Source organism: Haemaphysalis longicornis, unplaced genomic scaffold, assembly GCF_048455015.1.
Source record: "Haemaphysalis longicornis isolate Haplotype H1 unplaced genomic scaffold, Haemaphysalis longicornis Haplotype H1 scaffold_7, whole genome shotgun sequence".
Taxonomy (NCBI): domain Eukaryota; kingdom Metazoa; phylum Arthropoda; class Arachnida; order Ixodida; family Ixodidae; genus Haemaphysalis; species Haemaphysalis longicornis.
Window position 1 is genome coordinate 29,620,308 of NW_027526422.1, and position 288,358 is coordinate 29,908,665.

At 48.3% G+C, this 288,358-nt stretch overlaps 8 protein-coding genes across 13 annotated transcripts in view; 5 read left to right on the top strand and 3 right to left on the bottom strand.

The window, feature by feature from the left end:
* Window positions 1-32,298: 32,298 nt before the first annotated feature.
* On the top strand, window positions 32,299-66,942 carry LOC144145014 (Na(+)/citrate cotransporter-like). Its single transcript, XM_077676514.1, has 13 exons — window positions 32,299-32,551; window positions 47,727-47,876; window positions 49,746-49,861; window positions 50,447-50,616; window positions 53,223-53,280; window positions 56,309-56,488; window positions 57,676-57,795; window positions 58,074-58,151; window positions 58,542-58,646; window positions 59,297-59,477; window positions 61,015-61,176; window positions 61,955-62,092; window positions 65,402-66,942. The coding sequence occupies exons 1-13, from the start codon at window positions 32,435-32,437 to the stop codon at window positions 65,576-65,578; spliced, it is 1,752 nt and encodes a 583-aa protein (XP_077532640.1). The 5' UTR covers window positions 32,299-32,434; the 3' UTR covers window positions 65,579-66,942.
* Window positions 66,943-73,592: 6,650 nt separating this feature from the next.
* On the top strand, window positions 73,593-130,912 carry LOC144145015 (Na(+)/citrate cotransporter-like). Of its 3 annotated transcripts, none has more exons than XM_077676516.1 (14): window positions 73,593-73,867; window positions 104,448-104,774; window positions 105,978-106,127; window positions 107,693-107,808; window positions 109,394-109,536; window positions 112,550-112,649; window positions 114,281-114,406; window positions 115,800-115,919; window positions 122,722-122,799; window positions 124,065-124,172; window positions 126,345-126,525; window positions 127,802-127,963; window positions 128,696-128,833; window positions 129,636-130,910. In XM_077676516.1, the coding sequence occupies exons 2-14, from the start codon at window positions 104,649-104,651 to the stop codon at window positions 129,792-129,794; spliced, it is 1,707 nt and encodes a 568-aa protein (XP_077532642.1). In that variant the 5' UTR covers window positions 73,593-73,867; window positions 104,448-104,648; the 3' UTR covers window positions 129,795-130,910. The 3 variants fall into 3 exon arrangements, with proteins under 3 accessions (XP_077532642.1, XP_077532643.1, XP_077532644.1); XM_077676517.1 differs by lacking the exon at window positions 73,593-73,867 and adding an exon at window positions 93,601-93,708; XM_077676518.1 differs by lacking the exon at window positions 73,593-73,867 and having other exon boundaries at window positions 104,452-104,774; window positions 129,636-130,912.
* Window positions 130,913-131,067: 155 nt separating this feature from the next.
* On the bottom strand, window positions 131,068-138,525 carry LOC144145016 (Na(+)/citrate cotransporter-like). Its single transcript, XM_077676519.1, has 3 exons — window positions 138,137-138,525; window positions 135,431-135,568; window positions 131,068-133,807 (listed from the first exon to the last, which is right to left on the bottom strand). Exons 2-3 carry the CDS (start codon window positions 135,563-135,565, stop codon window positions 133,649-133,651), a joined length of 294 nt encoding a protein of 97 aa, XP_077532645.1. The 5' UTR covers window positions 135,566-135,568; window positions 138,137-138,525; the 3' UTR covers window positions 131,068-133,648.
* LOC144146218 (solute carrier family 13 member 2-like) lies at window positions 138,098-180,956 on the bottom strand. Its single transcript, XM_077678182.1, has 11 exons — window positions 180,874-180,956; window positions 172,863-173,012; window positions 167,910-168,025; window positions 165,182-165,381; window positions 161,941-162,175; window positions 158,068-158,190; window positions 155,922-156,041; window positions 146,961-147,032; window positions 145,992-146,084; window positions 141,883-142,063; window positions 138,098-138,298 (listed from the first exon to the last, which is right to left on the bottom strand). The coding sequence occupies exons 2-11, from the start codon at window positions 173,007-173,009 to the stop codon at window positions 138,098-138,100; spliced, it is 1,488 nt and encodes a 495-aa protein (XP_077534308.1). The 5' UTR covers window positions 173,010-173,012; window positions 180,874-180,956.
* Window positions 180,957-181,877: 921 nt separating this feature from the next.
* On the top strand, window positions 181,878-201,126 carry LOC144146219 (Na(+)/dicarboxylate cotransporter 3-like). Its single transcript, XM_077678183.1, has 12 exons — window positions 181,878-181,986; window positions 182,704-182,808; window positions 184,781-184,930; window positions 186,522-186,637; window positions 189,164-189,303; window positions 192,175-192,301; window positions 192,807-192,929; window positions 193,064-193,183; window positions 194,574-194,633; window positions 195,627-195,719; window positions 199,069-199,252; window positions 201,112-201,126. Exons 1-12 carry the CDS (start codon window positions 181,885-181,887, stop codon window positions 201,124-201,126), a joined length of 1,335 nt encoding a protein of 444 aa, XP_077534309.1. The 5' UTR covers window positions 181,878-181,884.
* A 1,260-nt stretch (window positions 201,127-202,386) lies between these two features.
* LOC144147388 (Na(+)/citrate cotransporter-like) lies at window positions 202,387-209,509 on the top strand. The gene is made up of 2 exons (XM_077679511.1): window positions 202,387-202,683; window positions 208,928-209,509. Exons 1-2 carry the CDS (start codon window positions 202,390-202,392, stop codon window positions 209,099-209,101), a joined length of 468 nt encoding a protein of 155 aa, XP_077535637.1. The 5' UTR covers window positions 202,387-202,389; the 3' UTR covers window positions 209,102-209,509.
* An 8,376-nt stretch (window positions 209,510-217,885) lies between these two features.
* Window positions 217,886-233,882, top strand: Myd88 (myeloid differentiation primary response protein MyD88). 4 transcript variants are annotated; one of them, XM_077676529.1, is made up of 7 exons: window positions 217,886-218,006; window positions 219,133-219,609; window positions 224,086-224,133; window positions 224,434-224,469; window positions 224,553-224,721; window positions 230,110-230,201; window positions 230,601-233,882. In XM_077676529.1, the coding sequence occupies exons 2-7, from the start codon at window positions 219,228-219,230 to the stop codon at window positions 231,038-231,040; spliced, it is 1,167 nt and encodes a 388-aa protein (XP_077532655.1). In that variant the 5' UTR covers window positions 217,886-218,006; window positions 219,133-219,227; the 3' UTR covers window positions 231,041-233,882. The 4 variants fall into 4 exon arrangements, with proteins under 4 accessions (XP_077532655.1, XP_077532653.1, XP_077532656.1 ...); XM_077676527.1 differs by lacking the exon at window positions 217,886-218,006 and adding an exon at window positions 218,063-218,219; XM_077676530.1 differs by lacking the exon at window positions 217,886-218,006 and adding an exon at window positions 218,064-218,317.
* Window positions 233,883-239,835: 5,953 nt separating this feature from the next.
* The window catches only part of LOC144145023 (uncharacterized), a 102,332-nt gene continuing 53,809 nt past the window's right edge, over window positions 239,836-288,358 (bottom strand). The window contains exons 2-7 of the mRNA XM_077676526.1: window positions 254,383-254,480; window positions 250,317-250,528; window positions 248,225-248,413; window positions 247,394-247,540; window positions 246,489-246,582; window positions 239,836-244,881 (exon numbers count right to left, since the gene is read on the bottom strand). Coding sequence (XP_077532652.1) covers window positions 240,968-244,881; window positions 246,489-246,582; window positions 247,394-247,540; window positions 248,225-248,413; window positions 250,317-250,528; window positions 254,383-254,480 — 4,654 coding nt within the window. The 3' untranslated portion in view covers window positions 239,836-240,967. The remainder of the gene's footprint in view (window positions 244,882-246,488; window positions 246,583-247,393; window positions 247,541-248,224; window positions 248,414-250,316; window positions 250,529-254,382; window positions 254,481-288,358) is intronic.

Consider the following 288,358-nt stretch of genomic DNA (forward strand, 5'->3'; position numbering starts at 1 on the left):
TGGGTCCGTTATCTCGCTGCGCCGCCCGATTCCGGCAGTCGCTTGACATCGACCGTTAGCAAGCTTCTACGAAAAGGCGAGCCCATAAAGTGCTCTGCACTTAAACAAAAAGGCTGAGATCCGCTATCTAATGCACCGACGCCCCAGGTAGATTGCGTCATCCTCATCCCAGACGAAGACGTCAAGCGGGACTATAGACACATGCGCGGTTCACGTGTAGAGAGCTACACATTTGCGGCGCTCTCTTGAGTCAGAAAGAAGGTCATTACTTTAGATCCACCAGCCGCGGAAACTGCGCTGAGAAAAACGAAGAGATGAAATTACGCCGTATGAACAAAAAAGTAAGCCGTCAAAGCCGCAGTTAGCTTTGACCGGATACAATTTTAATTCCGCAATTCAGCTCAAACACCGCAGAAAGTGCCTTGATGGAGGGTAACTAATTTCCTGCGCCGGGGCTATCGTATACGTCTTTACGCGGGTCACCTCGAAGCCGTGTTGGAACTTTGTTGTTAGAGGAAAAAGAAGTGACATTGAATGGTGGCGCTGGGCCTGCATTGCATGCTTGGGGTATGGGCCCGGCTCGTGGACTTCGTCATCTTCTTCTTCATGTTCGGTCATGGAGGCGGACTGAGGGTGGTCTGCGAGACGCTCAATAAAGCCGCCTGTTGTCCTTGAAGGGCGCCGTCTTCTTGTCAAGCGTGGTGCCGAAACCCGGGACCACGAACCAGCGACGGCATTCCCATCACCGAAGGGCGGACGACCGTTTCAAGGACACCGCAACCGTGCCAGCGAGACCTTCCGAACACCTCGGCCGGCACCATCATGGATCAGCTGAAAAGCAAGCGAAAGCCGCAACGCTCTCTATTAACGAAGCTGATTTCTGAAACCGAGGCTGCCTTGGACCGAGACGGGGTGAGTCTGAAGGACTACGTTACCTTCCATGACCGCGTTACTGCAATGTCTACCGAGCTGAAGCAGACCGACCGCGACATCGAGCCTCATTTGACGGGACAAGATATGGAGCAAGAATATCTTCGCACCGCAGAGTACAACGACAAAACCGTCACGCGTTTGTCTAAGCTAAGCCAACGCATCAATGAGTTGAGAGCCGCAGCCGCTGTGTCTTCGGCCGCCTCGACAGAACCAGTTCCGCCGCGTGGGGCCAGCCACGGTATCAAGCTTCCACGCATCGACTTACCGAAATTTGATGGCCGTCCGCGCAACTGGAACCAATTCTGGGAGCAATTTGAGTCCACTGTCCACAACAACCCGACACTAACCGACAGTGACAAGTTCGCGTACCTCAGGTCATCGCTTGTAGGAACCGCATCGGCTGCCATCACAGGCCTTACCGCAACGTCTCGATGTTACAAAGACGCAAGAGACATACTTGTCGACAGATTTGCGAAGTCGGACCTGATCGTGCAAGATCACATCGAGAACCTTATTGATCTGCAGCCCGTCCGCTCATCGGAAGACGTCCTTGGTCTGCGTCGTCTCTATGACACACTTCAGGCACATATCCGTGGACTAAAGGCCTTACACGTCGCAGAGGACTCTTTCTCTACTGTACTCCGCCTCTTGATTTTTCGGAGACTTCCAAAAGACCTCATTTTGGAGTTCAATCGTCGCTCGGCCCATCAGGACAAGGCAGCTACTTCTGGTGATGCAACTGCTTCCAATCCTGTGAGTTTGGCTCCTCTGCTTGATTTCCTCAAAGCAGAGGTAGAGTCGAGAGAACGCGCGGACAGTTGCTTGCGGGCGAACGAACCAAAACGTCCGGGTCGTCGCGAAGGACCTCAGAATTTGCAGAAGAGTTTTCGACCTTCCACTACTCGAGAATTCGCTTCAGTGACATCCGGAAGTCGCGAAACCTTTCCTTGTTTTTTCTGCAAATCGAAGGATCACTGTACCGACAGTTGCGACGCTCCCATTACAGTTCGGGACAAAAAGACAATGCTTCAGGAAGATGTCGATGTTTCCGCTGCACAGCCCGGAATCATATGGCCAGAACCTGCAGGAAAAAGTTCAACTGCACCAAATGCCACCGCCGGCATGCTTCGACGATGTGCGAGCCCGACGTGACTTCTAGTTCAAGGCATCAAGGACCGCAGGCTACTCCCGTTCAACTAAAAGCAGCCGCATCCCCAACCGTCGCCACAAGGAAAATCATTTACTTACAAACTGCCGTGGTATACGCGTCTTCACAGAGGAAAGAAATTATGGCACGAATCCTATTCGACGGAGGCAGCCAACGAACCTTTGTTACGGCTGGATTAGCCAGAAGATTAGCCTGCCCCACAGCGGACCGGGAAAAGCTTTCCGTGGGTTTCTTCGGCGGACACGACAAACCGAAGACGTTCCGTAGAGTTGAGATTGCTCTACGTGGAATCAACGAAGGCCCTCCTTTTAAGATCGACGCCCTTGTTACTGAACAAATCTGTGACCGGCCTATTCCCGTACCTACCGAAAATGCCTTGAAAGAGCTACGCGAATGTGGTTGCACTCTAGCAGCAATAGATTTACACACCGGTAAGGCGGTTTCAGATGAAATCGATATCCTGGTCGGCATTGAGCATTATTGGGACTTCATCACAGGCCGAACAAAGACCTTGAGAAATGGCCTGAAGGCCATCGAGACAGTTTTTGGGTGGACTCTACACGGACCTACTTCTGAGTCAACAACCGCAGCACTTTGTTCACAAACCGTAGTACTGAAATCTCATGCGGCCACCGCCGAACGTTTCCTAGAACGGTTCTGGGACCTCGACACTATCGGAATTCGCTCGGAGGTGTGTGAGCAACCGCAAGACGAGGCAACACTGGCTCAGTTCAACAACTCTATACGGAAAATCGATGGTCGGTACGAAGTACGACTTCCCTGGAAGCCATCGGTCGAGCTGGACAATAACAAGGCGAACGCTGAACGACGGCTGACTCAACTTGTGCGAAGACTTCGACAAAGTCCCGACCTCTTGAATGCGTATCACACAGCGATCTCGAAATACGCCAACGATGACATGGCTGAGAGGGTGGCTATGGGCAGCACTGAAGGCCCAGTTTATTACATGCCTCACCACGCTGTTATCAGGGAGGAGCGGACGACAAAAACTCGCGTTGTGTTTGACGCATCGGCGCACGCACGTGGTCATGCATCTCTAAACGAAAGCCTCTACAGCGGTCCCAACCTGAATGCAGACCTATTAGGTCTGCTACTCAAGTTTCGCACGCACCGTATAGCATTGGTGGCAGACATAGAAAAGGCTTTTTTGCAAATCGCCATTCACAAATGTGACAGAGACGCTCTGCGTTACCTCTGGTTCGAGAGAGCGCCTGTTCCAAACGAACCCCTTCCGAGAGTAATGGAGTGGCGAATGAAACGGGTGCCCTTTGGTACAACTTCAAGTCCGTTCTTACTTGCCGCCACAATTAACTACCACCTCCACAAAATGTCATCGCAGTTTCCAGACACTGTTGCTCGGTTACAAGGCTGCATTTACGTGGATGACATTTTAACAGGAGCCGAAACCATTTCCGAGGCACTGAAACTTTCCACCGAAGCTACAACGCTTTTCGCAACCGCTTCAATGAAATTGCACAAGTGGGCATCAAATGACAAAGCCGTCCTTGAAAACCTTCGACTAAAGCAAACCTGCGAAGAGCTTCCCCTCGGACAAGCTCTCGGCCTATTCAAGGTTCTCGGCTTGGTTTGGCATGCAGACACTGACGAACTGGCCTTTTCTCCTGAAAGCGTGACCGATTTCGTTCAGCGTCGGAACGACACCAGGCGGTTCGTGCTACAAGCAACAAGCAGGTTGTATGACCCGCTGGGATTTCTGGCACCTTTCACTATCAGAGCCAAACTTTGTTTCCAAAGAATTTGGAAATTGAAAACGGATTGGGACGCAGCGGTACCACGAGAAATATTGTCAGAGTGGCAGAACTGGTGCAACGAGCTTCCCGCATTGAGCACAATCATGGGTCCACGGTTTTACCGACACAACCTTTTACCAGGAAGCACAAGAGGAGCTCTTCATATATTCGCAGATGCCAGCCCCTAGCTTATGGAGCCGCAGCGTATTTGTGTACTTTCGACCAGCATGGAGAATCCTTCTCCACACTCCTGCTCAGCAAGTCTCGGATCGCTCCTATCAAGGAGATAAGCCTGGCGAGATTGGAGCTGCTGGCTTGTCTCGTGGCAGCACGACTATATGCATTTATAACGGCTCACCTTCCTGACGCCTTCAGTGACGTACATTTATGGACTGACTCCATGATTGCGCTTCACTGGATAAGGGGAGATGTAAACCGATGGAAACAATTCGTGCGAAACAGAGTCACCGAAATCCACGCCAAGACCAAAACATTCTGGTGGAGACATTGCCCAGGAAAGGAGAACCCGGCCGATATGGTGACGAGAGGCATCACGTCACAACAGCTAATTTCATCGGACTTATGGTGGCATGGACCCCCGTGGTTAAAAGGTACCGAAGAGTGGCCACCACAACCAATGTGCGATACAGACTTCACGGCCGAAGCGAAAAGGGAAGCGGTTTTGAACGATGCACTACAAGTGCTCGTGCCTACATCTCAGACACACCCGCCGGTCATCGACATAGCACGTTTCAGCTCCATCGTTCGTTTAATCCGAACGACGGCATGGACTCTCCGCTTTTTCGACAAGCTACGTCACAAAAGCGTGCTGAAAGGACCCCTTACTCCAAATGAGATCGATAACGCGGAGAAGTTCTGGCTTCGAACTGTTCAAGCAGAAGCTTTCCACGACGACATCATAGCGGTACAAAAAGGAGAATTGCCACCTCGAGCTTCTCCCCTTCGAAACACTACCATATTTATCGATGACGAGGCTCTGCTGCGCGTGTCTGGAAGAATACACCACAGTCAGCGGTTGTATTCGGAGCGCCATCCCATTATTTTACCGAAGCAACACTTCTACTCTAAGCTTCTTGTGCAGAAACATCATCGTAAGCTTCTACACGCCGGTGTGAGAGACACGCTCGTAGACCTTCGACAGCGGTACTGGATTCTTCAGGGACGACCGCTTGTGAAGAAAGTTATTTCTGAATGTACTGTGTGTCGACGGCATTATGCAAAACCCATGGAGGAAGTGGTTCCCCCTTTGCCCAAGGACAGAGTCACAGAAACCGACCCGTTCACTGTTGTCGGAATCGACTTCGCGGGACCGTTGTTTGTACGCACGGCACGGAAGTTCACAAAGGTGTACCTGGTGCTGTTCACTTGCGCTGTAATCAGGGCTATACATCTCGAACTCATAGACGACCAGACAGCGCCATCCTTCTTGAATGCGTTTCGTCGCTTTGTTTCACGCAGAGGTTTTCCCTCTGTAGTGTACACCGATAACGCCCTCACCTTCAAACGCAGCAAAAAGGAAGTCACACAACGCCTCATCCGTTCGGTGAAGCTAGCACTGAAAAAGACTCTGGGACAACAATGTGTGACAAGAGATGAACTTGTTACCCTCCTCACCGAAGTGGAGGCCGTTATAAACTCCAGGCCACTCACGTACGTTTTCAACGATAGCCAGGAACCCGAGCCACTGACTCCAGCCCATTTTCTAACAGGGAACCGGCTGACCTCTGTTCCTTGCCCGACATCATCAGAACTCTGTCGTTTGCAACATCCGCATCTTCATAACCTGTGGGCAAAAAGGCAAGATCTCCTGGAAACCTTCTGGCGAAGATGGGCAACCGAGTACCTGCTGGAGCTATCGTCTCGCCCCATCAAGTCAACAGCAGCTGTCAGAGTCGGAGACATCGTATTAGTCGATGATCCTCTCAGGCCTCGCCAAACCTGGAGACTGGTGCGCATCACAGATCTTCACGTTGGACGCGACGGAAAGATTAGAGCCTGCTCCGTCAAACTCGCTGATGGATCGCAGTTACAGCGTTCCATTCGGATGCTGTACCCCTTAGAAGTGCGTTCTGAGGAAAACTCATAAACCCCGCCCTGCCAATTTCGTGGGGGGCAGGTTGTTGGAACTTTGTTGTTAGAGGAAAAAGAAGTGACATTGAATGGTGGCGCTGGGCCTGCATTGCATGCTTGAGGTATGGGCCCGGCTCGTGGACTTCGTCATCGTCCTCTTCATGTTCGGTCATGGAGGCGGACTGAGGGTGGTCTGCGAGACGCTCAATAAAGCCGCCTGTTGTCCTTGAAGGGCGCCGTCTTCTTGTCAAAGCCGCATCACTCTCAAGATGGTTCGTTACAGAGGGGTAACTGGGCAAGTCAGGTTGTGGTGCACACGTAGGTGTTGAATTCGCAAGAGGTAGACAACGGAGATGGTACCCGGACTGTCATGTGTATTTTTAAGCCATGCGTCATCTCCAGCAAGCCCTAAATACTATATAGGAGCTTATAAACCAGCGCGAAGAAGGAAGGAAGCTAAAGCGTTTGTACATTCCAGTGGTCGCAGCGCTTCATTCACATTTTTGTCATGCGTCCCCCGTCACTTCAATTTCAGACAATCTTCCACCGTGGCGGTACATGACAATGACAACGAATAAGACGACGAAGCTTCGTCGCCGTGACCAGCCAGCGCCAACCTCCGATACCACAGTCCCTGAAGGCCACTGCGTACTGTACACAGACGCAGCTCTTCTGCCGGACGGAGGACGGACTGCTTTCGTCAGTGCCACGCACCCGGAAATCAAAGGCTCGCGCTGTTACGCTACCGACACTCCGGACCCGCTGCTACTGGAGCTCCAGGCTGTTCATGACGCAGTCAATGCTGCAAGTGCACTCCATAACATCACGGAGGTGCATATATACACAGACTCGCTCAGTGCTGTGAAGCATCTGAAGCAAGTAAAGAAGACACCTCTGATCTGCCAGCAGATTCACAGCCTCCACAGAACATCACAGCTAACGATCCGTGTACATTGGGTACAGGGGCATGGTCAGAACCTACTGAATCAATTAGCGGACCATATTTCCCACTCTTCTTCCCCCCCCTGAATTCTCCCCTAGCCCCCTTCCTTGTGATCCGCGCTCCCGTCTTTTAGCCCGGAAATGCCTTCTGAGAAGGGACACACGTGCCCTAATTCCCCCATGTGTCTGCTCCCTGCCCCCTAATCTTTCCCGGGTGGAGGAATTTTCTCTCAGGAGGCTTCATGCTGGGGTGGCCCTCACACCTTCAGTCACTTGGACTTGGGGACACTCACAAGACGACCCAGGAACGTGTCCCAAGTGTCCGTCTCTGGCGGTTGAAGCTGACGCCAAGCATCTTTTGTGGACGTGCGCGGGAACAAGGACAGCTCGAGACGATGCGCTCAGAAAGGTTGGTCTCCGGGGGATAAACCGGATGAGTACAACCGCTGGGTGCAGGACGATAGATACTGCAGGTCACTCATGGACTTTCTGCACGCCCCTGGACTGCATGCATACCTGTAGACTTGAAAACCTGTCGGTTTCGTGACCTTCTGTGCTCTTGGCAGCCCCTCTCTCCCTATTTTCTTCTCTTTCTCTTTCCTTCCTACAATCTGCCCTCCTCCCATCTTTAAACCGCCTCTCATATGCCGCGCAGCAAAAACTCGAAATTAAAAAAAAAAATTAGGCTTTGCCCGGCGGCAGGAGCGCACGAGCAATAACCTTCCCCTCTTCTGAATTTTGAATTCCCCGGCATGGCATACCTTTTACGCCCGTGATATTCCCCTCTTCGCCGCACCGCAAGACAGTTTGGTCGCGTTATTTCATATAACACAAAACTTTCACGGGTACCGGGGTAAGTACGCCGTTCCGCTCAGTGAGTACCACCTATCTATACAACGTGTAGTCAGTACACAATTACCGCAACCTGTTGCGGTAATTGAAGCTGTCGCACCGCCCTTGACAATTGCTATTCGAATCTTCTCGATACCTCATGAAGACCCGCGGTGTCGTCCACTGCGACGGCCCGTTCCGGGTTTAGTGCAGAGAATCCGTTTGCAGACCACCGCGTTGCCCTGCGGCGCTATTGTAATTTTCGACTTTTAATGCGAAGGCATTAAATGGCCCACTGATGGGAAAATCCGGCCTTGACTTCGTCTGTAGCAGCGAAACTGCACCTAAATTCCCATTGGCTGGGACGCGTCATGTGGTTCATCAGCACGCGCCGCTCAAGGTCAAAGAGCCCGAAGGAAGTTAATCTTTACTACAAACAACGTGTACCTTAAAGCTCCACCCTGCGGCACGCCATTTTCTTGCACATGAACCATAGACAGCCTCGGAAAGTAAACACGAAAGAAGAACACAGCAACGTAGAAGATTGGTCCCGAAAACAGTGAAGCCGGATGGGGGGATAGCTCTTGCGCAGTGGGGGAGGTGCTGTGGTTCGAAACCAAATGCCGCGGGTTTCGAACCACAATCCTTCTTCGTAAGTGGACGTGGTAAGCGAATATATCTACTTAGGCCAAGTAGTGACCCCGCATCCCAACCATGATTCAGAGATGATTAGAAGGATAAGAATGCGGGATGAAGTGCATTCAGCAGGCATCCTCAGATAATGAATGGCAGCATACCATTGTCCCTGGAGAGGAAAGTGTATAACAGCTGCATCTTGCCGGCACTCACCTACGGGACAGAAACTTGGAGGTTTACAAAAAGTGTTCAGCTTATATTGAGGATGACTCAGCGAGCAGTGGAACGGAAGATGATAGGTGTAACGTTAAAGGAGCCATGAAGACAAAATACAAGTTGGGTTTATTAGAAAGATTGCTTAGTCCCGATAACAATGATACCAATATCATCATAATCTTCGAACAAATAACGGAGATATTAAAGAAAACGTGTGCAGCAGTCGCGACCCCCTAGCCAATTTCCCGCAACTTTTCTATGACGTCACAGAACCTTGTTTGTGCGATTGGCGGCCGCCTAACTGACCTGTCGCGACGACACATGACTGGACGTCTGTAATGGGGCCTCTAGTTTCATTTGGCCGCATCACTTGAATGCTAACGTGCAGTTAACGCACTGAAAATTATGTTTTATTGTTGGCCCATATGACGTCATTCTTGCTCATAATACGTCACTGTGGCGCAAAATTTGAAAGTTTTTAAATACTTCTTGCTTTTTTTTTCGTTAAAAAACATCTTTTGTGGCCGTAATGGAGCTGAGTGAGATACTGAATCCTAGTTCTTTTAAATTAAACGAAGTTGTATTTTCTCTTCATGGCTCCTTTAAGGGACAAGAAGAGAGCGGTGTGGGACAGGGGAGAAAGCGTGTGAAGGATATATTCGTGGAAATTAAGAAAAAAAAATGGGCGTGGGCAGTGTGTGTAATGCGAAGGCAAGATAACCGGTGGTTATTAGGGGTGACAGAGTGGACCCCAAGAGGAAGCAAGCGTGGCAGGAGACGGCAGAAGGCTGATGAGCAGATGAGATTAAGAATTTTGCGGGGATAACTGGTCTCAGTTAGCACAGGACCGGGAAAATTGGAGATCTGTGGGATAGGCCTTTGCCCTGCAGTGGGCGGAGACATGCTGCTGCTGCTGATAATGATGATGAACCCCACTAGTCACGCTGCACTAATCTAACTGTACGTGAGATGTTGGCTTAAATGGGCACATTAATACTTTCACTAAAGCCTGAATTAACGGATACGTTCAAGCCTGACGTCTCTTTGATTATTTGTATCTATACGCTCACAAGAATGGAAATTTTCGTTGGCTTTCGAATCTAACAAAATATCGCAAGGTCCTGTAATGAATGTGGACTCCGTAGAGTGCGGATAGCTTCAAGGCATCCCACAAATTTGCGTCGTGCTAACAGGGAAAGAGACTGAAACTGCTTTCAGCATCTGAAACACCCGTGATTGGAGATGGCTGCTTTTTTCTTATTTCTCTTTTCTTTTTGTTCGTTCGAAGCCACGCACGGGAAAGTGCGTTCCAGCATACAGGCCCCGTGTGGCTATCGCGGCCGTCCAGTGGTTCCCGGCTAGTCGCCGCTTTTTCAGCGTAGTAATGCAGGGTTATTGGCGCTTCCATGCAATACGCCGAACGATTGTCTACGCGTTTTATGCGCACATACGGTGCGAAATAGGCACGAACGCGCTTACAGCATGCATTCGCCCGCTGCCGCTCGACGGAGTATCCACACTAGCAGCGCGACGCTGTCGCCACCTATAGGCCAGTCTCACGGCGAATCCCTTCAGTTCGGTTCTGACACTCTTGGAAGCAACGGTGTCATATCTGAAACAATTGATTACATCGCTGGCTTCCGGGATCTTCCCGTCGAGGTTCCGTGGGCAGACCCTGATAGCGCGGGCGCTCCGAGCTTAGTAAACAAAGGGGCAATAACGAAGCGTCTCCCTGTCGCCGGTAAAAAGAAAAGCGTTTGGCAGCGCGCACGGCGATGGCATTCCTGGGGCGAAGAAAGCAAGATCTTTGATAACGAGGAAGCGAGGGCAACGAGCGTCGAACGCTCCGCAGCCTCTTCCCACGGCTCAGGTTGCTGACCGAAGGTGACAGGCGGCCTTAAGCGCACTTCCACAGAAGTGCAAACGTTTCAACTTTCATATCTTTAGCTTTTTGCTTTTTACTAGTTTTAAATGCAGAGCATTTCTTTAACTCACGATGTCACCCGGCGTTGGCGTGCCTCGGCGTCCGCAACAGCCGTTCCAGGTGCGCCCTCTCCCCCACTCCTCCTCTCCCGCATCACGCTACCCTCCTCGCTCTCAACAACAGGTCCGCACCCCTCCCCTACACTATATAAAAATATAATACTTACCGGCCCCTGGTTTCGATCCCACGACCCTGCGGGCGGAACGCAAGGTACATGGTGCTCTACCCACTGCGCCACAAAGCCGACACAGAATGGAAGGCTACGAACTCGCCTTATATCCTTGACTCATTCAAACTACATCAAGAAGCTGCTGATACAACGCATTCACTACCTGTGGGCGGAACGCGAGGAACATGGTGCTCTTCCCACTGCGCCACAAAACCGACACAGAATGAAAGGCTACGAACGCGCCTTATATCCTTGACTCATTCAAACTACGTGAAGAAGCTGCTGATACAACGCATTCACTACCACCAACTCCCCAAACACTGAACGTTAACGCAATACACCCACCCCCTATGCGACGCATTTACTCGAGTCCCCCTCGCGGGGGCATGGGCCCTTTTTTTATAGACGATATATGTCCTTCTTCGGCTACTTAAACGCAGAAATTTTGGTCTGTCTGTCTGTCTGTCTGTCTGTCTGTCTGTCTGTCTGTCTGTCTGTCTGTCTGTCTGTCTGTCTGTCTGTCTGTCTGTCTGTCTGTGTCTGTGCCTCGATTCAACCACCCGGCCAAAGTGAAACAGAAGCTGTGCAATAGTCCTATACACTCACAGCCAACTCTAAACGTCTATATCCGGTGTTAATATAAATACTTGTCAGCCCTGTTGAAAAAGAACAACACATTACGCAAATATACGGCACAAAATCAATACACGAGTGATATTTGCAGGGTTCGTTTATTAAAAAATTACTGATGCTTGGCTTTTCAAAGAAAATACTGCATCAACTGCCGGAAACCGTCGCCTGTTGTTACCCGCGCTACCTGGCGGCATTTGAAAAAATCAAACTCAAAAAATCAAATTCAAAATCAAAATCAAAATAAAAAAAATCAACAGTAACGAAAGGTTCCACTAGATTGGTTTCCTGTTCCGCTTGGAACGCTCGTTGAGAAGGGCAACGTGGTTCTATAAACGTTGTAGTCGGGCGCCTCGATTCACGGGCGTCTCCGCCGTACGGCAGCACTGGCATCGAGACACCCGACTTGGAGAAGTGTAACGCGGTATATTTAAATTTACTTGAGCAAACCTCTAGAGTGTTATCCTGGAATGAACGAGAAGGGAGAGGAACAGCACGAGAGGTGAGCGGGAAAAAGAAGGGGGGCATTTACTTTCCAGGGGCCAGTCGACTATCGTCTTCCGTCGACATTTGCAACGAAAGGAGCAGATACGCCGCCAATTTTTTACAGGGCACGGTTGTCAACCGGACGCTGTGAGATTAATTTCCCTGGCTGCGATTCTTTTTGCTTAGATTCTGGGAAGGACGGAATAACAGCAACCTCAGCTATATAGTTTAAGGCGCTAGCACGAATTCGTTAGGTCGACCTCAATGCCAATCTGACCTTAACCTGTTCATGCCAGGTGAAGCTCCGACTTTAGCTGTGAAGCTGTGACTTGTTGCTGCAATCTGCACAGCGAGTGCGGTCGTTGGTTTCGACCACAACCTCATGTGACGAATTTCAGTTCGAGCGGTGCTACGGCTGGCGCTGGGGTTAATGAAATCCAGGATATACGTTCGACTACCTTTTCGCGCGTATGGTGCCGTCTTCTGGCAATTATTTTTGGTTATGGTGGAATACAACATATTTTAGACATGCACCAACGAAAGTTGAGTCACAAATTTAGGGTATTTACAAAGATAGCATTTATTTAGTATTCACTCCAAATCACACACGTTGAATCCCCAAGCGCTGTAAACTTATCGCCTCATATATACACCAGTACTTGGTTTTAATTATACTACGCATTTTTCCGGTCGAACAATACCACCAAAGTCTCTAGAACCCACAGAAAAACCCGCGAGAAATCATGTGCCCCAATTATGTAATTCATTTGGCAGGCTGCAGCCAAGCGTCCTCAGATAATTTTAGTGCCTAATGCTAAGATGGTAGGATGTCTATTTCTCGTGTATTGAATGTATTGTCCCTTGCTAACAAACTGGTGACGTGTCAATGATGCGGCCTCTGCATGCCTAAAACAAGTTTCTCCCGAAAGCCGAAGAACATCGTTGATTTGATTAATTGTAGGGTTTAACGCGACGCAACGCAGGCGATGAGGCGCGCCGTAGTGGAGAGCTCCGGATTAATTTTGACCACCTGGGGATCTTTAACGTGCGCCGAAATCTCGAACACACGGGCGTTTTTGCTTTTCTCCTCCATCCGAAAAGCGGCCGCCGCGGCCGGGAATCGAACCCGCGACCTCGTGCTCAGCAACGCAACGCCTTAGCCACTGAGCCACCGCGGCGGGTCTACAGAGGGCGTCGCGCCACCGGCGCCAGTGCGCGGGCGCATGCCATTATTACTTACGAAACATTCTTTACAAAATAACCTGCCACAAACGTGTAGTATATATAGTGTCTAATTCGCGATAACGAGTCCAGAGGTTGCTTCTTTGTGCTCTGCCCGCGCAGTGGGGCTCGATTTTCAATCATTCTAGCACCCGCCCGCTAATTCGAACTCCGCATAATTCGAACTATTTTTCGGTGCCCTTCGAGTTCGCATTAACGAGCTTTTACTGCATACGAAGTCCTGATTGAATGCCAAAATCTTGCCCATCGGTGCGTTCAGTCATCCGCCCTCGTTTACAAGTGCCAATACCTTCCGCAGTTAATGGGGCCTTTTCCGGGTGTTTAGAGGTAGGGTATCCGCGAGCTACAGGTGGAAAAATAGTCAACAGCTTTCCAACATTCATATGTATTTAAGTTAAATGTGTTCGCAGAAGAATCGGAGATGCGTCTCGCTTGAATGCAGTGTTGCCTCGAATGCCATTGTTTCAGCATTCACGCGCTTTTTTCGTCATCATATTTCATGCTGTGCTTCTCATCCTGTTCTTCATCCGTATTTTTTCTTCTTGCTTCTTGCCTAGACTGCTGCAACGGGTATTTAAAGAAATTTACTGCCTGCGAACCGCCAGTTGTATACTGCATATAGGCCATGGTACGCCAGGATAAGAGAATAAATAAAACCTTGCCAGTGGGTCCCTACGCCAATGCTCCAGTAGATCCTTCACAAAGCAAAAGCGCATTCGAGCAGGTCCGAGTAACGTGAAATTGGGGACATCTCATAGCCCCTTGGCAACAGAACAAGGAGGATCATCGAGACAGCCGTTGAAAGGGAAAGCCCAAACTTTTCCGTCCACTCTAATCTGCACCATAAAAGAGTAAACTGCGGAGACACTGCGGTAATCGTAACGAACCGCGCCTCACGCAGAGTCACATTACACCGTGCATTGCCCGTATACTGGTTGTTTGTTTGCTTGTGTTGGGGGCAACTCACGTACGCCGGACAGCATCTGCCTATCCGCAAGCGTCCTGAGCACCGTGTTTTCACGCATCTTAGCCGCCCCCGCGCAACGAACTTATTACTAATCGGAGAGGTCCTCGACAAAGCAGATGGCTGTCAGCACTTCCTTTGTTTTAACCTACGGCCACCGAGCTTGTCGCTACTGTGACGGATTCCAATGGCAAGAACGGTGGAGACTCAGCTGAAACAGGAGATAAGGTACTTGCGCGAAGAGCATTTTCAGCCCTCGACTTAAGACCGGTTTCCCGCCAACAAGGATAGAAACTTGGCGTTTTGTTTCTAAATGAGGCGTGAAAATTCCTTATTGTGCACAATAAATGTAGCTGAATGTCTATGTTTGGCCGGGGAAGGGGGGGGGGGGGGGGGGTATGTGATGGTGGGTAGCGTGCGTGAGCAATTCAGGACGGAATAACAGAATTGTCCTAAACACAACAACACACGAGGCTGATTGCGTAAAGTTTGTATTGGGACATGCATTGGCGCGGATACTAGCTGTGCACCCAACACCCCCCCCATTTAAATCGCGCTCCAGTTTTACCTCTATTTCAGTATGTCCTGGTAACATGCGCAAATATGCGGTAATTTTGCCCGGGCCTCGCGTGGCCAGCCCAGTGGCTCTTATCTCTTGCCCTGCCATGCAGCTTACCTATTGTCCGCGGGCGCCATCGTCCCGTCAGTACCCACACGACGGCTATCTCTCAAATCCCCGGGAGCAGAAGAATGAAATGTGGCGTCAGTTGCGCTGTTCCGTGGCGTGGTGGGAAAACAGTGATTAGATTTCCCGGCTGTGTTGTTGCTGTTGGCGTACACAACATAAAAAAAGAGAGAAAAAATTCCCCGCATTTCCCCGAGGGGGAGAATGTGAAAGTGCGAATGCACGGTTGTCGGCCCGCTTGCGGCGCTTGCGCTCGGCCCCCGCAGCCCACCGCCTCGCCGCCTTCTCTTCCATCTCTTCCATCGGGTTTGTAGTATCACGTGTACACCACGCAGTTATCAAGCCGCTATAACGCCGCTGAGTCGCCAACGCACGCCGCTGACGACGTAGTTTGAATGCGTTAAAGATATAAGGCGCGTCACTAACACTGATATCAGCGTCGCGTCCGTGGCTTGGTCGGTAGAGCGTCGCACTGCGGCCGCAAAGTCCTCGGATCGAAACCTGGCGCCGGATGCTGTTTCTTTTTTAAATATAGAGGAGCACTGCGGACGCCGCCGCCGCCGCCGGCGGTGGATGGTTTGGGGTCCCTTATAAAGTGCATTCGCACTTAAAAACCGTCTATCTGCAGGATGCCTGTTCCCAGAGCTCTGACACATTAAACTAAAGAAAGAAAAGGATGTACAAGATGTTGAGCAATTGAGCATGTTTCGTTCTTTCGTACCTTGGCTGTCCGATTCATCGGGTTAACTATACATACCTTCCGTTCTTGTTTTAAGGTGCAAAGGTGACCTATACTTTGGTACGTGCAGGTAAGGACGCTCGCATTGCTGGAATAACAAAAAAATTCTGCAGAAATTTGGAGAACTATCTATCGATGTCTATAAGCAGTCTTTGGCCGTTTCTCTTGAGCGTGAGGTTTTCACGGCAAAATTTCTTGGCTTTTCTAAATCCTCTCCGACCAATTATCCCCATTTAAGTTATTGTAACCATTAGAAGTTGAACATTCGCGAAATCTGCATTATTGTGGAAATGCAGGGCGTTATACGGTTTGCCATTTTTCACTAGTACGAATTCTTGGGCAAGTTGGTGTGGCGATCTTGACGAATTCATAGCGCAAAAAGAACGAGGACAGAGAGAGAACACACAACACAGCGCTAACTTCCAACTAATTTTATTTCACACAAACGTACATATGTGTATCCCCAGCCTACCCACAATCACTTCCCACTGTCACCGCCAATGCTGACGTGTTGCAGCCATGCGCAGTCGGTGTGGTGTATGATGTTCCCCTTTCGTGTGGGAAGCGATATATAGGCCAAACCGGCCGATGTCTCAACGACCGGTTAGGCGAGCACAGACTGAATGTCAGCAAATACAGGGATGGCCATTTGTCTGTTCACTGCCACGACAGCGGCTGCGTGCCACGGTTTGAGCAATGTGTGGTACGGTCGAAACACAAGGAACAAAAAGTAAGAGAAATAGTAGAGACAGATTTGATTAGTAAAGCGGGGTTGTCCTGTGTGAGTGTGCCGTCACTGAATTTGTCGGATAAGGAGGCAACTTTTCTGCGCATGGCTGCAATACGTCAGCATTGGCGGTGACAGTGGGAAGTGATTGCGGGTAGGCTGGGGATACATATATGTACAGGTGCCGTCAAAAGTAATTGGAGCACGGGAGCGGTGTGCGCACACTAACGAAGCGCCATGTAGCAGCGTTGGGCGCAACGAAGAGTACCCGACAGCGCATGCGCGCGTGACGTACAGATGACCCTACAACAGTTCGGAGTGTCTTTCTTTACCTCTGGTCCGATAATTTTCCAATGAACTTCATCGAGCACGCTGGCCGCAGTGATGGCGCTGATAGAAGACCGCGATGGGTCAGTAACTTGCGCGTGTGAACTGTCAAAGAAGCGGCTGTATCAGCGCTACCTGAAGCAGCGTAGTTTGGAGCCCTGTTTTTTTTTATCAATGAGCAAGGGCAATACTGATGTAGCTTTTGTGTCGGGAACAACGCACAGTCGTAGGTTCGAATGGGTCCTAGCGCATCAATAAAAGAACAAACCATGAAAACAGTCGCCTTAGATTTACTGCTCATCAGATAAGGCATGCAAACGCATGAGAACCACATGCTTAGAGAGCGGTATTTTTCGACGAAAGTTAAAAGCAGCGAGCATTCACTCCTTTTTCGCAGACACTAAGTGTCGATTTCAAAACGCAATACTGTCGGCGTAGAAGTTTCCTGCTTAGTCTCTGTCGACATGCCTTCAAGAGTGTCACGCGCTGAGTGGCAGTACTTGCATTAGAAGGCCGATATAAGCGTGAGATATGCGGCATAACAATACGGTCATTTGGTGCTGTGAACCGCATCATTCAGGCTTACAGAGATGATGGCGGGCGCATCGATAACGATTACACGGCAGGACGACCCCGGTCAAGTACGCAAGACGTGGACCGGCTTATTGCTGCCGCTGCCATTGATGACCCTTTTTTGAGCTCCCAAGAGATCAGGGACATGTTTCAGCTTGATATCAGTGAGAGCACCATGAGGAGGCGGCTACGTGAGGCTGGGCTCAATTCATGTATTGCTGCCCAAAAGCCGTATCTCACTGATCGACAAAAGCGCCAACGCTTGGAGTTCGCTCGTGCGCACGAGCAATGGAGCGTGACCGACTGGGGTGAGGTGGTCTTCACCGACGAAAGTACCTTTTGCTCAAAGTTGGACCAACAGCGGAAAGCCTGGCGGCCCAACAACTGCAGGTAACATCACCCTATGCTTGCGGACTTGAGTCCATTCACGATGTAACGGGCAGTACAGCAGACTGCTATGGACGCAAGCATTAACGACGAAGCTGTGTGCGCGCACGCACACAGCTACATTAGCTGTATAAGCCCTTCGCCCGTGCATGGACTTAACTTCTAACTCTTAAAGAAAAGTTGCACTAAACCTTCATGGTCACTTTTGGATATATCTGCGGCTGCTCACTCGGTGTGTTGAACTCTCGACAGATGATTTTTGCCTGATTCTCCATTTATTGGAAGAAATTTCGTGACTGCATGCGTTTGCCTACAGCCCTATTTGAAGGGTACACATTTTATGCTAGTAAGCGATTGTGCGTGTGCTGACTACATTTATGTCGTTATTTTCTTTGTCAGATACTTGCCCAGCTTCGTGCGCGACGTCCTGGCCAGCGGCCGATGCTCTGTCAACGTTTGGGGAGCGATCAGCGCTCAAGGCCTGGGTCCGCTAGTGAGGCTGCCCCGGGCGTTCAATGCAGGTGCCTACCGCGACCTGCTAGACGAGCATCTTCTACCTTACATCTGCGGAGGCTCATTCCCGGCGGAATTTTTTTTTTATTGCAGCAGGACCTGAGCCTTATACATACTGCAAGGACGGTGAAAACGTTATTGGAAGAGCGCGCTGTGCGAGTGCTTGACTGGACGCCAAGAGGAGCGGACTTCAACATTATCGAAAATGTTTGGGGACAATAAAGCATCGCATGTCAAGGCTTGACCCAACCTCGGACGACCTTTGGCAGGCTGTGGAAGCTGAGTGGAACAAGCTCCGCGAGGCAAACGGCTTCGTGAAATCCCTGTACGGTTCTTTGCCACAACGCATGGCTGAAGCAGTAAACGTGCAGGGAGCCTTCACTCGGTACCAGGCAGCCACTTGTCACTATAAAAAAAGCCACAAAGCACTTTGTTGGATGAATTTATTTTCCCGAGTAGTGAGAAGCTTCATATCTTTATATCGTCGTGCCACACTAATATATTGTTATTATTTCAGAACAAACTGAGAAAAAAGCATTGCCTGTATATACATAACCATCAATAGATACAATTTGGTGAAGCAAGGTGTGCTCCTTTGCCTGCTACAAAACATAAAATATGTAAGGCGTTGTGGTGCTGAGCCCTACGACGCGGGTCCAGAAATTTGCTCCACGTGACACGATTCCAGCCGAGACTGTCGTCAGGCCCGGGACTAGAACAGCTCCGATGTTATAAAGTGCCCTCCATCCTCAAATGTAATTCATTGGGGGGCCTTCTCTTTCCAGGATGTGTTCGCAATATCCTCACATTGGTATAGTATACAGAAAGCTATCAACACAAAGGCCGCATCAGTATCGCCCTGACCCACTGAATAAAAACATACAGTGCTCCAAAATGCCCTTCTTCAGATAGCGCTGATACGGCCGCTTCATCGGCAGCTCGCTCGCGCGACTTCGACCCATGCGGGTCGGCTATCAGCGCCATCACCACTGCCGGCGTGCTCGCTCAGCTGCAGAGGAATATCCTCGCTGCAGAGGCAAACAAAGGCACTCCTAGCTGTTGTGGGGCCATCGGTTCTTCACGTGCGCATGCGCTTTCAAATTCCTTTCGTTCCACCCGGCGCTGCTACATGGCGCTCCGGCGGTGTGCGGACACCGCTCCCGTGCTCCAATTACTTTTGACGGCACCTTACGTTTGTGTGAAATAAAATTAGTTGGAAGTTAGCGCTGTGTTGTGTGTTCTCTCTCTGTCCTCGTTCTTTTTGCGCTATGAATTCGTCAAGATTGCATTTTTCGTAACTGCTTAATATTTTTCCTTTTTTTTAATTCCCAAATTTTTGTTCGGCAAATCATCCCTATTTAAGCTATTATAACGATTACATTTGGATCTTTCGCGAAATCTGCATTATTGCGGAAATGCCCTGTGTTATACGTTTTCCCATTTTCTGATTTTTATTTATATTTTTGTTATTTTTAGTTTTTCAAAATTTCATCCGACCAACTATCTTCCTTTACGTTATTTTAACGATTGCATTTGGAACTTTCCCGAAATCTGCGTTATTTTTGAAATTCATGGAGCTACACGGTTCGCCAGTTTCCGTAATTATTTAATATTTTTCTTTCTTTTTTTTTTAGTTTTTCAGAATTTTGTTCGACAAGTTTATCTCCATTTACGCTATAATAACGATTAGAGGTGAAACTTCCTTGAAGTCTGCGTTATTGTGGAAATGCAGGACGTTATACGTCTCGCCGTTTTTCGTAAATATTTATATTCTTGCTATTTCTTAGTTTTTCAAAATTTTGTGTGACCAGTTGTCTCCACTAGCGCTATTATAGTGATTGCAGGTGGAACTTAGACGATATCTGCATTTTTTAGAATGGCAGGGCGTTTCACGGTCCTGGCTAACAATACCACGCATTAATAGAGCCACGGTCAAGGAATGGCCTTGGTAGAGAAAGCGTGCATACGAGCCTATAGGCTGTTATGCACGGTTGCTCACCTACATTATTCCACTACACGGTTGCTGTACATTTTGGGACTATAGTCACAAAATGTGGGGGTCTTTAGGCAATATACCATTTTCTCCTAGGCGTATAGTGGCACACATAAATGACGGAATGCTCCTTTAAGACGAGGCGCCACTTGCGGCTGCTACAACGGGAGCGTCATTCAGAAGCGTTCGTATCAGATAAGATTACAGTGGCTGAATTCGACAACGACAGCCGATACTTTGGAACGACACGGTATCGCATGCAAACGCATGCTTTCATAGGTTCGGGGGTAGCGTCGGGGGGAGGGAAACAGTGGAGCGACGCGCAAAACGACGGGGGTCAGTGCGTCGTTTTGCGCGTCGCTTTTGCAGGAGGACGGTCTGTGTGATTTCCAGCAGAGGATGGCGCGATCCCCGACCAAGTCACTGATTGAACAAGGCAACGGGATATGGGAAGAGTGCGTGTGGGCGGCCAAAATAAAACTCCTAGATGCAGTGGCCTTTAAAGCGCGTTAAAGGGGCCATGCAGACAAAACACAAGTTTGGTTCATTCGAAAGATTGCCGCGTTAGAATCATACTGACACCATTTTCAACGAAAACGTCTCTCAAACAAGCTATAGCATATGAAAAAAAAAATGTAATGGCCATGCGGCTCACTGGCTCATTTCCTGCACTAGAACCTATGACATTATATGGGCAGCTGAGGCCGACAAAAGCAAACGGAAGTTAGGCACAAGCTTGCAGAACGAGCTGTTTCCGCCTAAATGTAATGCATATTCATTTTATAGCAGTAAGAATGGTGGAGTAAACAATGAAAGTTACGGAAGTATTGCGCGCACTATGCTATAGCAGTCTGTCGCTTTGGGGTTGTCACCCACGACACAGGCCGATCGGTGTAAGCGACATTGCTTTACGTGACCCCGTTTTTAAGCGCATAGCACTTTATGGGCTCGCCTTGTCGTCGTAGCTCGCTAACGGCCAATGCGGCTGCTGGAATCTGGTGGCGCAGCGAAATAGCGGACCCAAGTTGAGCCTGATGTACCGTCGTCAGGTGGAAACACTGAGGCTTCGAAAACCACGCAGTTTAAATAGTCATAACCGTTCAAACCTCGTGAAGCGCTGGTGCTTGTCATACATCTCCCGTTGTTTAGCGCAAAGAAAACTGCAGGTACACTTCAGGCAAAATTTGCGTATATAACCGGCAGCCCCGCGCGTTCATTTAGTTAGGAACGCTCGTTGGGTTGGTTTTTACGATAGTAAGCGAAAAAAGCGGCCGTGGAAGAAAAAAATGCGCCTTCGAAATGATGCAAAAAGGCTCCAGCCGCGCCGGAAAAAAATTATGCGTTCGAAATAACCCGGAACAGCTACAGCATACGAAATTAAAGCAAGCGCAAAAAGAACTGAACTCCCGCTGGCGCAGTTTCAGGCAGGGGGCGCGCGAGCACTGCGAAGGCGGGAATTTTGAAGTGCATTGGGTGGCAGCAGTGAGCGGATAACGGCGCTGCAGCCCATTCTGGCGAATCACTGCTGCACTTCCGACAGCTTTCACATTGAGTGGAACGGCTTAATTTTTAAGTGCGAATGCACTTCTTAAGCGAGCCTGAAGCGTCCGCCGCCGTCCGCATAGCAACAGCTGCGGGTGCGCGCGCTCCTCGTCTTCCTTGGCAACGGGGGGAGATGGGCGCGCGCTGCCTGGCCGCTGACATGGCACATACCCACGTGGGAGATTGGCCAGGAATCTCCTCGTCTTCCTTGGCAACGGGGGGAGATGGGCGCGCGCTGCCTGGCCGCTGACATGGCACATACCCACGTGGGGGATTGGCCAGGAATCGGGCGTGAGAAGGGCTAATGCACCCGCTTAAAGGAGTACTGGCACGAAATTTCAAAGCTGAGATCCGCTCTAGCAATCAAGTACAACGACAACACAAATAGGTGTCTGTGAATAAATGCATCTTTCTTTCTTTGTAGTTGTGTGTGTGTGTGTTTGATTTGATTGTGGGGTTTAACGCGCCGACGCAACGCAGGCGATGAGGCGCGCCGTAGTGGAGGGCTCCGGATTAATTTTGACCACCTGGGGATCTTTAACGTGCGCCGAAATCTCGAACACACGGGCGTTTTTGCTTTTCGCCTCCATCAGAAAAGCGGCCGCCGCGGCCGGGAATCGAACCCGCGACCTCGTGCTCAGAAGCAGAACGCCTTAGCCACTGAGCCACCGCGGTTCGGTGTGTGTGTGTGATCTCTCTTTCGCGAACATTACCGAACCGCGCAAATTCAACTCGTGCATTCGCGCTTTCACATTCTTCCCCTCGGGGAAATGCGGGGAATTTTTTTTGTTGAGCATCCCCCATGTTTCACGAAGCGATTACTACCTACCGTAACAAAAACAAGCCAGGTGCAAATACGGTCAGAAAGAAAGCAAGGGCATACAGCAGCCCTAAGCGGTATGGTGGCACCATCTATAGCAGGACTAACGCTAAAAAAAGGCGTCCTGCAGTACGCTGCAGAGTAAATAGGTGACCGGTAAAAAGCGCAAAGGCTCATTGGTACATTGTCTATTCCCTCGGAGCCCCACCACTTCCGGTCGGAGAGCTCTACTGGCCTCCCGTAGGCCGGCGGCTTTCACGCGCGCGTGTGCTTGTTGTTTATCTGTTTCCACCGAAAAAAAAAACGCTCATGCATCGCGCGTTCAATGAATAACAACGATGAATCCCACTAGAAACTCCTCTGAAAGGTAAGCACTCTGTGACAAATAAACAACACGCACACACGCGCGTGAAAGCCGCCAGCGTACGGGAGGCCAGACGAGATCTCGAACCGGAAGTTGCGGGAGAAGATGACGTACCCATGGGCCTTTGCGCTTTTTACCGGTCACCTATAGCGCACTAACGTTCACTTGAAGACCTGTCTTTGTTACGTCATCGCAGACGCCACGAAACACACGATTTGGAGGGAGAATCGAAATTTTAACTTAAATTCGGCAATTTTTCAGCGAACAAAGCATCGTTTGCGGCCGTACAATGGCTGGGGACGCTCTAAAACACCAAACATTTCGAAGAAAACAAACTTGTACTTTGTCTGCGTGGCCCCATTAATGAATGACCCCTGGGTGAGCGTTGATTGGGTATACGTGGCGCTTGATGCATTAGGTCGCGCGCCCGTTCGTTTGCAACCAAAACTGGTGGCGAATTTCCGGTTCCGTGCTTCGAAGGGCGGAAACTAGAAGCGAAAAGGTTATCAATTTTTCCCCCATTTTTATACAAGCTGCGAGCGAGTGCAACGTTAAAAATAAAAGCGTGTCGGCCATCTAGAGCAGGCTAAGCAAAAGTGGTGGTGTAGCATCGCTAGACGCCGATGACGACCGTCGGGTGCTCTCACTTCCAAGTGGCACGTACTTTAACGCGTGGCTTTTTATGAAGATACAGCTGCATCGTTTGATTGTGATCATCGACGCTCGAAACTTTCGGGCAAAATGAAGTCTTTTTTCTCTCTCCCTCTTCCTGTGTCTCTGTTTCTGTCTCTATCTCTCTCTCGGGATGGACGCAACAGTAAGTGCACGGTATCCGACTCCGCGGATGGCCTCAACTTAAAGGAGTACTGACACGAAATTTCAAAGCTGAGATAACTATGTAAAACGCTTCCTTTTTATCAGGAGATATCTCCCAGCAAGTTTCAACAGCAACCGTTCAGCGAAACATATTTAAAATCCATTTTAATCTTCGCCCGCACGAGAAAGCCCAGAGCGGGCCGACGTGACATCATCTGCTACGTGCCCCAAACTGCCGACGTCGGGGCTCCCGTGACGAAGCCGACGCGCTGGCTGTGGTTGGCGCGCGCTGCTCGGGCGTGTGTACACGTCATGGTTTTAGGACTGACGTCATGCTGCCCGGGCCTGTGCGGACGGCGAAGACCTCGGCCGGTCTGGGCGCGCGCGTGCGCTCGCTCGCACGCGCTTCCAGAGAGGCAGCGATACGGCAAGAATGGTGACGCCATGTGATAAATGCTGTCATGGCGGCCGCTCGGCGTTTTTTTGTCGAAACCGAAACTGGCACGAATAAACGACGCCATAAATGAATGTTTACGCTGCGCTCGACCGTCTAATCTGTCATTGTATGATTAGTGGGCTGGTAGGCACGCATAGCAGCGAAAAAAACGTAACACAAAAATTTCGTGTCAGTACTCCTTTAAGCCACTCGCGAGCGCAACCGAAACCTGACGAGCCAGCACTTCGTCTGGCTTGTAGGTTTTTCTAAGCCCCCGCCTCACGTTTCGTCGAGGTAGTGGCGTTCGCTTTTCTGTCTTGCTTGCGTGGCACAACCACTAACCTGCATCTAATGTGATTGTGCAACGTTATCCCCTATTCCTGTTACTATAGGTCTAGTTCCTCCAGAGTACAGTTGTAATTAACGGGGATTTACTGCTGTCTTATCGATTATTTGTTTGATTATGAGATTAAACACGCCGACGCTTCACAGGCGATGACGCGCGCCGTAGTGGAGGGCTCCAGATTAATTTTGACCGCCTGGGGATCTTTAACGTGCGCCGAAATCTCGAAAACACGGGCGCTTTCCTTTTCCGCCTCAATCAGAAAATTAAGTGGCAACCGCGGCCGGGAATCGAACCCGCCTCTTTGGGCTCGACTGTCCTACTTGGAATTCAACGTGCAAACACGCAGACCTATTTCACGTTTGTCGTCCCGTTTTAACCTTACCATGATATTGCCACGAACCATGTATGGGTTTGTTTATTTATTGTTTGTTTTTACCGCCGGGCCACGCCCGGCTCTGTTATCTGCGTTCCAAACGAAGCGCGTCTTACATTCTTTACTATTATGCCGCACGGGCTATCACATTCAGATAAGCAGACTGTTTCACCCTAACGTCACTAGCCCAGAATAATCTTCTGTGATCTACAATGTTCTGGATGTGAATCGACGGTTCTAGAAACACTTGCGCCGAAAGATAAAAGCCTGCAGAGCAGACGCCGCGGCATTCATTCGACGACACTCGCCTGTGCTAGTCACTTTGTTGACCGCTGCTTCGCCGCCTCTGTATTCTTTTGAGTTGTTAGGGGAGCACAAGTTCGCTCCAATAAACTTTTTTCTCTTTCAAGACAACTGCGTCGTCCCTGGATTCGTGACAATATAGGGAACATCACAAAAAATACCCGTAAATTCCTGGAGATAAGATCCCCTAACTTAAGCAGGCTAGTGGGGCATCAAATATAACGGGGTCAAAGGGAGTGGGGTGACCGCTTCACCCCTTTAGAATGTTCAAATGTACTACTACTTCTACTAGGTGTTTCGGGTGAAAAGGAAAGGAAGTGCACTGGGGATATTATTGAGCCCAACTGGGGGCTCGCCTGCATACAACCCAGTGCGGGGAGGAGGTGGAGGAGGGGGATGAAAGATTAGGGAGGAGAAAGGGGGTGGTAAAAGAGATAGATAAACTAGAAAAGGAAAGAGAGTGTAGCTCTACAAAACTTACAGTGCGTGTCATCCTCTGTCCCCTTTCGTCCTTGATTCAAGGTATTCGTCGCCTCTTTTCCTGTTCCCGCCTCTTTGCATGTTTTTGTTCCACTGCAACTGTGTGAGCTTGATAACACTGCAATTCACCCTGACCCGCATTATCGCCCCTGCCATAGGCGCAGCTCGGCCAACACGCCGCCTGCTCTCCTCCGCCACAAGTGCTTCGTATTAAGGAGCAGATAATGTCCACATTAAACGGCACGTGTCGGATGATGAGAAGAACCCTTCTTCACGTGAGCGAGGAACCCGCTCATGAAGCTGCCACTAAAGAAGGGGTCATTTCGCGCTTGAGGTAGGGAGAAGACGAGCGCTTCCGAGCTCGCATTGCAACTGGGCACCTCCAGATAGCAGAAGACGTCCATCGCACTGGGCAAATAAAAACCGCTGTGACGTCTACAGCTCTGTTTGCGACAGTTCTTCAGGATGGCTCGCAGTGGCAGGTGCCGTCTGCCTTTCGCGTCTTTTATTTCAAGCACGGCTGGGGTTAGATTGCATTTTGACCGCTCCACTTTTATGCCTTGCAAGAGTTTTACGGTGTCTTACGCAAGCAGACATCTTATGCATGTTTCGGATAAGGGCAATCTGCGTTCGCAACCCCAGTAACGTCCTTCACGATGGACACCGTGACCCACTGTCGCTGTGGTGTGAGCGGCCCGTGAAGAAAAGCGGCGCGCCAAAATTTGAAAGCAGTGTACGAGTAATGAGTGAAGTGCGGACTTTTGAGGGCATTCGCCACACCATGCGAAATTCACGGAGATCGCGCCAAATCCGATTTCTGTTCGGACAGGTTACGTTCACGAACGTATTTATGGTCACAAAATCAAGGCTGTTCTCTGTAACAAAAGTCTATTGGCAAAGTAAAACGGGATCTACAATGCAAAAAAGTTGATGAGTAGTTCCCAATCACGGAACAAAAGGTCACCTTACATGATTATTCATTTAATAATAATAATAATTAGTAAATTTATTTCTGCTCCAATGGCAGCTTACAAAACCTTGACTCAAAGCGAGTTTATACTGTGCATGACTGAAGAGCATTGCCAGAACACCAGTCGAGACTTGATCAAAACGAAATTCATAAACGTCCCCAGAGAGAGCTCAAATCAAATGCCAACTTACGTCATTCCCATAAAAAATAACTTGGGGGGGGGGGGCTCCATTGTAACATGATGAACGGGTCTACTTTTCCAACAAGAATGCAGGGATTTGCAGTTAAACAACCTGTTGTCACCTTGTTACCAGTTTTTACATAACTCATGGCAAATATTTTTGCGCCCAGAAATATTGTTACAAAACAGCGACGAAGTAGGAGTGGTGCACGGCGCGATAGAAGCCTGAGTGCAGACGACGACGTACTGAATGTAACGAAGCCTTGGTTCGCTCGTGCCATCATTACCACTCGTTAAATCATCACTTCATCAACCATGGTTTGTGCATTTCGTATTGCCGTTGCGTAACATTTTGGTGGAAGTGCGGTGTCTTCATCCCCATCCTGGCCCCCAGCGCGGCACCTTATCAGCCTTGAAGTGACTGTGGTGGCTGTGCGAGCCGTGCCGGGCCGCCCCAGCCCCACCGCATGCAGCACCAGCACGAAGATGTCCCCCGCTCCGTGACCCCAGCCCGTGCGTGACTTGAGGAGTGAAGACGAGACCAGCCGAGACCAGTTCGCCGCTAGTCCCCTGCCCTTTCGTCTGGTGCGGCTCCAAGCGCTTCGAAGGTTCTCCTTGACCCCGGCAGGCATCGCTGTTCTGAGAACAGTGCAGTTAAACCTGGATGTAACGATCCTCTATGAAACGAATTCCTGGATATTACGAAGTTGTCCGATTCCCCATTTCCAGCCCCATCGAAACCCATGCTTTTGCGACCTCTATGTAACGAATGCGTCGCGACGGTTAACCTTGATGTAACGAATCCGCTACACTGATGAGGCATTGTTTTTTGCACTTTTCTGAAAAATCGGATGGAAAAATGCACTAATTTAGCGAATTTCACCCGCACCACAAACTACCGTGCGTTTCCACGAGTGAGTGCGGTGTCGCTTAGGTGCTAGTCCTGCTTGTCGGCGTGTAGTCGCGCGTCTGCGCTGCTATCTGTGGCGCTGGTTCGTCGGTTATGATTTCTTCCACCAGAAAACAAAATTTATTTTCTTTCCAAGAGAAGCTTGCAATTTTAAATGCCGTCTCCGCCGGCGAGAAAGAAGAACGTCACCGCCCGGTACGGTACCCCAGCTAGAATCCTCTCAGCAGTTTTTAGTGCGGAAAAGAGCATCATATGTCCGCGAAAAGGCGTCCTTTCAGCATACGTTTGGTCCTTGAATCGCGTTAAGGCACAGAAAAGTGACAAAAGCAGAAGTGATACTAAAGTTACGTTTGTGAATGCGGGGATAAGGGGCGTTGCTTCTTTCGAGTGCCGTGTAGTAACTAAGCTCGTAGTAACTGTATCCTCTGTTGTCACAGTCCCTGGTATCAGCGACCATGACGTTGTTATCACTAAAATGTCTTGTAGTGCTAAAAACCACCGCGCTGAGGCACCCCGCAAAGTGTTCTCTTATGAGAAAGGTGACTACCCATCACTGTCGCGTGAACTAGATGCATTTTTTTCCTGAGTTCCAATCGCATTGTTCATCGTTAGACATGAATGCGCAGTGGAATTTCTTCAAAACAAAGATATTGTCCTTGACCCAAACTTTCATTCCTTCGCGTATTATTTCGGCCAGGCGACGCAATGATAAGCCATGGCTCAGTAGGGAACTCCGATCAAAGATAAATAGAAAGAATTGGTTGTATCGAAAGTATTGTCGCATGCCTGATCCTGCGTTGCTTTCAAGAATGAAGGCGATAGGCAAAATGGTGACAAAAGCTATGCGCAGAGCACAAGAAATGTATCTTTGTCATCTAGGCGAGAAACTTAAAACCAACCCTAAGGAAGTGTGGAAATACGTGAAAAATAAAAGTAATTCTAGACCCACTATTCCTGACACCATGGACGGGATAAATTACGATTCTAACACGGAAGCCAAAGCTGAGAGTTTCAATACATACTTTCAGTCTGTGTTCTCGCAGCCAGTTGACACACGTAGTGTATGCCAGAATGTTGGCGCGCTCCCGCAAATGAACGACATAGAAATTTCCGAACGCGGTGTCGTGCTCTTGTTGGAAAAAATAAATGTTCACTCTGCTCCTGGTCCTGATTGTATATCCAACTTCGTCTTGAAAAACTGCGCAGTGTCTATCGCCCCTTTTTTAGCACTCATGTACAAAACGTCGCTTGAACAATGTGTTTTACCAGCTGATTGGAAAAATGCCAACGTAACTCCAGTATATAAAAGCGGAGATAAAACAAAAAAGTGTAACTACAGGCCTATTTCTCTGACAAGCGTGTGCTGCAAGACACTCGAACATATCATTTACACAAACTTAATGAATCATCTACAAAGTAATAACTTCTTTTCCCCATTGCAACACGGTTTCAGGGCGGGTTTTTCGTGCGATACACAATTGGTCGAGTTTACGCACGACATTGCAGCTTCTATTAACTCAGGCCTTCAGGTTGACTGTATATTTCTGGATTTCCAGAAGGCATTTGATTCCGTGTCACATGTGTTGTTGTTGCAAAAGCTTCGTTGTCTAGGTATACCTAATGCCCTTCTCATGTGGATCGAAGCGTACCTTTCTGAAAGACAGCAGTGCGTGATTCTTGACGGTGTGTGCTCCTTGAGGAGTGCCGCAAGGGTAAGTTTTGGGGCCCCTTCTTTTTCTTATTTTTATAAATGATATCTCTGACAATCTCTCTAGCCGTGTTCGATTGTACGCTGACGATTGCTGCATTTACAATAACATTACCTCTGAAGCGGACACCGTTCAATTGCAGAATGACTTGAACTCTATAGTTTCTTGGTGTGATTCATGGAGAATGACATTAAATGTGTCGAAGTGTAAATTGGTGAGGTTTACGAACAAAAAACAGCCTCGGATTTCAAATTACGTCATGGCCGGGGCTACCTTGCCGGTTGCATCAGAATATAAATATCTAGGGATCATTTTTTCTGCCAACCTGTCTTGGAACGCTCATATTAATTACTTAACATTAAAGGCTAGTCGCGTGCTAAATTTTTTGAGGCGCAATTTTAGACAGGCACCAACTAAGTTGAAAGAAACACTATACATATCCAATGTGCGTCCCATATTGGAATATGCTTGCAGTGCCTGGGACCCCTCAACAAAATCAAATATAGAAGCCCTAGAGCGTGTACAGGCACGAGCAGCACGCTTTGTGGCAAGCAATTATAACTTCACCGTAAGATCAGCTGACATTCGTTCAGGATTACAATGGCCTCTGTTAGCTGACCGGCGAAAATACCTACGACTGTCCCTATTTTACAGCATATTCATGAACAGAACAGGCGTCGACAAAGATCAGTATATAAGACCACCTACCTATGTATCACCCCGTACTGACCATTCTTTAAAACTGCGTGAATACGCGTCCAGGATCAACGCATTCAAATACGCCTTTTTTCCAAGGGCCACGCATGAGTGGAACGGCTTGCCAGAGGAAATTGCCTCTGCGCCTCCCTCATCTTTTGTTAGAAATTTGCACAATTTTTTGTTGAACTAATCCCTACTGTACATTTATGATGCGTTCCGTACTAATTGCTTTTGATTTGATTTTATTGCCTTGTGTAACCGATAGCACTCTTCTTTTTTGCGTTTTTGCTTTGTATTTGCAATGTGATGCCTTATTTATGACAGTAAGTCAACACTTTGTTGTTTCAACCATACAGCCTTTTACCCGCAACCATTTTTTGTTATATTGACTGTACTGTATTCTTTTTGCTTGTTTTCCCCCTACAATAATGCCTGTTAGGGCGATGTAGGTACCTGTATAAATAAATAAATAAATAAAACAGCAGGTGGAAGACACGCAGTTCTTCGCTCTAAAATAAATCCTTGAAGAGTGGGTTCACCTTCACTGATTCCCAGCATTTTCATTTCGTTTCTACTTTATTCACACCAGCTTTAACTCGAAACCTGCATGTAACGAAAGATTGCGAAATTTTGTCAATTTAGTTATGTCCAGCTTTAACTGTATTCACCCAACTCTTCACCTTCATCTGCGGCGGCAAGGACTTTCTGACTCATCATTATCATGTCGTCTCTCATCGTTGCGCTCACGTCCATGGTCTGCGGCCTCGACCGCGACGGTCGCCTTCGACCGGGGAGATATGTTACAAGAGAACGACGAATTAGGTAATGACGCACGGCCTGTGTGAAGACGACTACGAACTGAATCTATCACAGCCTTGGTTTTCTCGGGGCATCAGCGCCGCTCATTAAATCATCGCTTCATCAACCATGATTTCCGCATTTCGTCCTTCCGTTGCGTAACAACATTATGGTGCTGAGTAGTATTTATATTAATGAAAATAAAACTAAATTATGGTAAGACGCCAATAAAAATCTCTTTGTCTTCTGGTGGGGAACTTTCGTGATAGTACCAGGTCCCTCACCTCCCCCTCCCCCCCCCTCCCCCCCCCCCCCTCAATGTCATAACTTAAGTAGACTAAAGAGAAGTACTTTGCGTCTGTACCACTCGATCGGTTTTCTCACTGGAGCAGCCGCGATTCCTTTCTTTATGAAAATATTAATAAAAAGTCCGTGATTAGCTTCTGCAAACACCGAAATTCAATGAGTAGTCATAATGAATTCTATACGCATAAGATGGGCCGTTACAGAAGCTAACCTTTTCAAATACTAAGACTTCGTTACTCTGGTCATGCCTATACAGATATGAAGGTCTATGGCCTGTCAAAACCGAAACGGCAAGATAGCTATGCCTGTCTAAGATTGGCTATATCTCAGTTGTTTTTCGGCTTTCTAAGCATAGCGGGCCTACGTGCAACGGTGTATCTTTTACATCAACGTAGTTGGTCGGATCGCTACTGATATATACAGACAACTCTGCACACGTAAAGACACAAACCCTGGTCTAAATTATCTATGCCTTAGTTTTTCTCGTTCGGTGGTCACCAGCATCAAAGCACTTGAATGAAGTTATTTGGCCGCGACTATGTGAAGACGCTTACACGTTGTCTGAACCTGAACACAGTATCTCATCCTCAACAAAGTGCTTAAGAAGATAAACCTCGGGACAGCAAGACGAACAGCAAATGCGTCGAGAAAGGCACCTCATGCTGTCAGAAGACGAATGCAAACCATTCATGTCCTAAGGTAAAAATGAAATCGCACCGCCTGCGCGTCGCGCACGCTTTCATAAGTCATTTACAGAGACAGGCCTCTGGGCAAAACGGTGAAAGCGAATGGAGCATTCCACTTGTTCAGTGGTGATGGCTGCTGCATATTACGCGCGTTCTTTTCTTACCAAGGCACTGTAGGTTGCCTTAGGCAGTTAGAGCTTGTAAACTGCTAGTAAGAAATTGATGGCTATCTCTAAAGAGAACTATTTTGAGCCGGAGGGCTTTGACATTACACCATTCACAAATTCATAAGTGCAATCTTACTGTTAGAGAAAGCCTACTAGGATGGCGATACGTTCGCCGTTTATGTGATGTTACTACCCAACAGCTGAAAGTAAGACCTCGGAGGAGGATGCTGCGAGAAGGCCTGCTAATCTGGATGCCGTGGAGCGATCTTCCTATCGGGCAGCCGCGCAACGCCTGCGATAGGCGTAGCCACCCGGCGGGGCCTCCAGCTTTATGGTCAAGTGCGGGAAAGAGAGGGCGCATGCGTCGTCGAGGCTGCGGAGGAAAGAATATATAGGGTAGATTGCAACGCACCTGGTTTCGTCCGATGGCTTCGCGAGGTGTCTCCTTCCCGCCGGTCCAGCAGCAGTGCCCTTCATCAAGCCCGGGTTAGTGTAGCAGCCATCGCTCCCAACCGCCACCATGTCCCACCTGCTCGTCTCCAGGCTCGTCAACGTCGTGGCAAACTTCTGGAAGCTGGCCGTGCTCGTCCTCATCCCGATCTTCTTCCTGCCTCTCGTGCTCTACGTCGACACCAAGGTTAGCACGCGCCCCGGCCATGGTATGCGCTGCTGTCGGGGCACTTAACTCCGAAAAACCTTCATCGGCAATCTGTCAGTAGCTTTCTATCAGCATACTTCTCACTGGAACTGTTCAATGCGATTCTCCGGACACACAAAACACGGGTTGACGTTAACAAAGGGTGTAACAAAGGATGTAGTAGCGCTCCTCCTGTCGCCTTTCATGTGTGCGTCTATTTTAGCGCTAAAACCACGCCGTCAAGATGTTCGCCAACTCCATTAAGAGAAACAATCCTGTGCAGCCCAGCTACATATATGATTGCAGCTTCTGCAGGCGCATGTTCAAAATGTGTTGGAGAACACTGGGTGAGCGGCACCTGTCACTGAACTGGCCAGAGCACTCGCGGACACCCAGGCCTAAAAAAATGTTGATCACTTAAGACACGAACATCCACATAGCATGCTCTTCAGCTGCGTAACACATTTTCGAAAGTTGAAGGTAAAAAAAAGCATAGAAATCAGCCACAGTAGCCTATGTTCTATCTTATTTACTATAACCACTCTGCGTTGCATTAGGATACCTATTGCCAACGACTAGAAAATTGTAATATATGAAACGGCTTTGGTATATAGCAGCGAATGGTGCAAGAAGACACGTTAAAAGGCATCGTTCTAAGATGGGGCTCCACATGGTTAACGCCATATTCGCAACTGCCAGAGTTATGATAATTGCTGGTAGAAGTTGCAACACTTTATATCTGTAAGTTTTGGCAGTGAGGTTGGCTTTGGAAACTACGTAACAGAACTGCAATAATGTATCTCCATTTCGTGGCAAACAGAAGATTCTTGTTCAATTTTAACACTGGCGCCTAGATTTAGCCTGGAAAAAACTGGCACTTCTCCTTTTTGGACGTCACCGAACTTCTTGATCATATTCTCTTCATTCACAAAAGCTTTGCAAGCACTCTCTCAATGGTTATTTGCAGGAACATGCTAATTTGTGCGTGCATAGAAAAACCATTATTTACACTCGGCACCGCGTACCAGCTTGGTCATTTTTTTTATTGCATAAGCTCGCTGCTCGCGGGCAACGTTAACTAACAACGCCAGCCACGAACTCAGCGTGTTTCAGTAAGATCTAATGAAAAAATACTTTAATTTTCGATGCCAAGGTAGTGATCAAAAGGATCACCCTAAAAGTTGTGCGGCGGCATGTTGCTTCTTTGTCCCCTGTCACGCACTGCACGACCGAGTGAACATTTAAGCACCCTACATCGTCTTTTGAAGCATCATACATTGATACGTACCTGCCTTCTAATAAATGTCAGCTTCAGGATACAAACATAAGCGGCTTCGAAATCATTTCGACGAGTTCGCGTAGTGCACGCATGTTTTATACAACTTGACCTTTTTAAACCACAGATAGGTTTTCGCTATCTTTAGGAATAGAAACGTACGTTTAATAGTAATGTCTTCCAAATAATGCCTTTGCAGATTTCTGTCAAACACTTATGATTAAAACTCCCTTATCCCAGTCAGCAATGAAATCTATGAACTGTAAATGAGCGCTGCAACACCACCGAATAATTTTCTTTTCAGTGGCTTAGCTTGCCTGCAGCATGGTAGAACATAACAGTATTTAATCCAGAACTATGTCATTATACACTCGTATGATCATAAAGCGAATGTTCGGGCTGAGGACGACAGGTTTTGAAGAAAAAGCAGCACAGCGAATGCAAGCAGGCACCCGTACCACAGCACTTTCGTAAGGGACGAGATGTATGCCGCTAGAAGAGAAACTCTGGACTTGACTGTTTCATTAAATCTCTTCTTCCGCACTACCAGATAAGTTTTCAAATTAATCTTTCACGTCCCGAAACTACAGCTGCCTCTGGCCGTTGCGGCCCACAGAAATGGCCGCCTGTGTAATAAATTAGACTCTCTATAGAGTCCTTAAATGGCTCCGAATTCTCCACATATTGGCATTTTGTGTTTTTTGCCTTCACCATAAAAACGGACGCCGTGACTCGGGAGTTGAACCCGTGACGTCGTGCTGAATAGTTTAACGCCTTAATACCGATCCATCACGTAGACTGCCTGACAACTTTCAAGAAAACATTAACGCTACTTGCAGTAGACAATTCGCGCAATACGTTGAAACAAAACTGTAATGACTTCAAAAACAAACAAAAACAAAACAGGAGAAGGAAGAGAGTGCCTATGTTGAAGGTCCAGCGAGGGTCCAGAGTTCACTGCGCGAAGTGGGGGCAGTAAACCTTTAGCACCCGGTGCACGCAGCTCATGCAGTTCGGCACGTGCCGCCGCCATGTTGCTTGCTCATGCCGCGTCCTTCTGCTCTACGGTCTGCCCGCGTAGACCGTGCAATGAGAACAAGTCTCAGCGACAAGAAATCTCCCCCACGCTTATCACAGGGTGCTGAGGTCAATTAATATACGATGTTCACTAACCTCTTAGAAACAGCGCACTGTCGTCCTTATCAACAGTGCCCGACGTCGCCAGTTCGCCCGCCTCGATCCTGCCCGTTTCCGCATGTTTCTGGAGGGAACTGCTCAGCAACAACAGCTGAGAGATTGGTAGAACTACAACGTTAGAATGAGCCTAATCTGCTATTTCGAAACATCGAAATGAATTCGGCACACGGTCATAAAAGAAACCTCAGTGCTCTGACAGCTGCTGTCAGTGCGGATAGAGCTTGTAGATCCGACACGTCATCTCTCGGTTAAGTTTGCTGGACCCACCATTCTGCATACTGATAGAAAAAGATGGCACAGTATTAGCAATTGAGGCTGCACGTGTCCTACTGTGCTTCTTACATGAAGACTAGCCATATGTTCTTATGAATTCGCCACTCTTCTCGGCCATCAAACGCTTCGCAAGTCATCCGTTTTACGTTACAAACTATTTAAAGGCGTGTTCCACCAACGTTTCAAATGAATCCTTGCAAGGGCAAGGGCAATTACGTTCACAGGCTGAAGTTCAAGTGAACACCTTGGATGAGCTTGTCAATCAGCGACGGTCCCCCCGCATAGACCCACTTATTTGCATCACCAGCCTATGCCGTTACCAAGCCACACTGGTTGTACCATGAGGTGGCCCACAACAGGACAGTAACGAGACTCATTATCGATCGAACAGAAATACGGACACGCTTTTTGCTGTCATACAAGTACTGGCGACTGAGTCCCAATCTCAGGTGGTACAACTCTTTGTGGACGCTTGGACCAAGGACGTTTTGTCGACTACAGTAAACCCAAAAGGTATTCAAATTTTCGTCTGTAAAGCACTACGCACACTGCCATCTACGCTGGTCGAGCTTCCAGCCATCTGGGACAGCTTGCAAGCCCTAACTCCGGCTCTTCTTCAAGCTCCTGGATGTTCTACTATACAAATTATTACAGACTTTGCGGTGGCCATACATGATTTACACCGCGTAAATCACGTAAATCACGTAAAAACTCGGCTCTTCCGAGGTACATCCACAAGATACTGGATACATACTCCTGCCCTTTCCAGTTGTCGTGGATCCGGAGCAATACGTTCCCCGCTCACATTGTGGTGGGTAGAGCCTGCCACCTTACATTTGTTCCACAACCATTGCCATTGCTGACAATCGGTCCCCCAGAACGATTTCTCCAACAGAAGGAAGATCTCCGTCGGAACACACGTGCTCTCATCCCACCGTGTGGAACGGACCTCCCCAGTAGACCGGGTCGCTGGGAGGAGGTCTTGCTGCGAAGACTTTGCGTTGGAGTGGCTCTCCCTCCCGCTGTGACTCTGACGTGGCCACCACGCTACCATGCGCCGTTCACTTAGAACCGCTCCTCTGCACAGCTTCTAGTGAAGATGCTGGCGCAGAACACCTCTTATGGACCTGCTCTTCATTGGAAGATGCGAGAACTTGACCCCTTCGAGGCACAGGGCTCCACCCTATGGGAGAAACCCCTACCTCCACCGGTTCTCAGCCGTGGCTCTACAGAAGGGCGTCAGTGAAGTGAACGTTGCTGAGAAATTCTGCACTAAAATCACCACTCCGGCCAGCAACGTGGTAATTTCGGAGGTGTCCCCGTTCTGCTACTCTACCGCGAACGCAACGCTGATGGATGAACCCTTCACCATCGAAGAGCTTACCACGGCGTTGGGAAATCTCAACTTGTCTTCCTCTTCTGGCGCTGATGGAATCACGTATTTAGCTTTACGCCACTTGGGTCCCAAGGCTCTCCAGCAGTTGCTGTCCCTCTACAACCAGTCCTGGCAGATCGGGCGTCTTGAGGCCTCCTGGAAGATTGCCCGGATCGTGGCGATTCTCAAACCAGGCAAACCGGCAACAGATATAGTCTCTTATCGGCCAATTGCACTACTAAGTTGTATTGGCAAGTTAATGGAGAAGATGGTGCTGGAACGGATTGTTTGGGACCTGGAGAATCGAGACATTTATCCATTGCAAATGTCTGGGTTCAGGAGAGGACGTAGCAGCGTAGACAACATCCTCTCCTTGGTGTCAAATATTACCCGGCAGAAATCAGCCGGAAACATCACTATTACTGTCTTCTTTGACATCAAAGCGGCATTCGACAGCGTCGCGCACGAAGCCATCCGAAGAGAGATGGCATGCATATGGCTTCGAGGACGCATGTTCCAGTGGCTATGTGACTACTTGCAAGACCGGTACGTCTACATGGCCACCAGTGATGGCGAAACGGCCAAACATCCCGTCACGCAAGGAGTTCCTCAAGGCGGCGTCTTGAGCCCGACGCTTTTTAGCATGTGTCTTATACGCCTCCCAACAGTCCTGCCCAAAGGTGTCAACATTTCACTTTACGCAGACGACATCTGTATCTGGGCTTCAGGCAGGAACCGTCGAAACATTCGCGCCACACTCCAGAAGGCAATTCTGAAGATGAGAAAATATCTCAGATGCTGCGGTCTCATATTTTCCCCGGAGAAGTGTGCTGCGATAGCATTCACGCGGCGCGATGTTTCACGTTATACGCTCACCGTAGAGGGCACTCCAATACCATATGTCAAGTCGTACAAGTTTCTCGGTGTCACGTTTGACCGCTCAATGTCATGGGCCCCACATATTCGGCGACTGAAGGAGCGGCTTCTGTGCTTTGTGCGCATTCTGCGTATGCTCGGTGGGAGTTCGTGGGGCTGTCCTGTATCCTCACTCTTTTGCCTATATAAAGCCCTTTTTGTCGGCCTCTTGCGTTACAGCCTGCCGGCCCTACATCAGCTATCGCCTACAAGCCTGAAGGTAATAGACTCAGTGCTGGCAAAAGCTATGCGCACCTGCCTGGGTCTACCTAAATGCACATCGACGGTTGGAACCCTTTGCGAAGCTCGGTGCTTTTCCGTCACAGTGCTACAACGCCAAGAGGTGCTTCGAACGTCTTTGCGCCATTTGACTCGGTGTCATACGCATCCTTTGGCAGCCCTCTCCACACAGTATGCAAGACACTTGCTTCCGGCGAATTTTCAACAGCCTCAAAAGTCGATAGTAGCCCCGTGGGTACTGGCACCATGGAAAATTTGCACGACTATACCTGGAATTAGCAAAAAGTCTGCCATGCCTGCGGCCGCGCTCAAGTTCTTCACACTCGAGTATATTTCCAGCACTTACAAAGGCTACACACATGTTTATGCGGATGGCTCGGTTCGCCCGGGCTCATCCGCCATCGGCGTGTGGATCCCATCAGCCCGGTGCACTATCGAAAGAAAACTTAGCCATGAAACATCCTCGACTGCGACCGAGCTGGCAGCTGTGAGGGCTGCACTTCATTACATCAGCGGCCATCATGCCCAGCAATGGGTCATATTCCTAGACTCGCGCAGTGCCTTACAAGCGCTCCGAAAGCTTAACAACAACCGCAGTCAGCTTGTATGTGAAATTGCCGAAATTCACACAATGGCAGTGCGCGAAGGCCATGAAATCACTCTTCAGTGGGTACCTGGTCACTCGGACATACAAGGCAACATTAGATCCGACGCAGCCGCCAGCGCAGGCCACTTGCTGAGCAACACAACCCAGCTTCCTTTCTCCCGAGAGGACAGCAACGCCCTTATCCTCGCAAGTGGATGGGCTGCACAAAGGTCGGAGTGGCAGGACCCTCACCGCAGGTATCTGCCACTGCACGCTATTGACCCGCATTGTGACTTCCGATTTCCACGCGGCCTCAACAGGCGGTGTGAAGGAGTTCTGCACCGACTGCGCCTGAATGTGGCATTTACTCGGAGTTTTAAGTTTAAGATTGGTTGGGAAGATTCCCCCCTGTGCCGGACTTGCGGTGTGCGCGAGACTGTAAATCACTTGCTCTGCGTCTGCCCTCGATACGCTGCTGCGCGAAAAACTGCAGCGAGCTCCCTCTCTCGTGTACGTCATGGAGGCAGCCTCGAACTTTTTCATTTTCTTGGGCCTTGGGCCAATAGTGCTGACAGTACCTTAGGCACAAAAGTACTGCTCCAGTTCCTACGAGAGACTGAACTGGACAAATCTCTCTAGATCAGAGACAGAGCAAGTGTGTCACGATATCTTCTCTTTCGCACTGTGGCGTTCATCTATTTATTTTTCTTGGGTTGGTGTTGTTACTTTTTTTCCCGTCGTTTACTTTTCATTTTGTTTGAGCGTTTCCATTAACGATTTTCTTTTCAATTGTATTTTTTTTGTCCGGACTCTGTTAGCAGCAATCTCTTGTTTTTTTTTTGTCCTTTTTTTCATTTTTTTAACGCTTCATGTTTGTCTTCTTCCTGCTGTAACCCTAATGTCTGATATTCACCACTCATCAACGTAGTCACCCCTCATCTGGTGTAGCAAGCCTTGTCCCTAGCAGGGCTGACCTCACCAGTTCACATTAAAGAGCATTCTCTCTCTCTCTCTCTCTCTCCACCGGTAGATATGGGCACCCCGCCACCGCCCCCTGGCATTCCTCCGCGGAGCGGGAGCCGACATATACCCGTCATATACGTTCTATGCCATAAGACACACTGTCGCAATAAAAAATATATGGGCGTGTGAAAATTGTCCTCAAAATTTTGGCCTAGTATTTTGTGGGAAAACGCTGCGCTGCACTTTGGCTGTCCGCCCTTTGTTCTTCTAGCATGTAAGTCTCGTGAGGGGACCTCCCTTATCTGCTCCTTTCATGTCAGTTACCATTTAGTTTCCTCTTTGAGGGCTATTGCATTTTTACCGTTTGGAAAGAGGAGACAGTAATCCAACGAAGAATTAGGGGAAAGCTCAAATCTTGAAATTGGAAAAGTCGGAGCCATGACGTACCCGCTACCTGGCGCACAGAAGCCGAGCCGCTTGGTGCACTACACGCCAACGTAGTTTGAAGCGTAAAGAGTTAAACATATCTAAATGGTATACTAAAAAAATGTCAGGTTCTCGACAATGGGGTGTGCTTATGAAGCCGTACCGCGCTGTGAAAAGAAGCGTGCATCTTCCAGTAAAATCAGACATGCAATTAACGCGTACTCCTGTGCTTGTCTATGCGACCGAGGCTTCAGCTTTTCCGACGCGGGTGAGAACAAAACAGATCGGTACAGGAAAACTTGTAAACTGCTGCCACCGGTAGCTAAGGATTGAAAGCGGGTATTGCGGATTTTACGCGAGATTATCTTTCTGAAATTTAGATAAAAAATGGACTACGATTTTCTATTGGGAAATTGTATATAGCGCGTAGCATTCGTAGTTGAATCCTCTTCATCGCGCTTTGTTATCATGGGAAAACATTGGTCGACCCGCTAAGTGGGAAATCTGGCGCCGTTGGCACACAGACGGCACGCGAAACGAGCGACGAATGGCACACAAAATAACGGACGGTTAAGTTAACTGAAACATAAAAAGAAATGGACAAAATTGGCTCCGTGAGGGATTCAAAGAAAGCGCCCCCAGAATACGATACCAGCACGCATTTGCTATGCCCCCGCAGCTTTTTTTTGGTGCACTGGGGAACACGCACAACAGCTCGAGCACATTATATGATCAAGCAGGCAAAAGCATACATGAAAATCGGTTCGAACACACACATATCAAAATTTGGGAAAACACAACAAGCGTTCAAACAAAAGACCCAGTCATGTGGTTGTACAAGCTCCGCCGTTTTACAAAAGTGGAATTGTGTTGCTGTATAGATGGCTCGGCATGCCTTTCACATAGTCGACACCGCCACAGACTTATAAAGACCAATTAAAACAAACAGGACATGGAGGTGGTTCACAAGGACACAAGAAAGCCAGAAAATGGATTGAGATTGACGTGACATTCATATTTTTCCTTAGTGTTCTTTGCAAAAAGTTCGATAATAAGACAGCATCAGGGCAGTCTACAAAATAGTGACCAATTGTTCCTGGCGAGAACAGAGGGGGCAGTTTGTCGACAAAGCTAAAATAATACCACAATCTTGCATCCATGTTTTAACAGGGAGCGAACCAATGTGTAATCTAAAGAAAAATCCTGGGTCATCTCCACTAACGTTAAACCTGGGGAGGGGCGAAGCATGCAGTGTATAAGTGTATTTTTTGGCGCATTTGGGTTCTTTCCCATGGAGATGAAACCGTAACATGAAATAAGGGGAGGGGCGAAGCATGCAGTGTTTAAGTGTATTCTTGGCGCCGTGGCGTTTTTGCCCACGGAGATGAAGCCGTTGGGGTAGAGGTATACAACTTTGCTAGCTCACGTGTCTTTGAAGCAGGAAGCTTTCTAGCGCGAGGCTTTGGAAAACCAGTGTCCCGGTGTTTTAGTGCCGTGACTACATGATACTACGACGACATGATACGACGATGACATGACACGAAGATGACATGAGACGACGACGACATGAGACACCGACAGCCCAAGCCCCTAAAGGGCTTCGCCCCTAAAGCTTTTTGACAGCTGTGGGAACACCCACTTCACTAACTCTGATGAGATCGTCCTGGTATTGGAAATTGAGGTATGGCGGATGGTATAAGGGACTGAGCTAGTTGACTCGCAACGACTAATGGTGGACCCGGCGAATGATTTTCGGTCTTCAACTTAGGCCTACATGAGTAATTTGAGCGCGCTAATTACCGGAGTAGCTATTAGAATTGTATGAAAGTATGTCTCCTCTCACTGAGGGATAGAGACTCTTTATTAAAGAGGAAAACGCAGAGAGGTTTACCGACATAAATTCGTCGATATGAAAGGAGGAGAGAGAAAAAAGGCAAGGAAAAAAATGGCCGCGTATCTGCTCCTTTCTTTGCAAATGTCGACGAAAGACAATAGTCGACTGGCACCCCTGCCAAGTAAATGCCCCCCTTCTCTTTCCCGCTCACCGATCATGCTGTTCCTTTCCAGTCTCGTTCCTCCCGAGATAACACGCTAGAGGTTTGCTCAAGCCAATTTAAATTTACCGCGTTCCACTGCTCCAAGTCGGGTGTCCCGATGCCAGTGCTGCCGTACGGCGGAGACGCGCATGAGTTGAGGCACCCTACTACAACATTTATATAACCATGTTTCCCTACTCCACGAGCGTTCCAAGCGGAACGTGAATCCCATCCAGTGGAACATTTCGTTGCTATTGCCGTTTGATTTCTTAAATGCCGCCAGGAGGTAGCGCTGGCAACAGCAGGCGACGGTTCTCTGCCGTTGATGTAGTATTTCATTTGTTATCGCAAAAACCAAGCATCCATATTTTTTTTAATAAAGGAAGACTGCAAATATCGCTTATGTATTGATTTGCTGCCATATGCTTGCGTAATGTCTTGTTCAATCAACAATGTTGACAAGTATGAACATTGACACCGGACTTAGACGTTTAGATTAGACTATTGCGCAGCTTTTTCTTTCACTTTGGCCGGGTGGCTGAATGGTTACAGACAGACAGACAGACAGACAGACAGACAGACAGACAGACAGACAGACAGACAGACAGACAGACAGACAGACAGACAGACAGACAGATGCCGATGCCAGTGCGGGTACTTGCCCAGTGTCAACGAGCTGTGGTGGCGTGCTGATCTCGTATTCGGGAGGTTACTGGTTCGAATCCCTTCCAGACCACTATACGTTGCGCATTTTTTCACTCGCCTCAGTTACCTTAACACTGTCCTCAGGGGTTCCCTTCAGGCATTTAGAGTCAATTTCGGCCATATTGTGTGCCATTCGTCGGCTGTTTTCTATCCCGTCTGTCTGCGGGCATGTCAGGTTTTCCACCCTCCAATTTAACTCATGCTTTTGAATCAATATGCGCTAAATTAGAAGGAAAACCAAGAGCACAGATTCATAGTTATAGTCATCAAAAGTAAGCAAAATTCAGAATATGCAATTTCCCCGGAGCACAACGCGCAAGAACTTCATTTCACATTTCATTTCACACAATTCATTTCAGAGCGAATTCCGTATAGAAACTCGTTAAAAACATTGTGAAGTTAAACGTAATGCCTCGTATACCTATTCTAAAGCTTTTGCGTTCATGTTGCATACGCTCGGCGGCACCTTGTGTCGTATTGCCAAATGCCGTTATCGCATATCGACGCACTACCTGATAGCAACCGCAAGACTAATTAACTCCCCAGCCGCGAAACGGCGCCAGAGGGAACGACGCATTGTAAAAGGTGTCGAAACATTCGGTGTCGAGAGTGAACTGTCTCGCAGCTCCAGACGAGAACGACGCAAAACGCGGATATCAGGGGTGCCGTGGCGCCGTCACACGCGGGACATGTGATGGGGCGGACTCGTTGTGGCTTGCAGTCAGTCAGCGTGTTGGCTTGGGACACGCTAGACGTCGCACAATGGGCCCAGATTACTAGGCTTCATGACAGCTCTTCTTCGTGCACCCGTGCCTGTCGAGAGTCTCGTAAAGGGATTAGCCCTCCCGGAGCTGCGAGAAAAAAAGGAAGGAAATTTTCGGGGGAAAAACAACACGACGACGTGCACAATCCCTCTGTGCTGGGAAATTCTTCGCTATTTTCAAATACAGTAAAAGCTCGTCAATTCGAACTTGAACGGGATCATAAAATTGTTCGAATTAAGCGGAGTTCGAATTAGCGGGCGGGCGCTAAAATGAATGAAAATCCCGCCACACTGCGCGGTAAGACACTAGTTCGTTGGGACACTAGTTCGTCGGGGCATTGATTAGAAGAAGCCCCTTGTCAACATGTTGACCCCGCGCTAAGTTTGCTTTGTTCAACTCTTTTCGTACCGTGCTCTTTTCCGTTTGAGACGCGCGATTCAGCATTGCAAGAAAGCCCATGTTAAAGAGACCCTTAACACATGTTCCATTAAGATGTATTATGTTTTCACGTCTGAAAAGCCCGAAATGTTCTCGGAGTTATTTTCTATGACAGAACATTACCAACTTTAGCTACGCGCTCTTCACCGGGCTTCATAAGCAGATATAGGGTCTTCGCGCACAATGCCCGGTAAAATATTTATACACCAAGACTCGTCACTCAACGTATCAGATACTTCTGTTTCAGATGAAGTTTCTCAAAACAAAAATTTAGAGCCCTTCCACTACTGTGAAGATGGAATTCCAGCGAAGGCGTATTGGTGGAAAACTATATTGGATTATCTATGGGGAATTGATTGGACAAAGACTCATACACACAACGTCTTCAGAATTAATTCTACATCAATTGTTATTAGATTTGTTTCGGCATGGGTTTCGATGGAGCAAGCGTTAGAACCGTTTTTTGTGAGCATAATTCCTCCGTATATAGACGCCGATGTATTAATAGAAGGCGGGAATCCTGCAACATTACAACTTCACCTTGAACTAGATAATTATGACAAGTAAGTGAAACTAGGCGGAATATTAGAATCGTCTTAGTGGCCAATTTCAGCATACTTTTTTCCAAGATACCTATATTAGATTGAGAGCCGCAGAGCTTTGGAGGAAGTGCGTGCGATTGGCATGGCCCGATACACGCAAGCAATTTTGACCAGAATCTAGCGCAGGACAACTTAATTTAAAAAAAATTTAAGCTCCATACCAAATACGTACACAGTGGATTTCGGAAGGCTTTCCACCAAGAGAAAGAAAACCAGCCTTAGCGGAGAATTTATCGTATCTCTGTGCGGTTAAAAAGCAAGAAACCCGATGGTTAGGTTTATTGGTTAGTAGAAGTGTGACAACAACATGTCGTCCGCCCAGCTGTGCGAAGTGTGAGTTTGGATTAGTTGTTGCGTAACTAAATAGGAAGCAGCAGAGGCGGAAATTTAATCAACAAAATGGCCGAGGGCGACTGTGCACTGTTGATAAAGGGTTGTATTTTTAACCAGACACATTATATCCAACACAAAAAATGCCGACATCGGGGCTATCGGTGAAGTTGACATTCGGCAGGATGTGCGGATAATTTTGAAAGCAAACACAACGGACGTACATTGGCGCTGGCGACACGTGGCATCTTTGCACGTTGTAAGGTTGACATACGAGGCGTTCCCTTTGTCTCTAGTACTACATCATTATAGAGCAGTTTTCGAAAAGTTGGACACAGTTAGTTCCACTTTCCTGTTCAAAAGAATTTACTCATCTCTTCTCTTGCATGGGTGGGGTATTTGTGCTGTTTTTTTTTTCTGTCGTGCTTTTAGAATAATTGAGCTCGTCATTCCCAAGTCTTACCTTCGCTTCCGCATTGTGTCTTGTCCAGTGCTGTCGATTTGAGTTATTATTCACCCGTCTGTGCCTGATATTATATATAATATCAGGCACAGACGGGTTAATAATAAATCGTTGCGGAATATAGGCGATTGAAGCTTTAGATGATCGTCACAGGTGTTAGTCTCGTTTTGGATCTTAATAACAATTTTGGGCTGCTTACAACAATTTTTCGCGTTCCTAATGAATCTTGCTTTATGTACGAAAATTACAAGGAATGTCTCTGCGGAACTGCTGCCGGTGGCTATAGTTACAATATAAAATTTGTTAGTTTCCAGTACGTACGAGGGTTTCTGCTGTAGCATTTACGAGAAAGCATATTTGCTGTGCCTTGAAACACCTTCGTATAGGCATGTAGCTAGTGCGGCCATTCCGGTCACTGACCTGTCATTTGAGCTCAGTGCCACTGCGTTCGAGTCAGGGTGGTCTTTCTTTCAAGCATAAAAAAACTTGTTTGTGCTTGGGTCTTGCGCAGAGTACCCGAGTACGCGAAGAGGGGCGCTTTATCTTGCACGGGTCCTTCTTCGGGGGCGGAAAAGTTTTGGGCTTGCAACCAGCACCGCTGTCATAAACGAGCTCATCTATTTGTGCCCGCGTCAAGCTACTTCCCATTCTACGGTGCACTGTGCGTCACTGTAAGGCATCTCTTATCTCAGCGCTGCTAGTTGCGCTGGGATTTGCTTTCGCCGACTAAGTGCACTAGCGGCCGTGTTTGTTTTGCCAGAAAACAACACATGCCTACAGCAATGGCGGAAAGAACCATGCGTGTCAGCAGTGTATACAACGTAAGATTGAAGGTGACGTTTACGCGCAAATAATTACGGGGGCTGCTTAGACCTTTCTAAGAATATGAAGGCGAAAGCACAGTTAGATTGATGTTCTGTTGGTGTGCTGCTGAACTTTTCGACCCATGACCGCTGGGCCCCGGGACAGCTTCCTTCGAAACTCTTTTGGCTCGCTCGCCGCGAGCGGTTTTTGTTTTTTCATGGCGTATTTTTTTATTTCCTGTAGCAGAAATCAAGCAGCCCGGTATTCTTCATTAAAAGAACAATGCGAATATCACTTTTATATTGATGTAACGCCTCAAATATGCCTGTTTTGTTTTTCTCGGAAATGTTGACAAGTATAAACATTGCCACGAGATATAGTAGTTTAGAAATGATTTGCCTATGTAAACGTATCATTGAAAAGTTGTTGTAACTTACTGCACGTGTGCTTGGCGTTTGCTCTCCCGTCGCTATAGGCTATGCCCTCTCCACATCGCTGCGCCCGCGTTACCACGCCTCAGCCCATTAAAGGCTCGACCAAGAACTGCTTCACTGTTAAAATGCGCCAGTTCTTTCACACTTTGATATAAGACTCACAGCGGCCCTAAAATGTGTTTCTGAAAATGTACGTGGCACTGTAGTGAAGCCGACTTTAAAACGACCTTAGAAGGGCTCGGTGTATAGCGCTTCAAAGACATACGCGGATATTTAGGAGGTACTTGGGCATAAGACTGCTTCTATGGCGCCTGCAAAAATGTCTTACCAAAAATGCGTGCGTGTAATAGTGACTGCGACCTTAAATGGGCTCGACATATAGGACTTTATGGAGATGCGTGGGGTCTTACGGAGGTATTTAAAGATGCCTTCATCGTTGTCATCAAACTGCGAACATGGAGTCTTGAAGTATGACTTCCCAGCAATGCATGAGTACGTAGTAGTGAAGTCACCTTTAAGGCGTACATGTACAATAAATAGACCGACAGAAGCATTTATTCGGCGATTCCCATTTGAAAGGTTCTGCAAATTATCTGCGACTTGGTTTCCAAGATTCTTCAGCGTGTGCGTTCGTTTATTATCTGCGAATCGTTATGTTGGGACTTCTTAAAGCGAACCTTTCTACGTCTCACCGATGACGTATGTTACATTGAAAACGCACTGCAGGAAAGTCAACTTTCCCTGACGATGATGATGATCATGGGTGAAGTGCAGAAAAAAAAAAAACGTTTTCTGTGGTCGGAATCGAACCTGGGCCTCTCGCATTGTGAAGCCGACGTCTACCAAATTGCGCCATTCCGAAGCTGCGCGGATTTGGAGAGGGGTGCATCATGCATGGACGCGCAAAATTAGAAAAAAAAAAACCATGCAACCTCCGTTTAACGACGACGATGGTTGAACGCGAAGCTTAATGGTCAAAGTCAAACCGCTGCGATCAAAAGTCCAAACTGCGTGCGAGTCAAGCTCAAAACTCGAGGTGTCAAAGTTTAGACTCAGACAACAATTAAGGAATCCCTCACTAGAAAGCTTCGCGTTCAACAATCATCATCGTTAGACGGAGGGGTGCATTATTTGCATTTTTTAAAACAGAGTTTTGTGCGCATGCGGCGTTTCTGTCCTTGTCGTTTCTTTTGTACCAGTAATTATATCGCATTTATCCAAGTATTTGCTCACATAAAGAACACTACTCCAGCATCAAACCGACCCTCATAAATGCGGACGGGCGTTTGGAGCGAACCCCTTGTTCTCCCTCTACAACCGAGTCACGGAGAGCTCTTGTCACACGCAGGAATCGCGATGCGCGTACGTCGTCTGCCTGATGTCCACCTTCTGGATGACCAATGCTGTCCCGCTGCCGGTCACGGCGCTGCTTCCGGTCGTCCTGTTTCCCCTGCTGGGCGTGCTGGCCACGGACGAAGCCTGCTACCCATACCTGCAGGTAACACCATTACATTCCGGCATGCTTATTCACACACTCACATCAACGTTTTTTAATGACGATAGTCTTTCTTGGCCTATATGAACCCGATAATTTTGATCTTTCTGCCTACCCTTCGATTCAGCCATCCGGCCAAAAGCTAAAAGAATACTGAAACGAGCGGTCTGTATAGGCAAAACTTTTCGAAACCACTAAACCTCGAAAAAAAAAACTTCATGTTTCTCAACATTGGCAAAAAAAAAGAATACCTTGCAAGATCTGAAGCAAAACATCAATGCACAACTGGCACTGACAGTGTTTTTTTTAATCTAAAATAAATGAGCGCTTGATATTTGGGACAGCAACTAAGAAATTACGCGTTGAACAGAACATTTTGCTAAAAATACAAAAAGAGCTCGCGCGAGCCTAGGTCAGTGTTCGAAGTGCAACAGTAATAAAAGGTTCCAGTTGATGGCGTGAGTTGTAAAACGCGGGAAAATTGAATTGACTTTTGCAAGCTTCCACCGTGTTTATCGTGGAAGGATCGAAAGGGAGGGGAACATCGTGAAAGATGGGTGGGGGATAGAACAGAGCATTTACGTGGCAGAGAAGGCAAAAGACTACAGTTTTTCGAGGACAGCGAAGTGAGCAGACAAGCGGCCATCTTTTTCTAGCTTCATTCCTTTGTTAACGACGCCAAAGTTTGAATTGCACCACTACAGTTAATAATTTTTTCGTTGTGAGAATGTACCTCTTAGGCGCGTAAATGGTGGCGAGACATAAAGGAAAGCCGCGAACATTCAAATAAAAATAAGTGCTTTTATCGCGGGCTCCTGGACCTTTTCTCAGCGTGACTCAGCATTTTAAGCAGATTTGCTTGATTGGAATAGAACATACTGTATTATATTCTAAAAATCAATTACACGGTAAACGCAGCAGGTCTCGCCGAAATTTGGAGAATGCTCTAATAGGTCACCATGCCTGAACTTCCACAGCACATTGCCGCGTTCCTGCAAAGCTTTCCCCTAAATTTATTACATGCATGCTGCCAGGAAAGTTGAGTGAACTGTCTTTAGAGTTTAAATTGTATTTTTATTCAAACTTAGATCGCTTAAAGAAAATTTACATCGGCAGACTTGTGAAATAAAATGGTACTTTTTGGCTGAAAATGTCGTTTCTATAGCTCCGTTGCAATAAGGTTGTAAAGAAATCGAGGTGAGCACGTAACACACGCGTTATGGCCCAACGTAGAGCGTGCTGTCAAGTTCTCTTACCTTCCCACTACTTCTGTTTGCAAATTCAATTAAAACTTTCGATGAAATTGTATTTCTTATTGTTCCTGCTTTTTTACAGTTATTAACGCTTTGCAATGCGGCTAACGCTTCACTTTGATAGAGTGGTCTTGTCTTGGAAACATTATGCCTCGGCACCTCCCATTCGAAAGGGGAGTGAACGTTTATCTGAAAAACGCCATCGCCAAATTTAAAGCACGCCTGCTAAGAGATCTCTTCATCAAGATTAATAAAGAGAGGCTTTCAAGGAGTTTGTAACTCTATCTCCTGACACGCAGATCAAGAGTGGATCAATCTTGTGCAGTATCATTCAAAAGTCTCCAGGCTACGTCAAAAGTTCCCAGGTCACAAATAATTCTAAGGAGAAGCTTAAACATTAAAATTGATCAAAATGTTTTATACCGTACAGTTCACAAAAGCATTCCTTCATTATAATTGCAGCAAAAACATTCTGATTACACTCGAGAATTCAGCTTCTGTTCTACGCATTGGTCTCCCAAGAACATTGCCATGACCTGGGAACTTTTGACTAAAACTGTATACGGCGCACTGTAACATGAACGGTGTGCTAGCTTGCGTCGTTGTGGCATTTCTTCAGGAGACAAACATGCTGTTCATTGGTAGCCTCATCATGGCAATGGCCATCGAGCACTGCAACGTCCACAAGAGGATAGCGCTGAGGGTCATGCTCTGCGTCGGAACCAATCCCAGATGGTGGGTGCGCTAATTGTCATTTTTTGTGTGCATTGTTATGACGTGCAAAATTAATAAATACTGCTTTTATGAATTACAGTCAGGATGCATATTATTTAGAGACAATTGGTGTGTCTAAGGAAGCAACAGTTGCTAAGGGATCCCCGAACCTGTACATTAAAAAAGCTCACGTTTGTGTACTGCTTTTTACTGTGTGTCTGATGATGACAGAAATTTTTAAAGGTGGACCGTAACACATAGAATGTACATACAGCTTGCTTATGATCGTTGCAACTGATTTTTGGAGAAATAGAACTAATAATTTTTTTTCGAATAAGAAAACGTTCAGTCTCTTGTGTTTAGCTATTTTCGCTTACTTCTTGTCTGAAGCGTAATGATGAAGCTTACGTACTCGAAACACAGCGGCTCTTGAAATAACTCTTTTTAACACACCGCCTGCGTATATACAGAGGTGCTTGATGTCTCTGGAATATCTGGGCAAATTTGTAGTTTTGGAAAGAAATCGCCCATATCCAGGTTGCCGTGACGGTCATCGTGGTGCCTGCCGGTATGCTTGAGTAAGAACTACAGGTGCTGTTAATGCAGGATCATGTTGGGTTTCATGCTGACCACCATGTTCATGTCGACGTGGATTTGTAACACGGCCACCACCGCCATGATGATGCCCATTGTGGACGCCGTACTCGCCGAAGTCATCGACGCCGATTACGACCCTCTCATGCTCGCCGAAGTTGGCGCCTATGAGACGGAAAAAGGTGCCCCACTCTCTTTATGTCTGCCTGAGAGTTTCGAATGCAGTCAGCCGTTCGGGCCAAAGTGACCACGAATGGGGCACGACGTCCCAAAGCAACGCCGCCTGTATAATATTGCCTGTCGTGTCACCGGCGTTCCAATAGGAACAGTAGGGACGCCTAGATCGGCCGCTCACCGCGGTGCGGTGTGCGGAAGCGGGTGTCCCGAATTACGACACCGCTGGAGCTTGACGCGCAGCTTTTTTTTTTTTTTTATGGCGATAGTAGACCCGATGGCACGAATACTGCATTACATGTATAAGTTAACTCCCGTTTCGCGAAGAAACGCAAGGACAGATGGGTTGTGGGGTCCCCATATCCACTGATGGAGGTCAGGTGGTCTGCCAGGGTGGAAGCCTGTGCATCGAAGGTGTCGTGTTCTGGCCGCTTCCAATGAAGGACACGTTCATAGCAGGTGCTCTGTGTCTGCATCTTCGCCAGGAACCGTACAGAAAGGGCAGTTCTTTGCGAACGGGGCATGGTAGCGTGGAAGCCACTCCGGGTCACAGCGGGAGAGAGGGCTACACCAACACGAAGTCCTCGTAGCAATACCTCCTCCCAGCGAGCGAGTCTACTACGGCGGTCCGTTCCATACGGTGGAATTAGGGCTCGTGTGACGCGACGAAGATCTTCTTTCTGTTGGAGAAAGTTCTGAAGCATCTATTGTCGGTAATAGCAACGGTCGTGGAACGAAAGCAAGGTGACAGGCACTATGTGCCGCAATGTGAGCGGGGAGCGTATTTTGCCGGAACCACGAGAGCCGAAGAGTACAGGGGTACGTATCCAGTATATCATGAATGTCCCTCGAGATAGCGGAGTTGTTATTTGCTCGACGTAAATCACGTATGACCGCCGTGGAGTCGTATACATTTGTAAAGCAGTACCGCCAGGGGCTTGAAGAGCAGGAGTTAGCGCTAGCTTTACAGGGAGACACCGAGAAAACATGGACGCGCGGGAGCGCCATTTTGCAAAGGCTGTTGAAATCCTGTAAATTGTTTTTTATTGTTTCCGCAAGGCGGCGCTGCAAAGCGGTTCACCGCCTCATAAGGGAGCATGGGGTTAGGTGGACGGGAGCATACGCGAAGGCTAGCGAGGTTACCGCGCGGGAAAGAGCACGAGAGAGCAACAGGAAACAACGGAAAGTGGCTGTTTCTCTATTTTCGGCTGACGCGATAGGAAACGTTATACAGGTGGCGTTGCCCAAAGACAAACTTATATACGAAGAGTAAGCAAACAACAGCATCAAATGACAGGTTGTGGTTGGTGGTCTCTATGACGTCAGAAAACGTGCACCTCAGTGATGCTTCCCTTCCCTTGCACCCACGTTTCCAGAGCCAGGACACGCGGCACTCGTTTCGCGAAAAAACGGCTGCCGCGGTGCAGAATGCTGTGCCGTCTTTGCCGACCGATGAACAAAAAAGGGGAACCACGTCTTTTTGTTCACCAGTCGATAAAGACGCCCGAGCAATCTGGAGACTGCTGCCGTTGCGAACCAAGGGCCGCTCTTGCACAACTACGGTGCGTTCTGCGCATGCGCTCTCCTCTTATCTGCGTAAACAGCTGTCCGGAGCCTGGGTGGGCGCCGATGGCCGCCTGCGTTGTTCGTTGAACACATTTACGACCACTGTGGCTCACTCGCTGTATTATCCGCTCCGGACAGCCGTCATTCTTACGCGGCTTTCTCTTTCCGCCCGTCATATTTTTATCACGGCGCGAATGTCTATTGTTTGCTGGAATGAAATGGAGTGGAAGGCAAGGTAGACGTGGACAGGTTAGACTTAGCGTTATTGGTGAAACGGTATGATTTGATGGAAGCACAGACCTAAATATGGCGACACAAAAATGGCCAATAATCTTTTCTTGTGAAAGCTTTCGAATGCCTTAAATGAGAATATAAACCTTCTGGACCAGTAGTCCAGGAATTTGGGCAACGAATTAAGGAAGTCAGGAGTCGCATATCACGTGGCGCGCAGGTTCTTTTCATTCTTTGCCAATACTCTCAGTGTAAACATGCCATGTTTGCGTGTGTGCTTATGGGTCTGTGGCAGATCTTGGCCCTCCTGATGTAACTAGCAGCCTTTTGCCATTTCTGACCAATTCTCCCACGCGTACCCAGATCCCATCGGCATGCATTGTGTTTAAATGCACGCAGAGGCAAGCAACGACATGCTTTTATGTCCACTTGCTTTTTCCATTTTCCGTGAGAGCTACAAGCCATGATGAATGTTTCATCCGCTTCCTGCATGGACCTTATAACAGGCCATAAATCTTGTTGAAAAAAAAAACAGTGCAGTTAGGCCTCGTTGCCAGCTATAATCGTGGTCGAGTGTTAAGACTCCGTCTTCAGAAGCAGTGTGACCAGTGTTAAATAGCCAGAGCTTGCAAACTAACATCGCCGCATCTGCGCTGAAGGATTCACGCACATACAAATTTCAAGATGGGATGGGTATATTGCTAAATGCATTCCATGCCTAAGGCATATAGCTAAGCATACATGACCACGAAGATAATTGTCTGCCATTGAGGAAAATATTTATGTGTTTTGTTATCTGCATGCTTTTCTTTTCCAGACAAACCGAAGCAGCTGAACCGCACGACCAGTGGAGAAAGCTCAGAAAAGAATTACAAGTAAATAAACATTTTCTACGCCAAAACTGGGTATTAAAAACTCAAACATCTCAAACATAAACTCCCTGCTAAAGTGCTGCCATCGATTTAATTTTTTGGTACGTGGTGCTATCTGAATTGTGAGAAACTACCGAATAATATCTCTAAAATTACAAGATATACAAATCCGGTTAATGAATGTCCTTATGTCTGCCAGTCAAGAAGGTCTGAAATAATGGCAAGCAGTGTGGCCTGTAAGCCAGGTAGTGCAGCGCAATGACGAGTTTTTTTTTATCGATAATCTCGTAAAAAACTCATCTTTGTCAGATACTCATTGCAAGGCCTAGGGCACATTGGATTGTACAGCTCTCTTTGTATTCGTATAACGGGTCGAACAGACGGCAGTTCCTAGAATATATGACATCCACGCTGTTAGGATTATTTTTAACGACACATAATTTTGTGTTCCGGCCTGCGTGTTTTGACCACAATAGGCTGAAGTTTATCCTTGAAAACGTAGCTACCAAGGGTGGCACACACATGTCTTCGGTATTTTGAAAACATCACAAATTGTAAATCGCTGTTACTGATGGTTCTGTCAGAAACTGTGAGTGTTAAAGGGACTCTGCAAACACTTCTGACAAACACTTTCGATCTTTCCTTCGCGTCTGGAAGCACTGCAAAAGCTATAGTTAACGCCAGCACGGAGCGACACTGCGGGATTTCCTCGCCGCAGCAGATACGCCTTCCATTTCAACTTTGCTTTTGTGGCTTTCTTTTTAATGTGACTACCGAATGCGTTCATGGCTGCAACTGAAGCAAGACCGGCCAATAGCTGCTACACCGCTGTAATGACGTTATTCCAGTGGTCTAAGAACGTCAAGACCGGGAAAAAGAGAAAAATTTGTTCAGCAAGTTTCAAAGTTATCTGATGGGCATAAAGCAGTAATTTTTGGCTGAGGTACTTTGCGACCTCCTAATCTAAGTATTCGATTTGTTGGTTGGCCACGTTCTGCAAGAATTTAAGATTCTGAAAAAGTTCAAAAACGTGTTGCAGGGTCCTTAAGGCAAGGTGTGAGCTTTATTCTTTTTATAGGTGCAATTTGAACGTTAAAACTTAATCTTGGAAAAACGGTGAAGCAAAGATTCAAGTGGTCTTTCTCGCACTGATTGCAACGCGCACTTGTGTTGTACTTTAGACTGATGTGGTTCTTCGTGGTTGTAATGCCAAGTATTCATGCTGTCAGCGCTTGCACCGTGAACACTGTAGCTACGCCTGGCCTTTCTTTCGAAGTACATGCCCCATTACGCAGTCTGCTCATTTTTTCGTAATGAACGTGAACTAATCCGTTCGATCCTTCGTTATTGCGTTGGCTGCTAGGCATCGTGCCTAGTCAGGACTTGCAGGGTTGCTCTAATCCGCAATACCCCAGCCTCGTGGCCTGCTTTCAAAGAAGTCCCTGTAGGTCGTCTTCACCTCAGCGCACCGGAAAAACCAATTGAAGTGAGCACGTGTGCAAATACGGCGAATGACGAAGCCAAACGTATTATATCACTGAAAAAATGGCAGCATCTACACTCCGTGGATGATGGCGAGGGTGCGGAGTACGGGGACTCGAAATTGATTGATTATTGATTATAGGGTTTAACGCACCGACGCAACGTAGGCGATGAGGCGCGCCGTAGTGGAGGGCTCCGGATTAATTTTGACCACCTGGGGATCTTTATCGTGCGCCGAAATCTCGACATCCAAGTTGCGCCCCGACCGTCATTCGATTTGAGCCGTGGGTTGCACCTTGCTTATTCCCTAAATGAAACTGCAACTCACGGCTCAAATCGAATTTCGCTTGATTTTCGCTTGATGGTGGTGGACGCGGACGGACATTGGGAGGTCCTAAGGTACTCCGCACCGTTACAGGCGAGGGAGTAAGCCGTTTGACTCTCGGGTCGGTCGTAGCCCAGTGGGTAAGACGACTGACTAAATCTGTCTGGTCTACCAAACACAGGCTGGAATCCTTCCGGTGCCTGTGTGATTTTTGCGATTGTAAATGCTATGCGCACGGATGCGGACGGACGGACATTGTGCGGTCATAAGATACTCCGCACTTAAAAAAAGTACCGTAATTACCCGATTCTAACGCGCACCTTTTTTCCGGAAAAATAGACCGAAAAATCGCATGCGCGTTAGAATCGGATACGAAACCGAAACTGGCGAAACAGCTGAAATTTTGTTCCACCCATCGCCATCGCCATCTCAACATAGCGTCAAAGCTTTTAACAACAATTTTTCGGATCTAGGCGCCTAGGCTTTACTATCGGCGTTCACATAAATCGTCAAATTATCCCACTTGCGCGCTTGATAACAGCAATGGCAGCAGCGGCAATGAAGGTGCGCCGCTTCCACGGCTTACGAGCGGCTCCCACGCATTCACGTGTGGTTGGCTGAGTACGCCTCTGGAGAAGCTCGCGGGATGGGCGTGCGAGGCGTGGGCCACGATCCCATCGAACATGGTTGAACGTTCGTTCAGGAGTGTAGCATCTCGAACGCGCTTGACGGCACCGATGACGAGATGTTGCGGTCAGCGGAAGGCGACAAGGAGCTCTCGGAGAGCGACGAGGTGTGAGATCAGTGAGATTACTTCGGGAAATAAATCGCATGTTTCTCACGCATTCGTTTTTCTTGCTCGCAAAGTTCCTTGCACGTTGCAATCGGAGGTGCAAGTTTTTCCAGTTTCTTGCCTGGAAAATCGGGTGCGCGTTAGAATCGGGGGCGCGTTAGAATCGGGTAATTACGGTACGTGTGAGCAGGAACAATACGCAAGGCGTGTAAGGCGTCTTGCATTGCGCAAAGTCCCTGAGCAGATGTCCTTTTACGCCAACTGAATGCTCTGCCCCGCCACTCGTCGCATATGCACACGAGGCCACTTCGATTGGTCATTCCGCGGCTTTGTGGTGAAGACACCCTACCGGGACTTTTTAGAGTGTGGGCTTCATAAAGAGAGGCGTTGTTGCCGGATTACTCTGATAAGATCGCTGTGGGGACTCGCAGGGCCGCGCCGCTGCCCAGCCGCTCTTGCAGCGTGCGAAGCGAGGACGTGGCCAAGCAGAGGGCTCAGAGGACTCTCAGCAAGAGCCTCTACCTGAGCGTGGCCTTCGCGGCCAACATCGGCGGCACAGCCACTCTTACCAGCGCGGGCCCCAACTTGATTCTGAAGTTCGTCGTCGAAGAGTGAGTGTGTGTCCCCCGCCATTGACAGCTTCATCATTACGCTTCTTGGTTGTCTACTTTTTTAAGAACGGTTGTATTGACTAAAAAATCTTCAAACAACTTGAGGGAGGAAAATGCTCTAAGAGGAAGCCGATCAGCTATGTATATCTGGCTGACTTACCGCGGGATTCTAAAGGTATTTGCGGTTTTCTTTTTTCAACAAGTCGCACGGCGAGCTCACCAGTTGTCTAAAATGCATTGCATTTCAAGTCATCCGTCTATTTATTGTCACCTTGCCTCAGTACATTTTCCCCGAAATTGGTTTACACGTAAATTTTAGAATGTTGTTCAGTAGAGTTCGAGAGACAGCCAAGCTATCTCTCGAACGACGACGGATTCTGCTTACGACGAATTCCACAGAAAATATTGAGAGTTGTTCAAAGTAGCCTTGCTGTGTTCAAGTTCAAGGCGGCCGCTTGCTTTATGCGGCGTATCGCGTTGGCTCTGGCTTTATGAGTTTCTTAGCAGTCTGCCTTTCGAGAGAAATAGATCGCTATGCCACTGATCGTGGTTATCGAGCATTACATTCACGCTAAGGCAGTAAGCTAATTGGAAAAGCGAGTGACACCAAGCATGGAGACGTGAAGTGACCATGGCGAAAAATGAGGGCTACGAACCTACGATTCCAGCTTTTGTACGGCGACCTTCATTCGCCACTAGAAACAAACGACGGAAGTTGAAGAACGCGACGTAGTCTAAATTCAACCACAGATATCTACTACTGCGGACCGCTAAGCGTTGCAAAATATCGAATTGGATTTGGATTTTTTGTGTTTAACTGCTTAAAACGTCAGAAAGTTCAAATTTGCCACACATATAAAGAAGACGTCATTACGGGCGCTAGATCGAGCAGCCTTCTTCATATTCACGCATATTCCACCCTTACGTGCACTGTAACCACAATTTCTGAGGACAACCTACGTTCCATCGCAATGAGTGGTTGAGGAGACGAACGGAAATTCCCCAAACCAGCTGCGAACCTTACCGCTAACGGACGCCAGCCCAGGTTCTATACAAACAGACCATATTTTAGCATTTATATTCTACACGTAGTGTAAAGCGAGGTCAAAGCTGATGTTTCGTGTTTCTTGTTTTATAGCGCTAAAAATTGCTCGCCGCTATTTTGTATGCTTTGTTGCCGACCGCAGATTCTACGGAGGCCTTCCACCAATTGACTACGCGAGCTGGTTGGTGTTCTCAACGCCTGGAGTTGTCATCAGCGTCTTCGTAGTGTGGGCCGCTTTTCAGATCCTATATCGCAACATGGGGTGAGTGCACGCAAGCTAATACGTGCTGGCATAAACACGCAATTCGTTTGTAGCACATACATGGCCACCGTTACGAGTGGTTTGTGCACAAAAGCTTCAACCGGTTTGCGCCTGGCGTGGTGTCGTATGGGAGCGACAGAATTTGTGTCGAAACAAATCTTTCGCTTAAAAACGGTGCTCCCTCTTTTTTTCTTGACTGAAAATAGCACCTAGTTTTGCGGACATGCAGATAATGAACAGGGTTTAAAGTCGTATGTGCGAACTTTCTTGTTTCCCAGGGCGGTGGGCTTGGAGACAAAAGGTCATGCAGCGAAGAAGGTCATCAATAAGAAGTACGACGAGTTGGGCCCAATAAGGTAAGCACATTCTTTCAACTGTACGCTCTATAATTCTCTGCGGTTCGAAAAAGAAACAAAAACACGTTAGCTACGTTCGAACTATTGGATGACGCTGTGCACTTAGATCTGAGAGCTTAACTGTTGGTAATTGATTGCTATTACTCTTTCAATATCGCGCACGCCACAGTGGTGTGTCGATGACCATCATTAGTTCTTGTACCCTTGTAAATTTACGTAAAGTAAATTTATTTCATATTTGCTTCTATAATTATTTGTCTGTACCATGGGTTCATCAAAAGTATCTTTACCGGTGCCTTTGAGCCTGATTCTGTAAAGTAGGGCCAACGACCTTTCGTACAGTTTGGTGAAAGAACTTGTATCTTCTGATTGATTCGGTTCTTTCTACAGCTTCCACGAGTTTGCAGTACTGGTGATGTTGGCATCGCTGGTCCTGCTGTGGATGTTCAGGGACCCGCACTTTGCAAGGGGATGGGCCACCTTCTTCGGAGACGTGTGAGTCTGGGACGCCATATGTTTTGAACCCTTGGTTCGTTGTTCTTTTAAAAAAATATTTAAGACAAAGCTATAATACGCTTCCTTATCCGCAAGTATGCGTGATCTCAGCTCAAAAACAATCCTAATCTTGCATCGGTTCGGTCACAGTCACAGTCACGACTGCATGAGGGCTTATTTAATTATTTATTTCAGATACTCTTATAACCAATTGGTCATTATTGAGGGGACTGGTACAATGTCCACAAATAAAGCAGTTACAGAAAGCGGAGGAGCATTCGCAATTAGATGAAAAAAAGAAAGATGGCACAAATACACAACGATGCAGATCACTTATAGGAAAGAAACAAAGTGAGCAACGCGCACGACTCATCAATTCGAACAATAAAAAATAAATAACATGTGTTTTGCCGGCGTCTCCTCCTCCATCTCTTCTTGAGCAGCGTCTTTTGAGTTGCACTACAAATTACACAAACTTTGTTCTCCCGGTTACGTTTTATGGTTTTAGTTCGTGCAGTCCTGCATTAGTACCAAAATTTCCATAGCCCTTTTTTTGTTACTGGTCGGTCACGAATGGTTGTGTCATGCACGGTTGCGCATCTGCGAAGCAATAGCTAAACGCAAAGTGTACCGCCGCGTTCTGTCTGCAGGAAGCCCAAGGACGCGACGGCTGCCTTGTTCGTCGTGTTCTTCCTATTCGTGATCCCATCGGACCCTCGAAAAGTGGGCTCCTGTTCGACTCTGCTCACATGGGACGTGGTTCAGAAGCGCCTTCCCTGGGGCGTCGTGCTGCTGCGAGGGGGAGGGTTCGCCATGGCTGAAGCTACGAACGTAAGCAAACCGGCGCGTGCTCATCAGTCTTGTCCTGCACACGTGCACTGCGTCATAAACAACGCGTTTACTTTGGTCTTCATTGAAGCGTTCGAATGCGACCGAAGCTCATTTAAAAATGGTTGTGAAGAAAGGTGTACGAGCCAAAGGCGTGAAAAAAAAAGGCCCCTTCAATTCTAAGGTATGAAAATTCGTCCAACGCCAATATTATCACAGCGTTTCAGTTACGTTTGCCGCATATCCTAGACCCGCGCTACTGGGCATTTAAACCCGTTCTTTTAAAAGCAGGTTTTAGTTTCGCCCCAGGTTCTACAATTTATGTACCAAGAAGTGTACGTCATTTGCATTCGTGTTCATGCAACGTTAGTTTTTCACTGATTTCGTATCTGCTTTGTTAATAGCAAGGAGAGATGTCGTCCTGCAATGTAACGGACGGACCGAGTATGTAAACGGGGAAAAGCGTAACCACGAGTGTTTTGTACTTCCTTTTGTTACAAGAGAAAAATAAAAATTCCTTTGTTATCTGCTACTTATAACCATACTCGCAACTAGTAAATCAAGGTTTTCTTCGGCAATAAAACGTGGTGTTGGTTGCGTTGGTTCATAATTATGAAAAGAAGGATTAACGAAGTAACTCGCCACTGGTGTGTTGTGAAATCGGCGTGCACATATATAGTAAGTATACATAGTGTGTGCATATATACACACGCATAGATATAGTGTGTACATATATACACATACGCACACATGAAATTATTACAAGCATCCCGTCGGTGCACATATTAAACACACAAAAAAATTGACGCAGCTTGCACCAGTGGGGCAATGCTGAAGAAATGTCACAGCTGACGCCCCCTCTCCCTTCCACGGAGAACCGGCTGTTGCGCCTCACATGGATTTTCGAACTTGTCGCTGACGGTTCTCCATGACTGCCAGGCCCGTATTGCTTCGTCCGCAACCTTTCAGATCTCTCCCAAAGTGGCCCGTGCTAGAACTTGCGGCAATCGGCTTCGAGAACTCAAAGTCTGTAGCGCGACGTCTGTGCTACCCACTTCAGGCGCGAACGCACGTAAACTGGCGAGGAGAAGAGCACGCGATAGATCACGCCGCGAACGCTGGGCAAAGTGTTCTCGAAGGTCGAAGTGGCCGACACCAAGGGCGCTTCTCTCGAGGCACACGCTCATGCGAGCTCGGTATTTTTTCTTGGTATTTTTTCTGGTAACGCTATACGGTGGAACAAAAAACTTAAACAGCTCTGCTCTTAAACATTATCTCTAAAGGCACATTCTTTGGCTTTGATCGACGACTATGGCTTGCTCCTTAATTAGGCTTTCCCATCGATTAAGTGGATCATCGAATAAGATTAAATGGCTAACGTTAATTTGGGGTCTTCGAGGTAGCTTTTGATGAAAATACTGTCAGAAATACCCACATTTAAGTCCGAGCAGTTGAGTGCAGATGCGCTTGAACTAAAAACCACTCCCGTGTGCAGGGTGTACTTAAATCTTGACCTTCCCCTTCAAAACTGTGTCCGCAGGTGTCCGGCCTTTCGCGGTGGATGGGCCACCACCTGTCTTCTTTCGGCTTCCTGTCGCCGCAGTACATCATACTGGTCGTGTCCGTCATCGTGGCCTTCATTACCGAAGTGGTATCCAACTCTGCAACGGCCACTATCTTCCTTCCCATAATGGCACAGCTGGTACGGGCTGAAGGAATTCGCGTTGTTGTGTGCCGTGTCAATGTGCTCTTCGGGATTGCGTGACCGGTTATAGCTGTAGCCGCCAGCAATTCGATGCGAATGAAGCAAATGCGTGCGACAGCGAGCGTAGATGTTTTTTTCGGATGTATATTCTGCAGAAACAATTGCACATCAACTACTTACCAGTAAAGGGCAGCTACATGGAGCCGCGGTAATTATCGTCAATTTTATGTCACATTTATTGCCTTCTCATTATATTAGATTGAAATATTCGGGTGTAATTACTAACATCGCTCAGTTTTATTGTTATTATATGTCTGCTTCTCACAATAAATTAACAAATAAAAATCAACACTAGTTGACAGAATTTATTTAACATTACTTGACAGCCTTGGAGAGAATAGTTTTAATAAAAACGTTTCCAAGAAGAGGAAACTTACCCCGCAGCAACATATGTATGCCCCCTGATTTGTGGAACTAAACTTGCTGAGGCCTACAGTATAACTGCATCAGAAATAACACCAAAACAGTTTTTATTGGGTTTTTGAGCGCACCTGCGAAATTTTGGAACTGCCGACATCGAGGGGGTTGCATTATGTCAACTCCAATTTGAATCCAGTTGCTTTAAAACCACACAGCTCGGAAATGGCTCTAGATTTAGGGTGCCTTACTTTCATCTAAACGGATTTAGATGAGAAGTAGTGGGCGTAATTGTTGGCCGTACTCAAGGCAGGGCAGTACGTTGTCACTGGATTGCAGACAGCACTCGTTTACGCAGGCAACCGACCTCCACATGAACCCACTGATGATCATCGTGCCCGTGGCGCTGTCCTGCTCTTTCGCCTTCATGCTGCCTGTCGGCACTCCTGCCAATGCTATCGTCTCCAGTCACGCCAACATCTCCCCGGCCGAAATGGTGAGGATCCATTAGAATGACCTCTGTTGTCTTAAAGATGGCAGGCGTTATTTTTACGGTAGAAAAAACCGAATATGCATAAACGGGTAAATACTTGAAAAACAGGGGGGGGGGGGGGCTGCCAATTATTATTCCTTCGTAAGAGTGTACCTGTCAGTGTAACCGAATTCAGGGATATGTCCCTAAACGTAGGGAGGTAACAGCCAATGCATGCTAACGGTGGTGACTGCCGGGGCAGAAAATTGGCGCTTTACTAATCAGTCCCATTAAAAGAAAAATTAGGTCAGCCCATGACATAAAATAAAGGATGATAGGAATGACTTTTAAGGAGTAACTGGTAAACCAGCTTTTCTGAGTTATGTAGAAAAGTGTGGCGGAATTTATCATAGCTCAAGTTTAAAATAAAGAAGTGGACCTGGGACGAACTGTAATGCAAACAGCTGACTACAGGTGGACCATTCGGGTAACGGAGTGGGTACCGAGAGGCGGGACTATAAACAGGGTGTTGCATTCAGGAAGGCGTCCCCGAACCAGGCTCCGTCGCCTCCGTCATATGTGGTAGCGTGGTGGTCGACGGCCAGCAAAAGTTGCTGCTTTGATGATTACGACAAGTAGCCGCAGGCAAACTTCACTGCTTTTGCTGCATGGCGAGAGGTGAACTGCAACGATACAGGAACAGCACCCTTACTGGCGAACTTACAGCAAGGTTCGAACAAAGCGGCAGCGGGATGTGATGCTGTCAAAAGAATGCCGTTCTGCGCTCGGAAGCATGGCGTATTTATCCCCGAAACGCTGACGGTGAAACAATTCTAGTGCTTTTGCACACGGCCCGAACACAGTACAGACACACACAGCACTCTTTCCCGAGTTCGGTGGGGGGGTGTCGGCAATAGCCGCGCTAGTTGAGAGTTGAGTCTGAGAGACGGGGAGAAGAGCCCTCGGCTGCGACGTCCGCTTCGACGGTGCACGTCTCGACACGAAGAACAGACGTTTCGTGTTTTACAGCCATCCGAGGTTGAGTCACCGACAGCGAGGCGCCCATGCGCCGGCCGTTCTCCGGAATGTAGTAACATGTCAGAGGCAGGCTTTCTTGCACAGCACCGGAGCGCAACACAAAACTTGCAGCCCACGCGAACAAGGTAGCGGCGCGCTGAATCGTAACAAAGGGAATACAGTTAACTAGATGAAGGTAAACTAAAAATTCCGGGGCGAAGATTACTTTCGGACATCGCTGGATATGAGCGGTCGGAAGTCTTTGAAAATGGTCTTCGTCTTGCGTTGGAGAGAGATAGGCTGATGACTATGATTACCGTCAAAAGTGGGCGCAAAGAAAAAAGTTTGATTCAAATATCTTCATAACGGGATGTGGCCTCTTGGCCTTTCCCGTCGCAAAACATATCCAGTTACCAGTGCCGGAATAAGGTACGGGCTAAAGGAACTGAAGCCACGGGCTCCTGGTTTACAGGGACCTCGAGCTAAACACACTAGCCATAAATCCCTTGCATGTGCGCGCTGCGAACGTCCATTTGGCAGCCACCCAGCTCGATCAGCACGGAGGCTAAAGGACCCGTTTCTCATGGGGAATGTTGTAGCATCTCACTCATCAACACAGCTCAGTGAACAGAAACGGCTTGTTATTTTGATTCTGTGCCCGGCAACTAAAATTAGCGGTATGTTATTAACACCTCAGACATGACATTTCTCACTAGCGAATCTACACGGAAATACCTGCGGAAACATTTCTTTGTTTAGCATGCACCTGTCAAGGAAGTTGATCGTCGCGACGAGCTGATCAAACCATCTAACTGTAAAGCACCAGACCATGTGCACTTGACTTTGCAAAAAAAAAAAATTATGAGCGCTTCCACTCTGTTGATGTTTGATTGCAGGGTTTAACGCGGCGACGCGTGATAATATAACAGTTACGGGGCAGTTCACTATTAAGAACGATGGCTGCGGGCGGTGCATGCCGTGATGAAGAGGGTGCCCTTACACTCTAAAAAGAACTGTCGGTGATCCTGACTTGGCGAGCTTTGTGATTAGTATGGCTGCTATGTCAACTGAAAGGCATTCAGCCGCTTTTGATAAAGCAACATCTGAATTAGCTACCTTGAAAGTCAACAGGTTCTTGCTTATTTATGCTTCAAAGCCGTGTTCAAGACCGAGGGTGATGAAGGGTAAAAGAATGTTCTTGCGATGGGAAAACAGTTTTGATGAGTGGAATATTGCAGTTGAGTCGGTGAGAGACGGGCAAGATACTGACACCAATACTGCTGAGGTTAGGGTAATTCTGATGTCTTCCGCGACGAGGACTTTATGCAAAGGAACCGACACATCTTCCAGTTGGGCGAAACACGAGGGCAGCAATGCAGCTCTGCCCAGGTGCACTATATAATGGCTTGATTGAGTGCCAAGAAGTTTCATACGAAAATAATATCATGAGAGCCTAGAGGGGAAAAAAACGGGTGTAGAATGTAAGGGGTCTCAAGAGGGGTGAGAAATTTGTGGTCCATAATGAACCCCAAAATTTTCACGACTTGGAGTTTTGAAAGGGAGCCTGGTGCATCGCTTGGGTGGGTTGAATGAGTCCTGCTCTCGAGAATCCATTACCGGGAAATCAGGCACCCCACGTGTCTGCAAAAGAGTGCATACGCCCTGCAGCTTGACTCCACCTATCGTCTAGATAGCGCGGTCGAATCCTACGAAAACAACCACAACAACAACGTAAAAAAACAAGCATGCAGATTATAGGCCCTCACCTCGACCAGCTTTTTATCCAAGCTCCCCCGTTCCCTCAATCAGCCGAAATTTTCATCAGCAAGTACTTGGACAATGTCAGCCACACTCCAGATATCAGCCATACCCCAGATACCTCCGTAAATGATACACCCTATCACTACAACGCCGATATCCCAACGGTTCATTCTTTACACCCGCCTATCTTCAGCGCCTTATCTGCACTGTCCCCGATTCCCCCGCTATAAAACTTTCACCCCCCCCCCCCTAATGCCCTCTCAGCATACATCGACCCAAATACAGTGACCTCCAGACGCAATATATTATCATCGTACACAACTCCATACAAAGCGGCCTCGTGCTAGAAGAATGGAGGCGTGAGTCTGCTTCCTGTTTTCACCGTGAGCTCCAAAAAAGTAACGGCCTTTTCATTCAATAGGTCATCTGATGCTTTCGCAATTAAACCACCTGATGTGATTCTTGCGACATCCATCTTTTTGAATGATTTGGAGGTAGTTCTAGTTAGACTCTGGAATGGCAAAGGTGACGCGTGACTTGCAATGATTGTTTCAGATCCTTCCGGGACTCGTGGTCAAGTGCATCTGCATCGGCATCATGCTGGTCAGCATCAACACGATCGGCGTGGTCATCTTCGACCTGAACAACTTCCCCACCTGGGCTGAAGACATGGACGGAAACGGAACTCTCGTCAACATGCTGAACAGGACGCTGGCCATCAGCGGACATTGAGCGTACTCCTCATTCTGCACTGATTTAACATCGGTGCCGTCTAAGCAGTGCATTCCTGTTGCTCGGTTGTGATTACCATTCATGGAAGGGCACCAGGGATGCGATAGGGAGTTGCAAATGTGAATCGAATGCCACGAAGCCTCGTAAACCGCTACTTCCGTTTTATGGAAGACGGGCGAGCGTTCACTACGTGTACTTAGTTTCGTGTTGGAACGAGTCGTTTCGATGCTCCAGAAATGCTTTTAATTGCGGGCGCTCGTTTCGAGCCGCTACTGCATGAAAATCAAGAAGGCGGCGCCGCTGAGCATTTTCTTTTCCTACGGGACGACTCAGAACTGACGTTGCTGTCAAGCAATTGAGAGGGTCTCATCTGCTCTGTATTTCATGAGTGCACGTGTGCTATACAATTGGTTCAGACGGTCGTGGTGTGCAGTTTCTGGCGAATGCCAGGAACTGGTAACAAGCCGACTGAAGGCAGAGGAAATGGGTATGCTGGCTTGCCTTCAGTGCAACATCGCTTGATATTTGAAGTCATTTGGCAAAGTGCAGTACGGTGGAAATGTGCACCATGAATGTACGCGGGCTGAAACGTTATTCATTGGCCTGTTAGCTTATCGTCACCCATGGTAAGAGTGAATACATTATACATCCGTAGCCTAAACGGAACAATTGGCAAAACGTTAAGGCACATTCTACTCATATGTCCCAGCGGGCGTAATATAAAAGAAACACAGAAAAAGTGAAATTTGTTTATGTATGCAAGTTTGTCAGAATTATAACAATGGGAAAGCGTCTTTTTTTAGTGACTGACATGTCATGCAAACTGTAGCAGAACGACAGCTTCGCCCTATTCACGGAGAAACACCCAACGATACAAACTGCTCACAGCGATATAAACCGAACGAATTTACACGTTATAAAGAGATCGAATTTGAGTGCCTGTATTGTACTGACTTCTACCTACATGGACACGGATCTCAAAAATGAACTGTACCTCATCATGCTGCTGTCATGTCAGCAATATCGTCATTGTAACGGTAATAAAATGAACTTATAATTCAATACATTAGTTTAATGAAGTGTATTGAATAAATGGAATTTACTTTACTTCATTTCTGAGTAAATCAGATGAAGCGGCTACAATTAGTTGTTCTCTCGACCGCTGAAAAAGTGGTGAGATTTTACTTGTAAAAATGTGGCTGGAGTGGGCTCTCCAGAAATATGCATTATAGGGCTATTTGATTTGAAGAAACATGACGGTTTCTTTTTTGGACAATACACTGCATGGCTTTGTTCGATGCAATTCAACCATAAAGGCAACACCCGTCAGCAAATTCTGTAACACATGATCATTTCTTTATAATTCAGTACTAATCACGGTGTTGTGTAATGCGCAAATAAGGTTCGTGAGCAGCTGAGGCTGTTAAAATGAGCAACTACAGTAGTACAAACTTCAGGCGCACGCCGAGTAAAAACAAACTTTTATCGTGTACAAAGCTGTATGGGTATTTTTGGTTTGCGTGCGTGCATTTTTTTTTGTCAAACTATGACTTAAGACAGTGTGATGGGACGCCAGTGCTGTGTTTGGCTTAACTAAAAGTTCCTATAAAAACTTCAAGCTGAAAAAATTGTCGTGGTCGTTCTTTCTTCTAGCCTCTTTAATAAACCGTATAGATCATAGCGGTAAAATAAAAGTTAGATGTATTACCCCTATCATGAACCCCCTGAGCTAAATGCTTCAAGCTACATGTTTGTCACATGAGCCATTAAAATCCGCCATAGGTATAGATTGGCGAGACTAAACTGACAGATTGCATTGACGACCCTCCATCAACAATCTCTCCACACACACCCACAAAGAAAAAGACAGTAAGCCTCCTACCACTTCTCAATCAAAAGTTTTTTTACTCCTGCATACTAATCATATTGGCTAAGCTATTATATTCTACATACAAGGACCATAATCCCGAAAAACTGTTGACAAAACTTCCCGACCATCGCGACGAGTCAGTGACTATGTAAGGAATCGCGCTGCAGAGCATGATGCTGCAGGTTTGACTCCCGGCCTCGGCGGCCATTTTTCTGATGCAAACGGAAAACAAAAATGCCCTGTCATTCAGATTTCGGCCCAGATTTAAGATTCCCAAGTGGCGTAAATAATTCCGCAGCCTTGCACTACAGCGCACCTCATACTTCAAGCGAAGCATCGGTGTGTAAAACAACACCAAATTTGAATGGGCAGAACTGCAAAAGAAGCAAGGTTGGCTTTATTCATCGTGTTTTAACACGAAAGTATTTTATTCCCGGATACACAAATATTTCGCTGACGTAATATCCATCACGGAAGTGACGCCAATACAACGAAGCAAGCAGCCTGTAAAAGGTGCACCCCTGCACTCACGGTCTTCTTGCGGGGAAGCAACCTTTTGTACTAAACAGTACGTTATGCCTAGAGCTATTCGTTTTCGGGTTTTATATTTCAACACGGAAGTGTTTTATGCCGCAATACACCAGCATTTCGCTCACGTCATATCCGTCACGGAAATGACGCCAGTACACCTTTGCCGAAGCGACCCGCCAGCAGGGGGCCGCTCGCCAAGACAGCCGCCGACTCGCAAATCATGCTCAGCTGCAGATTTCGCTGCACATTTATTTCACTTTCGTGTTTTACCGATTCCTATGAGAGAAGCATCAACCACAGTTTTTCTTTTATCTAGTTTTTCACGCTCTAAGCTCTTAATGACATTCACATCCAGGTGAAACCACCTCCCACAGTGCTACTCCTTCCTGAGTGGTGGGCCGCGTACCAAAAACTACTCTGCCGTACGGCCAGGGACGTTCTCCCAGTTTCGCAGTCCTCGGAAATGTGTTCCACCGAGTACAGTGCCGCGCGCTCCAGGCGCGCAATCCATCTCCGCGGCCGGTTTGCTACTTTTTTCTCCGTTTCTTGCTTCCATTAAAGCAGACTCCCAGGTGACCACAGTGAGCTCACTTAACCCACAGCCCATAACTGCTGATTTCTCGTCAATATATACTATTGTACATCACAGCCAGACTTTCCTCTCGAAGGGTGCAGAAGTTGAGAACCGCTGTCTGAAACGCCCTCCGCTTAAAAAATGTGCCCACCAGCAAGCCTGTGAATTTTCTTACCAAGGTTTTGGACACTCAGCCTACCGAGGAGGTTTTGGACACCCTGGTGAGCATTACCCTACACTAGACAGTCCCTCCCACCTCTGCATTCTAAACTTCTCAAACGCGAAGAAACTAGTGTTCGTTGAATTTACACCGACACTCTCCCTATCCCCATAACTAACCAAATACCCTGCAGATTAAACATTTTGCTCTCAACTAGGAACTCTAAACCACATCACCCTGGGGGGGGGCTCACAACACAGCTCTCCCACCTCTTTCCTCCCCTCTGCCTAGGGGCATACGCAGGATTTCACTTCGGTATGGGGGGAAAGAAGGGAAGGGAAAGGGAGGTCATGAAAGAATCTAGGAAGAAGTAAAACAAAAAAATATGAAAGAATAAGAAGCGAAAGCAAAGAATTCTCTAAGACTAAAAATAAAGAACCCCGGGGTGATGCCGTACTCGACATCACTTTCGGATCGTTTTGTCCATTTCTTCCCTCAGTTAAGTCGCAAAATGACTGATCGTCGTGGTGAGAGCCTATATGGAAGCTACATATGGTTGGTGCGTAGCTTGTTACACACAAAAAAAAAATGGTTACCGCCACGCCTTGCGAAAGTGGATGTCCAGCAAAGCTGTTGTACACCTACAAATGGTGATGGAGGAGGGTATGAAATGTATCTCGTCGTCTCGGCGGGCTTGTCGGTTGCGCTTGGCTAGTGTCACTATACGATAAGGGTACAGAGTATTGGCACTCTTTTCTCCTATGGTTTCATGCTGACACCATGATCATTGGTCAGTTCGCATTACGTGACATTTGCTTACCCTGCGACGGTTCACGGGCGCCGCCATTTTGTTGTTTATGCGTTTTAGTCGGTCAACTCTGGTAGGCTTACCTTGCCCTCTCTGCTCTGCGGCTGCACGCGACTGACGTCGTTCTGAATAAGAATCAAAGAGAACGCGTGTATACCAATATTTCAGCAGCAGAAATTGGCTCAACGATGCCGTGTTGCTGCATCTTCGGTAGTGTTAATTGGTAACAAACGACCCGGTCGAAATTAACGGCGAGGCGGCAATCTCGAAACACTGATGAACGATCCACAACGGCTGCCGTTGCTGACTTGCGTGCTCCATTGGCAGTACTCTAATACCTTATCTACTGACACTACGCTCGGCTTCTCTGGGGGCAAACGCTGGGTCCTGCACAGCCGGACGCATGCGCTGGGCGTCTTGGCCAAGAACTGCTCTATTTAGTGACACTCCTGCGTAGCCTTCAAAGATAATCTGCAAACATAACCTGTGCCAGTAACACATGGTGGGGAGGTCACATTGTTCACAGGCGCCTTATCATCCATAATGCGGTTTCGATGCTTGTTTTGTGGCTTCCTTAAACGAATTCTGAGCTACATGCTGTATGCCTGATTAGCCTGACGCATGCACTCGGTGTCTTAGGCGTTGGCGCCTTGGCGTTTTTGCCCACGGAGATCGTGTATGCCCTCGGCGATGAAACCGTTGGGGGTAGAGGTATACAGCTTTGCTGTGAAATAACTTTCAGTAGCCGTTATTCGCCCATGAGAAAAGTTAGTGGTCTCGTCCGTTTCTCCCCTCCCGCCCCCGGGATCGGAAATTTCGGGGGACGGGTGTGGAGTGCGGCCCCCTCGTCCCCCTCCCAGCTTACGCCAGCGCCTCATCCTCCTCATGAGCTGTGGGTGAACCTGATGACCAGCGCTGACCTGCATGCCCAGCAACTGCTGGTCTCCAGGGCAGAGACCACCAAGTCATCATTTTGGCTCCTGGACTAAGGAACCCTACCTCCACTTCTCTGCTAAATAAAGTTCTTTACCGCTACTGACTGACTGATTGATTGATTGATTGATTGATTGATTGATTGATTGATTGATTGACTGATTGATTGATTGATTGATTGATTAATTGATTGATTAATTGATTGATTGATTGATTGATTTTGGTAGGGTTTAATGCGCCGACGCAACACAGGTGATGAGGCGTGCCGTAGTGGAGGGTTCCGGGTTAATTTTGACCACATGGGGATCTTTAACGTGAGCCGAAATCTCGCACACAGGGGCATTTTTGCTTTTCGCCTCCATTAGAAAAGCGGCCACGGCGGCCGGGAATCGAACCCGCGACCTCGTGCTCAGCAGCACAACTGCTACTGATACTACTACTGCTACTGCTACTACTACTGCTGCTTCTTCTTTTTCTTCTTCTTCTTCTTCTTCTTCTGCTACTACTACTATTATTACATCTACTACTACTACTACTACTACTATTACTACTGCTACTGCTACAACGACTACTACTACTACCAACACTTCCGAGTTCGAAGTAGGGGTATAACGCATACGAATGCTAGGACCCCAGTTTCCGGCTCTACGAGATTTCCCTGCATACAGGCACATCAGCTGCAGTTGCAAGGATACGGGGCGCTACTCACTTAATTCAATACACGAGGAAGATTTCTAACGCAATATTGCCAAGCCCGAAACGGGGAAATTCCAAACCATGAGAAATGAGATATTATTTTTCAGTGGTGGAGGCAGATGTGTGGCCCAGGCGACGGCGGCTCTTCTGCTCACCGCACCAGGATTCAGCGCTTCTCACCATGGTAGCGGAACTGAAGCTGCTACGGTGCATGGCATCGCCAAGGGAAGCCATAAAACTGTCGCCTTCAGAGCAACTAAACCGACTTATGGTCGCCGATTAATTTTTTCATCGATTTCAATACATGTTTCATTCACTCACTCACTCACCCACTCACTGACTCACTAACTCACTCACTCACCAACCCACTCACTCACTCCCTTACTCACTAACCCACTCACCCACTCACTCACTCACCAACCCACTCAGTCGCCGATCCCCTCACTCAGTCAGTCACTCACTCAGCCGCTCACTTACTCACTCACTCACTCACCCACCACTCACTCACCCATTCACTCACTTACTCACTAACTCACTCACTTACCAACCTACACCCTCACTCATCCACTCACTTATTCCTCACTCACTCACCAACCCATTCCCTCACTCTCCCTTCATTCCCTCACTCACTCACCCACCCAGTCATTCACCCAGTCACTCACTCACTTCCTCACTCCGTCATTCCCGCCCTCACTCACCCACTCACTCCTCATCTACTCACTCACCCACCCAGCCACTCAGCCATCCCCTCACTCACTCACTCACCAACCCACTCACTAACTCAGCCGCTCATTTACTCGCTCACTCCCTCACCCACCCACCAAACCACTCACTCACCCATTCACTCCCTCCCTCCCTCCCTCCCTCCCTCCCTCCCTCCCTCCCTCCCTCCCTCCCTCCCTCACTCACTCACTCACTCACTCACTCACTCACTCACTCACTCACTCATCGCCCAATCGGTCACGTGGATGGGTCGTTGGGGCGTTGTGGTGAAGCCCGCCTGAGGCAATTCCTTAAACTGCAGGAGTGTACATAATTTGAATACAGAACTAAAGTTGGTTATTCAGCAAATCTAGTGCATCTGAAAACCCATACCTTAAAGGAGGGGCAGCAAACAAAGTTTGTTCCCTCCCACTCAACATGAGGACTTACTTTTCTTTGTGCGGACGTTTAATATTGGTACTTTCCCCTTTGTAATCGTGTGTTTACGCAAACGCGCACATTTATGTACAAATATCCTATAGTGTAACACTTACTGCCGAGAACTTATTATTGCCGCCATAATACGAAAGTTAAGCTTGTGACATGCTCGTATTTGTTAGGCACACACCGTACTGAGGTATTACAATAACTAGGGGTATTAATTTTGCGATTGGGTTGCATTTTTTTTTCTCTTCTTGCCGGTGTATTTTGTTCGGTCAGAGGAGGTCTGACAATCCGCCAGACCTTCCAACTCCGATTTTGTAAAGCAATATAACTAGATCAAACAGACGCCGATTTAGATTACGAATCTTACCCAGTAGTACTACTAGCAGCGAAGCTGAGAATAGAGTTTTATTCTAGGAGATAAGCATGGGGCTGTCCGGTTACCTCTCGTTTCTAAGAAGCCCATATATCGACAGCTTATGGGAATCATACAACATTTACAACTTCACTGCGATCTATGACAAATAAATGAAACGCTGTTTAATAATAGAGTCACCTTAGCGGCCAAAAATATGATATTTTGTTTCGAGATAGTTTCCATAATACAAGAGTTACAGCCCTTTTTTGTAACCATACTCACTCCGTAGACGGTCATATATTGACAGCAGACGGGAATTATTTAACGTTTAGAGCTTCACTGTGAATTATTACAAGTAAATGAAACTCAGCGTAGAGTCGTCTTAGCAGCCAATTTCAGCATTATTTTTTTCAAAGATACCTACATTAGATTGAGAGCTACAGAGCATTGGCGAAAAACTGGAGACGAAGTCATTTTTTATGCAGTGGCTGTTGTGTTTTATTTGCTATCGCAAGAATCGAACATCCATATATTTTTTCATAAAGTAACACTGCAAATGTCACTTGTGTATTGATGTTTTGCCGAAGATATTCGTAATGTTTTGTTTTTGCTCGACAGTTTTGGCAAGTACAAGCACTGCCACCAGATTTAGAAGTTTAGAAATGGCGTTGCGTATATAAACGTCTCGTTAACGATCTACGAATCAAGGGACAAACAGCAGACAGACAAGCCGAAATTTCCGCGTTCAGGTAGCCCAAGAAAGACTATCGTCTATAAATTTTTTGTGTCGATGCCACGCGTAGACGGACGGGCGTGGACCAACGCCGGAGATTTCGCTGCGAAAGCGCGCGGCGTTTCTACAGCGCGCACAGAGAGGGCGTTGTGGGATTTAAAACACGCGCGCGTTCCTAGACGTCTTCACAGCACAGTGTCCCTGTGTCGCCACGTGGGTGGCGAAACATCGCGGGCTTTCGAGCCGCTGTCGTTCGCTATCGGTGTCAGACGCATGCACGCTGTGCGCGCGTCAGCGCGCCTATTTTGTTCTCCGTGCCCGTGTCCCGTTGTTAGAAATCCGGGCTCGGCTCCAGTGACGAAGAATCTCCCCGCGCAAGCGACACGTAGTTCGGCGCCCCATCGATCAGAGCGCGTCAGAAGCAGCGGGTGTATTTGAAGTCGTGCGTCGACAGCAACAGCGCGTACAGAAGCAGAAGCGGTAAGCAACGCACTGTCTCTATATGCTACGGCACGGCATTTCAGTTTTCTGGTTATGTTATTCCCAATACTTCGCCAATATAAATACCAGGAGTTAAATACCTTTTTATTCGCCAGGCTTAAGAGTTTGCTACTGTGGGAATGTCATGCGGCGAGACAGTGGAACACTCGCATGAGTGGAATTAAGTACTTTAAACGCGTCCAATCTATCTCCCTATTTTCTTGTCGTGCGTGCATGAGTATGTGCGCAGGAACGTGCATTTCTGCATGTATGTGCGCGTTAATGCGTGGACACTTTTTACCACTTATCTAAAAAAAGAGGCTTCCATCGAATTGTCAGTGTACCGGGAATCCCACCCGCGTCACAGCTCGCTCCTGAAGCGTAAATATCAGGCACTAGGCGACAACTACTTGCCTTTCATGAAAGTGCGACTAAGAGTAAATATTATTGACCGTTATTAAGTAGGAAAGGTGAAACGATAAGTAGATATATTATCTGTAGCTTTTGTGCAGAATAAGCGGCACAAACATGGACTCAGCTGGCACTCAATAGGCGTGGCTGGAAATCTTTCTGGAAGCTGGAAGCTTTCGTCCTGCAGTGGACACAAACAAGCTCATCATGATGATGATGATGAAGCGGCAACGACTAAAAAAGACAGTTGACAAATGACTGAAAGATAATGTGGTGTCGTGACAAAAAAGTTTCTGTTAGGGGGCTGGGCCAGGAGTGGATACAGCAATCTGTTGTACTGATATATGTTGAGGGTTGTCTTGTGTCAAGAAAACGAATCAACTGATCTGAAACACTATGCACGTTACCGGCACAGAAATATATATCAGCCCAGGGGAAAGGCTAAGAATGTGAAGTAGCAGAACGCGGCTTTCTTGCAATGTCAGCCTGCTTGCTCACTTATTCCGTTCTTTGCTTGCTGACTTGCTCGGTCGAACGGTAAATGTCTTGCATTTCAGCCACTCAACGGTTTCTCAGTGCAACTTTCATTTTATAAACGATTGTGATTGACACCGGAGAACGTACCACTAACATCTGTCACTGGACGCTCTGAGAAAATGTCGACTGAGATTTTTTTCTGAATGAGCATAGAAACAGGCAGCGAGATGATTCATCGCTTGGGTAGAATGGAGGAGCACTAGAATTTCTGCGCGCTGCGGGATCCTGTAGAGCTCATACACTGGAGTGTGGCGACGAGGTGAACAGCCGACGTTCCGTTCGCCGCCATTTCAACTTCAGAAGCAAATAAGTCGGCTTTAGAGAGGCTCGGGCATTGAAGGCTTGCATGTAATATTTAAAGCGGAAGACCCCTCTACCTTTCAAAAGATAACAATTGGGATATTTGGTAGTGGCTCTTGAACATCTTGCGGTACCGCGAATTCGAAGCAGACACAAGAAGAGGAATATAGCGCTGTGGTCTGTCTATTTTATTCTTGTGTCCGTGTCAAGTTTGTGCTACTTCGAGATGTTCAAGACGGGTTTCGGTTAAGGTAATAGTAAAAAAAAAATAATTTTAACGCGAGAATATGCACCTCACTGCAGGCTCTAGTATCAGCAACAGAGAAATTAGGAGCTCTATGTGTGTTAGAAGAGACTGTTGCTAAATCACCATTCACGAGCTACAGCCGCTCAATACGAAACTCGTGTCCTAAAACGCGTTCACACATCCTCGACAGCTCCTCCTTTGTTGCCTACATTTCAACTTTTCCTATGCTATGCAATGTAGGGAACGATCCCGCAGCTTATCCTCTTAGACTTTTCTTTAAACCGGAACAGTTGCGTTCTGCCCAAAGGAAGCCATTAAAATTGACTTTTTGCCTTCAGCGAGCGGAGGATAACTTCGAGGCACCGTTCAGTGCGTCAAGCCCCTTGCACTGACATTAGTCTTAACATTGCTTGATTTTGGGGGTTTAACGTGCCCAAGCTAAACCTGCAGAGCTATGAGACGCGCAGTAGTGGAGGGCTCCCGACTGAGTTTAACCACCTGGGGATCCTTAACGTGCGGCGAAATCTAGACACACGGGCGTTTTCGCTTTTCGCTTCCATGTAAAAACCGGCTATCGTGGTGGGGATCGAACTCGCAGCCCGCACAGCAGCACAACGCCTTAGCCACTCCACTGCACTGCCCGAATGTCTGGTGGACGACTTGACGGTAATTTAGGAGTAATGTCGGTAAGGCATCACTCAGTTGCGAATAATTTACGTTGATTGATTGAGGGAGTACTGTTGAGCACAGCTGTTTCAGTTGGACGCGCCTTTTGAAATCTTGGCGCCTTCAGGGAGGCCAATGTTACACACTGTAGCGCACTGCCAACCTAAATTTACTCGGCGCGTGACGGCTCAGGGGCTAAGGAGCGCGCTGCTGAGCACGAGGTCGCGTGTTCTATTCCCGGCGGTCGCTGCTGCTTTTCTGGCGAAGGCGCGAAAAACGAAAACGTCTGCATACACGAAATTTACCTCCAGATGGTCGGAACTAATCCGCAGTGCTTCCACTATAGACAGCGCGCCTCAGAACATAAACGTACCTTCGTTGTGTAAAAAAAAGACATTGAACGAAGAAGTAAGGATAAGACAGTTATTGAAAGTCAGGGAAGTTAACCAGAGAAGTGTCCGGTCGGCCAGCCTGCGCATGGGAAGTGGGATAGGAGGAATTAAAAGAGAAGAAAAGGGTCTATAAAAAGATGAGGAGTGGAGCTGGAGGAGCGAGAAAAGAAAGAGTGAAGGTAACTGCAAACAATAAGGCCTGAAACACCACTGATAAACTAGCCAAATTGGCGAATGCAAGACGGTATACGGTGTCCCTACAATCGTTCAAACAAGCCCGTGGCCTTTAAAAAACAAAGGAAAGCTTTTGTGGCCTTTTCGTACTGTGATAGGCAAGGAGGAAAACACTTTATTGACACCAAAGTGTTCAGGGAGGGGAGGTGGCAGAAGACCACAGGGCGTCCGCGACTACCAGGGCCCAGGTGGTCGCCGCCTCCTGGGCGGCTAGATCCGAGCTCTCCAGGGCGTGCTCCGAGTTGGAAGGGGGTAGGGAGGGGGGGAAAGGGGGCATTTGGACATTCACATAGGGAGTGATAGTGACAGTCCAATGCGCCGCATGAAGGGCAGTGGGGGGACGAGAATTGATGTGGATGTGAGTGTACGAGTTGTCTATGGGGCAAATGTGTCTGCAGCAGGCGCCATATATGCGCGGCCTGCGGTGCCAATGATAGACGAGGAGGTGGCAGGCTTCTGCGAAGGAGGCCGTAGTGTTGTGCCATGTCCCGATAAGAAAGAAGGGCTGATCGGGTCAGCTCAGGGACGCCGTGCATAGGCGTAACCGAAGCGGGAGTCCGGATAACTGCAGCTCGAGCATGTTGATGTACCGTCTCATTAGCAGCTATCCCGGTATGGGCCTGAGTCCATGCTAGTAACACGGGTTGTTTGGGAGGATTTTTTGAAAGAATTTTGAAGACGTGTATGGAAATAATGCCTTTGGAGAAGTTCCGTATCGCCGTCTGCGAATCTGATAGCCCGCTGTGACATCAAACAGTCTGCTCAGTTAATGGCTGGTTGTCGAGCTTCCGGAGGGCGGTTGACAGGAGCTGCCTCTGCGTTGCAAACCGAACACAGTTTCACAAGAGGTGGTCTATTGATTCATCCGTGGCACACACTCCACAAGCAGGGCTGTCAGCCATGTCGATAGTGAAGGATTAAGCGTTGGTGAAAGCGACTCCGATCCACAGGCGGCAAAGTAGGGTGGCGTCCGAGCGTGGCATGTTAATGGGTAAGTGGCGCTGCAGGTCGGGGTCGATCAGGTACAGGCGGGAGTTTGAAAACAGCATTGAAACCTAAATTAAACTCTGCGAGGTTTTCTGTACACAGCGTTGCATTGTAACCTGAAAGAAAGCATAGGAATCATCTGAGGTCACACTGGTGGACACCTTGAAAGAAATCCCAAATGAAAAAAATTAAGCTGCCTGTATCACTGAAAAGAAGAATATACAACTAATGCGTCCTGCCGGTGATGACATATGGAGCGGAAACTTGGCGAATTACAAAACAAATTCAAAGCAAACTAAGGTCGGCTCAACGGGCCATGCAAAGAAGATTGATAGGGGCAACGTTAAGGTAGAGGAAACGAGTTTTCTGAATCAGAGAGCAAACTCGAGTGGAAGATACCATATATTCAACTACAGAAAAAGAAGTGGACTTGGGCTAGTCACGTACTTTGGCGAAATGACTACCGGTGGACCAACAGGGGAACAAAGAGTATACCGAGAGACGGGACAAGAAGAGGAAGGCCAATAACTTGATGTAGAGACGAAATATGGCAATTCGGAGGCAGGGATTTGACTCGAGCAGCGCAGCACAGGAGCGGCTAGAGGTAACTGGGAGAGGCCTTCGTCGTTCAGTGGACCTAAATAGGCTGGTGTTGCTGCTGATGATGATAATAGGGAACTCCTCAACAGTATTAAATGTTCTTTGATCTTAACTGCAGTGTGTTAGCCGGGAAGTGCATAGAGCGGGATGAAATTGCGGTTGAGGCATATCTTGTGACGTACAGTCTTTGTTAAATGTTTCTAGGCCATGCCAAGAAGAATTCAACATAAAAACTTGTGCTCGAGCGAGACTAAAAAGTTATATGCCAAAAAGCTTGCGAAAGTGCTGTGCGTTCTTACTGCAATCGAAATAACTTGTTCACGCCTGAAGGCAGAGCTTTTGCTGTAAATTGTTCATGACCCAGAAACTTTCGGTGGTGCGTACAACATTTTACAAAGCCCAGTAACGCTTGACAAATACTCCACATACTAAAGCACGTACCACCCAATTTCCGCTAAAAAACCAGTCATGTGACATTATACGTGTGATTACACTCTCGCACAGGAGATTTTGTGATAAAATAGTGCCCCGATCCCAGTACCTGGTCGTCGGTTAGTTTGTTCTTGATTTTCGAAAAAAATTCGCTGCGATGGTCCTCAGATTGCGAAAATCGGTCTCTGTTTTTCGAGCCTCGGTTTGAGGCCCCCTTAGGAAGGTATTAATACAGACAGGAGAAAGCAGCATCGCTGCGTACGTACGGGCAGAATCTTGAACTCGCTTTATTTGCAACTTCATCAGAGGTTAGGTATCCAGCCGCTTTACTCTGATCTCTCATCAACCGCACAGGCGTCAACTGATGCGTCCCCACCACAAGACCTCGCTCACAAGCTTACTGGCTCGACATATGCGGAAATAAAGGACATTTCCCTCGCGTGCACGCGACAATTATGGCCGCATATGCTGGAAAGCGAACAGGGAAAAAGCAGGTGTTCGGTAAAAGCGGGCTCTCTCAACCGCAGCACTGCTGAAACTTTACTTTTAAACACATCCGCACAAAAGAAAGGAGCTAGAACTAAAGAGGCTGTGCTCGCACCTAACCGACTAAAAATTCGACAGGTTGAATGTTTAGAGGAAGTTGTCAGGTCTGCTTTCCCAAGAAAAAAACAAACAAACAATAATGCGTCTATTTCTTTGTTGCGTTTCGTGCAAAGTCTGTCTCCTGTCAAGTTCGTCCATCTCTGTTTCAAACAAACCAGGCGTGAAATACTGGAAAGGCTTCATTATGTTGTAAGGGAATTCCTACGTGGTTTGCCGACCGGAGGCCTTGACGCGGTCTCTTTCCACACGTTAACGTCACTCCCGAGCGCATGCACCAACTGCGCCGTTTCTCGCCATTCCCTCGTCCGTGCCAGCGCGCATCAGCAAGTCGGCGCGAGCTTTTGCCCGCGCCGACTCTTTTTTATAAAAGTCTTTTTGAAGAAGAATAACTTAGCGCTCCTGGTGTCGGATAAAAACGGTGGATTTTTAGTGCTTCCTAAGGGTGACTTTTCTGAAAAAGCACAGCAAGCTGTATCGAAGAATTTCATTCCAGTTAAGTGCTCAAGTAAAGCATTAAGGAAGAAGGCATTAGAAGAAGGCAGATTAACTTGCAAAGCCTGAAGAAAACCATCGCTGGTGCGAAAAAAGACTTCTTAGATATGTTTTTTCAGCAAAAACGCACAAAGAGGGGATTCCATTCAGGGCGATTGTGACGGAGAAGGATTCATGGCAAGGAACCCTCGCTAGATTTTTGCAAAGGCATCTTAAGTTGCTTAAGGTGAATGACCCTTACCTTGTGTCTAACTCAGGCAGTATTTTGACCTTTATCATTGCGTACAAATATCCTTAGCAGCCGCTGCATGCCTTTTCCATAGAAGTTGTAGACCTGTTCTATTAAATCCCACAAAGTGAAATTTTTTTGTGCCGTTCGTGAAAGCATCTACGACTTTGGCCCTGTCGCCTTTCAAAATTCTATTGGTTTTAATACTGACAATTTTATGGAATTATTAAGATTTTACCTGTCCTCTAAAACAGTTGCTTTTAATGATACACCCTTTCTTCAAAAGGAAGGGATTCGCATTGGTTCATGTATTGCCCCAATTTTAATTGACCTGTTTTTATCCTTTTGTGACAAGCGTATTCATACGTGCCTTGACACAGTGTGCGGTGCTAAGGTTCTAAACGTCTTTCGGTATGTAGATGACTACCTCATTCTTTTGAACGATGTGCGTGCGGAGGATTCGGCTGAACTCGTGAACCAAGTTCTAGGCGTTTTTAATTCATGTGACAAAGGGCTCAAATTCACCTTTGTGTTACCTGAATAGGGATGCCTTCAGTTCCTCGATTTAGGCATCAATTTCCATAACGGTCAGGTGTGCTGGAGATACCATCCCCGCTCCAGAAAACCACTCCTTAACTACCATTCAGCCCATTCCAAGATTGTGAAAAGGGGTATCGCCAAAAACTGCATGCGCGCTGCTCTCAAAAAGTCCTGTTGCCACCAGGTTGCATGTAGCCTTCAGCACCAAGCTCGACGCCTGCGCAATTCCGCTTTTCCTGCAGAATTGCTGGCTTCCATAGCTGGAAGCTTGATCAAAGAAGCAAATTCAGGGAGCCAGGCTAGAGTGAATCAATCTGAACGCCAGAACGCAGATCCCTGCCGGCGGTGCTCTTGCACGCCTGACTTTCAGGGAACACGCGTCCTGCGCAGCTTTAGGACGCAACTACAAAGAAAAATCTTCGAGTCTGTATTATCAAGGAAAATGACGAATGCGTAAGCACTCCGTCGCTAGCTTTGCACTCAAAAGAAAAACCCTATCTACAACGTCAATCACATTTTCTGTGAAAGCTGCGCCTTACGTATCTTTTTAGTGTTTCTGCGTATTTGTGTGTATGCATATAGCCTTTCTTGTCCATAAAGCCTCAGTTGATGTTTAGCGCTCGTCCCGTGTCACTGTCTTTTCTTCTGTCTCCGTCTAGTGCGCTTTTTACCATGTAGAAGCAGCATCAATAATTGCGGAAAATCGACACGAGTAAGAAAAAACACGTGGCGAACGAGTGCGACGTGATGTCACAGCCCCTGGCACTCTTATGTTTACCGCCTTAAAACGTGGTTAGCAAACGATTGCATGCATGCTAGGTGGTCAAACAGGAGTCAACCGGTTGTCACCATGTGCGTGGTGGTCATGCCCATGACGATAGCCAAGAAGCTGCCGTTGGCGCACGAGCACGGATCCGATAAGAGTACCCAGCAGGACGACAAGCTGAGCCCGTTTGTGTGACTGCCTTTTGATTTATCGGGAGGTTCAAAGCTTCGAAGATACACCCGGGCTACGAGGCGCTCTGTATAGTAGAGGCCTCCGGATTAATTTCGACCACCTGGGGATCTTTAACGTGTGCCGCAATCTTTGGTGTTTTCGCTTTTCGCCTCCTTCTGAAAAGTAGCCACCGCGGCCGGGAATCGAACCCGAATCCTTAGGCTCAGCAGCACACCGCCTTAGCCACTAAGCCACTGCGGTGGGTCTGACTGCATATTTGACACCAGAACTCGAGAAGAAGGAAAAAACAGTAAAACTACACAATACCCGCGCTGGACTATCAGTTGAAGTTTGCTTCAGGCAAAACGCATTTGTAATGGGATTTTCATTTACGGGTATTCCAGCAGGCTCCTATAAGGTCAAGCCTTTGTGAGAAATTTCAAGCTGTGAATACAGACCCTGTAGAAGCTAGAACTTGAGAAATAACTTAACAACGTGTGAGTTCGAGCTAGTTGTAATCCATTGTACGACGAATTTAAAGCGCACAAATTCAGACAGGGGATGAATGGGACAAGGACAAGCGCTACTTCCGACTGAAATTTTATTTACAAAAACGTACATGCAATGGTCCTGATCCGCGATCCTGATCAGCGCATACGGGATATTGTGGAGGCGGCTGAGATGCATCGTGGTGGCGAAGATTGCGTGAGCATGACCTCCGTATCTTTGACAGCGAAAGATCTGGCTTTCCTGGGTGCGCGCATGACAGAAGGGATGAGGAACGTGTGCGTGCTTGTACAGTGTGCACATACTCTGGTTTATTTTTTGTATTTTTATCACCGTTGCATGTATATATGTCGTTTTTGTAAATAAAATTTCACTTGGAAGTACCGCTTGTCCTTGTCCCGTTCATACCCTGTCTGAATTTTTGCGCTTTAACTTCGTACAATAGAACTTGAGGCTCCACTAAGCACGCAACAAGCTCTCCTCTATGTGATCGGCCATTACATTCTATTTAACATAGCTAATGCGCCTGTAGGTCACGCCGACTTCGACTGGGAGTGGAGCAGACGATGCAGTTCCTGTTTCATGCAACGCACGCGTGGGGAGAAAGTGCGTCACGAACGTTCTCTCCAGTCTGTTCATTTCGGGCAACTGTTCAACCTGTGGCCAAACTGTGGCGTACCTCGAATCCTTCCGGGAATGAGACAAGGCGGCCTACAGTAAACGCTGGGTTTAATTGTTCCAAAGCCTCTGGCTCAGTCGAGGATTTCGAAGACTGACTCGAACAAAAGACCGTACTGACACTCAATGCGCTTTAAATTCGGTGTGCATCGGTCCCGTTTCCTTTTGCCGTCTGTCATCCCCGTGCTTGCTTTCTGGCATTTTTTTTTCTCTCCCCCACGGGCAGAACAGCAAACTAGCCTCTAGATAGGCTAACATTTCTGCCTGTCCTCTTGCTTCCTTCCCTCCTTGTGGACTAGTCATCGCAAAAGGCAAAGGGTTTAACCAGAATTTCGATTCTGTAGGAGGTCGCTTCACGAAAGAATGGAGGAAGGATTGGGCGTTACAATTTTCTCCTTTTTTTTCATGAAAAGACGGGGGTGGGGCAGCCGCGACATTCTTTTTCAAGCCTCGTAGGTGTACGGACGTACTTGTCAAAGCATGGGTGGTGTGTACCTCCACCAACGTCTGCTTGTGCGTTTTCTTCGAGCAACGGGATCAGGAATTCCCCCCTAAATCCACTCCGCGCTAATCCTGCTCCACGTGGATCAAATTAAACTACCCACGACCCTCCTATCCTTTTTAAATTGGAGTAGCACATGTCCAAGCTGCGCTTGTGCTGTAAGGCGCGTTGTGGTGAGGGGAGAGGGGAGTGGGCACGGACTAATTTAAACCGCCCGGTCATCTTAGCGGTCCCCCGAATCTCGACATACGGGCATTTTTAGTTTTCCCCTTTACATAGAAAAATGGCTGCAGCGACCGGGATGGAGCCCGTACGCGGCTTCAGTCGTCGGTTAGAATCGTTGGATTTAGTAGCACAACGTCTTGGCCAGTGCGCCATTGCGACGGGTCTTTCCTTTTAACATACTCAGCCCATAAGCATGATTACAACTCATGTCAGGTGCGTGTGCAACATGTGCTATCATTTCGCTAAAGTTGGGAGTTGTGGAGGAAAGACAGGGGAAAGGGGGGGGGGGTGTAATACTGTACGTAAGAGTGCGGCAGTCAGCGAGGGTGAAGTCCAAATGATTTGACTGGGGATGAACTGAAGGAAACGCGGAAAAAAGGAGGTAAAAACTGCTAGCGAGGTCTTTCCGAGGTGTCTCGTTTACGACTATGTAAACACATGTATAGTACGTGTCACGCCATTGCGATAAGAGGAAGTTGGCTGCGGGGGCTCCATCGAGATAACGCGTGCAGGGCGGAATGTTGACTGCTTGTCTGGTTCGCTTATTATTATTGTTTTCCCTCGCTCCCCTTTCCTGGCCTCTCTCTCCGTTTACTCACACACAGTATGGGCGCACTCACACACTGGTTCTCTTCTCTCATTTGCGATGGCGCAAACACGACCGAGCGTGCGGGCCCAGCCATTCATATTCTTACGCTTAAAGGGTCCCTGCAAGTCTTTTCACGACTTTTTGTTGCGTTCTAAATGCTTTCAGAACGTACTCAACAAACACATGCAGTACTTAGAATAAGGGGTCACGAAGTACCTCAGTCAAAAATTACTGCTCTATGCTCATCACATAACTTAGAAACTTGCTGAAAAGATTTTTTCCCTCTTTCCCGGTCTTAGCATTCTTCGAGCGCTAGAATTACGCCATTGAGTAGACGCTTTTGGCCGGCTTCGTTTCAGTTGCAGCAATAAACGAATTTGGTAGCCACGTTAAAAAAAAGGCCACAAAAGCAAAGCAGATTCCACCTCGTATACTGTCCCCACTCCCCTAACCCACCCCCCTTCCCACCACGGAGCAGTGGGAGACTGTGCTGACCAGCCCGGACCCGGCCCGCCAGAGGGCCTTGGTTTCTCGGGCCATTGATTCGGCCCGGTGAAGAGGCATCCAGGACTAGGGACGCTTCACCGCCACCATTTTCCCTTTCCCTTTTGCTCTAATAAACGTTTTCTACTACTACTACAAAAGCAAAGCAGAAACACAAAGCGCATCAGCAGCGGCGAGCAAATCACGCAGTGCCGCTCCGGCCTGACCACTCTCGCTTTCGCAAAGCTTCCAGGCCCCGAAGGACACAGTGAAAGCGTTCGTCGGCAGTGTTGCACAGAGTCCCTTTAAGCGCTTTCCGACCGACCTCCAAGTTTGTTGTCGTGCTCAGGCGTACATCGTGTTCCGCTTTCTGGCGAGCATCCGAGCCACCGCTCGTTTCGCTTCTGGAGAAAGAACAGTGCGTGCGTGCCAGCTTGCCCGTCACGAGTTGGGAAATTCGAGCCCCGTCGTTGCAAACAGGGAGCGATGAACTTTGCACGCACCCGACTCGCTTGCGTCGGCTCCTCCTCGGAGCGTATCTTTTTCCGGTCTTCGCGGGCGCCACCCGTATCGGTTTCCGACGCGCAGACTGCCAGACATGGTCAATAGGAGGGCATTCTTGGCGCCTGCCGAAAGCTGCTTACTACGACCCCTTCTTGTGCCGTCTTTGCTTCATTCACACGTCCGCGGATCAAGGTCACAGTGCATTCACTTCATCGCACTAAGCAAAAGCTCTAGTCGATAAGATCAAGAATGAAGGAGGTCGTGTGAATGGCACACCGAGCGTAGTGTTGACTTGAAGATAAAATGGTTCGAAGGATAAGTGAGTGTAACAACGCCTTTCATTTAAAATAATTTCGAGGTCACCTGAGCACCTTTTCTTGTTGTTGTTGAAAGTATTAAGGTCCAGTCGAATTGGCGAAGATTGGCGAAGATTGCACTAGTGGTACAAGGCTGGAGAAATAGCAGATCTGCGGCCTCACCTAGGACGAAGTTCTTCGAGTTCCTTGATGGTCTTGTGGACTCTAACTCGCCCCTCAGGGAAGCACGTAGGAATGCAAACGACTCCCGAATCTTCTCAAACATTTCCTGACGGAGAAGAAACCCTGCAGCTTCCTGGGCCGACATCTCCACCACCTTGAGCACGTTCAAAGCGAGCGCCTTGAGCGCTTCGGGGTAGCCCATGTCCTCGCGTTCTTTCAACATCTCGGCCACGACCTTTTGCCGGTAAGACATTCCGCGGTCGGCCTTGTTCACGAAGTCTACGACGTGCGTGGCACAAGCATACACACTAAACTTTTTACATCCTTATTGCCTAAAAAAGGTGTAGTATAAGTGGAATAAGGGTGTTTGGAAGTCATTACGCCCTTTCCAACACCCTAATTTGTAGCTATACACCCTTTCTGTGTGGCAAAAAGTGTTTTGACCGACGGCACAATTGGTTTATCGTAGTGTTGAAAAGGTGTGAAATAGGTGTTCAGTTAAAAAAAAAAGAAAAACAAAAACCAGAGGAGACCTGGGTTCGACCTACCCCCCCTTTCGGTGATGCTTAGTGCTAGGTTTTGCTAGGCTTTGCTAAGTTTTGTTAGGTTTTGCGATGTTCTTGCTCGGCTAGGCTAAGTGCTGAGGTGTGAGGCCAAGCTTAGCCGGGTTCTACAAGGCTGTTCGGGGTATGCGCTCGGGGTATGCGCAGTTCTGTTCATCTTATTCTTCTACGTCGCGTTGACATAGCGCAGTGCGCCAGTGCCGGATCTTCCTTCTCCTATCATTTTGCGCTCGGAATTTTCTTGGTATTTTTTTTTTCGGGCGATCCTCACGACATGCACATTCACGTGTTCAGGGCATTTCTTGGTGTTTTGTTTGGTGGGGGGGGGGGGGGGGGGGGGGCTGCTGACGAGTCGCACGCTCGCGTGCCCTCGGCATTTTCTTGGTATTTTTAAATGCGAAGCATTTCTTAGGCTCGCCTGGTCCTGCGTCGTTGCTGGCGGCACCGTCCACACGCTCACTGCGCATGCGCAACTCTCCTCCTTACACCCACAGCTCCGCGATACTTCACTATAAAAAAAGAAATAGTTAGCGGCGCCCGGTTTCGATACCACGACTCTCTGGCCGCAACGGGAGGTACGCGGTGCTCTTCCCACTACGCTACAAATCCGGGACAGGAGCAAGTGCTACGAACGCGCCTTATGTCCTTGACTCATTCAAAGTACGTCAAGAAGCTACTGATACAACGAAGGCACGCGAAGCTGAACGTCAACGGAAACGACGAACTGAAAAATTTAGAGGGGGATGCTGAATTTCCCGTGGGAAAGCTGTGGCGGGAAGCGCCACGCGCCTTGCAGCTCAACCAGCCCCGTCCGCAGCGCCTCTGATGCTGATTGTGGCAGGATGCCCCTAGGGATTGGCCAACCAAAGAATCCATCACGAGATAGGTTCGCGTTCAACCACCGTCGTCATTTTCCCGTAGGGGAACCGCCGAAGAAGAAGAAGAACGAGAAGACAAAGGTGCGAAGAGGAGGGCGTGTACATTGCTCTCAGCCGTTGCACCAATGTCAACAACCTTTACCTCACCAAAGCTGACGGAGACTACCGATTCTACCACAGAGACAACATCGACAAGAACATGATGGACGAGTTTCGGCGCCTCGAGAACCACCGCCTACTCACCGTAACACAACAGCACTTGCGTGCCTTTGCCACCGGTGTGGACCCGGACGCGGAATTCCCTCTGGCGCTAGTAAAAACCAGATCACTCAACATAACGGCAACACAATGGAACCACACGGAACCGCCACGATGCTTCGCATCCTCATCAGGGTTCCCCACGGGAAGATGGTGTAATTTTAAATGCAGAGCATTTCAGTAACTCACGATGTCACCCGCGTTGACGTCCGTAGTCCGCACCGCACCCCTCCCTACTATATACAAAAAAATACACTCCGGCGCCCGGTTTCGATCCCTCGACCCTGCGGGCGGAACGCAATGTACATGGTGCTCTACCCACTGCGCCACAAAGCCGACACAGAATGGGACGCTACGAACGCGCCTTATATCGTTGACTCATTCAAATTACTGCTGACGAGCGCTCTCTCGTCAGCAGTTGCCACAAGTGCAACAACATTAACGTAACGCAAACTACTTAACGTCGTGCGCCCCCGGAAATGCTCTGCATTTGATTGTGCCCCTCGCGAGGGGGATGTTTCACTGCGTCTTCTCTCGGTCGCGGGACCCGTGGCGCCATCTGGCGGAGGCGCGGCACAACTCGTAGCACTTTCTTTGAAAAAGCGCCTCGAAAGCGCGGCAAATATGAAATAGGGATGACGCGCTTTCGAGGCAATCCGCCGACGCGGCTGCTTTGTTGTTGTTGTTGGTAAACTTTATTGACACACAAAAAACAAAGAAAAAGACCCCCAAAGTCCGGGGTTCTGAAAGGAACAAAATTATCTATACAGACGGGAGAACCTGACGAACGTGAGCCACCAAAGCTCGCCACCAGGCCACTCGGTCTGTTCCCTCCGGTGGCGCGAGCCAGTCTTGGAGAGAAGAGGGAGGAGGTGTAAGGGATTTAAGATGAATTGCGAGTGATGGTTGCGAACCAGAACAGTCCCAAAGAACATGCGGCGTATTGGGAAAGCCAGAGCACTTGGAGCAGCGCGCAGGGCTGCGATGGCCTTGTAGTCGATGCAGTATGTGCGGAGTTGGAAGGCTGTCCGTTTGCGCTTGCCGGATAAGACAAGCATCTGCCCGGGGTAACAGGTGAGAGGGGGACGGAAGAGTCTGCCTATCCCCGATTAACTGTTGCACAGTCTGGCGTCGATGGAGACGGGCTTGTCGCGCTTGCGTGGGTGGGTGGAAAGGATTTGGCCAGGGCGTCTCCGAGTCTCCCGGTTGGGACGGAGCACGGGAGAGCTGATGCGCCAGCTCGTTGCCCGGAACGCCTGCGTGACCAGGAACCCAGTCCAGCACGTAGCTAGTACCAGTGTGTTTGGCCAGATGAGTGTTTTCGTCAACGTTGACACGAGCAGTGCGCAAAAGTGGTATACATTTCCCGCCATCGTAATTACGAGAATTGTTTCTGTAAAAACGAACTTCCCAGCTCGTAAGTAATTAATCTCACCTTGTATCAATTTTCATTCCGTATACAAAATATAAAAACAATTTTCCGGAGAACAGCGAGCACAGTTCATAGTCTGCCGGGCCCCTCCATCACTCCATGTAGATATTCGGCCACAGAGCGCCCAAGTTAATGAACCTTCGCCTGTTCGGTACAGAAATGAGCTCGCGAAACGTCGATAAAGAAAGCCGAAACAAAAAAACTATCGAACGTGCGCCCACTAATCACACAAAACCACAGCTCCGATTGCGAAACGAGTAAATGGCGGTGAGAACCGTGCTCGCGTTTACTTTGAGTTTAGCGAACGACCCGCCGTTTTATGTTTACACTGCCAACTGCACCGTAAAGGGCATAGAAGAAAGTAACAAGGCGTGTTTTCAAGAAGGCATAAATCATTGCTTGAACCCTCACAATACGTGTTTTTTCTGTGAATGGACGGCGCAACCAAGAAGAGCTTAAAGAGCTCGGCTGTTACCCTACCGTCTAACGATGACGATGATTGAACGCGAAGCTTTCTCATGAGGGATTCTTTAGTGGTCATTTGAGTTTGGACTTTGCCTCGTTGAGCTTTGATTTTGACTTGCACGCAGGTTGTACTTTTCATCGCAGTGGCTTCGACTTTAACCCTTCGCCACTTGATTTCGCAGGAAGAAAGCTTCGCGTTCAACCGTCATGGCCGTGCATGATTTTTCTAATTTTGCCCGTCCATGCACCTCTCTACTAATCTGCACTGCTTCGACCGTGTCGAAATGGCGCAATCAGATAGACGTCGGCTTCATAGCGCGAGGGACCCAGGCTCGATTCCGACCTAGGGAATCGTTTTTTCATGAGGCGCTTTCGCGATCCTGAAGTGCGTCTTGAGCGCTCACGGACGAATCACTGAGACATAGAAAGCTTCGCTTTAATAAGGCAGTGCAGTGTGAGGGTGCCCTCTGGTGACTGGTGGGCCTCTAAGTGAGGCCAGCGAAACACGTGTCCCCCCTCCCGCTGGGACGCCAGCAATTTAAATGCCCCCTCAGTAACGATGACACCGTTTCTCGTAAGGTTAGGCTTACCGTCACGGCGGCGCATACCTGAGCTTGACGTTAACTAAGCTAAGCATAACTAAGCTACATTCGCAGCCACACGATGCCTCGCAACGAGAATTTAGGTGCCATTTCGCTGCTACAGAAAACGCCGACGCCGGCTGTTTCGCTCCATGGGTCGTTTAGTTCTTCAGCGTTATGTTCGGCCAGCATTCGAGCCACTGGTCAGTGCCCATTTCAAGATCACGTAGAGACACAAACCTTCATGGCATGTGTACGGGAGTAGCGCCTGCGCTTGGAACATAGCGATATATCGTCGCCGGACTGCAGAGAGAGAGAAATAGAGGGAGAAACAACTTTATTTTTTCCCCAGAAAGCCAGAAGGGGAAGGAGTACGTGGGTTTGCCCTGCCGTTAGTTCTTTTCAGTCGTCCGCCAGGAGTACTTAAGCTTCTCCGGCGTCTTGGATTGCTGTAGTAGTTCTTCGGAGCTGAGCAACGCCCTCTCCCATTGCTTCTCATTAAAGATGTTTATTTTTTGCGTGTCTTTTTGCTTTTTTGTGCGTGCCCATACTATGTGTTTGAGGTCTGCCCTTTGGCCGCATGTTTTGCAAAGATCACTGACTGTCCCGGGGTAGTAGTAGATATATACCGAAGTGGGTTAGGGAAAGTTCCTGTCTGTATTTGTCGCCAAGCGAGTGCCTGGGATCTATTCAGATTGCCGTGTGCCTATGGGTATACTTTTTTCTGCTGCATCGATAGTGGTACAAGGTTTCTCTATACGTTGTGAGTGGGTCGCTGACATCCGCTTTTCGTCTGGCAGTGTGTCCGCAGGGGGTCGGGAGCTCGGTAGACTAGATCTCGAGCAGCTTCACGGGCGACTTCAGTGCCAGGCATTCCGGAATGCGCTGGAGTTCATATTAATGCGGTTTTGGCTTCGGGGTCTCGTTTTATGTATCTGATAATATTGTATGCGGTTGTCGAGATGTAGCCTCGTGACAAGTTTAGGATTGCTGTTTTCGAATCGCTACTTATTCTCTTTGCCTTTCCGCTGGCCATGGCGAGGGCTGTTGCCGCCTCCTCTATGATCTGCGGGTATTCGGTCATAACCGTGCAGGCTGTCACAAGAGATAACGTATTGTCCACGACTACACATAGTATTGATTTTCTTTGAGGTCCTTGTTGCAGTGCCGTATTTGTCTATAGGGTACCTTCTAGTTTACCATATTTCTTGTGGACAGCCTTCACTCTCTCCTGCCTTTTTTCTTGGTTGCATGTTGGGTGCATGTTCCTTGGGACGCTGGTTATGATGAACGTTTCTATGATTCTTGTGTGCATTTTTTGTTTTGGTCCCTCTTGCTGTGTTCTGGTTCTGATGTTTAGTTTGTCTAGGATGTACGTGCCTGTTTTGCTTTTTGAGAGTCTCTCGTGCCGTGCTAGTTGTTGTGCTTCGATTATTTCATCCAGCGTGTTGTGTAGTCCTACGGCCTCCAGCTTCTCATTTGAGGTGCTGATCGGTCTTCCTGCGGCAATTCGTACGCTCTTTTAATCAGGTTGTTTACCGTGGTCTTTTCTTCTGTTTTCAGTTTAATGAAGTCGTGTACGCAATTCTTGATATTATGTATGCTTGTATGAGTCTTATTATATCGCCTTCTTTGAGCCCGCGCTGTCGATTGGTTACCCTAGATATGAGCCTGATGGTCTGGTTTACGTTTCTCTCCAGGGCGTTGACCGCTTCGGTGTTTGAACCGTTTTCTCGTATTCTGAGGCCTAATACTTTGATAGCGTTCACCTTCGGAATGGGTCTGTTCTGTAGGATCAGCGTGATGATTTCATGTTCTTTTGGCGTTTCTTTGGTCGATTTTCGGTACTTCTTAACCAGTAGTTCTGATTTCTCGGAGGATCATTCCAGGCCTCTCGAAAATAAGAACTCCACAACCTTGTTTATGGCTTCTTGTAATCTGCTCTCTATGTTCCCATCGCTGCCTCCTGCCACCGATAATGTGAGGTCATCCGCATATATGGTGTGGTTGAGGTTCTCAATTCTATTAAGTTTCTCAGGGAGGCCTATCATCGCCATGTTGAAAAGAAAAAGTGATAACACTGAGCCCTGCGGTGTTCTTCTGTTAATCACGTCGAATTCCTTCGGTTCGATTTCTCCAATCTTTAGCTTGGCAGTTCTGTTCTTGAGAAAATTTGCCTTTACCCCAACTACGAGTTTATCGATGGAATTTAGTATCGCTTTGTGGCTGACCCTGTCGAATGCTTTGGTGATGTTGAGTCCTAAAAGGGGTGTGTCCAAGATAGATGTTTCTTCTCCGTCTATGATTGCTTTTTTTATAGTTGTAGGAGTATGTTCTGCGTGGAGAGGTTTGCTCTAAAACCTATCATCGTGCCTGGGTAAAGGCCGCTTGACTCCATGTGTTTGTTGAGCCTGTTAAGGATTATGTGCTCCAGGAGCTTTCCGAGGCCCGATGTGAGCGTTATTGGCTTAAGGTTGTTAAGATGTAACTTTTTTCCGGGTTTGGGTATTATTACTATGTTGGCTGTCTTCCATGTTTCCGGGAGTTGGCTCTCGTTCCAAACTTGATTGAACAAGTTGGTGAGTGCTTCTATGGAGGCGTCGTCCATGTTTCTTATTATCTTATTCGTGATGCCGTGCGTTCGTGGCACCGATTTCGGCTTGAGTTCCTGGATGGCCGCCCTGACCTCACTCTCCGAAATTGGTTTGTCCAGTGTGGGGTTCGGCGCCCCTTGGTATTTTCCGTCGTGACTTTAGAGTTGATGCGTTCATCCAAAATATTTCTCTCGGATGTCTTTGATTAGGTCCTCTTCTGTGCCTTCGTACATGTGAATAATCTTCTTTAGGTTTTCTCCTTGCGCCGTTGTGCGGCCTTCTGGATTAATTAGGGGCCTGAAGCTGTACCAGGTTTTTGCTAAGCTCATCTGCGAGTCAATTCTATTGCAGTGTAGGAACATGGCGGAACGCCCGCTCGCCTGTCTAATCGCGTTTTTCCAGTCCGGCCGTGTCTAAGACGCTTCAGTTAAAAGTCCATCGTATATCATTCCCGTTCCTTTCCTTGTGACCGCGCTAATCTTACCGATTGTTACAGACCCTGACTTCAGCTTCCGCCGCTGCGCTTTCTTCTCGAGTGGCAGTGGCTATTTTTGGATGCCGTAGAAGTAAAACTAAAGCATGTGACACAAGGAAGGAGGGGGGTGGGGGAAGTATTTAACGCGAGGTTCTTTCGGAACGCAGCGTGATGTATTGCCTTGGCAGTCAGTCAAGCAAGTTACACTGCTCGTACGCTTTACGCGACTCATCAGCTCCAAGCTATTTTATTACGAGCATGTGAGGATATGTACTGCTCATACCCTTGCATGTTAAAAAATTGTTAAATAAGCAGTGTACCTTCTTTATTGACCAAATGTTTGTTTAATCTGTTAGACGTTTGGAATATGCGCAATAAGAGCGTTGTCCGAATTGGCTGATTCACAGTTGAAAAAAAAAGAACGAGAATAAAGATTTGATTTCATAACAATACGCACATGATATAAATAACGTCAGAATTTTTAAGCATAATTCACGCCGTAACGTAGACTTCTGCAATATTGGGGACAACCAGCGAACAAAAAAAGGTATAGAGCCAACTTTTTGATGCCTTAGATGATGATCACTCATATGTTATCAGGTACAAAATGCCCGAAACCCGGATGCAGGAAGGCTGTTAAGCGAACGACCAAATAAGGACAGCGTGGGAGCGCGAGTTGCGAGATGTCTCTATTGTATGCAAGAAGGAAGAAAATGTAGACAGGACGTTGTGTGTCAGCTTGTTATGGTGAACAGTTCACGATATCAAGCCGACAATGCACGGCAAGATTTGTACAGGAGCATTGTTTCACGCAGGCAGATTTACGGCACTGCAAAATAGGCAGCAAATAGCTTGAATGGCTGGAGGAACTGCTGGAAAAGAAGGGGGCTGATATCCATCTTTTTTTCAATATAAAGGACGTGGCCATCTATCTTAGTGACGGGAGACGTGGCCAAATCGGCATCTCTGTCCCATTTGTAACTGCGCGGTCTGACTCCCGTACCGAAAACCTGTTCTCGTGAGTAACCGAATCTGTTCTAAATTTTGTTGTTGTTGTCGTTGCTGTCGTTTTTGACGTCGTGTGCTTCTCAAAGGGTATTTACTGATTTCCTACGCTCAGTAGGATTAGCGGGAAGTGGGCGCATTTGTGTAGATAGTTTCTGTAGTTGTTTAATATGCCGTGAGACACGGACAGCTAACTACCACGCACCCTTTAAATAAACTCTTCACGTTGTATTCTCAGTTTCTGCAGTATTGCATAATCAGGCATTTTACGCCAACAAATTGTGGAACTCCTCATAGTACGAAGTTCGATTTCTTTTTGAATGCTAATGCCTAGACCAGCATTGAGCTTTCTTGCAACCTGACTTAGTGACCGAAATTTCATCGTGTGTAGTGAGGGCAGTGCGATTTTATTAGTCCACATCGATGTCGCCATAAATGTTTGTTGCAAAGATTATGTACATCTCCCGCATTCGCATTGTTTGCTAACATTACTGAGAACAAGAACGCTGAGTTCCGTGTGTAAGTAGATGACTTCAACCAACCCTTTGTACGTGTGCACCTTCCACACCCTACCATGTCGCCCAAACTAGCTTTGCTTTTAAAAACCTGAGGATTAAAATTTGGAAAAACTATTTGTGCCTGAAAAACGGCGGTTTTAAAACGCCGCGACGCGGGCCCAGCGTCGTCCTAGAGTTTCCCGTTACTAGGCGCAGCGCCAACGCTTCCCGTTGCCGGGGCGTCTGGTCTGTGCTTTTAGAGCGCACCCCGGACTTGCTGGACGGCCCAGAGTTGAGTGTCCTTGTCGTTACTGCGTGCAGCGCCCTGGAGCTGCGGTGGATAAAATCCTTGAGCGAGAGAGAGAGAGAGCGAGAGAGAGAGCGAGAGAGAGAGAGAGAGAGAGAGAGAGAGAGAGAGAGAGAGAGAGAGAGAGAGAGAGAGAGAGAGAGAGAGAGAGAGAGAGAGAGAGAGAGAGAGAGAGAGAGAGAGAGAGAGAGAGAGAGAGAGAGAGAGAGAGAGAGAGAGAGAGAGAGAGAGAGAGAGAATAAACATTTATTGAGCATAAGTGCTGCTTCGTTTGGAAACTGGGTGAAACCTTATATCGTAGTTTAACCCCACCATCCAATGACCATGAAAATCATTCCCGCATAGACTGGCGTGGTAAAACTAAAATTCACTTTTTCCTTAACTCACTGCAGCAATAATAAAATTGAGCGAAAGCGTCACCGGGAAAGCTTGTTTGTGAAGACTTGTTGGAGACACCACATTTCAGCTGCTGTAAGAATACATATTCTAACTTTACTACTTTTGGGTACAGATGTAGCAATGTTATCTGGAGTCAGCTATTTCAGCTTTTCGTGTGCCCAGTACACTACAACCGACCTTGCTACTTGACAATCACATGTGTTTGCAAAGCCCGGAACTGCGTCTCCATAGGGGTATCGATCTTGCTTAATTGCTCAGCATGAAGGTGATTGACCTCTGCACTGTCAGCGGGTGCTAGTACTAGACCGACCGCATTTTTCTCGCTCGTCTTATCTCGACCCCGTCTCATCTTTCCCGGTTTCATGACGCATGCAGGTAAGCGTGGCCTCGTGCCTTTTATCGTTTTCAGACGGCAAGATAAGCCGCCGCTGAGATACTATGCACGTGCTCCTAGGATCTGGGTGGTTCCGTTTATCTCAAAGGGTACTCGTATACGTAGTATATGGGTTTCAAACCGAGTACCAGAATTTCGCTGTGTCACGTAAGTTAAAGAGCACATGTTAATAGGTGAGCCTCGAATCTGAGATCGCATTGCTACTGCACAAGATTAACCTGGAAGCTTGTTCCACTGTGTGATGTAACTTCCGGAGTGCCGCAAGGCAGCGTGCACGCCCCGCTGCTATTTATTCTCTATGTTAATGACTTGACACATGGTGTTACATCGTTCATACGAATAATTGCCGACGACTGCATAGTCTACCATCCTATCAAAAACTTTAACGATCATTACGCACTGCAGACAAGTCTAGACGTAATTATCAAATGGTGTGAAACCTGGCAAATGGTACGGAACGTATCGAAATGTAAAACCCTCTCATTCAGTCGTAAACATGACACCTCCATTTTTTGTACCGCATAAATAACGGAGCGCTCTCTCATGTTTCCACATACAAATATTTGGGCGTACACTTCACACAAAATCTTTCATTGTCCTCTCACATCACTAATATCTGTGCGAATGCCTCGAGATCACTGGGCTACTTACGTCATAACCTACATTTTTCACCCGCTAACGTCCGCAAACTGGCTTACGAAACTTTTGTGCGACCTCAACTTGAATTTGCCTCACCAGTCTAATCCCCCCACCAAAACTACTTAACTGGCATGATCGAGGCAGTCCAAAATAGGGCAGTACGATATATTTCTCGTAACTATGATTTCTGCTGCAGCGTAACTCAACTTAAAAGGGATTATTCCCTTCAATCATTAGCCACTCGCCGCAATATTTCTCTTTTATGCCTCTTTCATAAATACATAAATAGCACTAAAATTACCAGACTTCATATCGAAAGACCCTCCTACTTATCACCTAGACTACACAACCAGCTTAGCTTTTCGCGCATTCACGGTAAAGCAAACTCTTTTAACGCATCCGCATTGCCTCGAGCCATCACGTTGTGGAATGATCTTCCTGATAACTTGGTATCAGACCCTAACCCAGTTTCCTTTCGCTACAAATTACTCTTGCCCTTCAGTTGATAACTTACCCTTTCAGCACTTCGTTCTTGATTGTATTAGGCATTTTTGGTGCTCTGCGAAAGTTCTTTTGTAAATGATTGTGCCCACTGATTTTTTTTTTGCGTCATTTTTATTTGTTAAACCATTTCTGAACAAACTGTAGAGATTTCCTGTAAGTGCTGTTATGACATTTCCCGTTTGTTATGCCACATTCTTTTGCCAATGCCAGTTACAGATATTGTATAGTTGTTCTAATGCTATGTGCCGTGAGCTGACGTTTATGTTGTTCGGTGATTAAGCATGATGCTCATTTATAGGTATTTAGTTCTGGTTTCCATGTTATGTTTCGCGCTTACTTTCGGGCTCCTATTGCACATTTACTTTTGATATTTGCTAAACTTGTACTCGTGCCTTCGTTAGCCCCTCTTACTCAATGCCCTAGCCAAGGTCCTGCAAGGTATCTGTAAATAAATAAATAAAACGCAACTTTAATGGCTTAGATTCGCGATCAAGAATGAAATTCAAATGGTTAGTCCAGTTTCCATATGTTATGCTCAGTAAAATCGACAGTTGGGCTAGTTGGTGTTGATAAATCGTTAGGTAGCGCTAGAGACATGACGTTAGGTAGCGCTAGAGACATGACGTGAGACATGACGTGAGACGAGGAGAAACACGACGGCGCCAATTCGCGACTGTTTTTTATCATGCATAAACACAAATATATACTCAGAACAAACGCGTGCACATGGTAACCCCTGGAAGTACGCTTCGATAAACTCAAAATTACAATGTTCACATTTGGTACAAACAGCCCACAGTCACCTAAGTTTACGCATTAGGTAAAAGAAATTCCTTTTTTGTGTAGCGCCACAGACGCACGGCTGGCAAACTTGTGATAGTTCTTTCCTATATAAACTGTTTCCATCATCTCGCCGTTTGTCCCGTGCAATGCCGAAATTGTGTAATCATTGCCATTGTCATGCGATAACGTTTACGTTGGCCAGAGAGGCAGCTGTATCTACGTTCGACTCATGGAAAACTGGAGGTCCCTCCAGAACACTCCTCATGCGCACAGCTTTCGGCATTACGCGACCCACACAGATAAAAGCCAAGTGAAATGCTGTCCACGGTTTGAGAAAACCAGCGTGTTGTGGCGGCACAATCACCAGTTGACAAGAGAGATAATAAAAACATTTTATGAGCATGAACGGGAAACATGAAAAGGAATTTCTTTTCTTATCTGATTGTGGGTTGTTTGTATCAGATGTGAACATTGTAATCTTGTGTTTATCGAACCGCACTTCGAGGGGCTACCACGTGCACGTGTTTGTTCTGAGTATATATTTGTGTTTATACGCAATAAAAAATAGGTGCGCGTTAGCGCCGTCATGCGTGTCTCCCCATCTTACATCCTGTCTCTAGCGCTACTTGATGACACATTATATGCCACTGTCGCCCGAGAGTACGTCAAGGCGCGATTTATACATTACAGGTACTCTTTGGTAATCGCGGAGTATTAGAAACAAGCTACAGCTATATACGTGTACCAGCTTTCGCTCGCACGTGTATGCAGAGTAATCGCGGGGAATGGTCCTCGGAAGTTTTGCCAGTTCGGCAAGTACACCTTCATTGTTCCGGTACGCTAAACCGTTCGTTAGGGGGCCGCTGTCCCCGCGCTCGACGTAAAAAAGAATATATTTGCAGGCATTCATTTCTATAACGTCTCAGTAAGAAATCTCTCTGCGCTGCACACAGGTGTTGAATTTGAGGAAGCATCAGAAGATGACAGCAAGGTATTTTATGTTAACGTCAACGTTTGTTGATATACCATATTTAATCTATTCTAAGCACCCCCCTTTTTCCACGATCGCGTTGCCAAAAGTGTGTGTGTGGGGGGGGTGCTTAGATTCCACAAACTTAAATTCCTCCCCCCTTCCGCCACTGTTTTTTGTTACCATATCTCGACGAGACTGGCGCAAAGAATAATGTTTTATTTTGCAAACATTGAAAAGAAAAAAAAAAGAGTACGGGCAGTGAATCCACCGCTTACATCTGATACTCAGTCACCCTCACTACCATTCCGGTCCGTAGTGCCGCTTGGGCCGCCTCTCTCTTTCGAGCCTTTTCCTCCTACCTCCCCCCCCCCTCAAAGCCTCATCGCATCGCATCGCCGCCTCTCTCAGTATCCCCCAGCAGGTCGTCTTCTGTTCCATTGAAGTGGCTTGTCGTTGAAAAATTCAGAATTGGCCACAACGTCAACTCGCGCCCGCTTTCACGCATCTGAAATTCACCTTGCGATGGTTGCTTAGAAAAGGGGGCGCTTAGATTCGCATGCGAACTTCTTTCCAATTTCTTTTCCCCCGGAATTAGAGGAGGGTGCTTCGAATCGGGGGAGGGGGGAGGGGCTTAGATCATACGGTAATTCATCACAAACACATGGTAGTTCACCCAATTTTCTGCAGAAAAAATTGTTGCCGAAACTAGGCCGGGATGGTGACCGAAGCTATATACAGACAAAATGGTAAACGGCCTAAAAAAGACGCATGGGTACTAACGCGATGGATGCGTTTCAATCCTTGCATTGGAACTTTCGAAGAAATTACGTCCCCTTTATTCTAAATTGCAGCAGGCGAACGACCCAACACCTAGCGGTGGTCTAGCTGTCACGAATTCTTTTTTCTCAGTCCTGATATGGGCGCCGGCCCACTCTGGCCTGGCCGGGAATGAGTGTACGCACGACGCGGCTCGAGGTTTCGTTGACCGAGCCGATGTCGAAACTCCTGACACAGACGCTCACTCGATACGACAGTCAGGCAGGGACAGGCTAGTGTACTACAGAGATATAGTTGACCATTATAGACTAGAAAGGGCACTATACCCAGCCCCAGACAAGACACTGAGCAAATGGAAGTCAGTAGCGTGGCGACGGCTGCAGACAGATTGTTTCCCCAATCCAGTGGCTTACAGCCGATGTTACCCAGGGCTCTACTCAGATAAATGCAAGGCGTTCGGTGACAGGGCTGACCTACATCACATGGTATGGTCTTGCCCTCTCCGGAGAAATGACCCGCAAAGCACTAAGGCAGGACAGCCTGCACTCAACATAAGTTCGAAGGAGCAGTGGGAGACCGCGCTACTCAGCTCCGACCCGGGTGTCCAGACTCGGCTCGTCCAAATGGCCACGACCGCCGCCAGGGACCAAGGAATCCTGACCGATGGTTAAGCGACAAATCTGGGCAAATAAAAAGTTGTTCACTCACTCACTCACTCACTCACTCACTCACTCACTCACTCACTCACTCACTCACTCACTCACTCACTCACTCACTCACTCACTCACTCACTCACTCACTCACTCACTCACTCACTCACTCACTCACTCACTCACTCACTCACTCACTCACTCACTCACTCACTCACTCACTCACTCACTCACTCACTCACTCACTCACTCACTCACTCACTCACTCACTCACTCACTCACTCACTCACTCACTCACTCACTCACTCACTCACTCACTCACTCACTCACTCACTCACTCACTCACTCACTCACTCACTCACTCACTCACTCACTCACTCACTCACTCACTCACTCACTCACTCACTCACTCACTCACTCACTCACTCACTCACTCACTCACTCACTCACTCACTCACTCACTCACTCACTCACTCACTCACTCACTCACTCACTCACTCACTCACTCACTCACTCACTCACTCACTCACTCACTCACTCACTCACTCACTCACTCACTCACTCACTCACTCACTCACTCACTCACTCACTCACTCACTCACTCACTCACTCACTCACTCACTCACTCAGTCCTACCCCCTTCATGAGGGAGGTAAAAATAGTAATGTACACTACCGATTACCCGTACGCATAAATCAGGCGGGCTTTAAAGAATCCTCGCATACATTACGGCCATGTTCGTCTTCACATTTACGTATATAAAAAAATTGAGCAACCACCAACGCTGCTGGCCATGTGCCCACGCTTCGATTGACAGCCTCCTTGCAAGTTGGTGTTGCAGCGCCTTTGTTGGCGCTGCTTTTAACCTCGTCACCCTCCTATGTCCTCCATATCAGCCTAGGCTCGCGAATTCCAATGACATGTCTGAAACTCCGGAGAAAGTTGCAGCATTCTACACATATATGGTCCATTTCCGCAGCGGTCTGTGACTTAGATACCGACTACTAGGTATCTTTGAAATACGCCAGATATGATCTTTACGTGCGTCGCCTTTAGGCGGCCGGACGGAAGGTTGCACTTACGCAATCTCGGTACTTGGTGATAACACCGCTTTCCGAGGCGAAATACCATCGGGGTTCTTCCCAGACACCTATCGCCAGCCGTCGTACACCTCGCGTACGATCGTATATCACTGGCATCTACTGGCGTGCATTCCACTGGCATCTACACGTTCCCGCGTGTCACGTATACTCCTCCAAGCAACACAAAAGCGCCACAGCGTAGAACTGCAATGGCTTCCTGCTCATGTGGTGTCGCGGGAATGTTGCAGCCGATAACGCAGCCTCCACGGTCCACAGCCTCTCTGTTCCACCGTTGCCCGTTCCTTTTACAAGAATGCGGCAACCCCCGCATCCTGGATTGCCTGGGAAACACAGCGGCGCAATTGGACCGACAAAAGACTTCAGTGCAAGCCCCTGCGTCTAATTGACCCTAAATGCAGCTTCAAGATGCCTCCTTGGCTCAGCAAGCGTGAGGAAGTGGTATTGCACCGCCTACGTATAAACGTGGCGTACATACGGCGGTTCCTCTGCAAAATTCAGCAAGACTCTTCACCACTCTGTCCAACATGCCATGTAACAGAATATGTCAAACATATCATCTGCATCTGTCCCAAGTTCACAGTGCCAAGGCAGACTCTTCTTACATCCTTGTGTATGCCGCACCACGCAGGCCTTAAACTGAGGGCATTTTCGGGCACTTGGCCGGACCCACGCCAGACCGTGCGGGCTACCACAGCTCTGTTGGTGTTCTTGAGTAGCACTGGTTTGGACCAAGTGTTGTGATCAACTTCGCTGCCAAACTCCGTGTGGGTGCTTGAAAATTCGTGTGCATCACCTCAGTTCTCTTTATTTATTTCTTTACTTTATTTCACAAACCCTTATGTTTTTGTTTCTTCATATGGCGTAGCAAGCTAAGCGAAATGACCCGGCTAACCTCGCTTCCATTAGTCAATGCATTGCCTCTCACTCTCTCTCCACACTGCACTGCGGTGAGAGCACGTCCGTTTGGCCGCGCGTGTCGCACCCGGTACTAACCAACACTATTTACATCTCGAAAAATATACTGCCAGGAAGTGCTTTTCATTCTCTTTAAAATATTAAGGCGCAAACCTTTAAACGTTGTATAAATTTCGTGGTTAGATCTGCCGTATAATCTGGGATAATTTGATGATGATTGCGAGTGTAAAAATTAATTTCGGAAAAGTTACATTTCGCCTGATCTGGCGAAATATTATGCGCCGGTTTAATGTATGTTTATATGTGCATAAACACACATGTCTGTCGGTCTGTCTACCTGCCTGAGGCTCTAATTTTAAGCCTGTGGGTTTCCATTGGGGCAGGGGTACACGGGAGGGAGGGAGGGAGCGAGGGAGGGAGGGAGGGAAAGAGGGAGGGAGGAAAGGAGGAAGAAGAGGGTCCGCTAGTCCGGGATGTTGTGGTACTTGCTGGCTTCTCGAGCCCTCTCTATCAGCACGCACTTTGTCGAGAAGTCCGAAGTGGACAGCTCGTGCGAGGGACGTGGATTGGGTGTGAGGGACGGAGATTTTGGCATTCCTATTAGAGATGGTACAGGGTGCCGGACTGAGGGCGAAGTTTGTCGAAAGGAAAACAAAATATTATTATAAAAGCTATGAGAACTATGAAAAAATCACAATGAAATAAACTGATCAATCTAACACGCAACGGGGCGCAGAAACCGACTGGAAAGTGAGCAGAGGCCAGAACGCCAATTCAAGAATGTGAGAAGTAGTACGAAATCGGTATGCCGAAACATTAGGAAAAAAAGAGAGGTAAGAATAAGCGCCGCACGTGGGCGTCCACAGAAACGCACATTTCTCTCCATTTTCTTTCTTTCCTAACGTTTTCAAATTATTATCTTCGTTCAGAACAACATTCAGACATCAAGTCCAACCACAGCGCTCGAGCATCATCGTATTTCATATAAAGAGAAGACGCAGTAGTCGAAGACGAACTGACCGAGTCTCCCGAATCATGGATGCAATCAGTAATATTTTTCATTTGCCACCAAACATCATTTGCTTAAAAAGTTGCCATAGCTTGCACTAGTGGAACAAGGTTGGAGAAACAGCAGGGTGGGCGGCCTCTCTCCCCTTGTCGGAAACCCGGCTGTTGCACCTCACATGAACTTCCGAACTTGCCGCTGAATGTTCTCCGTGACTGGCAGGCCCGGATAGCTTTGTCCGCCGGCTTCCTCATTTCTCCCAAAGTAGACCGCGTTAGCAAGCGCTAGAAACCACGGCAACAGGCTTCGCGAACTCGGAGGCGTCTGCAGCGCAAACTCGCGTACGTGCTCCCCCTTTCAGGCGCGAACGCACGTGATTGGGCGAGGAGAACAGCACGCGAGATACCACGCCACGAACGCTGGGCAGAGTATTCTCGAAGGTCGAGCTGGTCGACGCCGGGCGCTCCTCACGGGGCGCATGCTCATAAGCGCTCGGTATTTTTCCTTGTATTTATTTTGCGAGCTCCTCACGTGGCGCAAGCCCACGTGCTAGCCTGGCCGACGCCGGGCGCTCCTCACGAGGCGCACGCCTACGTGCCCTCGGGCTGAGTTTTCTGGTAACGCTCGACAGTGGACCTAAATGCTTAAACATTTAGCTCGGCTGTTAAAAAACCAGGACAACCAAAACGTTCGGCACACACTATTCAACTGAACGTAATTGCCGTTTAGAGGCAAAACCCCTTAGGGGCTCAGGCTGTCGGTGTCTCGTGTCGTCGTAGTAATATAGTCACGATGGTAAAACACCGCGACACTCGTTTTCCAACGCCTCGCGCTAGAATGTAACGCATACTAAAGGAACACAATCCGGGACACTCGTTTTCCAACGCTTCGCGCTAGAACGTTTCGCGTTTCAAAGACACGAGACTTCCAGCAAAGCTGTATACCTCTACTCCCCAAGGTTTGATCTCCGTGGGCAAAAACACCAAGGCGCCAAGAATTCACTTAAACATTGCATGCTTCGCCCCTCCTCAGGTTTCACGTTAGTGGAGATGGCCCGGGATTTTTTTTTTTTTCTTTTTTCAGAACGCTTGCGATTTTGCTATGCACGCTTAGGAAAGCTGCTGCCGAGGAAAACGCTCTAAGCTGCAAAGTACTTCCAGCGACGACCGGAATTCTCGAAGCGAGCAAGGCCTCGCGTCGAGACATAAAGGGCCGCGCGGTCATTACAATTCATGCCGGGGCGCAGTAATCGACGTCGGAAATTGTGCGCGCCTAAGTGCGAGCAAGTCGAGGGCAACACTTCGTATAAGCAGTCGTCGATCGCGTGGCAATCTGAGCGGAATGACGAGCGCGTCGGCAGCAAAACAGCGTTCACCTTGCCACGCCGCGTCCCCTCAAGGGAGCCCGGTTCCCTCGCTCAGTTCGGACGACGCACGTGTCTCGTGGCTCGTCGCGAGAACAGGTCGGCAATACATTCCGAGCGTCGCTGTGGGATGGCCGCTCCCCGTCGGAACCGTTGGCTTTCTCTTGCTGTCTTCTTCGGAGTTCGTTGCTTCTGCCTTTGTGGTTGAAACACTGGTGCGCTCAGCATTCGCTCGACTTCCCGGGTAGTTTTGTGAGCAAAAAGGACAGCAGTGGCTTGTGAAGAGTTTACCTGTACGCCAGTATCAGTGCCATTGCGCTCCCGAAGAAACATAACGGTTTCTTAAAGTTTCGCTGCTCGCGCCGGTCACATGAATCCGCCCTAAAGAGCGCCACTCGCATCGTATGTTATGAAGAAACCCCCAATGCCATCCTACGTGCAGCGGTGCCTACGCTGGAACCGGCCCAAGTACAGCCCAGCGAGCGAGGCAGATGAAGCTGTCCCGGCGGATGACCCGGACGTCGGCGGCGAGTCGCTGAGTCTGTCAGCGAGAGCGACACCGGCCCAAGTTGTGCGGTGCTCGGTTGAGGCTGTCGACTTCGAATTCCCAGAGACATCGTCCTCACCGCAAACCCACGGCGATATGGCGCCCGGCTGCTTGGTGGCGGCTAAGCGCGTCCTGTGGTTCACACGCTGCCACTGGCGACGCCTCCTGGCGCTGGTGGCGCCTGTGCTGCTTTCACCGCTGCTCATCTTACACGACAGCAAGGTGAGTGCGTACAGGAGGAGAGGGAAACTGGGCGTGTCGTTAGCCAGTGACGTTGCTGTGTTCAAAAACAACAACAAAAAAGATGGGGCTACCACTTCTCTTTCTCGTTCAGATTCAAGTGAAGTTGGGGGCCCGACTGCGGGGCTCAATTCCCCTCCACCCCATACAGAGTGAAGAGAAGGAGGGAAACTATGGGATGGAGAGCATACTGCATTCTCCTTATCACATAGAGACGATGGTTCATTTTGGCACGTTTTTTGAATTTTTAGGGAAAAATCAGAAAAAATAAACCTTGAAACCCTCATGCCAGACTGTGCCTGGTGGTTATTTTCATTAGACGTGTTTTAACCGCACATGTTTAATTGATTATTATGGCGCAAAAAATGTCCTTCATTATATACGGGGAAACATAATCATGTAAAACGCCTTTGTTAGACCCTATTATCGTGGAGATTTCTGTTTAAAACCCTCTAATTTGACGCGCTGCACTATGTACGCAATAAAAAGCGTTTATACTAATGCCCACTAACGCTAAATGGGAAGAATATGGTCATGTACTGAAAAGACTGAAAGCTCCATTTGTGTGTTATGTTTATCCGTCCTGTCGCTGTTTACGCGAAGCACTAAGATTTTAATGTTCTTTCTTTTTAATCCAAAGGTATTGAATTAGGCGTGCTGCGCGTTGACTCATCGGTTTGAAGACACCGTGTAGCACCTACTGATTGTCATTTTCGATTTAAAAAGCTGCTCAGAAATAGCGGAACCGCAAAATTACATTTAAACTGTGTATGCAGACGACGCTCTACATACGTTGCTAAATGCCCGGTTTCCGACCGCATGTGGCGCTGAGACAATTTTTTTACAATTTTGAACTGATAAACTACTTGCAGATGCAGCCGCACCAGATCCAAAGAACTCGTGTTTGTCCCTCTCATTCCCGGGCACCTTCTGTCATCTCGCCATAGTTCAAAGGATAGAGATGAAATGCAAGTTTAATTAGTCCATACAATCCCCCTTCCCCCTTTCTCTCTCTTTTTCGAGCGTTGAAGTATAAGGCGTTGCATATCCAGTGCTGTAAATATTGATCGTCTTCAATGGCCCAGGGATTGTGTTTAAGCGCGTTACTTCTTTAGTTGGTCCCGCAGTCTGGGCCTTGTGCATGCACAGTCGGATTGCCTAACCTGTCCTCTTGCGCATGCGCAGGAGACGCGATGTGCCTACGTCATCCTGCTGATGGCGGTGTACTGGATGTTCGAGGTGGTCCACCTCTCCGTTACGTCGTTGCTGCCTGTCTGCCTGTTTCCCCTCTTCGGAGTTCTAGACACCGCCAGTGCAACGGCGCCATACATGAAGGTTCGTATGCACTTCACGCTCCTGTTGCCCGCCTTACTCGTCTATAGGGGCAGGCGTCAGTAGTACAAACACTGCAGCCATATTTTAGCCTCGCGAGACACTTCCTTTCGGTCTCACTCTCTCTGGTCGCGCACCCAGTTGTAGCCTGCATCACATACATGGCTCGAATATCATTAGAAAGGCCAACCTGTCCAGTTTCTAGTGACCCCACCAGTATTTTTCATCCTCTTTTGTACGGAATGAAATTCGAAAGTTCGAACAAGAAAAATCGTATTAAAGCGAAGTGTTGGTGCTCTTACTGATGCTGTTGTACGCTAATACGCCCTCCAGGAAAGCCAACTTTCTCTGACAATGGAGAGAGAGAGAGGAATTTTATTGAAATGAAATAAACACAGAAAGGTCGGCCTGACGGTAGTATATCTGGCCAGCTATTCTGTGTGTGGGAAGGGAAAGTGGAGGAAAGAGTGTGGATAGAGGACGAGAGAGATGAAGATGGCGGAGAAATAAATGAAGGGCTATGTATAGAAGATGCCTATACCGATACGGTGTATGTGTTAAAGTTCAGCCGGACGGGCCTCAACTACAATATTTCTGAGAGGCCGCTGCTGCGCAGAAATGTCAGCACAGCTTTAAATGCACTGTAGGAACGCTTCGCGTCTGGCCAAGGTCCCAGCAGCACTTCCTCCGACACCACACGACAGTCCAAACGGGCCAATGTTCTCACTAATTGTTCTCGAGGTTGCGCATAGCGTGGACAGTGGCAGAGAACATGCGAAATAGTCTCTGGTACATGGCATGTCTCACAGTCGGGGTCACTCGTAAAGCCAATGAGGTGCTTGTAGCGACGGGTAAAAGCTACGCCAAGCCGTAGTCGATGAAACAGCGTGGCGTAGTTTCGCTGAATACCAGGAGGTAACCGAAACTTGCAGTCGGGGTCCAGGCGGTGTAATCTTCTATGACGAGGTTAATGATCGTGGGTCAAGAGAAAGAAAAGAATCAACTACCCCTCTGTCTAACGACAACGATGGGAAAACGCGAAGGTTAGTGCTTCTACCCGCGTCAAACCCGCCGAACCAGCGCTAAACCCGAGCCAAGCAAACGACCAAACGACAAACTCAATAAAGCGTCCTATTTTCCCATCGTTGTCGTTAGACAGAGGGGTAGCTGATTTTTGTTTTGCTTCGCTCTGTGTATTTCACTTTTAATAATTATTGGACCGAGATGAACAACAGTCGGGGCAGTACACAGGTTAACTAAGCTTATATATTTAAACTGCTTCTGATAGGCACGGCGCGTCGAATGCACGGTGCTTTACAAGTAGCCAGAAACATACGAAATAGGATATTTTCATATTTTCAACTCGTCTAGATTTATCCGTTCCACATACCCAGTGCTATTCATTTGTCTCTCATGTTATTACAGAGTCTTATAGATGAAGTTCATCAGCCGTACGCTTAAACTGGTAATCTAAAGTGTAAAAGAAACAATAAAATAAACGTCGAATGGGTATGAGCAGGACGGAGGCAAGATCAGCCGCTTTGCTGACGGGCGTTTCTCTCTTACAGGACGCCATCATGATGTACCTGGCAGGGATGATCATCGCTACGGCCGTCGAGAACTGCAATCTCCATTACAGGATCGCAATCCGCATTCTGCTCATCATCGGCACTAAGACGCTGTGGTGAGCGCTACATACCGGCAGCATTGAGCGTTATAAATGAGCACACCGCCTCGCAAATATGTATTTGAAAGCAGTCAGCTTATTCATGCCTTTACGCAGTGCGGCGACAGGAATTCTTCTGGGAGGGCTGCAAATTTAACGCTATCCAAGAGTGTAAGGGGGCTTTCAGACACTCACCCACAAATATGACGTTTATTGAGGCCTCAACATGTCTCCGCTCGAGTCAACTAGCGACAAAAAATTTATCACTAGCTCACAAAAATTCAGGCAGTATTCCCCTTTGATGAATGGCCTTTAAATGCGCAACATGCATCCCTTGACTCGGGAGAGTAACACGAGTAGCACGCACTCACGTGCGTCTATGTGTGCGTGTGTTGTCCTTTTTACCATAACGGCAGCTATTATGACGCAATCGAGAGCACTCTTGATAGAAGGCTAGAAAACAGAACAGTAAAGCATTTGAAACTGGTTCTAACCACTAATCATTGTTTTGAATACTAATTAGGCCATATTGATCAGGATGATCAGGACAATGCTAGCAAATACGGGGAAGCACAAACTGTGCTGATCAATGTTCACCTGTGCGGTTGCAGTATCGCGGTGTAGCCGCATACCACTTCATCACGCCAACAGCTGCGCGGATTATCGGCGGCGTGAAAGAGCTCGTCGCTCTTTCTTTTAGGGGGAGGGGTGTTGCGTTGTCAAGATCAGCTAAAGCCTGTAGTTATTGTCATCAGCGCAATAGCGTCGGTCCGGCTTATGCAAGTGTGCAGCCCAGTTATATTGTGGAACGATCTTTACCTACTTTAACGGGTTTCGTTCACTGTCGTCATTGCATGTACAGTGGAAAAGCGCAGCGAGGCAATGGCCAGACAAGGTAATCGTGAGGCTCACTGTAATCAAAATAACGACGCCATGAAAATTTATATTTAGAAATATTTGTAGTTTAAAAAGGCTGAATATGCCGTTTGCGACCCAACTTACAGGGTCATTTGCTTCAATTTGTTTTGTGCACTTATCTCGCCTCTTATCAACGCAGTTAAAGGAACAGTGGTAGCATCGGTAATAATTACGTTCTACCTAACTGTGCTCATGGTTTCTTTTCGAGTTAAAAAATGTTGGCATGTATGGACCATGCCACCAGGGCCGGTAGGTCACAAACATGTTTTCCTGTATTCACTCTTCCGGTTTGCTACCTTTATAGTGACGCCAACCGTTCGAGGACAGAAAGTTAAGTGGTGGTGGGGCATAAAAAGAAGGCTACTCATTAAAAAACGTTTTGGCACACATTCAAGCAATGCAACTACGCAATTATGCGCGCTTTATAAGGAGGGTTTGTAAGGACGTTTATGGCGTGTTTCGGTGAAAGGCTATGCATGCAGAAAAACACAGATTTTGTTGTTTCTTTTTGTACATATGGGGCAGCCTACTTTTTAAAACAAGATAAAAAAACATCCGAGCGCACGAGTGAGTGTTGAAGCGTCCTCCTCGTCTTCTGGCCTCTTCAATTGACTGATTTGTAATGCGTTTTCATTGAGCATTGGTCGTCAGTTCTCTTTCCACATCCGCGCTGCTTGATGCCCAGGCTTCTGTTGGGCTTCATGGTGACGTCCATGTTCCTGTCCATGTGGCTCAGCAACATGGCGACCACGCTTATGGTGCTTCCCATTGTCGACGCCGTCGTCAACGAGATATGCAAGAAGAACGCCGAAGAGAACCTCAAAAATAGTAAGCTGAAAACGCAGTTCCCACTAAATAATTCCCCACAAGTACTCTAGGAAGTGATGCAGCATCGAGGGGGTCCGGTATGTTTTAAATAGGACGTGTATGGGGCTATACTGGCGCGGCATAAGAGGGTTGCCGGACCCATTTGAATGATGTAAGAAGCGGCACCATGCCACGACGACTTCTGAGCAAGCTTTAAAGGGAATATACCGATCGGGATACTGGTCCTATATTAGGAAATACAGGAACGTTTGTGCTCGTACAAGTCCTGTATGAAGACATACAGGACTTCCTCGACTTCGTTAAGACAGTGCTTTGGGCTAGTTGGTGCATATTAACGTAATTCAAAATAGCGCTAATAAGCAGAACATGGAACGACAACACACGGTGTGTTGTCGTTCCTTGTCGCGTTTATTAGCGCTGTTTCGGCTTCCGTTCGATCTCGCACTTGCTCTATATGGGGATATAGCGTGATTCTCCGGGTTCATACAGGTCTTCTGTAGTGACATACAGGAATCCTTCGGGGTTGCACTGGTACTGTATAGCGACGTTCCTCTGGCGTATACGACGTCCTATAGAGTGGTATACAGGATTTCCTGGGCTGATAGTCTGTAATAACGGCATACAGGAGTACTTCACTTTCGAATAAGTCCTATACAGCTGCGTTCCGGAGCATTTAGAAATCTGTAAAGCGTACCTAAGAGCTCTCCTTGCTTATTATTTGCCGCTACCTTCAAAGTGCGTTATTAATTTTACTGCTGTCATGCTCATCCGCTTCATAATAGGCTGGTGGAAGGACCTGTTTAAAGAAGGCCGTCTATGCACAAAAAAATCAATGGTGTTTGCAGCATTACACGAAACAATTACGCTGTTCCCTTTTTAAAAAATTTATTGCGAAACAAATTCAGTCACACCATTCACTTAGTTACGCCGAATTACAAAAGAAATCTCGAAGGCAAGTTTTTTTGTTTGCTTTCTGTTTTAAGTTAAAAATTGGTACAGCCCATTCACTGAACTCGTCCTCTCAATGCTTATTGGGTGAGGTGCTCTCCAAGTAACTGAACTGCGTTCGTGAAGCCTGCGTGGTCCTGTTTTAGCCTTTTGAACACAGCAATGTTCGTGTGTTGTGTTGTACGATTTCTTCCCGACCATTCCATTTCCGGCAAGAGATTTTTTTTCAGGTTTCATGAATGTTGACGCAGTTTTTTGCATCTTATTGGTGGCGATTTCCTCGTTTCATAAATATCACCTAATCTCAGTGACAGTTGCTACGCTCATGTGTTATAGTTCAACCGCAAAAGGGGGGATACATAATTGAGCCGCTTGCAGAGGAACAATGAAAGAGTACGTAACGGGACATTATAAAATAAATTTCTTCAGTGTAGAATGAAAACAAGAACGGTGATTTGAAAATACCCCAAGCACCGCGGGCTAGGACCGAGGCAAGAAGACAAGCCAGAACATATTAGGCGACACAATGTCCACCGCTTCCGTTTCATGTCGAGGCAGTTGTCAGGGTTGCTTATGTTAGCAAGTACAATCAAGAAGGAAATGCCCGCGCATCTGCTTGCGTCGCTGGAAGTGTCTTTGAAAGACTATAGTATTCTGTCGCCCCTGCCACGTAACTGCCTCTCCTGTCTCATCCGCCAACCCCTCACGTTGTTCCCCTTCTGTCTCGGTCCACCCATTGGAGGTTTCCGGAGTTTGGGTTTGCCCTGTCCGCACTGCGGCGCTATCTGTTTGGACTGTTGCGACTTAGCGCTTGAGCCATGAACGGGAGGATCGGGCCAGCCCAGTTGATATTTGGGGCTAAAACACTGTTTTGTACGCGTTTTTTAAATTTTGCTTTTGCAAAAATCGAGTATACACCTATTTTGCAATTAAAAGAACACTGCACACACGAGGTATTAACGTTATTTTTCAAATAAACCTAGTATTATCTTTTTGCTGAACAATTTTGTCAAAAAGGAGAATATTTCTTGCTTTGCTAGATTGAAGATGTTTTGCTTATATTAACGTCTCCCTCAAGAATTTATTTTAACATAGTCGCACGGCTGACTGGAGGGACAGACAGACGGACGGACGGACGGACACAGACAGACAGACAGACAGACAGACAGACAGACAGACAGACAGACAGACAGACAGACAGACAGACAGACAGACAGACAGACAGACAGACAGACGGACGGACGGACAGACGGACGGACGGACAGACGGACGGATGGACGGATCAAAATTTTCCTGTTTGAGTAGCTCAATAAAAGACTATCGTTTTTAAAAGTCACAGGAAAAGAAGCACAGAAACACCGCACGCGTCATGAACGTAGGGGAAACGTCGAGCGGCAACTCTCCTCTGGCCTCCAACGTTTCTTATAGGCGCGTCGCTTACTAGCGTCCTTGGTGTGCGATCGCACCTCGTCAGTATAAATCTCTCGCACCTTACACTGTTCCCTGTTACGCGGCATTGTGGCAACTGCACGTGCCTGCCCCGCCCCGACTCTCCGACAAGGCTTCCGCGAATTCTTACGGGCAATGGAGTCGTCGCTGCCAAGAACGTCACTCTGTCCACCGCCCTATCTTTATCTTTCTCGACCGCTCTTATCCCACCCTCCCGGTGTGAATCCGCCAAGGGCATATATCACCAGGCTGGCATGGCGAAGCAGGCTAATTTGTTCCTGGGCTCCTAAATTTTCTGCCGTGGTGTTTTGAGGTCAGCCCATGACACCACGACTTTCTGTGGCCAGTCATTCAGAAAGCAGATGCTCGGGTGAATCGGTACGGCCGCCTAACGGGAGCAGCGCTAAGACAATGCGGCGATGAAGACAACGAGCGCCCGTTTAGTCTACTCCGCCTGATTTCCCTCCTGTTTCAAGCGCTTCCCGAAACGCTTTCGAATTACAGACAAGTAGCACAACACACTGCGCACTAGTAAGCGGAAAGCGTAAGCTAAAGAGACCCTATTCTGTGAGTGTGTGAGCGATGCACCTTTACTAAAATGGGGCTCAAAACGCAGGTTCTCCCGAGAACGGCTACACTAACGAGGCTTTTCCTGCCGACAACGGGGACGGGAGCGCGGAGAGCTTTGAGCTACAGTCTAAAGAAAGTTCTGAAAGGTAAAGCCTGGATCATGGCCCGGTTCTCAAAGCACCGTAAATATGCGGGGATTCCGTAACGGCGAATTGACGACATTTGGCAAGCACGAATCAAAGCCTAATGAGTCGCATTTACTCTGAACACTGAGGTGTGGCCAGGTTACCCAAAGCTTCATGTCGCCAGGACAAATAGGTTTTTTTCAGTGCAATAAAGCGGAAGCTTTTTGGGTGAAGCTGTTCGCATGCAAGGAAATTAACGGCAATGACGCGTTACGGGGTTGTGCAGATATAACACAGATAGAGAGCATAATTATTCTAAATAGCTGTTTCGGGTATTAGCTACGTTCTTTGTTTCTCTCCGATAATTTTACAGAGCCTGAAGTATTAAAACAAATGGGATTTTGTCAGTTGAACGTGCAAAAAGTCGTGTCACAACCTGGGATAACCACAATGGTGGATCGAACGTTGTACACGGCAATTACTTATTCATGAACCCGTTGTTTTATTTGTAAATGTTTTTTTAAGCAATTTGCGGCGTCTGCCGGTGAGCGATCTTTATTTTGCAAATAAAGTTGGGGAATGACCTTGGCAGGGGACCTAAAAAGGAGGTCGCGGTATGATTGGGGCGCAGAATAAGTCGTCTCCATATTCTTTAAGCTTCCCGCCTGTGCACTTGAGGTGCATGAATGAAGAACCCTCTTTACAACGAATTAAAATCGCTTTATACGAAATTTCGCTTTATTCGGAGTGTTTCATTATTCTCGGTGCCGTGAATAGGGAGATAAGTATCTCTGTTTCTAACGAATTATCGCTTATAACGAAGCCTGTTCTCTGTGCCGAAGGCTTCGTTACAACGAGTGTTTACTGTAAATGGGACCTCAGAAGGCCCTTTCTGCACAGTACTAATTTCCCTGCGAATTCGCAGCTGTGGCGCCGGTCGTGCGGCAAAACTACCTATTTTTGTAGCTTCGGCAACAACGAAAATACACCGTTTTCGTTTTCACTGCAGCGGCGTTCACTGAAAACTTGCTCGGCTGTACGAAACATTTCACAGTTTGCCAGGGCAACGGAAATAGATCGTTTTGCCGGACGAGCGGCGCCGCAGCTGCGAATTCGCGGGAAAAATTCGTGCACGTAGATTGGGCTTTACGGGGCCATTACATACAATATGGGATTTAGTATGCGCACCATGTCTTGAGTACCGTTATGACTACTTTTTACGTGCGCCTTTTGAATACATTTTGTTTTCTGTAAAAAACGACGTTCCTTGGGCGGCTTCGAAACAACTGTTACGAAATTCATATGGAAGGTCGTCCGGCCCTCTCTTTCGCGAATATGCCTACTCCTGCAGGCATAGCATATTAGTAGTGCGCCAATCAACTGATCCCATAAAATATCATGCCACCGATTTATCATTAAATTTGGCTGCAATAATCAGAAACAAGACCAATGGTTTCAGAAATTTACAGTGTTACAACACTGCTTTTACTTTTAACATTGTAATCACTGCAACCTTCACTAGTAACGCCCTGTTTTATTCGTCGCAAGGTGCTACAAGCACGGCTAGAAGCTTTTGATGAGGGGTGCACTGCGCCATTCCCGCAATAAACGGGACTGTGATCGTTTTGTTCTTCTCAATGACTAACCACCAGGTGTTCGAACTACGACAAGTACCGTCACGCGATGTTGCTGGGCATCGCTTACGCATCCAACATTGGCGGCACGGGCTCGGTCATCGGAACGGCTCCGAATCTCGTCCTCATGGGCCTTGTGGAGGAGTGAGTTGGATCTTGCGTCTCGCCCTATCGAGAACGGGAGGGAGGGAGAACTTTAATAACAGCTGATGAGAGAATGTACGTGGTCGAGGTCTTTAGTCCAAGACTTCGTTAGTGCAGCCGGCCATCTTCGCCCTTTCCGCAAGCAATAGCTGCGTGTCGGAACAAGAGCTGGTCACCACACTCTCCCACTGCTCGCGTGAGGGGTTGGGAAAAGGCGGAATACGTGGGTTTCGCTGGAATTCTCTGAAAATGTGGTAGAGTATGGCTGGGGCTTGGCAATGGGAAAAGAGGGGTCCTAGAGAATGGGATAGATGGCGTGTAGGCGTGTCGGATGCGGGTAAGTGTTTGGAGTTGTCTCAAGATTATTTCTTGTTCTTACGTGGCCTTATCGTGACTAGAGGGTATATAAAACAAACTCGCACCGGCGAGTTGTCACCTCGAGGGATAAATTCGTGTGATTGTAAAAGAAAAGCTTGTCTTCGGCGTTACCGGGATAAGACCTCGAACGGCAGCGAATTGGAATGCAGGCTCCTCAGCTTTGTCATCCAAGCCTTTTAACGAACCAATGTACATCGATTTTTGCGCTGGCTCTGAAACATGTTTGCTTGCCCAGTTGGAATATCTCCATTGAGCGCGTAGCAGATTACTTCTCAGTTGCGAAGGTGGGAAAGGCATATAGCAATTTCAACGGATGCGCATTGTGCAGGAATCGATCATTTCACAATTTTAAAAGCGCACCGTGATTCACACCGGCATGTACACTTACAGACCTGTGTTACGAAGGCGCCACTGTCTGTACCCGAACTGTGGTAGCCTTTAAACCACTCCGTGGTCAATTTAAAATGAAACACCAAGCGCCCCCTCGCGGCTAGCCCCTAACCTCCTCAGTGACGTCACAAGAGTCTTCGACGTGATTGGGTGCAATCTTGGTCTTTAGGATATTGAACATCCCCTGCAGGTCGTTAACGTCGATTTTGTACTTTTCAGACACGGTAAAAATAGCTCACTGCTGAGCCGTCACAGTCGGCGATTACGAGTGAACAAAACAAACGACACGTTTGAAGGTAGTTTCCTCGAAAAAAAAAAAAGAAAGAACACGTTTCACTTTCACTGCACAACTCAGAACGTTGAGTACACGTTCTAACCTTAAGCTAATGTAGTGAATAAACAATGTGTTTACGACTGACTTGATGGTCGACTTTGAGACTGGCCTGATGGTCGACTTTACGACCGACTTGACTGAAATGGTGGGGCCGCCCATAAAAATGCGCATTCGAGTGTTGTTCCCAGTGTTCTCAGGGGTTTATAACAGCGCGCCTCAAACATGTGAAGCGTGCTTAACAGTGGTCACACCTGTGATGCCTACGGACCCTCTTTGCGGAATGTTGTGCAGGTTGTACCCGAACTCCAACAGCCTCAGCTTTGCCACGTGGATGATCTACAACGTGCCGACGATGATCATGTGCACTGCGTTCGCCTGGCTTTACCTCTATTTCCAGCTTGTACCAAGACGGTGAGCACGCGCCCCCTTGCGCTTCACGAGTATCACTACATAAGGTTATAGAGTACCGACACTCTTTTATTTTATTGTTCCGTTCCGCCGCCGCGATCATTGGTCAGTTCGCATCACGTGACACTTCTTTACACTGCGACGGTTCATGGGCACCGCCATGTTGTTGTTTATGCGTTTCCTGACGGTCAACTGTGGTAGTCTCAGCCATGCTCTCCCTGCTCTGCAGCTGCGCGCGACTGGCGTCGTTCCGAACGCGAATCAAAGACAACGCGCTTCGTGCATTTCAGCAGCAGCAGTGTGTCCGAAGATGCCGCATTGCTGCGTCTTCGGCAGGGTTGTTTACAAGTGACCTCGTCAAAGTTAGCGGTGAGGCCGCAGAAGCGGCAATCTGGCAACACTGATAAACAACAAAATGACCACCGTTGCTCACTTGCGTGCCTCGGTGACGGTACTCTGTATCTTATCTAGTGACACTAGTGGGGACAATACTCGGTTAGAACCTAAGAACGACAATGGCAGTTGCCCCTGGGTCTCATCACCGCTGCCGGCTGTTCCTCCGCGCGGCGAAAAAAGCGCGTTACTGCGAGCATTTTGAACGTGACACGAGTGATTTCCGTAATTTCTTAGACTTAAGCTGCTTATGAATCACTGCAGCAACGACAAAAAGAACGGCGTGAAAAAAAGCAGACGATGTCATGCATTAGCGCATGCCATCTCCTTTCAAAGAGCGTGCGGGCGTTGACATCCGGGTCCATCGCTTCGGCGCAGTAATACGCTGCCTGAGCTATTGCCGCTCTTAACTTGTACTCGAGTATAGGTGCAACCAGGTGCAACGCCCATTCCTGATTTCTAGCTACTTAGGGGCCGTTTGGGGACATGCAAGAGAGAGAGAGAGAAATAACTTTTATTTGTCCAGTTTGTGGAGGAGAGCTAGACCTCCACCCTAGGCGTCGGCCAGGAGCCCTTGGGTCCTAGCAGCGTTTTCGGCTAACTGGACGGCCCAGACTTGATTCGCCGGGTCTGAGCTGAGCAGTACGGTCTCCCACTGCTCATTACTGCTAATTTTGCGGCTCTGAGGAGTCGCCTGAGGACATGCCCATAATATTGTAGGCGGCCGATGAGGCGGTGCGGCCGAGCCCACGTTTATTGTGGGTGAGTTGGCTGTGCCATGGTCGGAACGGGGCGCGTAGAACGAGGGGGCCCTTCCGACACCGGGTGCTCCGTGCTGCGTGTCCTTCGTGCCCCGTTGGCCCATCTACCGATGATGATGGTGGCGCTGACGAAGATGATGATGGTGGCGCTACAGGGCTCCCCCCCTAGCGTGAAGCGCGGTAAAATGACGATTGTAAATGCCAATGCGCGAAAATACACTATGCACTATGTACAGGTATGTACAATTTGCCCGTAGTCAAGGAGAATCCGTGGGCAGTCAGTGGTCAAGTGGAAGGGGTTGACTAAACGGCGCGGTCCTGGTCGTCGGCGAGGTAGCGTCCGGGATGTGGGGAACCTCTGGTGGACGAGGCTGGGAGTGCAGCCGCGGACGCATTGCGGGATGCGAAGCGGCTGCTGCAATTGATGGTGGCGCGAACGGCAGGCGTAACTGGAAGGACAGCGACAAGGTGAAGCGTCGTGCAGCAGAATGACGAGCGGAGTGCGGGCTTGACTGTGCTGTCGTGTGAGCTCTGGGGATGTGTTGCCGTCTGGGCAACGTGCGCACGCGCCGTGACAGACGGAGCAGCGGAGGGCGCCAACGACAAGCGTCTCTCGAACCACCGGTGTGTCGGGTTCCTCTAGTGCAGTGCAGTCGCGCTGGTTTCATCCGGGGTCGGAAAGCAGAGCGCCTGTGACACCGTATACCGAATACGCTTCTGTAGCAGGGAATCGGTGGAGGGGGGGTGACCAGTTTGTGGCGCGTCTGACTGCATAGGTACAAGAAATTCTTCTTTCGGCGACGTTTGTTGGGACGTTTGTCCCTCAATTGTTTCTCCGGTGTCTTCATCGTAGCCAGGGTGTCAGGACTGTCGGGGGACGTCTGATCAGCTTCCAGTGTCAGTTGCACTTCCGAGGATCTCGAGCTGCTGTTGACTGCTTGAAGCTGTTCCACCGGTGACGGGGGAGAGGGCTCACGTGTGCGGGGAGGAGAAGGGTCTGAAAGATCCTTCTCACCCGTGCCGTGCGGCGAAAGCGGTGAAGTTTCCAAGTTATTAGCGGTAAAGCAGTGGACACCTGGATGGGTTTGTGCAGCAGACGCAACAATGTGTGGGACTGCGCCATGGTGTTGCGTCGAGTTGACTAAGTGAAACGCCAACTCGGAAGTGCCACAAGTCGTAGTCGGGGCTCGCGTTTGTTGGTCAGGCGAGGGTCGACCTGCCGGCGACGTGTAATCCACGGATGCCGTTGGAAGGCGTGGTGGTGTAGACAAAGGCGTTCCTATACCGTAGTAGTTTAGGACAGCGGCCTTCAGATCGTCGTATGCACTTGGGCCGGGGGCCGGCAGCTGGATGCGCTCAATGAGGTCAGCAGGTAGCTTCTGTAATGTCACGAGGTACCTGATTTCCGGGGAGCAGATGTCATGTACATAAAAATGGCTTTCCAGGATGACAAACCATGCAGCGTGGTTTATGATGGAGTCAAACGGAATCAGCAAGGGAAGGTCTGGGAGGGCGGGGAACGTTCTTCGCGTGCCGTCGTCCGCGTTCTGGCTGGGGAAGCAGCGTTGCGAAGCCATGGCGAAGCCGCTCGTCCGGGTCACCAAACTGTAGGCGGCCGATGAGGCGGTGCGGCCGAGCCCACGTTTATTGTGGGTGAGTTGGCTGTGCCATGGTCGGAACGGGGCGCGTAGAACGAGGGGGCCCTTCCGACACCGGGTGCTCCGTGCTGCGTGTCCTTCGTGCCCCGTTGGCCCATCTACCGATGATGATGGTGGCGCTGACGAAGATTATGATGGTGGCGCTACAATATATGTGCAAGATCGGCCCGTTCCTTGCATCTCCGACATTTATCTGAAAACTGTCCAGGATAACAATGACTATACGCGACGGGGTTAGGGTACGAGTTCGTCTGAAGAAGCCGCCAAACCACAGATTGCCTTTTACTGAGGGATGGATGAGCGGGGGGGTAGCGGGCTCGTTCAAGCCGGTAATGAGTAGTCAGCTTCCTGTAAGACACAAGCCTGTCTCTGCCCGTCCAGCGGAGCGAGTGAGCGTCTGGGTCAGAAGTGTCGATGCCAGCTCGGTCGGTAAAGCCTCGAGCCGCATCGTGCGCACACTCGTTTCCGGCCAGGCCCGAGTGGGCCGGTGCCCATATCAAGTATATCTTCCCGTTCCGCTCGTCATGGGATCGAGTTTTTAGGATTTGGGACGCCTCGGGTGAAATTCGCCCTCTCGAATAATTTAAAATAGCCGACTTAGAGTCGCTAACAATGAATTTAATTTTTGGAGAAGCTGTCATCGCCAGGGCGATGGCCGCCTCTTCACCTACCTCTGTGTCCGTCGTGCGGACCGAGCATGAGGCAATTGAATCCCCACGGAAATTGACCACTGCGAGGGCCATGGCGTCGCGAGCAATGTAATCAGCGGCGTCTACGTATACCACGTCCTCTGATTTTTCATATCTTTTGTGTAGGGCTTTGGCCCTGGCCTGTCGCCGCTCTTGGTTATGTACGGGGTGCATGTTTTTCGGTAGCGGTGGTATGTGCATGCGATCCCCTATTTCCGCTGGTAGGTCTATTTTGGCTCGAGGTATCCCTGCAGGAGAAATGCCAAGTGATTTGAGGATATGTCTGCCGGTTAGACTCTGGATAAGTCGCTCCCGCTGTGACAGCCTTTGAGCTTCGATAATCTCGCTGAGGGTATTGTGAAGCCCGAGTGCCTCGAACCGTGCGGTTGGGGCTGTTAACGGAATTCCTATGGCCTGTTTATAAGCCCGCCTTATCATGGCATTTAGCTTGGCTTCTTCATCGCGTTTCAGGTGCAGGAATGGGGCGACACATGTTACTCTACTAATGACGAAGGCTTGTACCAATCTCACGAGGTTGTGTTCCTTCATCCCGTGGTGTCGAATGGCTATTCGTGAGATCAGGCGAGTTGTTTGGTGTACGCTCTTTTCGAGAGCGAGTATGGTCTCTGAATTGTGTCCGTTGGCCTGGATGCGGAGGCCCAGGACTCAGATACTAGAAACTGTCGGGATGCGTTGGCCTCCGCATGTAAAGAGCTGGATGTCCGGAGGTACTGAGTCTGTCCGGCGTCCCCTGCTAGTCGGGCGATAGAGTAGAAGCGCTGATTTCTCTGGAGAGCAGTTCAGGCCACGAGGGATCACGTAAGTTTCTATTACCTCTATTGCCCTTTGTAGTGTGTCTTGTATCTGTCCGTCACTTCCACCGGGAACCCACAGCGTGACGTCATCTGCATACAGGCTGTATTGCAAGCCGTTAATGTTATCCAGGAGTTCGGGGAGGCCAATCATGGCTACGTCGAACAGGAACGGAGAGAGGACAGAGCCTTGCGGCGTCCCCCTGCTCCCCAGTTCCAGCGTATCCGATTGAATACCCCCTACGCTGAGCGTAGCCGTGCGGTCCGAAAGAAAGTTGCTAACGTAATCGTACGTCCTTTGGCCTAGACCCAGTTTGGTTAGGTTTTCGAGGATGGCCGTGTGTCTTACGCAGTCAAATGCTTTCGTGAGATCAATTCCCAGTATAGCAGTGGTGAGCAATGCGCTCCGTCTATGATGTCATGTTTAAGTCGAATCATCACGTCTTGTGTTGAGAGTTTAGGCCGAAAACCGATCATTGTGTGTGGAAATAGGCCGTTTTCCTCCATGTATTTGTTAATTCTGTTGAGGATCACGTGTTCCATAAGTTTCCCGGCACATGAAGTAAGAGATATAGGTCTTAAGTTTTCTATCTGGAGCTTTTTGCCTGATTTGGGAATCATGACTACCTTCGCGGTTTTCCACTGGCCCGGGATTTGACCCCGTTCCCAGCACACGTTCATGTATCGGGTTAAGGCCTCGACAGAATTGTTGTCCAGATTCCGTAGCATTTTATTTGTAATGCCGTCTGGACCCGGGGCGGAGCGAGTTCGCAGGTTGTGAATGGCACCTCGTACTTCGTGCACCGTGAGGGGGTGGTCCATGGTTTCGTTCCTGGCACCTGAATATGGCGGGAGCACTTCTGCGGAGCAGTCCCCTATGTACTTCTGTCGAATTGTTTCAATTAGCTCTTTGTCGGAACGTTCAAATCTGTGAAGCAGAATACTCAAGTTGTGCCTTTGCGTGGTCTTGCTACTTTCCGGGTCAATGAGGCAGCGGAGAAGATTCCAAGTTTTCGCAAGACCAATCTGGGATTCCATGCTGTCGCATGTACTGTACCAGTTTTGCCGCATCAGTTGATTGGCGTTGTTTTCAATGTCCCTATTGAGGGCAGCAAGACGTCGTCGTAAGTTACGATTTAATTTTTGTTTTCGGAGTCTCTTTTGTAAGCTTGTTTGGCCTCCCACATGTGTAGGAGTTTAGCATCAGCCTGGTAAAGATCCGCCTCTACCGGGATATCCTTGGTGGCTTGCTTAGTATCTCTGTGCAGTTGTTCTGCCCATTCTTGAATATCGTCTATGTCGCTTGTAAGAGGGACATCGTTTATATCATGGACACGCTCGGCGTCCCTGATCTTGTGAAAGGTATCCCAGTCAAAAATCCTAAGTTGTTTCCCATTGTGCTTGGCGATCCTAGTCTCCACTGTGATAGTGATGATATAATGGTCACTACCTAAATTTTCGTGTGTGTTTAGCCACATGGCTTCTTTGCGTGTGTTTTTGGTAAACGTAAGGTCCGGAGTCGTATCATCGCTAACACTATTTCCCATTCGTGTGGGGTACGCCGAGTCTGTCACCAGGGAAAAACCTTCCTGGTGCGCGTCGAGCCACAGGTTCCTACCCTTAGTCGTGGCCCGCTTGTATCCCCACTCCGTGTGGTGGGCGTTAAAATCTCCTACTATAATTATCGTGCTCCCTCGAAAACTAAAATTATTTGTGCCGTTTCGCTGCTGGTGATCGTTATTTCAATTTCGAGCTCTTTTATTGCGCCATGCTTTTACAGCAGCAGCCTGTAGTTATTTTCTTCTTCCAACTGCGATAGGCCTAATGGCGACGTTCTGTGGAATCTATGATGGCAGTAATTGAACCCTCTGTAGTGAGGGACGTTCTCGATTCTCGTAGACGGTGCGAGTTAGATGACCGTTCACCGCGTGCCGCTGGTCAGACTACTCCCTGCTGTGAGGACTTAGTTGTATATATAAGATGGATTCCCACCTAGCAGCGCTGGATCCGCGATTAAAACGCCAGGGGCGTCGCGTAGCTGTGCAGCGTGCCACGCTGAACACGCTGCGCATACTTCTGTGTGAGAGCATGAGAGGAGATTTGACTGAAGCGTGCCAAGGCCGATTCCTCGCAGGCGCACCCAGACTGGCGTTGCGTAAATGACCGCTACCGTCTTTTGTCTAATTGACGAAGACGTCGGGTTCTTTAAGTGCCGATGTCCGCGCTTGTACACAGCCGAACTCAAGATTGACGGTTCGTAGGGACGTATCGCCTTGTCCCGTATGGGACCGCAATCCCAAGGGACTGTAAATGCATCAGGCGTTCATTTCCTGGGACCGTTAATAGTGAGCATGTAAGTGGACCAAGGTCCCGCGAAGGCCCACGACACCGAACAGATGATGAATCGACACAAGCACTAAAGCCATCACTGTGTGCCGAAGTTTGTGATAGTAAATGCGCAACGCATAATTTTAATTGTATGTTGTTTCCAGGTTACGCGGGGATCATCTTAACCCCGAAAGTGTCCGCGACGCGATCAAGAAACGTTACAACGACCTGGGATCGCTATCGTAAGTGTGTCATGCCTGCTTCTTGCGTTTATAAGTCAAGAACACAGACGTTGTTCAGAAGAACATGGGGTTTCTAAGTTTTGCTTGGAAAGCGCTAAAACTTTATAGCGTAATTATGCATATTCTGTGGTATAGGAAAATTTCACAACGTTCGTCGTATAGCAGCATAATTTTTCATACCTTTGCGGCGCCAGCCGCTACGCCTTATTAGCCGGAGGGTATTTGGAAAGAAATAAAGTGGTAGTGGGTAAAAATTGTGAGGTAAATAGGAACAGATTTTTCGATTGAGCCGTATGTACACATTAAATTCTGGGACGCAAATTAACCGGCGCAAAGGTTTGAGTGCTGTTGGTCATTTATATGCGAATTCTATCGTGGCAAACCGCGGCAGGTTTTCAGCGTAGAAGATACTTTTCACCAGATATAAGCAAACAGCTTTGCCAACTGTAGCACCGGTAGCAGTCTTTACGCGTATTTACATTGTTTAGCGGAAGGGAGAGCTTCTGCACAACCCAAGGTAGCAGTGTTCTTCAAATTAAAAATGCACACTGGTTTCGCTGCTACGGAAACGAAACAAAACACAGTGTCTAGATCGAATGTATACAGATTTATTGGCTACGAGACAAAGTAGCTGAGCTCGTTTTTTAGAATTTCTTGCGAAAAATATACCGCATATAAACATCCCAGCCTATACACTTCCGAGGCCTATTCCTCCAACATTTGAAAAGGAGCTATTAAGACAAAATACAACTTTTATTAACTGAAAAGACTGCTCCGTCTCGATAACAATAATACCAATTTCATCGAGAACTTCGAAAAATAATGGCGATATTGAAGAAAACATGCGAACAAGTGGCGACCCCCTAGCCACTTTCTAGCAACTTTGCTATGACGTCACAGAATCTTGTTTGTGAAAGTGGTGGCCACCGAACTAACCCATCGCTAAGACACATCACTGGGCGATTGCAGTGGGGCCGTGTTGCGTTTGAAAGTATCATTTGAGTGCTCACGCGCAGTTGATACACTACTAGCCCATATGACATCACTCCTATCCTTAACACCACACTGCAGCGCGAAATTTGAAATATTTAAATGCATCTTGCGTTTCTTTTTTGGTTAAAAAGCATCTTTCGTGGATAGAATGGATCTCGGTGAGGTACTGAAGCATATTTCTTTCACGGCCCCTTTAAGAGCGCCCTTTTTTGGAGCTCAGACAATTATAGCACGAATGCAATGGTTTACAAGCCTAACGCATTTTCCGAAAGGTTCCACGAAGGTGCCGTGCTGTCCATCTTCCTCGTCATCGTGCTGCTGTGGTTCTTCCGGGACCCGTACGTCGTCACCGGCTGGTCATCGTTCTTCGCGCTTGGCAAGTGAGTGCTCCAGGTTATCGCACCTGCGATATTTCCTCCATGTACCATGATGTTCTGGCAGGTATCTCTGATTTCAAAAATTTCGGTACTTTGCACGCGTGCGAGCAACTGCGCTGCGGAGTTTCGCATACTTATTTTTGTACCATTTCTCCTCTAGCCCACCCGTATTGTTGCACAATTGTGCGTACAAGCGCAACAAACAGGCTGGTCACTGCAACTCTTTCACGGCTAACAACTCAGAACTTGCTGAGTACAGAGGCGGATACAGGTTTTTTCTGAGGGGGCGGGGGTGGAGTAGGTCAGCTTCTATCCGTGTTGTTGTTATTGTTGTTGTTGTTGTTATTGATGACGACGACGACGACGACGACGACGACGACGATGATGATGATGATGATGATGATGATGATGATGATGATGATGATGAGGAGGAGGAGGAGGAGGAGGAGGAGGAGGAGGAGGAGGAGGAGGAGGAGGAGGAGGAGGAGGAGGAGGAGGATAGTCACCAAAATTTCGGAAAACCAGAAATACAACAAATAGTAAAAAATCATCAACTAGACTTTCTACGACCTGAGGGGTCATCTTGGGGGTATAAATTCCGAAATTGAGGGGAAGGGGGGTGGGGTCAGGACATCCGGACCCCCCCTCCGGATCCGCCAATGGCTGAGTATTATGCAACGTACTTTTGCGCAGTTGTCATTGACAATAAGAGCTGGTTTTGTGCACATTATTACGTATAGGCGAGACGGTTATACCATGTTTCAGAAAGGTTGATTTTATCAGGCGTAAGTGCATGAGAAGTAACCTTCCTGATACGCCTTAAAAAAAGCTCTATAAAGCATTGTGCAAACTGTTTGCAGTGTCTGTCGCTCAAGGCAAAACCTCACGGCGTGTGAAATCGCCCGTTTCTGATATAAAAATTCGAATTTTGAGGGTTTTACACACCGAAGCTACACATGAGCCATGAGGTGTGTTGTAGTGGAGGACTGCGGGTTAATTTAGATCACCTGGAGTGATTTAACCTGCGCCAAAGTCACGGCACACGCGGACATTTCAGTTTTGAGCTTCCACCAGAAACGGCCGCCGTGCCCAGGACCAAGCCCGCGTCTTTAGACTCAGCAGCACTACGCCACCAGGCGTTTCAAAAATAGTTTCAAGTTTCTGGACGCTCTATTGTGTGAACCAAAATTCACCGCTTGGTGTCTAGTAAGCTTTTATAATCCTCATGAGATTTTATGAACTGTTTTGTTATTGCGAAATGCCTTTTTTTCTGTAGTCACTCTGCAGCGTGTTTACCTGGTCTTTCCGTATTCTTGGTCTAATGTTTTCTCTTGGCAGTCAAAAGAAAAACATTACCAACCAACTAGTCTGAAAAACATTAGCCTACCAACTAACCAAAAAACATTACCAACCAACTAGAAAAACATTACCAACCAACGCATCCATTATTCACCCCTACGTAATAATAATAAACAAGTCTTGCGGACTTGGCACCCGCCGCGGTGGCTCAGTGACTTAGGTGTTGTGCTGCTGAGCACGAGACTGCGGGTTCGTTTCCCGCCCGCGGCGGCCGCTTTTCTAATGGAGGCGAAAAGCAAAAACGTCCATGTGTTCGAGATTTCGGCGCACGTTCAACATCCCCAGGTCGTCAAAATTAATCCGGAAGCCTCCACTACGGCGCGCCTCATCGCCTGCGTCGCAGCGGCGCGTTAAACTCCACAATCAATCAAATTTTGCGGAGTTAGCAATACTTTGAATATTTCGGTACCACAAATTCTGAAGCAAAGTATTCCAAGGTCATTACGCTTTAATTGTCTTGATTTCAAGTGACAGTAAAGCTCGTTCGCTGGATCATTTTCTTATTAGGCACAAATGTTTACCCTGAATACTTCTACAACGGCATGTAACTGTGGGAAGAACAATAAAAAATATGCTGTAGTATAAGGTTTTCCTGCCTCTTGAGCTCTTTTCCCGTAAAAATTATACCTATATACTTTTCAGGGAGGTGAACTATGCTGGTGAGCTATACAGAGCGTCAAAATATAAAGAGGGTTGATTTTCTGAAAATATACGATGCAAACAACTTTGTGCGAAATCACCGCAGCGTTTAGAGCAGTGCAGTGCCCCTCGTCAGTCCCACACTGTAGTTACACTCGCGTGTACGTGCGAGTGCAGGAAGATCAAGGACGCCACGCCGGCGATGCTCCTGGTGTGCCTGCTGTTCCTGATTCCAGCGCGCCCAGTGGCCAATCCCCGCGGACCTGCACTGCTCGAGTGGAGCACGGTGCAGCGCAAGATCCCCTGGGGCGTGCTGCTGCTCATGGGCGGAAGCTTCTCCATGGCTGAGGCGGCCTCGGTACGAACCTGGTGTCACCCTGGTGTTGTACACCACCCAACCAGTCAGTCCTCGTGTTCAGAATACCGCGAATTTCGAAGTAGAGCTCGTGTACTTGGCATCTTATACTTTGTAAAGAACGCAGCCGGTACAAATCAATCAGGGGATCAGAGGCGGAATTCTTAGTTTTTGCCCACGTCGTGTGCGTTTTAAAGTGTCCATTTTAAGTGAGCCCTGACTGGCTGCAAGCAAACGACCCGGATGTCGTTTTCTTGCAGCTAGAGGGCAAGGTAGTTCATTGTTTGAATCGCATAGTGTTACCCCCCCGCCCGCGAATTTATTTATTTATTTATTTATTTATTTATTTATTTATCTATCTATTTATCTATCTATTTATCTATCTATTTATCTATCTATTTATCTATCTATTTATTTATTTATTTATTTATTTATTTATCGTTTGTAATATTATCGCGTTAGCAGCCAGTCTGTCAATTGCACCAGGGCCTTATTGAGGAGTGTAGCAAGTTACTAGCAACTACACGAACACAGAACACCTTTAGCTGCCTGTAATGGAGCAGTAACACGTCCTTTAATAAAAATCAGCACACCACATGGCGTTCCCCTAGATTACATCGCTGGTTTCAGAAATATTAAGCGCGAATAAAGAACGAACTATGGCAAATAGCTACACAGTTGTGTGTTGGCAACGTAAAATGCACACGTAAACTACCTTGGAAATGTACACAAACCGAACCAGCAAATCAACAGAGTGATCGTTTAGGACGCTGTTATTCGGTGCAACTACGACTCATGATACATATGTATCATCCTGTGGTTCAACACTGTTTTTACACTAGCCGTTACCCGCTTTAGCCTACTGAACCCTCTGTGATCAGCTCATCGTAAGCTCGTTTCGGTCGGCGCTGTTCCTTCGTAAGCTTGACCTTCGGTCAAGGCAGCTTGCACACACAGTGGCTGGATGAGACCAGCGAATTGCTAAGCCTTGATTTACATTTCATAACCTCTTTTGTGAAATTGACTAATGAGAAGCGGATATTTGCCACCTGTTACGTCACAAGTCACGAGAATCCTCCTCCATTTATCCTCTGTCAGTTGAGGCTGTCGGCTACGCGCAGGTGGTGTCGTGGGGGCGGAATGGGTGAGGCTTCACCACAACAGCCGCAATTAATAATTGTATTACTACTCTAGTGACGTTTTAGTTTAAGCGTCTCTTATAAAGTGCCAGAAACGAGCTTTGCAAAAAGCAGGGAGTTTGCACCACCTGGCTTCGCAGAAATCCGGGCTGTCGGTGATGGTGGGGCAGTACCTGACCGGACTGGACGTGCTGCACCCGGTGCTTCTGGTGACTGTCCTCTGCGTGTTCACCTGTGTAGTCACCGAAATCGCCAGCAACACGGCAACCGCCAGCGTGCTACTGCCGATAACCAGCTACCTGGTGAGTACATCCCCGGAGGACGTTAAACGTAGAGCATCATCAACTGTGGTGAGCCCATGGGCTCACCACAGTTGATGATGCTCTACGCAGTACCGTTGTGTACACCAGTTTTGCATGCTCATCGTAACGTATGCTTATGTAGGGTGACAGAGGTCTGCTCTGCTTCACTATAGAAACGCATGTTTCTTGTTTTTTTCAATCATATTGGCATAAGTTACGGCTAGTAAAAGGGTTCTGAACAATTTGCACAAGTACGCTTGAGGATAACGCTAAAATTAACAGAGTATTATAAAAAATAACACGCGTGGCTTTGGAAACGCTCCCCAACGGCGTCGCAAAACGCGCGAAACTCTCGCTAACCACTCTCAATTAGTAAGCGTGTATAGTCAATCAACGTAAAATGACTAAGGTCATGTTCATTTCGTCATTATCTGGATGACGGTGTAATTACATGCCGCAGGGTGATCCGGTGTCTGTCTGTCTGTCTGTCTGTCTGTCTGTCTGTCTGTCTGTCTGTCTGTCTGTCTGTCTGTCTGTCTGTCTGTCTCTGTCTGCCTGTGTCTGCCTGTGTCTGTCTGTGTCTGTCTGTGTCTCTGTCTGTCTGTGTCTCTGTCTGCCTTGTCTGCCTGTGTCTGCCTATGTTTGTCTGTCTTCTTTCGACATTTGCAGCCAAGCGAACACATACGCGGCCAATGTTTTTACGGTGCTTCATCTGGCCCTGTTGCTTTTCAGGCCCAGGCCCTACGCATCCACCCGTTCTTCCTGATGATTCCAGTCGCAGTGTCGGCGTCGTTCGCCTTCATGCTTCCCGTCGCCACTCCGCCCAATGCCATGGTCTACGAGCACAGCAACATGAGGCTCAAGAACATGGTGCGGAATTCCCCTCGAACACTTCCGTACTTATTCCGTTTGACTCGCCCGCTGGAACGCTGATGGATGTCGAAACTTGGCGCTCAACTGGGGTTCTTGTGGACGAAAGTTCTGTAAACTTTGAATCTTTTACTTAACAGGGCATTTGCAGCGGCGCAGAATTCATTGTTTCGGCCATAAAGACTGCATGTTCGTTATTCATTTTTGCTTGTTGGTTTTAAGGTTAGTTATTTGACTGGTTTATTAAGTGAAGCCATGCCGGCTACATACTATTATAGCACCTTCAATTACAGTAAATGTATCGCTCGAGTACTGTAACGAGAATAAATGTATAGTAAATTATAATGACCAATACAAGAAATAAATACTGCTGCTTCAAGGTTTTCTTTAATCGCAAACTTGCATTACTTATGGTGTGATCTAATTGAACCCGGCCTTCCTAAACTTTTTTTTTTCGATGGATTAAACTTCTTGCTCAAAACTTGATTGCAGGTTGTTGGTTGTTTTAATTTAACTAATGTGGAAAGGCTGTTTGGTGGCTTTGCCCCTTGTACATTGCATTGGCGAGCTAGGAAAGGCATAGTAAATAAGAAAACCACTTGTGGGCAAAACAAGCGCAGAACAAACTTAGTTCATTCATAAGTTAATTCGTTCAGTATTTCTACGTTAATTCAGCGCGCTGCGCTGCAATGTGTCCGCCGTAACTCCCTATCTTCTTTGTGTTCCCTTTCATGCGTTTACTCTCTTTTTAACCCCATCCGTCTCCCCCCCCCCCCCCTTTCCTTTTTCCCCCACATTGAAGGTCAAGGCTGGAATTGTAATGAATATCGCCTGCATCATCATCGAAGTTGCCGCCATTAACACGATCGGCGAGTGGACCTTCGGCCTGTCCAGCTTTCCCGCCTGGGCGGAGACTGCGAACTCCACCCAACACGGGGCGAATTCCACGGTGACGTCATAACGGCTCCACACATCGCGTACTATAATTCAATAGTTGTTTCTATGCCATGGCCGGAGTGTGTGAATCTCGCCTTGCCGGGAGATTCGCATCACTCGAAGCGTTCGCGACGCATTTTTTTTTAAATGCCATGTTTAAATTCCGCACGAATTGTTTAAAACGTAAGTTCTAATGACGGGACAGATTTCCCGGTGATGAGTGGGTGCTTGGCAGGGAGTTTTTATTTACTTTGTATCATCTATCTCCACTCGTACTTTTAGTTCCCGATTACAACCACCACAGGGCGGAGGTACAGCCGAACTGGGTAGTATGACCTAAGCCACTCTGAACCTGTACCCACTCAGCGCAAGCGCAGTAGGCATACCTAATTGTTAAGACTTCGCTGGCAAGGCGACAGCGTTAATACTCTACGCACAAAAATAGCGTTGTACATTCAATCGAAAATTGGGGTACTCGGCCGAAATGAGCCATTAGAGAGTTTTAGCTAACCGCTTTCGACGGTCCGCTCCGGTATATCGGCGGCAGGCTCAGCGCAACCGGAGCCAATGCCATTCGCGGCCAAACGCGCCACGCATGCGCAATGGGGCTCCCACTTGCTATCGGAGCGCAGCGGACCGTGAAAAACGGTCAGCTAAAACTCGCTGTTTACAATGATCACGTCAGTAACTGAGGAAGCAGTGTGCCTACAAAAAATAGCCGCCCAAGTGCGCCAGGCGCCTTAGTTACGCGCGCCATATTGTTTTTGTGCCATCAGTTTCTAGATCACTCTTAAAAGGCATACGCATACCTTTGCCGAGCGGTATACGCTGTTAAGTGTGGCTGTCTTCAGTTAGTCACTATATATGAGTCTTGCCATCATGTTGCGGCTACTTTGGCAATAAGTGGGAAGAGCACATCGCGCTTATCTACGCCAGGAAGCCAAGACTAGCACTTTACTGAAAGAGCAAGCCACGCTGTTAAGCAGGAAGGTACAAAGGCAACCAATGTTACTTGTGTATAAAAGCATACGCCGTTGAATCGCATCATGCTGCTGCTCTGATGGCGAAGACGTCAGAGCAAAACCCGTCGCCATGTTATTTTATTATATTACGATCATCACTCACACAGTCATGGTAGAATCATTGTACATTTACGAGAAAATAAAAGAAATGTAAAGAAGCCCGGAATTGTATTTGCGTGTACCTCCTTGTGCATGTTACAGATGTAAGATAACGGCTGGCTGCGTTGCAAAACATTGCGTGGGAGGCACCGGCATACAGAAGCTTGGAACAAAAACTCCGTTTGACACCTGAACATCTCTTATGAGTGTGAATGCCAAAGCAACAATGTCTCATTGAATTGAACGGATATGTCAGTATTGTGGCTGCCACCATGTTCCTCGGCTTCGAGAGGAGTAGAAGCGACCGCAGCGCCGTCAGTGAGTGCGGCTGTGCGGCCGGGCAGAGTGCCCTGGATCAATGGTGACTGCGGCGCCGCTGGCCGAGATCATTGTGCACCGTACCTGCGTCCCCCTCCGCCGCTGCGCCACCTCCAGTTCGGCTGTCCCCTTAGCAACGACGACACCACTGCGCGCGCTCATTTTTAACAGCGAAGCTGTTTAGCAAATCGTAATTTCTCGTGTCCGCGGTTACAAATACCAAGGAATTGCCGAGAGCGCACTCGTGAGGGCGGGCCTCACGGCCACCTACCGGCCGTTAAAAAAACCGAAAAAATGCCGAGCGCTCGTGTGTGCGTTCCTAGCGACGACCACCCAGTGTCCCCTGCGCACATTCGTCAAGCCAGGCAGACCCATTTAGGGAGATCGGCCAATATTGGCAAAACACTTGCCAGGAACGAGACAGACTCCAGCGTTCGCCGTAATCGTGGCAACACTCGCTCGGAACGAGAAAGACACGTCATAGCGTAAGCCCCTCCAAGGTGACGCCCAATGAATATTACTTCCAAATATGAAGGAAGCTCACACTAATAGTAACAACCATGGAGTAAATATCGTTGCAGCAGGGAAGAAGGAGCAAATCGGCTGCAATCATGGGCTTAAACCGTCGTGATGGTCGTGAAGGTTGCGTACAGCTTCGCTACATTCAAGTCTCGCGCGTTAGTGTGAGCTTCCCTCATTTTGTTGTTTTGTTTTTATTGTAAGTTGTAAATAAGTAAGTTACCAGTTGTGCCGACATGGAACGTGAGTCTCCCTTTTCCTCGCCTCGTTTGTCTATGCAGCGCGCATATGCATTTCCCAGGACTGCCCAACCGGCTAAACCAAACGCCACTCTTACTAATTTGAACATCAGTGCCATCGGCGGTAGTACTGATTATCGCCTGACGTTCATTGGTTAAGCTTAACTGCACACAGAGACGTACCGTTTGATTCCCCGCATGTTCACATATGTCGACCAGTGCAAACTGTTTTCCTTGCATATGGTCAGGGGCGCTCGTCCACACGCTTTGGCTCGCCTTTGAGGACTCACGTGATCACATTCCTATGGCCCTTACGAATTCATGACCCACTGGTTTAAAAAGTTTCGTGTACCGATACGGAAAGTTTTACAAATTCATAGAAATGCCCCTAAGGACCTGGTCTGCTTCTTTTCAAAATATACTACTTGTTTACTGAAATAAAAAATAAACAAGAAACGCATTTCAGTTCATCCAGTTTTCACTAGATGGCGCTAACTGTCTAGCAAGCAACAGATTTTTTTTTTTTTTCAGTACAGACGTGACATATCTCTAAAATAAGCAAACTATAGGCCGTTGTGAACGCTGGTACGTATTTGTAAAATCTTTTTTATTGGTCCACGATGGTTTTCAAGACCATGGGTCATGAAGTATGAGTCCCATAGGGATGTTAACACCTAAGTCCCCCTTATCCTGCATATACCGAGCGCGAATCTCTTTTACGTTACAGTGTAACCAGGTCTGTATACTACACAGTAACTAGCGTAGACGCCGAGCAAAACTAGTAGTAGCCGTGATGTCACACATTATTCGGCTGGATCAACTACCCGTGCTAATACTGAATTTGATAGGTCATCCAAATGTAATTCAGCTCGTTATGCTGTTCTGATTACGCAATCAATTATTACTGATTTTGTAGCAGTAAACCTGTACCCGAAAAGATGGCCCTATAACACGTGGGTAAAGCCACTGCGGCACCAAAATTCGCGAAGTCTACGCGAGAAAGCATGCGAGGTGTAGCAGGCACGTGGCACGAAGCACACGCTCAGAAACGGACCAAACAATAATCGCGAATTCCGCAGCATTTAATTCCCAAACAACTTACAAGCCGTGTATAATACTGAAAATTTACAGGAATGCGGCGCGCATGTTGTTCGGCCGCCTTGAAAGCATACATACTGCATAGAGGAACGACATTTTTTCTAATGCGTAGCATTCTTTGCCGAGTACCCCCACAGCCAGGACCGTGTAACACCATGCATTTCCACAAAAATGCAGACTTCGCGGAAGTTCGACCTGTAACCGTTATAATAGCGTTAATTGGTCCGACAGGATCTAGAAAAAAAATGACTAAAAATCTGACACTCAACACAGGCGGCATAAGAAGGCTTCGCATTAGTAGGCAATTATCTGAATGTCTGCAGATTTTCTTTACTTCCGAGACTCAAGTCCACAGCGCTTAACTTTGTTTTGAGCTTCTAGTCCCCTCGAGCCCTTAAACGGTATTGCTTCGTAAGAACACAAACTTCGGATACGTTGAATAACGTATATAACAGGCCAATAATCTGGAGGTAATCAGTGGAACGTCAATATAATGGTGCAACGAATTAGCTCGACAGTGCATTGCTGAATGAAAGTTCCGTGCAGAAAATCGCGGCGTCGGTGTGAGTCGCCACAGCGTGCTGCTAAGAACGTTTGGTCTCGTCGTGAGCGGACAAGTTGGCGGCGGCTGCTCTCGCCCAAGCGGGCATTTTATCCAGACCGAAGAACGGGAGGCCAAGCGTAGAGAGCGTCAGCAGTTCCAAGAGGAGCAGCGTGCACTTGAAGGGCACTCCCGTCTTCATCTGTGGTGCAAGAGAGAGAACGGACCAGCTATTGCATGCGAGCTGACAAGCCTCGAATCGCTGTGTACTGCACTGGGATTTAAATTACGGGCAAAATTTACGGCACGTTTAAATAATCAAACCAGATATTTTTAAGCAAGCGAAGACCACCTTCATGAGGTGCCGTTCCGTTTAATTTCCCCTTTAAAAATTTCGAAACTGCACATCTGCACATGTGTCATCGCGCCATCAACTCTGCGGGAAGACGATGATGAACAACAAAAAAAATGGCCGTGTATCTACTGCTTTCGTTGCACATGTCGAGGAAAGACGATAGTCGATTGGCGCCCCTGCCAAGTAAATGTCTCCCTTCTCTTTCCACTCACCTCTTATGATGTTCCTCTCCCGTCTCGTTCCTCCCAAGATAACACGCTAGGGATTTGCTGAAATCAATTTAAATTTGCCGCGTTCCACTACTCCAGCTCGGGTGCCTCGATGCCAGCGCTGACGTAGGGCGGAGATGCGCGTGAATCGAGGCACCCTACTACAACGTTTATAGAACCACGTTGCCCTATTCTACGAGCGTTTCAAGCGGAACGTGGAACCTATCTAGTGAAACTTTTCGTTGCTGTTGCCGTTTGATCTCTTAAATGCCGCCAGGAGCTATAGTAGCGCGTGCAACAGCATGCGACGATTTTCTGCAGCTGATGTAGTATTTCATTTGCTATCGCAAAAACCAAGCACCCATATTTTTTTTAAAAGAAACACTGCAAATATCACTGAAGTATTGATTTTCTGCTTTCTATTTGCGCAATGCACTGTTGTTCAACCATTTTGACAAGTATGCACACTGACACGGGACTTAGACGTTTAGGTGTGGCTGTGGGTATATAAGACTATTACGCAGCTTCTGTTTCACTTTGGCCGGGTGGCTGAATCGGGTCACAGACAACCACGAGTGTTTTGTATTTGTGTATGCCACAGGAAGAAAATAAAAATCCTTTACAGGCAGACAGACATCCAGACAGACAGACCGAAACTTTTGCGTTTAAGTAGCCAAAAAAAAAAGACTATCATCTTGAAAAAGACACTGTGGTTTTATTTTAACTGCACGCCCTGTCACAACGACCCCCCCCCCCCCCCCCCCTCCTTCGCGGACGCTCACTTCACTGGCACGATCCGTCGTTTAAACATTGTATTTCTCCTGGAGAAGTTATTGGGGATCCTCGATTTACCAGTCCTGGACGGTCCGCGGGCAATCCGAGGACTCAGTTCGGACCGGAAGTCCCATAGGAATACATGGGAAAATCGAGCGCCGGATCGCGTCTCGGGCAGTCCGCGGACGATCCAGGACTGATAATCGAGGAGGCCCATTGTTGCTAGTCACAATTGAAGTATTGCGCTACGAGACATGGCTGTTTTGTAGTCACGAGCTTGCAAGCGGCCTAATGTGTTGCGTTAAGTTAGGCCGCATTGGGGTACACTGCAAAATGATTTTAACTCTTTTTGTCTATGCATATAGGTTAGGTTCTGTTGGGGAAGGGTACTTGATAAGCTAGAAGAAACTACTCCAAAATTCAGCCTGAGACCATGTATGGCGTGGTTCGGGTTAAACGTACTCGTGCGTAAGAGCAAAGAACTCACCATGCCGGGCACACTGATGCCGAAGTTTTCGTACAGGAGGGCACAGGGATAGTGGGCCAGCGGCAGGATGCCCACGAAACTCAAGGCTTTCACCACTGGCACCAGGAAAAGAAGAGGGTTCTGCTTCGACAACATCGCCTGTAAGGGGGAGAGGTGGTCACAGAAAAAGGCGAGCTCTACACTTGGGTGCAAGCATAGAGTTTCTTACTAAGTATACTAGAGAGGAAAGTGCGCCTTGTAAGCCATGTCGTCATTGGGGTTCATGGAAAGACCCCCTTTTTGGCTTGGGCTTGGCATGACAATTGGATTCTTAATCGTTTTTGGGGATTTGCTTTCTTCACTATGCATTAATACGTTTACGAACTATACAAGGAAGCCGGAATCCTGCCTGTTCTGCGGAAGCCGTGTTTGGTGAAACAGCAGGCAGTACGTGATCGCACCTGAGGTTGCTCATGCCGCAGTCGAAGGACGCATGACTGAGCGGGCAATATGCCGCCGCGAAATTTGTAGCCGACGAAAAGAAACAAAAAGTACTTCGATGAAGACAAGATACGACCACGGGGATACAACAGATACGGGCGCTTGAATGCGTCCTATCTTGTCATCGTGCACGACTCTTTAACGCCACGTTTTCTTTTTCCTTGTTAAACTAGTTGGCGGTCGGTGCACCGGTTCAACACGAAGGCAACGTTTTAATAGGCACGCTCAAAAAACTTTCCAAACTCTTCAAACGACTTATTATTTGTAATAATGGTAAAATTAATACAACCAGAGTCTCTAATGAGTACCCCCCCCCCCCAAAAAAAAAAAAAAAATATATATTAACCTTGTTCGGGACTACAACCTCGGCCTGCGGAATAGCAGGCACAACCGTTCCGGCAAAAATACGCTTTACTTCCTTTTTCTTTAGTCTTAAAACAGCCTGTTTTTATTTTCCCCTTACATAATTGCACACTATTCTTCGCGTTTTTGTGGCACTTTGTTTAAATTTGTGGTCACTAAAACGTTTCAATCCAAGCCAACGATAAAACTGAAGCGAGCGCGATGTATAATGGCGGCCCATGACGACACAGACGGCCTTGGTGTCAGCCGCATAGACGCTAGCGCCAGATACCTCTCTAGTGTATATTGTAAGAAACTCTATGGGTACAAGAACGGCAAGGGAAATAGCCGTCGTGCCTCATCCCCGCAGCCGGATGTTAGTGCGTTACTGGGAATATTTTGAACATGGCACGAGCCGTTTCTATGATTTTTGGACTTAATACGCTCATAAATTACTGCAGCGACGACGACAAACTACGTGAGAAAGGCAGACGATATCACGCATTCATAGCAATCTCCTTCCAAAACGCACGTGCCCGTTGACATCCGGGTCCGTTGCTGGCGGAGTGACACCGTACATGAGCTATTGCCGTTCTTAACCTATTCCCGAGTATAGATACTTGCAACCTGTGGTGGAAAAACGTTCGTGTGTGTAGACTGCGGGCAGGATGTGGAAGCGGGAGAAGCCATTTCCGACCCTTTCTGACATCAAAGTTTAGCTGCGTCGCGGTCAACTTCCCTCAAAACGTGTCATTCTGTCATTCAAGGAGATAAAACAAGTTCTTCGTGCTGTGCGGGTTGCGACGACAAGGCGACGAAGTGTCGCACTCCTGTTGCCTTGCGACGAAGTGTCGCAAGGCAACAGTGATAATTCTTCAGTTCTTTGTGAATAGTCATACGGGGGTACATGAGATAATGCCTTTCCTAACTTCCGAGTAGTATGCCAAGTTAATTCTCTTTCTGCCGGACGCAGGCGACCCTGCATGTCTTGGCGCAGTTCTACCTTTATAGTCATCTAACACGCTACCTTGGCCGGCAGAGGGGAAAAAAAACACGCTCTGACCTCCTGGTCGACGGCTTCGAATAAGGTGTCGTAGTCTCGAGTGCGTTTCTGCGAGTGTTTTGAACGTGACATGAATCGCTTCCGTGATTCTTTGTACAATCTGCTTATAAACTTCTGCAGCGGCGACAAACTACGTGAGAAAGAGCCGACGATGTCGCGTATTAAGAGCAGTCTCCTTTCAAAATGCACGCTAACGTTGACATCCGGGTGCATCGCTTCGGCGGAAGGATGCACTCTGCATGCGAAAAGGCGCCCTTTCAGCAACACTTTTAGGGGCGAAGCACCTTAGGACCTCGCTTTGTTCGGGGCTTGGCATCCGCGTTGCGCATGCGCTATAGGAGCATTGGGTTGGATTGGATTAGATTGTATTGGATTGAAATGGATTGGATTGGATTAAATTGAACTGAATTATATCGGATTGGATGGATTGGAATTGTATATACTGTACACACGCGTTGTCACTCATTTACATGCGCGAGTGGGCAATGCCACGAGTCATTTACGGTAGAACGATCCCCAGTGCTTCGCCCACTCGTCATGATTCACTTCGTGGTGATGCGTGCATTTTTGTTCTTTAAACACGTTAAAGTGCCAAAAAGTGTCGCAAGGCAACAGTGATTATACTTAAGTTCTTTGTGAATAGTCATACTGGGGTACATGAGATAATGCCGTTCCTAACTTGTACCCGAGTAGTATGCCAAGTTAATTCTCTTTCTGCCAGACGCAGCCCACCCTGAATATCTTGGCGCAGTTCTGCCGTTCGTAGTTATCTAACACGCTTCCTAGGCCGGCAGAGGGGAAAAAACAAACCACGCTCTGACCTCCTGGTCGACAGCTTCGAATAAAGTGTCGTAGTCTCGGCCGTAGGGTGTCAGCTCGGCTTGCAGGCTTGCAACAATGCTGAGTAGAAGCACGGACGTCGGCGCAGCCGAGCGGAGCCCACCGCCCAGGAGTGCGACGACAAACGAGTCTATGCGCGTGTTCTGCGGGAACGGTCAAAAGACATCTCCGTTACGGCTTTTTTAGTCACAAAACGACGAGGCGTATTCCGAATGAGATTTGCGGTGGTGGCTTAAACTGTCATAATAAAGTCAAAAAGCAAATTATAGACTGTTACCATCTCGGATTGCGCTAAGTGTTACGGAGACAAAAATGGGCGACAACGGACGGGCCGAGGCGAAAACTTGGAACGGCGCTTCGCCCAGTCTACTTGCCGTCCATTTTGTCGCCGTAAGTCTTAGCGCAAGTCAAGATGCTGCAGCACTTCCCATTCTACTTTTCTTTTGCGCGGTGCCTGTATTCTTACTGTTTACTAAGAGAAATTGGCGGATGAAATGTCCATGGGCCAACATTAATCTGAATGGCGGTGGTGCAGCCACCGTAAACATTAAAAATGAGAATAAAAGTCCTAAAAGCGATACGAGAGAGACGAATGAATGTTGCGTTCAGACACAACGTTATTACTGTGCAGTACCGCAAAAAAGCTATTGTATACGGCCATGTAAGGCAACACATAAGTAGCGCATAAACATTCGTAATTTTCGAATACTAGCAAGTACAGAAGGGCAATCAATACATTACGGCAGCGCTACAAATTGTAAAAAAAAATGCTGTAGCGCAAAGATTAAGGGTGAAATTGCTATTTCCTTTGTTGATGACATATGTCGTATTCGTTGACGCTATATCATAAAGAGTTATGTTAGCAAAATCTGCCATCTGTTTGCCTAACTATGAATCTTTTGTTTCAAACGATAGAAATTTTCGGACCATCTTGGCGGCACCATAAAATATAAATATTTTCTGCGGTACTGTTTGCTCCACTGCCCTTTATTGAGTGACTGCTTCGTCCAGCGGCCGAGCTTGACGAATATATGAAGACAGATATACAACTAGACTGAGATGACCTGCACTGTGACATCAAGAAAGAATATGTGACCTTATGCAATGCAAACGTCTTATGACCCATTGTGGGGCTCCATTTTTCAAGTCAAATCGTATGTATGGCTTCTTCACGGGTAGACTATTTCCTTTTGATCGCAATTATAGGTTCTAAGTGCAGTGCGCTGAAGCAAACTCCTGGGGGATTTTCAAAAGTGTATCTCCATGTTTAAACAAACACTGAAGGAGGTTGTAAACATTGTTTACACACGTTGCAGTTTTAATTGTAAATGCTGGAAGGGATGTCTGAAGTTTTTTTCTAGAAATTCTCACTTTTTTCTCTCTTTTTTGCAATAAGGGTGCGTTTGGGAAATCCGTTTCCCCTTCACCAAATGGCTATTCATAGAATGATTTGAGGACGTCTACTGTCATGACCAAATTGAAACTCCGCATCGTTGGACAGATTGCCAACCACATAAACTACACGAAGAGTATACCTGAACAAAATCAAAGGCGGTAACTAACACGAAAAATACGAAAACGCGATGCCGCATGAAGATAAATTATACATCCTGCTAGAAGTGTACGCCGCTAAACCGATAAGCATAAGATCACATTTGTTGAACAACCCGACGCTGCCGCATATAACAACTACACCAATTCCAAAATCACCTCGATGTCTTTTCAAGATTCACCGTGCAGTGAACTTCTCTTTCCTGCTGCGACCGATTTGAATTGGGGTTTTTACTGTTGCAGAGGGGTGGGGGGGGGGGGGGGGGGGCGCTGCAGATAGCAGCTGCGTCCGGCAGAGCTGTAACTTGGGTTCATCATAAGTAGGGTTGTTCGTTTTCGGGTAAAACCTAATTTTACCCGATTTCTACACCCCGAACATGTTTCAGGAGAATCGGGTCAAACCCGATTTCTCCCTGAATGGACCTTTTCAAAGTAGCGATCATTCACAATAGTGCGCTGACGGTCCGTCGTTCTCAACCAGTACTTGATAGAGGCAAGCCCCACAAACACAGCTTTCGAACTTATTGAGAGTATTGGCATGACTCTCTACTGCTCGCGACCCCAGTCTGGCAGATGCTGCACCCACATTATTGTGCCTAGCTAATAGAAGCTGTGATGTCGAGAGAACTTTCGATTGGCTCAGATATGTTCAACGACAGGACAGGTCTTGAACGGAGCCCGACATGTTGCGCATGCAGATGATGATATATGTAAACAAGGATGTGTGCAAAATCGATGACCAGCTTTTCGTGAATAAAATGTTTCATTCCTTAGAAGTTATCACTGCTCCTCACTGTCGTCATTACTGATTCATTTCCGAACAAACGCTAAATTTCGCGGGGAGTGTTTGATAGAAAACCTTGATTTCGCCCCGATTAATGTCTCGAAACAAACAACAATTTTCACGCGTTAAAGTTAAGAAGCTTGTGATTCCTTCAGATCGAGGTTGTCGTGATAAATAAGTAAAAATAAATAGAATAAACTGCGTGTATTACTTAGTGCATGTGTAGATTTAACCCTCCCCCCCTTCATTTCGGAATGGTTTTGCAAAAATCCCGATTTCGCCCCGATTATCAATTCGAAAAATAGCACTCGATTTTTACCCCCGATTTTAAAAATACATAAAACCCGAAAACGAAACGTCCTATGGTGGTTCATTTTGTTGAGGGGAAAATTTAGGTATCTCATCAAACGCGAAATGCGATCTAGACGTCGTCTTTTTTAACACGAATGAATTGGGTTCGTGTGTCCGGGAATTGAACCTGTGTCGCCACAGCAACAGCGACGTGCGCTAATTACTGCGCTAACCCGGCACCGTGCCGGAATGGACCGACAGTTGGCCTGATGCAGGCGCTGTGACAAATGAACGTGACAGCACGTGAACAATTAACAGGTGGACGGACGCGGAGGAGAGCTTCTTTTACTGTGAAGAAGCTGCCGCGTGCATTTCGGCCAGTCTGTCTGTCGTTGTATTTTGCAAAAACAACAAAACAAAAGGAAACGAAAAAATGGATGCCGAAAAATACGCAAACACGATGCAGCCGACACTTTTGTTTTCGAATTAGAAAAGCAGAATCAGGTACACGAGTAATTTCAAAGCGAAGCTTACTATGCCGCGCTTGCACCATCGATGGTAACAAGAGAGAGTTTTAGCATAGCGGCTAGCGGAGGCTCACGCTACGGCGGCGGGTTAGCGGGACCTGAGTGCGAGGAGGTTACCCCTCAGCGGAGGGAAAGAGCGGGCATGGCGAAGGCAGGCCCGCGGAACTAGTCCACCCCACCGTAACGAATTTGCTCTCCCCAGTCGGGCCCCGCTACCCGCCACCGTAGCGTTAGCGGACGGTACCCGCTATGCTAAAACTCTCCAATAAAACGCTCTGCAGAAAAGCCAACTTTACACAATGAGTTTTCACAAAGCGTACATGACGACGATGATGATAATCACGATAATGATTAAACACAATGCGCCTCGAGTGAGAAACGCTTCCCGTTCTTGGAACCGAACATGGGTCGACTCCTTCGCGTTATGAAGCTGACGTCTGTCTGATTTGGATTTTGGACTTTGACTCAGGTTGCACGGGAGAAAGCTTCGCGTTTTAATCATACTTTTTAAAAAAGGGGGTTTTGATTTTTTTCTAAATTTCAGCGGTAGAGGTTTTAGCGCAAGTGACACCACCTGTATCTGCTGAATGACCACGTTCGCGCAGCCCAAGAGGAAGAGGCAGGCCCAGGGAGTCTTGCGACACAGGGTGGTCCAGCTCACCAGTGGTGGACTCTTGTCGGTGAGGGTGGGCTCGGCCGGAACCAGGAATAGCAGCGCCGCCAGCGCCAGAGAGACCACCACTTGGTTAACCCGACTGCAGAGCAGGCAGGGTTTCAGTACAGCGCACGCCTTGGACGCCTCGAAGCTTCTTTGCTTGCGCTTTGCAGCTTCCCGTTAAAATGCGAGAAGTATTTTTAGAGCGAAACCTCTACTACGTCATGCCTCCCAAGGTCATTCGCCGCGTCGCAATGACCTTCAGCGGTCCGGGTAAGCTCAAGTGGGACAGTTGTGACGTCTCACCAGGTGATTCGCTACGGACAGGCGTCGCGGCTGCGCTCGCTCGGAGCCTCGCCGTTGCGGTACCACGTGAAGGTACCACGTGGCCGGCACTTCGTCGCGGTGTCTCACCAGGGATATCTCATCACGCTTATTTCACTGGGCTGTCTGTGTGTGCATTTCAGCGCAGGCGACAGCCTGAATTTAATCATCAGTGCCCTAACTCATGAAACACTGTGTGCATAGTATTTGCGAAGCCAGGCCAAACAAACCTTGTAACTGGATTTAACAGTGCTAATCATGACCCATTCTTGGCTCGAAATGTACCCGCCGCGGTGGCTCAGTGGTTAAGGCATTGTGCTGCTGAGCACGAGGACGCGGGTTCTATTCCCGGCCACGGCGGACGCTTTCCTGATGGAGGCGAAAAACAAAAACGCCCGTGTGTTCGAGATTTCGGCGCACGTTAAAGACGGTGGTCAAAATTAATCCGGAGCCCTCTACTACGGCGCGCCTCATCGCCTGCGTTGCGTCGGCGCATTTAACCCTACGATCAATCAATCGGCTCGAAATGTATCTGTATCACCGGGAATTCAATGACCTTATTTCGGTTCAATGCGCACTGAACGTAGTTTATTTTTAAAATTCCATAAACGAAAAGCGTACAATTGCGGGGAACAAAGAAATATCGACAAAATTTGATTTCATGTCTCAGTCTCGCAATTTTTAAGTAAACCTAATTTCAAGCAGCACGCACAAAAATAAACGCCTGAATTATCGCACCTGAATTAACCCCCCGAAACATCCGCACGTGAAACGAGCGGGGATATTTCATTTAGAGGTGCGCACTATTAAATTTCGCGAAGTTGTGGCGAAGTAACAAGCACTGACTTGTAACACACGTGGTTGTTTTAAAGCGAAGCTTTGGCAAGGCGAAAAGAAAATCCGGTGGTCTTGTGTACGCAGAAAACTCCTCCTGGCGTAACCCGACAAGCACACGCGCAAAAAAAAAATGGCTGCGGCTTGTCTCAGCTCACCTTGGATATGCAAATCAAAAGCTTGGCTTAGTCTGGTTGAGTCTTGGTTTCACTTGGTTAACCTTTGATGTAGCTCTATTGCCGACCACGGCTCAACGCCGTTTGGTCCCGTGCAACGCACACAGGAGGAGGCTTGGCGTACGCGGCGTTCGCCGGGGCGAATGCGGCGATGCAGCGTTCATTCTCGGCAAACGCACCTTTCCTCTTCGCCGGGCGCGAGACGAGTGGCGTATACCCCGAGACGACCCAGCGGCGCATGTGTGTCAGGCTGGGGACCATATGGCTGCGGATCAGATGATCGCCCGAAGCGGCGGCGGCGGACGCCGCTCGTGCTGAACACAACAACCGGCGAATCACGCGATGCGTTTCGAGGGGTGTGTCGCCGGGGGTGTGTCGCCGGTGAAAAGGTTGTTGCGCATCCTCCGCGTGCGAACAGCGTGCTACTGCGTGAATCACAGCTCACGCGAGAACGAAGGGCGATGCGGGAGGAGCAACGTCCACGTAGCAACGTAGCAATGACCAACACCGGGTGTCCTACGTGTGCTACTTCCGAGAAGCAGGCAGCAACGGGAACGAAAGAAAGGGCCAGAAACGCGTGATATATACAGTCGAACCTCGTTATAACGAAGTTGAATCGGGACAGTAAATTAGTTCGTTATATCCGATACTCATCGTAACAGTAGGGGTAGAAATCAGGTTTAAGAAATCGGCAATCTGGCTGGCGAAAAAATCTTAGATGCAAAAACACTATATGCTGGGCTTCGAACCCACCATAAACGAGGCAATCCTTACCTGTCTCCTTGTGGTATTTCAAACTAAATGAACCAGAACATGATAACGTGAAGTTACAGCAGAACAAAGTCTGAAAAAACAGGCCAGCGTTATTATTTCTTTTAAGCAAGATATGATCTTCGTCAGGTGGTTTTTCATGGCAATAAGCAAGATGAAGTTATCCGCAGTGTCCACGAACGAAAGGGCCTTTTGTACTTCCGCAGTTTTGGACGTCGGGAGATTTTCCAAGTAGTTTATCAGCCTTTCTCAAATATTCCTTTGTTATAACCGATATAACTCGCGGCTCTCGCGGTTTCAGTTTCGTTGTAAAAAGAAATAGTGTCATAGAAGCGTGCCCAACCAAAGTTCGTGTTCAGTTCGCTTTAGCCGACAATTCGCTATATCAATGTTCGTTAAAACGATGTTCCACTGTTGAAAAAGACTGCAATGAAACATGAGGAGCAACAGACGGGTAAACACTCGCCGCGCGTTACAGCTCGCCTTTTTAAGCGAATGTGCGCATTTTTTAAAGCAGCGTGGAATTCATTTACTTATGAATCTAAAACGTTGTGTGGAGTATGTGTGGAGCATCACGTTAAAGAAATTGGCCGTATATTGCCTTGCTCCGCTGCAACTGTCCTCTGATGGCGAGTCTCCTGCCGCCCCTGCAACGTTACAAGCTCGCATCCCTTCCTTCCAACCTTGCAGACATTTTTTCTCCCCTCTCGCAACCTTCGTAGTTGAAACAGTGGCGATTTCCTCAATTCAACTCAGTTTTCCCGCCTTCGCACTGCTGGAGCGCCATTTGGAGGGAAAGCGGGAAACTTGCCTCCCTCTACTCAGCGCCTTTTTTTTTTGTTTTTTTTTTCACACTAAAGTATTTAATTCCCGGATACACGAAGATTTCACATACGTCATATCCGCCACGGAAGTGACGGATTTGACGACGAAACAAGCGGCCTGTAAATGGTGCACCCCTGCACACAGGGTCTTCTTGCGGGGAAGCAACCTTTAGTACTTAAAGAGTACGTTATACGTTGTTCGTTTTCGGGTGTTATATTTTAACACGAACGTGCTTTATGCCAGGATATACCAATATTTCACTGGCGTCATATCCGTCACGGAAATGACGCCGGTACACCTTTGCCGGAGTGACGCGCGAGGAGGACGTCGCTCGCCAAGCACACGCACAAGACAGCCGCCGACCCGCAAATTATGCTCAGCTGCCGATCTCGCTGCACATTTCAATTTCGTGTTTGACCGATTCCTATGACAGAGGAATCAATTACAGTTTTTTTTCTTCATCTGCCTTCGAAAAAATCAATATAAGGTGTATTCTTAATGAAAATAACGTTGCTTTTGTTACGTGCAGAGTCTTGTCTCATATACGCCTGAAGTTTCAAAGGCGCTGCATAAAGAACATGTGTGTCCGATTAAAGTTGATTGATTGATTATGAGGGTTAACGCGCCGACGCTTCACAGGCGAAGAGGCGCACCGAAGTGGAGGGCTTCGGATTAATTTTGACCACAGGGAATCTTAAATGAGCGCCTAAATCTCCTACACACGGGCGTTATTGCTTTTCGCCTCCATCAGAAAAGTGGCTGCGGCAGCCAGGAATCGAACCGCGTCCTTCGGCTCAGCAGCATAACGCCTTAGCCACTGAGCCACCGCGGCGGGTGGTCCATTAAAGTTGTTTCAGTATTTTGGAATAGTTTTGTCTACCTTTACTTCTTGTTAAAGAACTGTTTGAACTTTTCACCGTGGGGATGAAACGAGTGACAGACAAACATTTTTGCGTTTAGTTAGCCTAAAAAAAACTATCGTAGTTACAAACATAGGTCGGCGAAGCGGGTAGCTAATCCATGACAGGCAAATTTCAGGGCAAACGGCTTCCTCCGTAATACCAAATATAATTTCAAGACAATGCGTGAAAGAGTTACCTGTCTTTGTGGAGGCCGAGGACGCCGTACCGGAACAGGTACCCGGAAAACATCAAGGCGATCAGAATGGCCACAGCAGCGCACTCGGCGAATCTGCCGGGGGATACTGTTATTTTGGAATTTCCCCTGGAACCTATCTTCTAATGCAGTGCCGTCCAAAATATTCCGCGTGTAATTTTCGCCAACGGTTTCACTGTGCATCCTTCAAGCTCGGCCCACATGCAGCGAATTTCGCCGACGAACTTCGCCAAACAGCCGCAGCCGCCGGCTCGCAGGGCGAGTCTTGATCCCGCCTACAGACCTGACATATTCTAGTTCACACTGCCTCGGAGGAAATTATACTTTCCTTTATGTATCTAGCAGGGCTAGATCGCCAACGAAATGCCTCTGTTAACGAGTAGCATTCTTCACGGTGTACCCCCACTGCACGGATCGTGTAACGCCCTGCATTCCCACAATAATGCAGATTTCGCGGAAGTTCCACCTTTATTCGTTATGATAGCGTAAATGGGGATAATTGGTTGGACAGAATTTTGAATAACTAAAAATAAAAAATATAAAATAAATACTTAGAATAGCGAACCGTCTAACGCCCTGCATATCCACAAAAATGCCGATTTCGGTTAAGTAACACGCATAATCGTTATAAAAGCGTAAATGGGGATAATTGGCCGAACAGAATTTGGAAAACCCAAAAAATTTGGCTGCAAAGAACTCACTCTAGACAAGCGGCATAAGAATGCTACGCATCAGTAAACAGTTCTCTGAATTTCTGCTGATCGTCCCGACGCCCGTCGGCCGCAGGCGAGCGCCATTTTCTCGCTGCAACTTCGCTCCATCTGGTCCGCTGTTTAACCTGCTTCCCTGCCTGTGGGCGGGGCAAGGCATGTCAAAACAGTGCCATTGTTCGATACGCTTAGTGAATCCTCGTGTCGAGCTCCAGAGCAACATAGTATTCAGGCTACTCACCCGGCTGGTCCGAGGAGCGCCCACCTTCGTTCGAAAATGCAGGAGGCCAGTTTTGTCTCTGGGTCCATGATCCTACGAATATGTGAATCAGCCACGACAGTTACTCTTCCATTCTGAAGACCACCAGACCACCCTCGAACAGCACAGCAAATACTTTGTGACCTCCCTCGCCAAAAGCAGAATGTAAAGGCCGAATTGGCAAGACTAAAAGGAAGAGAAGACACCCGCAAAGCGGCTTTAGTTTTGCAGGGTCCCACAAAACCGCAAGCCCTACATTCAAACTCGGGCAAGACAAGTACTCTAAGCTCCTCACAGGACCCGCTGGCTGCGGACTCGTCTGGCGACGACATGGGAGCCTCAGAGCCCCAATCTTTTTCCACGAAGCGTAAGGCGGAAAATTCAGCAATGGACGCTGTAAAGCTCGCAAAGGGAACAGGGAAAGAAAACGCAGAACCATCTCAACAATTTGCGAAGGAGCTGAGCCAGATGCTCACTACAAAATTTGAAGCCCTGTTTTCGAAGTTTGCCGAGGATGTGACACGCAAATCACAGCCCTCAACGCCAGGGTAATTGCGATCCAGGCCATATCACAGTCACCACGCCTTACCCGAGTTGGGGGAGGCGCGGGTCCGATGAAAACCGCCAAGCCTTACGCCAGGCCCGTTTCATCGGAAAGCACTAAAACTAGTTTAGAAAATGCTCATCTTAAGAAATATGGCGCCGAATAATCAAAAGTACATAATCTGGCAGTGGAATTGCAGTGGGTACCACTGCAAACGGGGGAACTCACAGCAATTCGTAGACAACAATGTAGCGGGGGAGGCGCCAGACGTCATATGCCCGCAGAAAACGGGGTGCCTGGCCAAACTCTCAGGCTATAAACCGTACTATGGGAAGAATAGACCAGCCTGTGACGATAAACCCTTAACAATAGCGACCCTCGTTAAACGTACCCTACCGGTCACATGTCACGACACCGGCATAACGAACGTTGACCACGTCCTCGTGGAGATCATCTGGAGCAAAAACAGAGGGCAGGGAAGCTTATTCGCATTAAATGTCTACAGTATCACACGAAAGAAAGATAGCTTTACGAACTTGTTTCGCAAAACAACTGACATCGCAAAGCGCCAAACGATTGTTATAGCAGGTGACTTCAATGCACACCACCAAACATAAGCGGGAAATAATCAAAGGACGCTGGATGCCCAGCAGGAGGGACTGTCTCTGGTCACCGACCCCGCTTTCCCCACTAGGATGGGAAACAGCGTGTGTAGGGACACCGCACTAGTCTTAACATTCATAAAAAACGCTAAGAAGGAAGCCGAATGGCTAAACACAAGGGAAAATTTAGGAAGTGACCACTATGTACTACGCAGTCACAAAACTAGAGGCGGGCCCCCACAAACCAACAGAGGGCACGCAGCTTAAAGGGGTCCTGAAATACCTTCCGCCGATGCATGGATGTACATGCACCCAAATAAAGCAATGTATTTGCAATCTCCTCCCGCAAGAATTTTGTTAAAGCGATGAGTATTAGCTGAGAAATCGTAAATCAAAAACCGCGCATTATTGTCGCTCCGAGTTTCCTCCTCCTTTCGACTTACTCTCCGCTGTTGACGGCGCGCCAGCCTTGCCTCCCATGATGCTGCGCTCCGCAGCGGTGACGTACTTCCGCTATTGTGCTGCTCAGACTGTCGTCTGCTACGGGCAAGCTTTGTTGACACCATGAATCCCGCACGCACTCCGCTCAAGGCTGGAAAGGCGAACGAAAAATCTGGCCGCATGTATGCGGCGGCCTGGCCTTGCCCTTTCGCGGTGTACGTTGCTGGCGGCACATGACTTTTTATCGGCGGCGAACTCGCAGCCGCACGGGGGGGTCGTGCGCTCGTTCGCTTGATGCACCGCGCACTGTTTATCCAAAAAGCGCCGTATCAGATGTGGCCCCACTGGTGCCGGGTCTTATTTTGCGGCGGTGGTAATTCCTGCCGGCGGCATGTGAAAAAGACATTTTAAATCGATACAGAACCCGTGCACAAAACGCTTCAATCATGTGGCCAGTTCAGCTTGGGGCGACGCGTGGTGGAGAGCGGCAACGTTGGCAAAACATTCTCCGCCGCGGCTCTGAGCTTTCTAGCGCTGGAGCGAGCGCCATTTCTTTGACAATATCAAACATCGGTTGCCTTGGCAACAAGGCACAAACCGCTCCAGAAGTCAGTTACGGTTCCGTGATCCCGGTTCAGCTTGGGGCCCCACCTCGCGACATGTGGGCACTGCAGGCGTGCGAGATGCGTTTGGCATTACAGGAGGCGATGGTGTGTGTGTTGTGGACGCCTTTGTTTCGCGATGAAATGCGACGTTGTGCTTCTGCGGGTGGATAGTTCTTCCCAGGGTCTGGATTATCTTTCTCGAGCGACGTACGACTCAACCTCGCATGGGGTATGTGCAGTGTGCGTGGCTAAAAGCCATCGGCTTGTGCGCCAGAGTTAAGTGACTTGCTGTTCGTCCCCGCAAACCGCGCGCGAGGTGAGTACCGAATTTACGACGGGCAGGAGGCAACCCATCCTCTGTCAATCGTGGTTCAGACTTTCAACGCATGTTGTGACGTGGTGTTCGTTAAAAACGCATCTCTGGATTGTTTTGAAGTTGAATAAAATGTATGCGTCAAACCCGGGCATTCGGCTCAGGGCGTTCTCTGCGATTGCACGAAAGAAGTGCCACGGGGCTTGAACGCTTTCTTTATGGAACGTACTCAGGTAAGAGAATATCCATGTCGTGTTATGGCCGTGTTGCATTCAATACAAACGGTTAAGCGTTTGTTTTACACTTGTTTCGTTTGTCGTAAAATGCCCAAGCACTCCGGCACTCCGCTGGCAGATCAGCCGGCGAGCTGACGCTGAGCAGACGACTCATCTCTTTGCCGGAAGTGCGTGAAAAAGCCGCCCAATAGCAGGATGTCTAGCTCATGACGAACATCTGGGAATCGATGATGTAGACATGTGAAGATGGCGGCGTCCAAAAACACGAAGGAAAGGGTGAGAAAAAAACGACAAACTTTGCAACAAAAGTGTGAGCTTTCCGCTGCGCGTAAAAGAGTAATACTTGGCACAGAGGACGTTGACGACCCAATCTAACGGTTGCGCTAGTTCATTTAGTGTGCTCAAAATGCCTTTCAGGGCCCCTTTAAAATTACCGAGTGAGACGAGTTTGGGAAGATAAGAGCAGCCGAACGGGATACGCATGAAGGCAAAGCAGAGATTCAGGAAATGGATGACATTGAATCATGGGAGCAACAGCTTCACACATGCGTGAAGAAAGCAACCAAGGCCATTCCAGAAGAAGCCGGACTAAGACAGGCCGACGCTAAGCTTCTACATATGTGGGAAGCGAAGCGAAGCCCGCAGAAAAGGCTAAGCAAACAGAAGCTAAACGGCGCCCGGGCCCCCGGAGACGACTGACAATCCTGAATAAACAAATAGAGGACTGTGCGAACCAGATGGCACGACAAAATTGGTGCAGAGTTTGCGAAGGCATGGAACTACAGATGGGCCTCCCAAAAACTTGGAACATCCTTAGGAACCTCATCGACCCAAATAAAAGTAAGACCACGCAGGGCCCCGACGACGACCTAATAAAAGAAATTCGTTGCAAATATTTTGGGACACATCCGAAAAAGAATCTCAAAACATACGCGGGAGCCCCGAATGAGATTCTCGATCGTCCTTTTACAACAGCAGAGGTGTGGGGAGCCATACAGGATCTCCGCACTAAATCCGCTCTAGGATTAGACGGGGTAACAAATAAGATGCTGAGGAATCTGGAAGACGATTCCATCGAGGCTCTCGTAAAGTATATGAACAAATGCTGGCAGAAGGGCAAAATCCCTAGACAATGGAAAATTGCTGAGGTGATCATGATACCGAAACCAGGCAAAACACTCCACCTCGAGAATCGGCGGCCCATCTCGCTTACTTCGTGCGTGGGGAAGTTTACGGAGTACGTAGTCTTAAACAGATTAAATACATACATGAATGAGAAGGGACTCTTTTCCCATACTATGATAGGTTTTCGGCCCAGGCTATCGCCTCGGGATGTAATGCTGAGGCTCAAACATCAAATTATAGATGAAGAGGGTGCTCCCCACTAGGCATACCAAGGCCATTGTGGGGCTTGACCTCACAAAGGCATTCGATAATGTAAAACACAATGCAATTCTGGAAAATTTAGAACAATTATAAGTGGTTCAAAAGACGTACGACTACATCGGAGATTTTTTATCTGACACCCTAACCGTAGGAGGGGTTGAATCTGGTGAGTTGGAGCTGGGGCGCAGAGGCACGCCGCAAGGCTCAGTCCTCTCGCCTTTCCTCTTCAACGTCGCTATGATCGGCCTACCGAAAATCTCAGAGAAAAATACAAGGTCTACATCACAGCCTCTACGCTGACGATGTTACTCTCTGGGTGGCTGGCGGCAGTGACGGTCACTTGCAGAATATACTGCAGGAAGCAATAAATGCAGTAGAAGAGTACATCAAAACGAAAGGCTTAGATTTCTCTCCCCCCCCCCCCCCCCCCCCAAATAATCGGAGATGCTGCTCTATCGGCCGACGCGGAAAGGACGGGAAAAAGAAGCAGCCACCGAAAAACCACGGATTCAGCTATACACTAGTGGACAAGGGGGGGGGGGGGTGGGGGGGGGGGGGGGCGACCCATATCTTTAGTAAAATGCATTAGGGTCTTGGGCCTGAAAATCCAAGAGAACGGCCACAACATTGAGACAATCCAGGCACTCTAAAAAAATGTGTACCAAACAACCCGCCTCATTTCGCGTATAGCCAACCGGCACCACGAAATGAAGGAGGACACCCTAATCAGGCTTGTGCAGGCATTCGTCCTGAGTCAAGTAACCTACGTCGCTCCTTCCCTCAACCTCAAGGTGGATGTGCCCAATAAATTAACGCTTTAATAAAAAGAGTATACAAACAGGCAATTGGCATACCAATTACGACCTCCAACGAGCGCTTTGAAGCCCTATAGGGCTGCACAACACGCTTGACGAGCTGGTAGAACTCAGTGGATAGCGCAGCTGGAAAGACTTACCAGGAGCCGGACAGGCAGACACATCCTCCAAATACTACACATTAACTACGAAGGGAGACATGGGGAGAAACACGACATTCCGGCCAGTATCAGGGGACATATATACATCCCACCATGGCCAAGAAACATGCACCCTGAGCACAATAGGGAACGCAGAGAGGCCAGGCCGCTAGCAATACAAAAGATGTTCGCACACCTCGAGGACGTGGTTTACGTAGACGCCGCAGACTATAGCTGTCGCGGCGCCATGGCTATATAAGTAGTTGACCAACAGGGACATTCAATTACCTCTTGCACAGTCCCCACAACATCACCGGAGGTCAGGGAAGAGGCGGCCATTGCACTCGCAATGATCTCGTCCTCACGAACCAACTTCGTAGTAAGTGACTCGAAGCCGGTAATTCTCAATTACACGAGGGGACGCATATCGTCGGAGGCCCTCAGAATCCTACAGGCCGGTTTTCATGGAGGTAGAGAGCGGGGAATCCAAATCATATGGGCGCCTGCTCACTCTGGCCACCCGGGGAATGAGCAGGCGCATGACACGACTCGAGGCTTCGCCGACCGGGCCGACGTCACCAACACCCTCGACGCACTCTCGCTGCGCCGGTCGGATAGGGACAGGCTGGTCGCCTACCGAGATGTCTTAAATCACTATACGCCTCGAGCGCGGCCTGTAGGGGCGCCACTGAAATCCCCCTAGCGGCCCGTTTCGAAAGCAGGCGCGGGAGTCCCTGGCCCGCTCCCCCCTGTCGCCGTTGCTTTTGGGGCTCGTTCAAGACAGCGATTTACCATTTGTCCGCGTTCGAAATACCGAATAACGTGGAGCAGGCACTCTGTTTGCAAGCCTGGTGTGTTCACGAGAGTATAAACGTTTATGACGCGATCTTAGAAAGATCTATATGAGCGCCGGGCGTGTGTCACAGGCCGGCGTCCCAAAGCCAGCATTTGCATGCAGCTGATTGCAATTCCGCTGCCCTGAAATTTAGTGGCAGTGTCTCCGTAAGCAGTGTTTCCTCCGATGGTCATGTTGCGGCCATACACACTATGATGTAAATCGACTTTGTGCACTATAAAATCCAGCGGAGCACTCATACCTGACAGCACGCAAGTTACGCCTGCCAATATCACAGTATCACATATCAGATATTGGTCAGTACCCTGAACAAGCCAATGCGGCATAAATTTCGCAAACATTGTACCAAAGAAGTACGATGGATAATGCAAAAGTACACTCCAGAGTCAGCACACGGCGACAAATTTAATGCTGGGTCGTCTTGTCCCGAGGTGAGCGCTCGCTATAAGATTCATCTCTTACATCTATCCTCCACGAGAAGCGCGAAGATGGGCTTATAGAGTAATCCGCGTCCGCGACCAAACCCTTCTTCGAAACATCGTCGTATGACACAGGGAGACTGCAGAATCTAGCATAAACCGAAATCAGATACCCTTATCAGATACGACACTCTTCCAACGAGCCCGTGTGTACGAGATTTCGGCGCACCTTAAGGATCTCCAGGTGGTCAAAATTAATCCGGAGCCCTCCACTACGGCGTGCCTCATCGTCTCCGTTGCGTCGGCGCGTTAAACCCTGCAATCAATCAATCAACTCCTTCAACGACACCTCGTATTTCTTGTGAACTGCTTACCCTGTATTCTTAAAAAAAAATGCGTCCGCCGAATGATCAGCCGTTCGTTGAAGGCAAAAAACAAACGAAAAGTGAACACGCAGCTTGCGTGTGTGATTAATAAAACGTTCATTCGTTGATTTCGCTCCGCATTTGTAAACAACGACAGTTGAGCGTCCTCCTCCTCCTCCCCCCCCCCCCCCCCCCGCCCCATGTCTAGCGAAATATCAGTGCATTTCGCATCTAGTTGGTCTGGTGAATACTACCTCGCTCAAACAAACGTCTTTAGCATTTCAGAAGCTGGACTCGGTTTTCTTTTTTATTCCCGTACGACTATTCTATTTATTCCTGACTTGCAGACCATTCATTTTCCCGTGGTTTCATTAACATATATCTTGGTTCATGCATAAGGCATGAGTGGGCACATATCTGACAATGCATAGCCTTTGAGTGTACTTAACATTTTCGCGTGGTTTATATTCCCATAAAAGGCACGAGTTTTTGTACGCTATTGGGTTATCACATCCCCGAAACATATTTTTCTACGACGTACATATTCGAAGCAAAGCCGCATGTGTTGTCTGCGCTGCAAAACGAACCAACCTAGCTCTTACAGTGCCAATATCAAGTCTAAACGAGGTGACAATAAATAGAATTCACTTGTGCTGACGTGTTCGAAGGTGACAGCGGTGATATGCTGCTGCCGTCGTCGACGCCCGCAAGAGCGGCCAAGAAGCGCGCAGAACCGCCTCCCCGGGTAGCTCTTACTGGCGTTCGAGCGCTCTACCAAGACGCAGCTGTTTTTTTTAAGCGTCCTAAACGTGCAGTTAGCTTACAGACGTCACCTTAACAAGTTGTTTAGTGCGCGGAAAGGCAAAGAGAAGCGAAAGAGAACCAAAACACTGCATGACCGCCTACCAGTCGCGCAGCGCTAATCCCGCAAACGCCGCGGAGAAGCGGCGGCAGGCGGCGCAGCGATCGCGAATCTCGAGGCGTATAGGCTGGGAAGGGCAAAATACAATGCAGCAGACAAATCTCTGACCAGATGGCAAGCAGTGGCTTGGCGCTTTCTCCAAACAAACAAATTCCCCAGTCCGGTGTTGTACAACCGCTGCTACCCGGCGCTAGCGCATGTAAGCAGGGCGGAAACAGGGCGGACCTGCAGCATATGGTCTGGGCTTGCCCCAACAAGGTATACAGAAATCAAATGAATAAAAGGTCACAAACTAGCGATAAACATTAGAAGCCCTGAGCAGTGGGAGACTATGCTGCTCAGCTCTGACCCGGGAGAGCAGGTCCGTCTGGTCAACATGGCCGAGGCCGCCGCCAGGGAAGAAGGACTTCTGGCTGCCGACTGGGGAAGAAGGCGGGCTCTCATCAAGAGTTTCCTTCCCTGACTCCCATCTATGGACAAATAAATGTTGTCACTCACTCCCTCCGATGCCCTGCCCTCGCTCCAACAACCTTATACCTTCAAACCTTTCCCCGAAAACGACAGAAGATTTTGTTTCTCGCTTCTCTTAATCGGGAATTATGTAGCACCTGTGAATTTCCGAACACAACTGGACACATTATTTAGGCCTGCCCTCGCTTTCGAAACGAAAGAAAGATTCTCCCCTTCCCGCTGTCTTACGACCAAATTCCTTTCATGATTCCCGCCATTTCTCCCCAACCCATTGGAAATAGCGAAAGCAGTCTAACCGTGGTATTCTGAGTCCTTCCTCAACTCGAGCCTCCAGTGGAGGGGCCCTTTGAAATCGATTCCACAATGCATAATTATGCATGAACAAATCAATTTCAAGGGCATCCTCCACTGGAGGCTCGAGTGGAAGAAGGATTCAGAATATCAGGGTAAGTCATCCTGTTGCATTTCATATCCCAACCCAAGTATTTTTCCTCCACTATGTCCTACCCGTATGCTGCCACAAGGGAGTCCGACGCATTAGCAATAGACCCCGGCGTTTTCATTATTTCAACGGACGTTAACAACCGCCATCCTTGATGACATCACTGGTACAACCATAGCCTCCAGCACGGTCATAGCGCAACGCATTATAGATATTCAGCACTGATTCCTCATGTTCGCCACTCTTCTTCGGTGACAACCAAAGGGAAGTATTTCTCATTTCATTCATGTAATTGCCTGTTCATGATAAAAGATGCGTCTGCTTATCAGAATACTGGAGCGTAACCTAGGCTATGACAAGCAGCGCATGCTCCTGGTAGTACTGACCTGGCAGGGATTTTGTTGTAACTCAGGTACCACCAGGCAATGACACAGGACACCGCCGTGCTAGGTACCGAGTAGAAAATCCAGTTGAGCAACCCTACGGTGGAGTCGGCGCCATATTTTCTGAAATGGCAGAGCGGAGACGGCAGTTTGTGCAAGTTTATTACTGCGAGGTGAACACGCTGTAGACGCGATGCTCGCATAAAACGCATGCCAAAGATATCTTCGCATCTCCGAATTGCTGTTTTAGGCTTGGGAGTTACTCCTGGGCTGATAGACATGGGGTAGTAGATTTCTGGCTATTAACTCAGTTTGCTTGGATACCTCTAACGTGCTCCAAAATTTCAAAACACGTACAGCCGATACGGCCGGAAATCAAACTCTCGGTAATGCAGCATATTGACCACTGAGCCCCTGCAGCGGGTTAAAGGGGCGATGAAGATAAAACGCAAGTTCGTTTAATTCAAGAGATTTTCTGTTTTATAGTACCCTCATGGCTTGTTCGGCAGCAAATGCTGCTTTTGCTTTATTCACTGAAAAATTGAACAATTTAAGCCACAATTTCAATTCTCCCGCTGCATCGTGTGTTTCAGGACGTCAGCACAGACGTAATATGGGCAGGTACGTAAAACGAAAGCTAGTGCGTTGGCTGAGGTTTCCGCTATCTGCAAATCGCGCATTTTGTTAGTTTAGTTATCGCTCGTTTTCCTAGATGAAATCTAGATAAACTAACATCCTCGTGGAACGAATTTATTCATTCATTCATTGAAAAAGTAGCGAAAATGTTGGCGGCGTCTGCTACGCCAGTGCTCGGAGCGTCGTTTTCAATAGGTGAGCAGTAGAAGCGCAAAGGCTCACGGTACGTCGTCTGCTTGCGCCACTTGGTTCGACCGCTCCCTTGGCCTCCAGTCGTCCGGCGGCTTCCTCGCGCGTGTGCGCCTGTTAATTTGTCAAATAGTGCTCACCTTTCATAGAAGCCCCTCGTAGAAACCGTCGTGTTATTCATTGAGGTCGCGATGCATGCGTATTTTCTTTCGCTGGAAAGAGATAAACAACACGCACACGCACACATGACAGCCACCTGCAGGAGACCTCTCGAACGAACCGGAAGTGGCGGAAGCAGACGACGTACCTTTCAGCTTTTGTGCTTCTACTGCTTACCCATGCTACAGGTCACTGTACCTATGCGCCGCAGCCCTTCAACAAAGCGTGCTATTGGGCTAGATGGTACATACAAAATGGCCTCGTATCTGCTCCTTTCGTTGCAAATGTCGACGAAAGATGATAGTCTTTGTCAACATTTGCCAAGTAAATGCCTCACTTCGTTTTACCGCTCACCTCTCATGCTGTTCCTCTTGCGTCAAAAGGTTTGTTCAAGTCAATTTAAATTTACCGCGTTCCACTGCTCCAGGCCGGGTGCCTCGATGGCGCGTCTCCGCCGTACGGCGGAGACACGCATGAATCGAGGCGCCCTACTTCAACGTTTATAGAACCGCGTTGCCCTAGTCCACGTGCTTTCCGAGCAGAACGTGGAACCAAAATAGTGTAACCTTTCGTAACGGTTTTCGCTTGATTTCTTTGAGCGCCGCCAGAAGCTTTAGTGGCGCGGACTACAGCAGGCGACAGGGTGAATCTTTTTTTCTGCAGTGGATGTAGTATTTCATTTCGCAAAAATGAAGTATCCATGATTTTTTTTATAAAGGAACACTGTAAATATCCTTTGTATATTAATTTTTTGTCTTATATTTGGGTAATGTCGTGTTCTTGTTCAACAATGTTGACAATGAATATATAAGCGGACTTAGAAGTTTAGATTTGGCTGTGAGTATATAAGACTATTGCTCAGACTCCGTTTCACTTTGACCGGGTGGCTGAATCGAGTAACAGACAGACAAACGGGCCCTTCCCTCCGCAGCCGCGTTGGGTATTTCTTGTCCCGCACGCCACGAAAGAACCGTTGGCTGGTAGAGGTAGAAAGCTTTGCTTTAAAAAGAACCTGATTCCTAGGCAGCGAAGAAGATTGCAGTTCCTTCCTATAGCTGCCGGGAATTTTATGACGAGGCTCGGGTAATTGATGCGACGTCGCTTGTCAGCGGCTACATGTAAAGTGCATTGTGCTGCTGGATGACATATGGCTGAACGACGGTACCTTTCCAGGTAAAGGTTGAGCTTCTTACTGGGCGAAGGTCCGACTATGGAAGCTGAGACTCCGAGAGTGGCACCGCACACGATAGCCATAGCCATGCTCTGCTGGAAAACATTCTTTTCCTCCCTGACAAAAAAAAAAAAAAAAAAAAGCACATGAGAAGGTGCAACAGAAAGAACTTCACCGCGCGAACATTAAAATCTATTCCATTTATGCCTATACCTGTGTATAGGCGTTTCCTAGTCAGCACAGCCAAGTAGAGTTCCTGTATATGCTCTACATGCTCCCTACGGGAGCAAGAGTTGCGCATAGGTCCGCCATCTTGGCCGCCGAGCACCCAAAGCAGCGTGGGAAAGCCAACCGTCGGGCTTGAAGGAGTCGCGCGCACCGCGCGAGGGGAGCGTGAGCGCGCCCCGACGTCGCTGCCGTTTTTTTTTTTTTTTTTGTAACGCGCGCTTTGCTTTATTATTAGGGGTGTTTTCCTATAACGCATATCCGAATATCGGGAAGATATGGCTGTGCAAAATGTTCCGAGATATCCCTCCAGGTCTTAACAAACATATATGTGTTACTATAAATTTAACGAAGACGTGACTCGTTTTGCTCAATAAACCTCCATACTGGTTAGATGCCTGGTATAGAATCAGCACGCGCGTATATACATACTGGGTTATTTGGAACTCAACCTACAGTTTTTGCATTATATAGTGCATGTCGGCAAACTTTCATGCCTTGACAACGTAAAGTGATGTGACCAGGCATCTAACCAGTATGGAGGTTTATTGAGCAAAACGACTCACGTCTTCGTTAAATTTTTAGTAACACATATATGTTTGTTAAGACCTGGAGGGATATTTCGGAACATTTTGCACAGTCATATCTTCCCGATATTCGGATATGCGTTATAGGAAAACTGCACTCAAGAGGAGGAGGAGGAGTAAGGGGAGGAGGGGAAAACTTTGTTTAACAATTAAATCAATCTGGTTAGCCTGGGGAGGGGCGAAGCATGCAGTGTATAAGGGTATTCAAAAATTGCAGGTCTCTCTCTTGCCACACGGCGTGTTTCAACCCTTCCAGGCGCGAAGAACAAATCCTATTCTACTCGGGATGGCGTTCTATGATTTGAAGAAAATTACTTTTACTATCTTGTCCTGGACTGAGGACCCGGCCCACTAACCAGACCGATTTAATTGTTAAACAAAGTTTTCCCCTCCTTCCCTTACTCCTCCTCCTCCTCTTGAGTGCAGTTTTCCTATAACGCATATCCGAATATCGGGAAGATATGGCTGTGCAAAATGTTCCGAAATATCCCTCCAGGTCTTAACAAACATATATGTGTTACTATAAATTTAACGAAGACGTGACTCATTTTGCTCAATAAACCTCCATACTGCATGGTTAGATGCCTGGTATAGAATCAGCACGCGCGTATATACACACTGGGTTATTTGGAACTCAACCTACAGTTTTTGCAGTCTATAGTGCATGTCGGCAAACTTTCATGCCTTGACAACGTAAAGTGATGTGACAAAACGCGTTCGAGCGTTCGACCTACAGTTTTTGCAGTCTATAGTGCATGTCGGCAAACTTTCATGTCTTGAAACGCGTTCGAGCGTTCGGCAAGGTTGTAAAAACTGTTTTACCTGACATATAATTACCAGGAATCGTGATGCCTTCTGCCAAAGCCGACAGCCCTGAAGGCCTAGAATTTGTTTTGGTCTTCCATTTTCGCTGTTGTCGGTTATTAGCAGCTGCCTGTTCCTTTTGTTCGAATGCTTACATGAGAAGCTGACGCCTAGCTCTTCGCGCTGACTCACATGACCGCGTACTGAAGTTGTGCAAAAAAGATACTCTTCATGTACTAGCGTGTTGCGGCTTGTCGCTCTCGCGCTACGAACTACGAATGCGACATGGCAGCGGCGCAAAATGTAAGAAAGACGCCGACAGCAGAGGGCAGCAGCGGCGTTGCAGCCGCATCACCGTCTTATCATAATAATAGGCTTAAAATCGCATACACTAGCTCATGGTGTCAAAGTATAGTCTTGGATACCGCTACGGGAGAAACATTGCCGGCGCCACCCGGGCCCATTCTTTGCGAAGCCGGTCCTGTGCGGAGCGCGAAGACCAAGTAGCTCTTTATTGCTTTTCAACCCTTCCAGACGCGAAGAACAAATCCTATTCTGCTGGGGATGGCGTTCTATGATTTGAAGAAATTTACTTTTACTCTCTTGTCCTGGACTGAGGACCCGGCCGATTTAATTTTTAAACAGTTTTCCCCTCCTCCTCCTCTTGAGTGCAGTTTCCCTATAACGCATATCCGAATATCGAGAAGATATGGCTGTGCAAAATAGAGCTAGGCGTCAGCTTCTCATGTAAGCATTCGAACAAAAGGAACAGTCAGCTGCTAATAACCGACAACAGCGAAAATGGAAGACCAAAACAAATTCTAGGCCTTCAGGGCTGTCGGCTTGACCGCGTACTAAAGTTTTGCAAAAAAGATACTCTTCATGTACTAGCGTGTTGCGGCTTGTCGCTCTCGCGCTACGAACTATAAAATGCGACATGGCAGCGGCACAAAATGTATGAAAGACGCCGACAGCACAGGGCAGCAGCGGCGTTGCAGCCGCATCGCCGGCTTCTCTGCGGTGCGTGGATGCTTTTTGGGCACGTGACGGCGATCAGCGAATAGGGTCGTGAGCGGCGAATGGAAATCAAAGGCGCAACTCTTGCTCCCGTAGGGAGCATATACAGGAACTCTACAGCCAAGCGACGCATGACGCCATCTAGGGGAAGCTTTGAAGCTATGTCACGTGCTTGTGGTCCTCAATTTAATCGCTCAGAACCGCTTTGTCTCATAGTGTAGAAGTTCCGCTCCTGCAAAGCAAACATCCTAACCCGGGTTCAAATCCAGTTACCTCTTTTTTATTATTATTTTCAAGGATTTGTCATATTTCAATATTAACATTTTTTATACGCATATAATTTATTTATGACATCTTTAGGCATTATAAATAAGATTTCGGGTATTATTGTTGCCTTTTGGTCAATTTCAGCTACTGCTTCTTGTACGTTTTGGCGGGTTTGCCCCTTTTAGGTCGTTTTCGGCTATTTCTGTTGAATTTTTTTTCTAAACCGTGGTTTTCAACCATTGCAGGTCCGTTTTGGCTATTATTTATTTCAGTTCGGGTGGTTTCGTATACTTTAGGTACGTTTATGCTGTGATATAATCCCCATAAGCATTCTCAGGTGACGGCTGGCTGTACTGACTAGGAAACGCACATACGCCCCATACCTATAGCATACCAGCTTAAAGTACAGACCAAATGTAATTCTTATTTTTAACAGGCACGGGTTGCAACAGAGAACGTGAAACTCGCGCGTCTTAAATCTGGAAGCATACTAGACCGCTGAAGAAATTTACGTGCTTGTGTCAGCGTGGGCGAAGCCGTCTCTCTTGCCATTTTTTACGGAATTCCTAATAGGAGGTGTTCCGTAAAAGTCGCTCCTGAAGCTGATTTGTCCTGTTTTCTTTTCTTTCCGGTCTGCAAAAACGGTCTCGAACGGGAGGGGTTCTGTAAAAAGTACCAGCTGGAACTGATTCGGCCTCTATTCCGCATAACCGGTTTTGGAAAGAACGGAACCCTCCCGTTTGGGCTCGTTTTTTCAGAACGGAGAGGGAAGAAAACAGGCCTTACGCTCTTCCATTAGGAAGGAAAGGTGCATGATCACCCCGACTGCCGCCCACAATAACTATCAGACGGAAAACGTCGATGAGCCTGAATAAGAGTAAACATAGCGGAAGTAAACCGCAAGGTTGATCGTTTTGTTGTTTCTGCAACACGGCTGGCTGGCCCTGCAAGGCTGCCGGAGGCTCACAGGAAGAGGGCGCGGTCCCGGTGATCCTTGTGCATCAGGACGCGCTTCTTGAAGCTCACGCTCCTCCTTGGCTTCCCTAGCACACTGGCGAACGTTGCGTGCGCGCAGTTGGAAGGCCGCTGCTGGGTTTGGGCCCCCTCCGGCAGTGGCGCAATGTTCTCTCCTGGTTCGGGTACCGACGAAGACGCTATAGCACCGCCTCCGGGAGCCCCCTGATCTGGTTCTGCGCCTCCCCCTAGAGATTTGGGGAGAAAGAGCCCGAAAATTAGGCGTCTCTGGTCGCCGCCTCAATAAATAGGTTGACTGAATGGTCGATCAATCAGTTTATGAAAGAGAAAGCTTTCTTATTAGGACTCATGGCGTTGTTCGAAAAAACTAATGCCTTTCCCCATAGACCGGTTGGTCGACCGAGAAGATCTTATAAGATCTCTGGACACGCAGCGCGTAAGTGAAGCAGGGCTTCCATTGTGTCAAAACGGTTACTTGAAAATCGCCAAAAAGGGAACGGTTCTAGATATGACAATACATGCACTCATCGATCATGAAGGAGCAGTACAATAGTCTACCTTGACCACCACTTATCGGCGTACATTTAGTGCGTTCGTAGATGCGTTTGATAATTGCGCGAAAAATCGTCCCATGGGGTCGTTTGCCGTGTGCGATTGGTGCTTCGAAAATTTGACGATCGATTGGTCGAACCTTTCAGCGAAGGTTGGTCGCACTTTTAGCTTTCGCGCTTCTCCCAACTTTCCTTAGGAAGGGAACGCAAATTTTTATTCGTTTGTTTATCTGATTGATTGATTGATTGATTGATTGATTGATTGATTGATTGATTGATTGATTGATTGATTGATTGATTGATTGATTGATTGATTGATTGATTGATTGATTGATTGATTGATTGACATACATTTATCATTTGTGATTTCACGTTGGTCAGTCGTACAACGCCTTACCTTCGAGCTGCGCGTTGCATTGACGCAATAAGCCATAAATGCGCGGTACTCTGTACTGAAAAATGAAATCAAATAAATCTGAAGGCTGGAAGCTTCGCCCGGCAGGCTGAGCTTGAAAAAAAAATATCCTGAAAATGTCAGGCGGTATCCCCTGCTATCTAAAACGAGATTGTTGAGACATCCCGTGCTGTGGCTGTGATAGCGTATCGCACATGCTACCGCTGTTTTCCAAAGCGCATCCGTGAACATTGGACGCAATATAAACATTTTTATTACAAGCTTGCGGTTAAAAGAATCCGAAATGATCGAACGAAGCGAATCCTGGTGGCAATGGCTGTGCGAATAGTGTGATTATTCCCTAAGGCTGATATTCTTAAACAAACCATTTCAATCTTGTAGCTTTAAAGCAACAGAATCCTGAGCGTGGGAATGTTGATGTGTCCATTTGTGGATATGGGGCCGGACCTGATGACTCTAAAGATGCATGTAGTAACGTATATCTGAAGGACAATCTCCCTTGTGAATTGTCACGTTTGTGTGCTTGCGTGCGTGGGTATGCTGGAGCGGGCGCGTGTGTGTTTTAAGCCTAAAAACGAGCCACAAAATGTATGTGTCTATATATGTGTGCATGTGTTTATGGCGCAAGGGCAGCCAATACCAAAAAGCACCAAAACTGTATTCAGTGGTCCTTCGATGTCATTTCAGTGGCTAACCCACTTATGGTGTATGATATTACCAAATGTGCTTGATGAATGAGTGCAAAAGGCTGAAATATACATATGGAGATGATCTTACTGGTTGATGAAGGGGACAATGAAGGGTGCACAACTTTCAGTACCTTCCTCAATGCTGAGGGAGCATGAGGTTAAGTGCGGCAGAAGATGAGAGCCACGTGTAAATGCAGAATTGCACTACCTTAATTGTGGGGTCCCGTGGCTAAGGGGTTCCGCCTTTGACCAACAACGATGGATGCACACCGAGAAAGACCCTCGCTATAGAATCCAGAATTTCAGCCACAAAATTTCAGCCACCTTAGATTTCAGCCAACCTAAAGAACAAGCAGGGTTTCGTAATCAACAATGGGCCATATTCACACTATCAATTAGGTGATAGCCAAGTGCGCGGAGTATACTAAACCCCTATATATAGCCTTCATAGATTATGAGAAAGCATTTGACTCGGTTCAAACCTCAGCAGTCATTCAGGCATTACGGAACCAGGGTGTAGACAAGCATTATGTAAGAATACTAGAGGATATTTACAATGGGTCCACAGCTATACCATCGTCCTCCATAAGGAAGGAGAGCAGTAAAATACCTATAATGAAGGGCGATAGACAAGGAGAAACAATTTCTCCAATGTTATTCACAGCATGTTTACAAGAAGTATTCACAACATTGGATTGGGAACAGGTGGGAGTAAGGGTTAATGGAGAATACCTCAGTAACCTCAGATTTGCTGATGACGTTGCCTTGCTAAGTAACTCGGTGGACGAGTTGTAAAGATTTCTTACCGCACTGGACAAGCAGAGTAGAACCATGGGCCTGAAAATTAATATGCAGAAAACTAAAGTAATGATCAATAACCTCGGTACAGCACAGTGATTTGAGATAGGTGGCGAGGCAGTGGAGGGGGTAAACAAATGTATCTACTTAGGCCAAGTTGTGACTCCGGATCTCAACCATGAGGCAGAGATAATTAAAAGGATAAGAGTGGGGGGGAGTGCATTCGGAAGGCATTCTCAAATAATGAATAACAGCCTACCTTTGTAGCTGAAGAAGAAAATGTATGACAGCTGCATCTTACGGATACTCAACTACGGGGCAGAAACTTGGAGGCTCACTAAGAGGGTTCAACTTCAATTGAGGACGACTTAGCGAGCAATGAAACGGAAGATGGTTGGTGTAACATTAATGGACAAGAAGAGAGCGGAGTGGGTCAGGGAACAAACGCGTGTTAAGGACATATCAGTAGAAATTAAGAAGAAATGGACGTGGGCAGGGCATGTAATGCGAAGGCAAGATAACCGTTGGTCACTAAGGGTAGCACAGTGGATCCTTTGAGAAGGCAAGCGCCGCAGGGGGCGGCAAAAAGTTAGATGGGCAGATGAGATCAAGAAGTTTGCGGGGATAAATTGGTCGCAGTTAGCACAGGACCGGGATAATTGGAGATTATTGGGAGGGGCCTTTGTCCTGCAGTGGGCGTAGATAGGCTGGTGATGATGATAGAATCCACTAACATCCGCCGCTGTAAAATGTAGCAAATAATTTACGAGCACCTCTCACCCTGAAGTTGTTGAGGCGCTGGAACGGGTGTGATGACGCCGCTATCCAGGTTTCTGGACTGCATAGGCTCGGACTCGATGTAATCCAAGTACACCTCATCAGCCAGTACACCGGCCATGGGCAACAGCACGAGGCTGCTGTCCACATCGCCGCTCACGAGCGCCATTGCCACGGCGATGCCCATGACGATGGCCATTAGGCTGCAGAGTGCGAAAACGTGCACTAAATGCCCCTAATAACGATCTGATCGGGGCAGGAAACTGACTTCTTTGTAAGCGGTACTTCGTTAAAAGCGGTGACTTATTCTGCGGTTATTCCAGTATACTTAGAGGAAAAGTTCAAGTCAAGCGAGACTAGGGACTCATGTCCGAGCAATCCAGTTTTGCGACGCGGCGAGGCAAAATAGCAGGTTGGACGCGGGAAGCCACCATACCGCGGGTCTTCCGGTCTCTAAACCGGTTCTCAAAGCGGGAGAGAGAGAGAGAGAGAGAAACTTTATTTGAGCCCCATGGGGCTAGTCTGGGTGGCGGGTGACCGGTGGTGGTAACCGGCCGGTGACCATTGCAGCTCGCTGAATGACCTTAGCCTGGACCTCACGGTCCGAGCTGCACAACGCCTTCGCCCAGTGCTCTCCGTCTGTGAAGGGGGGGAATGGGTTTTGGGGGCACTGCCACATGCAGTGGTCTTGGGTATCGAGGGACCCGCAGTCGGGGCACAAAGGGGTGGGGTATAATGAAGGGTAGATAAGGTGAAGTCGATATCGGCAGGGGAGTACGTGACGCGCGCGCAAACGCGTCATTTTCAGCTCATATGTCTCGCTCTTTGCTACATCTATAGCTCCCGTCCCAATGAGAGCAAACTCGCGCGGCCACTTCATTTGTAATGTGGCCCACGAGACGCTTGCTGTGCATATTGAAAGAACGTGCCCTCCTTAGGGGCATAATCGCCATGTTCACCATGACTATCGTGACGAATAAAGGTACACATCCTGACCATCTAGCGCTGAGCGAGCACAACACACCCGCCTGGTGACGGAACATTTGCCTTACGGGCCGAGAATAAAATATTATTTTGTAAAATGGCTGATTTACACTAACAAACAAATTGTGCATTCCCATTATAGGGAGACTTCTCACCCACAACTATTGAAATGTTATGCTGTTGTTCAGCTGTAACGTATTATTACGCGAGAGGAGGTCAGGCTACGGCGAATTTGCCTGGGCGTTGCACTGACGCCTGTTGTTCGGGCAACATCGACTTCTAGCCTTGCGGTAATGTATGCAACCTGCCCCTATGGCCTGCTTCCGCTGTGGAAGCGACATTAGAGCACCTCCTGGGGACATGTCCAGGACTCCAACCAGCCCGAACCCGGCCCATGGTAGCCTCAGGACATCGCCCAGGCCGCCCGCCCGATATTCATCGATGGACGCATGGTCCTCTTTACAAGCAGCTGTTGGGCTTTGATTGTGGGGTTTAACGCGCCAACGCAACGCAGGCGATGAGGCGCGCCGTAGTGGAGGGCTACGGATTAATTTTGACCACCTGGGGATCTTTAACGTGCGCCGAAATCTCGTACACACGGGCGTTTTTGCTTTTCGCCTCCATCAGAAAAGCGGCCGCCGCGGCCGGGAATCGAACCCGCGACCTTGTGCTCAGCAGCGCAACGCCTTAGCCACTGAGCCACCGCGGCGGGTAGCTGTTGGGCTTTCTTGCTGAGACTGGCTTCTACAGCATTCTGTGGTGCATGAAACCGCTTGACTCCCGTAACTTTCCTTTTTTTATGTTTGTATTCCTTTGATGCCCTGTGGCAAAATAGCGCAATAAAAAAAAAGTCTGAGGATTTTTGCCTGGGCACTGCTAGTGGGTCTTAACAAGTTCATGCATTACCTGCACTCTTTGGTGATAAAATTCAATTGAAATATTCAACTCAAAGCAACCGCGTATTCCAAAATGCAAAAGTAAAGATGCACCCAAATGTTTGTTCTGACAGGAGAACGCAAAGTTGATTTTGCATTGTGACATCGCGCCTCGCCCCCCACGCCGCGGAGGAGACGCCGGAACCCGCACCGCTCACAACCTTCCAAGAAATTACACAACAGTGCAGGCTCGATAGAACAACGATCACTACACCCACACCCAAAACTCACAAAGAGTGAGAAAACCACACTCAGACTAATACAGACTAACACATTTCCACACCCAATTAGGGTGAACCTGTTATTCCCAGCACAATTCGACGACCAATGTGAATTCGTCAACCAATCAGGCACTCTCAATTATACGGGAGTGCGTCAGCGACCCGGACCTGCCACCCATTTCCCAACCCCTGAGCAGTGGGAGTCTATTGCGGTCCAGCTCCCTACCTCAACACCCACTGAAGGGTATAAAAAATACACCATACCCGCTTTTAACGAGTATCACTTATAATGAAGCCAGTTTCTTGTCTTGAGGGCTTCTTTATAAGTAATGTTTACTGTATGAAGACTTGTACTGCCCGTTGGAAGGTTACCGTGGATTTGCCATTACCTTCCTTTATTCTCGCCTCTTGCGTTCAGCTATTAAGAAGCTTTGAAAACATCAGGGTTCCTTTCTACCTTTATTCGTGCCATAGTGACCAAATGCAAAGCAGAAAAGTAAAGGTTTAAAAGAAAGAGGTAAAGTCTACAATAATAAGATGCACACCTATGGAGTCATTTATTACGCTACTGCACAGGCTGGTTTTACTCACGCCGGTATGCTTCCCCGAACGCTCTTCAACGCGTAGAATGCGCACCGGTTGTACACGCCACATTCAGCCAGGGTGACCAGCGTGAACATCACGGTGAGGAAGACAACTTGGTCGTCCTGCACGTTTTTTCGGAAAGAGACGTTCATGTTTCCCGACCTCATCGAAATTACACCGGAAGTTGAGGAAACCCTGTCTTTTGTAAGTTGGAGTTCACTGCTGTAACTATAGGCAAATGTGATGACGTCCGCATACTGTGTGGGTATTATAAAGTACCCCTTTATTTATATAAGCAAGGAATGTCGTCTGAAGTGCGCTGAAAGACAGATACATTAATTTCATTCTGGTGTGAAGACTTTGTTGTTGCCTGGCCTGGTTAACTACTAAATGTGTTGGAAGTAACTTTTGGTCATTGGGGCAGAGCATAGTTGCGGGTACTGTTAACAGGTTATTGGCAAGATCTTTGTGAGATTCCACGAGACCCAAGCATCAAATAGCAGTTAGGACTTAAGCGTAAGGATTACAGTGGGCTTGGGGCAGTGCACTTGCAGCCAAGAATGCTCCCCACTTCGTCACTTCCATAAGGTCCATATCTAGTGCGAAACCGAACACCTTCCCACTGAGACCAATAATACCAGTTAATTCCCCAAGATTTGCAGTCTTTGCTAAGATGCCACAAAACCGTAAAAACAACTTCTGCTGTGAGATACCTGTAAGTGTAAAATCTTAAGAATGTAAGGCTTACGCTGCTCACGGAAAAGACCCGTGTTTAACTGTGGTCTCTGCACCAATCTGTTGTGTCAAATCGCGTATCTTCTCTGTATTTGTGCATGGACTTTTAATGTGCGAGCATCACTATTGGCCCAGATCAGCGTAAGCAGGCAGCGTGGCCAGACCTGTCGGCAAAAAGTTGTCGACAAAAATAGTAACCTTCAATAAAAATGTTAAAAATGAAAACACTCATACAGACGAACGGCATTCCGTCTGGTCATGACTTCTGAGCGGGCGCCGCACTATGCTTCGTCCTCGTCCTTCCCGTTGCCATTGGCAGCGACCGGTTCTCCTCCTCTAACCTGAGGAATCATCTCCCCATCAGTCGGCGAACCCCACACCACTACACTCGCGAACACAATTTGTTCGGCAAGAATGTGTCTTCCAAAACGACCGCGATGTGGGATTTAGATTGGTTTTACCCTCTTTTGCCGTCTGTGGCCTACGTAGCCTGGTATGTAGACGCAGGGTGCGTTTCTCAGGCCGTGTTCCAGGAGCCAAGGCACCGGCGCGGTGGCGCGTAGTTCGAATTACTCGTGGCGGAACGTACTCGGGTTCTAATTAAGGGGCTTCTTTTACGTAGACTTCTATGGAAACTTGGCCGGACCAAATCGTACAGTTTAAATTTTTCATAAATCTGAATTATTGGAGTTCTAATTAACGAGCTTTCACTGTAGTTCATTTGTGTGAAGTGATGAAGTCGGCTAAAAAAAAGTCGGTGTAAAAGCTTGATTTTTGCAAAGCTGGCTTTTCCACATCGTCCGTTTCACTGAAGCCTATTCATGTTGAAAAATTGACTTCTTACTTGTTTTTCAACATCATACACTAAACAACACTTAACTCAGAACTACGAAATCCAGCAACACTAAGCCCAGTGACACAACTCGACGAAAAGGGATGCTCACGCAAATTCACATCATAAGAGAACTTAAGCTTGTCTTGTCTAGGGACGAAGCCCTTAGGGGCTCGGGCTCTCGGCGTCTCATGTCCTCGTCGTAACCGTCGTCTCATGTAGTCACGGTACTAGAACACCGGGACACTGTTTACGCCTTGCGCTAGAACGTAACACGTACTCAAAAAAGACACCGCGACACTCGTTTGCGCCTAGCGCTAGAACGCTTCGTGCTTCAAATACGCGAGACATTTACAGCAAAGGCTGTATACTTGTACCCCCCCCCCCCCCCGTTCATTTCCGTTGGCAAAAACTCGAAGGCGTTAAGAATACATTTATACACTCCATACTTCTCCCCTCCCAAGGATTCACGTTAGTAGAGACGGCCCGGGATTTTTTATCAAGATCAAACAAATTCGCGACGAAAGCAACAATTCTTCATAAACAGAAAGACTGCAGACGAGTGTTTTCTGTCAGTTCGTTGTTTGGTTGTGTCGGCGTATCATCCCGCAATAAGCGTCTGAATAATGTTGCTTGTGAGAATATACTTGTAGGGTGAAAGTATGTTTCTAGATATGGCATGATGTCCCTTTCTAACCCGTGAAAGTTCTTCAGCTTTTGTAGCCTGAGCTACACTGGCTGAGGTTGAGCAGGTTCGCATGGCTCCTGGAGAGCCGTGCTACGCATGTGCGAGGAGCAGTGACGTCACGCGGCAACCAGAACGTTGCTCGCTGCCCGGCGTCTCTCACACACCCCACGCGCCCAGCGTCTGTTCGTGTAATCTCGCTACTTTTCTTACCCTTGTCGGCCTCATGCTGCTGTTAGACAATGAGAGTAAATACAGACAAGCTTCGTCCAGTTCTCCGCGCCGCGTGGAGAGGTAAAAGCTGGCGTCTATTCTGTCTCTTATTTTAACACGAAAGTGTTTTAATCTGGGATTCACGAAGATTTCACTTACGTCATATCCGTCACAAAAGTGACGCCAGTACAGCGAAGCACGCGGCCTGTAAAGGGTGCACCCCAGCACACAGGGTCTTCTTGCGGGGAAGCAACCTTCAGTGCTAAACAATACGCTATACGCCTCGAGCGCGGCCTGTAGGGGCGCCACTGAAATCCCCCTAGCGGCCCGTTTCGAAAGCAGCCGCGGGAGTCCGCGTCCCGCTCCCCACTGTCGCAGCTGCTTTTGCGGCACGTTCACGACCGAGATTTACCGTTTGCGGGCGTTTGAAATCCCCGTTTATTTGGAGCAGACACTCTGTTCGCAAATGGGGTGTGTTTACGAGAGTGTAAATGTTTCTGACGCGATCTTAGTGTGGTATATTCGGTCTGTATAAGCGCCAGGTGTGTGCCACAGGCCATCGTCGCGGAGCCGGCGTATGATGGAGCCGATTGTAGTTACACTGCCCTGAATTTACTAGCAGTGTCTCCGTAACCACCGGTTCCTCATATGTTCATGCTACGACTATACACTACGATGTAAATCAGTTTTGTGCGCTTACATATTCAGCGAAGCACTCATACCTGACAGCACGCCAGTTACGTTTGCCAATATTACACCTCAGATAATAATCACCACCATTTATAAGCCAGTCTGTGTCAATTTCGGGAATATTCACCAAAAGTACGATGGACAATGTATAATTATACTCGGGGATCAGCACACGACAGAGTCGTCTTGTCGTGAGGTGAGCGCCCGCAAACATTCATCTGCTACATAAATCCTCTGCGAGCAGCCCGGAGACGGGCTTAGAATATAATCCACGTCCGCGACTAAATGTTTCTTCGAAATATCGTCATATGGCACAGGGAGCCTCCAGAATAAATCAGAAACTGAAATCAGAGGGCCTTATCACATACCACACTCTTCCAACGACACCCTGTATACTTCCAAAAATGCGTCCGCCGGACGATCAGCTCTTCGTTGAAGTAGAAAAACAAAAGGAAAGTGAACGCGAGGTTTGTGTGTGGGATTACTAAAACGTTCATCGCTTGATTCCGCTCAGCATTTGTACACAGCGTCCCCCTCCCCTACCCCTCCCCCCCCCCCCCCCCCCCGCCGATGTCTCGCGAAATAGCAATCCATTTCGCGTATAGTTGGTCTAGTGAAACATATAGTTTATACGAACGTCTTTAGCATCTCAGCAGCTGCACTGTTTTTTTTTTTTTTTATTACCGTTATAGCTATTCTGTTTCTTAATTCCGCACTTGCACAGCATTTATTTTTCCGAGGTTTCATTAACTTCGCTTGGTTCTTGCTACAAGGCGTGTGTGGGCAGATATTTAACGATGCACAGGCTTGAAATATACTTAACACTTTCGCATGGCTTATATTCTTATAAAATGCACAAGTTATTGTCCGGGATCGGGTAATAACATCCCCGAAACATATTTTTCTGCGACGTATATATTAGAAACGAAACCGCATTCGTTGTCCACGCTGCAAAATGAAGCCCAGCTCTCACTGTGCCAGTATCAGGTCTAAACGAGGCGACAGTAGAATTCCTTTGTGCCTGACGTATTTGGAGGTGACAGTGGTCGTGGCCTCCGCGATTTGCTGCCGGCGGCGCGCCGCGCCGCCGGTAGCCGATCGCGGAGGCCACGCAGGGGTGATAGGCTGCTACCGTCGCCGACGCCCGGAAGAGCGGCAACGATGCGCGCAGAACCGCGTCCCCGGGTAGCACTTGCAGGCGATCGCGTACTCTACCAAGACGCAGCTGCTTTTTAAGTGACCTAAACGTACTCTTTGCTATAGACGTCACCATAACATGTCTTTTTTTTTTTTTTTGGGGGGGGGGGGGGGAGGCGAACAGAAGCAAAACGGATTCAGAACACTGCACGAGCCCCTATCAGACACGCAGCGCAAACCCCGTCAACGCCGCGGAGAAGCGGCGGCAGGCGGCGCAGCGATCGCGAAGCTCGAGGCGTATACTTCGGGTTGTTCGTTTTCGGGTTTTATATGATAACCGGGTTTTATGTCCGCATACGCCAAGATTTCACTGACGTCATATCCGTCACGGAAATGACGCTAGTACACCTTTGCCGAAGCGACCCGCCAGCAGGACGTCACTCGCCAAGCACACCTACAAGACAGCCGCCGACCCGCAAACCATACACAGCTGCAAATTTCGCTGCACATTTACCTCTCGTGTTTTACCGATTCCTATGACTGAGGAATCAACCACAGTTTTTTGTCAAAGCCTCAGCCTTTCCAAAATGCGATCTAACCAACTGGCCTAACGACGCATCCTAGATGAAGCGCTTATGTGGCTTCCCTACCCCAAACCCCGGCTCACCCGCATGTACAGCGAGCTGACATGCTGGGCCGAAGCAAGTCCCTGCGCGGGCAGCAGCAGCAGCGGGAACAGGGCCGTCACGGGAGCCGGAAACGTGTCAGTGGCGAGCAGGAACGAGAGCAGGAACACGAAGGCGCCCACCTGCATCCTCTGCACGCGAAAGAGCGCCGCATCTTGAGCCGCGCTAGAAGTTGCGTATTAGTACCATGCAAGCCGATGCCGTTAGCCCAAGCGCAGCTGCCCACACGTTTTGCGCACTTGCAGCGCTGACCCCTGATGCGAGCGTGCGTATCCGCTAACGTGGCACATACCACCCAACCCCCCCCCCCCCCCCCACCAACTCACCAACCCTGCCCCACGAACCACCCCACCAACCAACCCAACCCCACCCACCCAACCAACAAACTAAACAAACAAACAAACGAGCAAGCAAGCAAGCAAGCAAACCCAAACAAACAAACGTATGGCAATTCCTACAAAATTGCGTTGCGCCCGTGAAACGTTCTCCCTCAGCCATTTTTTCTGTTCCTTTTACCAGCGGAGCTATCTAACACGGCCGTACGTTGCCCAACGCGAAAGCTCCAATTGAAAAGAAAGAAACGCCTCCCGTGGCGAGAATCGAACCTTGGTTCCTCGCGTAATGAAACCGGCGTCCATCCTACTGAGATATCATGGTATTCCGGGCGCACTGCGTTAATTACTTTGGGTTAATCGTAGCGTTGACTTTGAACAGCCGGGTCCCCGACCAAGGGAGAGGGGCCACCGGCTTTGCTGTTTCTCCACTCTTGGGTGATGCGAACTATTGTAGTGATTCATTCGATGTAAATTTTTGTAGCGAAAGCTACAGTACGCTACCTCGGGCAGTCTTCGCGGGGTGACCAGTTTTGACCGTGGGTCAAAACTTTAAGCTGGGTGATGCGAACTATTGTAGTGATTCATTCGATGTAAATTTTTGTAGCGAAAGCTACAATACGCTACCTCGGGCAGTCTTGGCGGGGAGACCAGTTTTGACCTTGAGAGCTAGCGGAGGCCACGCTGCAGCGATAAGTGCGCGCGAGGAAGGAAGGCGACGTGCACGCAGAGCCGTGCGCGATGGAGTAGGACATCCAGCTCTGGTCGCTCGTACAGCGGCGACGCTTAAACAACGCCGTGAGGCGAAAAAGAGGAAACACGCTACTGTTGCGTCCAGCTTCGCTACCTTCGAATCTTACGCGTTAGTGTGAACTTCTTTCATTTTTTCTTTAGCATGTCCCTCCCCTACTGCTTGATCGCTAGCTGCTCGAAGTGGTGTGCCCTGTTGCGCTAGTCACGAGGCGTTCAATGCTATGTGTGCATCAGTTGCAAGAATTTCTCTCCAAGGAAGTGAGGGGGGGGGGGGGCACTAATATCTAAAAATGTCCGTAGGGCTATAGGTACAGAGGCCAACTTTTCCCTCAGTGCAAGGACATAAAACATGCGCACAAAATGTTGGGTCCCACAAACTATTTGGTACTGTAGCGCCCACTTCGCCATCGACCGAAAGCGCCCACTATCGTCACCATGGGCCGCTGTGCCAGCGTCAGCAGGGCGTGGCCTCTGCACGCCGGGCGAGCTACGCGCCAGAAAGAAAGAACACCTACGCCGCTCGGCCGCACTCAATGGGCGCTCCTCGGGTCGCGGGTTCCTGCTGCTATCGAATCTCCCCTGCAAATAAATGTAGGCCCTGCCGCATGACCCTATCGGCTCCTAAATTAATTGGCTATGTGGCGGCGCCCCAGCGGCTCGGGTCGTCTGCTGCCGCAGCCGGGCGCTGCAAGAGCGATGGCGCTGGGGTTGAGTGACACGCAATGAGTGCGGGCCACGCGCCGCCGGTGCGCAACAGCCACGAATGCCACGAGAGTGGAATTAAACGGGGCTCCATTTTTTGCGTGCACGGCATAGTGTTCGGACGTGTCTCGGCTCGTCTCTCTGTCGCGCTCCCGAAAGTACAAAAGATACTTCTGGTTCGAACACCATGACCACCTGTTGAAGCGCTCAGCAATGCCTACCGCAGAAGCGATGTCGAATCAGCGCCAAACTTGTGCGCCCGACTACAGCCAGAGGTCGTCAAAATAACGTCCCCGTTTTGCATTGCTATCCATGGTCTGCAAAAACTGCGTTTGCTAAGTCGATGGGAACAGCTAGCACTGTTTACTTTTACCAAAAAAACACTCCCTGTTGCCAATCAAAAGCTTCTTTCTGCTATTGTGAGAAATTTTACCAATTCCTGACAGGGAGCCACAGGCTCTGATGAGCGCACTGCATTTAGTGGCGCAAATGATTCATGGTTGGCTTGACGGAAAGCGCGGAAATTGAAGCAACGGAGATGTAAGCCTTGAGTAAAAGTTACCACCTCTACGAGCAAAGCTTTTTCCTCCTGTGTTTAACACCGACTCCATTACTGCCTTCCAAAGAATGCACAGACAAAGACAAAATATGGCACCTGCCTCGTCGTAGATCACCGAAGACACGGTGGCAAGGAACAGAAGAGATAACGCTATCGGTGCAATCGTTGTCGCATGTTCCAGAAGTTTTAGCGCTGACATCATGATGGCAAGGAACACAGATAAGAGTGATCATGGGAAACTCGCTTCCAGACCCGGCCAGCTTCGCTGTCGGCGTTGACAACGATGATGTGCAGTGGGAGCGAAGAAAACGATTCTGTATTTTGTTCCACACTGGATTACGGTACCGTTTGGTGAGAAATAGGGTAACACCAACCAATAAAAGTAGGAATCTTTTTGAACCCTTATCTGGAGCTTACCAGTGCTAAATAGCGGCCTTCTCTAAGTGCATTTATTTTTTTATACCCTAGCTTTATTTTGCGACAAAGGTTTTCGACATCGACGCGTGCTATCCGCCGAAGAAGAAAAAGCAACTGCCACACGCGGTGCGTATACCCTCTGATTCAGGGGGCAGGCATCAGCTCAGGATTTTTCGCCCTGATTTACCCGCCTTCACGTCGGCCACAGCCCTCACCAACCCGAAGTGGCGCTTCTAGAAACATGGGCGAGAAAAGCGTAAGTTCTTAGCGATATCTCAATTTATTAGGCATGATGGTCTGCTTGCATAGGCTGAGCCCGATCTATGGGCTGCGTCTAATCTCACAGCAGCAGTGAGAATTACCTCCAGGAAATTCTCACGGCAATTTCCACAAAAGTTGGCTGGCCTAAAATTTGATGAATAATATGGCGTCCCAACGTAACTTAACAGAACATAACCTAACCTAGCGTAACCCAGCCCAACGACACAGAACACAACCTATATTAAACTTAATTAAACCCGTTCTAGAAGTCCTGTGCGTCGATCTCTTAATATAGTAAAAACCAGAGTAAGAAAAAAGCATTGACAAACTCACGACGACCAGAAAATTCTGAAAACCAAAAAAAAAAATATTCGCAATGTCGGACTCGAACCTGAGCCTTCTCGTTGAAAACCAAGTACGATACCACAGCGCTGCAGGGATTTTTTTTTTATTACCTTTTTTCGCACACAATACACGTCACGGATAGATTAAAAACCGTCGGCCGAACTTCGCCTGGCGGAAAAACTTAAAATAACACAGTTCTTCTAGTACAAGTAGCCATTCCATATCGGGAGTCTGCAACTTGTGCACTTCATAGAGCAAACTAATACTCTGTGCAAAGTATTTGCTCACAGTGAGGGCGTGCGGGTCAGCGTGGCGCACCGCCATCCTCGACCTCCAAATGGTATGCAATCCTAGAGCCATGATGAGGTCATACGGCACACTGTTGTCACTAGCCACGCAAAGAAATCGTATGCCTTGGGGTGAAACGGGCAGGTCTATCTTTAAGGTCCTTTGCAACACATACCAGAAAAAGATGGCGTCCCAGCACTCCGCGAAGACGTGCTCAACAGTTGCTGGCTGGTTGCACAAAGTGCACGTTGTAGGACCAGCGACAAACAAGCCTTTCTCCTGCATCCACGTCTTAACGGGAAGTGTACCGGTGTGTAGTTTAAAGAAAAATGTTTTCACGGCTGCTGGGACGGCCATCTTTTTAACACGAGACAACACGTCGTGGCCAGGAACAGATCTAGACACTGGTCGGTAAAATGGCACAGGTAACAACACATCCTTTAAGTCTTTAGCAAGTGCCTTTCTTGACAGAGCTTCTAAGTACTCCATTGAAAACCGTACTGCTAGAAACCTTAAAGAGTCTACAACCTCCTTCATATATATAGCCTTTAGGGCTGCTACAGGTTTCGTCTGCGGATGAGACAATACATGTTGGCAACGCTTTTGCCAGCACACTTTGTTAGAACGTTCGCAAAAAAAGGTCATTCGTATCTCGTAAGAACAAAAACCGATTAACAAGCTGGCGAATGTAAACGTGACACAAACCAACCCCGCCCTCCTTAACTCGCCGGAAAAGATTGGTTCTGCTTGAACGCTCCCAAACTGAAGACCAAATGAACACGGCAAACACCCGATGTATTTTCTGAACTTGAACTCTCGAACAATGAATGACTTGCATCACGTACCACAACTTTGCTACCAGAAAAAGGTTGCAAACTATGACACGTGCGAAAACAGACAAAGCTCGACCTCCCCACTTGGTTGCCTTTTCGCGCAGCCTCACCGTTTCGGATTCCCAGTAATCGCGGCTATCCTGATAGTTGTCCAGGGGAACTCCGAGATAACGCACTGGTGTGCGTGGCCATGACACATTTTCAAAAACAGATGGTGCTGCCGCCCACTCCCCATGAAAAAAACCCCACACATTTTGCCCAATTAACAGAACTGTTTGTAACGCGACAAAAATGTTTTGTTATCATTATTGCTTTGCTGATACTCTCCTTGTCTTCACAAAATACAGCCACGCCATCCGCATATGTCAATAGCCTGACCTCACTCGAGTGGAGACGAAACCCGCGCAAACCATCATCATTGATTATGCGCAAACAAAAAGGTTCCAAAAAAATGCAAAACAACAAACATTGACATAGTCCAGAATGCAGAACAAGATTTCGTGACACTCTTTATCGAAGGCCTTCTCATAATCAATCTGAAGCATTGCTACTCTTCTACAGAATACATCACAACACTGTAAAACACTGCGTGCGACATGGACATTGTTTTGTATGTTTCTACCTCGTATACCGCATCTCTGATGCGGCCCTACTAGTGTGGTTACTATTCGCTGTAATCTATTCGCTATAATCTTCATCAGTACTTTTTAGTCTGTATTGGCTAATGTGATTGGCCTGTAGCCAGTTACAGACTGAAGTTTTGCCCTGTCATCTGACTTTGGGATTAAGACAGCATGCATTCGCGAAAAAGAAAGCGGCAGAGCTCCCGCCTCGAACGCTTCACATAACTCTGTACAAAAATGGTGCTAAGCTGTTTGAAAACCTCTTGTAAAAAAAGGCACCCAAGCCGTCCGGGCCAGGAGACTTGCCTCCCTTTAAATTGCCTATGGCTCTCTCTACTTCGCCTAACGTTATGGGTTCTTCTAATGTATTTTTTAGCATCGTCATCCAGATGTAGCATGAAGCGAAGGAAGTCTTGTTTGAAGTCTTCGATGTTAGGAACGGCAAGACTGAAGAGTGTAGTGTAATGTTGTACAAAAGCATCTTCTATGACCTTTTTATCTCGGGTAAGCTCTCCGCCTACCAGTATTTCATTAATCGTGCTTTTCTGATGGAGGCGAAAAGCAAAAACGCCCGTGTGTACGAGATTTCGGCGCACGTTAAAAATCCCCAGGTGGTCAAAATTAATCCGGAGCCCTCAACTACGGCGCGCCTCATCGCCTGCGTTGCGTCGGCGCGTTAAACCCTACAATTAATCAATTTCATTAATCGTGTTGACTTTAGCGTATCGTGCCTCGTCACTTAACGCTCGTTTCGTGGGCGCTTCGCCCGCCAGATAGTGTTCGGCTCGCGCTCGCACGGTCGCCCCCCCCCCCCCCCCCCCCCCCCCTATATTTTAAGTGCAATGCACTTCTTAAGCGACCCTGAACCTGCGTCCACCGGCGATGTCCGCGCACGTGGAGATGGGCGCGCGCAGCCTGGCCGCTGACATAGCACATACCCACGTGGGGGATTGGCCAAGAATCTGGCGTGAGAAGGGCTAATGCACCTGCTTAAAGGAGTACTGACACGAAATTTCAAAGCTGAGATCCGCTCTAGCAATCAAGTACAACGACAACACAAATAGGTGTCTGTGAATAAATGCATCTTTCTTTCTTTGTAGTTGTGTGTGTGTGTGTGATCTCTCTTTCGCGAACATTACCGAACCGCGCAAATTCAACTCGTGCATTCGCACTTTCACATTCTTCCCCTCGGGGAAATGCGGGGAATTTTTTGCTTATCTATTGCTTCTAGCTTGTTCTTTATTGTCTTTATGTCATCCCGGAAGGCGCCAGGTGTTTCGCATTCCAGCCTAAGCATCTCCCTCAAATTACGCTTCAGCTTACTTTCGGTTTCCTTCTCTTTCTTTCTCAGTACAGTCCCCTTCTCTATGGCGTTAAGCTTACAGTCCTGCTTGAACAATTCCCACTTTTCTCCCCAACTTATACCTTCTGCGTTTGTGTGTTTACAGAAAGCTTCTTTTACAGACTCCACGAAAGTCTCATCATCCAACAGCTTTATGTTTAACTTCCACAACTCCCATGTAAATTTATTATACCCTTCTCTCTTTTTCCCCATGGAAAAAGAAACAAAACAGTGATCACTGAAAGAAACGTCGTCTACGCAATATTTTGGGCATGTGGAAGCTAGATCGCAATAAACGTAGCCCCTATCTAATCGCGCGTGGCTCGCTCCCTGAAAATGCGTAAACCTCAGCACATTTTCATGTCCTGCGCAGTGTGCAACATCGGATAGTTCACTCTCTTCAAGTAATTCGCAAAGAATTTGTGCACTCTTATCCGCTCCCCGCCGTGGTCTATTTCTGTCCCTTCCCTCGCAAACACAATTGAAATCCCATAGTAAAATAATTTGTCTTTCCGCTCTTAAGTATTGAGCGAAACTTTCAAAAAAGGCCGCTCTTTCTTGCATGACGTTTGGGGCGTAGATGCAAAGGGCACGGAATTCACCACCATCATATTCAAAATCGCAAAAAAACTAACCTGCCCGTTTCACATGAAAAAATGCTAAAATTCCCCGCATTTCCCCGAGGGGAAGAATGTGAAAGTGCGAATGCACGAGTTGAATTTGCGCGGTTCGGTAATGTTCGCGAAAGAGAGATCACACACACACACACACACACACACAACTACAAAGAAAGAAAGATGCATTTATTCACAGACACCTATTTGTGTTGTCGTTGTACTTGATTGCTAGAGCGGATCTCAGCTTTGAAATTTCGTGTCAGTACTCCTTTAAGCAGGTGCATTAGCCCTTCTCACGCCCGATTCTTGGCCAATCCCCCACGTGTGTATGTGCCATGTTAGCGGCCAGGCAGCGCGCGCCCATCTCCCCCCGTTGCCAAGGAAGACGAGGAGATTCCTGGCCAATCCCCCACGTGGGTATGTGCCATGTCAGCGGCCAGGCTGCGCGCGCCCATCTCCACGTGCGCGGACATCGCCGGTGGACGCAGGTTCAGGGTCGCTTAAGAAGTGCATTCGCACTTAAAAATTCTTTGTATTTAAATACCAATATTGTTCCTAATGAACAGACGATGTGCCTCCCGATGTGCCAACCGCGTGGCTGACACAGACACTAAACAGGTTTTGAAAGGGCTTTATCATACTGGCAGTGCAGTTATCACTTTCTATCTTTGTTTCTTGAACAGCCAAGATATCTATTTCTTTTTCCAGCATAATCCTTTTCAGCTGTTACTGTTTGCGCCTGTCACCAAGGCCTCGCACATTTAGTGTGGCGAAACGAAGCGCTCTTCTAAAGCCTGCCATATTTTATAGTCATAACTGCACCGTCGGCAATAAATAAATTAACATGGGAGTGCTAGAAAATCCACAATAACAAAACAGAAAAAGCAATGAAAACAAGCAAAAGGAAGACCAAAACGAACCCATTTCTGGAAAAGCGTGGACGCGACGAGGGTTCCCGACGTCTTCGTGCTCGAGAGGCCTGCCACACATTGCAGTCCTCGGTGACCACACCTTCGAAAACTTCCTCCCCCCCTCTCAACCCCACACAACCCGCACTTGTAGCGCCGCGTCAACAGTCCGGTCACTTTCCTTTGGGTTTGTCCGGTGGAATATTGGACAAACAAGCCTTGGCTCCAGGGCGTCTCGACTGCGGCACGGCCTTCGCTGGAGGCTCCTCGGGGTTTGGCCCTACGGCGTCTCCTCCCCCAGCCCCACCACTTTCCCTTGCATGTTTCCCCGACACAGCACTTGCGCCTGGGGTCCCGTCTTGGTCTTGCCCGTCAACGCTCATGTTGTCTGCGTGCGGCTCACCAACACTTTTGCAGGCATTAGGCGCCTCGGCGACGGCACCTTGTTCCTGGGGGGGTTTCAGGGTCTTTAGCCGGCACTACAGGCGGGATGCGCTCCGGCGGGACGACGCGAGCTGGTTCAGGGGGCGTCACCTCCTTCGCCAGCACCTCTACCTTGCCCCTTGCAGCCTCCTCTGCCTCCTCTGTATCCATGACGAACTCGGAGATCTTGTCAACCCCTCCTGGTCCTGCGACGTTTGTGTAGGTGCCAACGCATCCGCTCTCGTCGTGGCCGAAGCGGCGACAAAGAACACAGCGGGGCACCGTATACACTCGCGTCGAATGTGTCCGCTCCGGTGACAGCGGAGACAGAGAGGCGCACGCGCGGGCACCACGACCAGGGCTTGCTCGCCGGCGACCCGTACCTGGTGGGGGATGTCGTCCACGCTGACGCCCGACTTCAACTGTAGGGTGACCAGGCGCGTAGTCGAGAGCTGCACAGAGCAGCCTGGCACATGCCATCGGTCCCGGGTCACTTCCGTGACCTTGCCGTAAAGCCCCAGGGCGATTCGCACTTCGTCGTCGGGGACGTTGTGGAGCACCCAGTGGAGCTTTAACCGGATGTCCTGGTGACGGGGATCGATGACGAGGCAACGACGGCCCTTGACTTGGAGTTCCCCGGCGGCAGCAAGTTTCTCCGCCCCTTCGGGTTCTCAAAGTAACCGCCCACAAATGGTTCATCTGGTACGCTCCCAAGACGATAACCTCGGTGAACAGCTCCAGACGAACCAAAGTGTCGCAGAATTCTTCGACCTTGTACGGCCTGGCTCTCAAATCGGCGTGCAAGAAAATCGTATTAAGCACAGTTGGTCCGGACGGCAGTTGCGGCAGCACAACTTGATAATCCTGGGCGTTATCAATACCGGTTGACCTGCTAGCGCGGGCCGAAAGGCCCGGCAAAGCCGCTCCTTCAACGGAGCTCGCCATCCTGCGTCCGCACTGCGCAGTAGCTGGAAGCCGAATGCGCTGAAGGGACAGCTGCAAACACGGCTTTTTAGGGGAAAATTAACCCATAGAATCTCCGCGTAGCGTGCTTAGCCAATAAGAGGCGAATGCCGTCAGAAACAGAAACTTCTGACGGTAATTCTCCCGGTTGCCGGGATAATAGACACTACCAATCGCTTATGTGCGTTCTAGAGAAGCTTGTCGTACTAGTTCTTTTTTTAGCCTAAAATTCAGAAGGTTCAAGTCCATTCTCTGCCCACGATCTGGGCAGCGCAGGATAGGATTGTTTGGATGCCTGTGATAGAGGCTTTCCCAGTGGACATAGGTAGGCTGGCGATGCCGATGATGATGACGAGCCAGAAGCTGTGTTTCGCGTCATCTGCAGGCGCCGCCATGTTGCCTAGGCATGGCATGACATGCTTTAGCCAGAAAAATGTATGTTCACGATCTTTTCAGCCGGCCTGCTTGGCTTCCAAGACACTGGGGTTACATCTCTTCAGAGCTGCCCTGGTGGCAACTTCAGCTGCCCTAACGGTGGCTGCCAGCCTGGTCCATTCCGACGTGAGTACGCTGGGCTCTGCTGCCTCTGTGACTCTTAATATACCACAGCTTAATGAGATAAAAGAAGTGACTGTGGTGCCATGCCAGCATGTCAGGCGAGGGGTATGCATGTTCCCCTTTACTATAACGTTGAGGAGGTAGTTAAAGGGACACTGAAGGGAATTTGTCAAGCTCCCGTTTTTTCTTGCACTGCGTAGAGGGGCTCAAATTAACGCACTTTTCATCGTTTATCCGGTTGACAATCGGTAATTATTTTATAAAGCTCGAAAGAAGAAAACTACCATGCGCGGTCTGCGGCGGCCGCACCAACTAAACGCTGTGACGACGAGAGGAGATGCACCGTGATTGAACGATGCCCGCAATTAGCATTCAAACAAGTTTCGGTTTCGGTTCTGTAAAAAAACATGCTTGACATCCGACGGCATCGTTTGATGGGCATTCTAGACATCTCAGTAATCGTCATACCGCGCTTCTGCCACGTAGTCGACTGTAAAATGTCTAAGATAAGCCTCCCAGGACGGCCTGGAATCGTAACAATCACTAACCGAGGCCTACGCAGTGGATGAACGCCCTCCGCGTCACCGCAGACGCTCGAATGCCATGCGCTTTTCCCCCATATTTGGAGCTTGCCGCACTCATGCCTGTATCGTAAAAAGCGTGTTCGCACCAGGCCAAGGGTCTGCTGATTTTGGCCTGTGCCCACCGCCCGCAAGCAGTCGGTGCTTATGGCAACAGCACACCAACGAGAACTGGCTAGCGCTTCAGCGTCAGTCTGCGCGCGTTCTGGGAACTCGCTCGTGGAGCAGGGAACGTTCCGGACCAAAAATCGTGAAGTCAGTATAGAAAATATCGGCTGAAAACGAAAAAATGAGCTTAAAAAAAAACTGCCCTCGGGGATTCGAACTTGCGACTTGCCAAATATTATTCCTAGCGCTCGAGGCCACTCGGCCACGGGGCAGCACTGGCGACGGCGGAAATATAAGGTATATAATGTATAACCAGTTTACACTTTTATTTAGTTTAGCGTTTTAAGCAGCTTAGGTGACTATTTGTTGTATAGCGCTCGTGCAGTAAGCGCCCCCAAATTTACACAATATCTCACGTCTAGCAATTGCATTTCTTAGACGGAAAAGCGTCCCCAGATGCATAGTCGTGCTGCTGGCCGCTGAGCTTGTTCACCCAGCGCAAGACAGTGCTTACTCCTCCATAGTTTTACGCTGTACGGTAAACGTTTCAGATGATTTTATTTCTATATTGGCTTCGCTGGCTTCTCCCGCCTTCAAGTGGCCTTAGATTTTCCTACTAGCGTACCAGTCAACGAAGCGTCGCATGTGCGCTTGTGCTGCGCTTGTGTGGAGTGACCTGGACTTGGAGCTTGATACAGCGTACAAACTAGAGAAACGCACATTATTCCATTCACAAACATGCCGTGGCTTAGTTTCAACTGAGCGAACGAATTGCGACGACTTGTTGGCGGCCGGCGGACTAAACGCTGTACCATAAACGCTGGGTCGACTGACTCTGTCGGAAGGTCGGCGAGCAGTGCCGTAGCGAAGTCAAGCCAAGTCATCTCCTCCTGACGTCACACGAAAACGCCGCAATAAATGGGCGAGGATGTAGAGAGTAGGTCAACATTTTCGAATTGATTTTTCTACTAAATAAATTCGCGTAAACGCACTCAGAGTGGTCGAAACATGGCCTGTGGACTCCGGACTACAATTGTGTTAGTAATCCCGCAATGTTTACAAATCACTTCAGTGTCCCTTTTAGGGAAACTAGCGATTTTGCCGTTAGCGTGGGCTGTTCGGAACATGCTTTATGTGCTGCTTTGCCTACATTTGTTCGTCCTGGTCCCGGACTCTTCATCCCGATTTCACTCCCATCAGAAATACGGCAAGGGTTGAGCACATCTTGCGCCCTGGCTAGCTGGCTCGGTACCGAGAGTGTGAGCCGTGACGCATGCGCACTGCAGCCGCTCAAGTGCTGCTTCTTCCTGATATCGCTGGGTGCGCTGGTGCTGTGCGGTCCACTGCCCGCACCCGTGGCCGCCCTGTTTCCCGTGTTCGTGCTGCCTCTGATAGGACTCGCCGCCAGCGAAGAAGTCGCCAAGATCTACCTCGAGGTAAAGCCAGTGCGGAACGCAGTAACCATGCTTTTGTTGTTAACGTTTCAACAGGCTAGGCGCAGTTTGACGTCGATTGATCACGCTGATGACCCGCCGCTGGGAATCAGTGGCTGAGACATCCTGCTGCTAGCATGAAAACGTAGGTTCGACTATCGGCTCCTGCGGATGCTTTCTGAAAACAGCTGAAGTCCTGATCATCCATGTGTGCGTACCGGTGCCGGGCGCATGCCTGTTAAAAGGAACCCCATGGGGTCTCAAATTAATCTGGAATCCTCCACCGCATGTAGAACCTGTAAAAAACAAGCGTTAAATAAAAATATATATTTTAAAAGATGTTATGCGCTTTTCTTCCTGCGCATAGAAACGGCGTTGGAAGTGGAATTTAACACCTCGTAACTCAAAATAAAATCCCTTTTGTATCTGCACCTCCCCAGAGAACATTTCTCTTTGCGAGCCGGGTGTGTACAGCACCGTATCTTCTCACTCACCCGTCAAAGAGATGTGCTAATCTAGCTTTCAAAAACTCTCCGCGCCATGATTCGCGCGAAAATAGGCACAGCCACAAACTATCATTGATCTTTATATTTGAGAGTAACCTAAAAATCGCTACTTGTGACAGGATAGTTGGCAATGAAAATAGGTACATCCCTGTGCGCCACATCTGGGTGCTTGATTTGTCTTATTTTTAATACATACGCGAAATGGGCCATGTAACACGATGCAAAGATACCTTGCCCGTATTAGAAGTAACAAGCAATGCAATGTGGGACGAGGAAAACAAACAGGACAAAAATATGCCAAAGTTGAACGGTGGGGATTCTCAAGCACGTTTTGGGAACTCGCAGCGAGAACCAAAAGCCCCGCGTCCGCCTCATGTAGTTTTACTGTTGCGTTGAAATCTCGGCACCGGTAACCTGTGCGCAGTACGTAACGCGCAGCCACTCTGGCGGTTTGTAGTGAAGACGTCCACTATGTTTATGAGGTGTCTGGCCTCCAAACGTTTTCAATACGCAACTAGCAGGGCTGCCCATACGACTGCAGACGCACTGGCGGCGGCGCGTGCCCAGCGGCGCGCTTCCGCTGCGCAGTAGCCAAGTCTGACGCTGCGCCGGAGCCGCTTGATAGCCGTTTCGCGTGGCTCCTGGAGATCCGTGTTGCGCATGCGCGAGGAGCAGTGACTGGACTAGACTGGACCGGACTGGATTGGATTGGATTGGAAATCGTTTTAGTAGCAACAAGCATGATAATCAGCTAATCCTAGACAACCAGGAAACCTAAGAATAACCAGCTGAACCTCAGCTCACGATACGTATATCCTGGCATTTGCTAAGCCACTGCTATTTTTTTTAATGCGCTTCCCCAAATGGTGGCGTTTGTGTCGCCATGGCGATAACGCCACGCACCTCTTCAGGCGCAAACAAACTACCAGGTCAGATATAGAAACTGTACTTTGTTTATAATTCAAAGCGCAAAAACACAAAACAGAAGTAGACAACACGAACGCTTTGTTGCCTACTTCTTGTGTCTACGATTGCTGTTGTCTATCCTTTGTTCTCTAGTTGTGTACTGTACCCTGTCTCCTGCGCAGATGCCCCAGCTGAGCTTCTTGTCGGTGATGTTCGTGGTGATAGCGGCATCCAAGAACGGCGTGTACAATCGGCTGGCCCTACTGATTCTCTGCAACGTGGGCAGCAGCACTTCTGCGTAAGGCCTATGGCGTGATCTCACAGCAAGAGAGAGAAAGAGAGGGAAAAATCCAGCAGTTTAGCACGCTAAAAAAAGCATAGGGGAAGTAGTATGACCGTTTTAAAATTAATGTAATCGTTTCTGACATGTATGACATGGGAAAAAATGGCTCAGGTTTCTTCTAAGCCTATAGTTATCACGAGAGAAAGCAAAGACTATGCACACAGTGTTCCGTCAAAGATGGCCCGGGCTTGAGATATTGCAGCCTGTCATCAAGCTGTATATATACTGAATGGTTAAATTTATCCTTGAGGAACCAAGCGCCAGCACAGCAGCCGGCAAAGCAGCGCTTTCGTCTACGTGCATCGTGCGTCGTGCGTTTCTGTTTTCGTTCCTTGAAACTCAGCCAGCGCAGTGTTTTCAATGTCAGTCATTCAGTTGCGGTGAATAACCGCAGGAACAGACGGCTCAGCCGCAGCTAGGCGAAGACGAAAATCTATTTTACCCTCGCCTATTCACGCGGAACGGTGAAGCTCCGATCGAGCGAAACGATAAGAAAGGGGGAGCATGTGCGCCGGCGGCTGAAGGTCATTGCGATGTGATGAATGACCTTGAAAGATGTAGAGTAGCAGAGCTTTCGCTCTAAAAACACGCGCCAGGGTTGAGGACCATACCCAGAACTTTTAGGTTGCGCGTCAGAGGCCTTACCAGTTCAACTATACCGGTGGCGAATTCTCTGCCACTTCCTGTGGCGTTTATGTTAAAGCAAGGGTATCCTACCATTTGGGGTAGTGTATCCTACGCGGCGACGGCATCTTATGAGTGCTAACGTACGTAGTTTGTGAGCTAGGTAAAGGGGTTGCCAAGTATCTAAGCAAATGTCAAGTGGGAAGGGTGCAGCGCGGAATTTCGAGACATGAAATAAATCAGCTCCGCACTGGGCATATAATGGATCGATCTTGTTTTCCTATGGCCCGCTGACTACGAGGACGCACACTAAGGGACAAAGCCGTACTGGTATAGCTGAATTGATAAAGCATAGGATACCCGCCACGGTGGCTCAATGGCAAGGATGTTGTGCAGCTGAGCCCAAGGGCGCGGGTGCGATCTCGGCCGCTGCGGCTGTTTTTCTGATGAAAGCGAGAACACCTGTGTATCGAGGTTTCGGCGCACGTTAAAGATCCCCAGGTGGTCACGATTAGTCCGGATAATTTACTACGGCGCAATAAAACAGGAACGAAGAAGAAACACGTACGAACAGCACAGTGCCAAACTTCCAACTAGATTTTATTGAAAAAAAGATGCTGGCATGCTGTTTCTATACACAAAAAAAATAAACGATGAACATTGTAACGTCAAAGTGCACCACATTTCTAAAAAGGTTACTTCTTCATCTGACAGCTATATGGACGGAGTACTAACGCCGCTATCCTCTGCCTGCCTTACAGAATGAGCTTCAGGAATTTCGCGCTCAAGCTTTCCGCTTGCCCTCCTCAAAAACTTTGTACGACCTAACAGGGGGCAACACTTGCATCTTTTGCAGTGCCCAGAAAGGTGGCCACCCGCATTATTTGCAACTGTTCAGTTGTGCTCCCTCGCCCTCTCATTGAAACACCTTCCAGTTTGCCCTATGACCACTTTTTTGCAGCTCAGGGGAAATTCACACACTACAGCCATGCTCTACGGCCCTCCACTACGGCGCGCCTCGTAGCCCAGGCGCAGCTTCGGCGTGGTAATACCGCTCATCCGATCGGTACAGTATAGGACGCGTAATCCGAAGGTTGTGAGTTCAGATTCTCCGCTGTCAAACTTCACATCGACCAAATTTACTTTTATTGTGTAGTACGTACCACCAAATCAGCTGGGACACGGGTGGTAGCCCCCTGAAACGCCTCGTTAATCACTGACAAGCGTGTAAAAAAGCTCCGACGCAGACCGCGGTGCACCTGCCGGCGGATCGCGTAAACAGCCATGACGCGCCACGGCAGGGCTAGAGCGGCGGCGTGCGCGCGTTGGTCGGGGTAGAGCGGCGGCGTGCCCGACACAGCGCTCGCCGCCGCTGTGGCCCGGCCGTGGACGCGCCTGTGGCGCTCCAGCCGACGGGGGCTTCTGCCTCTGGCCAACCACGCAGCTGGAGAACCGGTCGAGCACTGCTGCGAACGCTTCACCCATGTGCTGCCCCGTGCCCGCGTAGAGCTTGCGCGCAGGCTTGCTCCCGAGCTGCTGACCGTCCGGCCACTCGCTGGACGGCTGCAACGTCACTTCAATTGCTGCGCTCTTCTCGATTTCGGTTTTTTTTTTAATCGCCGATTTTTTCTAATTTCTTGCGGCGTCCACGCGCGTTATTCAGCTGTTGTATTTTGCATCTTGCTTTCAGCAGACAAAACGAAAACAGTGTTTTTAGGAGGTCGAAATTTTGAGCGCAGTTCACCTTTAATGAACGAAAATGATGTTTTTAACGCGAAAAAAGCGAAAAACTAAATCCTCTACGCCTCCTATGGGCGTTCTCCTTAGCTGGGTTTCCTTGTGCTTTTTCCGCTGAAGGCTCCTGCTGCTAGTGATGGTGCCGGCGGTGCTGCTCTCCCTGGTGGTGGACCACTACCTCTCCTCCATGCTCCTGATGCCAATCGTGGACAGCCTCGTCGACGAGATCTTCACAGGCAGGGACAAGGAGGCAAAGCCTGGTGCGGCTGGAAAGGGCTTTTTTGAAGAACATGTTCTCCCATTTACCATCACCTCCTTTTGATTTCGTCCATGCTGGGGCCAGGCAGATACCACATTTTCAAGAAATTTCTAAATTTGATCAGTATTCATTGGACACGTGAGCTGTGCCTCGTGAACCCTCTATTTCGAAGGCTACGTTTAAGACGCAGTACTGTCACCATGACGTCACGGACTCGCAAATTTTCGATTCTATGCCCGCGCTCCTTTCTTCCCGTTCAATGGGAGCAATAAACGTTTTTTCCTCCTCCTCCTATGCAGGAAGCTAACGCAAGTGTTGCAAAACTGTGACGTCATAACAGCAAGTGGTGTCATTATTATAACTTCAATATCACTTTTCTTGTACAGCGCGGTGTAGCAGCAGTGATGACAAACCGATGGACAAGGCAAACAAAATAATACTGAAGCGACAACAGGATGCTCGAAACTATGTGTAAAATAGACACTAGGAGAATACGCGCGCTGACTGACGACAGTCGGAATAGGTGGTATTCATTGAAAAGCTTAGCTGACAATTTCTTTGCTTGGCAACACTGCAAACGGCCACAGACATGGCCGATGCGCCATGGACATGGCACGGCTTGTGCCACCGCGCCCGAACGCCGCAGAAAAAAAAACACCGGCGTGCGTTGTCTGCTCCGTTTCAACACGATTCTCAACGGTTGTGCCAACAGAGATGTTATTAATCGCACTCACAATGGACTCGAGGCGTTACTTTGCGTTAGGTGAGGTAGAGTTTGGAACGTCCAACACAGTCATGTGTTTAGCACGGACAAGTACCGCCATCCCGCGGAGCCCGACGTAACCAGTGGCGGTGCACACCTATGGTTTCCTGCATGCGCGCCTCGCCTGGGAATACAAGCTATAGGCAGAGAGTACATTTTGAGGCAACCGTCGCTCAAGGAATGTTCATTTCCTGCAAGAAATTTTGGTGTAAAATCACAAACACCTATCCAGTCTAAATCCTGCATGCGACGCCCAAGCTCGGCAAAACCCGAAATACGGATCAGAGATGCGGAACGTGCATAGCGTGCAGCGCCTTCAAAGCTATTTTTATATCAGCGTATCGTCTCAAACGAACATGAAGGCAAAAAACATGCTTGGTAAATTACTCGCATTTTCACGTGAAAATAAATGACTTGCCATGTTTAGCGCCAACTTGACAAGCGACATTATATTAAAACGAATTAACAAGTGGCGCATCACCAGTCCCTTTGTCGCACTGCCCTTATGACGTCACGGGGCTAGTTTGTGCGACTGATGGCCGTCGACAAAGGTGACCGAGAAACACTATTGGGAGATTGAACTGTTGTAATACATCGCCGCTTGAATGCTTGAATGATATTAGCACTCTGATTTCTCCGTTTTTAGGGGCGAAGCCCCTTAGGGACTGACTATTGGCGTCTCCTGTCGTCGTCGTCGTAATCGTCGTATCAAGTAGTCACGGTACTAAAACACCGGGAAACTCGTTTACGCCTCGCGCTAGAACGTAACGCGTACTAAAAAAAACCTCGGGACACCCGTTTACGCCTCGCGCTGGAGCGCCTCGTGACGCGTACTAAAAAAAAAAACGCCGGGACACTCATTTACGCCTCGCGTTAGAGAGTTTCGCCCTTCAAAGTCACGATGCTTTTACAGCTAGCTGCATACCTCTATCCACAACGGTTTCGTCTCCGTGGGCAAAAACGCTTAAGGCGCCAAGAATACACTTACAAACTGCTTGCTTCGCCCCTCTTCAGGTTTCACGTTAAGGGAGATGGCTCGGGATTTTTTTTTTTTTTCTCTTTTTCTTTTGAAGCAACGTGTACGTCCCCAGGGGCCGAAGTGGAGTTCGGCAGCCGGGGAAGTTAACGAGCATTCAGTGCTCAGGCAGGACAGAAAAAGATCCCATGTACAACAACAGTGAATGAAGCTGAATCTTGATTGATTGATTGATTGATTGATTGATTGATTGATTGATTGATTGATTGTAGGGCTTAACGCGCCAACGCAGCGCAGGCGATGAGGCACGCCGTAGTGGAGGGCTCCGGATTAATTTCGGATTAATCCGGATTAACGTGCGCCGGATTAACGTTAATCCGGATTAACGTGCGCCGAAATCTCGTACACACGGGCGTTTTTGCTTTTCGCCTCGATCAGAAAAGCGGCCGCCGCGGCCGGGAATCGAACCCGCGTCCTCGCGCAGAATCTCAATCAAGCTGAATATCTCAATCAAGGTCTAAATCGTGCGGAATCAATCGTGCAGAATCTCAATCAAGGTCAAATTCTTTCAAATAACACGAGGGTGTCTGTTGTCGTTGTGGTACCTTTAATTTGGCTTCGATGTCTATCATACTGGACAGTCGGTTGCCTCCTAATCTGCAGGCAAGAATCAAACCTTTTCATCCGAAGTGCGCACCCCGTTCCCTTCGCCGAAACTGACATCTAGGCAGAGCTGCAAGGAAACAAGCGCTCGTTTTCGGTCCCGGTTGCTTCAACAATTATGTGAGAGGTCCGCGCTTATCTCAGTGCCCGTTCTAACATCGGAGTCTTGAAAGACACGTTTCCGCACGCATTTTCCCACTCTGAAGAAGGCTGCTGGACCGATTTTGGAGATGTAAAAAACGAGCGCGGAAACGATCCGTTCTCCGCACGCATGTTTCGCCCTTTGAATCATTTGTTATACAGAACCCATTTCCCTGTGTTTGCTTTGACCTTATCTCACCTCAACTCGCCCCCTCAATTCTCTTTTTCCCTATCTGTACCATTACCATTACCATTACTGTTACCGTTACCTTTACTGGTACCATTACTACTGTGCCCTGAACCATCCCCTATACTCGTTCCGTTTCCAGAGCCAGGAGACAGGCGCCCCAAACGGACGAACTTGTTCAGCCCGCCCACTCAACTCGTCCTGCAGGAGTCCAGCCCCCAGCCTCACACGCCCTTCAAGAGCGCGCACATCGACAAGTCCGAAAACACGTGAGTGTCGGCGGTACTCGGTTGCACGACAGTAACACAGTAACAGACCGGAATTTCTTCCGTGCCGGGATAGCCTCCAAAGGAATGAGGGCGCAAAAGGGAAGGCGTGTCCTCGAAAGACGCATGCCGTATACTGACACCCCACAATGGCTCAAAATCATGCCGGGCGTCTGCAGGCAAGAAGCAGACAGAATCCGCTTTGCAAATGCTTCGTAGCTCTCAATGTAATGTAGACATATTGGAAAAAATCATGTTGCAATGGGACGCTAAAACAACTTTATCGTTACGCCGAACATTGTCATCCTTTCCGATCCTACAAATTCACTTTTCGAGCACCCCTAGTATACTTCTAATCGAGCAACTATGCAAAGTTTTCCCTTAACCCAAGTAATACCATGTAAATCGGAGTTGCATTCTATGTTTATATCTCCTTCCCCTAAACGCACAAGGGGTGATAAGAGCAACGGGTGATTGCATAGCTAATGTGGCGGTTGTCACCACGCAGCGAGGACAAGAATCGTCTTCGCCGGGCACTGTTCCTTGGCTTGGTGTACGGTTCCATCATAGGCTGCACAGCGACACCAGAGAGCGCTGTGCCGAGCAAAAATCTCGTGGAGTTTCTAGACGAGTAAGCATGACTTGGCCCGCACTTCCTTCTAGCGCTAAGTGGCCGAACACGCGGACGAGAGCGTCCGGAAAACCGGTACACCGTACCCGAACGTAGCACGGCTGTGGCAATTTGCACCCATGCATCTCCCACAGGACGTACCCGCTGCAGCACGCGGTGACTTTCTCGTCCTGGGTGATCTACTCGCTTCCCGGAATGATTGCCTGCTGCGGCGTCCTCTGGTGGTATCTCTCTCGGCACGCTCTGCCCGCTACGTGAGTCACGCTGCTACGTTTGCAGTTTTCGCGCCCGTGTGGAACGAAACTCGGCGTGTGGGACGAAACCTCGGGGACTTGTGTTCAGCGAATAAAAAACTCATAAAAAAAATAATGGAACAGGTCTGTCCTCCATACCTTCATATGCCTTATATTGCCCCTGGAAAAACGATTTTCTAGCAATTCTTTGGTGTTTAGAGGTAAGGCCGATCTTTAAAAAGTCGGTGCTAGCTTTGTTTTTGGTAAGTTGGCTTTCCAACATTGTGCGTTACGCAGTGAAACATGGCAATCTACGGAGGCAGTATGGTTACAGCCCCACTTTATACTCCTCTCCACTTCATCGCCACCACCCCTTTCCCTAGTCATGTATACTGATCGCCACGCGCGACGTCTATTAAAGACGATAGTCTTTCTTGGGGATACTTCCAAGAACAAATTTTGGTCGGTCTGTCTGTCTGTCTGTCTGCCTGTCTGTCCGTCCGTGACTCGATTCAGCCACCGGGCCAAAGTGAAAAAAACTGCGCAATAGTCTTATACACCCACAGCCAAATCTAAACGTCTGAGTCTGGTGTTAATATTCATGCTTGTCAACATTGTTGAACAAGAACAAGACAATATGCAAATATAAGGCAGAAAATCAAAATGTAAGTGATATTTGCAGCGTTCCTTTATTAAAAATTCACGGATGGTTGGCTTTTGCGTTAGCAAATAGAACGCCGCATCAACTGCAGAAAACGGTACCTGCTGTTTCCCGCTCCACCTCCTGGCGGCATTTAAGAAATCAAACGGCAATAGCAACGAAAGGTTCCCCTAGATAAATTCCACGTTCCGCTTGGAACGCTCGTGGAGTAACGCAACGCGGTTCAGGGGCTGATGTCTAATTACCTGGTGATGGGTTGACCCGTGGTCATGACGTCCGGCGCCCCAAGCGGAGGCCGACCATTGCACTGCGTTAGCTGAAGCTTGCCACTACCCCAAATATGTGCAGACGGGGCGGGTAATTTGAATATCCGGGTCTGGGCTGGATGTCCGGAGGAGGGATTGGGGAGTGGAAAAAATCTAGGGTGTGTTGGCATGCTCTAATATATGGTATAGCAAGCCAGGTTGTGGACAGTGAGTACGAAGGGGTTGCTGTCAGTTCTGTAGCCGACTATCACGACACGGAGTTAGACATATTTTCTCTACCTGCTAAAACACCACGTTTGCATTATGGTGTGCGTTAAAACATGCCCAGAATTTGAGGGGAAAGAAGTGGCAACAAGGCACTAAAGCCGGGGCACACGCTTTTCTTGCGAATTTGGAGGAGCTAATAATTTTATGATGCTATCCTGTACCTCTACATCGTACACGGTACTACGGTTCGTAAGTCGAACCAAAACTCTTGGTGCAGGCTGCACGAGATACGGCGAGACGCCTACCGCGTCAAGTATCGCCACCTGGGCCCCATAAGGTTCGTCCTCACATTCATTTGGCACGCCGTAGAATAAGCGACCACTTACAGCCGATTTGATCGACCAGTTTAGGGGAATACCAAAGTGTATCTCTAAGTTCCTGCGAAAGGAAAGTTTGGCATCCAGCTGCGATGCAACCGTACGGCTACAAAGGGAAGCTGCACAGCTAGCTTTCTCAGAAACTTAGCTGATGAGAAAAAATACGTCCTGAACAAGGACGAATTTTTGAATTTTTCTTCAACTGCCACGTTTCTGAAAAAGCTGTATTGCTCCAATTTGTAGCCGTGCGCCTGCATTTCAAGTGGATGCCATACATCCCCTACACATTTTTTGTGTGCTAAGACACCGGTGTCCCCACAATTCGTGTATGCGGTTACTTGCTGCACCTCTATTGCCCGAGGATAAAGTGACGCTTCTAGTAGAGAACCCATACAGTGCATCACAAGCAAGGCGGGAAAGGTGCGATTTTCAGCGCTTAAACGTCTACGTTTGTTCCTTTGATCGTAGCAGCCCGCGAGTAAAGACTATGGCGCCAAGTTTGTGCCTGCAAGCCCCAAACAAAGCCTTATTGAAATGAATGGGTCCTTGAGTGGATTCACCATCCCCTTTCCCCTTCTTTATAGAACTATATTTACATTCATCTGCGGCCACCTCATTTGTTCTTGTTTTAAACTCGAGAACCTAGAGTGGGTATACCGAGCCTCTGTGGCTACTCCGAAAGTGTTTCGCGCCACAAATTCCATCAACGTTCAAGCGTCGTGCATCTTTGCGGGCAAGTCGTCTATACTCCAATTAGCACTCACAGCTGTCATCTGCCAGAAAAACCCCGACGTGCTATTATCCGTTCCTACGCCATGAAAAGGTTTCTAGCTTTTCAGTGTTATCCACAGCTCGCAGCTCCGTGTCTTGTCCATAAGCGAGCTTTCTGGGCTCCGCGAAGAATTCGTTTTCGCAGCGGAACGACCTGGAACTGCTGTTTTGTTCTCTTGTAGGTTCTGTGAGACTGCCGTACTCCTCGTGACTTGCGGCACGCTGATCTCTCATTGGGCCACCGGTGGTTGGTATGAACTGCTACACAATCCCAAGTAGGTCATGTTACACTTGCTCAAGTACAGCCACAATGGATTGTCGCGGAAGGAATATGGAGTGCGCTTGTCATTTTTAATGCATCATTAAGCCACATAACATACCCTAGGGAGCTTTAACACCACATAAACGTGGGAACGAACAGAGACGGAAAGTTATAAGGCAGTTTCCGCTGTTTGTGTACGTGATGAAACATATTCAAGCTTGATACCAAAAACTTAATTATTACTTGTTTTGAAAATTTAAATATCCTGTACTGAAACGAGCATTTGTCGTGAACAATTACCCAACTTGTTTACACATTGGTTTTGTAAGCGTTTTAATGAAGAAGATCACGTACCTCGCTCAAATCTGCTAAACGCATTTGATTCGTCCAGATCGCAGAATAGTTCATTCGGGCGCGGGTTCGATTCCCGGCCGCGGCGGCCGCTTTTCTGATGGAGGTGAAAAGCGAAAACGCCCGCGTGTTCGAGATTTCGGCACACGTTAAAGATCCCCGGGTGGTCGAAACTAATCCGGAGCCCTCCACTACGGCGCGCCTCGTCGCCTGCGTTGCGTCGGCGCGTTAAACCCCTCAATCAATTCAAAACAGTACATTCGCTTGGGGATCAATATAACCACTGGCGTATTAATAACGTGTTTCTTTACAGGACGCAGTTTAAGGTCAAAGGAGTGTAATATACATTTCCAGAGGTAACGTCCGGCTTACCCTAGCAATCGGTTCTTGGCCGCATCTGATTTCGAAACTATGACAATGACTTAAAGCGTGGAAATTGGACCAGTTGGTGTAAACGCATGGTTTGGCTTCGGTAACAAAGATTGGGCATCAAAGTAAAACCTACAAGCAACGGAGCTGATACCGCCTTAATTCCCGAGGAAATATGCACTTAGACAGGTTCCCTAACGTCAGGGGACACTAAAGCAATAATGCGCCCAGAAGGCGCAGCGCCTATTCATCGCCTGCTCCATATCAGCGGATGAATCACTGGAAAGAAAGTGGAGCTTTGAACTCGAGATTGTGACAAGTTATGAAGTACTTCTGTCCCACAAGTTGATATCACTTTTAACACTAAAGTGTTTAATGCCTGGATACACCAAGATTTCACTGACGTCATATCCGTCACGGAAATGACGCCAGTACATCGAAGCAAGGGGCCCGTAAAGGGTGCACCTCTGCGCACAGGGTCTTCTTGCGGGGGAAGCAACCTCTACAACTAAATTGTACGTTATACTTAGGATTGTTCGTTCTCGGGATTTATATTTTAACAGGAAAGTGTTTTATGCCGGGATGCACCAATATTTCACTGACGTCATATCCCTCACGGAAAGGACGCCAGTACACCTTTGCCGAAGCGACCAGCCAGCAGGACGTCGCTCGCCAAGCACACTCACAAGACAGCCGCCGACCTGCAAATCATGCTCATTTCGCTGCAAATTTCGCTGAACATTTCACTTTCATGTTTTACCGATTCCTATGACAGAGGAATTTAATCAGTGCACAGTTTTTTAATCAATGACAGACACTTGCGAGAGTTCGGGAAGCGCCGCGATAAAACGAGAGCGACGTTACGCCTGATTGAGGTACTCACAACACTTAGGCGAAGTGGCAGTTGGAACCAGTGCGGGGTGCTTACAAGATATTAATTTGCTGAATTCTAGAATTGGTTTGATAGGCGTCACGCTGATCTAACTGGCTCAAAAAATGTTTTTTTTCCTTTAATTCTCCACTATCGTTCCCGAGAGTGCAGAGAATGTACCGAAACGGCCTCCGTCTGTTGTGAACTCTCTTGTTACGATCGCACCTTTTTTTTTATCTTCAAACGTGCATGCACACATAGTGTCATAGAACGCCTTTATACCTGTTCAATATTCAGTGCAATAATAATGGCAACAATGTTTAGAGCAACATTCAGATTCAAATGTACATCTGATTAAAAAACGCGCTGTAGTGAAGGGCTTTACTTAGACCTTAACTTAGTAGGGGATTAACTTAGACCGCCGAAGTCTTTCACAAAGTAAATCAAAAAGATTGGCGGTTTAGCATCTTATCGCTTTGATGGAGGGGAAAAACGACAAATAACATGTGCTGAGATCTCGGCGCATATTAAATATCCCCAGGTGTTCTACCTTCTTCAGCTCACGACGCGCCTTATGGCTGAGGAGTAGCATCGGCGCGTAGCCCCTCCACCCCGTGGGGGGAATATATATATTGTAACATGCCAAACTGTGGGATGACAGCATTGCCAAGAACGGACATGCCAACGGACATGCTAATACCCCGCGTGGGTACGTGCCGTGTGATGCGGCCCAATAGAGGACGACGAAGGAGCGCGTTAGCTAGCGGCTGGTGTGCTTGGTTTTTGGTCGCCATATTGCTAACCACCAACCGGTGCTCTCTGTCTGCTTCACCTGGCAAGCTGGGCACCTCGCCTAATAAATACTTTGCCCCTGCGTCTTCGTGAATACTTTCCTGCGTCCCTGTTTGACAGGAAGTAACAGTATAATATATACAGAGAGAGAGAGAGAGAGAGAGAGAGAGCCAGTCTCCGTAATAGGGAGCCGAACGCAAGACCTCATGCATGGCAGCATTATTGTTCTGCCATTACTGCAGTGTGACACGCTCACCTGTGAGCAGTGCGACACAAACTGCGCAGTCAAATGTCGCGCTGTCGAAACGCGTTCAGCTGTAACGCAGGAAAGCTAAGTTTCGTAGTATTTGGGAATGGTCTGGGTTACGGTTTGGATATTTTATTCATTTATTCAAAAACAACACGAGTCATTCCATTCTGTGAAAGTTATATGACCAGCGGAGCTTTTCAATAAAGCACACGACGTAATTATGACAGAATTTAGGTGAAAGGTAAGAGCAAATGTTAATTCCCTTGAGCGTTGACGGTAGCCATCCGTAAAAAACACACGCGCGCGCATGCACGCTCTCCCTCCCTCCCTCCCTCCCTCCCTCCCTCCCTCCCTCCCTCTCTCTGTCTCTCTCTGTCTTCGACTACTGATATTGAAAATTATCCCTATCAATGATAACTAATCCATTCCAAGTGCATACATCCGAGTGATGAAACGTACAAGCTTGAGGTACAAAGTACGATTGAAATGGCGCGCGACTTTGGTGGCTACCACGTGCTAACAGCACAGATACCGGGACTTTCATTTTCCAGCGCCTCGCCTCGGGAGTTTTTCTTTGGGGAAATTAAAGCTCCACTTCATAAACTTTGTACCGTGTGGAACATTGCGTAAGGTGTGAACAATGAATAAAATTTCAAAAACGCACATCATCCGAGCTAAGATGCAAACGCGGCGTGTTCTGTCTCGCGTTCTGTCTCGCGTGTTCTGCAGGCCCCTGGTGCCTCGCACTGCGCTCCTGCTGGCCGTGGGCTCGCTGGTGTTCGTGGTGCCGGCGCACCCCTTGGAGGGCCTGGACAGCCCGCCGCTACTTTCTTGGTCTGCCTTCCGCGAATGGATGCCCTGGGGCTGCCTGCTGCTCTGTGGCGCCGGCATGGCCGTGTCGCACTTCGCTAAGGCACGTCCCGTCCGATTCAGTCAGCTACAGTATAAAGTTGTTTATCGAGCGACACATTCCATGCGAAAAGTATAAAGTCGTACTCCCGGATTGATATGCGGAAAAACGTTTAAGGGGACAGCCAATTGATATTTGTGGAGTGCATGCTTCCCCACCCCAAATGAAAGGACATCACTTGAGGGAGCCATGAAGACAAAATATAAGTTGGGTTTATTAGAAAGACATCTTAGTCCCGATAACAATGATACCAATATCAACACAATCTTCGAACAAATAACGGAGATATTAAAGAAAACGTGTGAAGCAGTCGCGACCCTCTAGCCAATTTCCCGCAACTTTTCTATGACGTCACGGAACCTTGTTTGTGCGATTGGCGGCCGCCTAACTGACCTGTCGCGACGACACATGACTGGACGTCTGTAATGGGGCATCTAGTTCCATTTGACCGTTTCACTTGAATGCTAACGTGCAGTTAACGCACTAAAAATTATGTTTTATTGTTGGCCCGTATGACGTCATTCTCGCTCACAACACGTCACTGTGGCGCAAAATTTGAAAGTTTTTAAATAATTCTTTTTTTTTCGTTAAAAAACATCTTTTGTTGCTGTAATGGAGCTGAGTGAGATACTGAATCCTAGTTCTTTCAAATTAAACGAAGTAGTATTTTCTCTTCATGGCTCCTTTAAGGTACCTTGGATTGAGATGGTTTTCCCAGTATATTGGGAAAACCACCTCAATCCAAGGCGCCTTAAAGGAGCCATCGTTCTAGGGCCCTATACCTAGAACGATGTTCGAAGGCGGCTGGCCACCATGGCAGTGGGCTGCGCGCATGGAGAAAAGAATGCTCAGGAGAGGCTCCTAGCATCTTAATGCATTGCAAAAAGTGAGGAGGAAGGGACGTCATTTTTCTTGAGCCCATAAACAGTGTTGCTATTTTTTTACGGCTGCGCCGCGGCTGCTAAATCTGGCTAACTGGCACGGACATTTTCTTACGGCGCTTTGAGTGTGGCTGCCTCGCTACGCTGGCAACAAAGCGCTGTCGCTACGGCGTGGTCATCATCCGCAATCTGTGCACTACAGCTGATTTAGCAGCGTTTCTTCTGCTGTCGTTTTCTTTGTGGTCTAATGTTCCTTCGAAGGCAACATCTAATGGTTAATAATTGGCGTCGTCGGTGAGCATAGTTGCCGTTCTCTTGCGGCGATATCTCGTCGATTCCGCCCAGTGGGGTCTGCCGGTAAGAACGTACGCGTTGGCAGCTTCGGCAAGTTTTGGAAACCCGGCAACCCGGCTCGCAACAGTGAGGCATCTTGCAGACCACTGCAGCCACTTACCCATGTGAAACAAAATTCTTCGCAGCTGAGACGCAGCGCACAAAGACTGTTGTGCTGTACCGACCCAAACACTCCTCCCGTCGTCTGGTTTCGCTTTCGCGAGCCTGCCGTACCGCTAAACTGTTAGCAAACCGGAAACATCAGAGTACAATGGGAAAGAGTTCTGGGCTCAGTGGGCTCATCGACATGGCGGGGGCGTCTTCGCAAACGTGACGTCAGGGCCTCTCCTAACCTTTTCTTTCCTCCATCGCTGCGTGGCACCATATATTAACTGTACGCGAGCTGGAAAGAGGTGTTTAAAAATTTGTCGCCAGCTAAAACAATAATGAAACGCAGCCTTGCATGTTCCTTTACGCGGTTTTTGAATCACGCATTGAAGCAGGAATAGAGTTCTTCACATGCGCACGGCCGGGCCAGAGCGGCGGGGCGCGCGCGTTTGTCAACACGGCGCGCGCCTCCGCTCTAGCCCGGCCGTGGCATGCGAACCGTAGTGTAGCGTGTAGACACTACGTGGCGCCACTTTTCAGGTTTCAAAAAGTTAAGCGTCAAATTAAAATTATTTCCGCTAATTTGTTTAGACATTGCTTGTGGTTACCTCAGTATATATAAAACGATGGGTTTCATGTAAGGGGGAGGGCACGCACTCCACAAAAAGCGGTCGGCTGTCCCTTTAAAGGAAGAGGCTTGCGGAAATGTGTTCCTTTCTTGGGAAAAAAATGTGTGTTCCAATCCCTGGCTGCACAAAAAACTGCGCGTTCCTCTGTGTATTTTCATCAAGGAAGAGAACAAATGCATGTCATTTCAACCCTCACCCGTGTGGATGTCTACTGGCGCAATGTACAGTCGTTGTCAAAATTTTCTAGGCCATGGCAAAAAGATGATAGGCCACAACAAAATCTGGCTCCAATTTACGCTGTGAGGGTGGTTGGACTGCGAAGCTGTAAACGACGCCCGCAACGATTGCCCATGCGACGTCACCTGAATTCACACACGTGGCTCTACAACGAGTGAAACCAGAAACTCTGGTAGCCGCCGTTATTTGGGTTTCGCGGGGGCGGAGTCCACGTAACCGAGTGACCGAACGCCGCAGCGACGGCAAGAAGAAAATTCAGAGGAGCGTCTGGCGAAGGCTGGGGAGCAGGGCGGCACGCGCGGCTATGGCGTGATCTCTTTCACTGCCTCCCACTCACTCTTGTTTCATGCGTCACCGCCAAGACCCTCACCCATTCCCCAGACGATGTTACGCTCAGCGCTCATCCAAACCACGTGAACGCCGTTATCATAGATTATGCGGTTTGCACTTCACACGAGGGCTTTGAATGAGCGCAGGGGGTATAGGTCCGCCACTGTGCTCGTTGAGTACACTGTCTGTCTCCCCGTCTCCTCGCGTGGGAGTGTAGCTTAGTCGGTAAGACGACGGGCTGTCGCTCCGTTTCTTTCAGGTCCAGGTTCGATTCCTGGCGGTGCCAGTAATTTCTTTCATTTAGCCTGGCGTTTTCTGCTGACGCGGTCACGAAAATCTCCTTGGCTGGCAGAGGTATACTTCTTAGCAGTAAAATTCTGAGTTCAAGCTTGCCTCTCGAGCGCGGATGAAACACTTTATGCCAGGAAGCAGGAGGAAACGCCCATCTTTCCTACTGTCACAAAATATTCTGATCACTGGTGAACGTTAAGCTTTGGCTTCGAATTCTTTGTGGCCCCTAAGGCGTGGCCTAGAAACATTTGACAAACACTACAATTAACCGGTCTACCGTTGGCGCTACCAGAGTCCCTCAATGCTTCCTGGCGCTACGCAGAGCTCGGGCATGGATGTGGCGGCCCTGCGGTTAGTGCTGGTGGACTCGGGTGCAGGCCCCTGGCCGGCCGCCCTGCTGCTGACGCTGGGCGTGTCGCTGGCGGCCGAGCTTCGCGACCCCCGCCACCGCGACGCCCTGGCACTGACGCCGCTGCTGCACGAATTGGCGGTCGATCTCCGCCTGAACCCGGTGCTCCTGCTGCTGCCGGCCACGCGGGCCTCGTGCGTGGCCCTGGTGATGCCCCTGCCCAGCTACCCGAACGCGCTGCTCTGCGACTACGCGCACATCCCAACCAGGGAACTGGTACGCGCCGCGGCGGCCTTTTCTCGCAGGGCCCTGGGCGTTCGCTCCCCGAGCGGTTTCACCGGATTGAAAACTCCAGCTGCAGTTTTCATTCCCCCAGTTTTCACCGGAATGAAAACTGGGGGAGTTCTCATTCCGGTGAATCCACTTTACTCGGCGCCGCTGCGGCGGTCCTTTTCGCCACCGCCGACCCCTTTTTTACAACTATTATTTGCCGGTCTCCTTCATGTTAAAGCACGCGCACATAAGCAGTTGCCGGTTTATGCGTGCACGTGCGGGCAGTGGAGGGAGGACGGGGGGCATGCGACCTGTCTGGTGTCTTCGTTGGTCCAGCGGATTGGGCTGTACGTCACACAGACAGTAAGATGCCTGCGACTCGGGAGGGAAACAGACAACCCCATGTTTGTTCGCTGGAATAAAGCTCGAGTCCTTCCAAGTTCCATTCAGCTAAATGTCTAGGAAGTAAGCTCAGTCGCAAATTACTAACAGACGTGGTTTGTTTCGTGCACTCCGTCGACTACGTACAGCTTCGCAGGTCATTCGTCTTCACAGAATGGAAGGGCACGAATTTTTTAAAGGGTCATGGGGACAAAATACAAGTTTATTAAAAAAAGGAACTGGCGATACGATACTCCCTAATGCGATATTTGGGCGCAGCAGCAGTGCGCTGACGCAGCCCTCACTCGTGGGTTCTCTCGACGGCAGCTATGGTGAGCCTCTGCGGCGGCGGCGCGAAGTGCGTCTCAGGAAGGGACCGCGAACTGCGTTTAAGCGAACGCACAGCATAGTCACGCGCACGCCCCCATCACGTTTTCGCTTCAGCGTCGCGCCGTCGAGCGCCTTCGTGCGGGCACAGCATACTGCTCCCTCCCCTCACCCACCGCATAATTTTGGAGAGCGCTGGCTCACACCGCCACGGCGAACCGCCCTTTCCTCCCAATTTCGCGACACTCTCCTCCGTTGCTTTGTTTCATAGTTCTCTTTTTCTTTCACTCGTCAATCCAGGCCATCGTTCACTCGGTTACGCCGACAACGCGGCTGAGCCCACAGACGGCCGCCAAAGGGCTGCGCCCTAAAAGACGGCTTTGTCGCGAAGATAGGTATGCTACTTTTGTAGCAACGCTGTGTCTAAAGGTACGTCGGATGTACCCGCAGCATTTCTTAAAGATACGTCGGACGTACCCGCAAAATTTCTTAAAGATACGTCGGACGTACCCGCAAGATTTTTTAAAGATACTTCGGACGTATCCGCGAAACTTTTTTAAGTACGTCGGTGTATTCGGTTTCACTCGGCCCAAACATGCAGCGTACGTTCAGCGTTTTCTCGCGTTGCTAATCCAGAAATATCCGACACCATAAAACAACTTGTATGGGTATACCTGGCCACCAGGGAGTAGAGGGGAACGAGGCTGCGCACACAGCCGCCCGAGCGTCTCTCCCCCGGAGTTCCTCTGACTTCCCAGGCTCTGACCGTACACTCGTACCTTACCCGCTAACCACATTCTGAGGTCACTACATACCTGCGCCTCGGTAGGCGGGCGTTCCCGGTGCCCGCCAAGGGCCTGGCGGCCTGGATTGAACTGAGGAGCGCCATCTTCGCCGGCTGCAGACGGGCTCATTCTACAGCCCCGCAATGCTCAAACACATCAACCCGTCCTTCTCGGGTTCGTGTAACTTCTGCGGTCAGTGGGCAGACACGTATCATATGATATGGGCCTGCCAGTATAAACCAGCGTTAGAAGTCAAAGTGAAGCCAACGAGGGAGGGCTGGGAGGCGGCCCTGTCCGGCTGCTCGGACCTAGAGTCTCAGCGGGCTCTCGTCCAGCGGGCACGGGCGGCGGCCTCGACCAATGGGATCCCGGACTGAGGAATACCACCCACGCAAGAGAGGCCTAACCGCCTCTCCCTCTCTTTAACTCTGTTTTATACATTATTAAGTTTTTCCTCCCCCTCCTCCTCGCGTCGACGTCGCGTCGCCAGAAATGCATGGTGACGCGAGCTGAAACTCGAGCGACGCCGATGTCTACGCTCGCCAGATATCGGCGTCGACGCAGCGCGAGAGAGCATCGGAAAGCAAGCGGCAGCGCCCGTCTTCGCGTGGTTTGGAGTCGTTCCTTTCAGCAGAAAACAATCAATTTCTTTTTAACTTACGGTAATCGGTTGCCTTGAGACAAATTGCAAGCTATTTCAGTTCGCAAGCGCTCATCCATTTGTGGCTTGTTCGGCTTTCATCGGGGAGATCGGGGATCTGCGATAGCTTTGTGTGAGTTAAATGAGGAGCTCTGGTTACATCGCATCCAGTATTAGCATAATGTGGCTTGTCAGCAAGATCGGTGCGTGACGAGCAAGCGTTATCAACGCCAGAATTCTGGCGCATTCCATTCCATTCCTAGCTCCCGTGGCTTGCGCAGGGGAGACCGGGAATGTGCGATAGCTTTTTTTTTACTCAAATAAGGGAGCTGTGGTTACATCGCTTGTAGCACTAGCATTATTGTCCTCGGCTCCAATATCGGTGCGCAAGAAGCAAGCGTTACCACTGCTCAAATCTCTCACATACGACCAAAAGAAAGCACACCCGACACTATTCGTGGGCAGCCTCAATTAGTACACCGAATTCTTCAAACCTCCTCGTCTCTTCGTGTGGTCGAGCTTTTTTTTTTTTTTTTTTGGTTGAGAGTCGGGCTTCTGTTTTGAGAGTCAGTGGTTCGAATCCTAGCAAAACATTTTTTTTCGGCGAGGGTTTGATCAGTCTTTTTTTACAGGGTACAGACAGGGTGCCAGAGTACCCTGCCTTTAAACCTACAAATGACGTTCGACGGTAACCTCAGTATCAAGCCAGCGCTGAAATTTGTTTTGCTTACAGTTTGAATTCATGAACGTGCAGTCGGTACGCAACATGAAGGTTAAATCAAGTAGCAACTAAAGCAGTTGTGCGAAGTGCGTCTTCGTTTGTCATTCTATCTTATTTTGTTCTGATTTGACCGTGATGGCTCGAGATACATTTCGCAGCTTTTCAATATTTGCCCGCCAACATACTTAGCAATAAATAAAGACGCCAAGTGATTTTTTTCTTTTTGCTAAATCTAAAGCCTTGATACTTGCAGTTCAAGAAGAGACATTAACTGCTCAAAAACGACTTCAATAAGATGGCATACGTGTCCAGCAACGCCCGCCGACGCAGCGACTAGCGCGCGACTTCGCCGGTCTCCTGCGGGCCCGCGCGTTGACGCCGAACGACACCGACGCTCGCGCGACGCGTGATTTCGCGTCCATGTGGTTAGGGCTTTAAACAGAAACATGAGGGGGAAAAAAAGAAAGATACTCGTGTCGCACATGATTTTGTTTCCCTCTTGCGAGAACCCGTAGTGGTCCGCATTCGATCTCTGACCTCAGTGAAGGCTCTAACCGCCCCTTCAAATAAGGTCCAACTAGAGAACACGAGGGAAAAAAATACATTCTGCGTCAGGTTAGGCATCGTTAGATTCTTGGCTTATATACAGCAAACGCGTGATGGTTTTGCCGTCGATGGTTCCAGATCTAACCACGCTACTTTCGAGCAACGCCGCTTTCGAGCCACTCGGGCCCTGTACGTCCGACGTATCTTTAAGAAATCTTGCGGGTACGTCCGACGTATCTTTAAGAAATTTTGCGGGTACGTCCGACGTACCTTTAGACACAGCGTTGCAGCAAACGTTAAAAATAATCGAGATTAAAGAAAGCATATGAAGGAGTGGTGACTCCCGAGCCACTTCCTAGTGATTTCTCTATGACGTCACAGAATCTGGTTTGCGCGATTGCCGACCGCCGACCTAAGCCGCCACGAAGAAACATGAGTGGGCGATTGCAGTGGGACCTATCGCTCCGTTCGATCGTATATCACTTGAGTTAACACACTGGCAACTACGTTATCAGTGCTGGCCCATATTTCGCCCCTTGTGCCCATATTACGCCACTGTGGCGCGAAATTTGAAAGCTTTTCCATATTTCTTGCTTTTTTTGTTAAATAACGTCTCACGTGACTGGAATAGAGCTTAGTGAATTACTTAAGGCTAGTTCTTTCAAAGTGAGTAAAGTTATGTTTTGTCTTCATGGCCCCTTTAAGCCAGAGGATGGTTCTGTTCACTAGCTTTTGAAGGGAGATGAGGAAAGCGATCTCGACTGCAGCATACAATAAAGATCTATTCAACTCTAACGCATCTGCCCGCACACCTCGGTTCTAGCCCTCGTGTAATTCCCACCTTGCCCACTCTAGTTAATGTGTGGCTTGTTTTCTCAGAATCGGCAATGTAAAGTCGTAATCGCGCAGAATTTCTTTTCTTCGTGTATATACAGGGTGGTGCGACGATACTTGGAACACATTAAAAATTGTTGTTAATGACTTGTGCGCAAAAAAACTTTGTTGTATAGTGCCTTCGATATTACGCTCCTAAGAGGGAAAAGTCCACCACAACTAATGTTTGGTCGGGAATTCCAGACAAATGTACAGTTGCTATAGTGCCGACAAAGGCCAACCGCCATCTAAAACAGTCCGACAGTTTGAAAAATGAATGGCAGCCAGAACAGCAAGTTTTCATGGACCGTGATGGATTCCTGGAGTGCTACTCGAGAGGAAAGGACTCCGCTCGTGTTTAGTCCAGACGTCTGCTGGACAGGTTTGCAGACATCTGAACCATTCACGCGTAAGGCGGACCGAGTACCCAGATCAGCCGTTGTCTTTGACGATGCCGTTAGCCCTGGACACATCGGGTTCGGAGATAACTCGTTCTGGAGAAAAGCTAGCGCCCAATCGGTTGTCGACGCGGAAGAAGAAACCCGGAACGAAAGACGTGATGATGAAGACAGCACACCCGCTGGGAGCCCTTCCGGAGAAAACTACAGCTGTCGACGCGGAAGAAGGCGCAGCAGCATGTCCTCAGCCAGCATTGTAACGGCGCACAAATCCACCGAGGAATCGACGTCGTCCAGCAAGATAAAGATACCCGAACTAGCAGGCGGGAGTACATACCGCGGGCTCAGCGTTCACGCGCTCACGTCCCTGGCGCGAGAGCGGGCTGCTTGTTCCGACGCCATGTTTTAGCCGCAGCCAGCGGCTGGACCGACTGACTCGCTTCCGAAATAAACGGCATTGAGACTTCTCCATACCACCCGGCAACTAACGGCCAAGCGGAACGCATGGTTTTACACTTTATCGTTATTTTTTTTTTTCTATTCTTTATACTTTTCTTTGTTTTTCCCTCTTGTTTCAAACGTACCATTACCGTACGCGTTTATCTTCATGATACCGCTTGTCTCTTTCTTCGTCACGTTCTTTTTTTATATATGTAAATGACGTCTTGTCATCACGACCTTTCTTTTTTTTATTGCGTTATTGCCTGTACTGTGCTCCCTATATAGAAAATCACCTTTAGTGCCCGTCTGGTCGGGTGCTGCCGCTCATGCCAACCTTCCCGCAAGCATTGCGTGCTTAGGAAGGCAGTGAAACGCTTGTACCACTATGATGTGCAATAATCCATCCATGCATCCATTAGTCCTCCCACGTCCGTCCGTCCATCCGTCCGTTCATCCATCCATCCATCCATCCATCCATCCATCCATCCATCCATCCATCCATCCATCCATCCATCCATCCATCCATCCATCCATCCATCCATCCATCCATCCATCCATCCATCCATCCATCCATCCATCCATCCATCCATCCATCCATCCATCCATCCATCCATCCATCCATCCGTCCATCCATCCATCCATTTATCCATCCATTCCGATTGCTAGCTTGGTCAACAATTTTTCTGAGTTCTTTGTGCCTGTATTCTCTCCTGTTGCTTCCCGTCCCCTCTACAATACATTATATATACTCCAAGGAAAGTATAAAATAAATAAATAATATACATAACGAGCCTGCCAGATTTTTCAGGTCCGACACACTGCAAATAGCAAATACCAATTAAATAATCTTGAGGCATGGTTGGTTAAGTTGTATGCATGCCTAAAATTTGTGGTAATCAGGCGACCCAACATTTTTCTTCCGACCGCGCGTATTTCGAACATGCACTGGAAAGAGAGAGAGAGAGAGAGAGAGAGAGAGAGAGAGAGAGAGAGAGAGAGAGAGAGAGAGAGAGAGAGAGAGAGAGAGAGAGAGAGAGAGAGAGAGAGAGAGAGCCCATCAACGCTGGTGGTTTACGCGGGCAGCCATCCTTTGCCGGGAGCGCATGCACTCACTGAACATATTCTACGAATGCAGGTGAAGGCCGGCCTGCTGCTCAAGACCACGTTCCTGGGCTCTGAGCTACTGTCCCTCACCATCCTGGGCCGCGTTCTCTTTGACCTGAACTACGTGCCCGATAAGGCCACAGGGTCCGTCAACGCAAGCACTGCGCCCACGTTGTCACCGCTCACTTACGGAGTCACCCCATGAGAGAACACGCCCCCACTGTTATCGCGCACGCATTGCATCTATAGATTCTTATCTGTGTTTATCGTAATGTCTGCCCTTCCCTCCATGTATTTTTGATGAGTTATCCCCGGGGAATCAAATCAGCAAGCGATGAGAAAGCTCGCCGTTCTTCGCACAAACAACATTTAACCGATATTTTCCGTAATTTTATCTCCTTGATTTGACTTGGGAGAGGTGTGGTGGTGCAGATAACGCACTGCATTGGGTTGCATCGTTCGTCTTATCATGATGCATGCTCTTTATTCGGTGACAAAACGTGTGTAGTGTTAAACCTTTCTATGCGTCTCTAGAGCAGGCATGGCAGGTAGTTTCAACAAGACCGCATTTTTAAATATATTTAGTGTGTTTCTTGAGGCCATGACAAATGGAACACCAAATTGAACTGGAAATTTCGTAATAATAAAGCTTGAATATTAAGCAGTGTTTATAGTCATGCTGTTTGTGCTGCTTTGTCACATTTTTGCGGCTTTGTTGCGAGTATGTGAAATGAAATGAAAAATTGGTGTCCAGCACTGTTTCCGACAATCATCAGAGTGTGCAAAGCATGTCGAATAGTGTTGAATTGGAATGATCATTGGGTCCATTTTTCACGAAACAGTCTTATATCATTTCCTACCAGCCGCGGTGTGGCTAAGGCGTTGCACTGCTGAGCACGAGGAAGCGGGTTCGATTCCCTGCCGCGGCGGCCACTTTTCTGATGGAGGCGAACAGCAAAAATTACGCCCATGTTCCCGCGAGGGAACCCTGGTGTGATGCGACGCATCGGGGGGTTCGTGTGGAGTGACGCTGGTATTGGATTGTGTCACACCACTCGCTGAAGGGACCGTCGCTTCCATCACGTCTTCATCGGAAGAATCAAGTCAAGCACGCAGTCGTCAAGCAAAGTGACGCGAAGTCGAACGAGAGCGAGCGCTGACTGAACCACCGCAGCGCGATACCCGCTTTATATTCACAGCGCCTCAAGGAGAGGAGACAACGGAGGAGAGTCGTGCATGCGCACACTTGCGCGACGGGAGCGGAGCGAAGCGCGCTCACACAGCTGTTGTTTATGATAATGAGACGGAGTGAGAGCGTTGCGCGCGCAGCTGTCGGAGAGATGACGGGAGGAGAGTCGCGCATGCGCAGCTGGCGTGCGGACGCCGGAATACGCCGACGCAGGAGGGACATGCCTCAGAGCAAGAGATGCGTCGCATCTAAAACGCCCGTACGAGATTTCGGCGTACGTTAAAGATCCCCAAGTGGTCAAAATTAATCCAGAGCCCTCCACTACGGCGCGCCTCATTCTCTGCGTTGCGTCAGCGCGTTAAACCCTACAATCATATATCACTTCCCTCACTATCCTTGGAGCTAAACATTTCCTGGTGTTTTTGAAAATGGTATCGACCCACTCGACTATATTCCTACAACCAGATCTCCCCATTATGACTAAATGAAAATAAATTCGGAACATTACATATCAGCTGCGAGGGACACTGTCGGAACCAATTCACTTTTGCCGAAACAAGAGATCGCGTCCACACTGAAACATTACTAATTTTTTTCTGTCTCCAATCTTCCCACCCGGCGAGAATTTTTTCTCCACTTTCTTTCTGTCTTTCCAAATTCTTTATCTGTTTCAATGACCTACCACATTCTCCCCTTTGCTTTCCGAGGTTTTCTTTACTGCCAACTCTTATTTCTGTCTTATTTCAACGAGCCCCTCATTTCCTATTCTGATTCGCTACATACATACCGAGGGCCCATGTTCTGGCGGTCTTGGTGCCATAGGGAGCTTAAGAGGGTTCAACGCTGGTCGACCACTCTCGACATGTCGTAGACACTCGAGTCACTGCCCGGGAGTTAAAAAGAAGGTCCCTTTCACCCCGAGTAGCCCGAGTGGCGCTGGCTACCAGCTCCGAGCACAGGAAACAAAAAAATACCTTAACATAAATACCCCAGAAAGTGGAGGGGAAAATAGCCCCGCCGGTAGCGTAGTGGTCTTCGCACCAGACCGGTATTATGGAGGTCGTGGGTTCGTATCCCACCCGGCGGGCATTTTTTCTCCACTTTCTATCTTTCCAAATTCTTTATCTGTTTCAATGGCCTATCACATTTTCCCCTTTGCTTTCCGAGGTTTTCTGGACTGCCAACCCTTATTTCTGTCTTATTTCAACGAGCCCCTTATTTCCTATTCTGATTCGCTATATATATATATATATATATATATATATATATATATATATATATATATATATATATATATATGTATAGGGTTTGGAAATGAGGGGCTCGTTAGGAAATACAGAAAGAAATGCCGGCAGTCTACAACGCCAAAGAAGGCATAGGGGAATGGTTAGACTATTTTTTACCGTTAGTGACGTTACATTATTTTTTTATTAATTACGTGAGAATGGAAGAAAGAAAAACACGCGCCCTGAGTGGGGACCGAACCCAGTCTGGGCGCGTGTTTTTCTTTGTTTTATTCTCACGTAATTAATAAAAACATAATGTAACGTCACTAACGGTAAAAAATAGTCTAACCATTCCCCTATGCCTTCTTTGGCGTTGTAGACTGCCGGCATTTCTTTCTGTATATATATATATATATATATATATATATATATATATATATATATATATATATATATATACAGGTTGTCCCAGCTATCATGCACCAAGATTTAAAAAAAGAGTAAAGGCGTAACTCGAAGAAAACCTAGTGCATAATGTTCGCAGTACTGTGAAGAAGCGGAGAGTAATTTTTTCGTTAATGAGACTTAACTAATTGTAATTAATTATCTAACTCGAGAAATACTGTCCTAATCACTAAAGTGTCAATGAGGCACTTGTAGGTAACCACGAGGGGCATCTAACTGCGGTATTTTCAGCGATGAACTAATTGCGTACACATTTATTCTGACTGATAAAGAAAACCCGCGAAATATGAAAAATACCCCGTGACGGCGCCTCCGCGCGCACCGTAAAGCAACGCCCTCAAACAGGCTGCCTCTGAGTTAGCCAGAATGAAATAGACAAAAGAAAGAAAGAAGAAATCGCGACCGAGTTTGTTCCTTATCTGCACACGCGTACCGCGAATCTTGCTGCTGCTGCTCCTTCCATGCATGCTATTATCAAGGTGATGCGCTGTCTCTTCGGGCGGGTAACACGCAAAGCAGTTGCTTTCAATCAGCTTTGTTTGGGGACGCTGCTTCACAATGTGCGCGTATGCGTCGTCACGTGGTATTTTTGATATTTCGCGGGTTTCCTTTATCAATCATAATAAATGAGTACGCAATTAGTTCGTCGCTGAAAATAGCGCAGTTAGATGCCCCTCATGGTTATCTACAAGTGCCTCATTGACACTTTAGTGATTAGAACGGTATTTTTCGAGTTAGATATTTAATTACAATTAATTAATTAAGTCTCATTAACGAAAAATTTACTCTCCGCTTTTTGACAGTACTGCAAACATTATGCACTAGGTTTTCTTCGAGTTACGCGATTTCTCTTTTTTTAAATCTTGGTGCATGATAGCTGGGACACCCTGTATATATATATATATATATATACAGGGTGATCAAAGTTGAGTCGACAGGTTTTTTTTTTAAATAGGTGTTTAGATTTTCGCGAAGACCACATCTACAGTAAGGTTATGCGCCCAGGGGACACATAATCAGGAGGTAATTATTGATGTAGGTGGATTAATTAACTAAAGTTGATTAATTCACATTTTAGTGGCTATCGTAACCAGGCATGTTTGTATTTGAAAGTTAAACGCAATCGTGTTTCTACGCGGTTTCATTTGGCAGAATTTTTCTAGCGCATCCGTACTCTGAGATATTAAACTGTGAAGTTTAATTGCCGCTCGCATGATTACGCATGCTAGAAGTCAAGACCGGCGCATAGCTCCTCCCTTTTGTTCTGTGTTTCGATAGCGGTTCCGAGTACTGCAGATTGCGATAACGCCAGCCAAGAATGAGTGGGTGCCAGTTATCACTTTTGCCTAAGCCTCTTTGTCGAACTAAACACCTTACACAGCACGCACGTCACAGAAGGGAGGAGCATTGCGCCGCGGTGCAGACTGTCTTGTATGCGTAATTATGAGAAAGGCAATTAAACTTCGCCATTTGATATCTCTGACTCGGGGAGAGTTCCCCGAGAGCTCTCATTGACGAGAGTGAGGAGAAAGGGAAGCCCTCGGAGGCAAAGTGTGCATAAGCGTTTTTCTGTCTATTCTAAAATAACCCCTGAAGAAGAAAGGTTCTCCTTTCGCAACTGTTGGGAACAATAAAACCCTTGTCCAGTGTTTTCCAAGTGTCTGCCCCCAAGTTTTGACCTATTGCTACGATAGTCCGGAACTTCTTACCTGCTATATATATATATATATATATATATATATATATATATATATATATATATATATATATATATATATATATATATATATATATATATATATATATATATATATATATATTAAGAAAAGGGGTCACAGTGGCCTAAGAAAGCAGGGGTTGTTTGGGAGGATAGCAGGGCTCCTGTAGGCCCTAAATTATTCGAGATACTCCTGATTATTTAGCGAACTCCCATGGGGAGACAAATCTCTCCCTGGCATGTCTAATATTCGTGGGTGTCGTCCACTCTTCATATGGTTGCATTTTTTTTACACCGGGAACAACGGCGGTACATACCTGGTACTTACCTGTTTATTCTAAAAAAAAAAAAAAAACGATTTTCCCCTATGGGAAAATGACGGCCAGCTTGGACGTGCACGCTGACCTTGGAAAGACGGCGCCACCTGGGATATGCATAACAAAACGAGCCATGGCGATTCATGGTAGGAAGGAGCCAAATGAGGTAGCAGACGATCATAAAACTTCTCTTGTCGATAATTTATGATAGCGACATAAGAGCTCATACAAATCATAGTAAAGTATTCCCGCGGCTCATCGTTGTCGATACCGCAGACATCTGGTCTCAGATCGCCTGTCGTCTTCTGTGCCAGGTTACACCTCTTCCCAAAACAAATCTCACGATGCTTTGTTCACGTTTGTTGCTTTGTTCTCGTCCTACTTTTATTCTGTGCGTGCGTGTCTGTGCTTGTGACATGGCGCCGTGAGAACTGGTATAACAGCAAATATGTGTTGCGAAGCCCTAGTTGCGTTTGCTGTCTTTCCCTGTTGTTTAGAACTAATTTTCAGGTGTCAAGGCCCCCGTTTTAGTAAGAAACGCATGTAGCCTGTGTTTTGCGCGCCGAAGGAGACTGTCCTGGCCGAGTGTCCAGAGGATCGGGCATTTGCGTTGTAGAAGATTCCGCACCCCCTGTGGTGTTTGCTCCGGGCTCCGAGCACTCTCTCTACTTCCGACGGCCGTTCCTGTTCTTTCCACTCCTTACTTCCCTGCTTTGGCTCAACTATTTCGTCTACGTCAATAATTCTTTTGCCGGAGCGCGCGTTTCGGGTTCAAACTTTGTGTCTGTTAGTGTTGGGTTCCTTTGTTGTTGGCGGGACCATGGTTGATTGGTGTTAAGATGCGACTCCTCGGTTGACTGCATGCGAAAAATGTGTCCAGAATGCGCTTTTCTTTTCAATGACCCGGTCGTAACAAATCAAAGCCCTGTCCGCCAGGTTCACGGGGAGCAGCTGCCGGCGCCGGATTCTCAGTTCATAAACGCTGCCTCCCGTCGTTGGTCACTTAATTACTCCGGGACACCTTCACCATCAGCTATGCTCCGTTTAGTACTCTTGCTCTTGTCGCGAAGCCCCCCGTACAATTTGCGTTTTTCTTCTTTCAACTACTTTTTCGGCCGCCAAGGCCCAGGTTTTCTAAGAAATGCATGCGGAGTGTGTCTTTGGGCGCCGACCGACCGGAAGAAGCTGCTGTTACGGGGAGCCATCGGCCCAGCTTGGGTTACAACGCGGCAGCGGTGTTCCACACCCCCCGTGGCATCGGCACTGGCCGGTTACGGGCTCCGGGCACTCGGTGTAGTCAAAAAGACCTTGCTGTCTTTTCCACTGTTTACTTTGGTGTGTTTTGTTTGAACTACATTCTTTACATCAGTAATTCTGCAAGTGCGCGTTTTTCAGTGCAAACTTTGTGTCTGCGTGTCATTGGTCCTTTTCTCTTTGGCGGGAACATGGCTGATTGGTGTTCATAAGCGTCTCCCGTATTGGCTGCAAAAACTGGGGCCAGAATTCGCTTTTCTTCCACGGGTCCACTTGAAGTAACTATAACGCCGCTCCGCCGGCTTCAAGGGGCCCGCACCAGGAAATCATTCGAGAAACGCTGCCGCCCGTCGTCCGGCCCTTTCGCAAGGAGACCGCGATCCGGTCAGCCATGTCCCGTTAAGTACTTTTGTTCTCTTTAATGTTTTTTTGTTTACATTTAATGTAATAATTGTATTGTTTCAAATTTGTATGTGTTAAAGATTACACAAGGTCATCAGCAATATAAATCAGTTAACCTTAAAACTTCTTCAACGTCTCGACTGCTTCACCACTCGACCAACATGCTACCGCAGCGGCAGTTATTGGTCAAATTTTGTTGCTACACTCTCTTAATTATTTTCCCGTTTCATGTAATAAGTGAATTGTTTGAAATTTGTATGTGTTAATGGTCTAACAATCTTATTAGTAAATTCAACCAGTTAACTTAAAAATACTGAAACTTCTGGACTTCTACCCTGCCGATCACCATGCTACCGTAGCGGCAGAGAAGGGACAATATTCGTCGTTACATAATAGTCAACTGTACTGCAAAGTTTTTTATCTCTGCATTTTTGTAAAAATAAACGTCACGAGGAGACTGCAGGTGCTTTACTCTTGGCTTGACTTCATCAGTGAAGAAGGCATTTAGGAATGTTTTAATTGTATTTCCTCCCCAACCTGATCTTCCGTCATCCCTTCCTTCCAATTCTACTTACAAACTTTGTTCCGGGGCTTCGGGCAATGGCAAAAGGCTTCGCGTATCTTCCTTTTTTATGTGAAGGTGCATCCATTCTTATATTCCTCCTGGAGGCGAATCGTATAGGTCATGGCGGCTGATTTAATGCGTAATTTTTTCGCGTAAAAATAATAAAAACTCGGCTACTCTTTATAGTTTTATATATTTTATTCTTTATGGTTATTTATTTTTATTTATTTGTATTAATTACATTTGTCTTTATATTTGTCCTTGTATTTTTTACATTTATATATTATTAAATTTTATATTTGTTGTCAAAATTTGAACCCCGCCCCCCAGGAAAATATCCTGGGTGCGCTAATGGACAGTTTCGTCTGAGAAACATATTGGATCGCACGTTCTGCGATTCACAGGTGGCGTTTTGCCCATTTATTTACCAGCTCATCTCTCGAAGATCAGCTGCGTCTAATCCAGATAGCCAAGATGGGAGCCGTTGCATCTGGAGCACTGGTCGTCGGGCCCCACCCATGAACTCCCTGTCAACTTTTCACCCCTATCCCTTTCCCCTCTTCTACTCACAATAAAAGTTATACTGCTACTACTATTCTTGCTTACGTGCTCGCTTGCGGGCCTGAGGGGCATCATGCCGGCGTGCTGTGTGCCGTTGTGTAAATCGGACTCGAGCACGACATCCTTTGCTGATCGAGAACAGAGAGAAGTGGGCTAAAACGTATTTCGAGAATCGACTTGATTCCAAACAACACCCAGCCAGTGCGGTTGAAGACTCCCAGACACGCGGAATGTCTGGCACCGCGAATACGTGCCGGGTAATCCTTTTACTCTGTAAATAACACATAATTAACGCAACATCAATTATCGAAAAAAAAATCGATTTTTTGTGGATTTTTTAGAACGTGTGACTCTTTCATCCCTCTATCTCCCTCGCACGTATTGCTCCGGCTTCATAAGTCTACAACTTGGCGTTTCTCCAACGTCCCTCGTACACCGTGTCGTTTAGCGTTGCAGATTTTCCTGCGGCAATGTTGTCTGTCACTGCTTTTATTGCCCACAAGTATCGGCATTTTGTCGTTGTCGCCCACACTCCTACCTATTTTTCCGCCCGCACTGGATGGAGAGCCAGCTCCACAACGCGTACATACAAGTGGCCGCGAGCGCAACAAGACCTTTTGAAGATGGCCCAGCTGCGGCAGCTGGCACGACGCACTATTACCTGTCGTCCCCATGGCGACGTGCGACGTGTCCATCGTCGTGGAGGCAGCTCTCAGCATTTTCGAAGGCAGCTATCTCCACGCTGACGTTCTGAGCTCTTTTATTACTCGCTGTGTTGACAGAACGACGCGAAAATTAGCAGAGCATCGCAAAAACTTTGCCTTGAGTCACTTCTCACAGCGAACGCTTCATCTGTCCTTGCGTCGTTTGTTGTAAACAGACCGCTAGCTCGAGAGAATAATTCGATAATTTTCTATTGAAACGTCATTTGAGAGTTTCTGCACAGCAAATTATGAAGAAGTAGTCCAAATTGCGCGGCCTAAATAGCAGCGTCCGTGCATAGGAATGCGGTTTCCCTAGCGGCACTTCTGCCAACTAGGACAAACGAACGGCTTGAGCAGGCACTATAAATGTAATAGGGTTACAATGGTAGCGCTTTTAGCGAAATTTTCGCTTGCCCGGACACTTTTGCCACTATTAAAGCATTAAAGCTAGCTGTAAAAAATAAAAAATATGTGCATTATATTAATGACATAATATTTATATTTACTGAAAGCTAGCATGTTAAAAGACGCGCGATGATAGCGCCATTGTTCCTGCCCTTTGGCCCATGGAGGAAAGAAAAGGTTCTTTCCTCCATGCCTTTGGCCAAACTGCCAAACTAGCAAACTAATCAAGAGAAAAGAAGTAAAGTTAGGGTTTACCCAATAAGTTTATTTCACCAGGGCTTAGTTTGAACCAAAAACAATTGCAGGTTTGTATATAAATTCGTCATGCGCGCTTTGCAAGCTTTGAAGCAAGTTTTGAAGTGTGACAGATGTAGATGTGTTCCGGTTTTCGCTGCTTCCCAGCTGCCGACGTCTTTTCGCACCTGTTGATTCTTTCCTCGAAGTTTTTTGTCGGGGCATATTCGTCCTTTCGTGTAGCGATTGTACTCTGGCAAAGAAGATTCGCCCGCTGACAGACGGTACGCATGTTACGTCAACTACATGACGCTTACAATCACCGATAACATCACGATTACTTGTGCGTGCTGCCCCTTCCGTTCTGGGACGGTTGCCGACGGTGCGTGTTGAGGCCGCCGCTTCGTGATCTCGTCTTTTCGCGATAGTTGGTAAACATTGCTGTCTACTTTATGAATAGTTGTGTCAATCCTCATCTTTGTTATTTTTTTATATGAATGCGCCAGGTGGCTTGTACGGTCAATGCTTGCGCGGAATAGCCGGCCTGTTTTAACGTTTCATGAAAAAATTGTAGATCGGGCAATGCCTACACTACGCGCTTGTGCGAAGTGCCGTGTAATCAGTTTTATATTCTGTTCTCGTAGTACGCTACACATTAAGTCTTCGCTGTACAGGGATACGTCGTGTAAAGTAAACTTGAGCGTAGCCCACAGCGGTCGTCAGCGGGAGTCCAGTTGGTTGGGCTCTTCTACCCGCGCAAGCGGTTCGCGCGCTCCAGGAATGGGACGTACGCTGTATTGTAAACCGTGCCGACGTTCCGATCCCGCACAGTTATAGTTTGTGTGTACAATTTTCGAATGTTCAGCACCTCAGCTCATTCCCGCCTTATCGCTTGGCGCGTGGAACCTGCGCAGTAGTTTAGTTCAAAACGACCGTCGGTCGCTTTATATTTGTTCGCGGTAACTAGTGCAAGTTTGCTGTGCTGGCCAGCTAAATGTAGAGAGGAAAAGGCACGTAATATGAGCGAGCAGAACACATGTTCTACATTAAAACACACACAAAAAAAGAGAAAGCTGCAAAGGCAGCTCTTGTTTAAGGTATTGTTGCGCTTCGAGGTCCGTGTATCGCTTGCACAGTGCACACAAATGATTGCGGCGTAGTTTCAGGAGATTACATTTTTTTCTTGCTTACTTTCAGGTAACAACGTGCCTCTCACTTCCCTGCTTCTGCACGGCTCCTTGTGTACCATGGAATTTTTCTAGGAAGACGCCCCCCACATCATTACAGCATTGATGCCTGACAGGCTGATCATGGCCTATCCACAGCTTCCAGTTGCAGACACTGAAGTGCTGACACCGGACGATGACCACAGTGACATCCCTATCAGTGCCATCGGTCTGAGGTGTCGGTCTGTGCTCTCGATGCGCCTCGATGTGCCTCAGTTGCTCCTGGGACCGCTGGGACACCGCGACTGGCGAGGACTGGCACTGTTGGTTGGATTCAGCTGCGACGAGGTGGAACTCTTGAGGGAACATGGGAAGAGCCCCACATCATTACTCCTGGACAAGTGGGAAGAGAGGTCGGGGAACGAGCAGCCGACAATTGTACAGCTTGTAAAGCACTTGGAGTCCCTAGAGAGATACGACATCCTTGATGACATAAGAGCGGAGCTTGGTAAGGTTCATTCTTTCGTCTTGGGTTTTTGTGCACTAGGTACACCCTCCCTCCCTCCCTTTTTCTCTTTCTCTCTCTCTCTCCATTCCCCCATTCTCCCTCAAAATTGGTCTACCTTCAGCTGAACTGTTATGAATGAGCGAATGGTCTGGTGGCATCAAAGCTGAGATAGTCCTTATTCTCCGTTTTTCTGTTTGTTGAAGGCAAGAAACATTGAGCGGTCTTCAGGCATAACAAAACTTTTGCTTTTTAAATGTTTTGTTCAACACATTACAAAATGCTTGCCTGGAATTGAAAGGCCTAAGTTGCTTTAAAAAAAGCACGTAAAGGAGTAATAAACGATCATTCAGAGTTGTTGCTCTTGTGAGATGCTTCCAGGTGGTCAGTTATGGAAACCTTTGAAAAAAAACTAAAATGCAGGTTTCACATTCAGGCATGCCATCAGCGCGAACTAAGCAACCTGTCCAGGCGTGTAGCCAGGATGTTTTTTCGGGAGGGGCTAAAGTTGTTCTCAAGCCTTCCCCACCCTAATAGAAAGAAAAAAGTGCGGTAGTTTGCAAGTGCCCTTAAAGGCTATGAACACAGAATACATGTTTTGGTTTATTAAAGAGAATGCATTGTCCCGATAACAGTGATACCAGTTTTATCACAAACTTTAAAGGAATAGTCGAGATGTTAAATAAAACATATGAAGCAGTAACGCCCCCCAGCTACTTTCCAGCAATTTCTCTATGACACCACAGGACCTTGTTTGTACGATTGGCGCCTAATGACCTAAGCAACCGCCGAAAAGTATGATCCTGCGATTGTTGAAGGGCCTTTACTTTCATTGACCCATGTTAATTCTAACGTGCTGGCCGAAACTACATCACTCCTGCCAATATTACCTCAATGCAGCGTGAAATTTGTAAATTTTTGATACTTGTTGCATTGCTTCGGTTGAAAAAAGTCTTTTGTGACTGGAATCGGGCTGAGTGAGCCAAAGGCTAGTTCTTCCAAATCCAGCAAGGTTGTGTTTTGTCTTCGAATGGGCCCTTTAAGGTCCTTCTCATGATATTGCTATGGTGTTGATTTTGGGGTAATTAATGCCAGGTGAAGTTGTGAACTGAGAAAAAATCCCCAGACTGCGTAGTGCAAATCTGCGCCCGTGGTACGGGACGTATACTGCATGCACGGGCACCTTGTGCAGGCATTGCAGTAAATGATCACAGTTTCATCTGACTACTTGCTTTATTTCCACGTGTGCAGTATGGTGTGTTACATCCACAATAAAATGACGTAGGCCGTAAGAATGAATTTTTTTTTTATTTAGTTGATGCTTAAAATTCAGAAGAAAAATTTCTGCTTATAAGCATTCTACGCACATACAGCAGCTTCCAGTGTAAGGCCAATGGAGCTCATTTTGTGCAGTCAACATCGAATCTATGCACTTACGTTATATGTAGCGCAGGTCTTATCTTAAAAAAAAAAGTGACAGGCTATGAATTATGCGTACAAGAAGTGTTATATGACTAGCAATAATTTCAGCAAATACCAACCCTAAACACACAGACATCATGCACAAGAACTGCGCCGTTAACGGCGAGAATTACACGAACATGGTAGGATTAGCCCTTACGCAAAGCGGAATAATTCAGCCAACTGTATTTGTCATGCCATGCCAGTAGAAATTTCTGCTTCTGTTTTGATTCTGTGACGCAGTCCACATCGGGCGGACATGAGAAGCTGGTGCTTTGTAATATCGCCGATCTGGTTAACATTTCGGAACAGCCCAAATTTCGACTCTGCTGTAAATAGCTCCCCCTTGGTGTTCTGAAATACTTGCATTATTCTCTGGCAAGTTTTCGATGCTTCATGCATAAATGCCCTACAGTCTGCCTGGAGGCGTGTACTATTCAGTAACTTTTGTGGGGTGTCCATCCCGTTTAGGTGTAGGTACCACTCCTTGATAAGGTAGAGCAAGTCACTGCAAAGTTCACTATTCAATGCCGTACCAAACTTTTAATTTACCAAGAACAAATAATAACGCAAAGACGGCATTGTCTGACCATACTCTTGCGGTTAGGCATGTTCTATGCAAATTGAGCAAAATCTTGCTGCATTTGGAATTTCATCGCGACATTTCAGGAAAGAATTATAATGAGGTCCTACCATTCTGGTTTGAAACATTAATGAAAGGACATACTTTTTAGTGGATGCGTGTGCTGCCATTGTTCAGCCGAGTATACACTGCACTTTTAAAGCTAAAACAATAAAACAGAATGGGCGGGAATGTATAGGACGCACAGAAATTTTGCAGTTTTCGTTAGCGACTAGGGAAATGGAAATCATGTTGGGACACTCCTTGGTCCACCAGGAAAAAGGGTGCACTGGGAAGTTGTACAGGGAAGTTGGACATGACCTTCAGGCTTGGGGCGATGCTCGAAACGAGTCAGCATTTTGTTGCCCGCAGCACCAGGAAAACATGCATAATGGCATGTCCCGCGTACATAAATTGACAGACTACCATGTATCAGCACGAAACGACAGTAATGGTACAGTTAAGGCACTCGCTTGGTTGACAGCGGCCGTGATGTTCAAACTGAAGCATGGTTTTAGGCTACAACAAAATAGATTGGTAAAAAATTGCAAAGTTGTTTACAGTGATGATTCCTCGGTCATTTTGGTTACTTAAGTAATGCTTACAATTGCTCAAACTTTCCTTCATGCGACATTTTAGGACATATAACAGTAGGGGATCCAGGCAGAATCACTTTAGCGCGCACCCGTATGTGGGGGAGGGGTGGGGGTGTGGGGGAGAGCGCGGAAGTGTGCTGGTGTTCTTGAGAGGGCCTGTGGTCTGTAGCCTGTTTTCATAATTACGACATTCATTCATCATGCCAAATCGATTGAGCATTGAAAAAACGATACTCCTGAGCCCACAAAAACTCCCCCCTCCAAAAAAGGCCAGAAAGAGGTGAAGGAAAATTCTACTAAATAGGCACGTTCGTTTCTTCGCCAACAGTACGAAGGTCCTTCGCTTGCGCACACTGCTATGGTGATTTTAAAATAGGGTGTAGCAGTGGATGCCCACGTTGGTATGGAATGGGGTAACAAAAGTCGCGATAACGGGCACATCATACGGCAGCGGCTACCTCACATGAAGTTGCGGGCGTGTAAATGAAGCAAACTACTTAAACTACGGCAAGAACAAATATATTTTAACTCTTCATGTACTTTAACTGTTCATGTACTCCCCGGACAGTGGTAACTCTTCATGTACTGGACGCTGTCCCGATATGCTTTGAGAAACCCTCGCCAACTTTGTGCATCATAGGATATTTAGGCGTTTATATGAGTTGAATTTACGTTTTCCCTTATTCAAAGTTACCTATCCGCTACATATTGGGCACTCCTTTCAACAACGAATTCAAATGCAAGCACTATAAATAAAATGAGGTATAAATTTTTTGGCTCGCAGACATAAAGGTACTGTGACCACAGTGTAAATATTATGAAGCGGTTATTTAAACATCAGGGGTGATGAGTGATGAGTGACGAGTCAATCTACCCTGCTGAGAACAACTCAGCCGGCTGATTATTGTCTGTGTGGCGACATGGCACACACAAATCAGGGGTGATGAGTGACGAGTCAATCTACCCTGCTGAGAACAACTCAGCCGGCTGATTATTGTCTGTGTGGCGACATGGCACACACAAAGGGACACAACACACGCCCTTGGCATCCCATGGGCTGAGCTTACCCAAGGGCGCTATCGCTTTTGGAGCTGCACCCCTCAGCAATTATCCGGACCTGGGTGCTTTGTTTTGTGTAAGCGCCAATGCGTTAGGATAGACGTTGAGTTGTGAATGTTTTTAATAGTTGCACATCCGAAAGTTATGTGCGCCTTTGTTCACAGGATACATACCAGGAATACAGGCCGCACGGTGGCAGCCGGAAAGGGGGTGGGGGGCGGGGGGTGGCTAAAGCTCGGTCCACCCCCCCCCCGGCTACGCCACTGAACCTGTCAGAAGGGTCATGTTTCTCATGTATAGGTATGACCTTCAGAATGTTTCGGCCCTGCAAATAGCAGAGCTGGAGGTTCTGGCCAATTCAATGCATACATTTTGAGACAGATAAGGAGAGTTGAAGCATGGGGAAGCGGTTGGTAACATGGCTGGTACATTCACATGTTTCTCCAAAACAAATGCACTGGACTGCGGCACTAAATTTACAACTGTTGGATCGAGTACGAAGTACGAATTGTAAGAGAGACCAAACAGTGCACGCATGTTGCCTTCGAAGGTGGTAGGAGCCAGCTTATTCTTTGCCCCACCAAGGGCAAAGTCTTACAGGTCTTATAACCAAGGTCTTATATATAAAGGTCTTATAACCAAGTCTTACAGGTTATAATTTCATCAAATGGCAGTATTGTGTGCAACTTGCTACTATTTGTTGTTGTTTAATTGCTGCACTGTGGTTTGTGTGCTTTCTAGGGAAAGACATTGAATTCTACAGGAAGAGGGAGGCGTGTGGACCTCAAGGTATGTGGCAAAAATAAATCCTCTTTAATGCGAAACGTAAATCCCTTAAACTTTACTGACCCAGGCTCATAACTGACAATAATGCAAGTGACAAATGATGGGACTCGTACAGTTTAACCTATGACAACAAAATTGGCAAATGGAGTCTTCGGTATTGGACATGACATGTTCTGTTACTGATGTTTGCATGAGTGAGTTGTTATCAGTTGTCATAGTGCTGTATAAAAAAGCATGGTGCCGTGGGCAGCTTTAGCAGTACTGGAGGACAGAGTCTAACTGGCCAAATATGTTTTTTTCCAGAGGTGATTCAAGAGCTGAAAAGCTGGTCGTCAGTCAGTAAGTAACGCTTTCCTATGAGGTGATGTGGGCTCTTCGAAGATCCTGGAACCCCTTGACATCCTGTGCGCTTCCTTATTTAGGGAGGCCCATATACGATGCGTTTGTCTGCTACACGGTGGATGACTGGCCGTTTGTGCGGAGACTTGTCGAGAAGCTGGAACCTTTGGGCCTCCGGCTTTTCCTGCCCAACCGAGATCTCAAGGCAGGGGTGCTCCAGTATTCCACGTTCTACGAGCTCATGGAGAAATGGTATGTTGGCCAAGTCCATGTCGCGTGAAGCAGTGCCTGTAGCTGAGCCACAGCAGTGCCTCTAGCCAGTAACGGGGGATTCCCGCCCTTCCCCCAAGAACCTTCAGAACTAGCATTGCTAAGGCTACAGTGCATGTTGTCCCCCTCAAGTCACCTTACCCTTCCCTTGAGGACAGTCTCAATCTGTCACTAAGTATGTTTCAATCAGAAACGGTGGCATGAGAAGACATTCAATCAAAGCAACAAAGTGCTTGCGTTTTTAATTTTTAATGCGAAAGCTTTCTGGGACCGCTGGCGTCCTGTCAAAAAACTAATGCATTTCTCCATAGGCCGGTGGGTCGATTGAACTGCTCTGATAACATCTCCGGACACATGGGACGTGCGTGTAACCGGGCTTCCATTCTGTCAAAACAGTTACTTGAAAATCTCGAAAAAGGAATGGTTTTAGATAAGACAATACACGCATCGATCATGAAGGAGGAGTACAATAGAATACCATTATCTCATAAACCACGTATCTGTATACGGTTAGTCTGTGTGTAGATGTGGTTACTTTGTGCACGAAAAAATCGTCGCATGGGTTTCTTCTTCATTTGCGATTCGGGTCTTTGAAGGTCTGATGATTGATTGAACGAAGCTTTCGTGCATTTCTCAACTTTATTTAGGAATTTTCTTTTTTTTTTCTGTGCCAGATTTGGTATAAGTTGTACCACGGTATGACCGTACTTGACGTTGTTTTGGCAAAGCCAATTTCTCTTTGCTCATCTGCGGTCGCTGCGGTAACGTAGTGGCTAGTGCGTTCTGGTGACGGGCGAGTCATCATGGTTGGTTCTTCGGATGTTTAAATTAAATGGGTTTGAAAAGCCCCTCCTTGGCATTCCTCAACTCTTCAGTGGCTCAGGCTCATTGCATTGGTGACACATTGCCACTCACTCACTCTTAAAATAATGGCATGTTGATTGTTGGAGGGATCATTTGCTGTGACTAATTTATATATGCAACGGCAAGTTTGTGTGTTGAACCTAGGCATGTCTTCAAGATGGCATAAAACAAGAAAATTTCAGCTATTAGATATGCCTTTCACCTTCAACACAGATGTGCTGTTATCATGCCTCCAATAAATGGTTTAAATTTAAGATTGCAACCAAATGTGCTTTTGATGTAGTCAGCTGGTGCAATTTCGTTATGTTTCTCATAAAAATCAAGTTAAATTCTTAGTGGTAAAATTATAAGCTAGATGGGCCGAGAAAATACCTAAAGCATGCATATAGGGTTGTGCCTTGTGCAGCCTGCGAGTAATTTCCTTCTTAGTGGTTACAATAAGCCATTTGGATAGGTACTAGCGCTGGGAAAAAGTTTGGATATGTTAACAGTGGATTCGCATCAATTCCGTGCCTGTCTGTTGTCAACGTGGCAGCAAGTAGAAGTAAGTGAATGCACATCAAACATTAAGAAAATCCAGCTATTGCAGCACTTGATGTCTGGGCACATTTATTTATGGCATAATACAGTAAATTGTGATGTAATTCTCTGGACTGAGAGAGGCTAAAATAGTCCAAAATAGCTCAATAAGTCTTTCGCATGAATGTGCATTTTAGGTTTTCAAATGTTGTGCTTGCCTTGCACACAGTTAATATTTTCTGTTTCAAGTTCGAAGGAAACTTAGTTGATAGCTGCATGTTGTCCTATTCGCGTCATTTTTGTGTGTGATTTTTTTCTATGTTCAGTGTGCTAGCGCAAAGCCTTAAATATTTGACAACATTATCTGCTTGTAACTTTTACCGCACTGTTTGTTCACTCGTGGCAGTTTGAAGTTGAGTGGTTGGCTAGGAACAGGCGTTACAACTTTTCTGTCCATCACCTTTCAGTACAAATGTTTAAAGGGGCCGTGAAGACAAAGTGCAAGTTTGATTCATTCAAAAGATTGCCTGGTTAGAATCATGCTGACACCGCCTTCATCCGTAAACTTCGCTCAAATAAGCTGTATAATTAAGAAAAAAGGGAATGGCTATGCGACCTGCTAGCTTATTTCCTGCAGCAGAACATGTGATGTCATACCAGCCAGCTCTGCGATTGGCGGAGGCCGGAAAACGCAAACGCAAATTAGGCAGAACTTATAATAAGCTTGCCGAACAAGCTATTTGCGCTTAAATTAAGGGCACATTCTTTTTATATCAGTAAGAATGGTGGGACAAACAGTGGAAGTTATGAAAGCACACGTGAACATAGACGTACCGATGCGTACTGCTGTTGGTGCTGTACACGCTATGCTTCGTTCAGATGCGCAGCACTGCGGGGCTTTGGGTTGCCTCAGACGACACTGGCCGATGGACGCAAGATCTTACGTGACCATATTTGTCGAGCGAGCACGATGTTTCACGAAACGATTATTTTCTCCATGAGCAAGAACAAGCCAGGTTTAAATACAGTCACGAACAAACCAAAGGCGGAAAACGGCTTGCCGCGGTGTGGTGGCGCCGTCTAGGTTGATTAACAATAAGCGAGTCTCTGCTCCACACCAAGTTTAGCTGAAAGACCTGTTCCTATGAGGTCATTGCAAGCGTCGTTCAAACACACGTTTTGGCACGAGAATCAAAATTTTAGCTTAAGGGGACGTGCTCCTCCAAACAACTTTTTTTTTAATAATGAAGTTAGGAGGCTGAAATTTTCACAGCTTGTAGAGGTTGAGCTCCTCTGGTCATATATGCAATCAGATTTTGAATAGCTGCTCCGGATAAAATGTTACGCAGCATGACTTGCAGAAAAATGGCTTTTTTGTGCACACTTTTTTTTATAGTAAAAATTTTTTCTGAAACTTTTAAAATAGCCTAGGTGGTTCCTTATGAACTGCAGAGTGCACAAATCTACCTGAAAAAGCCTCATCATCATTTTCCTCACCACGAAAAAAAAATGACTGGTAGTGTGCCTTTTTTTGTTCTGTATATTTTTGTTTTATGACCGTCAGAGATATCTAAGGACACAAATTGCATAATGAACAAGATTTGTGCACTCTACGTGTTATAATGAACATCTGTGCAAAATTTCATCCTGATACGACAACTTTAAGTGGGAAAATAAGTGTGCACAAACTCAGAAAATGGACAAAAACAACAAGCTGAGAAAAACGCAATTGAAAGTTTATTTCTTTGGCAGATTCAGAAATTCTTGCTCGAACAACATGAAATTTGGTGGGGATACAGTCTGAAATGTCCACATTGAGGTACTAAAACTAGAATGCTCCTGCTGCATAAGTTGCACCCTCACGGTTTTTGCTGGGGTAGTCCTTGGTATGGGACCGTTTCACCAGGCTGTGGCAATGGGGCTAGCCTTAGCAGTCAGCTTGGCACACATCTTCCTGATCCTCCGCTGGTCACTTGCATTGCTTAGTCTGACCAGTTCTTCTCTAAAGGGAAGATTCCCAGTTCTTGGAGAACTTGTTCAAAGCTAGTGTGGCCCCTGTTGAACCACAACCCTGCGAGGGCAGTGGCAGTCTCCACTACAGTGAACTGCAGGTTGTACGATAGCATCCTGTGCCAGATGCGCAGTGCTGCTTCCGTCTCCATGGCATGGGATGAGCAGTCGACATTTTTTTCACACTCAAGAGGCATGAAAGGCTTGCCACACTTCCTCCTCTTGCTCATCAAGCTTTTGGTGGCGGCTACAAGTACAAGTAGTTTGACAGCACCTCAAAATCCAGGCAGAGACCAGTGTCAAGAGAAATGGCAGTGCCAACACTGTTGTGGCTCGTGTCTTTGCTTCTGCCAAGTACCATCAAAAATCACACCGAGGTCAGTCTGACCAGCTTGCAACGCAGTTACTTGCCTTGCTTCAGCAAGGTTGTCAGAGACGCCGTTTGTGGCCGCAACATGAACTTTCTTGGCAGTGTTGTAGAACGTCTTTTGATGCTGTGGTTTTGGTAGACCAAGAATGGCACAAAACCTGCACAGCTGATCGTGTCCGATGCCAACCGCGCGTGCAGCGAGTACTGCTTTCACATTGACGGCGAAACTATCACGGGGACTTCCCCTGCAGAGTTCCGGTTTGCGGCCTCCGCGACCGACGGCGGCAGCGCGCTGCGACGAGTAAACAGAAGAAATCACTCCCGCAGCCACTCCCGCAGGGCACTTCTTGTTTTTGCACTTCAGTTCCAGTACCGATGCGAGGCCCTTCCGCTTGTTCGCAACCTCAACTACGACGAGTTCGCACTTCCCGCACGTCGCGCACACGGTGCCACTCAAGGTCAGTCAGAGCGCCGACTTCACAGATAACTGCACCGCTCCCGTGGCTGGCTGTCTCCTCACCTTGGAAGGCTGCCGACTTCTTCTCCGATGCGCTTATAAAGCCGATATCTTCGCTGATAAAATCAGCCCCGCCTGGTAGAGCCGCGCTTGCAACGCTTGAAGGCCCGGCGCCGTTAGGCCTCACGGTGCCGGTCGTGCCGGCATTGGCCGTGGTCGTCGCAATGCTGCGCCGCTTGCGCTTTCCTTTGTACCGACATGAAGTACGCTGCTTCCGGCGTAAAAAGTCACGCTTCTCCTCACTGTTCACGATTAAAAACACACGATAAGGAAATAGAAAAGATAGCGCGAAGTAGCGAACGGAACGATGCGGGCGATGGCGGCGATGGCGGCTCACAAGCGGCAAGAGCCAATGGCGGTCCCGCTTTCGCGTCACGTGATTTAAATGCCCAGTGGGAGCTCGCAAAACAAGCGGGAAGAAACATTTTTTTTATTTTTTTTACGCGGAGATACGAAGCTGGCGGGCGGCTCAATCGAGAGAAGAAGGCTTGATCTACCTCTCTCAAGTGACCGAAATGGCGGCGAGCCACGCTGCCGTGCGGAATAAATTCTCAAACCTGGCCGAAATTTGGCTTGATTGCGCGATTTCTTGGGTCACCGCGAGTCATTCAGACACATTTTTCACTAAGTTCTCGTTCGTATTTCGTTTTCATTTTTTTACCGATGAAAGAAGGATAGTCAAAGATGCTAATGCAAGGGAAAACAAAAAATCGGTATATTTCAAAAAAATCGCGTTTTTTCGACCCGCGTGTCCCCTTAAATTGATTGATTTCGCAGTGAATAAAGCATCGTTTGCTTCCGGACAAGCACTGGGGGCACTATGGAACATGAAATCTTTCAAATAAAACTGGTATTTTTTCTTCATGGCCCCTTTAAGGTAACAAGCAGATTTAAGCATTCTTCAATAGCTATGCTCACATAAAGGTAGTTATCTAACGATAACAGTGATATGATGAGATGTGACAGGATGTCATCACAAACACCAGCTGTACATTTCACGTGCATAATTTGTAGACTTTGTATTGAAAGGAAGTATATGCTAGATGTTTCATGTTCGTGTCCCGATTTTTCATCCCGTTTCTGATTTCAGGTGCAGAAAAACCATTATTGTGTTCTCGCCAAACTTCCTGCAGTCAGAAGAGTGTCGTGTGCAGCAGCGGTTCATTGAAAGCATAAACATCGGTGAGTCGCTCAGTTTAAGTGCTGGTGAATGAAGGACACTGCAATTCATTATCGCCAACTTAGTGACCAGTCTTGATTCACACTTCATCATTTCTGGGATAGCACGGACGTATAATGGCAGGCAAGCAGAATGCAGAAGTTTGGTGTCAACTGTCGTACAAGAATTTCAAATCGTAGTTTCACACCCCCTCGTGTTTTTGACAGCCGTTTCCATTCTCCTTGACTTCATTAGGTACATGTACCTTACAGGGTTCCCGACTGGGAAATTTTTTAATTGAATACCAATACACCGGGGGTAAAAGAACTTGTTTTAAACATGAAATTACATAACTGTTTTCCCACCCCCATTTTCGCATTTTCAAATCAGTTTGAAAGCGTGGGTCATTTTTCTGTCCACAGAGCAAGCTCAGCAGAAGCTGATTCCCGTGGTCATCAGGCCGTGCAAGTTGGACGGCATGATCAAGATGATGTCCAAGATCAACCTCTGCAACGAGTCCAACTTACAGCCCGATTGGGGGTGGACCAAACTCATCGAGTCGGTCCGCTCTTGTGGAGAATCCCGCTTCATCAGCTCCCCCAGTTTGCGCATTGCATCCTCCTCTGTGCCTCCCACACTGAGTCTCACGGCCCCGCCCTCGCTGCTCACAAGCAGCCAGTCTTTGTCAGCGGGTCACGCGGGCGTGCGGGTGAGAACTCACACAGGGAGTGCGGAGGCCATCCACACCTCGGTGGTGCCCAAAAGCAAGACGAAGTGGTTCAGCAATATTTTCAGTCGTAAGAAAGCCAGCAGTGTGTCGAGTGCCTCCAGTGGATTTGCAAGTATGGCCGTTCCCGAGTGATCAAAGGTTTGGAAAGGGTCGTGCATCCCTTTATTCTCTGAACTGCTGGCCATCTTTTTAGTGTGGAAGCACTCTCAGCCAACCTCAGACAATTTCACGGATGTAGAAAATTGTTCACTCGGCGAAGCCTCTTGTATTTTCCAGTTTATGACTCGCTTGCGCAAAGTTTACGACTCAGCATAGTAAAAGGGTGATGTGGGTATGCAACGGCTTGTTGCTAGGCCTAACGTAACTCTGAAGTCTAACGTTGTCGACTGGTACCCACAGCTCAATGTACGATAGGTAGGCCTAGAGCCACTAAATAAGCTACGCGTAAGAGTAACGACACTGGTGGCCATTTTGGCGCCCGACGCCAGGGTGGCCAGCTTTATGCGCCCAGTTGCGGCCGATCTCGACGGGCGGAATTAGTCCGGGCGCTGCCTGGCAACCATGACAGCTGTGTTTACTTTTCGAGGATTTCGAGACAGCGTGCGGGTGTGACAGGGTCAGGTTCGGTTACACAAGCATAGCTTATTTTGTAGCTCCAGGTTATGCTAGAGCCACTAAATAAGCTACACTTTTCTAGTGGCTGTAGGTTACGCTAGGCCACTGTCGTTCTCTCCCAGCGGGAAGCGAAGCAGGCGTTTTCCACCTCCCGGTCGGTTGAAACAGCCCAGTTCAGAGCAGAACGGCATCGCTACTCTGTCTGGGGCTTAAAAACTCAGTCAACGCCTCATACAGCCGCACTGCGCCCCGAAAATCACTATTTATCGAAGAACGTGCGCACGCGACAACCCAGGGGCACCAAAATGTCCGCGCCCATAGATCTTACAGGGTAAACAAATGTCGCGTGACGCGGTTCGACCAATGGCAGCTGTCGGCAGCATTCAAACGAGTGCTGATACTATGAAACCTGATCTAGTGGCTCTAGGTAGGCTGTTGCTTAAGCACATCGTAAGGCTTAACTTGAAGGTTACCAAACATTGAGTGTAAACATAGGATGTTGTAACGCCGTACTTTGAGGTCTAACGTCGTCATCCGTCGCCCATTACAAAGAGTACTCTTATGTCAAACTGCGGGTATTGGTTAACGCAAGACCTCAAAGCAAAATGCAAGGCCTAAGCTTTGGAGCATACCCGACAGTTGTTGCTGTTATTCAAACGCACTTGTGCAGAGTGGTGTATTGGATGCCTATTGAGCAGGAAGGTATGCTGCTGCAGGTGCACACTAGAGCTTGTACTAAGCAATCACTGAACCAACTGACCATCCGGTTACTTAAATGCGAACACTAGGAGGTTTGACCACTAAAAGTCTGTGCCTATTTTCTGAATCCTGTGTGTGTATTCTGAAGCGTATCAGAGTTACATGCACACAGAGTATATATAACACATACCCACTGTGTGGTTGTGGACTGCTTTATAAGCAAGATTGTATGGTGCTTTTACTCGATATTCTATGGTTACAACAACCAAACGTCAGTCCATTTCTTTAATGCAACCTTTGGTCACATCAACTTGCTCGTGGCTTGCTCCGTGCGACTTGTTGCAAGGTCTGTTGTGTGGTGTGTTCAGTGTTTAAGCCAGATAAATTTTCAATGAAAACATGCTTGTGAATGTGTGGGTTGCAGAAAAATAAAAATGTTCACTGTAGTTAGCTTGCTAGCCTATGTTCTTAAAGGGGTCATGAAGACAAAATGCAAGTTTGGTTTATTTATGAGATTGCCTCGTTAAAATCATGCTTACAACACTTTTAACATAAACTACACTCAAATAAGCTGTATAATTAGGAAAAAAGGGAATGGCCATGCAACCCACTAGCTCATTTCCTGCAACAGAACCTATGATGTCATACCAGCCGGCTCTGCGATTGGCGGAGGCCGGAAAAAGCAAACACAAATTAGGCAGAACTTGTGAGCTTGCTGAACGAGCTATTTGCGCTTGCATTTAGGGCACATTTTTTTTCAAACAGTAAGAATGGTGGGACAAACAGTGGAAGTTATAAAAGCACACGTGAACATAGAAGTACCGATGCGTACTGCTGTTGGTACTGCACGCACTATGCTTCGTTCAGATGCACAGCACTGCGGGGCTTTGGGGTTGTCTCAGACGACACTGGCCGATTGACTCAAGCGACTGTGTCTTACGTGACCATATTTGTCGAGCGAGCACCATGTTTCACGAAACAATTATTTTCTCCATGAGCAAGAAGAAGCCAGGTTTAAATACGGTCACAAACAAAGCAAAGGTGGAAAACTGCTTGCTGTGCTATGATGTCATTGCAAACGTCGTTCAAACACGCGTTTTGGCACGAGAATCGAAATTTTAGCTTAAATTGATTAATTCCGCAGTGAATGAAGTATCGTTTGCTTCCGGACAAGTGCGAGGGGCACTATTGAACACGAAATCTTTCGAATAAAACAAACTTGTACTTTGTCTTCATGGTCCCTTTAAGAAAGCTGTTTAGAACTACTTCATTTGTGATCATTGTGATCAAGAGCTAAGTGCTGCCTGTGGACACTCACTGCCTGTATGAATGTTGTGAATTCGAAGAAATTAGATTTTTAGCTGTATTGTGTCATGCTGTGCTCATTGTAAAACGGGAAGAATGAATGATTGTTGACGACTGAAGATTTTAATGTGCATAAACCGCTTGATACAAAAATTATAATCATGTTTTTCAGTTTGTGCCGCAATTTTGTGGTTAGCTCAATTAAAAAAATGGGCTAAATTGAACAAGTGCTCGTGTGAATTTTTTTTGTATTAGTTGTGCCAGAAAGATTGGACCAGCTTAGGTGCATTTTGCGTTCTCTGGCTTGATGCTACTGTACAGTACTTTTAATAAAAGCGAATGCTGACAGACTGGGGAGGCGAGTATTTATTGCATAACATTTTCATAACATATCTTTGCAACTGGGAAGTTGACACATCTGTATAATTTTGAAACTGTTAAGATTTTAGCTAAACTTTTGTTCGAGGCTCAGTAATACAGTCGGTCCCAAGTTCAAACCATCCACATTCCTCATTTTAGAAAATACCTCTGCTTTTCCGATGAAAAAAATGGCTGATGATTTATGTCACCCGAAACAACTGTGTTGTACATTGATAGAAGAATTTTGGTAAACAGTGCTCAGCACAGTGGGTGCACATCAATTTTTCAATAATGTTCACAAAAATCGTAGTTAACCCCACAACGCCGAGCGTATCACATTTGATACACAGCGTTTGAGAAGACAGAAAGGGACGATAAATTGCATGAAGCTGAGACCAAAGCCCAGAGTATCATTTTTAATACGCTCACGGAGTTTTCTTGTGCAAGTAGTTCAGAAAGGCACCTGGCAGCTCAAGAAATCTGGCTGCATGCGGGAGCATCGCAGTGGCATCCAACTGGCATCATTTTACTCAAAACACAGCGACTATTTATTCCCTTCGTCCCACATTTGGCTATTTTCTTCTTCAGGAAAGGTTGCTTAACCAAAATAATATAGTACTTGCCGTCATTTTTGGGGTCCACCCAATCTTTGACGTTTCTTCAAATTTCCACATATCATATTTGGTACAGTGGGTGTTCATTGATGGCACAACTTTTGTGTCGCTTTTGATACACTTTCCAACATAACTTTCAACTGTAAGTGTTTGAACTCTTCGCTATTCTTTTGTTTTTTTTTGCGTACTGAAATTGGGAACATATTAGACTGCATAGTCGCTGGCGAAGGTGTCAGCAAAAGTGACGATGAAGATTACTGTCCCCTGCCACCGCTTACCCCTCCGAGACAAGAGGTGATGAGGAAGATGATGATTGCTCTGGGTCATCTATAGCTTCGTCTAACCATGTAGGCAACAAATAGTGAAAGGAATTGCTCAGAAACAGTCATACAAACAGCCCATACAGCAGGTGAACCAGTTTGACCGCAAGGCCACCAACAACATTCGTGTTGAAGTACCACGCCTGCAATTGCTGGTGTGTACAACAGTTTTATCGGGGTATTGACAGGCATAACTATCAGGCGTCTGTGAAAAAGCAACGAAACTGCTTCGAATGCTTCAAGCCATGAGACTGCAGCTGGAAAAGCAGAAAAGCCCACTGTATTATATATACGTTCAATTTTTTTACTGGTTTGAAATTTCAGTTTTGTTTTTGTGAGAATGAAGTGGCATTAGCCCTAAATAAGCGTACACACATTTCTGCAATTTTTATTTGCCTGGAAATATGTTTGGGCTTTATGGGGTTAAGGCAATACTCACGGTCACTATGGATCCAGGGAAGTTCATGGTAGCTTGTGCACTGGTTGAACTTTTATATATGGTAGTTATTGAAAACTTTAGCTGTCAATTTCTTCGCTTGGCAACACTGGAAACGGCCACGGACATGGCTGAAGCGCCACGGACATGTCGCGGCTTGTGCCACTGCGCCCGCATGCCGCAGAAAAAAAAACACTGGCGTGCGTCGTCTGCTTTGTTCCAACTAGATTCTCAACCGTGGTGTCAACAGAGATGTTATTAATCGCACTCACATTGGAATTGAGGCATTACTTTGCATTTGGTGGGGAACAGTTTGGAACTTCCAACACACATCGTGTGCTTAGCACGTACAAGTACCGCCATCCCACGGAGCCTGACGTAACCAGTGATGGTGCCCTCACATGGTTGCCTGCATGCGTGCCTCGCCAATGAATATAACCTACTAGTTGAGCTTGTACACCAGGGCAAACCACGACCGAAATCAAAGCTTAAACAAGGGCGACAGGTATTCAAGTGATGAAGCCTGCTTCTTTGTAGTGTTTTTGCACTGCACGTACATTTTAAGGGTGGTTAGCCTCACTGTACTTTTCATGAAAACACTGAGGCTTCAGTGTTTTCATGCTTCTTTTATCTGCGGCTTTTAGCTTCTCTCATTTGCTACATTACTAATCGTAGTGTGCTGAAAGTATGGGGCACCAATACCCATTTTCTAAACTCAGTGTTATTCTTTTGTTATGAAATAACTTCTGCTGCCAGAGTGGCGTTTTTTTCCCGGCCGCGGCGGCTGCTTTTGTGATGGAGGCGAAAAGCAAAAATGCCTGTGTGTACGAGATTTCGGCGCACGTTAAAGATCCCCAGGTGGTCAAAATCAATCCGGAGCCCTCCACTAAGGCGTGCCTCATCACCTGCGTTGCGTCGGCGCGTTAAACCCTACAATCAATCAATCAATCAATCAATCAATCAATAAGAGTGGTGTATTTGAGTTATCAGTAGTGCAATCTACAGTGCAGACCAGTTGAGTCCCTTTGATGTACTGGTTGGCCTATGGAAAGGACCTATGGGACCCTATTATTGATCTTGCTGTCACATACATACCCAAGTTACTGCACTTTGGAAACAATGGGAGGCTTTGCTTACGCTTATTTGTGCATTTGATGATGCTTCATGCGACAGCAGGATATCTATCTTGGCAGCAGTTCGTTGACTGCTTGTTCAGCACTATGCGGCCAATACATACTTGTTCGTGGTTTTCAAGTTACCACAGAAGAGCGTGGGAACACTTGATCCCTGTGGTCACCGTAGAGGAAGAGAAACCAACTTTGCAGGAGTTTGTTTCCTCTGTAAGCATTGGATATCAGAGACCGTTAGTTTTAAGTGCAATAGCACATAAAGGGTTTATGGGAGTATCGGCGCTTCAAAGCTTCCGATAGATTTTGCACCCCATATAGGGAAAGTGCGTCTGTGCGATTATTACTGTGCGAGTATCACTTTTGCATTTCTTGTTACTTGGCTATGTTGATGAAAAAAGCTGCGTCTTCGGTTCCCCATCACCAGAACCTGTCATCAAAATTCCCATTGTCCGCATGTAGCCAGAAATCTCGTTAAATTTCTCATTGGCAGCAACTGCAGGTATGTACCAACCTAGCGTTCCCATTTGCTGTGAGAGGGGGTTGCACTGGCCTGATGTCTCCATTGAGTATGCAACAGGCCAAGGTAAGCCCTAATGTTCTGCTTTGAAAAGGAGGAGAGAGAGAGAGAGAGAAATAAACGTTTATTGTCTGAAAAGACTAGCAAGGACTTGGTCCTTGCTGGTCTGAGGTGGTAGGTCTCGTCAGTCCAGGAGACCTTTTGCAGTGGCTGCCGTCTTCGCCCAGTTCAGCAGATTCTTCTGGTTTTCCAGATCCTCGTAGACGAGCAGTACCTCCCACTTTTCGGCAATGTCGTGCTCACCGGTGGCATGGGCGCTTGCATTGTCTTGTGGTGCGGCAGCCAGTGTTGTTGAGGATGCTTGGCTCTCCACAGGTGGGTCTGGCTGGCCGTCTTCACAAGGGCATTTCAGGATCATGTGTGCCAAGGTGTTGGGTATTTCGTGGTAAGGCAGAGATATGAAAATTGTGTGGGGTAGATGCGGTTTATGATTATTCCGTGTGTGTACGTGTTTGTTTGGAGGCGACGAAAGATTACACTTTCTTCCTTGGCGAGATCGAAGTGTGGTGGGGGATATCTCCTCTGCTCAAGTTGGTAGTGCTGACGTATGGCCCTATAGGTGCTGGGTACGTCTGCTGTGCCCATTGCAGCATGGATGTTGGGTGGCAGGAAGGCCCGGCTGGTAGCGCGCGCTGCTTCGTTTCCCACCATCCCTTCGTGTCCCAGGATCCAGGTGACATAGGTGTCAAGAAGGTGGGGGTTCATATAAGATTTTAAGTGCAGTCGCAGACACGCGTCCTTTTTGGAAGTTGCGACATGCCGCTTGGGAGTCTGAATATCGGTGCTCAGTCGGCAAAACTTTTCCAGAGCATGTCACCTAACATAAACCGATGCCTGTAGCTTGACGTACAGACAGTAGGAAGTTTGGGACTTTGTCAAGATTACAGCCACTCCAATGAATTGGCCTTTGGCAAAGGCAGCAGCTGTCAGATCCTCGCGGCCGATTCACCAATTTCTCATATATCAACACATCCTGCCACAGTTCTCGCACACGCACTCGAGGTTGGTCAATGGCAATGACGGCTGCTGTGAGAAGCTCAAGGCCAATTCACCACCTGCCATTTGGCTGAGGTGTCAACATACATAATGCCGGCATACCGAGGCTCACTGTTTATTCACCAATCCCCACTACCAGTGTTGCGACATAACCACCCACACAATTGCTCAACACGAACAGAAGTGAAGCTTTTAACGTTTGTGAACTTGTCCATGCGGTTATTTTCGGTGCTGTCGAAAAATTTGATGGAAGCTCCATCGGCACACCTTTCACATTCCTCTCCCATGAAAACTTGAGGCTCAACTCGATACACGTCCCTTGTTGCAGCTTTAGAAGTCCAGCCTGTACTTCATGCATGCACGCCAGGCCAACCATGCTTTGTGCTGCAATCGTTTCAGTGGTCATAGTTACTCTTCTCAGCAGCGGCATTGTCAGCCGTCGCCTGTTGCTGTCCTCCAGTATCAGAATTCTGTTGCCATCATTCCCATCCCATCCTGTTCTGCCACACTGCACTAGCTGCGCACCCAATTTTACAAAGCATACAAGTGGTGACTGGAGTCGCAGAACCCATTGGGACAATGTGAAATGGGCGCATCATGAGAGGCAGGTGGCCAACTGCACATGTCCCTAGCAATGCCGACAGCAGTGCAAAGCAGCTATATGCTCTCTCATCGTCTGTTTTATCACTCCTAATGGATTGATGGCGGAAATACTTGGCAACAATGAAATACTGAAACCCAGTAGTTGCCAGTACAAGGATTTTAACAGGCGCTGCATATATTGAAGTGGTGGTTGTAGCACCCCACTTCCACAGTTGGTTTACTTTCCAGGGTTTTTACGTACAGGATTTGCCCTGCTTCTACACTAGGGCCATGTGGGAGCACATTAAATTGTTCAGAAACTGGAAGAGCAGTTTCCAGATATGAACAGAAAACTCTCATTTGATTTTTGATAGGTGCAGGTGCCACCAAAAATTAATTGGAACACAGTGTCGTAAATTTACAGGAATTTCTTCCGGAAACTGCCTGGTTGCGCTGTTGTACGTTTAAGAGAGTCCTACCTAACAGGAAGAGCTTTCTGCAAACCGGTAATGGCTGTCGTGAAGCTAGTAAGCCAAATATTTTGAGATATTCACGAATCCTTGTTCAGATTACTTATGACTGCACCTGTACGTGCTCCAACATTGGTACACCGGCAAGCTGATCGAGACATCACCTGTGCTTGAGGCAGGCTGCTGCTGCGCCTCCAGACTAACTGCTTTTTGGGCAGTGGGGAGCTTTAAAATGCACTTGCACATCATCTTGCTTATTTGCTTTCTGTCGCTTGTCGTTTGGTAATGTGCCGTCAACCATTTGCCCGTCTGCCCCTTTCCATGCTCGGTCAAAAGGTTCGTTTTCCCAACTCGTGTATTTAAATTTACCAGGGGAATGACACCTGCCGATTACATTTTGCTGTAGAGAAATCTGGCATCCCCGGTAGCTGTGGGAGAGAACAGCTACAAGATTTTGACCATCACCAAGAATAGAGCCATGTAACTGTTTGTACGTACACCCATCTGCAAGCAGTGCAGATAAGTCTTTTCTAGCCTTCCTTTTGGAATCGCTCAAGTTCAGCATTGGCTTGTGCTGTAGCCACACGAAGCGGTTTGAAAAGCTGCTCAGTGTGCAATAACCTAGTTACACAAAGCGAGAAAGGCACTCTACAAGACCACGAAAATGTCGTGGGCTGGTCATGCAAGTTGAATAGCTGGCTGTAGAGCAATTACCCAGGCAAGCTTCACAACCCAAGAACGCATCTCAAGTCTGATACACGATATTCATCCACTGATTTGGCAACACCAACTCCAAGCATGAAGGAAGCAGTGGACACACGAATGCTCATATAAAATTTTTATTCCAGCAAAGTATGTAAAAAGTGTCGCTGAAGGGTCCCTATAAGTTGGATGCAGTATATGCTTTAAATAGATCAGAATAGTAGACAACGCTCAAAAGCACCCGAAGTCACAGGGCAGGCGGACATCCCACACAGTGAAAAGCGCAATCAGAGTTATCCAGTTGGCACACTTAACAGTGCCGCATTATAAATGTTGCATAGAAAACATGCAAGTTGAACACAACTAAAAAAAGAGCGAACGAGGGACGAGCTTCTGTGCGGGTTGCAGCGAAGGGAGACAAATGAAAGGTTAAAAATGAACATACAAAGAATCAAGAGTCAAGCACTAAAGGACAACGCGGTTTGAGGATTGGTTTTCCCGTTAGAAAAGAAAAAGACGGCAACGCTTCAAACGACCGAGTATAAATGCACAAAGTTGTCCGTTTTCTCGTGCCTTTTCTCAACTCCACATTTCACTCCCCGCAAAAACCTTCTAAGTCGTGGGAACATTGCGTAGCAATAATCGAAACGAGCCCTGAACATGCTGTAAGGACACTTGATGCAAAAATAAATAACAGTGGCCCAACAAGCAAGAGTTCTCTGGCTGCGTACCGAACACCTCCCCAATTTCACACGATTGCTGCGAGGGGCTTTCAATAGCATACGTTAAAAATGAAGTACAAGCTTTTTTAATGTGTTCGAGCAGTCTTTGGTTTTCATACACATCTGGGGCACAACCTCTCTTCCAACTGGGAGTAGGGGAGAAACTATCAACTCTAAAGCAGCGCGAGACTGCCTACACATAGTATGTGATGAAAAAAAAATATATAGAAAAAGGCAGCAAGAGCTCCTCGCACAAGCACCAGTCAGATACCTGCACCCCACGGAAACTATAAAATAGAAGCGCAAAAAAAGAAAGCTGCACAAGTACCAAAGACTTCCCGTACAAAAGTGACCTTGCGCCTAATTCCGCAGCAGTTACGCATTCTTGTTTGCTCGCACATTCCTTTCGATGTAGTAGTCTTAGAAAATATCCACGCGCTGGTCGAAAATACTGATGCGCTCCTTGAATTAAAAAAAAAAAAAGCACAGGACAGAGCAGAATGACTAGTAGAGAAGGTCCAGATAGTGAAATTACGCATCCACGATGGGGCCAGGCACCTCAGCAGCAGCCGGATCGTGGTTAACAGCAGCGCACTTTGCGTCTACGTCTTGTTCCAGGTGGCCGCCATTGCTCAGGGGAGCCTCCTCTGCTTGCGCTTCCTTGTTGTCCTTCTGTTCCAGGGTGCCCTTCTCCGGCAGCCCATTCTGCTCTGCCAGCAGCTTTGCTTTGCTCTCGGCTTCAGCAGCCGCTGCAGCGGCGGCAGCGGCCGCAGCTGCTTTCTTTGCGGCGCCAACATTTGGAACGGCTCGTACAGTGGAATACTTGCTGGTAGATGTAGGCGCCGCTTTCGAACCGGCACCGGCCTTAGCGCTTCCAGTGGTTGACGTCTTGGTGCCGGGTGCTCTCGGCCCGCCTTCCGATTTCCGTGCACCAGCCAGCTGCACATTGGCGCTGTCTTTGCCGAGCTTCGCGTCCCGTGCAGCCGGCACCCTAGCCGTTGTAGGTTTTGTGGCTGCGGCTCCGGCTTCAGCTGCCTTCTTTGGGGCAGCAGCTGAAGTGCCAGCAACCCTCGATGTCGTGGCAGGCTTTGATGCAGTCGCTGCAGGCTTCGCCGCAGTCGCTGTTGTGGCGGGGCGGCTAGTCGGAGGTCTTGATCCGACTCGTGGAGCTGCGGTGCCGCTAGCGGGCTGGGCCGGTTTTGGTGCAGTACGGGATGCTGTGGGTGGCTTTGCTGGTGCCGGCTTGGGAGCAGGCTTCCTTTCGCCTGCCGCGGCCTCTGTTCTCGCAGCAGCTGTGGGAGCTCTTGGTTTCGTTAGTGGGGCGGCGGGCTTATCGCTCGGCTTGGGGGGTGTGGCCGTAGACCTGGCAGAAGTCGCGGCAGGCCTGGCAGGTGCAGAAACTGGCTTTTTGGCTTGGGAAGCAGAGGCTGTGGATGCTTTGAGTGCCGTAGATTCAGGCTTGCGGGGTGCACCGACTTCCTTCTTTACAGTGCCTGTGGCGCCTGCAGGTTTTAACGTGGAGCTTGTTGGTAGAGGCTTGCTTGCAGGGGGCTGCTTCTTTATAGGGGCTCTGGCTGTAGTAGCTGGCTTGGCTGGAGTTTCAGCCTTTGTCGCCTTCGGCGATGGCTTGTCGGCAGAAGGAGCCTTCGATTTGAGGGCGGGGGATGCCTTTGTTCCTACTGGCTTTGTCTTCTGAGCAGCAGGGGACGCTTTGGCCGTGGCAGCAGCTTTCGATGCAGTGGCTTTTTGTTCGGTGGCAACTTCTGCTGTTTGCTTGGGCACTTCTGGCGCTTGTTCAGGCAATACTTCCATCTTTGGCTCAGGCACGGCGTCCACCTTTAGGTTGGCTGAGGCGGCACTCTTTTGTTCCAAGTCCAGCACCGGACTTGCTGCTCCTTCAGCAAAGTCTTGCTTTACCAATGGTGTCTCGAGATCGGACGCTGCACTGCTCTCCTTGGGCAGCCCCTCGGACGAAGGCGTGAAAACCGTTTCCAGAGGCTTGACAAACTGCCACCCACTATCCTTTTCAGAATCGGAGTCTTCCGTGACTCCATCTGCCTCTGGAATGTTTTCTGGAATAGCTCCGATGTCGAGAACGGGAGCTGGAGCTTCTTCCACTGCAACTTTTGGGCTTTCCTGTACGCATGCAGCTTCTTGGAAAGCAGCAGCGTTCTGTTCGAGGAACTGCTCGACCACTGGGCTTTTTGGCGGTGGAGAAGACAAGCTCGGGAGAGCTCCGGATGCAACTTCGGGTGGCTGGTCACATGGCTTGCCGAGCTCGTCGAATGGGGAAGAAATAGACATCCCAGCACTTTCCAGAGTCTCAGCTGGCAAGTTAGCAACCAAGCTTTGTTCTCCACGCAGAATATCCTCGAACGTTTGCGGGCTTTCGTCGGCTGCAGGCGGATGGCTGGGGCTCTCGGCAACAGGCTCGGAAAACGTCCCATCCGTGCCTGCTTTGTCGACTCCAAACTCTGGCGCAACGCACTCAGCAGCTGCTTGTTCCTCAACGGGAATGTTATAGCTCAGATTGCCAATCTTTTGCTCGGCACCACTGGATAGTTTATTTTCAAAGACGTTTTCCACATCCCCAGCAGATTCCAGGTCTTCTTTGAGTTCGCAGAAAATGACGGCACTCTCCTGTTGCTCCGTCTCTGCGGCCACCTTCTCTACAACAGACTCTGCCGAGCCACCCAGCGAGTTGTCTTCGACATCGTCCACCCCCAGACTTTCTAATGTTTCACCTGCAGGCTGGTAATGGTGCTCACTGCCAGGTTCCGCACAATGTTCCATACTTTCGTCCTTGTGCGGCTCTTCAACAGCTGTATCGTGAAAAGATGCTGGCTTGTCGCCTCTCTCCAACTGTGGCACGCTCGTTTCAATCAGCGACTGCACGGCGGACGCGTTGAGGTCAATCGACACAAGATCGTCAGACTGGATGCTCGGAGATTGGTTAAAGCCAAAGCTGTTGTCCAGAACCTCCGATTCAGCAGGGTGGTCCTTGAAGTGCTCTGGCAAAAGGCACTGCGGAGATGCAGGGGGAGCTGGTTGGATTTCTTCGTGTGGCTGGCACTGCTGCCCTACGTGGAAGGCAGAAGTATCCTCCGCTGCAACGTCTACACGAGGTTCAGCGGTCGTATGGTCGGCATCACGTGATGGCAATCCATGGCTGTCCTCCAACAAGTTCAGATTTTGCTCATCCTCAGGTAAGGCACTGAGGCACTCCATGTTTGAACTCGACAGCATAGGCTGCTCACTGATCCCGGTGGTAGATTCAAGCTCTTTGGCATCTTCGGGCAAAGTGCTCAAATCAACCCCTTCGTCTGGAAGTTCCGTCTCCTTTGACGGCTCAGGCTGCTCAACACCAAATGCGTGCTGGTCAGCGCCAGTGGGCGGCGCCTCTTGGAAATCTACGCACGGCGAGACTGGAGAAGATTGTCTCGCACAGACCTCAAGTTCAGTGTCAACATCAAGGTTTTCCATCTTAGGCGTGATGTCTGGTGCGGTAAGAAACGTTTGCTCTTGTGTTACTTCCGGGGCCTGCTCACTGGCAGAAACGTTCACCTCGTCTAAAGTAAAAGAGTGCTCAACATCCCTTGTGCAGCTTTCCGCAAGACCTTCGGCGTTTGCCGAGCTCTGGAGGAGACAGTCGGACGCCTCAAAATCGTGGCCGTAGCCTTCGTCGTCAAACGGGTTGTGGCGCGGTGCACTCTGGAACTCTGGGACATCGCCGCATCCGTTGGCAGAGTGGAGCATCCCGTCAGCCTCGTCGAAGTTATCCTCAAAGCTGCCGCCCGCAGGCTCTGCACCGTGAAACTGTTCCGGCAAGTCCGAAAATTTGCCACCTTCCTTCTCGGAGTGAAGGAGGTGCACTTGATCAACAATCTGGCCGGCGGTAATCACGTCGTCGTTGACCTTGTGCAGCGCTGTCTCAATCGTGTCATGCACCACGCCAGATGCCACCTCGACAAGCTCGTCGTCGTTCGAGTGATTGTAGGCATGCGAGTTCACTGAATCTGCATTGAATGTGTGAGCTCCGAATCCGTTGCTGTTGAACTCAGCAGCGTCGAACTCACTCGCATTGAAAGGACGGCTCGCTATCAAGTCTGAATGTTCGTACGGGTCCTCTTTGACCTTTGCCAGGGCTAGCAGGTGCTCAAGGAGAGACGGATCGAAGGTTCGAGGATCGCGCAGGAAAACTACGACGGCCGTTGTGTTGTCAGAAGAGCCGAGGTCTCGGGCCGTCTGCACAAGTGTGTGGGCTGCATAGGAGGCACTCTCAGGGTCCTCGAGAACGGCGCTGTAAACTTTAGTAGCCGCTTCCTGGAAGGTCATGTGGTCCCATAGCCCATCGCAGCCGATGACGACGAAGTCCTCCGTCCCATCGAAGTCCACGCTGATAACCTCGGGCTCGCTAGTAACGTAGGGCTTCTGTTCAGCATCTCCTGCGAGGAAACAAACAGTCGACCAGGACAATAAACAAGCATGGCAGTGCAGATTACACAGCACATTGCTCCCACCAGCTCAACTCTGTGCTTTGCTTCATTTCTTCTTTCTGTTTTGCAACAGGCACACAATTTGGTCTAAGCAGCTGGGACCAGGGATTTCTATTACCCATGGATTTTGTTAGGCCTACATTACCAGCACCAATGTCTGCGTCTTTCTTTGCCCGTACTTTCCCCATCATTTCCTGGAATCGCATTCCCCATCATCTCAATTATCATGAAAAATTTCGTAGATAAGTTACAGCTTTCCATGAACCGCACATCTGTATAAGGGTGGTGAGGAAACTGCATCAGCATACCTGTGTATTGATTGTTATAGCCAAATTTGCACAAGCTTTAGTCAGTTGCATTATTTTTGGTGAGAGAACCACTGCAGGCAAATTAATTGCATGAGCTACTGCTCTTTGCTAAAGGCAGTATGAAACACAGCCTACAGCACATATGAAAAATAGCATACAGCAGTTAGAAAGATTGCATTCATGAAAGCTCAATCACGAAACCGCACAACCTAATCACATCTAGCAAAGCATGAAAATTGTAGCTTTTAGAGTGGGCCACGTCTGATTGGCACTTGCACAACACTGATATGACAAACTGACTTTGAGGCATAGATATACCTAGTCCTCAGACATGGCAAAATAAGTTATTTCTTGCTCAAGAACTGCGACTGCACACAACTACATTTTAAATTCTGCGGCATCACTTTTACCCTCACAAGTCGTGTTTGTAGCGCTGAGAGATTGGGAAAAATATTTTCAGGAAAAAAAAAAAAAAAAACAGTAAGCAGGATTATAATACTTAGAAGTCTAACATGCAAGCAGAAACTGGGCTTACAATGTGTACCAGATACAAACAAACACTTAATTTCCCTATTGTAAAGAAAAAAAAAAGAGGCAGAAATTGTAAATTCAGGACAAGCTTTTCAGTATTTACACTTTGACTTCATTCGAAATTGCTCTCGGATAAGCTTCCATACCATATCAAACCCCAACAAGTCTTCTGTGCCATCAACTACATTCCAAAGTCAGTTTCTTGACAATACTACAGCCGATTGAATTCCAATCCAAGCTACTGCCATTCATGTTTCCATTGTGAAAATGAATTCCTTCAGTTGTGGGCAGTCATGGACACAATTAGACCCTAGCATGCTGAAAAAGTGTTCTACCAAGCACAGAACGACTTCCGCTTGAAGCTGTCTTATACCCGAAATGACCCGTCTTCGTGACCACTAATCCAGTACTCGGGAACAATTTCCCACGAAGCCACTACATGGACAACTCGCAAAGACAGCAACAAGTGGCTAGTGCAATGCCAAAAACCACAGAAAAAGTGTACTAAGCAATGAGTGATCTGGCATCGTCCTGTAGTGGCAATAACGATGGGCTGTTATGAAGCAGTTTGTGCTTTTGATTGTCACGTACATGTGAAATTCAGACCAATTTTCAAAATGGGGAGGAGAAAAAAACGGGATGGGTTAGAAATTGAGCAAGCAAAGTATGCACACGCACACACAGTACTATGAAAGTACATGAAGGCCCACCACTTACCGATTGATCTTGAGACGCTCAGAGCACCGTTCACTCGCCAGACGCCCATGAGGACCACAACGCCACCAAGCTTTTCTATCCTCTGCTGCTCATCCTGGAAAGAAAAAGCAACGCAATCAGTAATGCTGACTCTCCGCTCGAGTATTCCCGCTAAATTTTAAGACATGGAAAGCCTTTCTGGCATTGTAGCTAAAAAAACACTTGCAAATCCAAGTTGGCACATCTCTGCTATTTATTTTCAGGGCTTATTCACTGCACCTGCAACTGCCAAGCCTGTCATCACAGTGATCAAGCACTCGTATCTGAAGTCGCGCTACCATTTCCACTTCAATGGTTGTCACAGAGAGCTCTCAGCGAAAATCGCAACTCCGCATGAGCACACAGGCAGCTTCTCTTTTCATCAAAGCAAAAATAAACTTGCCTTTATTTTTTTGTTCGTAAATTGTGTCTGCATGGCTCCCACAGAACTTCACTGCATATAACCACGAATTTATATTGTTAGTTGAACCTCATTAATTCGAACTTGCTTAGTTTGAACGTCTTACTTATTCGAACTGACGCTGCAGTCCCAGCAAAGTTATGTGCATTTAAATAGCTTTCATTAATTCGAGCTTTCAAACTTTTAATTTAACACATATCAAAGAGGTCTGAGGGTGATAAGAGAATGCAATGGCATCAAGCACGCATGCAGAGTTAGGTTCCAGCCCTCAAAAATTTTTAAGCTGGAGGAAAAAATTGTGACATGCAGATTGGCCACGCGAAGGCTGCTTATTTTTGCAAAAATTCCAGTGAAGTTGATTCACCACCACCTCGTGCTAACCGGCTGTTAAAAGCAAGCATGACTTGAAAGACAGCTGGGAGCCAAGTGCAGCGACCAAGTTTTAGTGACCCGATTAAGCACTCACCATCCTCTCTGGCTTGTGGGGGTCCACCAGGGGTTCAGGGATTCCCTTCCTCACCAGGATAGCCTGGGAATCACCCGCCCAGCCCACCCACATCTTGCGCTGCTCACGCACCAGGCAGCACACGGCCGTGCAGCCACTCTTGAGGCCCTGCAATACGCACGCACACGCGGAAGGACAGGTATTATGTATTGAATTAGGAACTTTGACAGGCACCAAGGTAGTAAGAGTTCCCATACATATATAGGTTGAAAAACCCAGAAGTAACCCCGAAGCGCCGACTAGCAAACTGAAGAAAACCTAAGGTGTGTAACACACATGTATTGACTGCAACCTGAAATTAAACTGAAAGAAAGAAAGAAAACAGCAGCCACATGCTTTTAGGGAATGGCAACTGCATGAATTGCAGTAGTACTTTTTTCTGTAGTATTTTGGTAGCAATGCTGCTATTTCTATGCTAGTTCTCATTTCTGCTAACTTTCTAATTCTCCCCAATCCACACTCCCACCAGCTGTTTCCTCAAGATCCAAGTGAGCAGAAAAGAAAAAAGAAAGAAGGAAAAAAAAAAAAAAGAAAAACATGCCAGTTTTAAGCACTTGAGCCAATAACACGAGTTGCGTATTAGTCCATTAGCTCGTATCAAAGGGTCACACTCAGTTACCACTGACAATTTATTAGCGTTAAGCATTTCGGCCAGTTGAATACTACGATAAGCAGATCTATGGCACTTGGCAATACAACTAAAGCACAGGTCTGCTTCATCTCGTACTGCAGAAGCAGTGTGGAATAGGGTTGCATGGAACAACCTGCTCATGCACCCAGCTTTTCACACACCTCCTGAGAGGATCTCTGCAGGAAGTTGCGGTCTGTGAGGATGAAGCCCTCCCGTATTGCGTTTTCAGGATTGGTGAGAAAATCTGGCTGTGTGGCGATGTTGTGGTGCAGGTGGGCCGTGGCGTAGTCGGCAGCCTCCGCGCCTGCGTGCCCGTCGAAAACTGCGTAGTAGCTGTGCTGAGGAATCCCCTGCAGTTGACAAAAGGAAAAGTTGATGCAAAAGGCGCGACCAACAGAAACTGCTGCATGCATGTCTAAAAAAAAAGGACTACAAGGTAAAGTCCCCTTGACACTGGTCTTGAGGACATTTCTGTTATTTCTTAACGTATGTGCTTGAGACATACACATTTCGTGTATTTTAACATCCTGAGCACAAATATGCAGTCATTTTTTGTCTATGAGGTGCAAGTTTAGAATTATGCAACATGTTATCCCACTACGTTTCGGGCAGTTTTTTCATTATCTACCTATGAAATAATCAAATAGCTTTTATCCCTTTGTGGTCTAGAAGGACCAGTAAGTGCAACTATACCACAGGAGTAATTTTAGCATTGTTTCTGCAAACGCTGTAAACTTCATAAATGTCAAGTCTTCAATTACCAATGTATTTGAAAAAATTAACTGCATAAAATCTTGTGCCAGCAAAAATAAATTCTATACTTTTGTGGTTTTATTGCACTGCTCAGTTCATAAGCTTTCAAATGCAGCAAAGATGATACAAATCGAACCAGTACATCCCAAGATATTGACCTGACAGCTGACCATGTGGGAAAAAAAAAATTGGTTCTGAGAAAACAGGGCACAAAGTTTGGATTGGAAACGTAGGCAAAAATGGTCATTTAGGAGACTTCAAAGTGCGACAGCTTTGTGAATACTTATAATACAACTATGATATTTTGCAGGTAAATCCTTTGGGACCTGTAGACTGCAAATAAAATTAATATGGAAAATTGATTTTTCGGCAAATTTTTGGTCCTCAAGACCTGTGTTCCCCTTAATACAATTGGTGACGAGAGCGCCGAATGAGATTACTGATGAAGTGTACGCTCATGAATGCAGTCGCATAATCCTCAATCTGCCCTCCACGAAAAGATCAGGGACTGATGACTTCCTATTTGCCACTGTCTTTCCCCAAGTGCAGGATCACGATCTTGGCACCTTATCTTTTGCGAACAGGAGAAAGTAGAGACCCCACTCATATTCTGTTAGTGAGGACCGACCATACAAATGTCACATGTACGCCCAAGTTTGCTTGGGGCTTGGCACACATTGTATGTGCTTTTAAAATGCTACCGCCAAGACAAGCCTTTTAAAAGCCGAGAATAATCACCCCAAAGAAGTATGCCACCTCAGGTCAACAAGAGAAATTAATTTTTCAATAAAGAAAGGCAAGGGGTTGAGTGGGGAAGCGTGTAAGCTTTTCACACTTGCTTCAAGTTGTGTAACGAAAGAGTGCTTTCTCTTACCAGAAAAAAAAATTTGACCAAGATAACAGTTCTACCTTTTTTTCTTTTTTGAAATGGTAACATCCTCGAACAACCAGTACCCCAGTAGCAAACCTAAAACCTACCTATGAAACTGCGAGATGCAATGCAGCAAAACACGCGTCTTAATCATGGGCTTTTTTTAACAAGCTCTGTCAATGAACTGCTATTAACTGCCTCTGGTAGAAATACCAGTCTAAATTCTCTAACTCTGTAAACTAAATGTATAGCAAAATGTCTGAGAAGAATGACAGGCTCAAATTCCAACTACCATGGATACAGTCCTGTTAACCAGGCAGATGGCCATGCAACAGCCATTTGGACCACTGCTGTCTCATGTCCAATTTAGATGCTCCCTTTAAGTCGAGATGCGTTACTATGGACTATTGCAACCTCGTACACTGCTGAGGATTACTACAGCATTTACTATATTGTACACCAACCAGGTTGGACAAAACAAATTTCCGTTTGACACATGTGCCACCACGTAAACATTTACTTCCCACATTGCATGAAGCAACTGAAAAGGACTGTACGTGCAGTAACCTGAGAACCATGGCCCTCCCCACTGGCCCCGTTTGAGCTAAAAAAAGAAAGAACCCACCCACCTGCAGACCGAGAACGAAGTTGAGGTCAGGCAGTGCCACATGACGGTCCTCCATCTTGCGTCGGCAATTGCGGACTCCGTGCGACGACACGGGAAGGGATGCCGCCACCGTGTGGGGCAGCTCCTGGGCCAGCTCGGGCTTCTCTCGCCAGAGGGCGCACTGCTCAGCAAGCACCTCCATTGCGGCCGCTCGAAGCCGCCCGGCCGTCAGCTCTGCACAACCAGCAACAAGTGAGCACTCTAGAACTCGAAGATGTTCTCCTTTGTCAATCTCCATACGGAATTCGTAATGAAAGTTCCACATTAAATCCTCTTTTAAAGGAACGGTAAGAAGGCAGATGATGGATGTATGCATATACTGTGGGGAACCAAGCGTCTGCTGCCATCGCAAAAATTTTCAACCTGCACCATTACATGGCGATTTGCCGCTCCCTATTGGTTATTTCCCCACACCACCAGTGCGTCATGGTGAAGGCCCCTTCACAAATTCCTGCCCAAATTGAGATATTCAGTGACTGTTTCCTAACCCGCTTGGCCTATTTCAGGCAGTAGCGAGAAACAGTTCAAAAAGCCCTCTCTGGGATTGTCCCACGGTATGGCATATCTTTGTTGTGCAATGCCTCCATTTACTGTCAGAAAGTCTTGAGCCTCCGTACAACCGGCCAAGCTCATCGGCAGGTGCAGAAAAGGGCTCGTAAAAAGCTGTTTTCTGGTAATATCACCCTCTTCCACTATCGTACATACATGCTGTATCCAGAATTTTCTTTCATGTATTCAAAAGCAACAAAAAGCTTCAGCTTCTTGCAGTGATGTGAGTTGGTAATAACGGCCATTTGATGGAAGTTGTGCACTTCCTATGAGCAGCTGTGAAAGAGGGGCCTAGAAAGCACACGAGTTTGACCAATCTTTTTCAAGGTTGACAGGTTAGTGCTACTGTCTACAGTCTGTGCAACAGTGCTGCAATATAATGTAAAGCTTCTCAGTGACGACTCCGGCCAAGTCATGAAGACCAAGCAATAGGACTTTATTCGCAGGCCCCAATGAAGTTTTCCCAATCAAATCCAAATCTCAGCTTCAGGCTGTGCATTTCAAGCACTGTACAAAAAAGGAAGCCAGGCATCAGTCTTCCTGGACAGCACACGCATAACGGTAGAACATACGTGTCTTGTCCTTGCAAACCGACAATCCCACATTGACACCAGCTCGGAGACTTGATTTTAGGTGAATGATTGAACACCCCAAGCTGGAGCACGATAAATATAATTTATTGGCTTTGAAACTAATTCAGTGCGCTGATGTGTGCAAAACTTCAATGTGTGCGAGAAACATCTAAGATTAATTCAGTTGCCGGTGCTACAAAGTCGACATTTGACATTGCCGCGATGTTACTGCTGCCACGTCACATGCTTTATAAACCTACATACGAAGCAACATTTGGAAGCAAGAACAGATTACAAGGTTATAAATTGTATGCACATATTTTGACATCCCGAGGGTTTTACTAGAAAATGATATACAGTATTTTTCTGCCGATAAAATAGTGCAAAATGAGTACTTTCTGGTACCCCTATGATGTGTATTACGTTAGTAACTTGCCCACTAATGCTGAATGCTCTAGAAAAAGCAGTGAATAGTATTTCACTTTAACTGCTTGTGGTCTGCACATACAGCGGCACAATTCAGTCCACTGCCTCTCAGCCTCTCCGGGTTCACCCTTGCCAGAAAATATGCACCCTGACCTACATTTAAGCCACCAAAAAGCGTGAAGCCAAGCGCTCGAGACCATCTATAGGAAGCGTACAGACATCTATGCGGACGCTAGCACCTACCCCAACGGGCAGCATAAAGTAGCTGTAGTCACCACCAAGACCACCCTCGTCACTTCTGCAACAATCAAGACTGTCAACATGGATTGCCAAAGAATTCGCCATCACATTAGACCGCATTCATACGAAGAACCCCCTTATCACAGATTCTCAAGCAGCCTGCGGAAGCTTCCCAGCCGGGAGGGTGGCCCGCTCAACTTTGAAACTACTGTCGCAGCATCAACCCTGCCAGAAAGTCGCCCTTGTCTGGGCTCCTGGCCATCCCTCACCGACGGGCAATAATTTTGCTCACCAGCAAGCCTGCGCCATCCAGGCTAATCAGGAGACCGCACCGTCCGTCCCTCTAGTTACTTTTTAAGATATCACTCAATATTGCCGGCCCGAACGACAGCATTTCCCTCCTCCACATCCTAGACTCTCGAGAGAAGAAGCATCACTACTTCGCCAACTGCAGAGCAATACCTTCCCTCATCCACCCCGCCTCCATCGTATGTTCCCAATGCAATCTCCTGCCAAATGCAAGTTGTGTTTAAAACCAGAAACTTTTCCTCATATTATATTAGAGTGCAAGCACAACCCCAACCTCCCCCCTCTTCCATCCCCACTTCCCACCCCTGAGCTGTGGCAGAACCTAGTGCCCAGCAGCGATCTGGATGTCCACACACTTTCGGCCTCCAGAGGAAAGGCTGCCCGCTCATCCCACTGGAAGCGCTGGAATTGTGATCTTGCTGTTTGATTCCGTGGGAAAAAATGCCGCTGTCCCTTATGCCTCGAAATCTGACCACAGAAACCTTACCACACAAAGGCAGTTGCCTGGCAGAAGCATTTTCTCGGCAAAAACCCATTGGTCTGCTACAATAAAATATTAATATGCACATGCATGCCATGAAACAATAGAAACACTGTTTCAGTGCAATTAAAAGCAGTAATCACTTGTGTGGCTGAAATACAGGTAGGAAGTGGAAGGGCGCAAGTTTGTGATAAAACCAGTAAACACTTTCTGCTTTCATTACGTGCAAGTTTCACCCCAGAAATTCATTTGATTTGATTGATTGTAGGGTTTAACGTGCCGATGCAATGCAAGCGATGAGGCGCGCCATAGTGGAGGGTTCCGGATTAATTTTGACCACCTGAGGACCTTTAACGTGCGCCGAAATCTCAAACACGGGCATTTTCGCTTTTCGCCTTCATCAGAAATGCGGCCGCCGCGGCGGAGAATCTAACCTGCGTCCTCGTGCTTAGCAGCACAATTCCACGCCAGAAATTCATCTTGGTGCTTTAATAGGAGCAAGAAGAAAGAAAAATTCAAAGCCTGACGAAACACAACATGCGGAGCTAACAAAAAACTAACTACATTGCGTAGACACAGCTTGTAGACACGCCCACAAGGGAAGAAAAAAAAATTGACTTTGGGGGTTCGTTGTGCTACACCTGGGCAATGATGTGCACTATAGTGGAGGGCTCCGGATTAATGTAGACCAGCTGGATATCTTTAACACAAACTGAAATCTCAACACGTTTTTCGCTTTTTGCCTCCACCTGAAAAGCGAATAGACACCTCAAATGCTATTTCTTACTCGTGTCCCATCCTTTTACGCTGTGCAAGATGAACGTATTCCGACTCGCCCAAACTGCTTCCAAAAAATTAAAGCCATTCCACTCAATGGGAAAGCTGTCAGAAGTGCAGAGCAGTGATTTGCCATAATGGGCTGTAGCGCTGTTATCCGCTCACTGCTACCACCCAACGCAATTCAAATTTCCCGCCTTTGCAGTGCTCGCACGCCCCTTGCCTGAAACTGCACCAGCGAGAGTTCTGTTCTTGTCGTGCTTTTCCTCCCGCACATGCCAGCATTGCACTGCCACTCTTTTTTGCTTGCTATCATAAAAACCAACCCAACGAGAGTTCCTAACTAAATGAATGCAGGTGCTGCCCGTTAATTTACGTATATTTTTCCTCAAACGTACCTACAGTTTTCTGTGCACTAGAACAACGGGCAGATGTACGACAAGCGCCAGCGGTTCACGAGTTTCAAACGCTTATGACTATACAAACTGCTTGGCTTTTGAAACCGTTGGGTTACGCCGCGACAACAGCCGCTACGACGGAACGCCATGTGGCTCTACTTGGGTCCAGAGCAAGCCACGTCGACAAGGCGAGCCCCTAAAGTGCTCTGCACTTAAATGTTGCTTGATTGCTATAGCACTATAAATCGTTACTGCAGATCTCAAACCAGTGCGCACCTTCATCTGTGCCAGCCCCCGGCTTGAGGTTCAGGGACGTCGTCACGTGCTGTGCCACAGTCTTGGCGAGAACGGTGCTCAGGCTCAGGGGCCATTGCCTGCACAGACGAAAAGAGAAGAGAAGGTGTCACACTCCAATATACACATAGGCAAGCAGCAATGAAAAACTGCCTAGCAGTCGGTCAAGTGAGCAGAAGAGAATAAAACAGTTCAGTTGAAATCGAAATATTGGTCAAAAGTACTGACATAAGTGAATCACAAGTACAACGAGCCACCTGTAGCTATATAGACTGGCAAGGGCAATGTCCAAAACATCTTGTTGGCCCAGATTGTGGCGCCCGTGAAGTACTAACGTGAGTTTTGATGTCAGCACTTTAAACAGGTACAAAATAATGCTTATTTGGGACAACAGTATCTCGAACAAAAGTAGCATCTTCGAAAAATAAACAGGTGCCCGCGGACTTGAAGTGACTGCTGCCAGCAACAACAGATGAAATCTGCATCCGGAAGGAGGCAGGAAGATTAAAACAAAACGCAAATAACACGACGCTATTATCCTACTATTTCACTGCTGTTATAAAGGCGATTATATGGGGCACAAGCTGAAAAACAAGTCGCAGAGTGTTACTCAAGCTTAGTCCCAACACAACGCAAAGATGACCCAGATGGAGTCGCATTACAAAGGGTTCATTCGCGTGCCAGCAGACACGCACACTCGGCAATGCGGAGACAAAAGCTGTATCTCCGCGCCTCGCTCCCGAATACGCGTTTGTGAAATTGAGCGCAAGGAACACAACCCGCCCGATGAATAAAGCATAAAATGAAGTGGACAACCATCGCGAGGTCTGCAGCGCGCGCACACGCACGCACGTGCACACACAGAACCGTTCAGTTCACGGGCGGAGAGGGCGCAGCCAAGTGCCAAGATCATGGAGGTTAAAAACCGGCCTCCCCAACCCCGGCACGCGACCCCGACCCCGCGATGAGAAGTCAAGAACGGGTAGTGGCTGGAGGGCGAGGGACGTGTTTCTATTTATGCTCCCTACCTCAGACGGCAAAGGAGGGAAAAAAAAAAAAAAGAAAGAAAACCTGGATGTGGAGAAATAAAACGCCAAACAGAAGTGCAGACAGACTCAAGCCCACCAGGAACCCAGATGTGCGCGACAGTGCAAGGGACTAATTTAAGGCGACAATGGCAAAAAAAAAAGAAAGAAAGAAGGAAGGCAGAAAAAGTCTGCGCAAAATTTCGACTCGCGGACAGCACGGGGGGAGGGGGTTCAGGAACTGAAAAGACCAAAATCGACGTCGGTAAAAAGAAGAAAAACAAAGGGGAGAGGGCCGCACCCGGGGGAGTAGCGCAGAGGGGTCGCTGTTTGTTCAGCAGCTGTCGGGGAGGGCGGGGACTCCCCTTTCGTGGCGGTCGCACACCGCGAACGGATATACCGCTTCACGGGAGACCTTTATCTCGCACCGTTGGCAACTCGGCGAAAGGACGACGTAGCTTACGCAAAGGGATGCGATCGGGGGACCCTTAAAGCGGTAACGATGTGATCGCCCACCATATTGTGACTCGAGCGACGCACAACGCATACAGGCGAACGAAAATGCCTTTTTTTAACGACTGCCGGATGATGCGCGTGGTTGACGAAGCGCAGTGTATACTTTCCCACTTCCGTCTGTGGGCTGCAGTAACTAATCTAAATAAACGTCATCCGCACACAGGACAGCCCACAATTACTGAGACAAATGCGGCAAAAAATAGCGTACACAGTGTGTGTCCAGATGACCACAACTCCTCCGGTAGCGATACACTTTTTCAGGGCTTAATTTACTGCAGCACGTACAAAACTACACAATTCAAAGGTTGGCCGTACTTTGTACGATCGTTAAGCTTAAAGGAGTGTGCGAAAACATTAAAAATGTGGTTGATTTTTCTGTCAGAGGAATCGGTAAAACACGAAAGTGAAAAATTGATTTGATTGATTGTAGGGTTTAACGCGCCGACGCAACGCAGGCGATGAGGCGCGCCGTAGTGGAGGGCTCCGGATTAATTTTGACCACCTGGGGATCTTTAACGTGCGCCGAAATCTCGTACACACGGGCGTTTTTGCTTTTCGCCTCCATCAGAAAAGCGACCGCCGCGGCCGGGAATCGAACCCGCGACCTCGTGCTCAGCAGCGCAACGCCTTAGCCACTAAGCCACCGCGGCGGGTGAAAGTGAAAAATGTGCAGCGAAATCTGCAGCTGAGCATGATTTGCGGGTCGGCGGCTGTCTTGTGGGTGTGCTTGGCGAGCGACGTCCTGCTGACGGGTGGCTTCGGCAAAGGTGCACTGGCGTCATTTCCGTGACGGATATGACGTCAGTGATATGGTGTATCCCGGCGTAAAACACCTTCGTGTTAATATAAAACCCGAAAACGAACAACCCTAATAGAAACGTACTCTCAGTACTAAAGGTTGCTTCCCCGCAAGAAGACCCTGTGTGCAGGGGAGCACCCTTTACAGGCCGCTTGCTTCGGTGTACTGGCGTTACTTCCGCGATGGATATGACGTGGGCGAAATCTGTGTATCCCGGAATAAAACAGTTTCGTGTTTAAAAAAAAAACATAACTTTGTGAAAACCTAAGCCCTTGGGTTTACGAGTCCGAAAGCAATAATGGCCAATTGAACGTCGCAGGGCGCCTGGCTCTCTGGTGACTGCTGCGCCTTCGGGCGATGGAGAGGAATAGAAGCGTCCTTCTAGATGCACGCGCTACGGAACGTGCCGCAGCCAATTGAAATTTAGAAGCTACTGCTACATACGCCGTCTCGTTGCAGGCCTCGACACCGGCTTGTTCGCTCAATGAAACATAACGATTTCGCACTAACATGCGGAAAACCGAACCGCGCACAGTTGCGTGAAAACGCTCTCTCTTGAGCACCCTGCGGCCAGAAGTGCACTGCTCGCGCTCGAAGAACAGTCAACAGCGGGCGCACAGGAAACGTTGACGCACTCAAAGAGTAGGCAACCCAGACTGTTCGATGAAAAATAAGCGCCAGCATTGTTACCATGCGAAAGCCGGCAAACCTCTGCAAGTTGGTGATGCACGTTGAACGACAGCGCAAGCGACAAGAGGAGGACTCACGAAGCGCCTCGCGTGTCCGCTTCCTATCGTCATAAGTCTTGTCGCTTGCGCTGTGGTTCAGCAAGCAGCTGTGTCTGCGTACATTTGGCCGAGGCTCCCTTATGAAAAGAATATTGGAGCCTGTAAAGGATATGGGAGAAATCGTGGTCCCACAGGTGCCTAGGGAAACAAAGCACGCGTATAGAAAACTACTAGAGTCGCCGCTGCAAACAGAACTCCGCCTCCAACCCCCCCTCCCTCTTTCCTCACAGGACAGATCAATGTCTGACTGAACGTCCTCGGGCGTTTGCACAAAGTCGGTCACCGTGCGGAACCCGAAAATAAACAACCAAATGTATCGCTGAAGGCGCACGCGTTGCCTGAAAACAAACAAAAGATCCGACGCAAGTGTCTTTACAAAAAGCGGTAGCCACACGCATCAAATCCGAGGCTGCCCTCCGTTTCATTCTAAAAGCCCACGCTATCTGCTCAGTCAAGGCAAAAAGAAAAAATAGAAGAAAGAAACCAGGGAACAAGGTAACGAGGCTGACACGACCCGTGCGGCGGCTGCTGCTGCCGAATTGTGCTCAGCGCAGTTCCTCAAAACACGCGGAGACGCCCAACAGAGGCGGTGCGCACGACAAGGCAGCGGCCCCTTCGGGAGAAGAGATCGGGGCCCGTAAACGCTCTGACAGGTCGGCCCCAAAAGCGCGGCCCGCCAACGCTTCTCACGAACGCACGCGCGAGGGCACGGCGAAACAGGCGCGCTGCAGAGTTCACCGCCTCGTTGGCCGCCGGGAAGTAGACGGCGTACACTCGAGCACACGCAACACAAGCAACGCTTCGACACGGACCGGAACGACCGCAAGTAGCAGTGCCACGAGAGACTGTTGGGGCGCACAGCCACAACAGTAAACGGAAACACCCGCAAACTCTCCCTCGCTCGCTTCCCGGCCATGGACGAAGGCGGCGACATCGAACGATAACAGCGAGATATAATCACAGGCGAAGACAAAAGGAACGAACGAGAGCGCTCGTCTAGTATGCGCCGCCATGACCGTGCGAGGCTGTGCACGCATCGGCACCACAGGGCGTTCGCCAAGCCTTCAAGATTACGTAGTTCTTAGGCCTGGCACACACATGGGTTAGACAGCACCAGAGAAATGCGATCGGTGATGACGCCGAGTAAGGAATATCACCAAGGAGAGTGCAACTATATACAGTCAAACCCGGTTATAGCGAACTGCAATACGCGCCACGATTAGTTCGATATATCCAATAGTTCGATTAAGCCGAACCCGCCTATAACTAGTTCATTGTTACGAGTTCGCAATACGGGGGAATCCCCCTCACCCTCCCCGTATTCAGAAACGAAGAAAATAAAGTGTCATTACCATGCACAAAACAATAGATTTATTGCAAATAATCAAGCTACTTTCCGCCTTAACTGCCTACTTAAAAAAACGGTATTTTTTTTCCTTTCGTTTTGACAGCGTCAACTAGCACACCATTCTTTACACGAGACATTGTTTGCACCAGTTCGTGTCCGTGTCCTTTAATATCGAAGAAATATTGGCGAAGGACATCGACTGCCGGAAGCACTTCGTTCAGCGTCGGACGGTTTTCATTTACAACATCCTCTGCCTCCTCGGTGCTTTTCATCAGCACTACGACAGTGCTGCTGACGGTGTCCGCGTGCAAGGGGCTTACAGTGACGGGAACGTCGTCGTCGACACTCAGAGAATCTTCGAAAGACACTCCTTTCGGCCCAGCATCGGAAACGTTGGCGAGCTGCCGTCGTGAGTCTCGCGCGTCGGAAGCAGTTATGGAAAGTGCCGGGCGTCATGTCGCTCCATACGAGGAGCAATGTCTCAGTCGCGGCCTTTGCTCAGTGGTCGCGCCCAATCAACATCTCAATCACCGCTCCGAGACCATGCATTTTGGCGGCCATTCTAGGCACGCCGAGTTCGATTTATCAGATGTGAACTTCGTTATAAGGAATATGGTTCGCGTGTATTTCCGTAACTGATTTTGTTCGATATATAGCATAATTCGTTCCATCCGGGTTCGTTATAGGCGGGTTTGACTTAGTGGATTCAAACAAACAAACAAACAAAAAGTGACGTCTGGACAAAGGAACGTGAAAGCACCTTGAAGAACCTCTTGACAAAAAAATAGCCTTTGACTAAAAAGAAAGGCCACGTACGACCAACAGGCCTTGTTTAGAGACGTCCATCGTTGGTGGAACGCGTTTCCGTGGCCATCCGTGGCCAATACGCGCAGCATATTCTCACCGCGATGCGACGTCGTCTGTTGCACGATTCCTGCAACTCCGACTACTGGAAGATTGCTCGCCGCTTTCACAGTGGCCTGCAGGAAAGTACGCCAGCGGGCAGTTTTTCCCCCCGCATCGAGGTCTGACACGGACAGGTAAGCCCACAGCTTAGACGCACCCGTACAACTTCCCCCGATGTCTCGAGACGAACAGCAGGCAAAGACGAGGAGGAACTGACGGGCTTCGCGAGACGAAGGAAATAATCCCGACTTCTGCGGGAGGTCTGGCGAAGATGACCAGCGGAGTGGAAAGCGCGCAACGACTGGGCGAGCCGCAGTCAGGCAGAAGTTTCCACTCTACATACAGCGTGGATGCGCTGCAGCAGACCGGCGGGCGACTTGCGAAACGTACGCAAATGCGTCGGCACTGCCAGGAATCGCGTGTGCACCGTAGAAGGCCGGGGAGCGCACCGATCCGAATTCGTTTGCCGAAAGAGGCCACCGGTTGCGTGAGGTAACGTTCTGTTCAGGGCAAAACAACTCGCGGATGCGCAGCTGGGTACACGAAGGATAACACCGAGAGAGGACTGATTAAAAAAATTCCTCGGGCACGTAAACCTGCGCTTTAGGGTGAAAGACAGCGATCAGAATTCACCGCTGCATCGTGTTTGCGTCTCTTGCTTGGCCTTATGACACAATTACTTCGACAAACAATTTCACGCCACAGGCAGAGCTATTCCCCAGGTTCACCTGTTCTATCTTTCTCGAAGGGATGGGCCGAAAGACAACATGGTCACACAAAATCCTTCTAAAGAGCGCATACTACAGCGGCACGAGCGGGGTTCAGAAAGACGTTCTGCTGCTGGCTCTAGCCTCTACACCAGCGCGGAGGTCATGACGAGTTTAAGAAAGCAGAGCTTGGGGGCTGACGCACGTGAGGACGAATTTATCGCGGAAGCCAGTCATACATCACACCTCGCGCAAAAAAAAAAAAGAAATAGAAGAAAAACAAGAGCAAGGAACAACTGCCGCGAAAGATGATTAGCCTCCCGGCCAAGGCACGTCCCGGCCACGTACACACGACCCCAAACGCTGGCCCCTTCGAAGAGCAGCACCAAAGCGGGCGTAGTTCAATCGGCACCGCTACCGGTTCCCGCGCGAGCCGCGGTTCAATTGGCCCGCTGCACATGCGCAAGTCATAAACAAGCCCCAGCGCGCACGCGCGCGTCGGAATTCATGGGCTGTTGCCGCCGCCGCCGCCGGCGGAGGAGTCCGCAGCGGCGCGCGCGAAACAACACTCGCGTGCAGAAATGTGTTTGTCCAACAGCGCGAAGAACAAGACAAACCACGAGGCGGGAGGAACAGGTTGTTCCGTTGCGGCGCCCTGCAGCCTCGCGTGAGAATCGAAGAGGCCACTTTTCAAAAGAGGCTCCGCGCCGGCCGGGAGTGGTCCGGGCGGGCAGCGCAATTACTTATGCAATCCCAGATGTGCTGAAGGGGTCTCAGAGGGCGGAAAGCGTTCCCGCGGGCCTCCCTCGCAACGTGGGCGCAGTCCACTGCGTGTTGCCGTTCGTTTCCGGTTAATCAAACCGGCATATAGACTCAACCGCCTCTCCTTCCAGCGTCGGCGCGGTGGACACTCCAGAAACGTAAACATGAAACGCGGACAGCGTCCACGGGGCCAAGAACACGCAGGCGGGGTAATCATTCGGCAGGCCCCGGCGTGATATGAATGAGTGCGCCGGCGCGCACGGGAACGGCCGGGACGCGAAAAAAGATTGACTCAATCGCGGCTGCGGATCTTTTCTCACGTTCCTATCCATCGCCGGCAGTGCGGGAAAACACGGCGAGGACGGACGTCCCGCTGTGAATACCCAGGTAGCCGAGAACAGCGAGTCAGCGCACTGTAGATGATACGATCGATCCCTTCCGTAAAAACTGTAACTCAGAAGAAACAATATGAAGATCGTCTCGCCGACGTGATGTCATCGCTTCGATCTCAATTGCGAGAATCTAGCCCGGAGAGGGGTGCAAGGATTTGCTGCGTTCACTGCACTCGTGGTCAGGGCATCCGGGCGTCAGTAAAACACAAGAGTGCCCCTTCCGTTGAAGTACTACTGGCCGGGGTGTTACTGCCACGCAGAGAATTTTGTGATGCACGCCAGAGTGGTAAAGCAGAGAGGTAGAGCGAAAGCACCGCTTGAAGCTTGTTCCGCCGACTGTGGAGTCTTCTTGCCACATATTGATCAGACAGTGTAGGGGGATTACTCACGGCGACCTCCACACATCGCCGGTTACTTGATTTCCTGACACTGCACCATTTGGCAAGTTGAGCTCAGTGGGGATTGCAAACGTACTCCTCCGTATTTTTCGATGGTTGGCTTTCCGGCAGTGATAAAAAAAAAAAAATCCCGGGCCATCCCAACTAACGTGAAACCTGCGGAGGGACGAAGCATGCAGTGGATAAGTCTATTCTTGGCGCGCGTTCTTGCCAACGAAAATGAAACCATTGGGGGATAGAGGTGTACAGCTTTGCTGTAAAAGCCTCTTGGCTTAGGAGCGCGAAGCTCTCTAGCGCGCGGCGTAAGTTTCCCGGTGTTTTACCACCGTGATTACATGAGACGACGATTACGACGACAGGAGACGCCAACAACCCCAGCCCCTAAGGGGCTTCACTCCTAAAACCAGGGCGCGGTTTCTTCTGCGCCTTAAATTCCAACGTTCCCGGAGAAGTGCGAGGTTAGTTTTGGAGGTGACAGCCCGTCTTTAGAGCAAAGCATGTATGCATAGTAGTGAAGCTGACCTTGAACGTGCTAGGTGGCCAAAGTGCGGTCCAGGCGCGTTTAACGAGGTGCGCAGATAAAACGTCTAACCAAAAATGTCTTTCCAGCAACGCACAGGTGTGCAGTGTGAAGCCGACTTTAAGGGCGCTGGGTGTACAGCGGGAGTTTATTCAAGATTCTACGCTTGGGGAGTTCCTGCAAATGCTTCAAAACGAAAGTGTTATTCCCGGATACACGAAGATTTCGCTGATGTCATATCAGTCACGGAAGTGACGCCAGTAGAACGAAGCAGTCAGCCTGTAAAGGGTGCTCCCCTGCACACAGGGTCTTCCTGCGGGGAAGCAACCTTTAGTACTAAAGAGTACGTTATACTTAGGGTTGGTCGTGTTCTGGTTTTATATTTTAACACGAGAGCGTTTTATGCCAGTCGGGATACACAAAGATTTCACTGACGTCACGGAAATGAAGCCAGTACACCTTTGCCGAAGCGACTCGCCAGCAGGACGTCGCTCGCCAAGCACACCCACAAGACAGCCGCCGACCCGCAAATCATGCTCAGCTGTAGATTTCGCTGCGCATTTCACTTTCGTGTTTTACTGATTCCTATGCAGAGGAATCAACCACAGCTTTTTTTAAACGCTCAACCGCAACCCAAAATTTTCTTTGCCAGTCTCTCAAGCAAGATATACGATAACAAAACCCGACCTTAACGCTTTGGTGCCTGGCGCGGCGCTAAACGGTGAAAGGGACCGACGTTTTTTTACGAAACCACCGCACAATGGGCCTAACTTCCGCTACCAACTGCTACCAACAGTCGCTACACTTTTATAAAGTGTAGCGACTGTTGGTCTGTTATGTACAAGAGGAAGGCCGTTTATAATATTCAAGAGTCCGCATTTACGTTAGCGCGCGTATAGTGCAGGACCACTTGCAAAGGCGGTGAAGCTGGAAACGCTTGCTTGAACGTTTAACTACGTCCGCAGTACACATCTGGTATGTTACGTGAGCAGCACAGTAAACTCCTCGCAATTTCCCCCACAGAATTCCCTCTAGCGCGAGAGCCACCGCTCCTCGATATTAGCATTCACTAAGCGCAATTACCCAGCCGCGAAGCTCGTGGAAAAAGAAGACAGGATAAAAGTAGCACTGAATAGAAAGACGCGTGACTAGTTTGGCTGCTCTCGTAAGACAATGTCCGCTTACGTTATACGCGCAGACAGGCGCGGTCGCTCCTTCCGTCTGTCCGGATTGCGCTTCGTTCGTGACTGCACGTCTTCGTAGCGAGCATTATACGGAGACCCACTTGACCGAGCTTGAGCCAAAGAAGGGCTGCCCAGACGGGCCTGTATTGCAGCGGCCTATTGTCCGCGCCGAGCCGGATAGCGATACCACAGTGGTCGTGCACGGCGCGATCGCTCTTACCAGGCCGCAGCGGGGCTTTCAATGGGGACAGCAGACGGGGCGGAAGGCAGAGGGCGGAGGTGCGTATTATACGCGGCACGGGCACTGCGCTGGTTCTGAACACCTACACGACCGGAAGAACCCGCGCAACACCTCGTCAGGCATTTTTTTTTTCTTTCTCGTACAATGCGCACGCAGTTGTGTCTATAAGGATGCCTCGTTCCGGCTTCGGTGAACAGTAATCGTAAGTCCTGCCATCGGTCGCACTGTACGATGGATCTTCATAGGGAGGCCTCTTGGCGTAGAAGGCGTTGGTAGGAGGAGCAGCCCGCAGCAAAACGCCCGAGGGAACGTCAACCATCTGACGGCTCCAACACGTGACCTCGGTCGTGTCTCCGGTTTCATAATCACCGCGGGGGGAACTCTGAGCCCGACCCTCTCGAAACTGGCCAGACGGGTAACACTGCGTCGCCAACAAGTGCTTTAATGCGAAGCCATTAAGTACCTCATTGTGCGAAAGACCGGCGCTGCTGTCCGGTCACGTTGTAAGAATATGTGCCCGGTATACAGAAAACGGTCGCACGTCGGCAAAGTGCGCATGTGGGTTAAGTTCGATAACGGAAATTAGTTTGGAAGGAAAATTGGGCGCATTGGAGTTCGTATCGGAATCGAACCCGGGTCTCTAGAGTAGGGGCCGAGTGCGTTACCATTAGGCTGCATCAGAACGTTGCCTACTGGCTACTCGAGTGGCTACTCAACAGCTGGCGCTCCACCTAGCTAGGTACCGAGTTCCAGCCAATGAAGAGTTCACAGTACGTCTTGCCGATAAACAGCGTTGCGTTGCGTAAACGGGCTTGCATTATTAGAAAAGAAAAAAAAGTAGACACCATGCCTCCCTGGTACGGCGTACACTTGTAAAGGGTGGACTCTAGTCGGTCCCTTTAAAAAGCACGCCATGATGTCACCGCAAACGTTTGCCACTTTTCGGCAGCGAGGGACGCGAATTTTGACAAGGGAAACGGATGATGGAACTCCTCACTGTAGCGCTATACATATTGCGCCAAATACTGCCAGTATTCGAGAACGCCCGGGGTGGAGGCGTCGGCGGCTCTGTGAACACCGCTTCGCCCCTGAAACGGCGCGCAAGGCCAGCCCGACGACGAAACCGGGGTTTCTGTGCCCCATTAGCCCCGAGGACAATCACCGCGAGCCGAGCGTTGCGGAGCACATTAGGCCTTACGACAGGCTCGGAAACGCACAAAACCGGGGGAAAGAGCGAGCGAAGAAACCGAAACGTCCTCCCAGACTCGAGAGAGAAGAAAACTCCGAACTGAAAAATAAAAGCTCCATTCCCAATGCCGGGACGGCGGGAACTTTCTTCTTCTGCGAAGGTCTCGCAGCCTCGGTTGCGCATTTTAACGGCGACGCAACGAAGCTCCGCTTTGCAGAACACGCCGACCTGACGGCGGGCGGCCACGGAAACCAGTCATCGGCTAGGCACGCTCGAGCAGCTCCGACGCCGCCACACTTGACTGGTGCGTGCGTGCGAATCCGCGCTTGTTTTCGTTGCCTCGCACGGCACCGCCCTCTCCCTCGGCTTCCCGTCCCCACCTCGTGCTCTCTTTCTTCCACGTCGCCGCCGCTACACATCTCGGGGTACGCGACGATACGAGACGTACCACCCCTTCCCCTCACCGCTGAAAAAGAAAACCGGGAAACGGCGGCGACGGCAAAAATAACTGCAAAGTGCAGACGTCCTTTCACGCGTCGCCGTCTCAACCTTCCCCATCTCCGGACGCCCACCATCACGCCGTTGCGTCTGAAACACGCACGTTACGTGGCGAAAGAAGTGACAATACATGATAAGGAAATGCGTATTACTGCAGCGCATTTAACTTTCCCGACTCACACCTCCGAGCTCACGGACACAAGCTGCGAATCAGCATTTCGCCTGTGCAGACGTAAAAGGAGAATAGTGGTGACTCACCACTATTCTCCTTTTACGTTTGTTTACTCACTTACGCAACGGCCCCTCCGTTCACCCGACGCAACGATTCAATGGCATGCGAAATGAAGAGCGATACGAGCTACACAGACTCTACACAGACTATCGCCCAGTCAGAAGGAAGAGCGGGAGGGTTTCGAGTGGATGCTGGATACAACTAATACGAGAGGGATGTCGTTATGTCTACCGGGATTGCGCAACGCAGAAGTTCTGATCGATGCGGGCGCAGCATGTCGATCGGCTCACAAGAGAGATAAAAGGAACGACACAGAAAGAAAGAAAATAACGAGTACAAGCAGCGAAGTATCGGCTGAGTGTGCGTTAATAAACACGGAACGCCGAGAAAGTTCGCGTGCAAGAAAGAGAAAGAATCGCGATTGAAGTAATTCATCTTCATCTTTGCAGGATATGGAGTAATGTGCTAAGGAAAGGCGTGTATGCGCTCTAAACCAGCCCGAAATACGTTGGAAGAAAAAGTACACAGGAAACGTTATCAGTAACATTGACAGCGGAACTGACCAGCGAAATAATATAACCATACAATAGCCTCGTAAACTGTACTTCCAAATTTACACGTACAGAAACGGTCTCAAGCTGGCCTCGTGATAGCAATTCGCTATACACAAAGCATACACAACTCAATTCCAGGTAACTGTCGCTTCTAGCTTTGTCCCCGAAGTTGACGCATTCTGCGCCTTCTTCAAAGATTCCGCACTTGGCAGCGAAGGCGATAGGCCGTCCTCCTCCGATGTGTTCGAGTTGCGCCGTGAAGTGCCAGGAGAGAATTTACGACACGCCGCAATTCGAGCTCCCGCGCCATGATAAGCGGGTGTTTAAAGACTCCGCTGACTTAGGCACACTTCCAGGCGACAAATATGCTTGCGTTGAGATTCCCTACTGGTGAGTCAATCGGCGCGAGAGCTTACGTCGTTTTTAACTGCACCCCGTGATGGACAGCAAGGAGGTCTGTTAAAACGACGCCGCGAGGCGCTAATTTTGTACAAAACATTAATGCGGCCCAAGGAAGCTTCTCGTAAAAATTCACGCGTAATTGATTACTTGTTTCGAATTGTCTTGTGAAGGAAGCATATATGTGAAGCAAACTTCATTAGTAAGTTGTTTCCTAAATGTATACCAACACTGAAACTCGCATCGCTGAAGCCGAAAAATCCTTTGCACGCGGCAGCCCAAAAGGGGAGCAGGGACTTGAGCTAATTAAATGGAGCTTATAAAATTTCAAACCTAGGAATGATTTACGCTGACGGCAGGGACGTAGCCGGAGGGGGTGTTTGGTCGTTCGAGCCCCCTAAAACTTTTTCCAGGCAACGCGTGAGCCAGACTTGGTGCTCCTTTCGGCAAATCTCCTCCCTCCCAATGACTCCTATACCCCCTCCGAAAAAAAATTTCGGGCTAGAACGAAGTCCCACTACGCGAATTCCTGCTTCATGAGAAGTTTTTCACGATCCCTACAGCAAGCAGAGCAGGAGCAGCAACTCGCCTCCGCTTTTAACGAAGTCCCGCATATAACGAAGCCAGTTTTCTGTCCGAAGTACTTTGTCATAACGAGAGTTTACTGTAATTTTAAGTGGCGCTGTATGCGTTTAACAATAAGTCGACACCGCACGACGCGAATGAAAACGTGCTGAAATGAGCACGAATCGAGCCCGGAGAGGGGAACAGCACAAGAATACAGTCTAGCGCGGGGGCCCGCGCACAGACGGCGGCGGCGGCGCCAGAGCCCGTAGCTTCGCTGGCGGCGTGCACGCATGGGCGGCGCAGCAGACAGCTGGCGACGCGAGCGGCACGCGGAGACCGGGCCCATTACCGCCAGAGCCAGTGACCGGATTATGGGCGCCAGAGGCCGCCTCCCCCTCCCGAAAAGCGAGGCCACCAAAGGAAGAAGCGCAAATGGAAGAGGCCGCGAGACTTGCTCTTCCGCTCCGGAAAAGGGGCCCCCGCAGGACGATGATGAGCCCCGCGAGCGCCAGGACCAGAAGAGTAGTCTTCTACTCCAACCATCGCCAGCAGCTGCGATACGAGTCAGGTCGTGCTCATCGTAACGGCAGTAACCAATACCAGCAGCGTTCGGCGTTACGGAGGTGTCTCGTCCTCCTCCCCGGTGTTCAGCCACTCAACCCGCAGTCAGCGACGGTTTCAGACCAGAGGTCTGCAAGTGCGGCCGATGATCTGTTGTGCCGCCACAGGCAGGTGTCGAGGAGGCCGAAGGGTTCGTAACGATTGATTGATTGATTGATTGATTGATTGATTGATTGATTGATTGATTGATTGATTGCAGGGTTTAACGCGCCGACGCAACGCAGGCGAGGAGGCGCGCCGTAGTGGATGTCTCCGAATTAATTTTGACCACATGTGGGTCTTTAACGTGCGCCGAAATCTTGTACACACGGGCGTTTTTGCTTTTCGCCTTTATCAGAAAAGCGGCCGCCGCGGCCGGGAATCGAACCCGTGTCCTCGTGCTCAGCAGCACAACGCCATAGCCACTGCGCCACCGCGGTGCGTGGGTTCGTAACGATGGCTCCCGGCAGCAAGGAGCGAAGGTCGTGAATTGTACGGTAAAGCTTGAAGAACATTTTATAGGCAGAACTTATTTACAAAACCTTTCATCCAGCGGCCGTGGTACAGAGATGCGTAAACTCGTTGAACATTGGTTTGGCATAGCCCTTCAGCTACGCCCACTAACTTCCGAGCCCGTAAAACTCCCCGGCGGGCTTCAATTCCGTACCGCATGCTGCAGTCCTCGTACGATATATACGAGCACATGCATGCATATTATACATGTGTGTGAAGGTGTTAAAGAACCTTATCTCACAAAGTTCACTTCTTGCTCGTCAAGCGCCTTCTTTCTAGGGGACCAATTTTCTACGCAGGGCGTGGCAAGGATGACCTTAGATGCTGTGACGAAGACAAGTCCCTTCTCCAACGTTGACACCGGGCTGAAGCTACCTCCTTGACCGAAGGTTCATTTACTAAATACAAAAATTTTATGTATTAAAAAATGAGAGAGAGAGAGAGAGAGAGAGAGAGAGAGAGAGAGAGAGAGAGAGAGAGAGAGAGAGAGAGAGAGAGAGAGAGAGAGAGAGAGAGAGAGAGAGAGATAGAGAGAGAGAGAGAGACCTTGAGGAGAATACTCTGAATACACAAAGGAAACAGCCACAGTAACAACGTCTGCGACGCCAACAGGGACGACATTGTGAAACCGGGAGGGGGCTGTTGCTCGTAAAGCCATTCTGCCAAGCTTTGCTTTCCCTCCCTGAACCCTCAGAAGATTGATCGCTCCTCTTTTCTGGTGCAACCTTCCTCCCACCATATAAAGACAGGCCAGACGAAATGCAACTAAATTCAAATCTGGGGTTTAGAGCGCTGAATAAAAATGTAGCCCGCGTGGTGCGCCTTAGCAGGACGCAGCTAAGGATTTACTCTGGGTCCTGGGCCGAGGCTTACAATACTCTTGTGCCCCACCAGCCTCGCTTTTCTTTCTCCCCCTTCAGAACAAGAGCCTTAGAGGCTGGAAACCTAAATGCAGATACGTATTGCCAGTGGCAACGAACAGTGTGGGAACAGCCGACTGTACAGGACGAGTGAATCCACAGTGACATCTTGCTCAACCGGAGTTGAAAATGGCAGCGGCAAGGGCAAAGCCTTGCTATATACAGCGCGATGTACAGCCAAGTTCTACAGCGTGACAGTAAGCCTTATGGTATAAAACGTATATTACAGTATATGCTGGCTATCGTCTCGCGGAAGAACGAGCAAGACTCACACGGGAACGGCAACACTAAGCTGTACCCGCATGGTGCCGTATTGGCGGTGAGCGAGACCACGGGCGACGCTGCGAAGCGAGTCTCCGTGCCGTCGGTTTAGGGATTGTCGCATTTGTCGCCTGCTCCACTCGGGCTCGCTTTTTCTGCTGTCTCTTTTCTTTGCGCGCGGTTGAATTTTGATGCTTGCCCGCGCCAGATTTGGCGTATGCCCAACTCCTGACCATAAATAAAGGACTTAAAATCGCATACACCAGCTCAAGGAGTGATTTAAAGTATAGTTTTTGATATATGTGGCCGGCGTCGCCCCACTCCTGCGAAACCGGTCCTGTGCGGAGCGCGAAGAGTCGGAGCTAGGCGTCAGCTTCTGTATTCAGCAATCCTTTGAACAAAGGGAACAGCCAGAGTAATAACCGAGAACATCAAAAGTGCAAGACAAAACCAATTTCAAAGCCTTTGGGGCTATCGGCTTTGGCAGAAGGCATTACGATTCCAGCTAATCGTACGTATAGGTAAAACAGCTTTTGAAACATTGCCGAACGCTCGAAAGTATTGTATTAAATCCATTTACGTTGTCATGGTATGCAAGTATGCACACACGCACTATGGGGCACAAAAAATGTAGGTTGCGTTCCAAATAACCGTCTGTGTGTGTGTGTATAGGCGCCTGGCGGTTTTATACCAGGCTTCTAACCAGCATGTGGGCTTATTGAGCAAAACGAGTCACGTTTATGGTAAGAATACAGTAACTGTGTTTGTTCGGACCTGGAGGAATATTTCGGTATATTTCCCACACCCATATCTTCCCAATATTCAGATATGCGTTATAGTAAAGCTGCACTCAAGAGGAGAAGAAGAAAGAGAAGGAGGAAAAAAAACTAACAGTAAAATCAAGCTGGTTAGTGGGCGGGCTCCTCAGTCCAGGACGAGAGAGGAAGAGTAATTTTCTTCAATTCATCAAACGTCATCACGAGTAGGCCAGATTGCTCTTTATATCTCAAGTGGTTGGAAAACAATAAAGAGCTGCTTGGATACCGGCTTTGATTCTTGTTATACTGAAAACGGGCACGTATATTATTGCGTTCGTTAGCGAGAATATCGAGCCTTCAACGCCGTAATCATGTCATAACTGTTCGGGCCGAGATTCAGTTACGATAACGGTTGTTACGTTAGAAATTCGGGGCACAAAAGCCGCCTTCGAGTATTCTGGACAACGTTGTCTGCGCCGTTTCGCGGTGGCGTAGAGGAAACCTCATTGCATTTGCATGCGAATGAACAACGCACGCGGCGGATATGCACCTTGTACGCAACCATAACGAAAGCCAATTTCTGAAGGTACTGTACCCCTTAAAGCCCGAAGAAAATATCTACACGAACCTTGTGAGCCTTCTAAATATCCCCAAACTTCCTAATTACGTTTCTGACGGTGCAGAAAAATTAATGCGTTGGGTACAGAAATATTCATCTGATACATAAGTTAACAACGGAAGAAATAGGAGACCCGTTTTATTTCCTGCTGTGCGATGTGACTCGCTGCTTGGTGCGTAGCATTAGACTGTTGAGTCTTTATGAGAGCATCTCAAAAATACTTTAGAGAAGCCTACGCATTTTGAATACCTATCGAGGAGCTCTGAGCGCTGAACCTCGCAAATAAGCTAAAAAGGACGAGTTACACACAATCTACCTGTGCCACACGTACACGAAAAATGACATTAAATGCTTAATTCCTTAAGTTTTAATGCCATTAATTTGCTGCTACACGCAAAAATCTAATGCCATTCGCTTTAATGTCATTTTGGTTTAAGGAGTTGTGCACAACTCATTTACCTTCGCGAACACCTTAAAGGGACAGACAACCGATTTTTGTCGAGTATATATTCTCTATCCCAAATGAAAGGGCATCACTTAAAGCACCTTGACGAGAAACGCTTTTGCTGATAACGCTCTAAAAGTTTTTAAATCGAATTTTTTTTATCTACGAGCCGTATGTGTCCCTCCCAAAACTAATGCTGGCAACCATGACATAGAGTAGCTCGGCAACATACTTTTGTCTGTATGCGAAATAAAAAACGACATTTAAAACTTGTTTCCAGCTAAAAAAGTTTGAATCGCAGGCTTTCCTGTTCATTTATGTGTTTTTTAAATGCAAGGGTCTATTTTGCACGAATGCGCCATCTGTTGGGATAGACGATAGGTAGAATCTGGCTTCACGTTGTGGAGGCGGGAAGTTCGATTCTCCCGGGCGCGACTTTTTTTTTTTTTTTAAGCTGCCGTTGGCGTATTTGGAGACTGAAATCAAATATTTTGGCAGAACAAACGCCCCTGACTCAGACAGAATCGTCAAAGATCCTTCGCTGGGTCTGCTTGCTGAGCGCTGCCGTTGATTCTGGGCATGGTGGCTCAGTTAGCCACACTGAGAGCAACCCAGCGGCGGCGGGCGGCGTGTCTTTAGAATTTTCAAAGTAATGTTTAGAAAAACCTATACTATTTATGCTTGTACAAATACTTGTGTTAAAAGGTTTTCAATACGTAAATAAACGTTTCAGCAGTTACAGTAGCTGCTAGGTTTGCAGGTCACGTGAGAGGGACACATATTGTAGTGTCAAGTTTCGACACTACGAACCGCCACCCTTCCGATTTCAGGAAGTTTGCTGCCAAATTAAAATTATTTCCGCCAGTTTGTTTAAAAATTGCTTGTGGTTACCGGGCTATATAAAACGCTGGCTTTCATATGAGCAAGAGAACATATACGCGACAAAAATCGGTTGTCTGTCCCTTTAAATCTGCCTACTCTCGAACGCGATGAGCACCAAATGAAGCCACCGAAACTCTCAGCACCAGAGTGTTGACGCAGCAATGTAGCTAAACTTCGAAATATGACGATTTTTTGTGCACAATTGGTAGCGAAGTTTTGAAGAAGATGAAGTTCACTAGAACAGAGGCAAAAGTAAGAACATCGCGTTACTCTTCGTGTTAAATTTTTCGGATTTGGCTACCGCTGGCCGGCGACGGCATGCTGAAGCCACTTTTAGAAACGGCTCCCACCATTTTTAAGAAAACACTATTTCTCATACAATTTTCTTTCGCAAAAAGCAGTTTTAACGCTTCTAAGGCGTTTTTCTCTACATTAAAGACTTCTAAAATATGAGTGAATTTCTCTTTTTGGTCATGATCACCATCATGCCTAACACATTTAATGCCTTTGCGTTTTCGCGTGTAGCACGGCCCGCCCAATTAATGACATTTGCCATCTTAAGGCCTTAAACACTTAATGTCATTTTTTGTGTACGTGTGGCACGGTATTAAGAGCGATGCTTTAAGTTGTTCTCTCTCCCCTCGTGCGTTTCAAACTTGTGTGGGATACAGCTGTAAATTTTTCAGAGGTGTCAGAAGCTGGCAAAATAACTTAATTACTGGAAAAACGCTTTTTAACGCACTAAAGCATCAAAGCGGGCGATTTCTAGCACAGGCACCGCTGCCCCACACAAGCGCACGACAGCGGTGCGAGTCCTTAAGCTGACGTCAGAGCCAGGGGGCGCCACTCATGTCACCGCCAATACACACTTAGCTGCCCGCGCAGAGAGCTGAGAAAAGAAGGGTGTGGCGTGAACATCGCTGACACTCCTCGGAAGTGCTGAGCTGAAGTCGCACATGCCACGAACAACATACGAGAAACGAAGGCGTGCGTGAGCGGCTACTTATTTATCTCCTCCATCTCTCTAACTTTGAATCGTCAAAATCGTGAGTTACACGACGCTTAATTCATGGAACTAATGAAACTGATTTGAACTTCATGCGATAGGGCTTCTGTTCGTCGAGCGAGAAGATGGCAACCAGTGTTGCCAGACTGATAAGAAAAAGAAGCCGAAGTCGAGTGTTTTCTACAGTGCCATCAGAAGTAACGCTCAGCAGCCGGTAGAAGAGCGAATAAAGAAGTGCAGAAGGACAGCTCGCGGGCACTCTACACTCGGGGTGGCACCGCCCCATCAGTTGTCTGCGTTTGCGAAAGCCCCTCCCAAAATCACAAGTGGAGGATTCATGCGATCACACGGGTGGGATGACTTAAGGGCGCGAGCGGGGTTGCGCAAGCGGCGTCGTGGCGCATAAGCGCGATGGCCCGTGCGGTCGGTCTGAAAGCGAGCACAGCCGCTCTCATCTCGCCGACAGCTCTCGCCACGCGGGAGGTTTGCCAGCGAGAAGGGCAATGCGGATGGCGAGGAGGCGGGATGGCTTTTTGTTGCCTCGCTTCCCCTCGCATTCCCTATCTTTATGCATTTATGCATGCGGGTTGACTTAAATAGTTGCGCCGGGACCCGCTCGCGCGTCGAGACAGTTCGTCGAACTGGACCCCAGCTCGCCAGCGACGGATCGGGGAAGTTGGCTTTGAACGAAGCCACGGGCGCGGCACCGAACTGTGAAGCCTGCCTGCTGCTGGCATGGAGAGCCCTACGCTCTGACGCAGGCCGGATGAAGGAAGTACGCTGCACGTTAGCGAGGGAGCACAGTTAACGCGGGAATACAAACACCCGTCCATTGCCTTGGGTACTGATCGAAGACAACACGCGTCATATCCCAGAAATCAGGGTGCGAGGAAGGAAAACGCCCTCCTTTCAATTTTGTCGCTGCATCTTGTCCCTTTGCAGCTTTACCTATTTAGATCGCTTCCACGGGACCGGGAAGCGTTTAATTTGTCTTTTCTGAGAGGTTAACTTTTTTTTTACAAAACAAAACACTGCCACCGCAGAGTTAACTGCAGGGCAGGAGTTAGCCAAGCATAATGTGTTTAATTCAGCTGGCAGTCATTTTCGGTGCTCATGCTGAACGAATAGCTCGCAGAGTCTATATGTAGAGCCCGATCTCCATGTACACTGCAAGGTGGTAATTGGGCCATTTGAAGTCACAAAAATCGCCGTTCTTACAAGGCCACATTGAAAACGTACTGTTTGACTCAAGTCTTGCTCTATACCTTATGCTGACTTGGAAGGGAAAAAAAAAATGGCCGCGTATCGTATCTGCTCCTTTCGTTGCAAATGTCGACGAAAGACGATAGTCCGTCGACATTTGCCAATTAAGTGCCTCCCTTCGCTTTCCAGTTCACCTCTCATGCTGCTCCTCTCCCGTCGCGCTCCTCTCAAGGTAAACACGCTAGAGGTTTTGTTCAAGTCAATTTATATTTACCGCGTTCCACTGCACCAGGCCGGGTGCCTGGATGACAGCGGTGCCCTACGGCGGAGACGCGCGTGAATCTAGGCGCCCTACTTCCGCCTTTATAGAATCACGTTGCCCTTCCACGTGCGTTCCAAGCGGAACGTGGAACCTATCTAGTGGAACCTTTCGTAACTATTGCCGTTTGATTTCTTAAAATTCTGCCAGAAGCTATAGTGGCGCGGGCGACAGCAGGCAACAGAAGGATTTTTTTGTTTCTGCAGGGGATGTAGAATTTGCTGTGCAATAGTCAAGCATACATTTTTTTTATAAAGGTACAGTGCGAAGATCACTTATGTATTGATTTTTTGGGTCATATTTCCGTAATGTATATGTTCTTGTTCAACAATGTTGACAAGTATGAACATTGACACCGGACTTAGACGTGTTGATTTGGCTGTGGGTATATAAACCTATTGTGCAGATGCCGTTTCGCTTTGGCCGGCTGGCTGAATCGAGGCAGACAGACACACAGACAGACACACAGATAGACAGACAGACACAGACAGACAGACAGACCAAGATTTCTGCGTTTAAGTAGCCCGAGAAAGACTCGTCTTTAAAAACAAATGAACCACGTAGGATTCATGCGAAGAATGAACGTTTCGCTGGTACAGTGATAGGTCTACATGTGTCAGTGCAATGCACAACAATAGTTAAGCTGCGAACAGCGCTTGTCTCGCCTCCCTGTGCTGTGTTCATTATGAGTAGCGCAAGCGAACAGTAAATAATGACGAATCTACAAATGGTTAATTTTGTCATTAGTTACGGAAATAAAGTTGAAAGAGTGCGCTCTCCTGTGCTTGTTTACTTTCGCTACTTCGCCCAGCGTAAAATATAAAAAGGCCACTGCAACATTCGGCTGCTAACGTCTGCTCTCGGCACGACAAGCAGAGCAGCTTTAAGCAGCGGCAAGCAGCAAAACGAAGAGAAATAACAGTGAGGGACGTACATTTCGGGATGTCGCCATGCGCCGACGAAACGGACTACGCAACGACAAAAATCAAAACTAAAGGCAGGGCGGCTACGTAAACAAAGCAGTCAACTCGTAGGTTGCGCTCTCAACAGCGGCAGCGAAGAAAGGCTATTCTTGTTATAGAGCCGTCTGGACTGCACAGATGTCTCCTTTCCGCCGCCTGACTAGTAACGCGCCACCAAGACGGCCTGCCGCAAGCGAATATAAAGCAAGTTGATGTGCAACACATCTGGAGTCTGGAAGTTTGCTGTCTACTCATTTAAGAACACAAGATCTATTTAAATATATATAAAAAAAACTGATACAGTTCGCCTCTTGAAGATGCCGAGATGACTTCCTGCGGTTATGGGCGTCGAACGTTGTCTGCAACCAATTTTAAATACATAGAGCCGCAGTTCTGAGAGGCCAGGAAGTGGCGGCTCAGCATGTGTGTAGTCAAATATGCGGAGGAAAAGCTTCCAGTCAATCAAACTCGAAGTTATTCGTCTCTTCCCTCTCAGCGACTTGCATATCAAAAGGAACAAAACCGGCAAGCCCGTGCACGGCAAAAACAACAGTACGGGTCCTGGAAGGGCTTGTGGCGCCTTTTAGATTTCGCCCCACCTCCCTCGCGTCAGGACAGTGCTTCAGATCTGCTGACGCGGCGGGAACAGCGTTTCACTAAAATAGGGTGTAAGCGGCCGGGTGGTCATGAAAGGTGGCTATGGATTATCTTTAAGCCAATGACAAGGATGGCGTCTTTATCATCATCATCAGCCTATCTAAGCCGACAGCAGGACGAATTTTTTTCCCATGGATTTCCAACCGCTCTTATTAGCGTCCTTGGACAGAAAAAAAAAGACGCAAGACGTAATACAGCCAACCGCCGCTATACCCCGCGCTCTCAGCGGCTGAAACAGCGGCTGAAACAGAATTGGTCTGACCTCCGTGCCACATATTGCGCTGCAATTCATCTTCGGCAGCATGTTGACAACTGAGCCAGCACGAATTCGCAGCAAAGAGAAAAAAACAATAAAGGGATGACCTACGGAATGTGGCGATGCATGTGGGAAATTGTGCTACTCCTCGAAGAGGCCACTCACTCGGTACTGCGCTAATGACACGCCCACAAAAGATGGCGGCGGCGGTGCCAAGCACAAGTAGTAGCCTGTGCGCTCCCTTCCTTGAAACCCTCCGCGCAAGAACAGCCTTAACGTGGATGCGTTACGCGGCCGCGGATCTTCCTCGCAGGACTGAAAGAAAGAGAAGCAACAAAGGGCGCCTAAAACGAGAGGCGCCGCCGCTACACGAATCGTCAAGGGGCCCATGCGGCGCTTCCGTCTCGCAGGGAATTTCCCACGTCCTGGAAACGGCCATGTTACGCAACCTCAATTATGTGCGTCTAGCTACCTCGCGGCGGAGCACGTATGCGGAGACGGCGCACCTAACAAGGATGGGTACCCACACGCTGTTTCCCTGGCGGGATGAATGTTCCGGAACCTTGTTAGGAAATGCACCAGCTTTTCGCGGCAGGCAAAGAAGATGGCTCCTCGGGTATATACCACACGCGCGAATCACCTATAGAAAACAAACGGTGCGCAGCTGACCTCTAAACGTCCATTAGGAGCCTGCATCCATTGCAGATACATTGGAGGCGGAGGCAAAAATGTATACGTCGTCCGACGAGCTCTCTTCAGCGGCTCGGGTAGGAGGAAAATTGGTCTGACCTCTCGTAATAAGACTATTTGCATATAAAGATGCGGTAATAAGGCGGCAGCTATCGCATGATACCGTCGTCCAGAGGCGGAACACAACACAGCGGGCTTCCGTAATGGTCGGGGGCTACCGTGCTCCGAGAAAGTGCATTAACCACTTATTCTCAAGGGGCACGCCGCGAAGGTTGCGTAACACGACGCAATTACTTTACCCGGGGGCAAAAAAGGGGAAGGGGGAAACGAAATTGAGATGGCCATCTCTCTCGGTCTTCTCCACAAGGAAGGACAATTGGAATGATTGTCCTACAACAGAGAATCGAGCCTGCATGCCGTGTGCTTTCATTCATACAATCGGATCCATTTTCGATGCGTAATAGGCCCCATGCGTGATGCTATCAAGTAACCACGATATGAAGGACAATTGGAAAGCGTGCCCGCAACAGAATCGAGCCTGCATGCCACGCTCTTTCATACAATCGGTTGCAGTTAGATGCGTAACTGGCCCCACGCACGATGGCAATATGTCACTGACTTGTTCCGGTTGAACCCTCGACTCATGACGTGCGTTATACTTGCAACGCAGTCAGTATGCACTAAGGATAGAAAAAAACGGGTATAGTACGCCCAGGGACCAGTTCTTTTCCCTAGTGCCGCAAACCATACGTTACGATTTGTTTGTTTTTGTCAACAGCGCTTCGACGCGCTCGGTTATCTTATCGTTCTTCAACAATATTGTTTAATAGGGAGAGGGTGTGAAGCTTCACGGGAACTATCCTAGACTTTTCCTGTCTAATGAACAGTGTTCTCGATGTAACTCGATGGTTCTACAAACCAGAACACTCGAGATAAATGCGCAAAAAGAGCAAACACCGCGGCATTCACTTCGCCGACAATCGTCAGCGTACGTCACTGTGTGGACTTATTCAATGTTTGCGTATTCTTTAAGTTCATATCGGAGCACAATCCGCTCCAATAGACTTTCTTCCTTCAACCCTGAGTCTTGCTTGGCTAGTGACACTATAGGGAGGCCGACCGAATACGCTGCAATCCCTCCGAATCGCGGCGATTTCAGTGTACCTCCACCCCACCCTAGAACAGTGAAAGACTGAGCTGACCCCATCATCGCCGGAGAAACAGCAAGCCCTCGTGTTTAGAGCCTTGACAGCGGCGCGGCCTCGCGGCCTCCTGGAACGAAGAGAAACCGAACTTACCCTCTACTAGAGTGAACTAGAATAGTTCACTCTACCTCTACTTTCCACCTCACGCCAATGTTTACTACTGCAGTACACAAAAAATTCATTTCCTTTATCACAGAGCTGTCGGTTTGTACTGGGCGGGGCGGGCTTCACATGCAAACGGAGGGGGGGGGGGGGGGGGGGTGCGATAGCTTCGAGCAAGGGGGGAAGAAGGGCGTCGCCTTTGCTGGAGCATATCGCGTGCCGACAAGGATACGAAAGTGCCCAAACGAAGGCTGTGGCGCGGCGGATTCAAGGTGAAATGGAATATAGGGGGCCATTATCAACGCTACGACGCCAGCAGGCGGCGAGGAGGGCTGCGGCAACAACGCCGTGAGTCACGGCCCAGGAACGCGACACGCCGAGAGGACTGGGAAGGATTCGACGTTGCCACGTATTCCGGGATTTCCCACAACGCTTGGTGCGGGCAAAGAAACGAACGCTGAACAAATTTCAACACTTGACCAAAGGACTGTCTCGGCTCTGAAACAGGAAGTGGCAAGCACCAACACAATGCCGCCACAAAGGACCCACTCTCGGGAATTACGCTACGATTTTAGGTACATCCTCGGTGGGTTCTAAACGGGATGTTGCCCAATCAGCACAAACGTACGCTCCTTTCACGCATGACATTGAAGAAAGCGCCGTTTGGGTATTAGGCGATGAATGCAACAGAACGGACAGCCTTTCTGGGCCATGTTACGATTCCGTGCGCGGGTGCCATGTTCGCGCCTGCTGCAAGTTGCGGATTGCTCTGGTGCTGTGTAAGAAAGCTGCCTCGGACAGGTTACAGCTTGCCGGAGAACGGCTGGGCGCCTCGCTGTCGGCGACTCAACCTCGGCGGCTGCAACGGATCTTCATGTAAACTTGTCCCGGTGAAGCGGACGCCGCAGCCGAGATGTCCTCTCCCCCTCTCTCAGGCTCAGCAAGCGCCGTGTCGGGTCGTGCGCACAAAAACATTGTGAAAACCGCGCAGCCGTTACGGCTATTGTGTATAAAACACGCCCTCTCAGTGGATAGTACAATTCGTTTTGCAGCAGCGAACCCCCGCTGTCGCTCTATTAGAGCATTGCTGTAAGCTCGCCCGGAAGGGTATTGCTTCGGCTCATCTTTCGTCATGCAGTTAATTTTGCCTTCCTCTTGTCATCGCCGAGGCAAACACTTTTGCTGGCCGCTATTCACCACGCTACCACGCATGACGGAGGCGACAGAGCCCGGTACGGGGAGGCCTTCCCATACACAACAGCATGTGGCAACACTGCCCGAGGACTGCGGTCGTTTCGACCGGGGCTCTGAAAGCGACGTCGTTGCGGAGAATGAATACGAAGATTAGTGCTGCTTGGAAGCTATAGTACACGCAGGCCCCATTCGCACAGACGATGTATTATGGTACCACGTTATATGCACCGCAGATGTGAGGAACAGCCATTACGCGTGCGCATTTTGTGAAGTGTCCGTGTGGTATTTGAAAACAAAATGCACGCTGAGAACGTTCCCCGGAATTCGGCTATTTCGTTTTCTTTTTGTGACCGTGTCCTAGACGGTTATTATCACAGAATTAACACTCATCTGCCGTTTTAAATCATTTAAAAAGTTGTAGATTCTGGGTCGGGATTACCGATACTGTAAAGTTTTGTTTCGAGGTTTAATATTACTTCATAGTTGCTGCACCTTCAGACTGTCTGGCCTGCGGTAATCTGTGCTTGCAATAGGAGCTATATAGGAAGCCTAATGTCAAAACACGCAGAATCACGGATTTCCTCGACTAGCCGTTCTTCGGTGCCATGTACACCACAGGAGAAGGCGCCATACAATGCTTCTTTTTTTCTTTGGCGCCGTCATATGCCGTTTCAACCTTGTCAAAGTTCTTAATGAAGGTTGTTATTTTCTGGTTACATCAATCCCGATACCATGGGACAACTGATAGGACCACCATCAATTCCGGTACTCATGGCACCAAAGCCATCGGCCGTTGAGCCAGTGTTTTGGAACCGCTGTACAGGACAGCTTGTGAGTCTGAGGAGCACCCGCCAAAGGCTCCATCGGACAGCGCAGCCGGGATACGCAAAACAAACACTGAGCCAACGCCACATCGGAATAAGGAATACACACAGACGCGCGAGAACGTAAGTTCCAAGTCCCAACTCTCGAATGATTCAGGCACTGCCCGCCAAAACTCGTTCCGACGTGCGCAGCAGCAGCAGAGCTCGCCCAGCCACGACATCTGATGTCCAACGACGGAAGAAGAAGAGCAAGAGACGCGTCCACGAAACAAACTGGCAGAGGGAGCGAGGCAAGATAGAGGGGGAGGCGGCTTTTGCATGGCGGCGGCGACGACGACGACGCAGAGGAACAGCGAGACGAGAGGGGGCCTCGACGAGCACTGACGGTCCAAGTTTAGCCGGGTCGGTTCGGGGACCCCGATGAGGAGAGAAGAGCAAGAGCAGCGGCGGTAGCAGCAGCAACAACCGGCGGCGGCAGGCGCTGTCGCGGATGCCGGCAAGGAGAAGCCGGCCGAGCCAGCGACCGCCAAGGGGAGAGGAGGCAAGGGGGGGGGGAAGTCGCCCTGTAACGAATGTGACGGATGCGATGCGCCAGTGAGCAGGGGAGGGGCCGCAAGCGGAACTTGGGCAGAGAAATTTGGCCCCGCACCCAGGCATGCGTGCGGATTCTTTCAGAGCCCGGGCAAACAACCAACCAAACTGCCGCATAACGCTGCTCAGGGGCGCTGTTGCTTGCGCGTCTTAAAGGGTCAAACTTTCCGTTATCAAAAAAGGTTGGGCTTTCCGTACCTCCAATGCGCATTCTTGTCGGACCCGAAACTATGAAACCGGCATCGAAGATTAAAGGGACGGGTATAGGATTACCCATTCTGTCTCCGTCATGTTGAAGTACGCCAGTACGGGCGCTTAAAAGGCCTTGCTTTCACGGTTAAACTTGCGGTACCGCCAGCAAGACAGCTCAGCTGGAGTTGCTGAATGACCGATTCAGGCTGCCACCAGATACGTCAATATCCATCGCTATCCAAAATACAATGCAATATTAAAGTGCCGTGGGAAATCCACCCGTGCGTCTCGGACGAAGCTATAACGCTAATGCCAAATAGGTGGTGTATCACTTGTGTAACGGCATGGACGTGTCTTCGTCCTCACGGATGATTGACGTATCGCTCCCGAGAAGACTCGAAGTAACGGCTTAACCCGTGCGGACGCTTCAACGACGGGCTGTCGGAACTCACACAATAGCGCTCCTCATTAGCTCCTAGAGGCGATGTCGTCGCGCTGTCACGATCGACAATGAGATGACGGTCCATCCCGACCTGCTAGGGATAAGGAGGCACATTAAAGCCATAAAGATGTGCCGTCGTAGAACAGATGTTTGTTTCATGCAAGTTTTCATTGCGTTTGCGGTTTGTTAATTGCCTCATCGCTGGAAAAACAGCAAAGCCGAACATGCCGCTGTAAACAACATAGCATATGTAAGTGCGGTAGTCCGTAGAGGTATCACCACTATTTTCCTGCGTAAAGAGCTTAAAACTGACGTTTTCCCCGAAGTTAGTGATATCGGCGTGGCCATCTTTGGAGTGAACCAAAGTTTCACGGCCCGTTTAAGTCGTCAACGCGGCTTTCAGAGCTCTGCGCGGTTGACGCACGGAGCAAAGCCCTGCTTTTGGGCGTCTGTTCACTTGAGTATTCCGCCCTCAAGGAATAAAAGAGCAAAACTTAAAGGAGCCATGAAGACAAAACACAAGTTTGTGTTATTCGAAAGATTTCGAAAGATTTCGTGCCGCTTGTCCGAATGGAAACGATGCTTGATTCACTGAGAAATTAATTGAAGTTAAAACTTTTGATTTTCCCGCAAAATCGTGCGTTTTCGTGTCTGCAATGACATCACAGGGCCTTGTCTACCATTAGTGAACCTAGATGGCGCCACCACACCGCGGCAAGCCGTTTTCTGTCTGGTTTATTTGTGAACGTATTTGTACCTGGCTTGTTTTGTTCATGGAGAATCGTTTCGTGAAACATGGTGCTTGCTCGACAGATACGGCCACGTAAGACATCGTCGCTTGCGTCAATCGGCCAGTGTCGTCTGAAACAACCCCAAAGCCCCGCAGTCCTGTGCAGCTAAACCAAGCATAGTGCGCGCAGTACCAACAGCAGCATACGCATCGGTACTTTAATGTTTACGTGTGCTTTCGTAACTTCCACTGTTTGTCCCACCATTCTTAGGGCTTTCAAAAGAATGTGTCCTAAATTTAGGCGCAAATCGCTCGTTCGGCAAGCTTATAAGCTCTGCCTAATTTGCGTTTGCTTTTGCCGCCCTTCGCCAATCTCAGAGCTGGCTGGTATGACATCATAGGTTCCGTTACGGGAAATGAGCTAGTGGGTCGCATGGCCATTCGCTTTTACCCTAAATGTGCATCTTATTTGAGTGAAGTTTACGTTAAAAGTGGTGTCAGTATAATTCTGACGAGGCAATCTTTTGAATGAACCAAACTTGTGTTTTGTCTTCATGGCTCCTTCAAGAGAATTAAAGAGTCGCATTATGAATTGATTTGATTGATTGTATGGTTTAACGCGCCGACCCAACGCAGGCGATGAGGCGTGCCGTAGGTGGAGGGCTCCGGGTTAACTTTGACCACCTGGGGATCTTTAACGTGCGCCGAAATCTCGTACACACGGGCGTTCTTGCTTTTCGCCTCCATCATAAAAGCGGCCGCCGCGGCCGGGAAGCGAACCCGCGTCCTCGTGCTCAGCAGCACAACGCTTTTCCGCATCATCGAGTCAATGAACGTATGGCTTAACTTATACGCACTTTGGACGGACAAATCAGGCGCCATGCCACCACGCGGCGGAGAAATGCAATTTGGGAGTTACAAGCGCGGCTTGCAAACCTTGTAGCAGACTAGTAGACAGATGCTAACGCTGTCGCAGCTCCACAACCGGAAATACCGCCTGGTCAAGTAAACAAGCCCATCATGTGGCTGTTGGTCACGACGGGTGGATGAGCGAGGCGTGCAACAAGCTTGCGGCCGCTTGTTCCGCGGTTGCTTCTCCCAACAACGAGCGTTATACGGCGCCCCACGCGCGTAGGGATGATGCAAGAACACGTGGCCGTGGTGCGTTTCCCGAGAGAGGCGAGGCACGATCGAGAGCCCATTATTACCGACTGCATTCGCGAACGGTCGCGCCTCAAGCGCACGCCCTCCCCGAGCGCTCTTCGAAAAAAGAAAAAAATCGCACGCGGTCTCCCCGCCCAGGGCATGCCTGTCTCGACGACAACAGCCGCCTCAAGGTGTGCTCGATTCAATCGGACAAGCGTACTTGTTATCGAGCACAACGATTACGCCTCCTTAGAACAGCAGACTTCGATGTACTCTTGCCTGTTTTAACATGCCGATGCGGAAAGATAAAAGAAATAGATGTACTCCGGTTCTACGAGTATTGGTGTGCGCTCGGTTGTATAACTACTGCAACTGACTTAGCGATCATACTTAGCGCGCGTGAACCATTTTGTAGAACTCTGAAATAATAGTAGCCTCCTTTCTCACAAACACATGACAGAGTGGAGACTCACCCCACTAGCATCGCGTGTTCGAAGATGACGCCTCTGGGCACCCGCTTTCCGGCAGGTTATTAGGGCCGTCGATGTCTTTACAAGCATTTGGGCGGTCAATATTTCGTATCCAGGCGCGTGGAGGCTGTCGATGAGTTCGCTGATTGGAGAACCTGGTGGAATGCCGTGTACCACGCCACGCTAAGAGTCATCCGAAGCAGCGATGTACGCCGTGATTTCGTACTCGTTGCCTAATATAGGTAGGGATTGTAGGTCTCGAATGTGCCGTGCCACGTTTTGCTCCAGAGTGGTCACGATGGCGATGTTCTGTATTTCGACTACGCGTGTTTGGAAGAAGGCTTTCGTTGTCCGCTTGCGTCCGCGTTGCGTCTTTCTCCTCTCACTTCGGAAGGCGAATATCTATGATCTATTTTTCGCCATCAATACAGTTTTTCCTCCTCCTCCCCGTCAACCGCACAATGCCTCAATAACACGTTCGAGGCTGTTTCCGAGCTGCAACTTAGCCTAGATATTGGGAGGTGGGTGGTCCGAATCCGCAGTCTGATACCCACCGGTAAAATGGGAACAAGCGCCCCCCGACCCGGCTCCCTCATGAGGGCGCGCTCGAGGGGGGCTCTGCTAACACAACTATATACGCCCCAGGGTGCAACCGACGTTACGTTGGCCGGTGAACTTTCCCACAGGCCCCCGCCAATGAACAAGTTCACCTACCATGTGCGCGTGAGCAAGGGAGACACCCTTGTTTCAGGGTGTCTCAAACTGCACCTCCAACCGCCCAGTGAAAGTTACTACACTAACACAAACGCTAGTAGCTGTTTATTGGGGTCTATTTTAAGGACTACCGGCACATGCGATAGAAGACGCAACTACCAGACGAGAATTTCTGAACATTTGTTAAACTAATTACTGGCCCCACGATAACTGTTTACAACACGAAAATGGGGGCAAGCAATAACGATTACTACCTCCCTTAAAAAAAATTGCGAAACTTGCCAGCGGTTACAGATACGACCCCAAAATTGGCCCTCGAATACCCTGGTGTTCCACGTCACATCTCAAAGCGGACGGTGAGCGCGTAGCGAATTTAACGCTAGGTAACACTGAATCACGTAATGCGGATCTTCACATTAAAATGAATTCTTCGCCTGGTCCACAATCAGTCCACAGCCCACAGTCCACAATGTACGCGACAAAAACGAACACAATGTACATTCGTCATGGCCGACTGTTGCCGTTCGATGAGGTGAGACTGATTCAAACCAGAGAAATGACGCCATCCGGCAAGCAACAGTAAAACCACACCGAAATGCCCCAGGGTCCCTAAAAGCCCAACACCGCGTTAGTCCCATTATTAGCTCAGAAATGCGCAACTACTTAAGCAACCTGCATAATATCAGGTACATTCATGAACAAATGAAACGCGAACGCGAAAATATGAACCATAACGCACAAATAGCGCAATTTCTATCCGTGCTTGTCAAATCGTCACACGGCTCCAAAACAGTACCAAAGTTTGTAACCGCGGCCTTCCAAACATACCACAGCCGCGTCACCACGTGATATCCACGAACCACCATCTTCAATTTAGCATGTTCCGCTTCATATTTTCGTGTTCCCTTTACACCTATCACAGTCGGGTGAGATACGAAACTACGGTCAGCTCACGCTCGGCGGGACGATTACGTCACTAGGTTTAAATCGCTGGTGTTGCTACTTGTAACAAAACTTCCGCTTGGGTTCGCCAACAGCGTGGCACAGCGGGCCTCTTTCGGGGTGGCGGCGCGGCGGCGCGGCGGGTGCGGCGTTCCCCGGCAAAGGAGAGTCCGGCCGAGCATGCACGGGAGTCTCCCACGGCAACCTGCGCAGACCACTCGAATGCCAAGGAGCGCCCTCGGCCCAGAGAGTCGGGCGGGTCGCCCGGACCAGGAAGTTTATGCCGAGAGAGGAGGCAAAGCAGCCCGTAATCGGCGCCGCATCACCCGCCAAGCAAGGGGGGAGAACGGCGGAACAAAAGCCTGCCCCGACGCCTTTATATATGCCAGGGTCAACGGCCCGTGCTACACGACGGCCGAGCCAAAGGGCTCTTCGGCCGCCGCCGACGCCACGTGGATGCGGCGCATTATCTAACACGAAGGAGAGCGCTGCTTCCTTTGAAGAAGCGCGCGGCCTGCGCGCCTGCGTTCTGGATTGACAACGAGGTCACGGCACGATATGTAAACAGTCGCTCCTCCTCCGACAACGCCGCCAACGCGAGAAAAAATCCCGTTACTTACTGCCGAGCGGCGCTTCCCAGGAGGCACCTAAGATACCAAGGACGGAACTCAAAGCTAAGGGGCGGAGAGGGGGGGGTAATGCAAGAGGCCGAAACGGGGCAACGGACGATACGCGAGCAGATTCCGAAGACAAAAGTAATGAAGAGCTGTTAGAACACCATATCAGAGGAGAACGTTTTTGCATTTGTTGCATCGTCGACAGTCGCTGCTGCCGAAGTCTCTTTACTGCCTCCATGTAAACAAAAATGGCGGAGGCAGAGGAAGAGAGGCGCCTGTGAACTTGAGGGATGTCGACCCCCTGCTTATTTTCGAGGAGACTGGACGCGCAACCACGAGGCAGTGCATTAACGCCCACACGTCTTAGGCCGTATTCACCGCAAAAGCCATATTGTGATCTATGGACGTAAAATAAAAAAAACGGCATGTCACGAAGTTCGGTTGGCTGAGCCATGTCTGAACCCGGCCTTGCAACAGTCTGAACCCGGCCTTGCGCGCTGACGCGCGAAATTTTCAGGGGCACGAGAATACAAGCGAGTTGCTCGGCTACTTAATCCTGCTACTGTAGGCGTGTTCGTGCGCAGGTCAGCCTGCCCGGTTCACCGAAGAATCGGCACTACAGGCTGCGCCTACTGTAATCCAGTGCTCCAATCACTAGTGTGCCCCCGGTGCGTTAACTAACGGGCGCATGCTGACCTCATGCCGCAGCCACGGTGTCTACAGCCATCCTGTAACATTCCCCTACCCCACATTTTTGTGCTTTCACAGCTTTCAATAATAGTCTCTCTCTCTCTCTCCCCGTCGTCGTCGCCCCCCAAGAGATAAAAATCTCCCCGCTAAAGCGTGCTTCACTGCAGTCATACGTACCACGAGGGAAAACCAACTTAACGAAGAACATGATGGGTCTGAATGTAAATTAAAATGAAGCTTCGGAACACCATTTCAACACAAACGTTTTTTTTTTTTCTTTTTTCAGCAGATAAGAATTTAAAGTGAAGCCGTTTGCAGTGGTGTGCATCAGCGTGCCCAAGATGTTGACGCCAGCTTTCAACGAAGTTTGGACCACGTATTGAGCAGCGGTTGGTTGTTTAGCACATCTTTCATTGACGCAGATGTACTCACGTACGCTGACACCGTGAGATGCGACATGAGTAGCGACGGATCTGTGCATCACTTGCGGCATCAGCCCTTGGTGAACCCGCACGCACGCGCAGCAAGGCATCCCGACAACGAGCCGAACAAGGCATCCCGACAATGCAAACAAGCTGTAGGGGAGACTAGAACGTCTTTCTTGGGCTACTGAGACACGACAATTTTGGTTCGTCTGTGTCACTGCTCAGCCGATCGGCAAAAAAGGCGCTTAAAAGAACGCTAGTATACGAGGTATAGGCTCCAAACTGCTACAACTTGCAACTACTATACATGTTCACATTATACAGCACCAAAAAAACTTCAGGCATATTAGATGCATTATGTAGTTATTTTTAAGTACAGCCTTCGTCAAAATTTTGTGGGGCAAGCCGGAACCGTGCAGGCTGCAAAAAATTCAGTGTACAGGATTACGTCCCGAGCGAGGCTGAAACTTTTTATGCAGGGAAGCTAGAGAAAGCACCTTTCTTACTGCCTTAAAAAATGCCACATTTCAGGGTAAAGCCGATTATTTGAATTCTTTG

Excerpts from the sequence above, each read along its gene's own strand:
- LOC144145014 (XM_077676514.1), top strand. The coding sequence starts at position 32,435 with ATGTCCCACCTGCTCGTCTCCAGGCTCGTCAACGTCGTGGCAAACTTC. Across the intron at positions 32,552-47,726 it reads TGCTCTACGTCGACACCAAG|GAATCGCGATGCGCGTACGT; the intron begins GTTAGCACGCGC and ends TGTCACACGCAG. Across the intron at positions 62,093-65,401 it reads ACATCTCCCCGGCCGAAATG|ATCCTTCCGGGACTCGTGGT; the intron begins GTGAGGATCCAT and ends TGATTGTTTCAG.
- LOC144145015 (XM_077676516.1), top strand. The coding sequence starts at position 104,649 with ATGGCGCCCGGCTGCTTGGTGGCGGCTAAGCGCGTCCTGTGGTTCACA. Across the intron at positions 107,809-109,393 it reads ATCGGCACTAAGACGCTGTG|GCTTCTGTTGGGCTTCATGG; the intron begins GTGAGCGCTACA and ends CTTGATGCCCAG. Across the intron at positions 122,800-124,064 it reads AACGACCTGGGATCGCTATC|GTTCCACGAAGGTGCCGTGC; the intron begins GTAAGTGTGTCA and ends ATTTTCCGAAAG.
- LOC144145016 (XM_077676519.1), bottom strand. The coding sequence starts at position 135,565 with ATGTTGTCGAAGCAGAACCCTCTTCTTTTCCTGGTGCCAGTGGTGAAA. Across the intron at positions 133,808-135,430 it reads GCATCAGTGTGCCCGGCATG|ATGAAGACGGGAGTGCCCTT; the intron begins GTGAGTTCTTTG and ends CTTGCACCACAG.
- LOC144146218 (XM_077678182.1), bottom strand. The coding sequence starts at position 173,009 with ATGCAGGTGGGCGCCTTCGTGTTCCTGCTCTCGTTCCTGCTCGCCACT. Across the intron at positions 165,382-167,909 it reads GTTCGGGGAAGCATACCGGC|CCTAATGGCCATCGTCATGG; the intron begins GTGAGTAAAACC and ends CGCACTCTGCAG. Across the intron at positions 147,033-155,921 it reads TACAACAAAATCCCTGCCAG|GATCATGGACCCAGAGACAA; the intron begins GTCAGTACTACC and ends ACATATTCGTAG.
- LOC144146219 (XM_077678183.1), top strand. The coding sequence starts at position 181,885 with ATGACGAGGCAACGACGGCCCTTGACTTGGAGTTCCCCGGCGGCAGCA. Across the intron at positions 181,987-182,703 it reads GCCCACAAATGGTTCATCTG|CCGGCCTGCTTGGCTTCCAA; the intron begins GTACGCTCCCAA and ends CGATCTTTTCAG. Across the intron at positions 192,302-192,806 it reads ATCGACAAGTCCGAAAACAC|CGAGGACAAGAATCGTCTTC; the intron begins GTGAGTGTCGGC and ends GTCACCACGCAG.
- LOC144147388 (XM_077679511.1), top strand. The coding sequence starts at position 202,390 with ATGGATGTGGCGGCCCTGCGGTTAGTGCTGGTGGACTCGGGTGCAGGC. Across the intron at positions 202,684-208,927 it reads ACATCCCAACCAGGGAACTG|GTGAAGGCCGGCCTGCTGCT; the intron begins GTACGCGCCGCG and ends CTACGAATGCAG.
- Myd88 (XM_077676529.1), top strand. The coding sequence starts at position 219,228 with ATGCCTGACAGGCTGATCATGGCCTATCCACAGCTTCCAGTTGCAGAC. Across the intron at positions 224,470-224,552 it reads GAAAAGCTGGTCGTCAGTCA|GGAGGCCCATATACGATGCG; the intron begins GTAAGTAACGCT and ends TTCCTTATTTAG. Across the intron at positions 224,722-230,109 it reads TACGAGCTCATGGAGAAATG|GTGCAGAAAAACCATTATTG; the intron begins GTATGTTGGCCA and ends TTCTGATTTCAG.